The following is a 280,427-nucleotide window of genomic DNA, read 5'->3' on the forward strand; positions in this document are numbered from 1 at the left end:
TGTAGATAGCTAGTGTGATAAGAGTTTTGTGTATGTATAGACAGAGTTAATGAGAAAAAAACGTTTTATAATTGCTTATAAGGATTTATTTGCCTAACAACCTTGTTGATCTACCAACTACAATGGGTCCCAAAATTATTCTTTAAATTGCTTACAAATTTATTCAGTAACTGTTGAGTTTTTTGGTGTGTCAGGTCTGATGCCCAATAGCAGGAATGCAAAGATGGATGAAAGATAGCCCCGGATTTCCAGGGGCTCACTGCTTTGTGAGGGATACAGCTGGAAAAGCTTATAGCAGTGGGGAAAGGGGCGTAAAAGAAGTTGCTAGAAGACAGTCTGTCCTGTATTTGGGCTTCGGAGCCAGGCAGATTGAGCCTTCGTTGCTTCATCCAGAAAAGGGGGTTACTAAGAGTCTCACTGGGACACTGCAGTGATTACATGAGATGGTGCACTTGGCCTCCCCAGGCACTGCCTGGTACAGAACTGGCAATCCATGAGTGGTAGCTGATGCTTTATGAAGCTGATTAAAATAATTACTGTCATTCACCTACTCTTCTTAGAGAGGGTAAAGTAGCTTTCTTGGAAGAGGTGATGCTTAGAATGATGCTAAAAAGGGGGAGGAGTTTCACCAAGCAAAATCGGAGGCTAGGTCATTCTAAACACCACGGACAAAACTGACAGAAGTGCAAAGATGAGAGAGACTGTTCCACGTACAAGGAATGTGCTTGGAGCACGGGGTTGCAGAGAGGTGGGGGGGTGGCCCAATCATGAAAAAAATTGCTAAGGAATTTGGATTTTTATTCTTCAAATCAGTGGACCCCAAAGTAAGGTGCATGATCTTTTGGAAGTTAACCAAAATGATTCACTGGTTTGCTGGAAAATAAAATTAGAATTTCTGTCAGGATTTTTAAAATTTCATCTTTTAAGATTTTTACTTTTTGCTTTTTTTTTAGTTTTTATAGGTAAAGTTTTATTGGAACATAGTCATGCTTATTCAGTTATGTTTTCTCTGTGGCTGCTTTTGTACTACAGTTGCAGAATCGAGTAACTGTGACAAACTGTATGACCCACAAAGCCTAAAGTATTTTCTTTTCTGCAACTTTTTGCATGTTTTAAGATGAACGTACTGGTTTTGTATAGTAGTACATTTATGTATAGTAGATTTATAAATAGACATATTGGGGTGAGCTCTAAAAAATTTTATACAGATGGGGTATGTGAACAAAAATATTGTGGGAAACTACTGAGCTCCTGAGGGTTCTAAGCAGGAAACTGATGTGGATAACTCTCGATTTCTCATGGATTTTTCTGATTACAGGAGGAGCACAGATAGAATGTGGCAGAAATGAAGGCAAGGCCAATAAGAGGGGTTGCAGTAGCCCAAGTAGTGTTTCCAAATTCCCACTGGGTTAGTCTTGGGCAGTTGTGAACAAGAAAGTGGAATTCCTGGGAATTATCGTGAATTCCCCAAATCATAAACTATTCAGTATTTTTCAAAAAATTCTATTTATGTTTTTAAATCATAATGAGTGACCGTGATAATAAACGGTAAATCATTTTTCTGTGATGCAGTTGTATGTTTAAAGTTTCACTTTTATGCTAAAAAAGATACGGTAGTAAATGAACAGTTTTTCTATTGCCAACTAATCTATTACGACAAGATGATATATTTCAATAACATGTAAAAATGATCCCTACCTGAAATAGACATCTGATAATAAAAACATTATAAGATGGGAATATTAAAATAAAATAAATGCCAGCTGAAAATCCCTTAAACAACTTGAAATGCCATATTTAATATCTAACAGTTATCCATTCTTAAAATGGAAATTTTAAACATACAAAGTACCAGTGCCCTATCCTATAGCTTTGATCTTTGTTTCATGACAGATATCGTGGATGTAGAAAATTTTCTTTCTTTTCACGTTGACACTGGGCTGAATTGTTAAGAGTGCATCCAAAAGCATCTTCAAGTTGGGCATCAGGGTAGTTGCTGCTTCACATGAGCTTATTCCTTTTTACCAATGAAACTATTTTGTCTACGTGCCCTGATAATGGGCTTTGCTGGCAAAATTTATAATCTATGTTGCTTTGCCAGTTCAGATATCTATCAGTTTCTAATTTCCCATTGGGAACATTCATATCTTTTTCTCTTTGCGTTTCTTCTATTAAAGTATTTACAAAGAACTGTAGCCTATATGTTCACTGGAAAACAGTGAAGGTGTTTGGGTAGTATTCAAACAACAAACATCTGGATCTCCTAGCAAGGTTAACACATTAACAGAATCGTGTTGAAATTGCCAATTTAAGAATTTATTTTGCTTCTAAAATGTGTTATTTCTTGGAATCCCACTCATAGGGTTTATAAGAAGTATACCATGTGTCTAAGTTTATAATTTATTTGTTTTGTTTGCAAGAATGACTCATTGTTAGCAGCAGACAGCACCACAAACACATGTTTGTAATGTGGCAACAACTACAAGCAAGGCCGTCTCATTAGATGGTGAATTCCCCTCCTCCAGCCTCCGGTCCTGGTTCCTGAAAATGCTGAGCTTGGTTTTTGATTCTCAGGTCAGGGGTTCTGCCCTTGATGCCAGTGGAGTCCCTTGAAACAGTAACATCTCTATGTTGACTGTTAAGCTTTAATCATCATAGAATTATAATACTTTTTCCATTTTCCCAATTTCTTGACTGATTTTTCTCAGGATTTGCAAAAGCATAAAGAAATTTTGCAGCCAATACTAAGAAGGAATTCCTGCATGAGAACATGGACTGCAACAGCCACAGTGGGTTGGAGAGTAGGGCTGGATTCGGGCGTCCTTTTGTAGGTAGAGACAAGAACATTTAGCGTCTGCTAAGAGATGTGAAGAATAAGTGAGAGACTGTTCTAGAATGACTAACATAATAATTTATTTCTGTACAGACAGGGCTGTCTATCCTAGGCAGTGCTCAAGAGGAATGTGATTAATATTCTGACTATATACTTCTGTGTAACTAATCATCCTAAAAGTTGCTAGCTCTCATGAGGCAAATGCAAATCAAAACCACAGTGAGATACCACTTCACATCCATTAGGGTGGCTATCATAAAACAAATAAATAAATAACAGAAAATAACAAGTGTTGGCAAGGATGTGGGGAAATTGGAACACGTGTGCATTGTTGGCAGAAATGTAAAATGGTGCAGCCGCTGAGGATAACAGTGTGGAAGTTCCTCAAAAAACTAAACATTGGGATTAGCCTCTGATCCAGAAACTCTACTTCTAGATAGATACCTGAAAGATTTAAAGCAGGGACTTGACCAGATATTTGTACACCCGTGTTCATAGCAGCATTATGCATAATAGCCAAAAGGTGGAAACAGCACACATGTCCACTGACAGATGAATGGGTAAACAAAATGCAGTATATACACACAGTGGAAAAGTATTCAGTCTTAAAAAGTTTGTCTGACAACCTAGACAAACTGAGGAAACTATGATAAGTGAAACAAGCTAGTCACAAAAGGACAAAAGCTGTATGATTCTACTTATATGAGGTACTTAGAATAGTCAAATTCATAGGGACAGAAAGTAATATGGTGGTTGCCAGGGGCTGGAGGGAGGGAGGAATGGGGAGTTAGGTTTAATGGGTATAGAGTTTCAAATGGGAAGATGAAAAGTTCTGGAGAGGGGTGTTGGGTGATAGTTGCCCAACAATGGGAATGTACTTAGCCACAGAATTGTACACTTTAATTAAAAAGGGTTAAAATGTACTCTCACCAGCAGTGTTTTATTTTAATTAAAAACATTTTTGATTGAAGTATAGTTGATTTACAGTGTTAATTTCTGCTGTACCGCAAAGTGATTCAGTTATACATATATATACATTATTTTTTAAAATATTCTTTTCCATTATGATTTATCACAGGATATTAAATATAGTTCCCTGTGCTATACGGAAGGACCTTGTTGTTTATCCATTCTATATGTAATAGTTTGCATCTGCTAACCCCAAACTCCCACTTCATCCCTCCCCCACCCCCCTTGCCTGTAGAAACCACAAGTCTGTTCTCTCTGTCTCTGAGTCTGTTCCTGTTTCATAAATAAGTTCATTTGTGTTATATTTTGGATTCCACATATAAGTGATAGCATATGGTATTTGTCTTTCTCTGTCTGATTTATTTCACTTAGTACGTTAATCTCTAGGTCCATCCATGTTGCTGCAGATGACGTTATTTCATTCTTTTTTATGGCTGAGTAGTATTCTATTGTATATATGTACCACATCTTCTTTATCCATTCATCTGTCAATGGACATTTAGGTTGTTTCCATGTCTTGGCTCTTGTGAACAGTGCCAAACTAAATCTACTGATTTGGAAAGGTCAGGAAAGCCTTTTGCAATCTAGAGATGTTATGTTCACGACCCTCATACAAAAACGAATTAGAGTAAACTGCTGTTGTGGATCACGGTCAGGGCCCAGCAATGAGCCGTACCTCGTGGCTCGTACCATCATTCCCTGGTGATGAAAAGGGGTTTAGAGCTGTGGCTTCTGTTCCTGGTGTAGCTTTCCTCTAGAGTGCTGGAGGGGGACGTCTGCCCCAGGCTGGCCATACAGGCTGGGCAAGCCACTTCCTACTCTGGAACAAGAGGAGGGGACCAGACAGCCTCCCAAGTCCCTCCCCGCTCATCTCGTACCTTTCCAAGGGACAGGCCACTGTGCGGTGGTAGAGAGGGCAGCCTCTAGCCTCACCTGGATTCAAACCAGCTGGGTGACCTTGGCAGCATTCCTTAACCACTCTGCTTCCCTGGTCTCACCTTTAATAATAGGATGGTTGTGAAGTTTAAGTGACAAACGTATATATAATGCTTAACAGTGTGTTTGACGTAATAATTGCTTAAGAAGTATAATTATTACTACTTAAAAAAAAAAAACCCTAGTGGCTCAAAACAATGGCAATCACTTTATTGTTTCTCACAATAAAGTACCAGGGGTGGGCAGGGCTCAGCAGGGCGGTTCTCATCTGAGGTGGCACTCACATGGTGGCTGAGGCTGGCTGTCTTCCGGGACCTAGGCTGGAGCTGCCATCTGGACCGCCTTAAGCAGAGGCTCTTTGGGCATGTGACCAGGGCTTTGTCAGAGCCCTGGGTGGGTTTTAGAAGAACAACATGGAAGTACCTGGCATTTTTATGACCTAGTCTTTGTCACCTCTGCCATATCCTAGAGGTCCAGGCAGTCATAGTGTCAGAAAAGTATACAAGATACACTGTGCTGGCTGTTTAATAACATTTGCTAGAAACTCTTTTCCCTTCCTTGATTTTCTTTAAGTCCCCTACCCATGAAGCGCCTGAAGAAGGCACAGAATAAGGGACCTTCCCAGATCATAAATTGTCCCAAGTGTAACGCTGGTGGCCATTCCTGTTTTGTATGTATTTCAGTGTGCCTGTAATTTAAATAGTTGTCAGTGGAATTGGTATGTACCTAAGAGTGAAACGTAGCAAACGGACAGAGTAACTTAGAATTTGTTTGGAGCTCACAAGACCGTAGACACATCCATATGCTGAGACCAAAGGAGCTGCCATGAATATTTTTCCCAAAACCATTGCAAAGCGTTCTTTCATCTAACACTCCTATCTGTGATCAACATATTGGAATGGACATCCTCTCTTCCCACTTCATCTTAATAGATTTTCTGTAGATTTCTTTCAGAAAAATAAGATCACTGTTTATATTGTGATCTTGCCTGGCTGATGACATTTTCTAGATTATCTTCTTTAAAAGACTACAGAAAAACGATTTTACTTTCTCTTTTAATTTAGCTTAAAATTAAACTATTTTTTAATCGTTGATCCTAGCAGTTTTCCCAGTTACTGGTCACAAGATGCACAGACTGAGAAAATCACGCCTTTCAAAGGAAGGCAAGCCGAGTCTTGCCGCCTTCTTAAAAAAAGTACATCACCCACAAGCCTGATGATACGGCAAATCCACAGCTGGAGTTGGCTCTGAGAAAACGCCTTAGAAGATTCATTCTAAAAGTGTATCTTGACCTTATTAAGCAAGACTACAAAGTCACAGAGGTACCTAAAGACATCGATGGTAGCTAATGTAAATGTTTTCCTTTGGTGTCATTAAGAAATACCCTTATCAGTGGCACTCAATAGAGTCTTTCCAGGTCAGGATGAACTTGGAATTGAACTGTTGTTGGAAGAACTGGCAAGAGTGTTTTATTTCTTAGTCAAGTAAGACACTGAGGGACCTACTATAAATTAGAAGATGCAGAACCATAGGAATATTTACTTTCAAGGAGACCCTCAAAGAAATAGACCCTCCTTACTGATAGAAGGAAACTCATTACTGTAAGAATCATATCCTGTTGCTGATCCTTTTAAAATTTGGTATAAATTATATTTTAGTCACCCAAGTAATGAATACATACATTCTTACAAAAACGATACAGACAGCCAAAAAATCCCTTTTCTAGTTCTTTTCCCAAGGCCTCTCCCCACCCCAGAGGTAACTTATTGCTGTTATTTCTAAGCATTCACCTGTTAATATACGTACCTGAAGAACATGTGGAACCATTTTGTTTGCACTGTTTTGCAATTTTCGCACTTACAGTTTACAGTGTGTCATAGAGGTTGGTTCACTGCAACCCTTGGGCTGTGCTCTGGAATTCCATAGCATGAACCGTGGTTTATGTAGGCCTTTCCTGATTGACATTTACAATGAGCATCCCTGGTCATGCTTTTTGTGCACAGGTGTGAGAACTTCTCTAGGATGGATATCTACAAGCTGAATTACTGCCATGAGGCTGGATGGATTTTTAATTTTAATTAATATTGCCAAATTATCTTCCAGAAAACTGTGACCGGTTTACACCTCCAACCTACAGTTTATAAAATGTATCTGTTCCCTGTTCCCTTGCCGACAGCCTTCACATATGTCGTTGCGTTTCCCTAAGCATCAGTGAGGTTGGGCTTTTTCTGTCTTACTTTTTGCCATTTGTCTTTGCTTTTCAGGGAATTGCTTCTTCCTGTTTTTTGTCTGTTTCTTACTTGGATTGTTTGACTCTTCTTTTTTTCTTAAAATTGATCTTAGTTGATTATATGCTCTGGATATTTAGAGGAATTTCTAAACTTCTGGAAGGCAGGAATCATGTCTTAATCCCTTTTGTATTCCTTGGACCTGCTGCTGTGCTCAATTATTTTTGTGGCATTTATGAAATTTAAAGACTGTTTGGGGTTAAGCCTCAGCTACTTGTGACACGACAAAGCCGTACCAAAAAGTAGACAAAACGTAGTAACTAGACTGAAAGTTGATATCCTGACAAGGACAGGCTCTGTGCAGAAAAAATCTGATCGGGAACTGAAAAAGATATGAACACATTTTTTAATGAGAAATTGTCACATCCTTTTTATTAGAAATTCAAGCAGGAACAAGAAAAAAAAACCCAAAGAAAGCTGTGTCCAAGAACAGACTCAGAGTCTGATTCGCCCCATCAGGACGTCTCCTGGATGAATGGACGGGAGCTGCCTGGAACGGCTTTAATTCTCAGTCGGCAAGACAACTCTGTCCCAACAGACTCTGTCAGTGGATTTCTTCAATCATCCTCACCTTCCTGCTGCTTACAAAGGTCTCTGTTTGACTGTTAAAGTCTCCTTACTCAGTTAAACCGCGTTGCCACATGGCTGTTAAGAGACAGGTGACATGACTCCACTCCCAAGGGCAGCCTAACCCCATCCCTGACTCACCTTCCTGCCTGTCTCCCCCAGAGCCCCCTTCCTGCCATTCTGACATCTCTAGATTCAAAAGGCTTCCGTGACCTTTCCTAAACAGTCAATTTTCTATTCCAGATCCACTAATCACTGAAGATGACATTCATGCTCTTAAACACTGCTGGTGAGGGTACTAATTGGTAGAGTCTTTCTTGAGGGCAATTTGGCAGTATGTATTAAAAATCTTAAAAACGAGCATATCATAGGTTTAAAAAGGATTTCTCTGTCTTGGCCAAGAGTCCATTGACCTGCTAACACTGAAAACTATTCCCCTTGGCAGGGCCTTGGGACCCTCATCCTCATCTCCTTCTCTCACCTCAAAGACAGCCCTGACTGGGCAGAGACCATGCCCACAGGATTTACACCTTCAGCCCTGAAAGGGTGAAATCAGCATATCTTGTCCAGGAATCCTAGTAGTAGAATTGTTTGTACTGGTCGTTTTCTCCATTCTCCTGCTGTGTTGGTGTTATGGTTAATGCATGTTTGCGTTACCATCCAAAGGAGAAGGTCATGCTTTTAAAGGTGAGCGTTAATTCTTTGAAGACCAATATTGAGGGTACATGTTGCTCCATCATCCATCCTAAATGATCTTAGTATTATCTTTCACCCCACATCTGGCCTTCTGTTCTTTGTTTGGATTGGAAGTCTGCAAATTACATTTCCTAAGCTCTCTTACTGGCCAGATTCTTTTTAAAAAAAAAAAAATAAGTAAATATGGTTGACAGAATACTTTTTTAAAATATATGTATATTTATTTATTTTGGCTGCACTGGGTCTTAGTTGCAGCACGCGGCATCTTTTTTAGTTGTGGCATGTGGGCTCACAGTTGTGGCATGTGGGCTTCTTAGTTGTGGCATGCGGGATCTAGTTCCCTGACCAGGGATCGAACCCAGACCCCCTTCATTGGGAGCACAGGGTCTTACCTGCAGGACCACGAGGGAAGTCCCTGGCCAGACTCTTATATGTCACACCAGTAGAAAACATGATGGGGATATCACAAGGCAGGAGGAAGTGAAAAATCTTCCAACTTCTGGTTCCAAAATGTGGGAGTTGCTGGCGGCAGCTGGCATTTGCTTGCGGTGATGCGTGCTGCTATAGTGATGTAGTGCAGTGCAATAGAGATATAGATGTAGACATATAGATACAGTGATATGTAATGCAGTGCTATAGTGATCTAGATATAGACATGTAGATATAGTGATATATAGTGTGGTACTATAGTGACCTAGATACAGACATGTAGATATAGTGACATATAGTGTGGTACTATACTGACCTAGATACAGACGTGTAGCTACAGTGACGTGTAGTGCAGTGCTATAGTGACCTAGATACAGATGTGTAGATACAGTGACGTGTAGTGCGGTGCTATAGTGACCTAGATACACACGTGTAGATACAGTGACGTGTAGTGCGGTGCTGTAGTGACCTAGATACACACGTGTAGATACAGTGATGTGTAGTGCGGTGCTGTAGTGACCTAGATACACACGTGTAGATACAGTGACGTGTAGTGCGGTACAGTAGTGACCTAGATACAGACGTGTAGATACAGTGACATGTAGTGCGGTGCTATAGTGACGTACGTATAGACGTGTAGATATAGTGATAGGTAGTGCAGCACTGTAGTGATCTAGATATAGACGTGTAGATATAGTGATATGTAGTACAGTGCTCCAGTGAAACAGGTATGGACAGTTAATGATACACGGTGCAGTGCTATAGTGGTGCAGATATAGACAGGTAATGATGTACAGTGCAGTGCTGTAGTGGTACAGGTATAGACATTTTTTTAAAAATTTTTATTTATTTATTTATTTATTTATTTATGGCTGTGTTGGGTCTTCGTTTCTGTGCGAGGGCTTCCTCTATTTGTGGCAAGCGGGGGCCACTCTTCATTGCGGTACGCGGGCCTCTCATTATCGCGGCCTCTCTTGTTGCGGAGCACAGGCTCCAGCCGCGCAGTCTCAGTAACTGTGGCTCACGGGCCCAGTTGCTCCGTGGCATGTGGGATCTTCCCACACCAGGGCTTGAACCCGTGTCCCCTGCATTGGCAGGCAGACTCTCAACCACTGCGCCACCAGGGAAGCCCCAGGTATAGACATTTTGATGAAGGTACAGATATGTAATTATGTACAGTGCAGTGCTGTAGTGGTACAGGTATTGACAAGTTGATGTAGCTATAGACATGTAATTATGTATGAGGCAGTGCTGTAGTGCTACAGGTATAGACGTGTAATGATGTACGGTGCAGTGCCGTAGAGGTATAGGTATAGAAGTGTAATGACATACAGTGCAGTGCTGTAGTGGTAAAAGAGTAGAAATGTTGATGTAGGTATAGGCATGTCATGATATACAGTGCAGTGGTGTGTTGGTGCAGGTATAGACATGTAACAATGTACGGTCCAGTGCTGTAGTGGAACAAGTATAGACATGTAATGGTGTACGGTTCAGTGCTGTCGTACAGGTTTAGACATGTAGTGATGTACGGTGCACTGCTCTAGTGGTACAGGTGTAGACATGTGATGATGTACAGTGCAGTGCTGTAGTGGTACAGGTATATACGTGTAATCACATGTGGTCCAGTGCTGTATTGGTAAAAGTATAGAAATGTTGATGCATATATAGACATGTAATGAGGTATGGTTCAGTGCTGTAGTGGTGCAGGTATAGGCATGTAATGATGTACGGTGCAGTGCTGTAGTGCTACAGGAATAGAAATGTAATGATATCCCATGAAGTGCTGTAGTGGTACACGTATAGACATGTAATAATGTACGGAGCAGTGCTGTTTTGGTGCTGGTACATGTAATGATGTACGGTGCACTGCTGTGGTGATGCAGGTATAGACATGTAATGATATACGGTGCAGTGCTGTAGTGATGCAGGAATAGACATGTAATGATGTATGCTGCAGTGCTGTAGTGGTACAGGTATAGACATGTTCATGCAGGTATAGACATAAAATGATGTACAGTGCAGTGCGGTAGTGGTACAGGTATAGGCAGGTTGATGCAGGTATAGACACGTAATGATGTACGGTGCAGTGTTATACTGGTACACGTATAGATATGCAGTGATATACAGTGGAGTGAAATAGTGGTACAGGTATAGACATGTTGATGCAGGTTTAGACATGTAATGGTGTATCGTGCAGTGCTGTACTGGTGTAGGTATACACATATAATCATGTACGGTACAGTGCTGTACTGGTCGAGGTATAGACATGCAGTGATATCCGGTGCAGTGCTACAGTGGTACAGATATAGACATATTGATGCAGGTATAGACATGTAATTATGTACGGTACAGTGCTGTAGTGGTGCAGGTATAGACATGTAATCATGCAAGGTGCAGTGCTGTAGTCATAGAGGTATAGACATGTAATGATGTATAGTGCCGTGCTGTAGTGGTACAGGTATAGACATGTTCATGCAGGTATAGACATAAAATGATGTACGGTGCAGTGCAGTAGTGGTACAGGTATAGGCAAGTTGATGCAGGTATAGACATCTAATCATGTGTGGTGCAGTGCTATACTGGTACAGGTATAGACATGCAGTGATATACGGTGGAGTGCAATAGTGGTACAGTTATAGACATGTTAATGCAGGTATAGACGTGCAGTGTTTTATGGTGCAGTGCTGTACTGGTACAGGTAGACATATAATCACGTATGGTACAGTGCTGTACTGGTAGAGGTATAGACATGCAGTGATATCTGGTAGAGTGCTACAGTAGTACAGGTATAGACATATTGATGCAGGTATAGATATGTGTTGATGTATGGTCAAGTGTTGTAGTCATGCACGTATAGACATGTAATGATGTACGGTGCAGTGGTGTAGTGGTGGAAGTATAGACGTGTCATGATGTATGTTCCAGTGATACAGTGGTGCAGGTATAGACATGCAGTGATGTACAGTGCAGTGCTGTTGTGGTACAGGTATAGACCTGTAGTGATGTACGGTGCAGTGCTGTAGTGGTATAGGTATAGATGTGTAATGATACACGGTGCAGTGTTGTAGTGGTAAAAGTATAGACATTTTGATGCAGGTATAGGCATGTAATGGTGTATGGTGCAATGCCTTAGTGGTGCAGGTATAGGCATGTAACGATATACAGTGCAGTGCTGTAGTGGAACTGGTATAGATATGTAATTTTTTACGGTGCAGTGCTGTAGTTGTACAGGTACAGAGATATAGTGATGTACGGTGCAGTGCAGCACTGGTACAGGTATAGACATGCAATGATATATGGTGGAATGCTATACTGGTAGTTATAGATATGTTGAAGCAGGTATAGACATGTAATGATGTACAGTGCAGGCTGTAGTGGTACAGGTATAGACATATTATGATCTGCGGTGCAGTGCTGTACTGGTAGAGGTATAGACGTGCAGTGTTACCCAGTGGAGTGCTATAGTGGTACAGGTATAGACGTATTAATGCAGCTATAGACATGTAATGATGTACGGTTCAGTGCTGTAGTGGAATAGGTGTAGACATTTTGATGCAGGTACAGATATGTAATGGTGAAGAGTGCAGTCATGTAGTGGTACAGGTATAGACGTGTTGATGCAGGTAGAGACATGTCATGATGTACGGTCCAGTGCTGTAGTGATGCAGGTATAGACATACAATAATGTACGGTGCAGTGCTGTAGAGGTAAAGGTATAGACATGTAATGGTGTACGGTGCAGTATTGTAGTGGTGCAGGTATAGACATGTCATGATGTATGGTGCAGTGCTGTAGTGATGCAGGTATAGAGATGCAATAATATATGGTGGAGTGCTGTAGTGGTACAGGTATAGACATGTAATGATGTAAGGTGCAGTGCTGTAGTGACGCAAGTATAGACATGTATTGAGGTACGGTGCAGTGCTGTAGTGATGGAGGTATAGACATGTCATGATGTATGGTGCAGTGCTGTAGTGATGCAGGTATAGAGATGCAATAATATACGGTGCAGTGCTGTAGTGGTACAGGTATAGACATGTAATGATGTAAGGTGCAGTGCTGTAGTGATGCAGGTATAGACATGTATTGAGGTACGGTGCAGTGCTGTAGTGATGGAGGTATAGACATGTAATGATGTACGGTGCAGTGCTGTAGTGGTGCAGGTATAGACATGTAATGATGTAAGGTGCAGTGCTGTAGTGGTGCAGGTATAGACATGTAATGATGTAAGGTGCAGTGCTGTAGTGATGCAGGTATAGACATGTAATGATGTACGGTGCAGTGCTATAGTGTTGCAGGAGTAGACTTGTTGATGCAGGTATAGACCTGTAATGATGTATGGTGCAGTGCTGTAGTGGTACAGTTATAGGCATGTTGATGCAGGTATAGATCTGTAATTATGTGCGTTACAGTGTTGTACTGATACAGGTTTGGACATGTAATGTATGGTGCAGTGCTGTAGTGATGCAGGTATAGACATGTAATGATGTGCGGTGCAGTGCTGTAGTGGTGCAGGTACAGGCATGTATTGATGTGTGGTGCAGTTCTGTAGAGGTACAGGTATAGGCATGTATTGATTATGGTGCAGTGCTGTATTGGTGTAGGTATAGGCATGTAATGATGTAAGGTGCAGTGCTGTAGTGGTGCAGGTATAGACATGTTGATGCAGGTATAGACATGTAATGATGTACGGTGCAGTGCTGTAGTGGTGCAGGTATAGACATGTAGTGATGTACGGTGCAGTGCTGTAGTGGTACAGGTATAGACATGTAATGATGTACGGTGCAGTGCTGTAGTGGTACAGGTATAGACACGTAATGATGTATGGTGCAGTGCTGTAGTGATGCAGGTATAGGCATGTATTGATGTACGGTGCAGTGCTGTAGTGGTGCAGGAATAGACATGTTGATGCAAGTATAGACATGTAATGATGTACAGTGCAGTGCTCTAGTGGAATAGGTATAGACATATTGATGCAGGTACAGATATGTAATGATGTACACTGCAGTGCTGTAGTGGTACAGGTATAGACATGTTGATGCAGATATAGACACGTATTGATGTACGGTGCAGTGCTGTAGTGATGCAGGTATAGACATGGAATGATGAACGGTGCAGTGCTGTAGTGGTGCATGTATAGATATGTATTGATGTACGGTGCAGTGCTGTAGTGGTGCAGGTATAGACATGTAGTGATGTACGGTGCAGTTCTCTGGTGGTGCAGGTATAGATATGTAGCGATGTACAGTGCAGTGCTGTAGTGATACAGGTATAGACATTTTGATGAAGGTACAGATATGTAATTATGTACAATGCAGTGCTGTAGTGGTACAGGTATTGACAAGTTGATGTAGCTATAGACATGTAATTATGTATGGAGCAGTGCTGTAGTGCTACAGGTATAGAGGTGTAATGATGTATGGTGCAGTGCCGTAGAGGTATAGGTATAGAAGTGTAATGACATACAGTGCAGTGCTGTAGTGGTAAAAGAGTAGAAATGTTGATGCAGGTATAGGCATGTCATGATATACAGTGCAGTGGTGTGTTGGTGCAGGTATAGACATGTAACGATGTACGGTCCAGTGCTGTAGTGGAACAAGTATAGACATGTAATGGTGTACGGTTCAGTGCTGTCATACAGGTTTAGACATGTAGTGATGTACGGTGCACTGCTCTAGTGGTACAGGTGTAGACATGTGATGATGTACAGTGCAGTGCTGTAGTGGTACAGGTATATACGTGTAATCACATGTGGTCCAGTGCTGTATTGGTAAAAGTATAGAAATGTTGATGCATATATAGACATGTAATGAGGTATGGTTCAGTGCTGTAGTGGTGCAGGTATAGGCATGTAATGATGTACGGTGCAGTGCTGTAGTGCTACAGGAATAGAAATGTAATGATATCCCATGAAGTGCTGTAGTGGTACACGTATAGACATGTAATAATGTACGGAGCAGTGCTGTTTTGGTGCTGGTACATGTAATGATGTACAGTGCACTGCTGTGGTGATGCAGGTATAGACACGTAATGATATACGGTGCAGTGCTGTAGTGATGCAGGAATAGACATGTAATGATGTATGCTGCAGTGCTGTAGTGGTACAGGTATAGACATGTTCATGCAGGTATAGACATAAAATGATGTACGGTGCAGTGCGGTAGTGGTACAGGTATAGGCAGGTTGATGCAGGTATAGACACGTAATGATGTACGGTGCAGTGTTATACTGGTACACGTATAGATATGCAGTGATATACGGTGGAGTGAAATAGTGGTACAGGTATAGACATGTTGATGCAGGTTTAGACATGTAATGGTGTATCGTGCAGTGCTGTACTGGTGTAGGTATACACATATAATCATGTACGGTACAGTGCTGTACTGGTGGAGGTATAGACATGCAGTGATATCCGGTGCAGTGCTACAGTGGTACAGATATAGACATATTGATGCAGGTATAGACATGTAATTATGTACAGTACAGTGCTGTAGTGGTGCAGGTATAGACATGTAATCATGCAAGGTGCAGTGCTGTAGTCATAGAGGTATAGACATGTAATGATGTATAGTGCCGTGCTGTAGTGGTACAGGTATAGACATGTAATCAAGTACAGTGCAGTGCTGGAGTCGTATAGGTATAGACATATAATGATGTATAGTGCAGTGTTGTAGTCATACAGGTATAGACATGTTCATGCAGGTATAGACATAAAATGATGTACGGTGCAGTGCAGTAGTGGTACAGGTATAGGCAAGTTGATGCAGGTATAGACATCTAATCATGTGTGGTGCAGTGCTGTACTGGTACAGGTATAGACATGCAGTGATATACGGTGGAGTGCAATAGTGGTACAGTTATAGACATGTTAATGCAGGTATAGACGTGCAGTGTTTTATGGTACAGTGCTGTACTGGTACAGGTAGACACATAATCATGTATGGTACAGTGCTGTACTGGTAGAGGTATAGACATGCAGTGATATCTGGTAGAGTGCTACAGTAGTACAGGTATAGACATATTGATGCAGGTATAGATATGTGTTGATGTATGGTCAAGTGTTGTAGTGATGCACGTATAGACGTGTAATGATGTATGGTGCAGTGGTGTAGTGGTGCAAGTATAGACGTGTCATGATGTACGTTCCAGTGATACAGTGGTGCAGGTATAGACATGCAGTGATGTACAGTGCAGTGCTGTTGTGGTACAGGTATAGACCTGTAGTGATGTACGGTGCAGTGCTGTAGTGGTATAGGTATAGATGTGTAATGATACACGGTGCAGTGTTGTAGTGGTAAAAGTATAGACATCTTGATACAGGTATAGGCATGTAATGGTGTACGGTGCAATGCCTTAGTGGTGCAGGTATAGGCATGTAACGATATACAGTGCAGTGCTGTAGTGGAACTGGTATAGATATGTAATTTTTTACAGTGTAGTGCTGTAGTTGTACAGGTACAGAGATATAGTGATGTGCGGTGCAGTGCAGCACTGGTACAGGTATAGACATGCAATGAATGATATATGGTGGAATGCTATACTGGTAGTTATAGATATGTTGAAGCAGGTATAGACATGTAATGATGTACAATGCAGGCTGTAGTGGTACAGGTATAGACATATTATGATCTACGGTGCAGTGCTGGACTGGTAGAGGTATAGACGTGCAGTGTTACCCAGTGGAGTGCTATAGTGGTACAGGTATAGACATATTGATGCAGCTATAGACATGTAATGATGTACGGTTCAGTGCTGTAGTGGAATAGGTGTAGACATTTTGATGCAGGTACAGATATGTAATGGTGAAGAGTGCAGTCATGTAGTGGTACAGGTATAGACGTGTTGATGCAGGTAGAGACATGTCATGATGTACGGTCCAGTGCTGTAGTGATGCAGGTATAGACATACAATAATGTACGGTGCAGTGCTGTAGAGGTAAAGGTATAGACCTGTAATGGTGTACGGTGCAGTGTTGTAGTGGTGCAGGTATAGACATGTCATGATGTATGGTGCAGTGCTGTAGTGATGCAGGTATAGAGATGCAATAATATACGGTGGAGTGTTGTAGTGGTGCAGGTATAGACATGTCATGATGTATGGTGCAGTGCTGTAGTGATGCAGGTATAGAGATGTAATAATATACGGTGGAGTGCTGTAGTGGTACAGGTATAGACATGTAATGATGTAAGGTGCAGTGCTGTAGTGACGCAAGTATAGACATGTATTGAGGTACGGTGCAGTGCTGTAGTGATGGAGGTATAGACATGTCATGATGTATGGTGCAGTGCTGTAGTGATACAGTTATAGGCATGTTGATGCAGGTATAGATCTGTAATTATGTGCGTTACAGTGTTGTACTGATACAGGTTTGGACATGTAATGTACGGTGCAGTGCTGTAGTGATGCAGGTATAGACATGTAATGATGTACGATGCAGTGCTGTAGTGGTGCAGGTATAGACATGTAATGATGTGCGGTGCAGTGCTGTAGTGATGCAGGTATAGACATGTAATGATGTACGATGCAGTGCTGTAGTGGTGCAGGTATAGACATGTAATGATGTGCGGTGCAGTGCTGTAGTGGTACAGGTATAGACATGTAATGATGTACGGTGCAGTGCTGTAGTGGTGCAGGTATAGACATGTAATGATGTATGGTGCAGTGCTGTAGTGATGCAGGTATAGACATGTAATGATGTGCGGTGCAGTGCTGTAGTGATGCAGGTATAGACATGTAATGATGTGCGGTGCAGTGCTGTAGTGATGCAGGTATAGACATGTAATGATGTGCGGTGCAGTGTTGTTGTGATGCAGGTATAGACATGTAATGATGTAAGGTGCAGTGGTGTAGTGATGCAGGTATAGACCTGTAATGATGTGCGGTGCAGTGCTGTAGTGATGCAGGTATAGACATGTAATGATGTGCGGTGCAGTGCTGTAGTGATGCAGGTATAGACATGTAATGATGTGCGGTGCAGTGCTGTAGTGATGCAGGTATAGACATGTAATGATGTGCGGTGCAGTGTTGTTGTGATGCAGGTATAGACCTGTAATGATGTAAGGTGCAGTGGTGTAGTGATGCAGGTATAGACCTGTAATGATGTGCGGTGCAGTGCTGTAGTGATGCAGGTATAGACATGTATTGATGTACGGTGCAGTGCTGTAGTGGTACAGGTATAGACATGTAATGATGTACGGTGCAGTGCTGTAGTGGTACAGGTATAGACATGTAATGATGTGCGGTGCAGTGCTGTAGTGATGCAGGTATAGACATGTAATGATGTGCGGTGCAGTGCTGTAGTGATGCAGGTATAGACATGTAATGATGTGCGGTGCAGTGCTGTAGTGATGCAGGTATAGACATGTAATGATGTGTGGTGCAGTGCTGTAGTGATGCAGGTATAGACATGTAATGATGTGCGGTGCAGTGCTGTAGTGATGCAGGTATAGACATGTAATGATGTGCGGTGCAGTGTTGTTGTGATGCAGGTATAGACATGTAATGATGTAAGGTGCAGTGGTGTAGTGATGCAAGTATAGACCTGTAATGATGTGCGGTGCAGTGCTGTAGTGATGCAGGTATAGACATGTATTGATGTACGGTGCAGTGCTGTAGTGGTACAGGTATAGACATGTAATGATGTATGGTGCAGTGCTGTAGTGGTACAGGTATAGACATGTAATGATGTGCGGTGCAGTGCTGTAGTGGTGCAGGTACAGACATGTATTGATGTGTGGCGCAGTGCTGTAGTGGTGCAGGTATAGACATGTAATGATGTACGGTGCAATGTTGTAGAGGTACAGGTATAGGCATGTATTGATGTACGGTGCAGTGCTGTAGTGGTGCACTGCAGGGTAGCTGTGATTGCAGACTCACGCCGCCCCTGTCAGCAGTCCCACCACTGGCCAGTGCAGCACCGCCTCAGCATCCCCGAACTGACTGTGATTATCTCCCCGCCCTCCAGCCCGTCTCACCTGCGTGGGACAGCTGCCCAGTGCCGTTAGCAGCTTCTCAGCTGTAGCTATTGCCCTTGCTTCCTCTTTGCCTCTCCAGTCTCCCCCATTCTTCCTTTTGTTTTCCTCTTTAGAGCATCTTTGTCACTACTTCCCTGTGTTAAATTTCCTCTGTGAAATCCTTTATTGGGGTTTCTCTTGACCTGATTGGTTTGTGTCTGAGAGACACTCTGATTAATTATAGTTTCTTGAGGTCAGGGACTGTCTTATTCATCTTTCTTTTAACCCTACTGCCTAATACACTACATAGAACACAGTAGTCTTGCAAGTATGAGGGTGTAGGTTGTGGAAAATTCTTGGGGAGTTTTTTGTTTTTGTTTCTGACTTTTTTTTGTAAATGCGTTTATGCAGGTTATTTAAATGTATTAAAAATGTATTCACTTTAACACCTCGTCCTCAGCCAGACTCCTCCCCACTCTTAATCTGTGTGGTTTGGGTGGGACCGACTCCCCTATCCAGTGGCTCCAAGTGGGTGCCTGTGAACCAATTTGGGCCAGTCACACTCAATATAAAGAATTTTCTGGAACTGTTGGAATAGAGACTCCCTTTCCTCTGAGGTGTGCCTCAGACTCTACCTGCATCTCTGGGAAAAACCTTAGCTCAATTCTCCTGAGGCTGATTTGTCTTTTCCATTCAGAAACTTCACCATTTGTTCCCCGAAAAATAAAAAAGTTTCCATTATTTTTGTGGCCACAGAGGAAAATTATATTCATAAAATCCGAGCTGTGGCTACTGCCAGTGACCAGCTGCTGAGGTTATTAAAGTCATTTTTTTATATTAAATGAATATAAGACAGTGTAGGCACTTTGGGAGGAAAACAACAATCTGGTATGTTGCCAGGATCTTGAAGGAGTATCCTGTGTATCAAGGGGGCAGCTTTGAAAACAGGGTCATCTACAAGTTACGTGGCAGGAAATCAAAGAGATTTCAGCCAGGACTGAGGGGTAGAGAAGAAAGCAAGCCAGAACCAAGCAGCTTGGTTCCTTTGTGGGTGTTCCGTACTGTGCATCAGACAAAATGGTGCCTCTTGGAAACTGCCAATTTCATGAATACTTTTTAGACGACCATGAGGTTGAATCGTTGTCCTACTGTCTGTCCGGCTCTGCTTCTCGATCTGGTTAGCAAGATGAGAGGACTAGAGAGGGACAGCCCTGATCAAATTTGTATCAGCTTCCTTTGGGAGCATTTAAATAATAAAAAAATAAAAAATAATGTATTGAGATCCTACTGTGTTTAAAATCTTTTGTTAGGAACCAAAGCACAGAATATGCTTCATCTTTCATTCTTCATTTTATTCCTATTACAGGATGGCATGTTGATGGAGACTAAAGGGGAAAAAAAGTACTGTATGAAAACGGGGAGCTTGCTCACAACTTCTGACTCTGACACTTTCTGTCTTGGGCAAGTCATTCTTATCCCTTTGGTTCCCAGCCACCTCTTTGTAAAATGAGGGTAAAAGCACTTCTGTCATGGGATTATTATAATGATTACATGAGATACTATATGTGCCTGGAAGACAGAAGTGAATGTGGAGGAACATCCTAATTATGCATTGAGGGGCCAGCCTTGAATAAAGGATCCTCTAAAGTCTGACAGAACACACCCAGCTATCTTTGGTACCGTTGTCTTCTTCAGGGCACTTCTCCATTCACAGTGGACAGTCACACGTGTATCACATAGTTTTTGCTTCCAGAGTTCCCATCCCACTGGAGCAGCTGGATACTTTAATAACTATGCCAAAGGAATGTACAAGATGCTACGTGAGCACAGAAAGAGGAGAAGCAAGTTGTGACTTGTTCTGGACCTAGAAAAGCCAGAGGTTCTGGAAAATGGCAGTTTTAAGGAAAGTGAATCCTTTAATATAACTGCTGTGTCATCAAAGTATTACTGCTCACAAGATGCTGTTCTCTTCATTATACTCTATAGAAGTACTGGACTTCCCAGTTGTAAGGCCAGTATTATTTTCCTCTGTTTCTCTTCCTTCTCCACCTTCTCCATCTTTCTCTCCTTTCCTCCACCTCCTCTACCTCCTGCTCCTCCTTTAACCTCCCTACAGCACAGAGAGGTTTGTGCCTGGTTCTTTGGACTCTCTCAGAACCACAATGGGGATGGCGCTACACTTGGCTACTTGAACAGAGAGGGAGAGGCTGAACGAGATCATCCCAGGATCAGGTTCTGCAGGGGCCAGCATGTCTGCCTTCAGTTGCTAGATCTGGGCTGAGCGGACCGCAGCTGCTGCAGAGTTAACTCTACTGTTGTCTCACTAGTCAGTGGATTTGAGTGTTTCTTATATAAAACCCAGGCACTCAGCTAGGCACTTGGGATAGACACGGACATAATGACACTCCTTGCTCTCTAGGAATTAATAGTCTAATGGGAATCAAATGAAAAAATAATTTCAAGAGTTCAAAAGTCTGTGGAGAAGTGCAGGTTGCTATGGAGGCACTTAACAGGGAAGCCAGTCTTACCTGGAAAGGCAGAGAAGGCAACTCTAGGGAAATGATGTTGAGGCTGAAGGACGTGTAGGAAATAGCTAGGAGGCATCTGGGGAGTATCCCCCCTTTCCTACTTGCCATCACTTCCTCCCCCAGTATTACTCATGGAGGAGAGTGGCCCCCACTCTGGCTGACACTGTTGACAACTGAGAAGCAATATGTGAAAATGTAGCTACAAGCACTGGCTCAAATACTGGTGGCTTGCCCATGCTCATGGGAAAAGCCCTCCAGGGACCCGTGGGTTCACTTAGGCTCCCCAGTCTGTTTCTCTGGATTGCGCCAGGGAAGTGGATTGTGGGTGCCACCACCTCCAGGAAGTCCTCCTTGTCTCCTCAGGCTGCATGACGGTTTCATTTTCTGATAGAGCACTGGCCTCACCAGAGTCCCAGCAGCCCAGGCACACTTGTCCCACTTGCAACCCAGAGTCTTGACTAAGGCAGTCATGTTACTGAATGTTCATATAGGTGAGAGTTCATATTTTGAACTTAAATCTTTACATAACCATTGATTCAGTGGAAGCCAAAAAGAATCTTTAAAAAGCTACCTACGGTAAAATGAACTTCCAATTAGAGTAACATCATCTACAAATATTTTATTAAGCTCTTGAGTACCTCTTCTTGCTTTTTGGAATTAGAAATTTATGTTCTTGAGTTCTTTCACATCGTTTAAATAGACAGTTCCTGCTATGCTCTATTTTGGTGGGGAAGCCAGGCACCAAAGAATCAGAGAGAAAGCATGATAAGTAATATCTGGAGAAATGATAAAGACATATGGCATTTTGGAAAGAGATCCAGCAATGGGAGTGGGCTCAGGCGGCAGGCCCGGTGTTTATCAGAAGTGCAGGCGGTGTTCCCTGGGCTGGGGCAGGGCAGCGTGCTCCCAGTGCTGACATGGAGTCCATTTACAGAATTATGCTGCTGTATTCGCTTGCTAGGGCTGTCATAACGGAATACCACAGACTGAATGGCTTAAACCACTGAAATATATTTCCTCACAATTCTGGAGGCTGGAATTCTAAGATCAAGGTGTCAGCAGGTTTGGTTCTTCTGAGGCCTCTCCTCTTGGCTTGCAGACGGCCACCTTCTCACTGTGTCCTCACATAGTCTTTCCTCTGTACACATCTGTGTCCCAATTTCCTCTTCTTATTTTACCTTAATTACCTCTTTAAGGGCCCTCTCTCCAGTACAGTCATATTCTGGGGTACTGGGTATTAGGACTTCAATGTGTAAGCTTTAGGGGGAAACAATTTGGTCCATAATACATATGGAAACATACTTTCTTTTTAGAAAAATAAAAGAAATATTGGCTACTCTGTAAGAACGAGCATTATTATAAGCCGAAGAATATACATTAAACTGGCAAAAAGTTAAAGGAAGCTGCAAAATGGTCAGAAGGGAGAGACACGTGGATCTTGAGGGGGAGGATGGGAGTAAGTACCCTATAGTGACACTGAATTAATAAGCCAGCCAAAGACGTGGGTATTTAGACACACGACAGATGGGCATGGCATCTGAGTATAAAAATAATGAGCGTGACAGAAACTGATTAAATTTGCTGTTTCTAGAGGGATTTAGATATGCTTAGAGTGGAAAGGGGCTTTATAGACCAACTCCTCTAACAGGCAGGCTGGAGGTCAGTCTGCAGCAGCCCTGGCTGGAACCAGCCCCTCTCTACCAGGGCGGGACCCCACAGGGAAGGTCACAGGCATGTATTCTTACATTGCAGGCGTTGGAACGTTCTCTTCGGTTGAGTTTACACTGCTCTGGCTGTAACTTTCATGGATTAGCCTTGGCAGTTGGACTTCTGAAGCAACACAAATGTGTTTTCTCTTACCCTTTGCACGTGGCATCCTTGCAAATCTTGCAAGTCAGCACACCCCTCAATTTTCATGTCTTTGGGATATGAAAGACATGAAAAGCCATGTACTATCCAATTCCTTCACTTGTTCCTAAAATGGTGTGATTTCAAATTCTGTCACTCTTCCAGCTACTCCCCCCTACTTTGTCAAGATCTCTGTTAAAAAAATGTCCTAAACAGAATGCTCTTACATGGAGAACAGAGGATGCTGCTTTCTGTGAATAGGACAAATAGCCTGTGAAAATGTCACATTAGATTTTTTTTTTTTTTAGCAGTCGCCAGTGGTCCATATCTGTGGGCAAGCAGGCTAACAGTTACTGAGCACTTGCTGCATTAGTTAGCTACTGCTGCATAACAAATTATCCCCAAGTTTAGCAACTTAAAACAACAGACACTTATTATCTCACACAGTTTCTGAGGATCAGGAATCCAGGAGTGGCTCAAGTGGCTGCTTCCAGCTCAGGGTCTTTCACGAGTTTGCAGTCACATTGTTGGCTGGGGCGGCAGACTCTGAAGATCTCACTGGCGCTGGAGAATCACTTCCAGGTTCCCTCACGTGCCGCTGGCAGGGGGGCTTTGGTCCTTACCAAGTGCGCCTCTCCATTCACAACCTGGCTTCCCCAGGGCAAGTGATGTCAAACCAGTATCTTTTATGACCTAAGCTTGGAAGTGAGGTAACGTCAACTCTGCCGTGCTCTGTTGGACACAGACCAACCCTGGCAGAGGTGGGGATCATGGGGGCTGTCCTGGAGGCTGACATTTCTGAAGCATTTGCTCCATACTAGTTATTCTTGCTGTGCTTGTACTAGCTGATGCTTTCCATGCATCACCTCACTTAATGCTCTCAACATCCTCCAAAGCTGATGCTGTTATCATCACCCTGAGGCACCTGAGGCTTAGAAATGTTAAGTAATTTACTCAGATTGTTTCTAAGCAACAGACACGGGATTAAAACCTATGTCTAACCTCAGAGCAAAACGCTCCTGTTCTTAACTTGAGGTCTCTTTTATTTGGATGGCTAACCAGGTCTCCCCTGACCCATCCTGGAACAAATAACTTTTCTGTGCATAACTGAAGAATTTTGCATTTCACCTCTATTAAAATTGGCATACTTCTTTGTTTTTGTTTTAAATTTTTGCAGTCTACATCATTGTGGCATACTTCTTAAATATTACAAGGCAACTTTCATTCTTGCTTCTGTCATTTGTGAATTCCTTTCACCATACTTGCACCATCTACAAATCCTCCTCTTTGCACACAGAACATGATGGAAAACAATCTTGAAGAAACCAGAATGCCCAGATGTGTCTATAAAAGAGGATGCATGTCAGGATTAGAACAAAAGCCTGGTGACAAAATGTACATAGTTTTTGAAGTAAAATTAACAAAGAGATTGAAGGTTAAATGTGTACTCCATAGCCCAATTTTTTAAAAAAAAATTTATTGGAGAATAGCTGATTTACAATGTTGTGTTAGTTTCAGGTGTACAGCAAAGTGATTCAGTTATACATATATTCATTCTTTATCAGATTCTTTTCCCACATAAGTTATTACACAGAGTTCCCTGTGCTATAAAGTAGGTCCTTGTTGGTTATCTGTTTTATATATACTAGTGTGTATCTGTTAATCCCAAACTCCTAATTTATCACTCCCCCCAACATTTCCCCTTTGGTGACCATACATTTGTTTTAGAAATATGTGATTGAGTCTGTTTCTGTTTTGTAAATAAGTTCATTTGTATCATTTTTTTAAAAATTAGATTCCACATATGAGTGATATATTTGTCTTTATCTGACTGACTTCACTTCGTATGATAATCTCTAGGTCCATCCATGTTGCTACAAATGGCATTATTTCGTTCATTTTTATGGCTGAGTAATATTCCATTGTGTGTGTGTGTATAATATATATCACATCTTCTTTATCCATTCATCTGTCGATGGACATTTAGGTTATCCATCTCCTGGCTATTGTAAATAGTGCTGCAATGAACACTGGAGGTGCGTGTATCTTTTCAAATTATAGTTTTCTCTGGATATATGCCCAGGAGTGGGATTGCTGAATCATATGGTAGTTCTATTTTCAGTTTTTTAAGGAGCCTCCATACTGTTTTCCATAGTGGCTGCACCAATTTACATTCCCACCAGCAGTGTAGGAGGGTTCCTTTTTCTCCATAGCCACATTTGTCCATATGGCTGTGAATATGGAACTCAGCATAGCTGAGGTCACCTAGTCTGTCCTGTGACATTTATATAAATTGTCTCAAGGCCTTTATCCATTTCCTTTGGGAAGACCAGTCTTCTGCAACATTTCTGCACATTCCAGGGTTTTTATATTCTTGTTGTCACTCGAAGGTCTGAACTCCTGTTCCCAGTCAAGTCTGGCTCTTGCCTCTGGCCACTGTTCATTTCTGCTCTTCATGGTCCTGGATGTGGAACACAGGTCCTCTGTGTTCCCTAAAAACTATTCACAGGTGACATTGTTGATGTACCAGACTTCACTGAACATTTCAGGGAGATGGAAGGATTCAGCATCGATGGCTCCTAAAGTTGAATATTAAACTTCCCTTTGCTTAAAAGTCCTTTGATCATCCAGGCTGCTTGGTTACCTTTGTTCTCTAAAACCCTCCCCTCTCAACTGCCCTCACTTCAGAAAGCAGAGCAATTCAGTTGTTCATTCCTGACAGAGCTCTAGGCTAATTTCGTTATCTAAGAAGTCAGTAAGTCACTCTGCTTTGCAGCGAGGAATCGGAAGAGGTTTTGAAGTTTTAGTGTTTCCTCTCTCCCTCTTGAGCCTCCATCTCTGTCGTCCCCCAAGTCTTTCTACGTGGAAGTGAGCAGGATATTTATTTTTTTAAGTGGTATGTCTTATACAATTTCCCTTAGAAGGCAGAATCTTGTATCAGTTTTGGCTTTCAGTGACGTTATTTTCATCCTCTGTTACATGTGGGATTGAACCAGTAGTGCTGTGAGTTATAGAGAAGGTGACATAATTCTGAGGTCACCAGGCACAGTCCTGTTGGCTGGGAATAGCTTCTAATATTGCCCCTCGCATTCTCAAAATGCCCTGGCTGGGAATCACAGATTATCTGACTATAGTCTCTAGTCCAAGAGAAGCTGACAGAATTTTGAAAATATATCATTGATGGGCCAACACTGAAGCAAAAGGGAAGATTGAGGCTATTTGGAATAATTGGGACAAAAAGCTGGATTCATTTTAGAAAAAAATATTTTAGTTTTAATTCATTTGAATTCAGTGACCTGTGGTGATCTGACCTATTCAGGCATTTGTAGTGTCTGGGGTTAAGGATCGTACTAATGTGTCTTTTTTTAAAAATTTTATTGACGTATAGTTGATTTACAATGTTGTGTTAATTTCTGCTCTATAGCAAAGTGATTCAGTTATACATATGTGTTCTTTTTCATACTCTGTTCCATTATGGTTTATCACAGCATATTGAATATAGTTCCCTGTGCTATATATATTAGGACCTTGTTATTTATCCATTCTCTGTATAATAGTTTGCATCTGCTAATCCCAAACTCCCAATCCTTCCCTCCCCCCACCCCTTGGCAATCACAAGTCTGTTCTCTATGTCTGTGAGTCTGTTTCTGTTTCGTAGATAAGTTCCTTTGTGTTGTGTTTTAGATTCCACATGTAAGTGATATCATATAGTATTTGTCTTTCACTGTCCAACTTACTTCGTTTAGTATGACAATCTCTAGGTCCATCCATGTTGCCGCAGATGGCATTATTTCATTCTTTTTTATGGCTGAGTAATATTCCATTGTATATATGTACCACATCTTCTTTATCCATCCATCTGTCTATGGACATTTAGATTGCTTCCATGTGTTGGCTATTGTAAATAGTGCTCCAGTGGACATTGCGGGGCATGTATCTTTTCAAATTATGTGTTTCTCCAGATATATGCCCAGGAGTGGGATTGCTGGATCATACGGTAATTCCATTTTTAGTTTTTTAAGGAACTTCCATACTGTTTTCCATACTGGCTGCACCAATTTACATTCCCACCAACAGTGCGCGAGGGTTCCCTTTTCTCCACATCCTCTCCAGCATTTGCTATTTGTAGGCATTTTAATGATAGCTGTTCTGACTGGTGTGAAGTGGTACCTTATTGTAGTTTTGATTTGCATTTCTCTAATAATTAGTGACGTTGAACATCTTTTCATGTGCGTATTGGCCATCCATAGGTCTTCTTTGGAGAAATGTCTGTTTAGGTCTTCTGCCCATTTGTCGATAGGGTTGTTTGTTTTTTTGTTATTGAGTTGTATGAGCTGTTTGGATAGCCAGTGTGTCTGGTTTTTGACACATTGAATTTGAATAGAAAGATTCATTTTTAGAAAGCCACAGCATGAAAGGGGAGCTATAGAAAGTGGATGCACCCATGGAACCATTAAGTTTCAAAAATATAAATCACAGGAGCTACCCAAGCTAGCAAGGCTCTCTCCACTCTCTCCCTGCTGTAATATTCCCAATACTCCTTCCTGAGGAGAGAACCCCACACCCAGAGGAAGAATGAGGTCTTGCTCAGCCTCTCAAGGGACATTTAATGAGTGTCCCTTCTGGAGCATACCTTTGGAGATTTTAAGAGATTTATTTCCTTTGAGGGGCAGTTCATTTGAGGGGATAAGACATGTATATAGGATAATGTGTCACATAAATAGCTTTGTTATGTTTGGGCCACAGTAATGGGAGGTTGGTATGAAAATTGCTTTAGGTTGGGGGGCAGGGTACATTGGGGAAGAAGACATGGAAATGATAAAACATTAAGCTGAACTTTGAAGGCTGGATGGGCTACAAATTGATGAGGAGTTGGAAGAGGGGAAGTTGAAGACCTGGGAAAATTGTATCAGAGATTTCAAACATTGTGAATAGCAGAATATCTGGGAACTTGATTGGATCAGTCCAGAAGGAGCATTAATGTAGAAGCTGGGTGTAGAATAAATCAGAGAAATGTGGATACTGGAGGCAGGAAAACTGGGGAGAAATTGCTTTATAACCCATGCAGATGCCAGATAATAAGAATCTGGGATCAAGACAGTGGCAGTGGGACTTCCCTGGTGGCGCAGTGCTTAAGAATCTGCCTGCCAATGCAGGGGACGTGGGTTCGAGCCCCGGTCCAGGAAGATCCCACATGCCGTGGAGCAACTAAGCCTACGTGCCACAACTACTGAGCCCACATGCCACAACTACTGAAGCCCGTGTGCTGAGAGCCCGTGCCCCGCAACAAGAGAAGCCACTGCAATGAGAAGCCTGTCCACCACAACAAAGAGTAGCTCCCACTCGCCACAACTAGAGAAAGCCTGCGTGCAGCAATGAAGACCCAATGCAGCCAAAAATAAATAAAATAAAATTTTTTTAAAAGGTGGCAGTGGGAATGCAAAAGATAGCGTGATGGTGAGAAAAGATGGCAGAATGGATGGGGACACAGATGAGGAAGGATAGTCAATGATGAGGTTTCAGGTGGGATGAACTTGAGAAGTAAGAAAGGAGACAAACGAGCCTTTTTTTTTGATGGTGGTGGGAAGGCTCAAAAGGGAGCAATGCAAGGAGGTGAAATGACAGCAGGTCTAAGATGAGAACATCCACCAGGAGAGGTTCACATTTGCAAGTCATGTCATGCATGTCACAGAACGCTATATAGATAAAGTGTATAGCTCTCTATCTATGTATCTTGAACAGGGGAGGAAGACTGGCCTTACTTTCACTCATCCAACACACATTTCTAAGTGCCTCTTTTTTTTTTTAATTAATTAATTAATTTATTTATTTGGCTGTGTTGGGTCTTCGTTTCTGTGCGAGGGCTTTCTCTAGTTGTGGCAAGCGGGGGCCACTCTTCATCGCGGTGCGCGGGCCTCTCACTATCGCGGTCTCTCTTGTTGCGGAGCACAGGCTTCAGACGTGCAGGCTCAGTAGTTGTGGCTCACGGGCCTAGCTGCTCCGCGGCACGTGGGATCTTCCCAGACCAGGGCTCGAACCCGTGTCCTCTGCATTGGCAGGCAGATTCTCAGCCACTGCACCACCAGGGAAGCCCTAAGTGCCTCTTTTGTGTCACTTTACCATGGGAAAGATGGACATGATATGTTCCTAGAGTTCATAGTCTGTAATGTAGGACTGACACATAAGGGGAATTGGCAGGATGATATTCTGGTGTAGTAACCAAGGTCAGTTGTTTTCCCCCTTGAGCTTTTTGCTATTGTTCCCTTACTCATAGAAAGACAGGGTCGATACAGCAGAGAAGAAAAAGTTCCAAAATAGATTTTTAAAAATTTACAGTCAGTAGTTTGCAGCAGCCTCTGCCTTTTACATACCAAAACCCAAAGTTTACAGCAAAAACGAGACTTGATAATGTGAGAGCCAGTTTCACTGCCCCTATAAGGAAGCATTGCGAGGGATTGAGGTAAAGCAGGAGGAGGAGACAGGCTCAGGGAGATGAGAGCTGAGAAGGAAGGGGCGCCTTGCTCTGTGCTCTGAGACTGAGTTTTCAGGTGGGGATGCGGCAGAGATAGACCCTGCAGAGAGGTCTGGAGCTCTGAGAACAGAAGAACCTCACTTTCTGTTTCCTTTGAGAGGTAGTGAGTCTTGCAAACCAAATGCCCACCTTCTCCAACCCTTCTCCCTGCCCCCTACACACCTTCTTGGGCGTGGTGAGGAAGCAACAGAGAAACACCACCTTGGTGGGCAAGTCTGAATTTCCCAGAGCCCCAAGGCAGACAGAGGTGTTGGGGTGCTGGGAGAGACTTGGTGGTCAGGAGCAGCAGGGTCCGGACAAGGACGGAGGACCAGAGACTAGCTGGGACTGCAGATATCTAGGAGATGCCGGCAGCAGATGCAGGTGATGGAAGGCTGTGGGAGTGATGGCATTTGAACCAATGCCAGGGTGGACAGAGGTCATCTGATGCCCAGATGCCTCCTCATTGCTCCTGGACACAATGAGACCATCCCTACCACCAGCCCCAAACTCAGAGGCAACCCAGGAGAGAAGGGTTCCCTGAACAAATCCAGAAAAGCCTCACTGATCTGAGTTTACAGTGAACGAATATGAAATGTTTGCCACTAAATAGAATACAGACTTGAGAAGACTTAAACATTTTTTTGCAGACCTGAGTTTGTGGATTGAGATGATGCAAGTGTAGTGTGATGAAAGCAGATGGAGCGCTAGGTGCTACATGAGCACGAGTGAGAGGTTTCCTACCCACAGTCTGAGGCGGTCAGCGTGAGTGAGGAGTTGCATTGAGCAGTGCATCATAGGATGAAGGACAGAGGCAGTAGGTAAATGGCACCGTAAGTCAGTTTCATAATGGCCAGAGAGGTTGCAAAGTGAAATGCCATGGGTTGCATAGGTCAAACCGAAAACCAAAAGCCCTTTCACCTACAAGGCATGGGGATTCCTGAGGGTTTAGAGAAATGACATGACCACATTTTCATTTCAGAACCACTGTTCTGGGTGAATGTAAAGAAGGGCCTGGGGATCGGCTCACTCTGGGTTTCCTGCTTCCTGGAGGCTGTTTCATTCTCGCTCCTGGCTTGTCTTTACTACTAACATCACACTGATTCTCATCACCCCCAGATCTGCATTGCAGGAGAAAAGAGGAAGGCATTTCTTTCTAGGTTTTATAAAGTGACAGACAGTCAGCTCCGTGTCCAGCAGTAAGTGTTTGGGAAGTGAAAGTTACCGTTTCGTATCAAAATTGGTGCAGGTTTAGTAGCCCAAGTCTTGAAAGAGAAACTAGGATAAACCGGTGTGATAATCCTAAACACATAGAAATATGTGCGTACATAATGTTTCTTATTTAGTGTTACTGAGAAATGTGTTTACTTTTATTTATACAAAGTTTACATCACGATTCACACTGCTCTGTGCAGCCCGTCCCCTGATGGAGGTCGGGGGGCCTGGTAGCCCAGTTCAGGGGCGCTGGGTGAGGCGTTCCTGGGAGCTCTACCTCCTGGCTGGTTTCTTCAGCCTTCTCAGTGATTCTGTAAGCTATTTGATACTTTGATAAATCTCTTTCTGCTGCTAGAGTGGGATTTTGTTCTCTCTACACTGACGCAAAACAGGTCAAATAAGTACTTTTTAAAAAAAGGATCAAATTTGCACTGGTTAAGATCATGGGGCTCTGAAGTCTGACTGCTTGGGTTTGAATTCCAACTGTGCCCCCTGCCTGCTCCTTGACTTTATTTTTTCTTATTTATTTATTATTTTAAAAATAGATTTATTTATTTTTATTTACTTATTTTTGGCTGCGTTGGGTCTTCATTGCTGTGCGCGGGCGTTTCTCTGGTTGCCGCGAGCAGGGGCTACTCTTCATTGTGGTGTGCGGGCTTCTCATTGCGGTGGCTTCTCTTGTTGCGCAGCACGGGCTCTAGGCACGCGGGCTTCAGTAGTTGTGGCTCACAGGCTCTAGAGCGCAGGCTCAGTAGTTGTGGCTCGCGGGCTTAGTTGCTCCATGGCATGTGGAATCTTCCCAGATCAGGGATCGAACCTATGTCCCACGCATTGGCAGGCGGATTCTTAACCACTGTGCCACCAGGGAAGTGTTTGTTTTTTTATATTGTTTTTTATATTGTAGCATATTTGATTTACAATGTTGTGTTAGTTTCAGGTGTACAGCAAAGTGATTTACTTATACATGTATCTATTCTTTTTCAGATTCTTTTCCCATATAGGTTATTACAGAATATTGAGTAGAGTTCCCTGTGCTGTACAGTAGGTCCTTGTTGACTATCTATTTTATATATGTATAGTAGTGTGTCTGTGTTAATCCCAAACTCCTAATTTATTCCTCCCCCCACCCCACCTTTCATAACCATAAGTTTGTTTTCTAAGTCTGTGTGTCTGTTTCTGTTCTGTAAATAAGTTCATTTGTATCATTTTTTTTAGATTCCACATATAAGTGATATATGATATTTGTCTTTCTCTGACTTATTTCACTTAGTATGATAATCTCTAGGTCCATCCACGTTGCTGAAAATGGCATTACTTCATTCTTTTTTATGGCTGAATAATATTCCATTGTATATATGTACCACATCTTCTTTATCCATTCATCTGTCTGTGGACATTTAGGTTGCTTCCACATCTTGGCTATTGTAAAATTACTGCCACAGTGAACACTGGGGTGCATGTATCTTTTCTGATTATGGTTTTCTCTGGATATATGGCCAGGAGTGGGATTGCTGGATCTTATGGTAGCTCTATTTTTAGTTTTTTTTAAAATAAATTTTTAATGTTTTAATGAATGAGTGTGTGCATCTTATTTTTTATTTATTTATTTATTTTTTGGCCACAGTGTGTGGCATGTGGGATGTGGGATCTTAGTTCCAGGGATTGAACCTGTGCCCTCTGCATTGGGAGCACAGCGTCTTAACCACTGGACTGCCAGGGAAGTTCCCTATTTTTAGTTTTTTAAGGAATCTCCATACTGTTCTCCATAGCAGCTGCACCAACTTACATTCCCACCAACAGTATAGGAGGGTTCCCTTTTCTCCACACCCTCTCCAGCATTTATTGTTTCTAGATTTTTTGATGGTGGCCGTTCTGACCAGTGTGAGGTGATACCTCACTGTACTTTTGATTTGCGTTTCTATAATAATTCGTGTTGTTCAGCATCTTTTCATGTGCTTTTTGGCCATCTGTATGTCTTCTTTGGAGAAATGTCTATTTAGATCTTCTGCCCTTTTTTGGATTGGGTTTTTTGTTTTTTGTTTTAATATAGAGCTGCAAGAGCTGCTTGTATATTTTGGAGATTAATGCTTTGTCAGTTGCTTCATTTGCAAATATTTTCTCCCGTTCTGTGGGTTGTCTTTTCGTTTTGTTTATGGTTTCCTTTGCTGTACAAAAGCTTTTATTTTATTTTATTTTATTTTATTTATTTATTTATTTTGGCTGCGTCAGGTCTTAGCTGCGGCATGCGGAATCTTTGTTGAGGCATGCAGGACCCTTCATTGTGGCGCGTGGGGCTCTTCATTGTGGTGCACGGGCTTCTCTCTAGTTGTGGTGTGTGCGTTTTTCTCTAGTTGTGGCCTGTGGGCTCCAGGGTGCGTGGGCTCTGCAGTTGTGGCACGTGGTATCTCTAGTTGAGGCACGGGAGCTCAGTAGTTGTGGCATGTGGGCCTAGCTGCCCCGCAGCATGTGGGATCCCAGTTCCCTGACCAGGGATTGAACCTGTGTCCCCTGCACTGGAAGGCGAACTCCCCACCACTGGACCACCAGGGAGGTCCCTGGGCAAAAGCTTTAAAGTTTAATTAGGTCCCATTCGTTTTTGTTGTTATTTTAATTAATTTAGGATGTGGATGCCAAAAGATATTGCTGTGATGTATGTCAAAGAGTGTTTGCCTATGTTTTTCTCTAAGAGTTTTCTAGTATCCGGTCTTACATTTAGGTCCTTAATCCATTTTGAGTTTAGAGAATGCTGTAATTTCATTCTTTTGCATGTGGCTGTCCAGTTTTCCCAGCACCACTTATTGAAGAGACTGTTTTCTCTCCATTATATATTTTTGCTTCCTTTGTTGTAGATTAATTGACCATAGGGGCATGGGTTTATTTCTGGGCTTTCTGTCCTATTCCATTGATCTATAAGTCTGTCTTCAGGCCAGTAGCATACTGTTTTGATTACTGTTGCCTTATAGTATAGTCTGAAGTCAGGGAGTCTGATTCCTCTGGCTCTGTTTTTCTTTCTCAAGATTGCTTTGGCTATTTGGGGTCTTTTGTATTTCCATACAAATTTTAAGACTTTTTGTTCTAGATCTGCAAAAAATGCCATTGGTAATTTGATAGGGATTGCATTGACTCTGTAGATTACCTTGGGGAGTACAGTCATTTTGACAAACATCCAAGAACATGGTATATCTTTCCATCTGTTTGTGTCATCTTCAGTTTCTTTTATCATTGTCTTATAGTTTTCAGAGTACAGGTCTTTTACCTCCTTAGGTAGGTTTATTCCTAGGTATTTTATTCTTTTTGATGTGATGGTAAATGGGATTGTTTCCTTAATTTCTCTTTCTGATCTTTCCTTGTCAGTATATAGCAATGCAAGAGATTTCTGTGCATTAATTTTGTATGTTGCAACTTTACCGAATTAATTGATGAGCTCTAGTAGTTTTCTGGTAGCATCTTTAGGATTTTCTATGTATCATATCATGTCTTCTGCAAACAGTGACAGTTTTACTTCTTCTTTTCCAATTTGGATTTCTTTTATTTCTTTTTCTTCTGATTGCCATGGGTAGGACTTCCAAAACTATGTTGAATAAAAGTGGCGACAGTGGACATTTTCATCTTGTTCCTGATCTTAGAGGAAATGCTTTCAGCTTTTCACCATTGAGTATATTGGTGGCTATGGGTTTGTCATAACATATATGACCTTTACTATGTTGAGGTAGGTTCCCTCTGTGCCCACTTTCTGGAGAGTTTTTATCATAAATAATAGGTGTTGGATTTTGTCAAAAGGTTTTTCTGCATTTGTTGAGATGATCATATGGTTTTATTCTTTAATTTGTTAATGTGGCATATTACACTGATTGACTTGAGGATATTGAAAATTGCTTGTATCCCTAGGATAAATCCCACTTGATCATGGTATATGATCCTTTTAATGTATTGTTGGATTTGGTTTACTAGTATTTTGTTGAGGATTTTTGTGTCTATATTCATCAGTGACATTGGCCTGTAATTTTCTTTTTTGTGGTATCTTTGGTTTTGGTATCAGGGTGATGGTGGCCTTGTAGAATGAGTTTTGGAATGTTCCTTCCTCTGCAATTTTTTGAAATAGTTTCAGAAGGATAGGTGTTAACTCTTCTCTAAATGTTTGATAGAATTTGTCTGTGAAGCCATCTGGTCCTGGACTTCTGTTTCTTGGGGGCTTTTAAATCACAGTTTCAATTTCAATGCTTGTGATTGGTCTGTTCATATTTTTTATTTCTTAAGTCTTGGGAGAATGTACCTTTCAAAGAATTTGTCCACTTCTTCTAGGCTGTCCATTTTTTATTGGCATGTAGTTGCTTGTAGTAGTCTCTTATAATCCTTTGTATTTCTGTGTGTCTGTTGTAACTTCTCCTTTTTCATTTCTAATTTTATTGATTTGAGCCCTCAGCCTTTTTTTCATGATGAGGCTGGCTAAAGTTTTATCAATTTTGTTTATCTTTTTAAAGAACCAACTTTTAGTTTCTTCCATCGTTTCTATTGTTTTCTTTGTCTCTATTTCATTTATTTCTGCTCTGATCTTTAAGATTTCTTTCCTTCTGCTAACTTTGTGAGTTTTGTTTGTTCTTTCTGTAGTTGCTTTACATGTAAGGTTAGGTTGTTTATTTGAGATTGTATTTGAGGTAAGATTGTATTGCTATAAACTTCCCTCTTAGAACTGTTTTTGCTTTAGGTTTTGGATTGTCGTATTTTCATTTTCTCTTGTATCTAGGAATTTTTTAATTTCCTCTTTGATTTCTTCAGTGATCCATTGGTTGTTTAGTAACATATTGTTTAGCCACCACTTGTCTCTGTTTTTTACAGTTTTTTTTCTTGTGATTGATTTCTAATCTCATGATGTTGTGGTTGGAAGATGCTTGATGTGATTTCAGTTTTCTTAAATTTATCCAGGCTTGCTTTATGTCCCAGCATGCAATCAATCTTGGAGAATGTTCCATGTGCACTTGAGAAGAATGTGTATTCTGCTGCTTTCAGATGGAATGCTCTGTAAATATCCATTAAGTCCATCTGGTCTAATGTGTCATTTAAGTCCTGTGTTTCCTTATTAATTTTCTGTCTGGATGCTCTGTCCATTGATGTAAGTGGGGTGTTAAACTCCCCCATTATTATTGTGTTACTATCAGCTTCACCTTTTATGGCTGTTAGTATTTGCCTTATATATTGTGGTGCTCCTATCTTGAGTGCATATGTATTTACAATTGTTATATCTTCTTCTTGGATTGATCCCTTGATCATTATGTAGTGTCCTTCTTTATCTCTTGTAATAGTCTTTATTTTAAAGTATTTCTTCTGATACGTGTATTGCTACTCCAGTTTTTTTTTTCAGATGAATGATTTATTTTTTTAACATCTTTATTGGAGTATAATTGCTTTACAATGGTGTGTTAGTTTCTGCTTTATAACAAGGTGAATCAGCTATACATATACATATCCCCACATCTCTTCCCTCTTGCGTCTCCCTCCCTCCCACCCTCCCTATCCCACCCCTCTAGGTGGACACAAAGCACCGAGCTGATCTCCCTGTGCTATGCGGCTGCTTTCCACTAGCTATCGGTTTTACAGTTGGTAGTGTATATATGTCCATGCCACTCTCTCACTTTGTCCCAGCTTACCCTTCCCCCCTCCCCGTGTCCTCGAGTCCATTCTCTAGTAGGTCTGCATCTTTATTCCTGTCCTGCCCCTAGGTTCTTCATGACCTTTTTTTTTTTTTTTTTAGATTCCATATATATGTGTTAGCATACAGTATTTGTTTTTCTCTTTCTGACTTACTTCACTCTGTATGACAGACTCTAGCTCCACCTCACTACAAATAACTCCATTTCGTTTCTTTTTATGGCTGAGTAATATTCCATTATATATATGTGCCACATCTTCTTTATCCATTCATCTGTTAATGGACACTTAGGTTGCTTCCATGTCCTAGCTATTGTAAATAGAGCTGCAATGAACATTGTGGTACATGCCTCTTTTTGAATTATGGTTTTCTCAGGGTATATGCCCAGTAGTGGGATTGCTGGGTCATATGGTAGTTCTATTTTTAGTGTTTTAAAGAACCTCCATACCGTTCTCCATAGTGGCTGTATCAATTTACATTCCCACCAACAGTGCAAGAGGGTTCCCTTATTCTCCACACCCTCTCCAGCATTTATTGTTTGTAGATTTTTTGATGATGGCCATTCTGACTGGTGTGAGATGATACCTCATTGTAGTTTAGATTTGCATTTCTCTAATGATTAATGATGTTGAGCATTCTTTCATGTGTTTGGTTCCAGTTTTCTTTTGATTTCCATTTGCATGGAATACCTTTTTCCATCCCCACTTTTGGTCTGTATGTGTCCCTAGATCTGAAGTGGGTCTCTTGTAGACAGCATATATATGGGTCTTGTTTTTGTATCTATTCAGGCAATCTATGTCTTTTGATTGGAGCATTTAATCCATTTACATTTAAGGTAATTACCAATATGTATGTTCTTATTGCCATTTTGTTAATTGTTTTGGGATTGTTTTTGTAGGTGTTTTTTCTTCCCTTCCTCTTTTGTTTTCTTGTGGTTTGATGACTATCTTTAGTGTTGTGTTTGGATTCCTGTGTGTTTGTGTGTATCTATTGTAGATTTTTGGTTTGCGGTTACCATGAGGTTTTGATACAGCAGTTTCTATATATACAAGATTGTTTTAAGTTGCTGGTGTCTTAATTTCAAATGCATTTCCAATATCCTGCAAATGTACTCTCCTCATGATTGCTGGTTTCGATACCATATTTGTGTGTGGATGATTTCCTACCATTACTGTATGTTTGCCTTTACCAGTGAGCTTTCCCATTCATAATTTTCTTGTTTCTAGTTGGGAGCTTTTCTTTTCTGCCTAGAGAAGTTCCTTTAGCATTTGTTGTTAAGCTGGTTTGGTGTTGCTGAATTCTCTTAGCTTTTGCTTGTCTGTAAAGCTTTTGATTTCTCTACTGAATCTGAATGAGAGCCTTGCTGGGTAGAGTATTCTTGGTTGTAGGTTTTTCCCTTGTATTGCTTTAAATATGTCCTGCTACTCCCTTCTGGCCTGCACAGTTTCTGCTGAAAAATCAGCTGATAACCTTATGGGGATTCACTTGTATGTTATTTGTTGCTTTTTCCTTTTTGCTTTTAATGCTTTCTCTTTGTCTTTAAATTTTGTTAGTCTTGGCATGTTCCTCCTTGGGTTTATCCTGCCTGGGGCTCTCTGTGCTTCCTGGAATTGGGTGACTATTTTCTTTCCCATGTTTGGAAAGTTTTCAGCTATTACCTCTTCAAATAATTTCTCAGGCCCTTTCTCTCTCTGTTATCCTCTGGGACCCCTATAATGTGAATGTTGGTGCATTTAATGTTGTTCCAGAGGTCTCTTAAACTGTCCTCATTTCTTTTCATTCTTTTTTCTTTATTCTGTTCCACAGCAGTCATTTCCACCACTCTGTCTTTCAGCTCACTTATCTGTTCTTCTGCCTCATTTATTCTACTATTTACTCCTTCCAGTTTATTTTTCGTTTCAATTGTATTGTTCAACTCTGTTTTTTAAATCTTCTAGCTCTTTGTTACACATTTCTTGTGTTTTCTTTCTTATGCCTCCATTCTTTTTCTGATATTTTGGATCATTTTTACTATCATTACTCTGAATTCTTTTTCAGGTAGATTGCTTATCTCCACTTCACTTAGTATTTCTTCTGGGTTTTTATCTTGTACCTTCTTCTGGAACATATTTCTCTGACATCTCATTTTGTCTACTTCTCTGTGTTTGTGGTCTCCTTTCTGCAGGCCGCAGGACTGTAGTTCCTCCTGCTTCTGGTATTCCCCCCGCCCCGGTGGATGAGGCTGGTCTAAGAGGCTTGTGCAGGCTTCCTGGTTGGAGGCACTGTTGCCTGTGCACTGGTGGGCAGAACTGTGTCTTGTCCCTCTGGTGGGCAGGGCCGTGTCAAGGGGTGTGTCTAGAGGTGGCTGTTGCCTCAGGTGGAGTTTATACAGCCTGTCTGGTGATGGGTGGGGCTGTGTTCCCACCCTGTTGGTTGTTTGGCCTGAGGCTCTGGGCTGTTGGGGGAGGCCAGGTCTTGGTGTCCAAATGGCAGCCTTTAGGATAGCTCATGCCAGTGAGTACCCAGTACCTCTGTCACCAGTGTCCTTGTCCCTGCAGTGAGCCACACACACCCCACCTCCCCAGGGGACCCTCCAAGACCAGTAGGTAGGTCTGGCCCAGGCTTCTATGAAGTCACTTTTTTTACCCCTGGGTCCCAATGCTCATGAGACCTTGTGTGTGCCCTCCAAGAGTGGCCTGTTTACCCCAGTCCTGTGGCATTCCTGTGATCAAGTCCCATTGGCCTTCAAAGCCATCTGGGAACTCCTACTCCCTATGCCAGACTGGGGAGCCTGATGTGGGGCTCAGAGCTCTCACTCCTGTGGGAGAACTCCTGCAATATAATTATTTTCCAGTTTGTGGGTCACCCACCTGGTGGGTATGAGATTTGATTGTATTGTGAATGTGCCCCTCCTACCATCTCGTTGTGGCAGCTTCTTTGTCTTTGGAAGCAGAATATCTTTTTTGGTACGTTCCAGTCCTTTTTTGTTGATGGTCGTTCAGCAGTTAGTTGTGATTTTGGTGTTTTCGTGAGAGGAGGTGAGCTCAGGTCCTTTTACTCCACCGTCTTATGGAGATCTTGTGCCATGAGTTGCTCCTTGACTTTAGACAGACTGCTTAACCTTTAAGTAAAATGATGATGATGATAATAATGCCTATCTCATATTGTTATGATGATAATGCATGCAAAGTGCTTAGAACAGTGCCTGACACACAGTGATTGCTCAATAAATGTTCATTTTCATAATATTAAATATACATGGTTTAGCACTAGAACAGCCAAATGAATTAAATTTATTGAGAACATTTCAAGTTCTCAAAGATGGACATACTTATTTATGGACATACTTAAACAGTGTAAAATCCTTTAAAACTGTTTTCACAGAATAACTTTGAACTTGGCAGTTTCACACTCAGAGAATGGCTATTTTTAAGGAGGGGGTACGAAATATGAAGTCTGCAACTACGTTCCTCTTCTCCAAGTGAAGTAGGTTTGCTTTTTAGCTGTGTTTCAAATTGGGCTCATTCGTAAGGTATTTTTGTGAAGGAAGAGTTTCTCTTGTAAAAACAAAGACAAAAACTAGCAGCGTAGCAGAAAGATTCCTAGTCTTGGAATACAGAAATTCTGAGAGGGCTGACAATAACAACAAAGACTTTCCAATTCTAAATATTTAAGAGTGACCGAAAAAGTCTGTTGTCTTCTACTCAATATTCTTTTTAACTCCAGTGCAAAGAGATGTACTGTGCATTTCCTGTGAACTTGGCCATGTGATTTCTTAGCACAGAGCCCTGTTCTAAAGTCAGGCAGTCACCTTGGAGACTGTGATAACATCTCTGCATTTTGGTTGCTTTGTCAGTAAAACTGGGGATATAATGTCTTCTTCCCGGGGGTCCCGTGAGAATGAAATGAGATGCTCCTCATGGGAATGACAGCCAAGTTTAATGGTGTGCTTGGTAGCCATTTCGCATCCTTCCCTCTCCCCAAAAAGATAGATGCAGAAAGCTGCATTTATTCCCTTTTATGGGACAAAGAGAGCGGGGACAGCAAGTAGGTGCTTTTCACTGGTTAGAGGATGGCAGTGTATCCCAAGGAGATGAAACCGATAACTATGAGTCTTGGGCACAAGTTTGAGTTCTCTCCCTCTATTCCATGCTACGTTCTACGAGGGCAAAGGAGGCTCCAGAGAATGTTCCAGGAAACGTCGCTGTGTCCATCCTCTGGCATCACGCAGTCCCCTTTCCCCGAGCATCCCTCTCAGATTCTACAGTGTTACCCTTTTCCTCCCTGCTAGGAAAACCTACCCACACTCCCTCACACTCTAGGTGCTGAAACTCTCTTGCATTCCTTAGAGGGTGCCAGAATGCTTGATTAAAGTTGTGCAACCCAGGAAAAGTGAGTCTTTCACAGTGGGAAGAGCTAATGTTTATTCAGTCAACAAACGCGGAATGCCTGCCAGGGCCAGACACTGCTGGTCATCGGGACAAAGAGAGAGAACGTGTCGTTAGTCAACATAAAACTGCGTAGCGTCACACTGCTCTTGTTATTCCCAGACATCATTGAGTGAGTCAGTGACAACAGGCACAACGTATCATTCAATGCCTATTAAGAAGATAACAGTTGATGACATATTTAAAAAAAAAGCCAAACCCAGAATTTGAGAGTTATTGCTGGCAGAGCATATATGGAAACAAGGTCCAAGGAGCTGCTGGATGGCCACGGTGATGATGCACTCGGCCAGCCGGGGACAACTCTCAGGACGGTTTTACTAGGACCTAAAAAGTCACTTCCCACTCCAGGACTTAGGTTTCCATTCCTAAATAATGAGTCAAACAAATAAATGATGAAATAGTGACTGGGAACCCCCATCAAGGCATGGACAGGGAAAACCCTAACTTTATCAACTGCAAAGAGAAACATCTAGTAAATGGGAGAAGAGGAAGAAGCTTTTCTTAAGCGTGACATAAACCTGTACAAGTGTCTTAACAGCACTGGGGTCAACAAAAGCTTCTGTTGCTGCAAAAATGGTCTTCAGAGAGCGGCGAGGAAGAAAGAGGCTGGCCAACAGAACTGGGCTATTTCTTCATCTCCAACATGGCACTTCCTGGTCCCCGGTGCTTAGCACTGCAGATGTTACAGAACTGCACAGGAGAGTTCTGAAAATGCAATTAAAAAGGCAGATTTTAAGAGATCATCCCTTTCTACTCTCATATTCAGAAATATTATGGGAGCACTCGTGGGGAGTGGGGATCAGGTGATAGAACATTTGCTCCTGTTCCTGGAGGTTACTGCTGGTTCACACAGGGTCCTGTCTAGACCAGCTGTTATTCTTGGACTCAAAAGACAGCCCACAGCAAGACAAGTCTAACATGACCCAAGGGGACCTGGGGGAAGCGACTTGACCCTGAAAAAATAGCAGTGTCATGATACAGAAATCAGGGTGAGAAAGTTATAGAAAATGGTTCTCACTGTAGCTCATTTCTAAAGCTCAACTGTCATCAATTTTATCTCCACAAACTTACTTATGTGAATAGGCTCTTATAATGTTTAGTATCGTATACTAAGCATTTTGACATTTGAGAAGTAGGTACAATTGCTTTTTCTGATGTGACATAAACTATATTATAGCTGAGACACGGACAGTGGTTATCATTTTAAGCACATCCCTCTGGCTGCACCAATTTCTCTCGAGTTGCTGGTGGCCAAGCAGCCAACTTACCATGCTGGTCATAGGCAGGCACTCCTTGTGGAACATATGGCGGCAGTGGAAGACCACCGCGCTGAAGGGCTTAGCTGTGTCTGGGGGAGAGGGCAGGAAAGAGAGAAGAGCTCAGTGCAATAGTAGAAGTTTCACTTTCCAGCAATAAGCTGCCCTGGGGGGATGCTAATTGATGAACGCAGGGCAGGTATGACAGTCCTGTTGCTGTGGGGGTCCCAGGTTACCTGCTTGGCCTCCAAGTCAGTTACTACAGCTTCATACTGGGGACGATTTCAGGGCAAGGCAACAGCATTTGTTGTGAAAATCAGCATCGGTAATGTGTATGTGCAAAGCTCTCCCTCCTCCAGCCCCGTACACACAATCATGACACTACTGAAGTGGCTTCCGTGGCTTTGTAAGAATGCTTTCTGCCGGTTCACCTACTGCCTTTGCCAAGGCCATTCACTAACTTCAGGGCACAGCTGGGCTGGCATCCTAGGCTGTGACCTTGCCCTGTGCTGTGCTTCTGCTGGGGCACCACACCTCGTCCGCGCCTGCTCTGTGCAGCCAGCTTGGTTCTGGTAAGACTGAATCCTTAACAGATTAAATTAGGAGTTTAATCTAACTCTGCAGTGCAGGTGCATGTGTTCTCTTTCTGTTAAAACATTGCCTAAAACACTATGAAAGCTCAGTGCTTTTCCTACGCCCATTGCAGTTTTAACACAAGCACTTAAAATCCAAACCTCTAAAAAAGACCCTACGGGGAACTTCTTGCGCTCCTGCCCTGCTAAATAACCCCTTAAAGCTAAGTAAATGGTACACAAACTAGGTCTTTTAGTACTTCTCCATGCTGAATTTATACACAAGAAGCATTTTTTAGCATCTCAACAACTATGCTTTAATTTCTACTTTCAAATTATGGAAATTCCTCTTCTCATGTCCTATGATCCTTACGTAAAATGCTTTAATTACATGAAGAGATACATAGCTACAAGAACTATAAACAAATGTACGTGTTTTTTAAGGAGTCACAGTTCCCATTAGAAGGTATTTGTTTCCATTGAAATGTGAGATAACTTGGGTGCCTAGATCCATATAGCAGTGAAAAGCTTAAAAGAAAGGGAGAGCTACACTATAAATTTTTTCCCGGGTGCACACACGGTTCTTCTAGCTAGGAATCTAACAAGTTGATGGTAAGTTTTCATTTTCTTTCCTTCTGTACTAGGGCAGTGGTTCTCAAAGACTGGCCCCTGAACCAGTCGCATCCACAGCGCCTGGGAACTTGCTAGAAATGCAGATTCTCAGGTCCCACCCTGCACTACCGAATCAGCGCCTCTGGGGATGGGACCAGCAGTCTGAGTTTTAACAAGCCTGCCAGCCGATGCCGACTCACTCGAGAGCTTGGGAGCCTCGGCTCCAAGGAACGGCAGCACCGGCATGCAACCGAGTAGCCACACGGGCTGAAATTCTTCTCTAAACTGGATTATCCCAAAAGGTATATAATTTTATAAGCTAACTTCAGAATTTTAACTCCACTCATCATTAACACGTGTTTGGGGATTTTTTTTTCCCCTCCCAACCATCTTACCTGATGGAAGAATAGGGGAAAGACAGGACTCACAGATGTTCTCCTCTGCAAGGAAACACATACACTTGGGATTATACAATGTTCCCCTTTGCTCTGTCCTTTCTGGTAGCAAGGCAGGCAGTTCCAATAGGATTCTTTCAGTTTTACCCACCATCAACCAGAATGCCTTTCATTTGAGTTCGGTGCATCTTCTTTAGTAAGGACAAAGAGTCAGCTACGAGAATCTTCTTGCAGCCTTCACGAAGCAGAATCTAATGCACACGTTGTAAAAGAAAAGCCATCTTAAGCCAAAGACTCAGATATGGGGGAGAAGCCACTTACTGCTCCCAGGCAGGGCACAGCAGGGAGAGGTGACCCCTTTCCCTTCCAAACCAATTCCTCTGGCACTAATGTGAGCTTCCACCCTTTTCTGTTGTTTTTGGGAGGGGGGGGGGTGGCGGTATTTTTTGGGAGTTGTGAGGTGTGCTTAAGCCTGATGCCATTTTTCACCAGAACTTGTTGCTGCTTTTCAAAGAGTGAGATGCTCAAGGCCTGAAGGGCTGGGAGACTCTGGTGCAGTGGTTCTGTGCGGCTCCGTGGAAATGCCATGGAAATTTACACAATGAAGACATCGCCACCTCCCTGCCGCCCAGCTCTGGGTCACAGCAAAGGCAGAGCTGCATCCTGACTTTCTTCACACCAAAGTCACTCTCAACTCTCAAACCTACGTGGACGTTCTGCTTTCACGTGGTTTCTGCTTTCAATTCATGCCACCAGGGAAGGGAACTGGAAGTGGTCAGCTGTGGTCCTCCATCCCCAATCGGCTATGATAACACGTCCTCCTCTCGAATCCTCGAGGAGCACCGGTATTGGGTGAATGCACCCAGAGGGCTTCTCGCCTAATTACATGGAGGCAAAGAGCCAAGAAAACAGATGTCCAGAGTTCTAGACCCACCATTTCTACAGCTGATGAGCAGGAAATTACATGATTTTACTGTTTCTACATTAACTGAGACACAGCCTATTAAGTTTTATTCTTTAAAATGCTGCTAGAAATTGAAATTTTCAGATTCATTTAAAAAAGACATTAAAACTGTAACAGACGTCACGAAAGCATACAGGAAGAAGAGAAAAATAACAAATGTTTGTTGGTAAACTTTAAGAAAATTTATAAGCAAACGTATCTAGCTGCCCAGCCTCTGATACTAAAATAAAAACTTAACAAAAAATAGTGTCACAATCACAGCAAAATGCTTCAAAAAGAGCTGGCTATGACCCTGAGTGGGTCTTTAAGGCCCATGGCGTGAATGGTGGGCCTGGCAGTCTAGACAGAAACCACGGTGTCTGCAAACTTAAAAAAGAAAACAGGGAAGAAAAAACAACAACAACTAAGAAGGAACCATTTCTTCACCAGGATTACATTTTTCTAAATCTGCACAATCTGTCCGCCCACAGAAAGTATTTTCTAGGAAAAACTTTAGTATTCAGAGGCACATAGCCAGAAGGGAAAATACACAAGTAGAGCTTTGGATGTTACTAACTTCTTCCTATATCCTTCTCAACCACTCTAGTTTCCTTAACATTACATTGTTTCCCTCCATAGTCCTCAGTTTTTCTAAATTCTATGTTTAATTAATATTACCTTTATCTTTCTTTTTCATCGTTTTCATGACAATCAGTTGTAGCTTCTGTAATTACAAGCATACCTTGTTCTATTATAAGATTAAATAAGAACGTATTTATAAGATAGCTGTTGAAAACTAACACAAGACTCTCCCTATTTTTCCTTATTTCTCTGCAGTTCGTCATCATTGATAATAATTCCAAGCAAAAGCAAAGCACCAGACTCACATTTTATAAAGCAATAAAAGGACTGTACATCAGCAAAGTTATTATGGTTCATTAAAAACAGCTGCCATGGGAAAAATGCCATACAAGACGGCCAAGTTTGTGAGATTTCTATTTTAAAAGATTCTTTGAAATGTTGAACTTTTTGCTGACATTGCCTTATTCATACTGTAGTGCTTATCATTGGCATTGCACATGAGATAGTTACCTGGTTTTACAAGCCCCCAATAAGATACCAGAGCTAGACCTAAAAACCATTTTACCTAATTTCTGATCCATCATTTAGGCCACAGTGCAATGGGATTTAAATTCTACTTGAAAAAGCTTTGCTTTTTGTTGGGATTATTGTCAAAGGTGATGAATTGCAGAGAAATAAGAAGGAAAACACAGAAAGACTCTTAAGGCCTCATGCTGGAGTTCAGAAACAGAATTATAAATGCAATCACATTTAAATTTACAATAGCACAAAGTAGGCATGTACTGAATTGACTAACGAAGCTATAGTTGGTTGTCATAGGCTACCTATGTCACCTGAAAGCTGTGATGAAGCCAAACTGAAATAATTTTAAAGGAAAAAAATAAATTTTATCTTAAAAGTTTATTTCAGGGATATATAAATTTAAAAACTCTTTCTTAGAAGAAATTAAGTGCTTATGCACTGGGGGTCAAAAAGAAACCCATGTGGGCCCCCCCAAAAAGGCAGATAGGAAAGAAGTTGCTATTTCCTCTTAATTCATTTGTCTCTGGATTTCAAAGTAGAGACCTATGGGGAAATGATAAAGGCACATGGAGTTTGTAGCAAATGTAAATATGGGAAAAGAATTTTGATAGACGCAGAGATGTCTGGAGTCAGTTTACCTGTGTGTGTGTTCATGTACATGTGTGAAGTTTAACAAAACTAAGTGTTAAAGCTTTTTGCTTCTCCTAGAGATATTCAGATCATGAGCTGCTCGAGCTGCATTCTACTCATCTCCTGGTCCCTGAGACAATACATGGAAGCCCTGTAAGTACCTACCCAGCACAGGATCTAACAGAGTAGGCACGCAAATATTTAAATAAATGTGTTCATAAACGATCAAACATATAACTTAAAAAACTTATGCTGAAAAATCTAAGCTACTTTATTACAGATTCCAAAATAAGTATTACGGATGATTTCCATAGAAATATCGTTAAGACTATGCAGCTGCATTCGCTATATAAAGGCTTGCTTATGAAAGGACCGTACTGAGAACTTGAGAGAGAGAGAGAGAAATACTTTAGAGACCATCTAATCTAGAAGCTCCTAAGTGTCAGTGCATAGCCCAGTGCCAGGCTGAGTGTATAAGAAACACCAAGGTGGTCTAAGGACCTAGTCCCTAATCCTCTCCAGCAGATCTGGGGTGGTACCTGAAACTTAGTAATTTAAGAAAAGCATTCAGATAATTCTGGTGTGCAGCCAGGCTTAACAAATACTGATTTAATCTAATGGGAAAATGGACACCCAGAGAGCTTACGTGCCCTCCCAAAGGTCAACAGGCTTGTTAATGGCAAAGCCGGAACTAGAGTCCACATTTGCAAATACCATGTCCACGGCTCTTTAAAGACAACAGGTTGCCTGTTCATCTTCCAAGACAATCCTATATATTCCTGTGTTGTAACCTGCCAGTACAGTGAGTTCATCTCCAGAGACCAATGGGACAACTAGTGAGAAAAACACATTTAGTCAGAGTTCAAACCCAGTTCCTCACCTTCCCAGGCTGGCGAGTCAAAACTTTTTGAGACTCAGTCTTCTTACATGTAAAATGGAGGTGACAGTTCCTTAAGGACCATTACTGAAAATGACTGTCAAATAAGACTGTCAAAAGGGAAATGTTTAAGAACAAAGATGCTGGAACTCTTAAGAGGAAAAAAAAAAAGCAATGGAAGTGGATATAAATGCTAAATAAATACAATAAATAAATGCTAAATTTATAAATCAAATGTCTTACAAATATGAAACAGCATAAAAATAATTTCGAAATTGTGGTCAGTTTAATGTAAAAATAGAAATATCATTTATATCATATTGTTTCATAAATAATTTATATCAAAACAAGTGCTCTTTGTCCTTGAAATCAGACCTAGAAACATTTTAGGTTTATGAAGTATGATAAGGGGTACTTTTATCCTTCTTACTTCACTGAAGCTTTTAAATTTTGTTGAAGCATTGTACTAACAATGTAACAAGGTATAAAAATACGAAAATAAGTTAAACAGTTGAAACACTGATAATGTGGTTGGTTATTTCCTTAACTTTAATGATGTCATAGACATCTAACATGCCTCATGCTAAACTTCAACTGAGAAAAGTTGTTGCATTTTAGAAAACATGAAATTAGAACCAGAAGAAAATTTTTCCCCCAACTTTCTCTGTACACCTCTCTTTCCAGTTAGCAATTCACTAAGGAGTCATCTCCCAAAGCATTTTCAGTGGCCAAATAAGTTTTAAAATGCTGTCTACTTGATTATAAATCTGACCCTTGGATTCCGAATGCAAATTAGTAAAAAAAGGTGCTGAGAAGCCCTGTGATAAGCTTTCCCTAACATTTGACTATGGATTCCTTCGTTTACTGAATGGTTCTTGATTTCCCCCTCACTGCCCTGCCCTCATGCACAGCAGGGGGCCAGATCCTTGCAAATTCATGGACCTGCAAAATCTTGGGAATTTTTTATCCCATTAAACCATGTGAAACTCAACTATAGTTTTATGAAACAAATGAAGACACTAGACAATAAAAAATAAAAAAAATGAATGTGAAACCTTTCTGGAAGCTTCAAAATGCTCTATAAATAGATTTATTTTTACAGTGATTTCTAGAGAAAGAAAATAAATTTCTATTAATAAAAAAGGTCACCTTTTTCATAGAAAATAATTCGAAATTCTTTCTTCACGTATAAGTAGAAAGTACCTCCTGGGATTCTTTGAACAGCCTGCCCCAGTCGAGCATTTTCTCTCTGCATCCTCCAGCAAGATGTCTGAGGGCCAGAGGAGACTCCCCACCCGTCCCCCGTCGGGGATTTACAGGCTGCCACCACTCCTCGGACTCACTGGCAAAGTAACTCCCAGCCTCCTTAACACACCACCAACTGCACACTTACACAGCTTAAGGAAAAGCTCTCATTACATTTAAAAGTTAAGAGGATAAAATATTGATTTAGCAGCTGTTTAGTGGCTAATTTTTTAGGCAGAATTCACTTTGCACCTAATAATAATTTTATTTTTATTCCCGGCTGACTCAGAACTATGCAAATACATTGATAAAACATTTATGAGCAGTGAGACCCAGTGGTGCCCCTGAGCTTAGTTCTCCAGAAAGAACCTAGGAAGAGGGATCTATTAGGTGTTTTTGTAGGCACATTTTTCAACCTAGAGGCTAGGCTTCACACAGTAGCAGGACAGGAGGGGGAATTATGTTGTCACCTTCCTTGGGGTAGACTTGTTCAGAGACACTTAAATGACTTCCCAACAAACTGGAATTTGCAACTTGGAGCATATCCAGGCAGACCCAGGGGTGGCGAGTACTGAGGATACACATCATTATCAAGCTCACTCATGCCCCGAGCTTTACGAGGTCTGACACTGGAACTGCTTTCCCCAAAGCCAGTGCACGCTTCAGAATGAAGTGAATCATTTCCTGCCTGGATGGCTCTTGTGTATCCCTCGGGTGCTGCACAAAGCACAAGCCCTTCATGTCACCTCTCCTATCTATTAACCCATTCCTACATTTCTCCTTCCTTCCTGGCCTTTCTCATCCTTCCTGCAATAACCTTTCCCTGGCTTACCTCACCTGCAAGCCTCCGAATTCCACCATAAATAAATACCTGTTCATCTGGAAGATTTTTGTAGAACAGATTGTCAACTTACTTGCCAAAACCGAATACCCATTTCTTTCCCACGACCCCCAATTTCCCAAAAGCTTCCTAAGCCAAGGCTCCTTATTTTGTCACTTTCCGCCCTCGGGTAGACCTCTTCTTTAAAGCCGTGTTACCCAGTAAGACCACAGTCACCTGTGGGCTGCTGGGTTAACCTCCCAGTTCAAGGAGGAAGCTGGACCCTGGACGACGCCTGCCCTCATGGTTTCTTGACTAATTCCCCTGGCCCTCTCCCTTCACCGCACTTTTGGAACATCGTCACAGCGACTCCTTTGGAGATTTTCACGTAACTGTGTCCTCCTCCCTGGCCACAAGATCCTGGCCCTCCAGCTCTGTCATTCCTGTACAGCTCTGACTTTTCTTTTTGATGCCATTGATCTTCCTCCTTTTCACCCAAGTCTCCTCCTTGAGGCCACCACCCCGAGTTCAGCAGGCGGCCCCCTGGCTCTGTACCCTTCACAGTGATGACAAGCCCGCAAATCATCATCATATGCTCCTCCTTCCCTACCCTGGAGACCACTTCTCTCCCCACAACCTTGTCTTTCGGCTCTACCTGCAAAATCTCAATGTTTCCAGGAAAGCCATTTCATCCACATTCTACCAAAAACTCATTTCCAAACGAGCTAGAGAAAGAACAGTCTGAATTTTTCAAGAAATGGGCTTTAAATAGTGTCAGGTTCTCTGGAAGCTACCAGCATTCCGAAATACAGTCACTGTTAGTGGCTTTTTAAGGAAGGTTGGGATGCTTTGTGATTAGCATATTAATTATTTATAGGAAGATAATGAGTTCCATGGCTCTGATCACAAATCCTGAATTATTGCAGATAATAAGCTTGTAATACTCTTGAAAACAGACAAAAGGTAAAATAAAATTCTGTCATTTTAACATCTTTCAGGCAACAGGTTACTGAGTGGCTTCAAGGAAATGATCAAACTATTTGAAAAAAAAATTTTTTTTTTTTTCATTTCTCCAAATGGACACAATGCTCATTCTACTTAAAAGTGGTTTGGGTGGTCTGACCTAATAGCCACTGTAACTACCGCTGCACCTTCCCCAAGGCCATGCTATATTTATCCCATAAATGTAAGAATGTAACAAGAGTAAATCTGGGGAGAGTTAAGAAATACCGATGGCTTCCTCCAAGGGCGGTATTTCTCATTTCTCTGTTTGAATGGTATTCCAAATATCTGGGCCTAAGTAAAATGTGACTATCAAATTGAATTGATGTCCAAAATAAACCCTAGAAATGTTTATCCAGTAGTCAGTCAACTCACTCAGCATGCTCATTTGTCCAAGAAAAGATAACTTACTTGCAGATTGTAGTCTTGCAGAATTTTAACCAAGGAGTCTCTCAAATTAGGAATCTCCATTCCTTCCTTAATACGGTGAATCAGTAGAATTGGGTCAACATGCGTGCCGATATTGTTTAACAAGCCGGTGATAAAGGCTACAAGACACAGCGGAAAACAACATATAAGCGGTGTAGCTAATGCAATTTTAGGTCGAAAGTAACTCAAAGAAAAAGTTATTTCCTTTAAGTAAGTGTTAAAAAGCATTTGAATTGTTAAATCCTCCCAAGAACTAATCTTCCTTTACTTTCCTCAAAGGAGAAGCTAAATGAGAAGGGATTAAAAAAAAAAAAAATGAGATGGAGAACAAATGATTACTTCAGAACACAGTTTGTAATGTCAAAGGGGGGCAACTAGTATTTGAGAATTTACTATGGCTCAGCTATCATATACTTTTCTCCTATTCTGCCAAGGTAGGAATGCTATTTGTTCCCATTTTCCAGAAAAGGTAAATGGGGTGATTAACGAATTCATCCAGGGTCACACAGCTAGCAATTTTTGAACCCAAATTCAAACCCAGGGCAGGCCCAGGTTCACAGTGTGCTTCATTACCCCCACTTTGCCTCCTTTAAGATCCTTAGACCACCACTCTGTCATGCTAAACTAGATTCTTCAAGCGATATGTGCATGTGACTACCTGAATCTGAAATGGACTTGAATAACACCTCCTCTTGAATCTCTTATTAAAAAACAATCATAACAGCAGTTTCTAGAACTTGAAAATCTTGAAACAGATAAGCCTTCCGACCAAAAAAATAAAAAAGGGAAGGGGAAAGATTTTAAACCACGACTGCTAGTTTCTGAATCATATCTATATCTTTAAAAGAGGACTTGCGTTACTATTAGGTGACTGCTTTTGTTTCCTTCCAAAATGGGAGACCCAAGGCAGATGGTCAAGGAGAGGCAGCAGATATACACGCCTGGTGCTGCACTGATAGGGCAGGAAAGAGAGGCTCAGCACTACAGTAGCAAACCTCCATATATGGTCCATGTCCGGTAACGGTTATGGGTTTCCAGAAAGAGAGTCGATAAGGGCTAGACTATACACTTTCAAAATAAATGCCCCCTGTGTACAAACAAAACCAAAATCTTTTATTCCATTTGGGTGCAGTAGGTAGAAATATGCTTCAACCAAGTGTTATCAAGTTCAGCTACTACGAAGTGATGAGGCTCCAGGCTTCCCTGCACAGGAAGAGTACTGGAAATCATTACTAGGTACCTGGCCTGTTTTTACTATAGATACTTCTATACTACAGATATTTTTAACTCAGTGCATCTTGAGATGATTCCTACTCTAGACACAACTGGCTAAACGGAGAGAAAGAGGTTATGCTTGCAGATCGCTTTTCTGCTTACGTGGTTTGTCGATGGAATATAAAATCAGATCTTCCCAGAGTTCACCGTCATCCTGCTCCTTGGCAAATTCAATCGCTTTATCAACGTCATGTAATTCCTCCATGATCATCTTCAGGGCACTTCGGCTATTACCCATTCGGCCTCGCAAAATGTGAGAAATACATTTAGGATAATTTAATAAAACATTTTAAGAGAAATCACATATCTCTTAATTTGTTTACATAGTTTGGTGGCTATGACAAAAAACATATTTCCTTATATGACATCTGTAACTCAGTAAAATCAGTATTTCCTACTCACTGGGTGTTTACTTTGTCCTGAGTACTCATTTAAGCACTTCACATGAATTATTTCATGTAATCATCACTATAATCCTATGAGGTATGTTCTGCTAATATTTCTATTTTATAAAAGAGGACATAGAAATGTTAGTGCCTTGCCAAGGTCATACAGCTACTAAATGGCAGATCTGGAATCTGAATCAAGGTCTGTCAGATTCTGACTTCCTCCTTATGATAATTGGAGGAAAAAAAAAAAAAGAACGAACTTCTCAACCCATCTACGGTTTATTTTGATTTATACTGTAAGGTGTGAACTGATACAGTTTTGGTCATTTATTACACAATTCCAGTTGTTATCTCGGTAGCATTTATTAAACGATGCTACCTTCTCTATTGAACTGTGCAGTCTTCTGTACTAAATATTCAGTTTCTTACACAAATCAGGCTCTAACCTCTGTGTTACTTTGGTCTAAAACCTATGTCCATTCTTACACACTTTACATCACGTTGTCACCCCATTCCTTAGTTTATGGGGGCCAAAATGAATAAAAGCTACTTACTCAGAAGATAAACTGTCTCTTCTACAAAGTTTCTCTGTTGACAGATCTCAAGAGCCTTCAAATAAAGCAGGGTAAAAAAGTTATTATGGGTTACCAGCCAAGAACAAATATCTAGAGAGTCGCTTAAACATACAAGTTTGAAAGAATTTTTTTTATTGCCTCCCTTTAAAAACAAAGCAGAAACAAAACACAAACCTCCTAAGTTTTGCTTGTGGCTGTCCTGATTTACCTCTCAGAGAGGCGCTGGACCCTACACAATTTAACTGATAACATGTTTGAAGCAGAACATTCCAGAGCAAAGGCAGAAAGCAAGATGCTAAAAGAAAGGCTCTTTCCCACCAAGCCTTCTCTCTTTATGCTACTTGAGGTTTCTTCACGGCACTGCCCCCCACCTAGTTCACAGGCACTGGTCTAAGCCCTGTTTCCCTCCCCTGACTTGTGCCCTCCAGGAAAGCACTACTGTTCACAGCTGCAAGTTCCAAGTATGGAGCACACCATAGCTCAGCACACATCTGCTGCGTAAAGAATTAAACACTGGGAATATTTCTATTGCCGGCTCACAAGATCTAAAAGAGAACTCTGCTCAAGGATCTGTCAAAAGTGAGAGGAAAATTGGAAAGATGTGTGCACCCCAGTGTTCACAGCAGCACTACTTACAATAGCCAAGACATGAAAGCAACCTAAATGTCCACTGACAGATGAAATAGATAAAGAAGAGGTGGTACATATATACAGTGGAGTATTAGCCATAAAAGAATAAAATAATGCCATTTGCAGAAACAAGGATGAACCGAGAGGGGGAGGGATATTTAGGGAGTTTGGGATTGACATGTACACACTCCTATATTTAAAATGGATAACCAACAAGGGCGTACTGTATAGCACAGGGAACTCTCCTCAGTATTCTGTAACAGCCTAATTGGCAAAAGAGCTTGAAAAAGAATAGATACATGTTTATGTATAACTGAATCCCTTTGCTGTACACATGAAACTAACCCAACACTGTTATCAACTGTACTACAATATAAAATAAAAAGTTAAAGAAAGAAACACATCTGACAAGAAGTGTCAAAAAGGAGATCAAGAAATGAGGGATGGGACTTCCCTAGTGGTGCAGTGGTTAAGAATCCACCTGCCAATGCAGGGGACACGGGTTTGAGCCCTGGCCCAGGAAGATCCCACATGCCGCGGAGCAACTAAGCCCATGCGCCACAACTGCTGAGCCCATGAGCCACAACTACTGAAGCCTGCGTGCCTAGAGCCTGTGCTCTGCAATGAGAAGCCCACACGCTGCAACTAGAGAAAGCCCATGTGCAGCAACGAAGACCCAACACGGCCATAACTAAATAAATATTTTTAAAAATTAAAAAAAAAGGGATTACACACACAACAGCATCTCCTTGAGTGTAAGAAAGAAGACACGCTGGGCATTTATAAAGAATTCAATCCTGAATGAACTGGCACACATTCACCCTGCACCCTGTGTTGGGTACTAGGGGGCCAGGAGGGATGCAGAGGCACAGACGACAGTAATAAAAACCCTGCTGCTGCTGCCATGTCAGAGGAGACGGAGCAGCATGAGTCCACCCACGGAAGCGCACGTCCAGGGAGGGTCACGCAGACGTAGCCCAGAATCCCACGGCCGGGGGGACGTGACTAGAGGGCCACGTGCACAGATACGGGACGTGCGCTCTGGTTGTGGCCTCTTGTGAAAAGCTTCACAGAAGGGGTGCCACCTGAACTGGGTGCAGCGTGATGAGAGGGTCCAGCAGGACACCGCAGCTCACACGCCTCCCATGTAACCTGCGTACTGCGTTACTCTGCTCCAGCTGGAAGCCAAGAATGTTTCTGGGCGCTTATGAGGCATCTGCCATCTGGCCCTGCCTTTCCCAGCAGCTCCATCACAGACCCTGCTCATCTGCTTGCTGTGGTTCCCCGGCCTGGAACACCACCTCCCACACCCACCCCTCCACACCCACCCCTCCACACCCACCCCTCCACCCCCGGCAGGTCCTTCAGCAAATACTCGCTGGACCCCACACGGGGTCAGATCCCAGGTACTCACTCTCCTTGCATCCTGCACGCTTCACCACACTTAATCACAGGTGCGATGAACTGCTCCCCCAATTTTTCATCTGACTTCCGTCGGCTGGAACCACGTGCATTCTAAACCCTGTGCTTTGCACACTACCTGGCTCACAGTAAGTGGGCAAGAAATATGTTTTAAATAGATGAGCAGGCAGAAAAGGTTTCAGAGGAAGATTACTGGGTTGCATAGTTAGAGTCATTTAAAAACAACCAACTAAGGATGTTCTTGGAAAATAACAGCAGGAGCTAGATTTGACATTTTGATTTTTGATTTAAGAGATTTATGCAGAATATATCTTTAAATCTGTGTCTCTGGTTGGAGATTAACAACTAAAGGGAGGGGAAGGAAAAGCAGATCCTAGAGATCAATGGAGGGGGAAAAAACCCAAACTAAGCATAAAAAAAAATTTTTAAATAACACCTTACTTTAGAATTGGAATGAAACTAAGATAATGTCTTAAAGTACACAGTCATTTAAATGAGCAGACCTGAAGGTCACAATGAGGAGGAGACACCACTAATTTGATTACTTGCACGATTCCTTTAAAAATTACGTGGCAGACAAAACAGAAATATAGGTCAATGGAACCGGGTAGAAAGTACAGAGATAAACCCATGCATCTATGGTCACCTAATCTATGACAAAGGAGGCAAGAATATACGATGGAGAAAAGACAGTCTCTTCAATAAGTGGTGCTGGGAAAACTGGACAGCTACATGTAAATGAATGAAATTAGAACACTCCCTAACACCATACACAAAAACTCAAAATGGATTAAAGACCTAAATGTAAGGCCAGACACTATAAAACTCTTAGAGGAAAAGAGGCAGAACACTCTATGACATAAATCACAGCAAGATCTTTTTTTGATCCACCTCCTAGAGTAATGAAAATTAAAAATAAACAAATGTGACCTAATGAAACTTAAAAGCTTTTGCACAGCAAAGGACACCATAAACACAATGGAAAGACAACCCTTAGAATGGGAGAAAATATTTTCAAACAAAGCAACCAACAAGGGATTAATCTCCAAAATATATAAACAGCTCATGCAGCTCAATATCAAAAAAAAAATAACCCAATCAAAAAATGGGAAAATCTAAATAGATATTTCTCCAAAGAAGACATACAAATGGCCAAAATGCACAAGAAAAGATGCTCAACGTCACTAATTATTAGAGAAATGCAAATCAAAACTACAATGAGGTATCACCTCACACCAGTGTTCAGAATAGCCACCACCAAAAAATCTAGAAACAAATGCTGGAGAGGGTGTGGAGAAAAGGGAACCCTCCTATGCTGTTGGTGGGGATGTAAATTGGTACAGCCACTATGGAGAACAGTATGGAGGTTCCTCAAAAAACTAAAAACAGAGCTACCATATGATCCAGCAATCCCACTTTTGGGCATATACCTGGAGGAAACCATAATTCAAAAAAGATACATGCACCCCCAGTGTTCATTGCAGCACTATTTACAATAGCCAGGTCATGGAAGCAACCTAAATGTCCATCAACAGGGGAATGGATAAAGAAGATGTGGTACATATATACAATGGAATATTACTCAGCCACAAAAAGGAACAAAATAGTGCCATTTGCAGAGACTTGGATAGACCTAGAGACTGTCATACAGAGTGAAGTCAGAAAGAGAAAAACAAATGTATAATATCACTTATCCGTGGAATCTAGGAAAATGGTACAGATGAACTTGCTTGCAAAGCAGAAATAGAGACACAGATGTAGAGAACAAACTTAAGGATACCAAGGGGAGAAGGGTGGGGTTAGGTGAATTGGGAGATTGAGACTGACATATACACACTACTATGTATAAAATAGATAACTAATGAGAACCTACTGTGTAGCACAGGGAAACTGTACTCAGTACTCTGTGGTGACCTAAATGGGAAGGAAATCTTAAAAAAGGGGATATATGTATACGTATAACTGATTCACTTTGCTGTATAGCAGAAACTAACACAATATTGTAAAGCAATAAAAATTAATTTTAAAAAACTACATGGTAGAGATGGCTAGATGTTCCCCCAATATCCTTTACCCATTTCTTTTATAGTAATAAGATTTTAGGTGGGTGTGTGACTGCCCAGAATTAAAACAAAACCTCCAGGCGTCCCCAGTGGTAGGAGAGCTATGTGACTAGTGTCCACCATGGAGGTGAACCAGAAACGTGGGAGGGCGGCTTCTGGGAACGTGAACCCCTGCTCTCATTTTTAATCCTTTCATCCAAACTGCTGCTGGAAACATGGATGATACTCTCTTACATCGTGAGGTCAAGGTCATACAAGGTGGGGGAAACAAGAAAAGAGCCTGGGTCTCTGACCCCGTGGCTGCTACCACCACCAGGGTCACTCCAGTAAGACTTCCACGTGATAGAGAACTAAACTGCTCCTCTGTTTAAACCATTATTATTTTGGTATTTTTATCACTTCATAGATGAAGCAAATCCTAACTCACAATTAGAAAATCCGTTCTCGTTTAGATTTAAAACACGGTTTACGAATCTCTATATGGTCATACCCATAAGTCATCATCATAAAGAATGGAACTTTCTTACCAATTCTTAACTCTTCTGGAATCATACTAGAGCAAAGACAGGATACACACGAGAGAAGTTAAATAGTAATGGGAAAAGCAAAACTGTAAGTCAGAGGGTCTGGGACTATTCCAAGAAAAAACTATTGAGAAACCAACTGATTTGTGCTAGCTGCTGAAGATACAGATGGACGAACAGTGTATGGCCTGGTGAGACTGTGTCATTCACAGAGAGACAGCAAATAGTAGTGTAACAGGGAAGAACAAATCTGACTCCATATTGGATCTGTTTCTTATATTTTAACCGTTGTATTCCATTGTTTTTGCTACCAGTTAAGAATGTTGCCTAGAGCCTAAAATATACAGGATAGCCCATTTTCAAGACTCTGACCTTTGAGGGTATAACACTTTTCCATTCATATAGAGAGAAAAAGTTGCAGAACACAGAGTAACATCTGTCTTGCTGAAGGTTTACAGGAACATCGTGACCTGACCTACGTGGACAGCTGCACGAACAAAGGATTCCTACACCAAGAAGTCTGCAGCAACCAACCACGCCTCTCCCTCACCTTGCCTTTAAAGATGCTTTGCAGAAACCCTTCGGGGAGTTCGGGTTTTCTGGGGGCACAAACCACCCGTCTCTTTGCATGGCCCTGCAATAAAACTCTCTCTGCTCCAAACTCCGATGTTTTGGTTTGGCCTCACTGTGTGTCGGGCACACAAACTCGTGTTCGGTAACAGTAATACGATTGGATAGGTATTATAGAATGTATCGAGAAAGATAATGTGAATAAAGATGAGTATGATGCTTAAAGTGGTGTATTACTAAAAGGTATCCATAAATCAATTCTGTACCTGGAAATGCACTGACACTTTAAGGTACCACTCAGGAGCTGCAAACAGAGCCACCTCCTATTCTTGAACACATGAGGATGCATGAAAACATGAGTGTCTCAAACCACAAAGAGAGTTTGTGGCCTGAAGGCTCACCTGAGCTGTCCAAGATAGTAGCCACTTGCTATAGGTGGCTCTTTAAATTTAAATTAAAACTTCAATTCCTCGCAATCCATATTTCAATTACTCACAGTTGCTACATGTGGCTAGTGGCTACCTTGTGAGAGTAGACTGTAGTCCATTTTCATCACTGCTGGAAGCTGTTTTAGGATACTGTCAAAAATGACCATGTCATGTGGAAGAAATGTCTGAAGGCTGATCTGGAGTCAGGAGTGGTCTGGAAGGCAGGCAGATGTGTAACACCAAGCGCAGAGGTAATCTGGGTCTCTGCAATTTGAACTTCACAGATTTATCAATGTTTTATGACGAGTTCCTAACAGTATTTTGAATAACCCTTTTCTCATATATGAGAAAGTAGAGACTCTAGAAATCTCTGGACTTTCTGAGTAAAGTGTAGAAAAAAATTTCTGGCACACAGAATTTTTCTATTACTGACACAAGTAAAGCATAAAAGCATGTTTTCTTATTTTAGATTCTTGAATGTTCCTGAGCCATAGAGCTCCCTCTAGAGGAAAAGAGTAGGGAAAGATTTTTAAAGCCAACAGGAGACACACACACACACACAAGCTCAGAAAAGGAGAATAATAGAAAACAAAAAAGTGACAAGACAATAATAACAGAAATTGAGTAAGAAATGATGCAAAAATAATATTTTAATTTTCCTTCTCCTGATTTAATGTAAAGGTAAATAACAGAGTTAGAAATTTGGGGTTAACAAACAGAAACCTTATCAACTATATAGACTATATAATGATTTCTACCTAGCCTTGACCCTGTCATCTTTTAACCAGTCTTATTTTTAAATTTCTTTAAGGAAAATTTATAAAGTGTGCATCTCCTACTTTATGCCTCCAAATTCATAAATACTGCCACCTTGTGAATGCCATTAGATAGGAGAGTGATCGTAGATTCAGGTATTAATAATAAAGCTGATACTCTGCTTTTAACTATTCCAGGCATAAGCAGATCAGGTTTGCAAATGAAAACTAGTGCCTGATGACCATACCTGGAAATTACAGAAGAAAGAGCAGTTTAAAAACTGATGTCTTTTATGATTATTGCAGTACTAAGGAATATTTTTATTACTGTTGTAATTTTAATTAACTGTTTAAACCTGAAAAATGTTTTCTCATCATAGAGGAAAGAATACGGGACCTGAAGTTGAGACCCAGGTTCCAAGTCTTGGCCCTTTGACTTAGTAGCTCTAGACTTTGGGTTGTTTCTTTCAACTCCTGAAGACTCAGCTTGTCATGTATAAAATGACTTTATCAACCGACCTGCACTTTTGTAGAGATTAAATAAAAACAAGGAACATGAAAGCACAGCACACATGATAAAGTACAACAAAAACTGTTTCGGGATACTATTTTTTTAAAAAGCCTATGTTTATTGTCTTTTCAAATTGCTGTAGATGTTATAAATTCCTACCCACCCTGTATCGCCTTTAGAATGAACAGTTTCATAAAAACTTATGATTCATTTTGTAATGTAAGAGTTGTGGTGATTTTAAATCCTGAGCTCTGGTCTTTGGTAACTACATTCCTAAAGGGCTTCTAATGGGATGCAAAGTCTCTACAAACTTTCCAGCCAAATGCTATTGACTGAGGCATTTCAATCAAGTCAAAATAAGTTTGACCTGGATTCTTGAAGATTTCACCCCTTCACTCAGCGATTACCCAATCCCAGCAAAGGCAGACAACCAGAAATGAGGAAGACAGAGCTGTATTCTGTTGGAAGTGAATTATCTACAGTAGTGGGTCCACATGCTCTGAATGCTGTGAAACCTTAAACACTTCCCATTTAAAATAAAAACAAACACCAAAATACAACCTCAACGTCTTTTGGACTAAACAATCTATAAACTCTTCTGAAGTAGAGATGGCTTGGGGGGGGTGCTGGGAGGGAGGACTAAATTTTTTAAGTTCTTAACTTTATATTCAGTAGAAACAGAGACCAAATTTTCTGAGTCTCTCTTTAGACAAAACAGGTGAATCTGTACCCCATGACCTTCATTTTACCGTCAGCATGTTTAGGATGCTTTTTTTTTTTTAAAGTATTTTAATGAAGTATAGTTGATTTACAATGTTGTGTTAATTTCTGGTGTACAGCAAAGTCAGTCAGTTATACATATATACACATTCCTTTTCATATTCGTTTCCATTAATGTTTATCACAGGATACTGAATATAGTTCCCTGTTGCTATACAGTAGGACCTTGTTGTTTATCCGTTCTATATATAATAGTTTGCATCTGCTAATCCCAAACTCCCAATTCATCCCTCACTTACCCACCCTCTTGGCAACCACAAGACTGTTTTCTTTGTCTTTGAGTCTGTTTTGTAGATAAATTCATTTGTGTCATATTTTAGTCAGATGCTTTTAATAGAGGGAAAATCTACTTTGCTTTTTATGAATTGATAGTTTTCATGTTACAAGTAAACATAAAAGGAATTTGTTTCTAAGATGATTAAGTGTGCACAGAGTTCTTGTCTCTAGAAAAAAAGGAATGAGATCCTTAATGAGTTAAAGTCAAGAAAATCTGCTTTAAGATGGCTTGGGGTACCTGAGCAAGGATAGTGGTATTTTTTTGCAAATATACAGATTTTCCACAATGGAGTCTGGTGCAAAAATAATCTCTTATAAAGATGTCTCAATGACCTTTAACATGAAAGCTAAAAATGTGGATTATTGACTTGATTATAATGACATGTTTCCACCACTACCATCTCGAATCCATTTTGTTCAAAATTCTCTTTCAGTGGAAAACATGAGATAACTTTTAAAAAACTATTTAAACATACTTGTTTTCAGATGCTTGTGCTGAGTTCTCTTACATGCAACTGGTTCTTCTCAGCAGATCAGAGAGAAAAATTCAAAAAGGTCTACACAATGCTCCAAGTGAGTTCTCTGTATTAGAAGTACCGTGTGTGGGGTGGAGATTTTCTGATGCTCCCTTTGCGGGCAGAGCAGTGTGACTTCTGTTGAACACTACCGGACTGGAAAACTGTAAACCAGATGGGCTGAAAGTGTGTTCCAGACACGAACGTTATGGAATCTCTGGGGCCCTCTGCACCTGTGTTCAGTGAGTGGGAGAAGGAAGCCTGGGTGGGTGCTGATCACCCTGGCGTGTGGGGCTCTGGCCGAGGAGTCTGCGGGATACAGACACGTCCTCCTGGAAACAAACGATGTTTCCTCCAAAAGTGAGACAAAAACAAACGGGCACTCAAAGAGTAAGATTCTCCCTCATTTTCTAGATGATAGATTCTAAAGTGGGAAAAGAGAGGAACGTTTGCTTTTCTTTTTTAAGATGATGTGTTTCCAAATTTATTCTTGAGAAAAAGCCTTAGGGCCCGAACATAAAATGTTAATGTCTTTCATAAACTAATATGCAGGCAAGATTTTTTTTTAAAATTAACTGCAGAGTTTGAAAATGCATTGAGCTGAAACTGGCTCATAGTAAATTCAGTACATTTGAAGTTAATCATTATGGGCTGAGGAAGCAACTAGAAAAGTTGCTTTATCAGTCAACTTCTTAGTACGTATCTCTTATGGGTCAAATAAGTTTGTTTTGTTGATACACACAGGTGACTATGAAAAGTACTTGCTCTCTGGCCATCTGAATTTAGTAAGACACTTGTAGGTGGTAGCGAGTATTCCAGATGGTCTGAAGAACCATGGGGAGCAAAACTGATGGTCTTCTATAGGCCAGTTTCTAGTACACACGTAGTATTATAGTTTATTTTGAAACAGCAGGCTCATAACACCTACTAGTTCATACTCAGCCCTAACCAGAACCTCGTATGTGTCAATTTATCCATTCACTAACTCGGTCAGGATGCAAAAAACATTTAGTGTCTAATGTGTGCTGGCTACTGAGTTTATCAAAATGAGTGAGACAAACTCCTTGTCCTTGAAGAATTTATAGGATGGTGGGAGAGACTAGTAATTATATCTATTAAAACTATAATGGAATGTAGTGGAAGAGAGAAATACAAAAATATATAAGGTGGGTATTTAAAGCAGAGGGGGTGTAGGACTGACGTTATTGACTTTGAGTCCCAACTGGGGCAGTTACCTCCGGCTTGGGGCGGTCCACGTCCCTGTCCCAGGCTGACTCTGAGGTCCCACCGTGATGCTGGTAAACTGCCTCAGACTTCCGACAGTGTTTTACGGTTGACTGAGTCCTAGACCCTGGATTAAACCTTTCTTCCAATTAAACCTGGCACAGAAATACTTGAGCTCCTCACCAAAAGCTAATCCAACAGGACCTCCTGTTCTCATCAGAATACCCAGCAAAACCTACTGCTTTGAGAGCAAGGCTTCCCCTTGAACGGGGATGGTTAAGCAGAGACAGGAAGACTAAGATAACCCAGAGCTTACCAACAGTGACGACTCTGTCCCCTCGCAGTGTTTGAGCAGGGGCGTCTGTGACTTACCTTTTCAAGGGGGCAGTGGATACTGTCTCGGAGAAACGGAAGCAAGTTGGGTCGGTCGAATTCAGCATAAAGGCTGATCTGCTTCTCGTGGTAGCGCTGCCCCTTATGATGGTCTCTTTTGAAAAGCTTATGCAGATACTAAAAAGAACAAAGGAATAAACCAGGAATATTAAAATAAGCAATACTTGTTTAACACTGCTATTTTCAGTTGCAAACAGCTTCCACGGAGAGGCTGGCAGAAAAGCAGTTTTCAGGGAAAATCTCTAGGTGAAGGGAAAGTGGAAAGGAGAACACCTGGGGAGAGCAAGGATATGCTGACATTCTCTCTAGAATGGCCCCGAGTGACCTGGCTCTGCCACTGACCGTGTGACCTTGGGCAGGTCACTAACCTCTGTGACTTAGTTTCTTCATCTGCAAAAATCTCCTGGGGTTGTTGTGAGAGCTGAATGAGTTACCATTTGTAAATCACTCAGAACCATGCCTGGCACGTACTCGGCACCACAGAACTGTTAATGACAGGAGTGGTTAATATCATCACGATCATCTACTTCGCCTCAGAAACGAAATGCTTGATCAGTGGTGTTCCTGGATCATAAAAATTCTCATCCTTCATGTAAAAGGGGGTAGAGTCACGAGGTAAGAGCATGTTCTTAAAAACTCAAGTAGCAAAAAGCGCTAAGTTAATTCTCATACATTCTGCATCTTCTCTCCTTAAGTCTTATTGAGATCTGTGTTTGCAATGAAATACTGCCTCTCCTGGTGACCTCAAAAACAAAAAGTAAAAAAATCAAGAAGAGTACAGGTGTTCTGAACCCATTTTCAAAGCTGATTCCTTTCCCTGACCGTCTGAAAAAGTTAATGGACCTCCAAGGGAGTGAGTGATTCACTTTCTACTTGGAGGCAAGTCTATCAATATATTGTGTGGAAGCCAGAAATCGACATTCAATGTCTAGTTCATGTTAAATGTACATAAACGCCCCAGAACCCACCTGAGGCGGGGGGACTTCATCACACCAAGTGCGTTCGCCCCTTGAGTGGATTAGTTCTTCAGAAACACAGAGCGTCAGCCGGCCCTGAAGGTGTGACTGGGAATGAAGTCACTGGAGTTTGACATTTGCTGTTGCACGGGGTCACTAAATAAGCCTAACCAGGACACAAGCACACTGAGAAACCCTTCCTCGGGTTAACTGCTCCCCTTTCTCTCAGGCAAGAAGGTGGGGGGAGTCAGACAGAACTCCACAATCTGATGCAGACTCCGGCCAGTACACTGGCGCAGGGTCAGTGTGTGAGCTGGACACACTGCAGTTTCCCAGAGGCGCAAACACGTTAGGAAGGCTCTGTCACACCTTCGGGGCAAATTTATAGAGACATTACCTTGCCTGACAGGGAAGATGGGCCACTTCAGTGTGAGCTCCACCACTGCCCTAATGACACTGTCACTAGATACCTCCTGCCGGTAATCCTGTCTCATGGCTCAAGGAGGCCAGGAATCACTGCTTTGTAAACAGATCCCATGGTGGCCAGCACAGAGGTACCTTGCTTGGGTAAGCAGATAATCGGGAGATTTCCAATCGTGAACAAAAGGGCAAAAGCATCTGTACAACCTCTGAGCAAAAATCAACAAAACAAAACCCCAAAGTACCACACATTCCTATCTTGGAGTCTTCAAAGGCGTCAATGCATAAAACGGACTAGAATAAAACGCTCTGTTTCCTAACCCGCCTCCCGGGGTGCAAAGAGGCGGGCAAAGATACAGGAGTCCTCATCTTATTTGATGTCCACAGTCCTCCTGGAACAATCCCTATTTTCACTTAAGACTTCTCTTGTATAACTTTGAAAGGACGCGGAAAACACCTGGTCTTGCTTTACGCCCATTGTGCCAGCGATGCAGAGAATCCAAGTAGCTCCCAACCCCCCAGAGGAAATATAGAATCGGGGGGCTGTTGGCGCCGGCACGAGACCACACGAGAAGCGGGCACAAGGAATGTCAGGGTGAGACACAAAAAAACAACACTCTGTTCTGCGATCACTCTGTGGTCCTGAACACGGAACGGCTGTGTGGTGTTTCCTAGGCAGGAGAACTTGATATCCACAGGGCACAGGTCAGGGCGCTGGCTTTGCTGTAATTTATGTCGTAATTCTATTAAATGGTAACTACAGAAGTGTGGACAAAGAACACTGCCTGTGACTCTGGTAAACAAGGAATGTTGCCCGCCATCAAGCCCCCAGACACTGCAGCTCGCCAACCCCCAACCCCCAGTGCGCCCTGAGGGGAATTCAGGATGGAGAAAACCACGCAGTGGCCCTAGATAGTGAAGGTGCATGTGTAAGGAATAATTTCAATGAGCCCAGACTCTCCCATCTTCCCATACAGAGAAAGGCACTAAAATCATTAACTTGAGATGCTTGTTTTTGTGTGTGTGTGTGCGTAGCAGTAATCTTTTGATGTTTGACACCATGTTGTTGTTGTTTTTTCCTTCAGCAAAAACTCCTACATATCCTGGTTCCCCCTACCTCTCTGGAACAGTCCCTCAGAGCTATCTGAGAGGCTGCTTTCCCGAGCTATAGTTCTCAGTAATGTGCTCAAATAAAACATAATTCTCAACTTCTAGGTTGCGCATTTTTTTTTCAGTCAACAGAAGGAACGTGCTTACTCCCAGGCATAGTTTGATAACACAAAAATGTGATAACGTTTTTTTTTTTAATCACAATTCGATTGTGAGTCAAAGTTAAAGTACCTGAGCTGTTATTAATTCCTCATCTGGATTCAGAGCATATGCTGCATTATAATAATTACAGAATGTTGTTTGCGGTCAAACCTCCCATCTGAATATGAACCTGAAGTGTTCACTCCAGTCTTCTCAAACCAATACTGTAAGGTGATTTGCCTTCCTGTTCAATCAAAGGGCAAAAGAAGAGGACTGTCATGCTTACCACGTGCTGCAACTCTGGTCTGTCTTCTAATTCTTCCACTACCTTTGTAATCTACAGAAAAAAAAATTTTTTTTTAATGTAGAGTTTATGAGGACACAAACATACCTGCAAAATTACATGATAAACATCTCTCTTCTTTATGGCGATAGCTGTCCTAGACACTCATCTGTTTGAACACATGTAAAAACAAAAGACACTCACTGAAATTTTATCTTCGTTGTCCAGAAGCATGTCAACAGCTTTCTGCAATATGAAAAAATAACCAGTCATTGAAATTTGCCATAGAAAAAAGAGAACACAGAATACAATGTATTGGATAAGGTATCACCATTAAAGGCAGAGGGCTTATTTTACACAGATAAGAAGGTTCTTAGCTTTACAATGGCCCTTCAGTGAGATATTTCTAAATGCATTTTAAAATGTGTTTTAATCTGAGGTCTCTGGGCTTTGCATAGACTTAAAATAGTGCCTTGCTATGACTCACTAATACAAAACATCTGTATAGTTTGCAGTACCACAAAAATGAGCTTTGCTTCTGGCCACCTGAATATCGACTGAGTCCCTCTACAGATTCCACAGATACAAGAAGCTGGTCTTATGTGGAGAAGAGGATAAGAGTCAGGAAAAAAAAGGAAAAGAAAAGATAGCTGAAGTTTCATAACGATATAAAGCTTATGGATTTTTAGAATTGACTTTAGCCACCGTTAACACTCATGAAACACAAGTTAGACAGTGCCTGTAGCAAGAGGTAGTGGGAAGACAGCCCACCAGACTGAGCCTTATACAGAATACCTGGGTCTTGTCCTTGACTCTGCTATTACACTGCCTACCTGTCTGCTGTGAACATTTTTTTCTCTCTGAAATATTAGGACATTGGAAGAGATTATCCTTAAGTTATTTTCTAATTAGAAAGTTCTCTGATTCCTTAACTTGGGTCCATGCTCTTGAATAGCAATTATTTTGAGCTCATTCATCTTTTGTCTATAGCTTCATAGGCAAAACTAGGCTCTTGAGACACATGGGAGTGGGGTAGGTGTAAGGGGAGACTGGATATGGGGGAAATGTAATTAATTTCTATATAAGCTTCTCATCCTCTTAATCATCTTCTGCCAGAAAAGCAGAACCTCTGTCCCCTGAACTTCCTGGGAACTGCACTGATTATTTTTAGATCTGTACTGCCTAAGGACTTGACTCCTGTAGTATGAAAAATGGGCTAAAAGCATCTTTCAGAAAAAAAAAGTAGATTTAGCTCCTGTTTAAGCGTGTGAAGACTAATATATAGCACACGATAGATATATAACACATAATACCACTAAATACAGTAAAATAAAATTTTAAAAAATTCAAGTGACCCTTTTAGAGCCTTAAGGGTTCTACTCTTTAAAATTTCGATTTTTTGGAATAAGAACCACTGTGTTGTATGAATCTCTTTCTTTCCATCCATCATTAGCACTTGCATTAACTTTTCTTTGTTTAAAACACACAGTTTGTATCACTTTACAAGAGCCGCTGTGAGCTGTGGAGGTAGGGTGCCCTCCTGAGACAAGCACTCCGCTCTTCAAATCTGTCCTGTAATAAAGTGATACATCCCACGTGTATCAGTCTGGGCATCATCTGAGACCAGTGGAAACTCCACATGCTAAAGCTGTGAATACCAAGGAATAAAACTGCAACAAATGGATCAAAATAGTTTACTTAAAATTTGAATTCTGGGAAATACAATTAATAGGGTTGAATGAGCTAAAGCATATGGCTAGATTCTCTGTTTCTATGAGTTATATGAATTGTTTTACCAAAAAAAAGTTATTTCATACACACACACACACAGCTTGAAAAGTTCCACACCAAATTATGATTGCTTTTACAGAATAACCACATCAAGTAAAGGATTCCTGAATGCCGACTACTAGAGTAACATCCAGGGAGGGTCCGAAGGTTCTGAACATGATCAGCACACAGCCAAGTTATGTGATTTATTAACTATTCCAGCATGTGGACAAATGTCTAATTATTAAAAACTTGGGACGGCACAAATAATTTACCAGTAGTAAAATAAGAAACACATTATACCTCATTCACTTTGCTGTACACCTGAAATTAACACACACTGTAAATCAACTATACTCCAATAAAAATTAAAAAAGAAAGAAACACATTACCTCAGAATCAAAATCCATTAATAAAACAATTTTATCCTTGATAGAACTGAAAAGATTATGCTTGTGGATCAACTGGAAAACATCCTTATGTCTTAACGTTAAGTATATTTCCAGAGCATTGCCATAGTTTTTGTCATAGGTATACCTGGTAAGACAAAAGTTTTTACATTAATGTTCACCAACACATCTAATAAGACACACAGATACACACATATAAATCATGTTTTACATTAATGAAAACTGAAAAACTTGTTTAGAGAGAAAAGCTAACTTTATTTAGAAAAGTGTTCCTTGGGATTTAACTATATGTGGCCAATAAGTATTTCTTTCTCAGAACCTTGCTTCCCATCTCACCAAAATTTTAGAATATTTACAATATTCAATAAAATTTTTCTTAAAAAAGTAAACTCTCAAAATTTTTTAGAGAAATCCATATACCAAAGAAATTACGACCCCACATGAAGGAAATTCTTATTCTAGTAACAGAAAAATCAGTTAAAATTCTTACAAGCAGTGTTCAGCTGACAAAGGGGTGATATTCCAAAAGCTTCTCTGTAAGGAGGTTGTATAAAATTTAAATGTGTTTTTCTGTTGAAACAGTGTTTTTCACATTGCTTAATTCCCTAAGCCAGCTCCTAAATGCCAAATGAACCTAAATTGCACTGGGAATCCATTCTTAGCACTACAGAATTATTAGTATTACTAGTACCGTGTTAGTACTACAGAATCCAAGGAAAACTAGAACAATGTTTCCAGAAGAAAATCCTTAGTGTTCCAACTCAGAAGGCCACACACGTGTCCCCTTCTGTGGAAAGTCTTAAGCAGCCCTGAAATTCTAGGCCATTTTGGTGTACCTTTCTTGGTCTTGGGCAAAAGATGTAAGAGGATGCTGGAGCGGGTTGTCTGAGGCGGGGGGAGTGTTGAGGGGCTGAAGTAGGATGGTCTTCCTGAGATTAACTGCAGTGTGCTGCTTGTTTCACTAAACCAAAGTTCCTAGAGGGCATGGGGTATCTTTATCTACCTCTGCGTCATAGGCATATGGCACAAAGCCCGGGTCACCGAAAGCACCCAGTGAATATGAAAAGCATTAACCAGTCTTCCGTTTTCTAAGCCCTAACTCTGTGCCAGGCACTGCACTTAGCTCTTGATGATGAAACTTCATTAAAACCATCCCTTGCACCGCTGGTGTAGTGGTATCATGCAAGATTCTCATGAAAACCATCCCATAAGGAATTGTCACCTGTGATCTTATAGATAAGGAGTCTGTGGTGTGAGAAATTTACTGACTTGCAGATCCAAGAATGACAGAATCCAGCGCCTCACTGGGAAACTGATTTGCTTGAGGAGTCTAAGACCTGGCACCCTTCCCTACCTGCACCACTGCCTCTACCAAGTGATGCTGGTTAGGGTTCCTCTCCTCTGGGAAGCAGATGACATTACAATTGTAAGTTTCACACAATTTCCTTACCTTATGTTCTCGCTGTTGACCGGAGGCTTACGAAAGATTTTTACTAAGAGGGAATATAGGAAAATAGTATAGATCTGCACCCTCCCAATTCAGTTTGACAGATCTAAAAGAGGAAAGACTTTTCATGTAGATTGATTTGGAAAAAAAGAAGCGCTAAAATATACTCACAGTTCTGCCAGGGTTTTAAGTAACGTTCTGTTCTGACTGTCTTTCTTCAGATGATCCCGAACTGCTTGAACTATTACTGAATTGTTGTACAGATCTCCCGGCCATTCTCGGATCAGTGTGGCAAAACCCTAACCAAGGGGGAGAACAGAAGAAGAACACTCTTAAAATAGGAAAACAATCCAAAGAGTTCATACAATTCCTAAAACTATTCATGGAAAACAGATAAGATCATGTTAGGGTTAAAACACTGGTCCATAAACGTATCATCAGTTTTCACGGGTGGTGAGGGAGGCACACAACGTCCGCATATGCATCCCCATTCGCCATTCCTGAGAAGTAGGCGGTGCCATCCCTTCTCTTGTGATTGGATGAAATGCACAAGGAAGCAAGGCCCCCAGGTCCTTCCATCAAGTGCCACTGCAGAGGCAGAATTTAGGTCTGACTTGCTCTCTCCTCACTCTGGACTAGCCATAACACTTGGAGAACATCTTTAACATCTTACAGACACTGTCCAAGTCAGCTCCACAGCCAGTACTGAGCACACAGTGGCCTTGTTTCCACAGTGGAATCACCCGGCATCCCACCTTCAGCAAGTCATCTCTATCTTCCTTCCACTCATGCCTCTAAACCGAGTTTTGTTTGGGGATTTAGGACGCTGGTTCAAGTCTGTCCCCTGCTCTTACCCTGACTCTCTCTCGATCTCAAATTTTGTGGTTCTGATAGAAAACTCCAGACCCCCTGATTGGATCATGTTTCCCTCCAGGGCTGATTCCTGGCCAGTGTTCTGGGCAGCTGTGCCGTCCTGATTCTCAACTTTAGCCCTTGTGACTCAAAGTATTGGGGAGCTATTTACACTGATCCTTGACAACTTTTAGGAAAAAAAAAAAAGTGTAGATGTTTTCAAAGGTAGCAAATAGAAGTAAAAATCTTCACATTATTGAAAAAAATCATATTATTTATATTAAATAACTCAACAAATGCTTTAATGAACTACTTTGAATTGGTTTAAATGATATTTAGAAATGAAAATTGTGTGGTGGAATTTGCTTCTGTAAACTACCAGGATTTGCTAAGAAGAAAATCACAAAAATAATCAGGAATATAGTTTTTTTCTGCCAAAGAAACCTCTAGCAAGGATGGCAAAAGACCAGAAGAGGCTGCACATTTTCCATTCAAACTGCAACCTTCCTTCATATGACCATGATTGCAGTTTGACTTGAGAGATTTGGGGAGGACAGTCACGAAGTAAAGAGGATACATTTCATAAAACTACTAAAGCAGAACACTAAAATGTTCTCTGAATCAAAATATGTTGGATCAAGTTTCTGTTTTCTTAAGACTCTGCAATTTATAAGATTAAAAAAAATCCTGAAAAGATTTCCACCCCAATACTGGCAGCTCTCAGTAGACCTGAAACCAGAGGTAATACTGTTCAGGAAAAGAAGAAAGCCTGGCTCCTTTTCCTCTTTTCCGTGACTCAGGCAACGGCCTTGCAGTACTGCCAACTTCTAATACAAAATAAGACAAAATGACAGGTCGTGTTGTGCGATAAAAACCTGAGGACTCCAGTGTAAACTGAAATAAACATTGATCACATTTCACGTTAGGCTTTTCTCCGCTTAACTGGTTTTGTGTACCTTTGAATAAATGTGCTAAAAAATACTGATGAAATCACCCCTGGGGCCTTTATTATTAATTAGAGGACACAGTTATCAGGGAGCTATTATGATCCAGTGGCAAAATCAGAGAACCCCCTGGTGCCTATCATATTGGGTTGGTCAGAAAGTTCGTTCGGGTCTTTCTGTAAGATCATATGGAAAAACCCAAACGAAGTTTTTGGCCAACCCGATAGTAAGTAAAAGGTTAAAGACTATTCATTAAATGAAATGCCATAGAAATTGTCCCATTTTTAACATGCTTATACATTTGTCATTAATATTATGAAGCAAAACTTAACTATTTAAAATAATTCTGCTAGGCTGTAAATTAAAAGGCAAAGCTATATGCATTTCAGTAGAAACCCCGTACAAAGAAGTTATGAAGAACCAGTACCTCCAAGAAAATACCGTTCATATATTTTTATTTTTAATCTGACGTTTAGTCCTATATTTAGCAGCACAAAATTTTCATCCACATTATATGTGATCAAAAGTGTTGCTACAGAACACTGCTGTCTGATTAATTATGTGACAATTTAATTCAAAATTAAACATGAAACGGAGAATGATGGAAGCTAAAATGCGAATTATTTATAAGAGCTTATGACAAACCAAATTATTTACAACTTTCTTAATAGTACTGACCAGGCAGACACCCTAAAATATTCAGGAGAAAACATCTACAAGCTTTGAGTCATGCTTATTTCTTTCAGTCTCAGTCAAAAGTTTTCCAGATATGAATTAACAAGACACCTTTAATGATACAGGATTTAAAACAGTTTCTTGAAAAAGTAAGGGTTGAATCATGAATTGTGACAGAATCATACAAATAAAAAAATTGCTTTTTTATGGTTAAATTACATTACTTTAAAAACAGGACAAGTATACTAAGCTTCGGTATTTCAAAATAAAGCTCATACTCTTTCCATCATTTTCACAGAACACTCATGATTTTCTTTCTTTTGGGAAGACGTACAAAGATGGAAAATTTATGACAGCCACTCTGTGTACTCAGAACATACTGGAAAGAAGGAGAAGTCCATTATAAGTCTTTCTTCACAGAAGAAACCTTTTCCAATAACTACGAGGGCCAATAATGGCCTCTCATTAGATCTCTTATAACACGTTGCTCTGCCTGTCTTACTTATTTTCTAGTTGCTTAAAGCTTATTAACACAGTCTCCCCAGTCAGTCTGTAAGCGCACTGAAGCCTGGGACTGTGTTTTTATTTCTCTTGGATCCAAATGAGTACTCAGCTTGGTTCTTGACCACGGTAGGTTCTAAATAAAGATGTGCTGAATTGGACTGAATAGGAAATGAATAGAAACCACGCTCCGAGACTTTGGCAGTTGGCACCTAGCACAAGTGGCAGAAACTATTACCATAGACTCTTCTGTACAGACCTGGAAAGGAACAGACCCATGCTGGTAGGGAAGACTGGATTATGGTATCAGAACACATGCTGATGAGAGAGCATGAAGAGATGCTGCCTTCATTAGTTTGTACAGTTATTAAAGAAATACGTTTTTTTTTTAAAACATCTTTATTGAAGTATAATTGCTTCACAATGGTGTGTTAGTTTCTGCTTTATAACAAAGTGAATCAGCTACACATATACACACATTCCCATATCTCCTCCCTCCCGCATCTCCCTCCCTCCCACCCTCCCCATCCCACCCCCCCAGGCGGTCACAAAGCACTGAGCTGATCTCCCTGTGCTATGCGGCTGCTTCCCACTAGCTATCTATTTTACATTTGGTAGTGTATATATGTCCATGACACTCTCACCCTGTCACATCTCACCCCTCCCCCTCCCCATATCCTCAAGTCCATTCTTTAGTAGGTCTGTGTCTTTATTCCCATCTTGCCACTAGGAAGAAATACGTTTTTCAAGTTTAATTCATCCGAAAGCACGTAGTCCCTTCCTATGATAAGAATACAGGCTTGGAACAGTAAAGGAACTACATAGGTCACACAGGCATCAGGATGTTTGAATCTGACGTATCCAGGAACACGTGGCTGACAGTAACTGACCAAGTGTGCGAGTTATCAGGATAAAAGCGCACCATCTTAAAGGTCCCTTTCGATCTTAAGCTCTAAAAATCATCTCAGAGCTAGAATATAGTGTTTGCATTATTACTCCTCCTTAAATTGAATCAGTTATTTGTTAAAAAAGTATCTCAGTAGGCACTCAAAACACAGCAGTTCTTTTTCTCATTCCCTCTCTGATTGTCTCTTTCTATCTATTAACGTTTCTTTTTGGTTTTGGTTTGGTTTTTTTTTTTTTTTTTAGGCTGCACCACATAGCATGCAGGATCTTAGTTCTCCGACCAGGGATCAAACCCATGCCCTCTGCAGTGGAAGTGCGGAGTCCTAACCACTGGACCGCTAGGGAATTTCCATTCTATCTATTAACCTTTCTGCAAGCCACCCCGCATTCTTGTGGGAAGGAGAAAAGCTGTAAATAAAGTCTTCCTTATTTTCAAAACGTAACATCAGAATGTACGAAGGCAGTGACAACCTGCCACATACAGTGAGGTACCAAAAATGAAAACTGATCACTGGGTTAGGTCCCTGAACTTTATAAGGAGCCGAAGATGGTGCCACTTTTATGAAAGACTTTGAAGTTTGGGCAGAAGCTGGAGAACAGCAGTCGGTGGTCCGGTATCTCCTGATTTATGGATCGCCCCAGCACCAGCTCTGATCAGGAGCTTACCAGCCTTGTCTAGAACCTGCCCACGAGAAATCCCATCTTTTCCTCTAGTCAGAAGTGGGTGAAGGCTGAGTCTTCCCACCACGTTTCGTGGACAGCTTTATTAGAGCACCCAGTATACAACGTAATGATTTATCTGTTTATATCGGGGTCCTCAAACTCAGTCCTGTTGACACCTGAGGACAGATCATTCTTTGTCATAGGGGGGCTGTCCTGTGTGTTGTAGGGTGTTTAGCAGCAACCCTGCTGGCCACCACCCACTAAATGCCTGTAGTGCCAATTCCCCAATCGTGACAATCACAAACGTCTCCAGACATTGCCAAATGTCCCCTGCGGGGGGGTGGAATCCACCTCTGTTGAGAATTGCTGGTTTATATGCTTGGGTGTGACTCAGACTAGAGCTATCGCTAAATGCGCATCATTTCATTCACATCTGCGTGCTTAGCGCCCAGCACATTCCTGCAATACAGTAGGCACGAAACAGAGACTTTCTGAATAAATGCATTTTAAAGGAACAAACTTTAAAAATTATCATCCATTTTGGGTACGTGCAAACACCAAATTTAAAGTCAAACCCAGGCATACCTATTATGGATGGCCTTAGACAACTGATTTAATTTCTTTAACTTTTAGTTCCTCTGTAAAATTGGATATTACTATGTATAGTGCTGCTGGGAGTATAATATCGCAACGTGCATGTAAAAGTGCAGCGTGTACAGTAGGATAAGCAGTTTAAGTACCACCTTTCTCCTTAAACAATAAGCAAAACAGATCATTTCCAATCCCTTCCCCCTACCTGCGTCCCGATTTCTCTGCAATCCCCCTCTGGCAAACTTAGTTCTGAGACTCAAGTTTTAGAAAGTTCTGAATTCTTTAAGGGCAGTAGAAGCATCATTAGCAGATGCTATTCTATTTATGAATTCCCCCGAATGGTACTTGGTCCTTTCCCTTTAGCTCTATCGAGGAGGTAGCTTTAAGGAAATATTCAAAATGTCCATGGATTAGACATTTTCTTTAACAAGGTCCACATAAACATCAGGGGTCATCGGAGTGTATGTATCTCAGTTTCATCTACCACACACAAACTGCAAATCTGTCGCCTTTAAGCCAGCTGCTCCAGTGTACCATTTTTCTAGATTTCGTAACATTTTTCACTGAGAACAATTTGACCATGTTGGAATGTCATACCTCATAATCACTTTCCAAAAATTCATGCAAGATCATTTCATAGATGAGTGGTTTCAGAACTGGATCCCCTCTTGGCAAATAAGGACTAATAGCCTAAGGAAGGAAAAGGCAAAAAAAAAAAATCTTTAAAAAGTAGCAAAATAAAACTGTATTCCAAAGAGGCAGCAAATATAAAAATATACATTTACGTTAAAAACTTAAGGCAACAGAGTACTTTGGAAAAATATTACGAAGAGAAAAGATTCAAATAAGCTCTACCTTCTTATAACATAATACATTTTAAAAAGTATAGATAAGGTGTCTACATGTATGAATGAATGAATAAAAGACACTGCCTCGATTAAGTTAAACATTATCTCTCTGTTCTTCCTGATGAATTAATGAAAATCTAAGTAATACGAGGGAGAATGATGATAAAAGTCAACTTCTTAAGTAATCAAGGAGTTATAGGTCATCTACTCATCTTTTTTTTTTCCTTAAAATGGAATACATCAACCTTTAAAAACCCATAATCATCGTTTGAAATTAAGGGAAAATAAACCTTGTGTTTTTAGCTACTTCAGCACTGTGTTAAGTGTTGAATTTCCAAACACTGTAAATGGTTCTGCAGTGCACTACCCACCAATCGCCATGCTCTGTCCTGGGGACCCAGAGCTCCAGGCACTGTCCCCAGGGGCTCACAGCTTCAGAGGGAAGATATGCAGATATCTAAACAGCCAGTTGCAATATTGCGTGCTAAGTGTCTTGAGAGAGGGGCAAACAAGATGCTGTGGCGAGGTGGATCTTAGAGACTGAAGCAGAAGTGACAGATGCCAGGGGCCTGTCAGGCCAAGAGAGAGGGGGAAGGGCACCCTGGTAGAGGGAACAGCATAGGCAAAGGCGTGGAACCATGAATGCACACTCTGCATGCAGGGAGGTCAGCATGGCTCAGACATGTGAGACGGGGGTCACGGGAGGGAGATGAGGCCGAAGAGGAAGGTGACGTGGGGTCACGAAAGGGATTCAGATTTTATGCTCTGAGCAGGAGGGAAATGAGCGGAGCACATGTAGTTTTTAAGCGGCTAACTGTGGGATAGGGTTGTCTCTAGATCTGCCAGAAGGCCCTTGCAATCGCTCAGGCGGGAGTTAAGGCAGTGGTACCAGAGGGGGAGGAGAGGCCCAACTGGTACTGACAAAGTGAAACTGACAAGAACTGGAGATTAAACAGAATAAGGAGGTGAGTTAGATGTTCTCATCAAGACAATGGCTTTAGCTGCATAGCACAGGGAGATCAGCTCAGTGCTTTGTGACCACCTAGAGGGGTGGGATAGGGAGGGTGGGAGGGAGGGAGACGCAAGAGGGAGGAGATATGGGGATGTATGTATACGTATAGCTGATTCACTTTGTTATACAGCAGAAACTAACACACCACTGTAAAGCAATTATACTCCAATAAAGATGTTAAAAAAAAAAAAAAAAAAGACAGTGGCTTTGAGCTATTAAGCATGGAGAAATGAGTATATTGTGATGTGGTACACACAGATTGAAAGGAGAAGGACCAAACTTGGGAGGGAAATGGATTCACATTAATCTGAGTGATCATTCTCAGCAGCATGTACACACAAGGAAAAACGTCCATCACACGCTTCCAACATAGATAAGGAATTCAAAATAGAGGTCTGGGTGATGGAGCCATCATGGTAAACATGGCCATAGGACTGGAGAAGATCCCCCAAGATCAACCCAATAAACATGACGAGAAGTGTCCTTGAGGGTCTCCTGGAGAAGAGTTACATTTATGGGGCAAGCAGAGGACAAGGCACAGGGCTGGCCAGCTGAATAACTGGAATTTTTAAAAGCATGTTCATAATTCTAAGAGAACACTGAAAAGGCTCACGAATACTGAAAAGTTTTTTTAAAATGTTTTAAACAGATCTCCAGACATAGGAATACTTTATTGATTAGTTTAGATATTGTAAACTAAATTGAAAGATAAAAAAATGAAATACCAAAATTATTTGTTGGAGCTATCTGGTCAAAATTTTCCATTTGTCTTCCAGCAAGTAAGATGTTGGAAAATGCACTAATTCTTCAGTACATGTGAAAAAAGCCTTATGTTTGTAATCTACTATGATGAGACTATACCTGTTTTCCACATTCATTAAAAAGAACATGAAAACTTCCATCTGAACACAGAGGGAATTGGAGGGAGATAAGAAAGTGAACACATCATATATGTAATACATTTGTATATATTTTATGCACATAAAATATAAACCAGATTTCTATTTGGTAACTAATTTCTAAAAGTTTTTCTTTCTAGCTGAAATAGTACTCGCTTCCCAATAAAGAACTGATTACTATTAATTTTATTTCCATCTCAATATACTACATACAAAAATTAAAGAGTTAAAAATAAAGCTATGCTTACCTTAAGCTGTCCAATTTCTTTAAATTTATAAACTTCATATTCCCAGAGTGCTGCATTTTTCCCAAGAATTTTCTGGCATTTGCTGGCAGTAAAAACACCCCAGGGAAAAGAAAGTATAAATAAAGAAAACAAACAGAGGCAGAATAAGTAGACATTTCCCCTAGTGGTTTAGATAAATCTCTCATCCCAGAACTTTGACAAATTTCCATTTCAAGTGCCAATGAACATAAAGGTATTACTGGTACTCACTTGACTGCATATACAAAGTTGATGGAAATCATGAAAATACGAAATACTTATAAATAAAGATGAATCCCTTTCAGAAGACTTGGATTAGGGGTTTTCCCACTGATTTTTCTGTTCTGAGTTTCCTACCTATCCAGATGAGCGCTGCTGGTCTGGGGACCCTTCTTGCCTTGAAGAAATATCATCATACCCAAAAGTGTCAATGAAACCACTGTTTCAGTGGCTTTAAATAGTGGACTACAAAATCAGACTTTAGAAAATTAGAATCCTACTTCAGTATATAATTCAGAAAAATGTTTATGTGTGAATAAAACTTTGATTTACACATCAAAGAAACACATTTCCCTAAGTCAGGGGACAAAAGGTGGCCCTGAAGACTATGTTTCCGGGCAGCCCCGCAGTCCTGCAGATGGCGCTGCGCAGCTCGAGGGGGAACTGCCCACAGAGACCCATGCGACCGCTATAAACCATTTAGGTTTTTGTCCTGCAAACCAGGAGCCTGGGGCCTGATCATTTCCATTTACTGCCACTCTCCTGTTGGGAGACGTTCTCCTTGAACTGTGAGCAGAGGCAATGGCCGCTTTTATCCTGGACGGTCTCTTCTGGGATGCTTGTAGCGTGAACAGCCCTGGAGGTGAGAGGACACAGCCTGTCTCTCCCTCTGGAGCACAGGGCAGGTTTGTTCACTGCCCAGTAGAATAAAAATAACATCTTCCTCTGGACCAAGGGCAGGCAGGCTTACTGCCCATTATAAAAGAATCAGACACCCTAAGCCCAGGGTCCCTCTCCTGTAACACAACCTGCTGCCTGGGCAGGGTCACCTGGGCCTCTCTGCCTCATGCTGTGGCATCTGGAGAAAGTGCTAGTACTCTGGCCACGACTACTGCTGAGGTAGACATGGTCCTGTGTCTCTGACCCCGGAGTATCAGGTCTTTTGCCAGCACTCATGAAACTGGCAGGCAAACTTGTCAGCTTATAAAAAGGGTAAAATATCAGACTCTTCATGGTTTCTGACACCCTTCTCATTAAATAATGAGAAAACCATTTTTCGTCTAGTGCAAATGAGATAGTAGGTGGGTAAATTAACATGTATCAATCCATTCTGTGGTTAAAACCACTACTATTCAAAAATAACCCCTGTTAGAAAGATGTAAAAAAAAAGTCTGTCAACTGTAAAGAATGACTTATTCGTATTGCTAACATGGCTCAATTCTATTTATATTAACAAATAATCGTGAAAACATCTTGATTACCGTGCCGCTATGTCGTACTCTCCTTTCTCCACCAGGTGGTTTATATATGCCAAGCCGATGTCCTAGGGGAAATGAAATAAAGGAATTCCATACTTAACTGGAAGACATGGAAAGTTGGGTCTCCGTTCCTGAGTGGGCCCACTGCCTGAACCTGTTCATACATCTTAGTTTGCTTTACGTAATTATGTTCATTTCTTTCTTGAGCGTATTTAAATATACTTGTATTCTCACAAAGTTTAGAGTTTACAATTTTAAAAAATGTTACTACTTTAAAGGCTCCTAACCTGCCCTCTTCTAAAAAATTTCCTACAAAGAAATCTCTGATAAGAGAAACATGACCCAACAATTTCATGTTGTCACTGGATATAAAATTGGTTCTTGTGCTTTCATCCCTAAAACGTGAGCTGCCTGTCTCTTCTATACCAAGTCTGAGGAAATGCTGTAAGAAAAATGAAATGACAGATCATTTGAAAGGGCAATATTTAAAGTTAACATCAAAGTGAAAATGAGCTCAGAAAACCAGGTCATTCAAACCCACGAGTTTACAGATGAGGAGACTGGAGCTCAAAGCACTGAACCGACTGGCTTCACAGGATTCACGCTCCTTCACTTATTCTACCTTAGAGTCCCGAAAGGATATGAGGTGGCCTGTGCCACCAGAGATGGGGCACCTCTTGCTTGATCTCCTCATGACTCTTATGAAAGATCAGATCCACCTAAAAGCATTTGCATGAGAAGCTTGAACTCAATATATGTAACAAAACTTGGATTTTAAGTTCTACTTCATGCACAAAAAATTTTTTGTGGAGCTTCTTCCTGGATGGCAGAAATGGCAGGAGCCCATTTCTCTCTCTGCCTGCCTTATCCTAGGAGAAAAATGTCCAGGCGTGATTAATGTAAAGGACATGCCCATTTCAAGAGTGAAGGGAAATACCCAAAGTTCTTACTTTATTAAACTTTCACTTTAATGACTACTGTGTAGGAAATCGTATTTCAAATCTGTTGGAACTACGGAGTGAAGAAAAGGTGCTTAACTTTATTTCTCTGAAAATAGATCACATATCACTGTATCTACCGTGAGTCTACAGGTTCAAAGAAGAGATGCCTCTTTTGCAGTCAATTTCTCTAACCTTTCTCCCCATGTCCATGCTCCCTCCCAAATCATCCTCTGTCTCTGTGCTCCTTTAGCCTCAACCTGATTTTCTCTCTTTTCCCTTAAGCATAAGCACGTTAAATGTCTTACACGAAATAGCCACCATCACCCAAAACCTCCCCATGATGCCATAGCCCCCAGCCATAGTCTTGACTCTTTTCCACTTCGAGGCTAGCCTTAGTCTATATTCAACTCAACTGCATCATCTCCTATTCACTTTCACTCCACCAAGCATGTTGAGAATAAATAATATATACAGAAAATGCACTTGTCACTTTCATATTACCAAACCCAATGTACAACTGACTAAGCTAAGCCTGTCTTACTTTTGACCTGCTTACTTCAACTCTACTCTTCTACTGGCTGGAATACTCCATTTCTAGGTAATCCTTGCTTATTCTCTACAATTTTGAATGAATAAAACAACATAAGATGCTCTCGTTCTCTCTCTCCCTTTTAGTTCCTGAACTATTTTGCTTGCATACTCTTTGGGAATTAGGCTTTTTTGGGAAGTTTTAAAGAGAAGTTTAAGGTGGGGAAAGTGTAGGCGTTAGGACTTTGCACTGGAACCCAAATAGCCATAAATAACTAAGTTTCCAGTTTTCAACTGTAAACTAGGGTCTTGGGCTAGACGATCTCTAAGGACCCTTCACACTCAGAGGATAACATTTCTTTTCTGCTTTCCATCTGCACATTCATTTTCACAGTTAGCAAAGAAATGGGCTTTCACTCTCAATATTTTTCCCAAGTCCAAAATGTAATAAAAATATATTTGATGTCCTAGATTAGTCACCATAACAAAATAAATTGAGCCTGTTCTTATAGAGACACTGAAGCAGTCTAGTTTTATGAAACTACTCTTTTGATAAATTTCATGATAATGTGATTTTACCTGTGATTTAAAGAAACTTCCCCACGCATAACTGGAAAGCTTTGTATTTAAAGTGTATTTATAAATCCAGTTTCCAAATTACCTAAAACTACCTCCTAGTAGGTGTTCAAGTTTCTTGTTTACAAGCAGAAACTGATTCAATAAAATGAACTATTTTGACCTCACAGGTTAGGGAATTCATTTGAAATAACTTCTCAAAAGGTAGCAAGAATCCGTTCTTTTCAAATTACTTTCAGCCTCATTATAACTTATTGAAAGGTAAAGTTATATTTCAAATAGTAAAATTACATACTTACCAGAATCTTATGTCTTTTAATGTTCTTTTGGCTAATTTCAGCTGCCATCAGAGCTTCCTGTATTTACATAAGCATGATAAAAGCAGTCGAAAAGGAGGAAGGGAAAAGGGGAGAGAGTGGGAGAGAGAGACATTGAGGTCATAAACACTATATTTATTATGTTTTAAAGTTCTGGGCTACATAAATAAGCCCCATTTTCCCATGGCTTTTGCTTCAAGCACAGGAGTTTTTAATGTTATGGTTGAGTGAACCTCACTGAATTCAAACTCAAACAAAAGCAGTCAACCAAAATGAAGACTTCTCTTATTTCCATTTGAATTCATTTCCACATTAGGATACTGGAATCACATTTCAGATGCAACTCAAAATACAACAAAATCTCTTATGTTCAAACAAAAAAATCTGTCTTTCTAAGTCTGTATGACATATATTAATCAAGGGGGCACTTTTCCTTTATGAAGCATAAAAAGTAACGTATATGCATGCATTTAGGTACAACTACACTAAGATTTTGAAAATCTCTGATTTTATTTTTATTTTGGTAAGTTTACAATGATTAACACAAATGTTTGAAACACAAAATTATTTCTTTAAGAAGCTGCTGGATCTAAAGCAATAATGGTAATAACTGGGGTATGAACTTGGTATCAATACCTGGACTCCAAAGAGTTTATAAATTAAAAACTTTTTTTCCAAATCCTTTCAGGTTGTTACAAACTTAAAGCACCAAATAAGTGGACCATTTTTTGTTTGTTTTTGGCTGATTAGCATATAAGACTATCCAGAGAGTTTCTCTAACTAAACCAACACAATAATACCTTTGCAGCTATTAAAACTTTAAAATGTTTTCCTTTTTTAAAAAAAGCCATGATGGGGCATTATCTACTCAAATTAGTCTGAACCAAGACTCAATGACGTGGACAACATCATTCCATCTGAACAGGTAGTTCAAACCCTCCTGAGTATAGTTTGATAGCTTTACTTTTTACACATGATATAAGCACAAAATAAATGATTTCACTAAAATATCCAAATGAATGATTCTGAAATACTAGCTTTATTTTATTTTTCTTGAAAAACCACCAAATAAACTTATCAGTAGGCTGGATCTAACCCACCCCTCCCTCCATCACCAATTCCTCCTCCATCACCAATTCCTCCTCCATCACCAATTCCTCTTCCACTGAACAGTAAGGCCAGTCAACCTCCTTGCAGTCTTTATTCCCCCTAACTTCCGAAAAGAGTATCGGAAAGTTATTGACCTCCTACATATTACTAACTTAGAACATGCTAATTCACCTACATGAAAGATTTATTACAAAACCCTTTTAGCCCCTCTCTGTTACCGACGTGTCAATACTTTGAAGTAAAAGCAAGACTACTTCATATTTCTTCTTTTCAAGGAGCCAGTCGATGTGGTCATCTTGGTCTCGTTCCTTGGCTACGACAACATCTCTTGGACTCACAATGTAAAAGAGTGACTCCCCTTCCGAGTATTCTAGAGATAAGAGAGCAATAACTTGGGTGACTCAACAGTAGAAACCTTGGCAGTGGTTTGGGGGGACAGGGTTAGGCTACCCAACTTACGAGCGAACAGAAAACTCTCTTACCTTTGGAATAAATGTGTTTGGCTGTGTTTGAAGGTAGGGGTGGGAGACAGGGTAGAGAATGACAGAATCTATTCCAGTGCTTTAAAAAATATTTACACGTAAAATGATTTGAATGAAAAAAGGAAAGGAAGGAGGAAGAAAGGAAGAGAGGGAAGGAGGCAGGAAATACCAAAAAAATTTGAAAAAAATAAGGTAGGCTTAAAAATTCTGTTTCATGTATTAACGTTCTGACCTCAGCTGAAAGACAGTGCTCAAAATTCTCCATGTCTATTGTATATAATTTATCTACTGTATATAAACTTTATTGATGGCCATTTACAGCAGTTCTATTTTTACAGAACAATTACACCCCACAGTTGGCGATAAATGTTTCCTCCTCTTCAAGGTCAAGGCCATCTAAAGCATAAATGACAGATGCCCCAAGCCCTGGAGACATCATCTATCATTTCAGCATGTTGTGCACAATGCCGATGGTAAGGGTTTCCTGAAGAATTCAATTATAAAACCTGTTCTGAAGGGTTTCTAAGTGTGCAGCAGAGTTTGCTCTGAGCAAAAAATACCTCAACTGGATGCTTTCACTTGTGAATCACATTTGCTTTTTGCTAAGTCCAGAATATACACTCCCATTTCTCAGCCGATCAAGGGCTTCATATAAGAAAGCTCTAACAGATATAGGATATTTCTTCATTGACCAAAATGAGAACTGAAAATATTCTCAAAACATGTCTATTGTTTTTAAAGCAGGAAAGAATTTCTCAACAGCCAAAGCTGTTCTATTTTTTCATCAACGTATTTTTCAAGGATATGATGACACCAAAACACAGAGGCCCCTGGTATGACTACAAAGCAATGGTTCTCCCTTTATTTCCAAGCAGTGACTAAGTGTATTCATGCATCCACTCAACAAATATTCGGTGAAAGCCTAGTATGTACCAGGCACTCTTTCAAGCTCTGAGCGTTTGGTCAAAGAAAGACAATTTCTCTGGCAACCCAGAGTACACCTTCTAGGGATATAAAGTTGGGAGTGATACGCCAACTAGAGAACCATGCTGCTTGACATCAGTGTAAGGCAGGTGTCACATGAAATAGGACAGGAGACCAAATACAAGAACAAAGGCCACAAAGCCTCCTCACCTTGGTCCTGGCCTCATCTCTACCCCTCCCTTCTGCTGTGGGAACTCAAGCAAGTTCTACAGCATCTCTGGGCCTTGACGCCTTCATTGTCAACATAAAAGGCCTGCCCAGATAGGCTCTAAGAGCCTTTCAGCACCTTAATTTAAATTCCTGGTTGTGCTACTCAGGTGGAGGGGAAAAAACATAAATATAAGAAATAACGTGAGTCAGATCCTTGATCTCTCTCACCTAAGTGATAATCTCTACATTCATTTTCCTGAAAGCCCCTCACAGTCAGGGCATCAGAAGAGATCTCTTCACAAGTCTCAGAAAGCGGCTGGATGATATCCAGTCTGGGCCTGGCGCAGTATTCTCTTTCCTAAGGGGAAAAAGAAAGGCTCATTTGAATTACATTTCTATAAATGATACAAATTAGGGACTTCCCTGGTCGCTCAGTGGTTAAGAATCTGCCTGCCAATGCAGAGGACACGGGTTCGGTCCCTGGTCCGGGAGGATCCCACATGCCATGGAGCAACTAAGCCCGTGCGCTACAACTACTGAGCCTGCGCTCTAGAGCTCACGAGCCACAACTACTGAGCCCGTGTGCCACAACTACTGAAGCCCGTGCTCTGCAACAAGAGAAGCCACCGCAATGAGAAGCCCACGCACCAATGAAGAGTAGCCCCCGCTCGCCACAACTAGAGAAAAGCCCGCCTGCAGCAATGAAGACCCAAAGCAGCCAAAAATAAATAAATAAATTAAAAAAAAAAAAAGTACTGCCTTGTGCAAGATCACATGGATACTAAGTGGCCAAGTGTCACAGCATATTTTAAAAAAATGATACAAATTAATTCTAGGTAGCCATAATTAAGTGCTTTGGTTTTATAAATTCGGCAGGTGTAAGCCCTTCTCACCACCTGCCGTGGATGGCCTCATAGCAGTGGTTTATTTTGACCTCTTGGATGAGATACACAGGACAGGTACCACTGTACTGTGTCAGCGGTCTACCACTGCAGCCCTTTCAACTCCAAGGGACAGCTACCACATCCTTAGATAACTGTTACATCTTCCTCACAAATATGAGAGAGAGTGAAAATTACATTATAAACTGCTCCATGATCCAGACCACTGCCACCACTAGTCCTTTCACTGGGGATGCTGAAAAGCCAGAGACTAATAAGAGTTACGTCTACAGCAAAACTTGCTGAGCTGATGTAGATGTTCTGTGTCTGCACTGCCCAGCGTGGTAGACATGAGTCACGAGTGGCAATCGGACACCTGAAATGTGATGACTGTGCCTGAGAAACTGAGTTTTAAATTTTATTTCATTTTCATTAATTTCAACTTGGATAGGCACATAAGCTTAATGACTACAGTTTTGGACACTGCCGTTCTAGATCAAGATAGAAGGGGAAAAGATGTTTTATTGAGGGCCTATGACTATTTCACTAGCCTAGTAGGTGACTGTCCACAGATTCTTCTCGCTGAGTCCTTAAATCACCCTTCAGTAAGTACTGTTCTTCCTAATATTGCAGATGAAGGAACTGAGGATCAAAAAGTTTACTGAGGTCAAAGTTATATAAGTAAACGGTGAGACTGGGATTTGTGGAGAAACTGGGACTATGGATTTGAAATCAAGTTTGTTTTACTATAAAACTCAAGCTCTTTGAATATTCAGTACAGAGGCATGAAAGATACACTTTATTTTCCAAAGCAGCAAGACCTAAAGCAGTAAGACCTAAAGCAGTGTGGCACTGGTATAGAGAATACAGATGAAAGGAACAGATGAAAGGAACAGAATGAAAGGAATCCAGAACTACTCCCAACTCTCCAAGGTTCCCCAGTAAAACAGTAAGCCTCGAAGATTCCTTTGATCAATTTTGTTAGGTTAATTGAGAAGCGATTACATCAGCTTTGCATCTCATATATTTAAAACAGTCCAAAAGAAAAAGCAATTATGAAAGATCCACTATTAGAGAAAAAAACCCCAGTGAATATACAGGATAATTTATCAGATCTGTGGAGAAATGACAAATATCTTGCTTTTAAAACAACAAAAAGGAAAAAACTGAAAAATTTGACAATTTAAAAAATTAACAGCTATAACAATGACAAAAAATATCAAAATTGGAATAGCAAAATAGAAAAAAAATTGAACCAAATAATGTTGAAAGAAAATCACCTTGCTAGACCATATAAATAGCTCCTTCATATGTGTAAGAAATCCATCAGCAAGGTGATGGATGAGAAATCCATCTTATCATTATTTTACAACTTTTGTTCACTGGTCTAACAGCCCTGCTTATGCGTGAACTGCCTAGGAGCAGGAATTTGGTCTTGTTGATCATTGATACTCCATGCTGAGCACCATTCTTAACACAGGTGCTTTATTAATGAATGGAAGAAAAACAAAACATTAAGGGAACAGCTTCATAAATTAGGTTCTATCAAGCAGATGAAACAGTTCACAACCACCAGAACGATGATGGGAGACTGCACAGCCATATGCAGAGAGAATGGGACGGTGCTCCTAAAATTACGGCCACACAGAAGAGCTTGTAACTATCACTGCAACTGTGTGGGAACAGGCACATATGTCAGAGGTGTAATGAGGAAAATATGCTGGGATAACATTACAACTGATATAAAAACGAATTCTGTTTACTGTTGCAGTTAAACTTTTTGATGTGAAAAAGAAAAGGGGGGCGTGGTTGGCCCCAAGCTTGCTTCTTTATTCCTTCTGCCTTAATTTGATCAGTTCTTTCTGTATTTAAGGATTTCAGGTGTCCTCTGGTGTTAGAGAAAATGAAGAGTTATATACACTGACACACACATTTTTAAAGCACCTCCAAGACCCTCACTTCTTCCTCTGAAAAAATTCCATTTTCTAATTTGCTCTTTGAGGTTGGCTTTTCTTGGTTTTTACTCCTTTCCAATACTCTCTCTTATTAACAAAGGTTTCTTTCCTTTCTTTTTTTGGTCAACTGTTTATTAGGCCTTCCCTTTGTCATTTTACTGCCTCTTTCCTTATGTCTTTCAATCACATCCTGAATGCTCCCCACATTCCTCATCAAAAAGCACTGTATTTACTCCCTCCGGAGCCAAAGCTTTTCTTTATTTTCAAAAAAAATAAATAAATAAAATAATAATAAACTGATGTCCTGCACAGGGCTAGAAGCCAGCCCTATTGATTTTAGCAGGTTTGAGTGTTCACTTAAGTCTACTGCATCCCATTGCCTAGCAACATGGGCACCCAGAGCTCCAGGTTACTATAGCGATGGCTTCCTGATGCAAGAGCTCGCTCAGAGAAATGCTGGAGAGCAGCTATCACTTCAAAACTGGGACTCCCAGGGTTTTTCTCCCCATTTTATTCCTTGCTATTTGAAAAGGAAAAAAAAAAAAAAAAAAAAAAAAGAGAGAGAGAGAGGATACAGACAAGGAGAACCCACTCACCGTAAAGGGCTAGACGATCAATCGCATTTCTTTTATAACACAGCATCCCAAAGAAAATCCTTTACAATAAACTCTCCTTGTTTATGCCTTGAAGCCACCCCTGGCCCCTTCCTGACAGGAGCTCTGGACTCTGGGAATGGGGCCGACCTGGGCTTCAAAGAAAGACTCAGTACGCAGGCCCCTCCACTGGACACTGTAACAGGCTTCATTCCAAAATCACGTATAATGAAATGCAGATTCTCTGCTGCTTCCTATGAGCCGTACATTTCATACCATCATTTGCAGTGATAACCGAGACTTAGCAACCATCTAATTTCAAAGCAAGAATCAAGCTACTCAGAATCACTGGGCCACTGGGAAGTAAACAGATATATCTGGACCACAGGAAATAATGGACCACCCTCTCTGTAATTCACTCTGACCACAGGGACCCCTGCTGATGCTACAGATCAACTTCATTGCTGTCATTTCTGCTAATGCACAGGGTCAGTTTAGTTTCTTGGCCTTTTGGCAAGAGGAATCCTTCATTCCTTTCGACTGAAATACCAAGAGAGATGGAAAAAAAGGGAAGGCAAAAAAAAAAAAAAAAAAAGACTCCCCTTTGCTTGGCAAAAGGAACAAAGGCAACCAATGAGTGGAGCTTCTGAAATGTAAATACATGAAGCCTGCAGGGTAATCTCTGCTGACGTGGTTTTATAGGTCAGGAAGTTCTGTTCAGACTGGAGCTGAGTCCTTTCATGGGCAACTTCATCTGGGTAAAAATGCTACAAATGAACCCACCCTATTGTATTTGGGGCGAAAACAAAATTACCGTTTTTTCGGAAACCTCCTTTACATAGGAAAGTACAACAAGCTGATCACAGAGAGGTGCCAGTCCACTGATGTAGAATTCAGTTTCAAACTGAGACACTGCAAACAAAAGGGAGAGAAGATTCACCGTTAGCAGCAAAAAGCAGCACACAAAGGAAAGGACACGTCGACTACGAAAACGCAGGATGGACTCATTTTAGAAATCTAACAAAAAGGGGGCAGAGATAAACATACTTTCTGCACAATAATCAGTAGCCCAAAAGAATATCTGGGAACTTACACTTGAAAATTTCTCTTACAAATACAAAGCAAACTCGACAATAACAGCAGCATGAATGGTGAAGAGTGACACTATCTAGGTTAGTTTAAAAATGACAGAGTTAAATCCCATGAAGACACTTTGAAATCCATAAAACCCAGTGTAAACGATTATTGGTAACAATAATTTTAAATTTTAAAAAATTAAATATTTTAAATAATTTAAAAATATTACTAATGACAAAAATACTTTTTAAATAATTTAAACATAAATTTCAATCTTTCACAATTAGGGCATTACAGTGGTATGATGGTCACAAGAAATGCTATTTGTAATTATGAAACTATTACTCCTTTTTTAACATTTAATAAACATTATATCCAGACTTAAAAGAAAAAAAGTGTAGATACACATTACATTATGATGAAACTCCATTAATTCTTCAGTGAAATAAAGGTCAGAGAAAATAAGAAATTTCTCTTTCCTTTTAAAAGATAGTCATTAAAACGTAGAAGAAGTTCTGTTTCTTTTATTGCATCACCTAAGAGGTATATAGATTTAATTATAATGGACCTCAAAGATCTTATAGAAGGCTCAATGGTAGAAGTACAAATATTGCTACAGTATGATTCTAATGACTAGCTGTTGTAATATTTATAATAAATGACTGTTGTTTTAAGCAACTAAGTTTTGGGATGGTTTGTTATGCAGCAAAGCCAACTGATACAATATTAGTGCCAGGAAAAGACTCTTCCAGGAATCATACATGGCACTTACAGATTCATTTGAGAGTAAACTCTCATTTGAACCCACCACTTTTTCTAAGTTTCTTGATTCAGTTCTTCTCCACAGTTCTGTGGTATTAGCTTCAGGTTTAGTTAACTTTTATGATAAAATGACCATCTTTTCCAAAGCAGGGGAAGTCAGTATAGCATACTGGAAACAATATTGAATGGGAAGTTAGGAAATCTGGGTTATAACTGCAATTACACTGAACTTGGATAATTCATTTTAATTTCTGTGGGTATGACTTTTCACATGTATAAATAAAGGTATCAGAATAGAAATAAAACCCATAACACATAAACTGAGGGGGTACTGAATTTTTCTTCTTCCTCCTCTCCATCCTCCTCGTAAATCACTTAGTGTTACTTGACTCTGCTGATCTTTAATGCCTGCTCCTTACTTAACTGTTTTCAAAATTTTATTTTCACACCAAAATGAGACTGAGGATAATCAAAAAAACACTAAGTAGTTAATAACATAAATATTAAAAAGGATAACATTTCTTAAGCTTTGTCCCGGGTGGGATCGCATAGGTGGTCAGGGTGCCCTGGACAGAGCCCATACAATGGGAGTCCAAATGGTGCCAGCTCTGCCACGAAGACTTGTTTTCTCACCCGCTGAACCTGAACTGAATATTCTTATCCAGGCACTTGAAAATAATTTTTGGTAAAGTGGTGATGTGATCAATATTCTCATGAAGCACATGCGTAGAGAACTTCCCACAACCATGTGTTCAGAGACGAGCACATGCAGCGTGTAGCCAGGCACAGAAGGTTCTGGAGAAGCTTCCCCAGTGCTGCCTATGAATGTAGGGGGTGGGCAGCGGGGAGGGGGGAGAGATGGGAGGGTTGGAATGTGCAGATGCTATTGAACAGTGTGGGCCACACATGACCTACTGATCAAAGAGGTGATAGCTTCACATTCATGAAGACATACAGGCCTGTTAACAGGAGGTTTTGGAGGCCAGCACTCCTGAGGTTGCATAAACTCTTTGGTAGAGATGGACTTGTGTTTTTTTACTAAATTGCATTCCATCGTTGAAATGCTACGCATACAGCAACTTGGATGAAGAGCAATCAAAGATGCTACATACAGAGACTGTTTCATGGGAATCACATGGAGCCTTTGATGGGCTTGTCTGCCATAGGCACCCGAGGGAGAGCATCATCTAAGAAATGGTGGGTGAACGAGGTATTCTCCCCATTTGAGACGCCAAAGGGGCTGCCTAGGCTCACTGACAAGGAGCATCACACAGTATCCCTCCTAAAGGTAACCAAATCTACATCAAGGCTTTGGTTTATATGAATGAGCCATAAGATACAGATCAGAGAAACTAGAAAACAATTCTACCCAAATCTTTCCTCCTCTACATCCTGATTTCTGTCCTCAAGAGCTTGCATTAATAACACAGAAAACTTCCTGTTCTTTAATTAAGAACATAATAGACTGTTGGTGGGAATGTAAATTGATACAGCCACTATGGAGAACAGTATGGAGGTTCCTTAAAAAACTAAAAATAGAACTACCATACGACCCAGCAATCCCACTACTGGGCATATACCCTGAGAAAACCATAATTCAAAAAGAGTCTTGTACCAAAATGTTCATTGCAGCTCTATTTACAATAGCCAGGACATGGAAGCAACCTAAGTGTCCGTCATTGGATGAATGGATAAAGAAGATGTGGCACATATATACAATGGAATATTACTCAGCCATAAAAAGAAATGAAATGGAGGTATTTGTAGTGAGGTGGATGGAGTTAGAGTCTGTCATACAGAGTGAAGTAAGTCAGAAAGAGAAAACAAATACAGTATGCTAACACATATATATGGAATCTAAGGGGAAAAAAAAGGTCATGAAGAACCTAGTGTCAAGACGGGAATAAAGACACAGACCTACTAGAGAATGGACTTGAGGATATGGGGAGGGGGAGGGGTAAGATGTGACAGGGTGAGAGAGTGGCAGGGACATGTATACACTACCAAATGTAAAATAGATACACAAATGGACAAATGGACATATATACACTACCAAATGTAAAATAGGTTGTAAAGGCTGGGGGGAGGGGGAAAAAGAAAGTTGCTAATCAACGGGCACAAAGTGTACTGTACGTACACTTAAAATTTTGTTAAGAGGGTAGATCTCATGTGAAGTGTCCTTACCACAATAAAATAAAATTTAAAAATAAACACATACATACATACACACATTCAGAGACCTAACCACCCACCCCAACAAAAAAATCCAAAACTACCTTGATGCATCAACTAAACTTAAGCCAAACACTAAGAAAGAGCACACAAAAGGGCTGAAAGAATCACATCACCGTCTGGATTTGACTTCCTTTCCTTAGAAACAATTTTGATAGCCATCCAAGGCAACTAGGTTCTAGAGATTCCCTAAGCATTTGGAGGAGAAACGATGAACGGCTGTCAGTCCCAGAATACAACAAGGGGAAATAAAATTTCTATTTTTCTAAAGGAGATACTTCACTTGAACCAAAATAAAAAAACAAATCTACTGCATGTCCATTTCATCTGGCTGTTTGAAGAAGAGGGGAGCAGACATCATCACTGCATATTTAAAGGGTCTGTGGAGAATTTCTGCCCCATGGTTGGTACCTGAGTGCCTGGAGCAAGCTGCTTTTCTTCTCATCAGTTACTTTGGCTGCAAATGAGGGCTTGGGGTTAGGCGGAGGGCGTGCATGGACGAACGCATGGCACAGCAGTGGGGAGCAACAGCTTTGAAACTAGGCTTATCTGTGTTCAGATGCTGCCTTCTTTGCTTCTGAATGTCCTCATCTTGAGCAGGTTACTTGAGCCCTCTGAACCTCAGCTTCTTCACCTATAAAATGGGATAGCAGCCCTACCCACTGGGACCATTGTGAAGATTAAACAGAATTCTGTTTGTAATGTAGTTAAGCATGTGGCTGGTGGTAGTTGTTATAAAATGAACAAAATATACTTCTTACTTCAGGTGCTTCCGATTTCTTACCGCTACTTACGGTAGAGAAAATTTATTAACTCCACTTCCAACAAGTATTTGAGTCTCCAGCACTGAGTGACAAATGGATGGAGGAACAGATGCGTAATAAAACAAGTATAATAAAATCTTAACTGTGGAATCAAGAAGGCGAGTAAACAGATCCAGTAAAATTCTTTAGTTTTTTGTAGGTTTAATAATTTTCATTAAAAATGTTGGGGAAAAAATTCAATGCAGAACAAAAGAATTCATAGATTAGAGAGAACCAAACTGAATTCTAACAGAACAGAAAACCATACAGAGCTAGATCCTTAAGGACACCTTGAACTGTCCTGATTTCTACTGAGACTTAGACACGGAGGTGAACCTTGTCCCTCACATGCACGGGAGAACTGTCCCACTGCTGGAACCTGTGTGTCTGGGTCAGAATGCTAACAGGTGGATAAAGATACTTAGATCTAAGAAAGGCATTAATTTCACAGCTCTCTTCCACCATGCAAAAAGGCCTTCAATTTCCAAGTCAATCAAGAGGCTGAAAATAGAACAATGTACTAAATAGAGCCACAGCATATAATAAACTGACAATACGGACCCCGCTTAATTAAAGTGAAAAAGATGTCCCTTATTTCCTTCTCCTTCTCTTTCTTCCTGGCTTCTCTCTGTCATTTTATGTAGATTCCCATGTAGCTTTTCTCTTGATTATTATTATTTTTTTGAAATAGACTTCCATATGAAATCAAGACTAGGGAGTCAATCATTAATTCCTTGCATGTAAGTTATCTGCCCCTGGCAGTAGATGCCCCCAAAATGACACACCAATATTGGCTTCATTTCCCAACAACATAGTATCAGCTCCCAACTACCATTCCATTAAGACCAGGGACGACTTTGGTAAAAAGTGCCAGAGAGTTAGGGAGTCCTGTGACAGTAAGAGACCCACATTAAGTTACAGTAAGTACAGCAGGCATGGACCACAACCTACTTTTAAAACTGTAATTTGGAAGAAGAAATGACATCCCCCAAACCTTATGTAACCTTATGTCTTCATGGATTAGAGATTGGCCAGTAAGTTTCATCTTTATTATCATTATTAGCTTTCATTTACAAGAATATCTTATTGAGAGGAATAACTTTTGCATTGTTTTCGAGATTCTGACTTAAAAGGAAGAGTTATAAACATCTGGCTTCTAAGAAATGTAATGTACAGCCATAGATATTTCTTTCATCTCAATGTCATTTTCACCTCATTTACTAAAGAACAGTGGCTTGCACTGTCATAAAGCAAATTGTAATCCAGACCTCCTAATATTTCTCTTTTCCTTTATTCTAGTCAAGGACTCTTATCTAAACCACTTTGCCTCCTGCTGTGGAAATGGTTTATATTCTTAAAGGTTTGCTCTCAAGAGGGGAAAAAATGGTACTTAACCATTAACCATAGTAGTAAAATGTCCGTAATATGATATTGTTAGTACCCACACACGGTCTATTTCATGGAAATTGTAGTACAGACAAAACACACTTTAATAATGTGATCCCAGGGCTCTAGGGCCACCACTGGGCCAGCTATTAGCAGTCACGGAGCTGGGATGGAAGTCTGCACGGTGATAATAACCAAGGTGATTCAGTGAACACCTACTGTGTGCCAAGGACAGTGTTACAGACCTCAGAATCATGTCTAATTCTCCCAACTATCTGAGACAGTAGGTCTTATCTCCATTTTACTTTTTAAATTTTTTATTTTTAAAAAAATTTTTGGCCACACTGCACGGCGTGTGGGAACTTAGTTCCCTGACCCGGGATTGAACCCACACCCACTGCAATGGAAGCGCGGAGTCTTAACCGCTGGATGGCCAGGGAAGTCCCTCACCTCCATTTTATAGGTGAGGAAAGTCTGGCTTAGGGAGATAAAGCAACCTTATCAAGATCAGACAGCATTTGGCAAACTGCCTGGCCTCCCTGCTGGGTTGTTCTGCAGGGTTAGATTCTATCCATTTTGATGCCACAGCAGTAAGACCTTGGACAGGTTGTTTTCCACCCTGAGCCTCCGTTTTCTTCATCTATAGAATAAGAAGCCTACTACTCGACCTTCAAAGGGCTGCTGTGACAGTGAACTAAAGCAGGTAATGCACATAGCACAATGCCCCGTACCTAGTATGCGAGCAATAAACACCAACTAAGGAGAGAAGATGACATTGCTGCATTTTTATGCCTTCCTGGCAAGTTTTACATCCTAAAGTTCCCAGAGTTCTGGCCTTTTTTAAAACTCATCTGTATTTAAAATATTCTAATACTTATCTCTCAGGACAGTATGCATTGAGATGTTCAGGTTTTATTCTGGTAGGCAGGGGAGGGGCAGAAAATAGAGAGATACTGAAATAATTATCTTTATCTTCTAGTTCTCAGTCTTATCTAGTTCCTCAGTATCATTATATTCTGTATTTACCTATTTTGTCCAGACCCTGAGAAATCCAAACTATGAATTTATGTATTTATCCTTCTAAGGCAAAACAAACAAAAGAACAGCAAAACTATTAAAACCCTACCGCCAACTTCCGACTTCAAGTATAAAATATCCCAGATTTAAATGCTACAACCATATTTGCCTGGTGGGTACATCTTTCTCTGTTTATGAAAGTACAGTCATGGGACTTCCCTGGTGGCGCTGTGGTTAAGAATCCACCTGCCAATGCAGGGGACACAGGTTCGAGCCCTGGTCCAGGAAGATCCCACATGCTGCAGAGCAACTAAGCCCATAAGCCACAACTACTGAGTCCACGTGCCGCAACTACTGAAGCCCATGCGCCTAGAGCCCGTGCTCCGCAACAAGAGAAGCCACCGCAATGAGAAGCCTGCGCACCGCAACGAAGAGTAGCCCCCGCTCGCCGTAACTAGAGAAAGCCCGCGTGCAGAAACGGAGACCCAACGCAGCCATAAATAAATAAAAAAATAAAGATTAATTAAAAAAAAAAAAGTACAGTCATGTGCAAATGATTTATCTCAGCTTCATCCTGTTATAACAACCCATCAAATGTATAGTCCCCATCCACCATCCAAATGGGTAAACTTTTCAGCTGACATATAACATGGCACACCTTCTCTGCCACAAAACTGTCTCCTATTGCTCAGCTCTAAATAATACAAAAAGAGCTTTTACTCTGCTTAACTGACAAAAGTCAGTCAATTCTCACCCTTTCTGTTTGAGTAACTTTGGCACTAGGTCCTAAAACTAAGTTATAAAAGTAGTGGCAGGGGCTTCCCTGGTGGTGCAGTGGTTAGGAATCCGCCTGCCAATGCAGGGGACATGGGTTCGTGCCCCGGTCCGGGAAGATCCCACATGCCGCGGAGCGGCTAGGCCCGTGAGCCACAACTACTGAGCGTGCGCGTCTGGAGCCTGTGCTCCGCAACAAGAGAGGCCGCGACAGTGAGAGGCCCGCGCACCGCGATGAAGAGTGGCCCCCGCTTGCCACAACTAGAGAAAGCCCTCGCACAGAAACGAAGACCCAACACAGCCATAAATAAATTAATTAATTAATTAAAAAAAAATTTAAAAGTAGTGGCATAGCCTCCTTGGCATACTTTTCCTGAATAGTTGTTTCCAGAGTCACTGATTCATTCAACCCAATATTATTTAGCACCTACTATGTGCCAGGTATGGTGCCAGGTCCCTGAGATACAAACACTGAGCAAAAACAAGGAGGTTATAGTCTGGTGGAAGAGACAGAAATGCACTGAATAATCACACGATCGCTGCAACTCAAACAAGGGCTGGAAAGGGACGTGCTACATGCCTATCATGGGGGGATTTGACCTGCTTAGGGAGGACCAGTGGGCCTTCCCACAAAAGCAACACTTGAGCTGAGGTATGATTAAAGATGATAAGGGGCCCATGAAGTAAAAAGAGGCAAAAGAGCATTCTAGAGAGATGGGAAGCAGCAGCACGGGTAGATGGAAGAAGGCCAGTGTGACTGGAGCACAGAGACCAAGGAGAAGCTTGTTATGAGCTGAAGCTAGAAAGGCAGGTGACGGCCAACACAGATCCCCATGGTCAAGTTAAGGAGTCTCATCTTTATCCTGAGAACAATGGGAAGGGACTGAAGGGTGGTGACACCAACTGATTTGTATTTTGACTGCAGTGCGGGGGACTAGAGTGCAGTAATTCACAGTGGAAAGAGATGGACCAGTTAGGAGGCTGCTGCAGTGATCCAGATAAGACTATGGCAGTTTGGACCAGACCAGTGATGAGGGAAATAAATATTTAGAAGGCACACGTTGACAATTCCAAGTGTGAGTACTGTATTATGAGCTGTGCACGCATGCTTGGAATTTTGACGAACAACCTGTGAGACAGGTATTCTTCTCTGTATTTTATAGATGAAAATGACTGAGGCACGCAGAAATTTGTCCAAAGTCCAGGTGGTAAATAACAGAACCAGAACCCAAGCCCAAGGTTATTCAACTTCAAAGCCAACTACAATATTATTGTGTAAAAATTAGAAATAGTTAGAATAAAGGGTCTCTACAGCCAAATTTCAAAACTTAGAAGTTTCTTGATCTATTTCATCAAGGTACCAATGATGAGCCCTGAAGAACACGGCCTTAGGACCCCCTTCATAACATGGATTCTCTTCTGAAGGTTTACACCACAGAAGGCATACCTATTTCAACGTATCGGCTTGGCAAGTCCCTCATTTCACTGGCATGCCTTTCCTTCACCGAGCATATCTAGAAAAGAAATTCACAGGTTATTTTATTCATCTGATAGAAAACTCTTCATCACACATCATTCACTATATGGTACTTTTGCTAAATTAGCCGTGTAGCACTGAAGATGGAATGCACACAACCTACCCTGTGACTTAAGCGATAGAAATTAACTTCAATGACATATAGCAACCATTACTTATATTCTCCGACGCTATTCTTCAATAAAGTTTTATTCGAGGACAAAGAAAGGAAGGAAACTAATATAGTTTTAATATGGTTTCAATGACCCACTCTCTGTAACTCTACTCACAGGTTCCTTCTATCTATCTCTGACAGAAGCACAGAGCCAGTAATGCCCAATGGCTAATCTGGGCAACACCCACAGTAGGTCTTGTGTTTCTGATCACATATTAGTAACATATTTCACTGTTGCTTAATAATACTTTGCAAAAGTGTCACATGCTCTTCTTCTCTCGAGCATATTAAAATCAATGTATTGTATAATTTAAATCAGGGGTGGCAAACTACAGCCCGGCCCCTGGTCTGTTTTGTTTATGGCCTGGAAGCTAAAAATAGTTTTTATATTTTTGAAGCCTTGAAAAAATGAAAAGGAGGGAGGGAGGAAGAGAGGGAAGGAAAAACAGAAATAAAAGGAAAAATACTCAGCAGAAACAGTATGTAGCATACAAAGTTTAAAATATTTACTTCCAGCCCCTTACAGAAAAGTTTGCCAACCCCTATTTTAAATTATATGTATACAGTTTGGATAGAGATTTTATATATTTATTTTTGTATATATCTCACTTACACACAACCCATAACACATATGTGTGTTAACAGTGGATGTTTTAGGGTGGTAAGACTACAGATATTTTATATTTTCTTTGCTATATTTTCTAACGGAAATGTATTCTATTTTGTAATAAGAAATGAGAAAAATTCACGTTAAGTTCAGCCATCCAGGTTAAGACTGAGCCTCAAATGTCCATCAGCAGATGAATGGATAAAGATGATGTGGTACATATATACAATGGACTATTACTCAGCCATAAAAAGAACAAAATAATGCCATTTGCAGCAACATGGATGGACTCAGAGATTATCATACTTGTGGTTGCCAAGGGGAAGGGGGCTGAGGGAGGGAAGGATTGGTAGTTTGGGATTAGTAGATGCATTCTATTATATACAGAATGAATAAACAACAAGGTCCTATTGTATAGCACAGGGAACTAAATTCAATAACCTGTGATAAATCATAATGGAAAAGAATATGAAATAAATCATAATGGAAAAGAATATACATATGTATATATATGTATAGCTGAATCATTTTGCTGTACACCAGAAATTAACACAACATTGTAAATCAACTATACTTCAATTAAAAAAAAAAGGGCTGAACCTCAAGTTAAGTACTGATCTCATACAACTTTCATCAGGGACTAGGTTTTTTTCCTTTTTCTTTTAGGCAGCATTTATTGTGTTAATTTATAGCTGCAACCCTAAGTATGGCTACCATATGAAAAATTCTAAAATACAGAAAACCCAAAGGGAAAAAAACAAATTACTATCTGTTGTCCCAGAACAACGTGAACACTATTAGCAATCCACACTTTTGGGGAAGCTACTTTTCTCGACCTAAAATTACCACAAATAATTTAATGTATTATTTAAATATCCTCACATAATTCTTTAATGTCTTTATAGTATTTCATTACATGAATATACTGTAATTTATTTACTCAATCCTATTCTAGACATTAGTTTTTTCTTCTATCTATCTCTGATGCAAGCAATAGTGCAATCAACATACTCGTACATAAAACTTTTGGACTTTTGTTTCCTTAGGATAAATTCCTAGAAGCAGCATTGATAGATCAATGTACATTTTTTTAAGGTTTGGTTTGGCTAATAGCCACGTCCAAATCACTGTCCAGCAACACGGCAACTGCATGACAGTACACTCACCCCTGGTATCTGCAGGACCCTGGAGGATACCGAAATCTGAAGATGCTCAAGTCCATTAAAGGAAATGGCATAGTATTTGCATATAACCTACCTACAAACATCCTCCTATATGCATTCAACCGTTTCTAGATTACTTATAATACCGAATACAGTGTAAATGTTAATAAATAGTTACTGGTTTCCAGCAAATTAAAGTTTTGCTTTTTGGAACTTTCTGGATTTTTTGCCCCCAAATATTTTCAATCCGAGGTTGGTCGAATCCACTGATGCAGAACCCACAGACACAGAGGGCCACAGTACTCTCTTTCTCTGACACAGGACTTGAACCCAGTGCTGTGGAGGTACAGGCATTTACTGAGAAGTGACAGGCTATTTTCTCCTTTGATTGCTTTCTGTCATTTGTTTCCTGTCCGTCTCAGATGATTTCCTGTCTGCTCCCCCAATTTTCCTCCTCTTCGTATAAGTTATCCACTCTTCTATCCACACTTACTAGGGAAACTACTAAATTGTCTAATAGGCACGCTCCACATGCCAACTGAACAACTGCTTTATTTAACGTGTTGATAAAAGTACACAAGGAGCAGTGTCCCACGTGGTTTGAAGTGTAACAATAATATATATATATATGAAATAGCAATATTAATTAGCACTTTTTAGCAACTACTGGGCACCTGTCCTGAGCTGAGGGCTTTGTAAAGCAGATAGAGCTCTGTTCTTAGGAAGATTATGGTGCAGTGGGGGAGACAAACAACTAAATGAGGCATTTACTGAAGTGTGATGGAGAAGTACAGAAATACAGAGCAGGGGCATCTACTAGCAGGGATGGAAGACTTCCTGGAAGAAGCACCATGTAAGTTGAAGCAGGAGATACAGAACAGGTGCAAAAGGGCAACTTGACAGCTTGGGGCCCTCAACTGGAAGGTAATCAGATAGAAGCAGAGAAGATAGGGGAAGGAGGGGCTAGACAGGAACACAGGGGGCAGATCATCATGAAAGAGGAAGATGTCATCCTATGAGCAATGAGCATCCTGGAGGGGTTTAACCAGGAGACTGACATCACCTGATCTGCACTCTGAAAAGATCATCCTGGCTGCACTGTTTAGAGAAGAATTAAGGGGGGCAAAACTAGAGTCAGGGGACCCGACAAGGGGATGGAGAGAAGTGGAGAGATCTGAGAGAGAGTGACAGAACTTGAGGACTGCCCGGGCCTCTTCCAATCCTCAGATGCCCCTGGAAGGTGATACTACCAGCCCTAATGTAGACACGAGAACACAGAGGCTCTGAGAGCTGCCCAGGACCTCAAGGCTGGAGCTGGGACTCACGCCAAAGCCTCATGGTGTCTCTGGCCGTCCTACAGCCTCTCTGAAGACAAGGACGCATGACACCACTGGCAGCTGGGCCATGGCCTATTCTATCCCCTCGGTGCTGTGGTCTGAGCTCTGCCCCAGCGAGCCCTTACGCAATCTTCTCCATCACTACACACACACCTCTCTCCCTCTCTCCCTCTCCCTTCTGTCATCTTCTATCCGTCTCCTGCACACCTGCTCCATCCACTCCGGCAATAATGCCTTCCTTTACGTACCACAGAGACTCACCAGTCACACTCCAGCCTCAAGGATTCTGCCCCTCCTGCTCCCTCTGCTGACACCCCCTCCCCGACAGCTGCACGGAGTCCTAACCCTAACCCTAAGATTTAAGTTCAAGGCGTCGGCAGGGCCGCACTCCCTCCAGAGGCTCTAGGGAAGAATCTGTTCCCTGCCTCGTCTAGCTTCTGGTGGCTTCCAGCATTCCTTGGCTGCGTCACTCCAATCCCCGCATCCATGGTCACACTGCCTTCTCCTCTTCTGGGGTAGCACTCCCTCTCAGAGGGCCCACCCGGATAAGGCAGGATAATCTCAAGATGCTTAATTAGTCACATGTTTTGCCCGACTCTCTTGCCGCATAAAGAAACATTTATAGGTGGTGGGAATTAGGACCTGCTATCTTTGGGGACCATGATTTAGCCTAATAGAGGAAGCATTTCTGGTAACAATCAGCAAACTTTTCACATGTCCCAATAGGCTAATTTCCCTTGTCTTTCACCGAAAGAAAAGCAAATCACAAGAGAGGAAAAAGCCACTTGGTCCATCTAAGAAACTTAAAAAGTATCAAGAACATCACTTGACTGGATCAGTAACCACACGCATGGGATAGGGAGACTGGGAATCACTTTTTTATCATAGACTTTGGGGGTACAACCTCCTTCCTGTTACCTTAAATGTGAATCACGTGTTCATTTAACATATGGAAACAATGACCACATGTTCAATTAAGAAAGAAAGAGAACCTGAATCATATCAACGAGACTTTACCTCAGATTAACAACACTTATTTTGGTGATAACAATCACTGCATTAATAGTTTTTATGCTTTTCTTTCCATAGAAGAATTTTAAATAGCCAGGTCTCTTTCATGACTTTTCTGGAATTTTATGGCATAACAATGACAGCTGATATTTATTAAGTACAATATGCCAGATCCTATGCTAAGCTCTTCATTTAATCCTCTCCAAAACATGTGATGTGAGAACAATTAGCACTCCCATTTTACAGATGAGGAGATTGAGACTTAGAGAGGGTCACGCAGGAAGTTAAGTGGAAAAGTTGGAATGGATGCCAGGTCTGTGTGACTCTTTAGAGCCGAGCTCTTCCATTAGACTATTGCTGGGATACTTTCTCACGGAGTCTTTAACTCAGCCAAGTTTTAGTTTACGTTGTTTAGATTAAGGTATATATTTTTAAAGGGAAGAAAACAACTTCTGGCTCTGAAACATCTAATAGGAGAAAAACAACTAGGCATGAAATAAAGGTGAATGGATTGGGGGCCCCCTTTTGCAGAAGAGCTTCATTTACCTAGGCACGTAACAGGCAGATAATATACATGACAAAATAGCCCCGAATCTTATCATCCGTAATACGCTTGGGCCTTTACTCCACCAAACTACTAGCGAGCAAGCAGGATGATTTCATTTCAAGCTTCTTTTCCCACCATCAGTCCTAATGAAGAAGCTCAGGATCAAAGCTACGGGAAATGAAAAGAACAATAACGAGGGACCCAGGTGAACCAACAACACCTAACACGTTTTACATATAGCTAAGGCCAATCGGGTTGTGGGAAATTTAAAAAGGATCAAAAAGGTGGCAACATTCTGAACATGGAGACGTTCAGGAGAAACGATAGATCTGAAAACCTATGCATATGGAAGAATTCAAGCATGAAATGATTATTACATGACAATAATATGCAGGTGAAAATATTCTGGTTCCGAGAAGCCATTCAAGGACTCGGACTCCTGTGGACCATCTTTGGTAGCTCTGTAACAACACAGACTTATGAGAAAGACAAGCAAAACTACCTTGACGGAGGTGCCCCAGCCAATGATCAGTGTCACATTGTCCTGCCAGCAGAGGCTACAGGGGTACATATCGGGGCGAAGACTTATATCATCCCGGGGCACATTGGTGATTCTTTGCTTTGAGGCGATGTCAAAAATCTTCACACCCTGGAAAATAAAATAGCATTAAGCATCCTCTACTTGGGAGAAGGAAGGTAAAAGAAAATTTATTAATGGTCACTGCTAAACATCAGGGATAACCAGCACAGCAAAGTAGCAACAGTGTTTTTTAGGTGCTGCTGGGAGCCACAGAAATGTTCCTACTCCACAAGAATCCTGTGAAAACCCCAAACAAAAGAAAACCTCTGTCCTTCTTTCTAGGCAAACAAGATTTTATGAGTGGATGGCACAGGCCACTTAAATCCAACACAAGTGGGAAATGTACAGATGTCAACAACTGCATTTCCAAAAAGACAGAAAGCCACATCTCTAAGTGTATTGTTCCACCACAAATATGGGGTTTGGTTTTCAGAAAAGCTTTGAATCTGAAAAACCACTATATAAAGAAAAACACACCTGACATTTTAAAGTACTCAAATGGAAACATCAAGCAAGCAGCTAAATGAAAATAAACCAAGAGACCACACGTCTGTTGACCTTGACTGTGACCCAGGAGAAGTAAGGAAAGTCCTGACGAGCACAGTAGATTCTGGGAGGTTTCTACCATTCAAAATGGAATAGCAGGGGACTTCCCCAGTGGTCCAGTGGTTAGGACTCTGCTTCCACTGCGGAGGGCGTGGGTTCGATCCCTGGTTGGGGAACTGGGATCCCGCATGCCATGCGGTGAAGCCAAAAAGAAAAAAGGAATAGCACTGATTTGCTAAATTATACCTCAAAATTCCAAAAGCTATGCCAGATGTCCAAAAGGTAATTTTTAAACTTTCTACTCACCCTACTCATATTGAGTAAACTTGAGATAAGTGAAGTACCAAAAATTAGAATCCACTTTTTCAAAGGCAGGCCTATTTTGGGTCTGTGATTATACTGAGAGTAAAAGAAAAATCAGCAATACCCTGCCCTTGTTTCATAGCAACTGGCACTTGCCCTTGGCTAATAGGCAAATGGTATTTTCAAGACCACATTCCCAATGCAGCCCTTTCATTATTAAGATGCCTTTTCATTTTCTTGGCTATTCTCCATGCCTCGGGTTTCTTCCTCTAAAATAGAGTCCAGAATATGTTGGAAATTACTCTCTCATGAACACCAAAAGCAGTGTAATTTCTTTACCCTTCCGGGTATGATATCAATTGCCACATGTATCTTTTAGAAATGGCAGTGGCAGGACATGGAAGCAACCTAAGTGTCCATCGACAGATGAATGGATAAAGAAGATGTGGCACATATATACAATGGAATATTACTCAGCCATAAAAAGAAACAAAATTGAGTTATTTGTAGTGACGTGGATGGACCTAGAGTCTGTCATATAGAGTGAAGTAAGTCAGAAAGAGAAAAACAAATACCGTATGCCAACACATATATATGGAATCTAAAAAAAAAAAAAGGTTCTGAAAAACCTAGGGACAGGACAGGAATAAAGACGCAGATGTAGACAATGGACTTGAGGACACAGGGAGTGGGAAGGGTAAGCTGGAACGAAGTGAGAGAGTGGCATGGACACATATACACTACCAAATGTAAAACAGATAGCTAGTGGGAAGCAGCCGCATAGCACAGGGAGATCAGCTCGGTGCTTTGTGACCACCTAGAGGGGTGGGATAGGGAGGGTGGGAGGGAGACGCAAGAGGGAGGAGATATGGGGCTATATGTATATGTATAGCTGATTCACTTTGTTATAAAGCAGATACTAACACACCATTGTAAAGCAATTACACTCCAATAAAGATGTTAAAAAAAAAAAAGAGGGAGGAGATATGGGGATATAAAAAAAAAAAAAAAAAAAAAATGGCGGCAGGAGCTGCACCCCCGCCCTTTGTCGCAGCCCTCTCGGTTCGGCTGTCCTTCCAGCTCTGAGCCGGCGTTAGGGAGACCGCGGGTACCATATTATTGGCCCAGGCAATCAGATGGCCCCTCCACTTCACACTCCTTATGTTCCCTTCTCCTTCGTGCAGAACTGAAGACTTCCATCTGCTCATCCACGACCGTTCAAACAGCAGCAACTAGGGGCAAATATCACGAAAACAGAATTTTAGAAACCAAGAATCATATATCAAATTCCTTACTATTTTTGCTTGTCCATTCACCGCGTAACAAACTGTTCTCAGCCTTTTAAATGTAGGTTTCTAGTGGTACGTGATTTGCATTTTGGAAAGTATTCCCAGTCTGTCTTACCCTATCCAGGACGCTGTTTAAAATGTGTTTCAGTGTTGAGGTTACTACACAGTCCAGCCACAAGATGGCACCAAAACACCAAAATTCAGGGAAAATAATGTACGCTAGTCGAAAGATTTTTATCACAGAAAGTCTTCAAATAGTTGACCATGAATTAATTTATTTAGTAAATTGGGAAATCAAAACCTGATCATGTTTTCCCTGAAAATAAAATATTAGCCACAGATTAAACTGCAATGATTAGAAGCGGTCTTTCACTTAACCCTAGAAAAATAATTTAACAATGACTTTTGAGCAGTAATTCATGTCGTAACATAAGAGAAATTTGCTTTAGGATTAAACTTCTATAAAAACTTCAGAGTAGCTAAGGTCTTCTTTAATCAAAACCTCTACATAAATATGTAGTTCTAGAATTCATGCATTATTAAGGATACAATAAAAATTTTTTTCTTGATACATCCAATTTAAATCCTGTAAAGAAAGAGCTTTATACAGTATGTCATTTAATACATACAAGGTATAGTTTATACAATGTGTAACTTAAACTATATAACTTTAGACATGTAATCCTGAAATATACAGTTAACCTTTTAAAAGCAATTGCTGATGAGAGATTCCATAACAGAATTTTAAAAATTCCTATCATAAGCATCAATTTCAGTTTACCTTAGTATATCCCACCCCCAAAATAGGGGAACAAATAGGGAATAGTAGAGAGTAAATTCATAGTATTTATATTTCTTACATGTCTTTCTCAATGGTTAGGCTCCTAGAGCCAAAAGCAGCAGAAAAAAAGGAAAGGAAAAAAAAAAAAACCCTAAAATTAAGTAAGTGTCCACCGTCACTAATAAGCCGAGTTTAGTCAAGTGAAAATGCCAGAAATGTATAAAGTTCTCTGTCATCCATGCAAGAGCAAGGTGGCCTCACAACATCCACAGAGGAGACTGGAGACAGGGCTTCTACTGAGCACAGGTGGTCCCATCGGATACACACAGGACAGAGCTCCTCTACGTATGCTCAACGACCTTCTAACCCAGCTCATCCGCCCCCCGCCCAGGTTCCAAGATATCACCACCACCAAGCCTCCCTGCCTCCAGCTAGTGACACTTAGGTACGGCCTCCACCCGTGATTCGGCCTCTCCCTTGGCCGTGACACAGAGAACAGAGCCAAGGTGGCCACGGAGTGTGTGTAGCATTTTGTGATGCGACAGCTCTGAAACTTCGGATCAGAGGTGAAGGCCTGAGAACACAGCTCCTGCCACATGTAAGATCACAGTTCACTAAAGACAGGCAGCTAAAGACAGCTGTATTCCACACGAGGAACTGGTAAGGTCACCATGCCTGCCTTCCCTCTGTGGCCTCGGTCAGGCGGAGGGGATTGTAAGAAGTGGGCGGGGCCCAGGAGTGCTCCACCAGCACCTGTTGGAAGGGAGGATTGGCTGGATGGCCAGGGGGAGATGCACCGTGGCATCAAATTCCCCTCCCTCACCAATCTCCACCTAGAAATGGCCAACGTAGTATTAAAAGGGGAATAATCTGTACCTGGGTGAGAAAAATTAAATATGCCCTCAATTTTAAATAAGAAATTCTGTAAAACGTGATAGAAGGAAGATCCCAGTGAAGGCTGTGGTCCAACTCATTACAAGAAAGAGCCCACCTCGGTCAAGTATATAGCAGAATGACACTCGGTGCAGTGGCAGCTGGAGGTGAGGGGAGTCACAGGGAAAATCTCAGGCAGGGACACGGGGGCCTTGATCAGCACCGGCAGGGTCACACCTGAATAGCCACTCCTGCTGTTGCTTGGAGACACAGCTTGGAAGAAAAAAGCAGGCAGGCTGGCACAGGAGGGCACTTGTGCCAGTTATGTGAGGTGGGCAGTGCCTGTAGAAACTTACCTTAATAAATACATAAAGCAAGCTTTAACAAAAATACAGCACTTCCCTGCTGCACCAATGATTACATTCTTTGGTAGCTGCTTTCCCAACAGACACTGTGTTCCAATCCAGCAAAAATGAAAACATAAAACTTCCTTCTCCTACCACTGTCCAGAGTAAAAGATGTGGAAACGTTCTCACAAAATCTACAGACAACCTCACAGCCACTTCTAGTAAATATGAGCTAACAAGAAGAAAAACTAGCAATATGGAAAAATACACTATTTGAAAACAATAAAACTTGTCTAGGGAATAAGAAAAAATCTCCCACTCCTGACATCACATGAATAAGACATTCCGTAAAGCAGAGAAGAACTTTACAAATAATTCTCCTTGTTCTCAGGTGACAAGAAAATTAAGCAAGAAATTAATAACAAAGGATAAGAAGAGCAAAACAGAAAAAAAAACTGAAAGAGAAAAATACTCTCTCTCCTTGGGTAAAAGAGGAAATCGAACTGCAACCAGAGCACCTGGAAAATGAAAATACAAATAGCACAAACCTAAACTTTAGGGGATGCAATCAAAGTTGTAAACAAGGGAAAGTCCATAGCTCTCAAAGTTAATAATGAACAAAAACAGATGTATGCGTACTAGCTACACAGCAAAAACAAAGTACTTTATCGAGGGAGAGAGAAAGAGAACTAAATAAATGGAAAGATATATTACGTTCCTGGATGATAAGACTCAAAATTCTCACTGAACAGCTTAAGTCTTACGAAGTTAACCTACGATTTTAACGCAAACCCAAAGAAAATCCCAAAGGAATTTTTTCTAGAGCTTCCAAAATGCTATGAATTCATTTGAAAATATGTGAGAATAACAAGAATTTTTTAAAAAATTAAGCAATTTGGGGGTGGGGCTGTGGATGTGCCCTGCCAGACGTAAAACAGTATATGAAATTAACACCCCAAACAGTATAGCAGCGGTCTCAGAATTGACAGGTGAAGGAAAAAGGAAAGAAAAACACTGACAAAGATGAACCAAAATGATAAGGTCAGACACTGGGGGAAGGGACATGGCTGTCTGTGTGTGTACGTGTGTGTGTATGTAGGACCCACAATCTTTCCGGAGGGTCCTTTAGCATTATGGGCTCAAAGCTTTAAAAATGTCCCCAGGAAGTCCTAGCCTAGAAATTTATGCTAACAAGTGATCTGATAAGTGAGTAAAGAGGTATGTAAACTTATTTATAATGGCCAGAAATAGACTGAGTAAAATGTAGTAGAGCTAGACAGCTGAAGAGTATACATTCATTTTTAAATGATTTTATATATGGACTCTTATGAACAGAAAAAGAGGTTCAGGGCATATTAAATAAAAAAGCAGATTGCAAAACAGGATTAAATATGATGACTTTTAAATAAAATATGAATGTGTATCCATATATTGAAATCTGAAAGACACATTACAAAGTAATCATAATTAATTCCAGAAAGAGGTGACCGGCGATTTTATATTATTTCTATTTTATAATTATTCCGCATGGCACATGTGAATTATTTTTTATAATGTTAATATGTGGATGAAAATCCGTTCTCTAATTTTTATAGTCAGGATAATTTAGGGGAATATTTGAAATAAAACAATATCAAAAAGTTCACTGGAACTTGCAGGAATGTTTGCAGCATCCTGACTATGCGTTAGAATTAATTCACACAAACTGTACCTATTTTTGAAATAAAACATTTAACTTTAGAAAATTGTTAATAAAGTCCTGTTGTAATTCCAATTCAAATCAAACTCACTCCACTCCATCCTTTCTGTTGTGGTCAGTGTGCTTTCGGTTATAGGATGAAGCTGAGGCCGCCGGCCTCCTTTGTCTCCTGCTCTAGCTCCAAGGGAAGCTTCCAGCAGAGGGCAGGAAGAAAAGGAGAGAATGCTGAATTCAGTCTGAGTTTTCAGAGTTCTATTACAATAAACCTTGTGTAACCTGCTCTGACACGAATCAAAGGAGCAAAGGAGCTTCTCCCTTATTTTTATAATTCGGACGGCGCCATCAGTGGTACCCATTCTGTGCCACTGATGGCTACTCAAAAACAGGAGGTGGGGGGCAGCTAATAGCCTAGCTTCTGTAAATGAAATAAATTTTAACTAATTTCCATTACAATCTTAGACACGATTCATGTTATTCTTCCCATGTCTTTCAAATAGCGGTAGTTTCATCACTTTATATTTGAAAACTAAGAAATTTTTATTTTATATAAATTTTAATATAAATTTTATATAAGTTTATATTTGAAAACTAAACAAACAGCCTTAAATATATTAGAGAGGACCATCATTTCGGAGAATTCTTCCGTAAGTCAAAATAACTTCCCCCTGATTTCTTGGTTCTACATACGTCTTACGGTCATGCTGGTTCTGAGTCATGGGATCGTGAGCGCCATTTTATATCTAGTTCACTGAGATCATGTATTTTCTTCTCATCTTCCTAGCAGACTGCAAATCCATCGGGGAGAGAAACCACATCTTATACGTACTTTGCTAGACACACAGGAATAACAAATATTAGATACTGAGTAGGCTTTCCTAGGTCTGCAAGTCTTATTCTTTCCTTTGTTGTCCATACACACAATGTATTTGCTACAGGAAGAGCTGTGTGATTCCCAAATCCTCCAGTTACTCGGCCCATCTTTAGTGAGTAAGGTCCCTACACTATTTCTGACACATTGGCATCTGCCCTCATCTCAAAACTCTACAGGAAAAGGACCCTGAGACTGATTCATCCAAGGAAAACATCTGTACCTTGAGAAAGGGCTCATTTATTCTGACTCTATGTCCTACTCCTGAAATGCCGGTCTCTTTCCCTTTGCTCAACGCCAGAGGATATAATTTGTGTACAACTTGTCAAAAATTTGAAAAGTCATTTGAAGGCGAGTCCTCCCCTAACTGCAGCCCCTTGATTTCAGGGATGTCCACTGGCCTCTCATTTGGCCTGAGCAGTGAGTGATCCCTGGAATGGGTTTGACTGCCTGCTCCAGGGCTCTCTGGACTGTCACAGGGCCCACTTCTCCCGGTCGTCCCCTCACCCGGCCTGCCTCTCTCCTCTATGTTACCTGCCTGACCCCTTGAAGCATTTATTTCTGCCTTCCCTCTCCACTCCACTTAATTCTTTTTTTTTTTTTTTACTTTTTTTTATATTGGAGCATAGTTGATGAACAATGTTGTGTTAATTTCAGGTATACAGCAAAGTGATTCAGTTATACATACATGTGTATCTATTCTTTTTCAAAGTCTTTTTCCATTTAGGTTATTACAGAACATTGAGCAGAGTTCCCTGCGCTATACAGGAGGTCCTTGTTGGTTATCTACTTTAAATATAGTATTGGTACGTGTCAATCCCAAACTCCCAATTCACCTAATTCTTAACTTATAAGTCCTATTTCCTAATCCACACATAGTATAAAACCTTAAACGTCAGCTAGTAATTATGGAATTAGTCCCATTACTGTCCTTTGAAACTCTCCAAGCACACCCATGTTGTACATACAGGATTTGATGGATAACATTCTGTAAGACATACAGTTTCAGACGGGAGGGACTGGGATTTTTCCATCTTAATCTGTGGGAATTTCAGGCAGAAACACACTATCTGGCAGGAATGCCAAAGAAAGCTCTGTTTCGTCAAGTAAAGACGAGACAATCTGCTTTGCTTACACACATTCTACGCTAATTTAACTACCACAAAACTATCTGCCTGTATTTCACTGACATTTAATAAAATCCATTTCTTTCTTGCAGCCATAAAACTGCCTAGAGACCTACTGAGCACGAATCTTCTACAAAGCATTTTAGAGGGGAAGCCATTGGGTGAACTACCCTTAAAAGCAGCTGCTTAATTTATTTGGTTCATCTTCTTCCACAGCCTGTAATACTGAGTTGTCATTACCACAATACTGAGAGCAATTTAAGCTCAATGGGAGCTAAGTACATAGAGAGGAAAAACTGTTTCCAAGAGGTCTATCTTTTTGTTGGAGAAAGTATTTTAGGGCTTTATCTCCCATAAATCCACATTCTGGCAGTCAGCACTCTCAGTACTTATATTTCAATAGGAGCCCTCAGATCCTCAGCAATATACTTTATTCTCCTATGTTTTGTGCTGATAAATCTATCTAGAACTTTCCTGCACCACATCCCAGCATCTCCCACACATGGGCAGGATTCCTATTGGGCTGTAATAAAGCTGCCAGTTCTGGTAGCCTAACACCCGTCATTACCCATCACCATCCTTCCCTCATGGAGGAAAGGGAGGGTGATTGGCCCTTTTTGAATCACTTGGTGATCTTCCAAGTATAAAAATCATTTGAGTCCTTCAGGCTCCCTAAACACCAGCATCACTGCTTGCTCTGAGTCTGGGGTCTAATAAGCCCATGGGCAAGGGTGTTCCACCAGGAAGGATCGAGAGGCTTGGAGAAAAAACTCCACAAGAGACAAAACCCTTGATCAGAGAAGATGCTGGAGTGCGAGATAATAAAACAGAGAAATAGTGAAAGAAAAGCAAAACCCAGCAAGTTAAAATATGCCAAATAAGGCTGTCCCAGTAAAAATAGACAAAGGGCGTAATGATGGGGAGGACTTGTCACAGAAGGAATTTAAAATCCAAGACTGGAAGAGATTAGGGATAAAATTGAAAAAGTCAAGAGGGCAAGTAAAAAAAAAATCAGTGAGCACGGAGAAGACCTGGGGTGGTAGCTGGGTGCTGACAGCAGATGGGAGTCTTGAATCCTGATGCAGACAGAAGTGACCGAGAAGAACCCCACAGAGCAGAGAACACCTTTGTCCTGCTTCCTGCTTTGGCTCAGTACCAAAGTTTAAGACACACAGCCTTTCTAAACACCACTGAGAGAGAACTTAAAACATATAGGAAGAAAACAGGGATTTCCCAAATATATTACTGCTTTCAATTCGGTGGTTATTTCCTGGACAAGTTCTAATCCGTCCATCCCCTTTCCCAAAAGGTGAGTTAACACATTTAAAAGCAGTTAAACACAGGCCAGATACTGCTACCAGAGAAAGTCTCTGGACACAGATTGGATTTCCAGAGGCCACCTCACAGGCTATTTGCTTCCAAGCAATATCTGAATAAACACAACTGAAACACAACACAGGTTTTGGACAAATCCTTGAAGTTAACTATTCCTGTGAAAACTATGTAGCCAAAAATGCGCTTTGAAATTTAAAAAAACACCACATCAACGTAAGGTAACAGTCAATTTAGTGACCAAGAAATACAAGCTATGGGTTCAAGGTGAACCAAAGAAGTTAAACATAAGAGATGCCACTTAGCAGCAGTCCCTTTATATTTAAAAAAAAAAAAAAAAAAAAAAAAACCACACAAAAACAAACAAAAAAACTAGCAATGACAGAGAGATATAGATCTATGTACGCATCGACTTGCCCATCTATATGGTAGTTTAGCAGTCAACTGTAGCCAGCATGTGAGGCAGACTCCTATTCAAACTAGCAATCTGCAATTTCTGCATATGCAACTCACAATTGTAAATGGGATTCCAGAAATGAATGGGGCATTTAAAAAATAGTTTTACCACTAAAAACAAAACAAAGAAGCAAGCAAACAGAAAACCTTCCAGGTGGGTCCTGCAGACTTAATAGAGCTGGTTGTTCATGTCAAACACCTTGGGTCTGTTTTTCAGTTTGCAGCTGTCTGAGGGTCTGTTTCCTGGGGCTGGCTTCAAGGTTGGACCCCTTGCCCCACTAAGAGTAGAGAAAACACAAAAGCCATCCACTGGGTGATGAAACGAATTAATGTTCTGTGTGATGACCAAATATCTCTAATTTTAACTACGCATAATCTCAATTGTAGATGACTCAGGGGGGGAGATCTTTGCACAGCGAAGTTATGAAAAAGAAACAAAACTGCTAAGTCTTGAATAAGAGAAAGAGTCACCTGAACACACAGGTTTATGGATCTGAACAAGCACTTCACTCAATGCAAAGTAAAGCAAAAGGGAACCAGCAAGGACCTACTGTATAGCACAGGGAACTATACTCAATATTTTGTAATAACCTATAAGGGAAAAGAATCTGAAAAAGAATATGTATACACACACATATATACATATATATATATACAATGGAATCGCTGCACTGTACACCTGAAACTAACACAATATTGTAAATCAACTATACTTCAAGTAAAAAAAAAAAAACAAAGTGAAGCAAAAGGGGAAAAGTAAAGATCAGGACACTGCCTACAGAAGAAACCAAGTGAAATGAACCTGCCTTTAACTGGGCACCGTGGCTTGTCTTTGAGAGCCTCCAAGGAAGCAGCAGGACAGATGGTTTGGGGGCAGACTCACATGTACGGAGTAGAATATATTCGTCCTCTTTGTACATGGTTCAGCATCTACTCTAAAGCCTCATTATGACTCCTATATAATGCCTCCCTAGAACAAGAATAATTATTCCAGGTTTAGCTAAAATTGGAGAAAAGGCTGCAGGCTATTCAGTAAGCAGCAATAATTTGTGCTCAAACTGACAATAAATATCAAACGGACAGTCGTCAATTGTCCTGGCTTCTATGGTGATATTAAAAGCTGCCCCGAGCTAAGAATACAATCAGAGAAATCACAGAGGAAGAGATATAAGTGACTAGTAAATAAAAATGCTCAAAATCACTAATAATTCAAAGAAGTTACAAAACAGCACATTGGAATCTCTTTCTATGTATATCAAATTGGCAGGCTGATACGGTGAAACGGGTCCTCTAACACAGATGGTGTAAATCAGTATGTTTTCTGGAATGTACCTTTACTTGGCAGTTATGTATCCAAAGCCTAAAAGATAATCATAATCTTTGACCCAGTAATTCTAATCGTGAGAATCAGTGCTAGGAAAACATTCAGAAACACAGAGAAAAGTTCATGCCCAAAGATTTCTAGCTTCATTACAGCATGATTTATGCTAACCCCAAACTGGATACAACCTAATGGTCCAATAATATGAGAATGATTAAGAAAAGTAAATAGACCCACAGGATGGAATATTATGTAACCATTAAAGAACATCTGAGCTAAGATTAGACTTCAATAATGTAGGGAATTTCATATGATTTACAATGCTAAGTTGAAAACAACAAAAATAGTTGGGATTACTTTATACATTCTTTTATTATTGCTTTTTATTATTATAAAAGGCATGTTTTCTACCAAAAAAAAAAAGCAGAAAATAAAAGCCAATGAAGGCCAGAAAGAACACTAATAATCCTGCCTGGATATTGTTAATAATATATGTTAATATTATTACTATTGTTAATAATTTAGTATACAGCTTTCCAAGAAATTGCTACACCAGACATTTATATTTCTACCAAAAAAACAAAATCAGACCATACATATATTTTCATAAAGTACCGCAATAGAAGTCATCTAGCAAATGTTGGGCATTTTATTTGTCACAACGAAGAAAGAGAAAAGCTGGCATGCAGGAACTGGCCTGCCATTCGTGTTCTCTGGGTGAATATAAACAATCTCACAGAACACCAACATCAGACAAGGCCCCGTGACCAGGAGATGAGGACAAAACCAGGACCACTCCATAATCATATCTGAACACTGACAGGATATCAATGTTTTCCAAGCCACATAAATGACCAGACACCTCCCTATCCTGGCTAAAAGGAGAGACTGCTACTTTTTTATCAACATGTCGTTAGCCTTCATTTGGTCTGTCCTCCTTCTAGATATGATGTATTAAGATACCCAGTGGTGGAATTACTCTTGCTTCCTGACAGCACCCGATCCAGAGCAAAGTTCTGCTTCCTTAAACCCTCCCCAAACCATCTTTCATCAGCCCAAATCCTGTAACACCCTCTTTCCTCATGCCTGGTGGGTATGTCCCAGAGATCTTTGGCCGCAGGGCACTGACACAGCTAATTCACCACCAGTAGATGTTGATTTTGTTCAAATTTGCACTGTTACAAACATCAAAGAGGAATACCGGCTGAAAATGAATTAGAAAACTGAGAGGGATCAAACAAACAATTAGGGGGGGAAAAGCCCCAAATGCTTAAAGACAAAGGACTGCAAAATTACCCCAACAGTGTTATATACATATATACATACACATATTTTTTCCTGTCAAAAGACTGGGAATACTCATTTTCCTACCAAATCACCATTCTGATTAATGGTCTTATGGGCTAACTGCTTTCCACCAGCAGCATTCCTCCTATCTCCTTTTGGAAACGGACCACCATTCCTGAAATCCAGATTCTACATGCTCACAGCACCTGATGAGGACCCTCTAACCAAGCTGTGCTCAAGAGGCAGAACTATTCACGCCAAATAGCCCTGTGAGATGACTATGGTGTAGTCTGTACTGGTGACACCAACTTATAATTGCAGTAAATGTGACCCCTGGCTATAGAGCCTTGTCTTAAAAAAAAAAAGGGGGGGGGGAAGGGAAAAACTTCTCAAGGTTAATGACAGTTATTTATATAGCCTTATCTTTTTAAAAATTTTATGTTATTTTATTTTTTTGTTGCAGTAGAGTTGATTTACAATGTTGTGTTAGTTTCCAGTGTTAACGACAGTCCACGGGTACTAAACCCCACAAAAAAACAATGAGCATACCGAACCAAACAGTGATTCTTGCAGAGGAAATAACTATTCCAAATACTTAAGAACAGCCGCAGCATTCTCAACATGCAAAGGAAGATATTTTCAGCAAGGAGCAAAGGATGGTTTGATTGCTCTAGGAAGACAGGTGGTAAGCTTATCATCAGAATCCAGGGGGAAGCCGCAAACAATATGGAAATATTACACATGGAAAAGTTAGTAGAACTCATTAAAGAGAAAAGGTTTCTGTTCTCACCAGCCTTTTTTGATGGCTATGAAACAAGGGGGATTACTGAAGAAAATGCAGTTGCCATGGATCCATCTCCAGGACATTGGGCGCTCTACATACCAACATCAAAAAAGCAACTAATGTTTGAGACAAATGAGCTTAACTTTGAAAGCAAGGAACAACGCCTGTTTCTGACACTGAAAATGATTTCTATTTTAAGACCTAGATTTCAATTTTTAGCTTCAACCAGTACAGCACAGAGAGAAAAACCCACCAAAATATACTTTTACAATATGGCTATTTTACAACTTGGCTTTACATTCCTAAGAAACATTTGTAAAGGTTACATTGTGGTTTACTTCCTATCAGTTGGTGGTTTTTAATCAGTTTTGGTATGTATACAGCATGAGATGAATTTCTAGGAATGGAACCACAATTTATAACACAGTGCCTAGAAGAAATGAAGGTGTTTCTTTACAATGGTTCTACATGCAACCACTAGGAGATAAATTTGGTGGTTGCCTGGGAAGTAATGTGTAAGAAAATTTTGCGTGTAGAAAACTGCCTAAGATCAAGCATCTGATCGCCTGCAGAAGTATTCTGAAGATCCACTCGTCAGTGGACTGGGCAGCATAACTGATGTCAAATCCTTTTTGAGGAAAAACAACAAGGTCCTAATATATAGCACAGGGAACTATATTCAATATCCTGTGGATAAACCAGAATGAAAAAGAATTTGAAAAAGAATATATATAACTGAATCACTTTGTTGTAGAGCAGAAGTTAATACAACATTGTAAATCAACTATACATCAATAAATTAAGGGACTTCCCTGGTGGCGCGGTGGTTAGGAATCCGCCTGCCAATGCAGGGGACACGGGTTCAATCTCTGGTCCGGGAAGATCCCACATGCCGCGGAGCAACTAAGCCCGTGCACCACAACTACTGAGCCCACAGGCCACAACTACTGAAGCCCGCACACTCTAGGGCCCGTGTGCCTCAACTACTGAGCTGGCGTGCTGCAATTACTGAAGCCCGTGCGCCTAGAGCCTGTGCTCCGCAATAAGAGAGAAACCACTGCAATGAGAAGCCCGCGCACCGCAACGAAGAGTAGCCCCCGCTCGCCGCAACTAGACAAAGCCCATGCACAGCAACAAAGACCCAACGCAGCCAAAAATTTAAAAAAATAATAATTAAAAAAAATTTTTTAATTTAAAAAAATCCTTTGTGACCCCAAGAACCCCATTTTCCATCTGACCAGGAGACGAGCAAACATATAAGGAAGCAAGCACCTCTACGTTTCACACTTAGTGGTCACAGTAGTTCGCTGGGCTGTCTACGTCCTAAAAAGATTCGCATTATGACCAAAAGCTGCTCCACGCCATCCTCTTCCAAAAAGAATCCAAAATGCAATTTGTTTTTTGCCGATCATTCTCGGACACTGAGAAGCTAGCCGATGCTTCTACTTCTGTCCTTCAGGTAAAATTTGCCATAAGCCTTCAGCCCCAAACAGTGAAGCGCTTTTTCTCATTTCATGCACGCAGGTCCTTACCTCGTTTGCTGACTGACATTTTCCAGCTTACAAAGCAAGCTGTCCCTGTGGCTAGAATGAGGGGACCTGGCCCACCACAATGCCAAACAGCTGACTCCCTCGTTTCGAAAAATGAACTCTGCTGCAAACAGCATCACGACAATTTAATAATTTGTCAAAGGAGGAGAATCAGTTATTATGAAGTGTATTTCAGAGTTCAAAGGTAAAGGTGGTAGGGAGCTCAAGTTTATCTGCTGACAGAGAACGCTGAGTAATTAAAAAAAAAAAAACCCAGACAAGATCTGCTTTGCAGACTTATTTCTCAAAGAGATACCTCATTGCTATGCTCATGCATTATAATTCTTGCTACACAAGGAGGTTACACTTAAAAAAAAAAAAAAATCCATCGATTCTCATGTTTTAAAGCTCTCTCCAACGGCACTCTTAAGAGATGTGCTTTTCCTTTTCTTTTTTTCAACATGGAAACAAAACAGAATTAAGAATAAGCTTTTTATGCTCATGTGTCAAGCACTGGAGTCCATAAATCCAGCTATGGCATTCAACTACTAAGAAGTTACCTTGAAAACCTAAAATAAAAGTTTATGCCGGACAGAACTATTGCCTCCTCTTCCTAGTCCTGGGTGGATAAGGAGCTCTCTCTAAAGACCTAAGAAGCTAGAACCTTAAAAAGGAAATATCAACAAATGTGTCAAAGTGCAGTTTCAGGTTTTTTCTGCTACATGGCTATTTTGTGGAACTATTCTGAAATGTATGTTCTGATTACTTTTAAAGAAATGTTTTTCCAGGAATCAAAATTTCTCATCAAATCAAATCAACTAAAATTTTAAGTTAGACATCTCTGTCAAATTTTCTTATGAAATGACATCATGAATATCTCACGGTAGGACATCCATCTTTCCTATTCCGCTTCTGAGGTCGCTGTGCTGCTTTAATCATTGTTTACAGAAGTTGGCATACAATTCCTAGATGCATTTAGCTGTCAGTCTAAGTAAGATCAGTGTTCTTAAGGGTTAAGAATGCCTTAAGAATGCCTTTATTCCACATTACACCTTCATTTGGCTAGTCTTTGCTCCAATTTTTTTTTTAAGATTTAATTATTTCTTAAAGGCAGAAGGTCATAACCTCTCAGTTACATGATATTTGTCTTTGCTCTTTTTTCCCCTATATGATCTGCCGTCTACTCTAAACAGGGAGGTCTTGATATCTGCAATGTATGATTATTGCAAGGTTATCACCATTTGCTAAATGCTGGACTCTTCAGACTAGTTCTGCTTAGTTTATGGTGCTGGTTGAAAATTGCAGTTAAATGATCAGAGTTGTGATTGGGCCAACACAGTCTTTGTTTTTCTCATTTATCAAAGGAATAAAATGCCATAACTCGGTTATAAGGGTAAAAAATGAGGTCCTCCTAAAAATTTGCTAACACCCTAAAAAAGAAAAGAATCTTTTCACAATAGTATCTGTTTCTTAATGTCACCTTCCAAAAAGCCTTTCTCTTAGTTTTTAAAATCAAAGGTGCATTCCTTAATGAAATCAGAAATATTTCCTGAAATATCTTCAACTAAATAAATCTATTTTAAAACAAACAAAACACACAAATGCCAAAAACCATGCAACGGAAGTGATCTTTAAAAGTGCATACCATACACATACAGAATGAAGAAATCTCTCCAGAGATTTCTGCAAAGCACACCAAGCTGGTGCATGTTTTGGAAATCTCTAGTTATTTAACCCTGTACAAAGAAGTCACCATAGTTTATTGATTAAACACTAATCTTTACTACTCACTAAATACATATTTACACAATAAACTTTAATGAATCCAGAGAAATCAGTCAGTAGTTTGTATGTTACAAGTCCCTGAATAGAGGGCACATTTACATACCAATGTTTCTTAAGCCTTTAACATAAGTAGGAAAAATTATAATGGCCTTTAATTTTATTATATTTTTAATTGAAGTAGGTGTACAGCAAAGTGATTCAGTTATACATATATATGTACCTATTCTTTTTCAGATTCTTTTCCCTTATAGGTTATTATAAAATACTGAGTCGAGTTCCCTGTGCTATACAGTAGGTCCTTGTTGGTTACCTATTTTATATATAGTAGTGTATATATGTTAATCCCAAACTCCTGATTTATCCCTCCCCCTCTCCTTTCCCCTTTGGTAACCGTAAGTTTGTTTTCTATGTCTGTGGGTCTATTTCTGTTTTGTAAATAAGTTCATTTGTATCATTTTCTTAGATTCTACATGTAAGCTATATTACAATGATATCTGTCTGGCTTACTTCACTTAGTATGATAATCTCTAGGTCCACCCATGTTGCTGCAAATGGCATTACTTCATTCTTTTTTATGGCTGAGTAATATTCCATTGTATATATATGTACCACATCTTCTTTATCCATTCATCTCTCAGTGAACATTTAGGTTGCTTCCATGTTCTGACTACTGTTCACAGCAGCATTATTCATGATAGTCAAAAGGTGGAAACAACCCAAATGTCCATCAACTGATAAATATTTAAGTAAAATATTTAAATAATAAATAATTAAATATTGCTAAATACAATATGATATACCCATACGATGAAATGTAATTTGGCCATAAAAAGGAATGAAGTACTGATACATGCTACAACATGGATGTACCTAGAAAACTAATGAAAGAAGTCAGACACAAAGACCACATACTTATTGTATGATTCCGTTTACATGAAATACCCAGAATTTATATGAAATATCCAGAACAGGCAAATTTATAGAGAAGTGAAATACATTAGTGGTAGCTTGGGGCTGGGAAGCGGGGGACGGGGGATATGGAGCAACTGCTAATGGGGACGAGGCTGGGATGATGAAAATGCTCTAAAATTAGACTATGGTGATGGTTGCACAACTCTGTAAATATACTAAAAACCAATGAATTGTACACTTTAGTTTTTCGGCTGTGCCATGCAGCATGCGGCATCTTAGTTCCCCGAGCGGGGATGGAACCTGCGCCCCCTGCAGTGAAAGCGTGCAGTCTTAACCACAGGACCACCAAGGAACTCCCTGAACCGTACACTTTAAACTGGTGAACTTTCTGGTATGCAAATTACATATCAATAAAGCTATTAAAAAATCTAAAAGAGATGACAATATCATTTACATTGACATGTGCAATCCTCTGATTCTTCACTTCAAAATATCACACATATACTTTTATCAAGCTCAATATCCAAAGTCCTTTATACAATATACTAACCCTTTGGTGTGTGTTTTTTCTTTTAAATTATTTTAATCCAGAAATTCTAACAATATCATTTTTTTTTAAACTTTTTCACCAGATGACCTGAACTGTTTTTAATTTATATACACATCATTAAACATCTTTTTGTGCTTGGGAAGAAATGTCTACCCATGCATTTCTGGAGAAGTGAATAGGAAAAAAGGAGAAAAGACAACGCTGTCTCTTAGAACGGTGAACACAGAAAAACTTGTCAAGCAGTCAGTGATAACCAAAAAGATAAACCAAATCTCTGATGTTCTTGCCTGTTCAGCAATCAGTGAATTCTACTTATTTTACTGCTATTCACAATGTAGTCTTTGTATAAATTCCAACTTCTTTCCATATGACCTTGCCCGCACTTGGATGCTGGACTACTCTGTCGTCCATATAATTGCTCATGTATCTACTCAACAAGCTTTGGCCCAGCTACATTCACAAGGTCCTTCCTACAGATGTTTGTAAACGATGTCAAATGCTAAGTAGAAGGACGAAGAACATGAAATTGACACAGTTAACCCAGGCATCCTGCAGGATGACAAGACATTCATGTAGCAAAACTACTGTTGCAAACTACATCAGACTATAGGTATCCTTCACAGTATAAAAGCAGTTATTAACCTCCACCAATAAGCTGATTATTAAGAACACACACCAACACAGGAAAGTCCCAAAGTATGAGTTTGAGTCCACTTGGACATCACTCATATTATCTCTAATATGTTCTTTCATACCAATACCTTCAAAAATAGGGGACAACTGTAAAATCTCTAACTTCTGAAATTGGAAAGCTAGAACTCAAAACTGCATCCCCACTAGGGAAATAGTTCAACCAAAGTGATTTATCAATATTTTAAGTTATCAACATTTTATGAGGGGTTGCTCTTAAGAAGGCAACAGACCTTTTAGAAAGCAGATACTCCAGCCCCAGTCAAGCCTAGTTTACTTGCTCCTTTGATACTGTCAAATGCTACTTCTTCTTTGTGGAAGGGACAATATTTCAAAGCACTAGGTAGTAGCTGGAGTAACATCTCTGTTTTTGCCCTACATCTACCCCAAAGGAATGTCAGTGAGAAGCACTGAGTCCACACCTCCCCCAGGAGGTGATGGTCTCATGATTTCACTACATTGTGCTTTCGCGAATTTTCTCTGCATGAAGAGGCAGACATTAAAAACACTAAAGATAAATTAAAGAGCAAACAGAACCCCCTCAAAGACGGCATGTGATGGTCAACACGCAGCGTTTACCTTCTTCCCTCCGGTCACAAACTGCTTGCAGCTGGATCTCACGAAGTGCGGATGCACGGCAATGATCTACAAGGGAATAAGGACCCAACAGTGGTTTAGGAGTCACAGCTCCAGCACAGAATGAAAGCCCTTTGTACATTACCAGCAGCATGATCTAAAAATCAACCCGGTATCCTGGTAGGAAGTAATCTATTCAGGTAATATTCTGCACTAACTGAGGATGAGTTTTGCTCTGGTATGAAAGGGTTTCTTCTACGAAGCTGGGTCAAAGCTAAAAGATGAGAGTGAACAGTTGTCGTTTCTGGCTGAGTGGGACCCTCTGAGTGGGCGCCCCTCTTTAGAGACAGCCAAGGCAGTCAGTAGAGGCAGCGAGATGTCACAAATGTTTGTAACTGAATACATTTCATAGAAGAAACCCAGAGAAAGAACCCAACTATCTCCTTGTCCAGACGCCTTCCAGTGACTGAGGGCACCCAGTGGAACAGGGCCGGCGATGCAGCCTCAGACACTTAGCACAATTACATCCGCACCCTAACGGCAGAAAGACAACAGAGCTGCAGGACCCAGGAGTTCCGGAGCTCAGCATCCAGGCCCTTCCCTTTTACCTCCAGCCTCAGTTCCTGGCCCCCTGGTTCTCATCCGCTCTCCACGATCTCCTCCCGACCCCTTACAAAGGTTGCTCTCAAGGCTGCTCCATCCCTCATCACCGTTTACTTCACTTGCCAGTGGCATTTCTGAAGGTCTGGTGTCTGCACTCAGTGTAAACCCGTCTTCGGGGCTCCCCTTTTATGGCTGTCAGCCTGCAGAGACTCTGCCTCCTTGTTTTCTTATCCCCAAACCCATGTATTCATCAACTAATACGCTGTGTTTTTTTCCAACCTAACAGAATATTTCTGGGCATTAAAAAAAATTCACACAATTACACCTTCATAAAACTCCGACTAAATACACTCTACACTCTTATTAATTAACTAATACATTTCCATCCTCCAACGGAATAGATTCCTCTTCCTACACTGTCATTTTGAGGGCATTTAGCATATGACTCCTCATTTCTCTAACCATTCCTCCCTCCCAGGTTAGCCCTTCTTCCCTTCCACACTTCCCTAATCCATCCTGGATATCAATGGAATCATTTGCATATTCTGTTGTTACACATTCTTAAAATCTCTTAGGAGAGTCCTCTTAGCTCTCTTACAATGCATCATCCTACATCGCAGCTGCTATTCCAGACATCCCCATGCCCCTCCACCACGTTACCTTACCCCTTTTTTCTCCTCCTCACCCAGAAGAAACCAAGGCCATCAGGGTCATTGCCCTTGACTGCGGGTCCTTCACTGCCCAACATAGCAACACTTGGGTTTGGTCTCACTGGCAGGGGGCTGTAGGACTCATATCCAAGGTTTCTCTCCCTCCCAACACGACGGATCCCATCCCTTAGTGCCGCTCCACTAAGTATTCCCTTTCTCTTAATTTTGATCTTTCCCCCTCTGCTGACTTTTTACCATCAACCAAAACATGACCAGCAGAAATGCTCCTGGGACCCTGGCTTTCTCTCCATCTATCAGATGAGTTCCCTTCTTCATCACGAAATTTCTTGGAAGGAGAGTCTACACTGCTTGTTTCTACTTCTTCACCTCCAATTTACTCCTTGACACGGGGTGGGCCTCCTGCCCCTCAACTCTCCTCATTAAGTGAGCTCAGAATTATCAAATAAAACACATGTTTCAGTCCCCACCTCGTGTGATCTCCGCACTGCCTTTCCCATGCTGCCCACACTCCTTCCTTCTGGAAACCCTCTCTCCTTTGGCTTCCCTGACACCACTCTCCTGGGTCTCCTCCGATCCCCCTAACTAATTCTTCTTAGACCCCTCACTGTTTTTTTTTTTCTCCCACTACCTTAATCTTTAAATTAGTGCTCCAGAATTATTTGACCATCAGCCTTCTCACTCTTTTTTTTTTAAATATCTTTATTGGAATATAATTGCCTTACAATGTTGTGTTAGTTTCTGCCATACAGCAAAGTGAATCAGCTATATGTATACATATATCCCCATATCCCCTCCCTCTTGAGCCTCCCTCCCACCCTCCCTATCCCACCCCTCTAGGTGGTCACAAAGCACTGAGCTGATCTCCCTGTGCTATGCGGCTGCTTCTCACCAGCTATCTATTTTACATTTGGTAGTGTATATATGTCAATGCTAACTCTCTCACTTTGTCCCAGTTTCCCCTTCCCCTCCGTGTCCTCAAGTCCATTCTCTACATCTGTGTCTTTATTCCTGCCCTACCACTAGGTTCATCAGTACCGGTTTTTTTAGATTCCATATATATGTGCATTAGCATCCGGCATTTGTTTTTCTCTTTCTGACTTACTTAACTGTATGACAGACTCTAGGCCCATCCACCTCATTACAAATAACTCAATTTCGTTCCTTTTTATGGCTGAGTAATATTCCATTGTATACATGTGCCACATCTCACTCTTTAACTGGATAATATCTTTCAAAATGGTTTCATCTTACTCAGCTGTGGTTATCCATTTTGTGTTTTTAGGGCCAATCTCCATACTGAGGTCCATATTCACGTCCATGAATGTTTCCTACATAACATTTCCACCAGATGTGCTACAGTTATCTAGACTCAAGCCCAAACTAGCAACATCCTTCCTCAAACCATCCCTTATTTCCACTGATGGCATTCCCACACACCATTACCAAAGCAAGAACCTGGATCTACCCTCAGCTCCTCCATCTTTTATGACCCTCGGCCACACCATCACTAAGTCTTAGTAAGTCTACCTCCTCGAGGCTTTCCCAATTCATTCCTTCTACACCATCTTGAGTACTCACTATCCCTCTTTTCATTGAGCTCCTGTAACACCGTTTCTAGAGTACAGCATTAGCCTTCTAAATTGTCTCCTGTCCCCAGTCACTCTCTTGCTTACATCCCCCTGCACTGTGGCAGGGCTGGCTTTCTAAAACACACATCAGATCCCATCTCCCCTTCACCTGTTGATCAATAAATGTTTGAATAAACACCTGAGAAAACTGAATGACCTCTTCCTTTAACAACTGTAATACTCACTGTAACTACCATGACTGTTACCTAAAACCGGTCCTTCTGCCTCAGGTCTATCAGCTCTCACATCTAACACTGTTATAGCTGCCATATTACTTTTCCTTAAGCTTAGCTCAGTTTACACCACTTCTTTGCTCTTCAGCATTCAATAATTTCTCCTTATCTACCAGACGGAGTCCAAATTCCTTAGCCTGAATATAAAGCCACCGTCAATCGGCCTGTGCAGCTTTCCTGCCAAGTCAGTATTTTATGCACCATCTAAACTAGACTATTTGCCACTTCCTGAACACGATTTGAATTTTCTAGCCTCTCCGTTTATATTATACTGTTCTTCCACATGGGAAGTCAGCTTTCTCCATCAGCCCTGTATATTAAAGTCCAAACAACAGTCCATCTACAAAGCCATCATTAACGAGGACAGCTAGAAGTAACCTCTCTCAGTTTTAGATTCCTTAATACTGTTTTTACCTCTTTGAGTCTTTAATCACAGACTCTGTGTGTGTGTGTGTGTGTGTGTGTGTGTGTGTGTGTGTGTGTGTGTGTGTGGTATGTGTCTATGTGTGTGTCAGTGTGTGTGTGGTGTGGGTCTGTGTGTATGTCCACGTATGTGTGTGTGTGGTGTGTGTGTGTGGGGTGTGTGTGTGTGTGTGTGTGGGTGTGTGTGTGGAGTGGGTGTGTGTGTGGGTGGGTGTGTGTGTCATCTCACCCACTACAACAAAAGATTCCTGAGGATAGACTGAGATCACAGTCACATAATATACATTCTGTGTACCTTCCCAGCATCAAATAGTATCTGGTACATTGGTTGAACAGATACTTACTGACAAAATTAATGCAAGATTGGTAGTGTCCAAAGTATTGTAATCCTATTGCCTTTGTTGAGAAAATCCTTAGAAAAATTAAAACTTACTGAATACTTACTTTAATGGGACAGTCAAAAGTCTCATGAAATTCTTCTCCAGAATACAGTCCAAACACCTGCACCTAAAAAGTAAATGGATCTTGTCAGTTCACCATGACGGTAACAAAGAAGGCTGCTGAGTCAGTGAGAACACATACTATCAATAAAATAGTAGAATATGGGACTTCCCTGGTGGCTCAGTGGTTAAGAATCTGCCTGCCAATGCAGGGGACATGGGTTCAAGCCCTGGTCTGGGAAGATCCCACATGCCGTGGAGCAACTAAGCCCGTGCACCACAACTACTGAGCCTGCGCTCTAGAGCCCATGAGCCACAACTACTGAGCCCACATACCACAACTACTGAAGCCTGTGCACCTAGAGCCCGTGCTCCGCAACGAAGAGTAGCTCCCACTCGCTGCAACTAGAGAAAGCCCGCAAGCCTGCACACAGCAATGAAGACCCAATGCAGCCAAAACTAAGTAAATAAATAAATTTATTTTTTAAAAATCTTAAAAAAAAAAAGTAGAACACTTAGTAATCTAAAGCCCTTGTAATCTCTATTAAGCATCCAATGAAAACAATTCTATGGGGGTGAAAACACACTGCTGCAATTAAATTTTTACAAGTATCTCATGGATAGAGTTCCCTTTGCACACCACAGTTTGTTTTATTAAATGGACGTCAACTTTAAAAATGAAATAGATATGAATAGGTTACTAATACCCTTTTATGAACTTCCCATAGACTATTCCTAAAGGAATTATTTATTCCTTTCCTTGAAGGAAAAAGGAGCTTCTTTTTTGAGTCACAGATATATAAATCAACTGTGCAGATCAAAGTGGCAAGAGATTAGGTGAACTGCACTTCATTTACAATCTTATCTTGAATCTATTTAGCCCGTATAAATGTAAGATTTAATTTTCTCCTTATCAGTGCCTCCCTTAAAGTTGTTTAATCTTAACCTTTTCTCTGAGTGGTTGACTTTAAAAATTGAATAACATACATATTCAACTGAGTAATGTACATAAAGGGTACAGATGACAGATTCAGAGCCTGAGAAATTTTTATGATATGAACATATCGCTGCAACCATGACCCAGGTCAAGAAGTAGAACCCAAGAAGCTCCCTTGTGTTCCTTCCATTCATTCACACCCTCACAAACTAACCGCTCCTCCAAAATCTATCACCTTCAGTAAGTTGTGCTAATGTTTGAATTTTATATAAATAGAATCATAAACTATTTCACTGGCTTCTTTCACTCGACATTTTCTTTCTGATATTTATCCATACTGCTACGTACGTACAGCAGGAGCTGGTTCTTTGTCGTTGCCGTATAGTATTTCAATGTACGAATACATCATAATTTATGTATCCATCTTCCACTGATCATTTGGGTTGTCTCCAGATGGAGGCTATTATGAATAATGCTGCAGTGAATACTCTTTCCAAATCTTTTGGTCCACTTATATACCCATTTATGAAGAAATGGAATTGTTGAGTCATAGGTTATGCATCTGTTCACATCTAATAGACAGCCAAACGACTTCGCAAAGTGGTTCCAATCAATTTACACTCTCACAAGCACAGCGTATGAATTCCAGGAGCTCTCAAACACTTGGAACCAGCTATTAGGGGCACTTAGAACTATTTCCCAACACTTGAGATGTGTTCACTCTTTTTCTAGTCTCTAGAAGAGTGGTGTTATTTCTTCTTTAAATTTTAAAGAATTCACCTGTGAAGCCATCTGGGTCCAATGGCTCTCTGTGAGAAAGTTTTTCATTACAAATTCAATTTTTTAAATAGATATAAAACTACTTAGACTTTTTCTTGCTTTCATCTTAGTTTTTTTTTTTTTTTTGGGCCGTGCAGCATAGCATGCAGGATCCTAGTTCCCTGACCAGGGATCGAATCCATGTCCCCTGCATTGGAAGTGCAGAGTCTTAACCACTGGACCACCAGGGAAGTCCCCATCTTAGTAAGTTCTGAGTAGTTCATGTGTGCAAGTTCCAAGAGGAAAATGTACTCGTGTTATGATATCATTTGAGGAGATAAATTCTTTCATTAAACTATAAAATCTTTAGAATATTCCACTCATTTTGTGACTGCTGTTTTTATACCCTTGTGCCAAGTATGTTATTTGGGTTCCAAGAACAGCACATGGTACAATGTAACATAGACGGAATTTGATTTACTCAGAGGTAGTCTGTTAAAATGTATTCTTGACATGGCAAATACATGCAGGCCCCACTACCACCTTGCTTCTCATTGTTCAGAGGGCATTGCATCACTGCTTTTATTTGAATGTATACGCACAGGATGCACTGAACGTCTTATAAAATGGCGGTAGAGAAGCTCAAAAGAAAAGCACTGCATTCAGAGTTTTACTCTATCCCAGGACGTTGAAGTTGAATGAGCCCAACAAATCCAAGAAAACGGGGTCAAAATAAGACAAGTACTGTATCACCTGAATCTTAATGGAGTAAATGAACAAGTGCTCAACTTATTAATGTTACATCAGTAGAAACTCTTGCTAAACTAGGAAGTTTACATTTTTCTAACATAAGCTACTTCTATGAATTCATTCTAACAATGTCGCTGACAACGTGGTCCCCTGTCAACTCTTACACTCCTACTACCAACTTGGACCTCTAAATGCTTCCACGTGTTTTACCTCAGTGGGTCGCAGGCCAGACTGCACGGTTAAGATTCCTGGAAGTTAATGGCTAGATTCCACCCAAGACAAACTGAACTTTCTGGTGGGGTAAAATGATGTATTTTTTTTCAGGTGGAACATATTTATTTCACTCATACCGTGGTCAACATCTAGCAATGTCTAGATGTTCCTCTTAGTTCTAAATTTATTTTTTAGCTGTAATTTGACTCACTTTTAACCAATGGGGAAGTCCCGTGTGAGGCACAGCATAATTTCTAGGCTAACATTCCAATCGGAAAGTATATTTCGATAACCTCTCCTCAAAGATGTGATGTCACTTCTCAGTCTTCTCCAACTGTGGAGGGAACAACCTTCTGGAAAAGCTGTCTATTAAAATGGTCAGTGTCATTCTGGCTTTTTTAGAAATTTTATTCTGAATTAAACTATCCTTATGGATTTGAAAATGAGAAGAAATACCTTTAAAATGATATTTTTAAAGATTGATAACTGACAGTATGTAACTAGCAGTGAAAATCTTGCTCTGCCTCATTTGGCCCTTATAGCAAGACAGCTAGGGATGAAAGCAAACACCATTATGCCTCTTTAACAGATGATTCTGTGGAAAAATAAATGACTCATCTGAGGTTGTAAAAATCAAGAAGAGTATTCCAAGCCCTGTTCTTCTACACTCTATCATTATAGGAGCTAGCCTAAAATCTGCAAATAATAAAGATATCTTTCTACAATATATAAAGTGTAAGAAAAGTAGAATAGGGAAAAGAAAATCAAAAGCCTCAAATATTTGCCAAACTAACATGAAAGGGAATGAATTAGACAACTCTACAACAGAAGTTGAAACTAAATGCAGCAGACTATTCATTCAAATGGATAAAGTTCCTTCTGCCTATAACAGGGTAAAGATGATTTTAAGAACAACAGTTAAGTGATTTTTATTGCAGGGAAAAGTATATGAGCTGAAAACAAACAAATATGAACCCGTCGAAAAAGACTGAGGTATCAGTGAGAAAATAAATATTAGAAATATTGTAAATCTAGTGGTGAATATTAAATTATGAATTTCCAGGGGTGCCCCTTTAAAAATCACAAATCCAACAACAAAACAAACAAAAAAAACGAATCCATATGAAGATATAATAGTAGAGTGATAAGAAGGAATAAACAGAAGAGAACAAATTGCAGAAGTTCTTAGAAAACAGGCTGAAACTCATAACTACCCTTTAGAACTAGTGGAAGCAAAAATCTCATAGCATACCCAGATGAGGGGCTGGAGGGGTGTTTGCTGAAGGCGGCAAAGCAAGATTAGAACTCTTAGGTTAGTCTCTATTTGTATGTTTAACTGAATAACATTTTCCTCACCTGTCATTGTCTCCTTCAGTATGGAAAACACTGAGACTTCACAAGACAAATCTCATAAACTTTATCAGTACAAGCAGGGTGAGTTGTAAAACCTCTGATATTTTGGTTCATTTCACTAATGTGACACCCAAACTAGTTGGTCAGAACTTAAACTACTAAAGCTAGTAAAGTCCAAAACAATTCTCTTTCATTTCCCCTCTCTCTCCCTCTTTATTTGTCATTTTCTCGGTGATTAGCACACTCTGTGAAAAGAATCCGTTGAATGATTGCTTAGAGAGTTTGGGCTTCTAGGAAGATTGCATCTGAGTTAAGAATCATATTTCTAAAGGTTAAAATAGAGAGGATCCTTTTGATAATGGTATCCTCTATAGCAGCCCTGACAACCTCTCCCACCTTGTCACAAAAACACCTACTGAAGAAAAAGAGAAAATTCAGAACAATTGGCCTTAGAGTCAATCTACTGCAAAGTCTTGGAGGATTTCTCATTAACTACAAACCCACAGAGCCATAGGAGGACCACAAAATGCATGTGCTATGTGTTTACAACCAGAAGTAAAGAAACCCTACCCTCATGAAACAATCAGGAAGGTGTATAAGCCTCCTCCCCTTTAGCATGGAATTCTATGTATTTGCAAACCAGAAAACTGGGCGATGGGCCATCTGACATAGAGAAACTGTGAGGTGACCAGAGTGTTGGACAACCCTCCCAGCTATTACTTCATTGTAACAGACCCCCTCAAACCCCGGCTTGCAAATAACAACAGGTCAAGCATTAGAAGAACAGGGGTGAACATGTAAACTGTCATTCCATCTAGGGCAGTGGCTGGGGGGACCCTCACAGGGGAGATGGCAGGTTTTCATGTTCTCCACCCATGGAGGTTGTCAAAGACCGAGGAGGGAAGATAGGAGAGGCTCCCAGTTCACTGGAGGAGCTGCCTTAACTGGATACCTCCAGTCAGAGGAAATTGAGCTCAGTAACAGGTCCCTATGTGAGCTGAAGGGTGACTCTACAACACCCAAAATGATAACAAGCAGGGCCTGAATCTGTCTGCTAACCCAGGTTCAGAAAGAGCTTGTCTCCCTGTTCTGGAATGCATAAATGAGTAACAAAAATGTACACAAGGTCTATAAAAAGAATACTGCCGAACACAATTCCAGTGACTCAGAGGGAGAAAAACCATGCTTTAAAAAATGTTTTAACAGGGACTTCCCTGGTGGTCCAGTGGTTAAGACACCATGCTCCCACTGCAGGGGGTGCAGGTTCGATCCCTGGTCGGGGAGCTAAGATCCCACATGCCGTGCAGCACGGCCAAAAAAAAAAAAAAAAAATTTTAATAGTAACCAGAAAAGAAAAAAACAAACAAACTATAAAACTATTTGTCAACTTCAATAAGAAGAAGCGACCTCTATGAATCTGGAGCAAAGGACAGGGCAACAATGATGATGATGATGGTAACAGCTGATGACTACTACGTGTTTCTTCTGTTCTAGATGCTATTCCAAACCACTGACATATATTAACTAATTCATTTCTCCTAATGATTAATGAGGCAGGTACTGTTACTGTCCCCCCTTTTATAGAGGAGGAAATAGGGTGAAGCACAGAGAGGGTTGAATACTTAGCTGACAACACACAGCTCAAATGTGGCAGGATAATTCCACTCCCAACCACTCCACCTCTAAGACACTCTAAGACACACAAGAAGTCATAATTTTTGGTTTTAAAAATTAAACGTAGATCAGGCTGACGTGAAGAGAAAATTGGGAGAGATTGAAAGAGTTCAGGAAAAACAAAAAGGCAAAACAGAATAAAAGTCTACTCCAGAAAGCAAAATTGATATTGGAAGCAAAGTACCTCAGCAAAGGGACCAAACAAGAAGAGAAACTCTCCCTGACTACAGAGAAATGAGAGGATAAAAACCATGAGAAAGCAAAGCACATGTGTGAGGTATATGTATGTGTGTGTGTGTGTGTGTGTCACAAAACATGACCAAATTTTCTTACAGTATATTTTCTTTTTAAAAAATTAATTAATTTTTAAAATTTTGAGTATATTTGACTTACAATGTTCTGTTAGTTTCAGGTGTACAGCGAAGTGAGTCAGTTATACATACACATATATCCACTCTTTTTTAGATTCTCTTCCCATACAGACCATTACAGAGTACTGAAGAGAGTTCCCTGTGCTATTTGGTAGGTTCTTATTAGTTATCTATTCTATATATAGTAGTGTGTACACAATGAACTTAGAACTTCCCACACACCCAGCACTGGCTCTGCCACATTCCCATCCAGGCCTCGCACTGTGCCCACTGCCCAGCTGAGGCAGTGGAGGGGCCGGGGGTCAAGCAACATCCCTGACCTAACAGAGAAGAGCGGGAAAGCCGCCCAGGCAGGCGCGGTGCAGAGCAATGCTCTTAGCCTCTGCGCAATACCGCCTCCAGCCTAAGTATTATTGAGTTGCTCTGAAGAAATGAAAACACGTGGAACTGAAGCAATAATCAAAATCAGGACTGAAGTCGACTTTCCTGAAATGAAAACAATACTTCAGTATATGGATCAAAAGGACTTACCCTCTTCCAGACAAAATGAATGAAAATAGACCCAAACAAGACATTAACTTAGCAAACTGAATTACAAGGGCTGTTCGTTGCCATTGGTAGTGTTGTTGTTATTATGATGAGTCTGAGCTCCAAGGCAGGACAAAAAAAAAAAATTAAAAAGGTTTTGTGAAACAACAAAAGTAGGCTGGCCTCTGACACGTCTAGGAAAATAAAGGTTAGTCAGAAGGGAGCAAAGTCTCCAAAACTTTGAGAGAAAATAGTTCAACCCAGAATTCTATATTAAATTAATTCTAGTTTATGTATGAGGGCGACACAGGCAAGAGATCAGAAAATAAGCCTGGTACGTACTTATGCTGAAAGTTACCTAAAAATGTATACCAGTAACACACACACACAAACGCGCGCACGCACACACAGTATATGTGTGAGTGTATTCCAAAATTTGGAACTCGAGAATAAATAAAAAGATTAGAACTGAGCACCAGCTGACTGAACAGAGTAAATTTTAAACAACTGTTAGAATTATGACTTTAAAACTGAATATCAAAGGTTATCTGTGAAATAGAAGGTAATGATTTATCTAGGAATCTTAATGCACTAAAGAAAGAAAAATCACAACAGCCATTGAAAGATGCACGAGATCTAGGTATCTGGAGTTGATCTTGCTTAATAATCTTTATGTTGCTATCACCACTAACCACTTTACCAAATAACTGTATATTAGCGCCTCAATTTTCACAATTCTGACTAACCCACGAGGAGGGCTAGCTTACACAACTACGTGCGCTGAAATATTTATTTTCAATTCTATCAACGCTGATAAAATATATGAGAAAACCATTCTTTAAAAAGGCATCATGGGTCTACAACAAAATATGGCAGTTATAAATTTGACTAAAATAGGAAAACAGAGGTGCTTGCCAAGAAGTGTGCCAGGAGATATCTGAGGGTCATCTCGTTATCCACCAGACACAGTAGTTAAAATATACTGCTTTGCCGCATCAAATAGTAATTCTTCAAAATTTAGAGTTCTGAAAATTCTTAGACGAAGTATCTTAGTATAAGTTCTTTTCCAATTCAAAAACAATATTCTCCTTCAACAAATTAGTTCAATTACATTGGCATTAATCCAGAAGGAATTCCTCCTCACCTTTCAGAAAACAAAAATGAAGATGATCTTTCTTATAAATACGAAATGTTTCAAGAGTTTGGATAATTCTTCTCAATTTCTGCACACACCAACTCCTCCCTTATCTATCTTTGATGGTCTGGTTCATCTCAGAATTTCAGAAAATTTGACAGTGCTTTTTGAAAAGCATGAGTGTTCCAATTACTATTACTAGACTCTTTGGGTAACATTAAGCTTAGATATATAAAAATGCATTCTTGTCTGTCAAGAAGACTTCATTTTTCTTTTGTTAACATATTAAATGGGTATAAATCTTTTACACTGATTATACTGTTTTTAATTTACTTATCCTAATGGCCCATTGAATTTAGATCCCGTAAAAAACATAAAATTAGATTAGGAAATCTGCTCTATGCAGTCAAGAATATGTAAGGTTCTGTAATGATTCTTAATGCACTCTCTTCTTCAACTGTTATTTTAGAAGAGTAGCTTAAATACGCTGTGCATTAGAATTTTATCATTGCAAACCAACAGTAGCAAAGCCTTCCACTGACTGAAAAACAAAAAACATTCTTATAAGTGGAAAATCAATCACTACAACCACTAAATGTCACAGCTCAACATCAGCAAGAAGCACTGATAATTGTTAGTTATACACTGCACAAATGATGTATGTCCTCGGTCGAGGAAGTAGGGGCCAGGTTTTTAGAAACTGTACATATATTGATTTTACATTTATTTAATGTGGCCACTGTAAGACACTTTATTCTTCTGATAAACTATGATTGCTTATCAAAAGATTCTATAATTCAAGAGAAACATTCATAACTGGTGTGTGAAAATGAAAACCACCAGCCCACAGAAATCATGCCCACAAAATCCAATTTTGTGGATTTATGGCAGAAAGGCATTAAACCACTGTCTTGCAGGAACTGCAGACCAGTCGCTGAAGCCTAAGTGGCACGGCAGTAATGATTAAGGTGACATGTCCCTCTGCCACAGCTGTTAATCAGCTTAATACTAGTTACATTACTGACATTCTTGTAATTATTTTTCCTAAGGCACATTTGCGCAAAATATATTTTACTTTAATTATGAGCAATCGGGAGCAAGTCCGATACCCAAAAAGAATAATCACGGTTCTCCTACTGCAGGTACAGTAGGCACAGCGCTGCTCCGAGCCCTTGGAGCTGGTAACATCACAGCCCACAGAGCTGGAGCACTGCTTTCCACGTGACCGTGTAATCCCCATACCTTGCCATCCTCTGAACACACGCCCATGTGTTCGCCACTTTCATCCAGGCTAATCTGATTTATCTTCACAGGACTCTATTAAAAACAAAAGAACAAACAAACATGGTAAACCTTCAGAAACATATATATCAAAGTTAAATGCCTTGGCTTTTCGTAAAATGTAAGTGATACAAGTTGTCTATTAGTTAGATGCATGAGTCCAAGACATATTTTGCTTCTGCAAATGAAAATGGTAAAATATAGCTTTGTTCCCAGACATGTAATAAAGCCCAGAAACCTAAGATTTCCCCAAATTACCTATTTCACGTACTTGAAGAACCAGCTAAAAACGGTACTTTTCTTACCTGTTACGTACCTTTTTATTTGTTCTGTTCTATTTACTCCACAGTCCTAAAATTCTTTCCCAGCCAAATTCGTTAAAAGAACAAAACAAAAACCAAAATAAAAATCATGATGTAAAGAAAAATTTTAGTTTTCTTTTTTTAATTGAAATATAGTTGATTTACAATGTCATGTTAGTTTCTGGTATACAGTAAAATGATTCAGGTATATATATATATATATATATATATATATATACACACATACACACACACACACACATTCTTTTTAATATCCTTTTCCATTATGGTTTATCACAGGATATTGAATCTAGTTCCCTGTGCTATACAGTAGGACCTTGTTGTTTATGTATTTTATACACAGTAGTGTGTATCTGCTAATCCCAAACTCCTAATTTATCAGTGCCCCACCACCTCTCCCTTTTGGTAACTGTAAGTTTGTTTTCTGTGTCTGTGAGTCTGTTTCTGTTACATCATATTTTAGATTCCATGTATAAGTGATGTCATATGGGATTTGTCTTTCTCTTTCTGACTTTCTTCACTTAGTATGATAATCTCCATGCTGCTGCAAATGGCACTATTTCATTCTTTTTTTTTTTTTTAATTTTTATTGGAGTACAGTTGCTTTACAATGTTGTGTTAGTTTCTACTGCACAGCAAAGTGAATCAGCTATACATACACCTATATCCCCTCTTTTTTGGATTTCCTTCCCATTTAGGTCACCACAGAGTACTGAGTAGAGTTACCTGTGCTATACAGTAGGTTCTCATTAGTTATCTATTTTATACATAGTATCAATAGCATATACATGTCAATCACAATCTCCCAATTCATCCCACCTCCCCCTTTCCCTCTTGGTATCCATACGTTTGTTCTCTACGTCTGTATCTCTATTTCTGCTTTGTAAATAAGGTCGTCTATACCAATGGCATTATTTCATTCTTTTTTTATGGCTGAGTAATATTCCATTGTATGTATGTACCACATCTTCTTTATCCATTCCTCTGTTGATGGACATTTAGGTTGCTTCCATGTCTTCACTATTGTAAATAGTGCTGCTATGAATATTGGGGTGCATGTATCTTTTCAAATCAGAGTTTTCTCTGGATATATGCCCAGGAGTGGGATTGTTGGATCATATGGCAACTCTAAAATCTTAGTTATTTTACTTTGGCTCACCAGCCAATCCATTTCTTCTTCTCTTATAAATTACTCAATCAACTTTTTATTTATACTCTATGCTTAGTACTTTCTGGGGGAATTCCACAGGGTCTAATTGATAGTAACTAACTTTGGCATCCTCCATTCTTTTGAGTAATCTCAAATTTAAAAATCTGTGAAGATGGAATTAGGCATTCTACTTTGGATGTATTTTCCCAAGAGTAAACACACAACTGTACTTTTAATATTTTTCACAGTTTTCCAGTTCTCTATGTAGCCAACTGTTTACTCACTAAAATATTCATACAGGTGGATTTTCTAAAGAGAAATCAAAATCAGTAAATGTTGACAACATTAAAAAATGACAACCTTTTCTTTTTTTTTTGCTTCTTAAGTAACGACAGTTTACAACTATCTTCCACAAAACATGATAGAACAAATTAACCACAAAAAGAGAAGTAAGACTTCATTGGTTTCAACATGAGCCTGCAAATTCATTTTTTAAAATACCTAACCTTAAAATAATTTGGTTTGTGCATAAGAATAAAATGGAAATACACAAAATTGATTGTTCCATGCTCAACGGAAAATATATCCAAGCTAGTAAGTAATGGCCAGGACAGACCAAGACTCCCTGACCTTGGAAAGGCCACCCACTGACTGATGCTGCTGAGAGAAATTCCCGTGTTACAGGTGGAGACAACTGGCTGCAGAACCCTTTCTCATCCTGATCCCTAAATCACTCCTGAAACGCAGCTCATGAAAACCAAGCTATCTCCTTAAAAGTTCCTAGAATGTTAGAACAGGAAAGGACCTTACAGAGATATTTGATCCATTTATAGGAGAATAAACCAACCCCATAGATAAGATTCACAACAGAGAAAAAGCAGAGCCAGGGCTCTGACCTTAAGAGCAGTGAAGAGAACTTTGTGATGGGCAGCAAGGAAGATGCAAACAAAAGCTGAACTGGGAAAGCAATGAGGCCAGTGTGTCTGGACGTCTGGCCGACGAGTCTGAATGCGCAGCTTCTACAGTCTTCTTTGGATAAATACTTTCTTCACTGAGTACCTTCTGTTAACAACTTCCTGCTTCTGATCTTTTGTTCGTCAAACAACATTTTAATGCCCATTTTACTTGTGGCAAATATAAACCCCACATACCTGACTGTAATTTAATTGGCCTCTGGTTATAACCTACCTCAGATTATAATTCAATAGATGTGTGTAGCTTGATCACTGCCAAGGTTTCCTGTCCTAACCAATATGGTACTATCGACGTGTGACTATATAGAAAGTTAAGTTAGTTAAAACCAATCTCAGTTAAAAATTCACATCCTCCGTTGCACAAGTGCTCAATAGCCACATGTGACTAGCGGCCACTGTATGAAAAAGCACACAGATCACGGAATGTTTTCATCATTTCAGAAAGTTCTACAGGGCAGCACTGTTCCAGGCCCACCAAACTGAGCCTCAGTGCTGAGTACAATGCTTCTTCACAAGGCCCTTCTGTACAACTTACATCGAGAAGTACATCTTCTCCCCATGTGCCTGTCAAACTGTACGTCATTTGTTCTTGGACTCTGTGCTCATGGCCTGTGCTAAGGTTCTAGGACTCACACTGTATTATTTTCAAAGACCTGGCATACACGTTAGCTGATCCTCACAACTTCTGGCGAAAGCAGTCAGCGTAGGACGGTTACCTCCACCTCACAATAAGGAAAATGAGGCCTCAAGAGTTTACGTGAGCTGTCTAGAGCCTTAGTACTGCTATGTGGCTAGGCCACACGGTGGTATTCTTAGTACGAATAAACCCAACTTTTTATTACAACATGTTTCTTCCTGAGTAGAAACTAATTTGTACCACATTAGCAATATTATGGGGGGAAATAAATCATAACTACAAGGTATAAGAATCCTTTTTCCTTTATACCTGTTAGCAATGGTTAACTGTTTTTTTTTTTTTTTGCCAATGATCAATATTCACTGATTTATTTCCCCAACTACTAACAACTTAAACATTTTCTTAAGCCTGTCGGCCAATTAATTTGTTCTTCTAAAAACTCTGTTCACATCTCTTATTTTTTCTATTAATGTTTGTTCTTTTCTTGTCCATTTCCTTCTTTTTTTTTTTTTTTTAAAAGGGTATGAGGTCTTGGTACAATACCTTACCCTGACATTGTATATGTGGTCTCCTGTATATTTTTGCAAGATGGTTATTGCTTTATTTCTCACATCTAAGTTTGTAATACTTTGACGATTCATCTTATCTTCTTCCAAATGGATACCCATTTGGACTAGCCCCATTTTTTAAAAACCACACCCTTCTCCTTCTGAAGAGAACTATGTTTATCATATAATAAATATTTATATACACTGAGATAATCTTCTGGGTTTTCAGCTGTGGTCCCTTTGTCCATTGTTATAGCATTTCAACATTGATTTAATTATAGAAGACATACACGGTATGTTCTGATATCTGGTAAGGTGAGTCCTATCACAATTCTTCACACTTTCCTTGGTTTTTCTCAAGTATTTCTACTTTCATGAGAATTACAAGATAAAATGACCCCCATGTTGCCACACATAATGGTCATTATTCAGTCCTAACTTACTTTACCTAATACAAGCATGGAACACTGCTGACAACTCTCCCCTCTCTCTGCTTCCAACATATCATACTTGTCTGAGTTTCCTTTGGAATTTCTAGTTGCTCCTCCTCAGTCTCTTTGGCTGAATACTCCTCATCTCCTGGTCCCTGTACCTCATGGCTCAGTCCTGGCACCTCTTCCCTTTGACACCTACACGAGCTCTCTTGGTATTCTCTCCAGGCCATGGGATGACTCCTGAATTTAAATCCCTAGACTGGGCCTCTCCCTATTCCAGACCAATATCTAGGACTGCCTATTTTACGTATGTACTTGGATGCCTAAACAGGCATATCAACTAAAGCATATCCAAAACTGAGAGTCTGGTCTTCCTTCCTGGAAGGGCTCTTCCTGATGTCTCGCCCATCTGTAGTAGTTAAGGACTGCTACAATCCTCTCACTGCACAAGACAAAAACCTTGGAGCCATTCTTGACTCCTGTCTTTCTTCCACACTTTACATTGCTATCTGTCAGCAATTCCTACCATCTCTTCAAACAAAATTTATCCAGACTTTCACCACCCTTACGGCTGCCATCCTGGTTTAAACTATCATCACCCTTGTCTGGATTATTGCAATCGTCTCCAAACTAGTAGACCTACTTCTGCCCTAACTCTCCTAGAAATCTAACCTCAACAAACCAGTAGAGTAGATTGTTAATAGGTGGATCAGACAATGTCACTCCTTTGTTTCAAACCCTCCAATGGCCTCCCATCTCAGGATAAAACCCAAAGTGTTTACTATGACCTGACAGTCCTTAATGATACGGCTAAAGCCCTGCCTTATCCACCCTTGGCCTTGTTCTCGCTCCTCCAGCCACGATGACCTTCTTGCTGTTTCTCCAGTCCTAGAGCCTTTGCATTTGTTTGCCGGTGCCTGGGATGCTTTTCTGCCATCTCTTCACTGGTAGTCAGCTTTTCAGGCCACTGGATCTGAAATTTCAACACCTCACCCAAACATTCATAGCTCCTTCACTGTTATACATATTTTTTCTCCTTAGCACTTACCACTATCTTACTATGTATTTTACTTATCTTATTTACTGTCAAACTCACTCACTAGAATAATTTCATGAGATAGTTCAAAGAACACAAACTTCCAATCACACACAAAATCTTCCAGACAACAGAATAAAAAGGAAATGCTCCCCAACTCATTTTACCAGGACAGCATAACCTAACAACAACAAAACTCAACAAAGGATGTTATGAAAAAGAAAAAATACAAGTAAATCTCACTCATGAACAGAAATGAAAAAATCCTAAAGAAAATATTAACAAAGTCAGCATATATAAAAAGATAATTTTACTCCAAAACTACTAGGTTGATACAAGATAGCGGAATTAATATATGATAATTTTTTGCATTAATAAAAGAGGAAAATCATAAGATCATCTCAAGAGGAAATTCGTAAGGTCATCTCAATAATGCAAAAAGTGTTTGATGAAACAACACTCATTCATGGTAAAAACTCTTAGCATATAAGGAGAAAATTTCCTCAAACTCACCTAAGGTGAAGCGTTGAGAGCTCTCCCTTTGATGTTTACAATACGTTGAGTCTTCTAATCCATAAACATGGAGCATTTCTCCATTTATTAGGCCTTTTTTAACGTCTCTAAATAAAGGTTCCTATGTCTCCCCTTAGAGGTCTCATACTTTGTTTTATTCTGGGAGTAGCAATGACAGTCAGCAGGCTTTTCTCACTCCTGATACGTACAATATGATTCCACTTACACAACCTAACAAAAATAGGCACAACTACACCATAGTGTCCAGGGGGTGCACACAGAGGACATAAAATGAAAAAGAAAAGTTAAGCAGTTATTCCTACGAAGGTCAGCACAGTGGCTCCCACTAAGGGAACTGCGAGTATGGGTGGGGAAGGGGATCACATGGTTTGCTCTTGACAGAGTGGTAGTTAACAAGATTGTTTGCTTTATTACTGTTTGTTCCCCTGCACATTTTAAAATGGGTTTTAAAAAGTTATATTTCAGGGCTTCCTTGGTGGCGCAGTGGTTGAGAATCTGCCTGCCAATGCAGGGGGCACGGGTTCGAGCCCTGGCCTGGGAAGATCCCACATGCCACGGAGCAACTAGACCCCTGAGCCACAACTGCTGAGCCTGCACGTCTGGAGCCTGTGCTCCTCAACAAGAGAGGCCGCAACGGTGAGAGGCCCGCACACCGCAACAAAGAGTGGCCCCCGCTCGCCGCAACTAGAGAAAGCCCTCGCACAGCAACGAAGACCCAACACAGCCAAAAATAAATAAATAAATAAAATTTTTTTTAAAAAGTGAAAAAAATGAATTACTTAAAAAAAAAGTTATATTTCAAAATAAGAACAAACATTAAAGATTTCTAAATAAAATTAAGAAGAATTTGCCCATCCATAAAAATGTCTGGGATCTACACCTTCAACGGATTATTTCTTGGTTTACGCTTATTTTTCCCATAACTGTCAAGCTACTCAAATGTCCTAATTCTATTCTGGTCATTTACATTTTCCCAGAAAATTGTGCATTCCAAGTTCTTAATGATGAAATATTTTCATTTCACTTTGTATTCTTTTAATATTTTAATAATACTAATGATATTAATACTACTAGTAAGTAGTAATATGACTACTAATAAGTAAACATTTACTATATGCTTATTATACGTCAGTCTCTATTCTAAGAGTTCTACACATATTATATAATTTACTCCTCACAGAAATTCTATGAGGTAGGTAATATTAGTTTTCCTATTTGGAAATATGAAAATATATACACAGCACTATCTCACATGTATATTAATATTTTATTTCCTTTTTTACTATTATCCTTATCAGCTATTTATCAGTTGTATTGGCCTTTTTATAGAAGCAATACTACCATCAATCAATTTGCTGGGTTTTTAAAAATAAATTTATTTACTTATTTTTAAACTTTTGGCAGCATTGGGTATTCACTGCTGCTCACGGGCTTTCTCTAGTTGCGGCGAGCGAGGGCCACCCTTCATTGTGGTGCGCAGGCTTCTCATTGCAGCGGCTTCTCTTGTTGTGGAGCACAGGCTCTAGGGCGCGCGGGCTTCAGCAGTTGTGGCACGCAGGCCCAGTAGTTGTGGCTTGCGGGCTCTAGAGTGCAGGCTCAGTAGTTGTGGTGCACGGGCTTAGCTGCTCTGCGGCATGTGGGATCTTCCCGGACCAGGGCTCGAACCCAAGTCCCCTGCATTGGCAGGTGGATTCTTAACCACTGTGCCACCAGGGAAGTACCTATTTGCTGTATTTTGAAATGTTTTCTATTTTATTAATTTCTACTCTTAGTCCATACTAATTATGCCCTTTTTGCCTTGGAACAATTTCACTGACCTTACTCTAATTTCCTGGCATTAGTATATTGCTCGTTAGTTGTAACTGCTCATTTCTTAATCAAAAAATAATCCAATATTTTGCATTTGTCTTTGGGTATACCAATGGCCACAAACCAGAGACCAGAAAATGCTGTTATTGTAATAATTATATCTCCTTTGGGAAAAGTAACATTTTATTTTGTTTTGTTTCACTTCTAAGGATGGTGGTGGTGTTATCTGCTTATTTATCAAATTATTAATAAACTCTAGTGTGACTACAGTTGTGGTCAGATATGTGGTCTGTGTCTATCTGTTAAAATAATAGGTTGCTCTTTGAAACATAAGATATCATTTTGAAGTAATTCATATTTTCTATTTTAGGGTTCAAAATACATATATTTTTAATAATGTTGTATATATTATTTAATTTCTATATGTCCTTGTTTAATTTTTTTCTTCTTGATCTAGCAAAGACTGATAGAAACATGCTTCAAAAACTTCCCATTACAATTGTAGTTTTGTCCATTCCTCCTTGATTTTCAAATCCATTTTGATCCAGCTATTAGATGACCTATAATTTGGCAAATCAAAGGGTATAATTGTTATATTTTCCTTTTCACTTGTACCTATCATCAATATAATATGCATTCTGCTGGTTAATGCTCTTTTGCCTTAAACTCTATTTTTTCTTATATTGTTACTGCCAACATGCTTAATTTTTGTTTGGCTTTTTATAATCTGTTTTTGCTCACATCTTTATTTTTCACTTCCATCAGCTGTTGGGATATTTGTCCTTCAAAGCTGAGGCTATTTTTCTTTTAGTAACAGAATACCTGGCCCATTTAGTGTTCTCTTAGTTGCTACATTACTTTATACTTTTAAAAATTATGTTTCTCCATCTCATTATTATTCTTTTGCTATGTTACTCAAATTCTTTTTTCTTGACCTATCGAAGAAGAATTTAGATATTGTTTATTCTATTTTTACCTTGTTAGTGATTATCTTTAAATTACTAAATCATACTTGAATTATGTCTCCTCCCCCCACCCGAAATAAATGCAATTGTATTAACTGGCTCATTTAGAAGATGAGGTATTTAGCACGTGTTTATTTACTACTTCCTTCTTTCCCTATTTTAAAACGAGAGCACAAATATTTTCTACTTCTTAGGTCACTTTAAATAGAATTGGAAAGAGAAGCTAGTTAACACATCCGTAAAAGCTGCAATCTTAAACTATACATTCTAAGCATGAAGCCAGAGAAAGAAATTGTTTTGCTATCAGGGTGTCCATAATTTTAAAATTGATTCACAACAGCTCATTATAGATTAGGGATATTTACCTCTTATCATGAACACTGCAAACAACTTGGCAGCTTACCCTACATTTTAAAATATTCTTTGGTTTTTGAAGAAATTTGGGTTTTCTACTCACGTAAATCAAACCAAGTAAACAGTCAACTCACAAAAGAAACAGACAAGCTGTAGGTAAACAGGAACAAGAGGCAACCTCAGTAACAATCAACACATGAAAAGTAAAGCAATGAGATATTTTACCTATGGAATCAGCAAAGATTTTTCAAACACCTTAGTTTTAGCGAGGAAGCACAAAAATAGACACTCCTCTTACACTGGGAGTAGTTAATTCAAATTTGGAGAAACTTTCCGAAGGATCATTTGGTAACGTGTATCAAAATTCTTTAAAATATGTGTTGCCTATTATAACCAAGGAGAAGTACAAAGATTATTTTGCAACAAGATGCTTTCCATAGCAGTTTTCTTTTGTAAGACACTGAGAAATGAAAATTACCTACGGACTTCCCTGGTGGTCCAGTGGCTAAGACTCCACACTCCCAATGCAGGGGGTGAGGGTTGGATCCCTGGTCAGGGAACTAGATACCACATGCCGCAACTAAGAGCCCACGTGCCACAACTAAAGATCCTGCATGCTGCAGTGAAGATCCCATGTGCCACAACTAAGACCTGGTGCAAACAGATAGATAGGTAGGTAAGTAAGTAAATAAATAAATAATTTAAAAATTACCTGAATTTCTAAAAGCTAGGAATCTAAATTTCATTTTTAAAATTAAGTTAAAAAAGAAGCATTATTTAGAGAAGAATATGGCCTTAGACAAAGAGAGGTGTGGCCTTTGCCCTTGGCTTCTGGGAAGTCATCTATGTCACACCTGCACACCTGATAGGAGCGTCTTATGGTGGGACTGCTTGGGCCACAAAGACCAAGCCTGTGATTTAGGGTGGAGGCTTTGGGTCACAAGGTATCGGTCAACCCAGAAGCTGAAATCAACCACGTGGACAACCCAGCAACCAATCATGCCTCCATAACAGAGCCCCAGTAAAATCCCTGAATATGGGGCTGAGCTTCCCTGGTTGCCACACATCTATGTAGGGGTCAGGGTTCCATGTCCTGAGGACAATGAAAGCTTCACTTTTGGAACCATCCTAGGCGCTGCCCTTCCTGTGGCTGAATTCTTGACCTGTACCCTTTTCCCGTAATAACTCAGGATTGTGAGTATAATAGCTTTTAGTGAGTTCTGTGAGGCCTTTAGATAATTATCAAACATGAGGGTGGATTTAGGAACTCACCAGAACTTGCGGCTGGTGTCAGAAGTCTTCAGCAGACGCGGCAGTCTGGAGGACTGTGCCCTCAAAACTTATAATTTGGCTATTCTGGGTAAGTACAATCTGATGTTTATAAACACTACTCTATTTACAGGTATTTGAATGTAATATATGTGACTAGAAGCAGATTCCCCAAAATATTAGCACTGCTTATATCTGGGTGCTGACATACTATTACTATGTAGGTTGTCCCTTTCTAGGATCTGCTAATTGTCTACAACAAATATTTATGGTTTGTAATCAAAAGATAAGTATTTTTAAACGATTACACAGTAAATCCATGAATCTGAAAACAAAATGAAACCACAGTTAATCTTAATTGTTAAAGCCATCCTTTGGGGGACCTGCAGCACATTTTTATCTTGAGCAATAACCGAGTATCATCACCATGCATGTTAGTTTCTATAACATTTAATAAAGAATAAATAACAGGATTTCAATAGTACAGCTGTCAATGGTACATAACCATTCCTGTCAGAAACAAATGCCTTACGTATATCTGCCATTTCTAAACACTAGAAATAAGCAACAACAACAACTGAACAGGAAAGAAAGGATACAGGAGGGAAACAGGAGGGCAAGATTCGGTCTTCAACGCTGACCTTTCCTGTTTTATACATACAATCTAGGGAGTATGTTGCGAAGATGGGCCACTGAAATAGATGCAGACAAGGGTAAGGAACCAGAAGAAAAAAAAGACCAGAGAAAAATGGCCTCAGCTGTATTTTCCATTAGCTACAATTTTATTCCTAATGGAGACATGTTTGGAATTCTGGACAATATAAGTGAGTTTGTTCAAAAATCAATAATGTCAAGCTGACACCATAGAACATACGAAAATGTTTCCTTAATGGAACAAAAAAAAGAAGCCCAGTAAGCAGGAGGGGGCCAGGACCAGCACATACCTTCTAAATCCAAGTCTACTACAGGTGGTCTCAAGGTCTTAAATTTAAAGAAAAGGCAAGATCACCCACATGTACACCTCATGTGATAATCAATTACTTAATGTACGAGGCTTGAAATAAATACACTTAGTATGGATTATGTCAGCTCTTCAATTAGGAATGAATTCACGGTCGTTTCAAAAGCTGCTTTTAATGGTGTTCTTTGTGGCCACTTCTTTTCCCCTGATGCTCCTCATCATCCCACCTTAAGCTCTCGGTCCCCCAACGTGAACCTCAGAAATCAATCTGCTAATGTATAATTTGTAAGGCTCCTCTGACTAACAAATGGATAATTGATTCCTTCACAAATGCTGCATCCCCACGGACATAGGGTGGAATGAGTAAGAAACAGAAGATGGGATTTCACTTCCATCCTCCCAGAGATCCACTACTTAGCAATCCCAACATCCACAGGGTTGTCTACGCAGGTCCATGCTCTTTAGTCACTGTTAGCAAGCAAGCTACACTTCATTACATGTGTGAAAAGCAAACGCCTGTCCTTTCATACTTGGGAAAAGCTCATTTTGCTGCTTATTTTCCCCTCCCCTGAGGTAAGCCAGACCTCCGTCTGGATTTAAGAAGTCTCTGTAAAATACACCTAACTGTGGGTTTTCTACACATCTGCACAAGAAAACAAAACAAACATTTATTGTCTTGTGGACTTATTCTATGGCCAGAATGGCCTAACCTCTTTCTTTTTTTTAAATTTTATTGAAGTATAGTTGATTTACCATGTTGTGTTAATTTCTGCTGTACAGCAAAGTGATTCAGTTACACACACACATATTCTTTTTCATATTCTTTTCCTTTATGGTTTATCACAGGATACTGAATATAGTTCCCTGTGCTATACAGTAGGACCTTGTTGTTTATCCATTCTCTATATATAGTTTGCATCTGCTAATTCCAAACTCCCACTCCATCCCTCCGCTACCCTCCCTCCCCCTTGGCAACCGTAAGTCTGTTCTCTGTGCCTGTGAGTCTGTTTCTGTTTTCATAGATACGTTCAGTTGTGTCATATTTTAGATTCCACATATAAGTGATTTCATAGGTGTTTGTCTTTCTCTTTCTGACTTCCTTCACTTAGCATGATAACCTCTAGGTCCATCCACGTTGCTGCAAATGCAGAAGGGCCTAACCTTTACCTATAAACTCTCAAGTCTTCTCAGTTTCTCTAAAATTTCATCTCTAGGTTCACATTAAATCCTTCTTCCAATCCAGATGGGGAACAAATTTAGCAACAGGCAATCTTGAAGTTGGAGAACTTGTGTGGAGCCTTCTCGAAGGTCTCAGAATATGGGTTCATTAAAAGCAAAAGAGGGCCTCCCTGGTGGCGCAGTGGTTGAAAATCTGCCTGCCGATGCAGGGGACACGGGTTCGAGCCCTGGTCTGGGAAGATCCCACATGCCGCGGAGCAACTAGGCCCGTGAGCCACAATTTACTGAGCCTGCGCATCTGGAGCCTGTGCTCCGCAACAAGAGAGGCCGCGATAGTGAGAGGCCCGCGCACCGCGATGAAGAGTGGCCCCCGCTTGCCGCGACTGGGGAAAGCCCTCGCACAGAGACGAGGACCCAACACAGCCGTAAATAAATAAATAAACAAACTATTAAAAAAAAAAAAAAAAAAGCAAAAGAGAAGGTGTAAAGGCTCCAGCCTGTTCCTCAGGAGATCCTCTCAATGTTCCTGTCACTCCTGAACAACCTGGCAACGGGCCCAGCCCATCCTCACTGCCAACTGCTCTCCTTTAGGCCACCAAGAACTGCCTGGGGCTGAAGCAATGGGAGGTCTTTCAGCTTCACCTCACTCGGCCACTTTGTGACAACTGACTCTCCTGCCCACTGCTTCCTTCCAACTTTCTCTTCCCTCAGCATGAGGACCTCACTCTCCATTGCTGAACCTACCACAACGGGCTATAAAATCACTGCTGAATAACACAAAAAATAAACAAAAAGGTTAAGGACCCTTTTTGTTATTTATTGTCCTGGGACAAAAGCGAAATACATCGTTCTTACCTAACACATCAGTTCCAAAAATAAAAGGCTAAGAAAACATGAACACATTGTATGTTGTTTGGGGGATATAAATATAACATGTTTTCCTTTAAGCAAATGGGGGGAGGGGGAACCATCAAAAAACTTTAAATCTCAAGTGCACACGCATGGCAAAGACTAGGGGAAGAGACTGAAAAAACTCCTACAATAAAAGATGAAGGATATACTCCTAGTCTAACTTCAAAGCAATAATAAATTCTGGATATGTAATAAATGTTACATAGATGAAAATTTAAAAAATCTTCAACAGCAACAAAAGAGAGAAACAGCAGTAAAACAAAATAATGCAAAAATGAACACTAAACTTAAAATGACAGAGAAAAATTAAGAGGCTAGAAAATTCAGTTACCATCAGAAATTTAAAATATTAAATTAATTATCAGAAAACTAGATGGGGACCTTTGTTTAAACGGTAAAGCTGTTTAATGTTTTCATACCAGGGGCAGATAATGAACAGGAAAGGACCTCCACACTCTCTGGTCCAGTTCACCAGCCTTATACTTCCAACCTGCACATGAGTTTCTGGGGTGACCTTGCTCTCCTGTCCATGAATAGCTGAGAGTCACCGCTGTGTTGGTAGCAACTTCTCTTCCTGTCCCCTGTTTCCATTCAGAACCAAGGGAAGATATTTAAAGTTTGAGGCATGTAGATTGTTAAATAACTATGCTTAGAACTGAATTATGATAACCACCTGAGAAGAGTGGAGAACTTGTCTACAAAATAAAAGAGAAACAGTGTTTTTTCAAGTATTACAATATTGTTTAAATTTGATCAGTCATCCATCCATAAAAAAGCTTGGTTCACCGTCTCATCTGTGCCTCTTTTTCCATTTCTCACAGGCACATATGTGGTAAATACCGCAGACCGTGTCACCATTTAGGCCAGTTGATGAGCAAAGGAAGGCTCTCACAAGGAACCAATCGACCAAGGTATATAAAGGAAACAACTATCTATTCCCTTCGGTTCCTTAAGTCGATTCACTCACTAACACAGAGTAGTGGTCTTTTGCCCAAAAGCTGCCACCAAAACTGCTCAGGGAAAAGTCACCAACAGAGACCTACCTTCAAAGCCAGTGGATGTCTTTCAGTCCCCATGACTTTCTGGCATCTGCAACTCTCCTCCACTGGCTTCCGTGTTACCCACTTCTCCTCGTTTCTTTTTTGCCTTTCTAGTCACAACCTTCAGTCAGGTTTCCAGGCTATAGTTCTTCAGCCTGCCTCGTTTAGTATCTGTATTCGTTTCACTCCAGCTCAGGCCTCCCTTCAGAGCTGTATACTCAAATTCAACAACTACCCTACAGCTCCGTGTCAACCAGCCATCTCCAGAATCGGTGCCTTCTTCCGTATTTCAATTTCACCAAATGATCCTCAGCCCATCTAGACATCCAAGCCAGAGCACTGAGTCATCCCAGAGCAGTCCTTCTCCCTCACACTCCACAGGAGCAACCAAAAATGACTAAGTCCTCTCCTTCTACCTCTTTCTACAAGAGCACATCTATTTCACAACAATAACCCACTTTGTTGCCTACCTTTGGCACTTCACTTGAGCTCCTAGAGAGCAGAAAGCTACTTTGAACCCAGCAGCTGGTACAGAAGAACTTGATGATGCTGTCAAAAGAACGAGAACCCCAGTCTTTCAGAGTCTGAGGTTCTGAACCAGAAAACAGGTTAAACAAACAAATAAAACAAATGCTCTGTAAGAAGACAACTAGTTAAGAGCAGAATAGATAAAACCCGAAACAGAATTGTGCACAACGTTATTTTCTTAAAAATAAGAAAAGTTTTAAAGAATGGAAAAGCCTAGGGGACTTCCCTGGTGGCGCAGTGGTTAAGAATCCGCCTGCCAAAGCAGGGGACACGGGTTTGAGCCCTGGTCCGGGAGGATCCCACATGCCGCGGAGCAACTAAGCCCGTGCACCACAACTACTGAGCCTGCACTCTAGAGCTCGTGAGCCACAACTACTGAGCCCAAGTGCCACAACTACTGAGCCCAGGAGCCACAACTACTGAAGCCTGTGCACCTAGAGCCCACGATCCACAATAAGAGAAGCGACCACAATGAGAAGCCCGCGTACCACATCGAAGAGTAGCCCCCGCCCACTGCAACTAGAGAAAGCCCGCGCGCAGCAGCAAAGACCCAATGCAGCCAAATAAATAAATGAAAAAAAAAAAAAAAAAGAATGGTAAAGCCTCAAAACAGAAAGAGTTAAGTTCTAACAGGTCCCTGCTCTTTTGGGACCCAAGGTTGTCAACACTCAACATCAGGCTTTAAAAGCTGAAGAGGAGCTGATGATCTACATATAGCGATCATTTCCCGTGGTACCAACTATATTTCATAGCTCAAATGAATATACAAGAACTGTCTTCTTATGAAGTTTGATCTTATGACCTCTCTAAGATTTAATAACTACATTAATTTGAGGTTCTTGAAGTGATAATTCAGCTTTTATAGAAGCTGCTGTTTCTGCAGATGAGGGGGAAAATGCTTTCTTTATCAGTAGCAATTCATTCCAACTTTAGAAATGATTAGGAAATTTAAAAAGCTGAAACGTCATTTGTTTTCCACTCTGAATAAACAGAAGGGGCAGTGGTGAAATGTGGCATAGCTGCATATAAGTTACATTTAAAACTTTGCATGACAATGTGGCTGGAATATCCCTTATTCCACAAACAACTACTGATCATCTTTTATAAATGTATACCTTTGACAGTACATCCCTTTTCACAGAAATAGAAAGAACATTCCTAAAATTCAAATGGAATCACAAAAGACCCTGAATAGCCAAAGCAATCTTGAGAAAGAAAGAGCTGGAGGCATCACACTTTCTGACTTCACACTATATTACAAACCTATAGTAATCAGAACAGTATGGTTACTGGCATAAAAACAGACACACAGATCAATGGAATAGAATCAATAAACCCACGCATATAAGGTCACATAATATTTGATAAGGAAGCCAAAAAAATTCAATGGGGAAAGGATAGTCTCCTCAATAAATGGTGGAAAAACTGGATATTCACATGTAAAAGAATGAAACTGGGCCCCTATCTCACACCACTCACAAAAAGTAACTCAAAATGGATTATGAACTTAAAGATCTCAAACTGTAAAATTCTTATAAGAAAACAAAGGGGAAAGCTCCTTAACACTGGTCTTGAGAATGACTGTTTGGATAAGACATCAAAAGCACAGGTAACAAAACCAAAGATCAACAAGTGGGACTAAGTCAAACTAAAAAGCTTCTACACAGCAAAAGAGACAATCAGCAAAATGAAAAGACAGCCTAAAGAACAGAAGAAAACATCTGCAAACCATGTATCTGATAAAGGGTTAATATCCAAATACATAAGGAACTCATACAACTCAGCAGCAAAAAAAAAAACCAAACAATTTGATTAAAAAATGGGCAGAGGACTTGAATAGACATTGCTCCAAAGAAGACATACAAATGACCAACAGTACCTGAAAAGGTGATCAACGTCACTAGTCATCAGGGAAATGCACATCAAAACCACAATGAGGTATCACTTCATACCTGTTAAAATGACTATTATCAAAAAGACCACAGACAACAAATACTGGGGAGGGTGTGGAGGAAAGGGAACCCTGGTGCACTGTGGGTGAGAATGGAAACTGGTGCAGCCACTGGGGAAAACAGTACGGAGATTCCTCAAAAAATTAAAAATAGAACTACCATACAATCCAACAACCTTACTTCTGGATATACACCAAAAGGAAATGAAATCAGGATCTCAAAGAGATATTTGCACTTCCATATTCATTTCAGCATTATTCACAAGAGCCAAGACATGGAAACAACCTAGGTGTTCACTGACAACTGAATGAAAAAAGAGAATGTGATGTGTATTTATACATAATATTATTTAGCCATAAAAAAAGAAAAATTCTGCCATTTCCAACAACATGGATGGACCTTCTGGGCATTATGCTAAGTGAAATAAGTCAGAAAGACAAAGATAAATACTGTATGATCTCACTCATATGTGAAATCTACAAACAATGATCTCATAGAAACAGAGTAAAATGGTGGTAGCAGGGTCCAAGAGGTAGGAAAATGGGGAGATGTCGGTCAAAGGGTATACACGTTTAGTTACAAGACGAGTTAGTTCCAGGGGCCTAATGTACAGCCTGGTGACTGAGTTAACAATACTGCATTGTATACTTGAAAGCTGCTATGAGAATAGAGCTTTAAGGTTCTCATCATAACAGCAACAACAAAATGGTAAATATGTGACATGAAGGATGTGTTAACTAATCTTATTGTGGTAAACATTTCACAACATATATGTGTATCAAATCATCACATGGTACACTTTAAACTTATATAATATGTCAATTATATCTCAGTGAAGCAGGGAAAAAATAAAATCACATATGATATCACTTATATGTGGGATCTAAACAAAAAAAAATATACAAATGAACTTATTTACAAAACAGAAATAGACCCACAGACACAGAAAACAAACTTATGGCTACCAAAGGGGAAAAGGGGGGGGGTGTAAATTAGGAGTTTCGGATTAACATATACACACTACTATATATAAAATAGTTAAACAGCAAGGACCTGCTGTATAGCACAGGGAACTATACTCAATATTCTGTAATAACCTATAAGGGAAAAGAATCTGAAAAATAATAGATAGATATAACTGAATCACTGTGCTGTACACCGGAAACTAACACAACATTGTAAATCAACTATACTTCAATTTTTAAAAAGTATAACCTATTTACATAAGCTGATTTCAAAGTGAAAAGTATTTACTTGAATAACTTACATGTTAGTTAAATATTGAGCATACCAATATTGTTATTTTAATAAAGTCAAACAATTACATGTCTGTTATTTCAGGTGAGGTCTGCTGTACTCCTAATACAGGAACTCAAAAGTACTCCCCAAATATCACCATTTATTGAACTACAGATGACTCTCCTCACAGTGATTTCAAACTCTCTGTAGTGCTCCAAGTAGCTTTACGGTTCATCACAGCTTTTCTTTGATGGTACAAACTTTATGTGAATACTAGGAAGTGATTACTTTAAGGTACAGAGTCCACTGTCTACCTTTATCACCAGATAGCTTTCATATTCTATAACTTCCACAAGAAGAATATTGTTTGATAGGAAAATATATATATTTATTAAATGTCTCTAATTCTCCACTTAAATTTAATTTCCATTCTAATGATCAAAGAATCAAATTATCCTATTAGAAAACGAATTCCTTGATTTAAACTCTAACCAATATCCTGAAAATCATCCAAAAGAAATAAAAATCATCTGGAAATGAGAAGAACGAAGAGAAGTTTTGAGGAAGCATCACCTTGCTTGGCAAGAAAAGAATTTTTGTCCACTTACTGTTATCACTGTTTTAAGTGAACACTGGAGCTTAAATTTTCTGCATTTCTAAGACTTCTTATAAATCAGTCCCTGCTATTCACTAAACCATTCCTAAATATTTCTTTTTTTTTGAACTTTGAAAACTATTCTCCCATCAAGAGTTCTTCACCACCACCCCCGGAAGAGCACACTGGACGTCACTTAGATGCCGGCAGTTTGCAAGGACCATGTGCATCCTCCTCTGACGGCACAAACCCCACTGCCGTCCCTGCCCGGCGGCGACAGATGCGCGCGGCTGACTCCTAAGAGGCTCGGGCATCACCTGCTGGACACACCACCTCAGCACGGCGGGGTCATGGACAGACTTGCCACCTCCGGAAGACGTATTAGATAGAGGTTCGTTTTCTAAATCCTGACAACCTTTAAAAGCACAGGGAGGATTTGGAAGGGACTGCCTCCTAAGGACTAGGCACACTGCTGACTCCCAGAGCTGTTTTCCTTCTGTTAAACTTCGTCTTCTGCCTGTGCCAGTCACACCCCCTGCCACGAGGCTAGGAGGCTGGCTTGCACACAGCATGTACCCAAGTCAGAGTCAGGATCTCGGCACCAATTAAAACATTACTTTGATCAAAGGCAAAAACAGCCTGTTGGTCCACATTCCCTCTTTAATTCAAATGCAAAGGACTGTCCTGGACGCCAGGTGCATGTCGTGAACATGTTAAATGGGCTCCTTGCCCTTAGGAAGCTTGCAAATCACTGGAACACTGTTCATATTTAAGACAGTGAGGACTTCCCTGGTGGCGCAGTGGTTAAGAATCCGCCTGCCAATGCAGGGGACACGGGTTCGAGCCCTGGTCCGGGAAGATCCCACGTGCAGCGGAGCAACTAAGCCCGTGTGCCACAACTACTGAGCCTGCGTGCCACAACTACTAAAGCCCGCATGCCTGGAGCCCATGCTCCACAACAAGAGAAGCCACCGCAATGAGAAGCCTGCGCACCGCAACAAAGAGTAGCCCCCGCTCGCCACAACTAGAGAAAGCCCGCGCACAGCAACGAAGACCCAACACAGCCAAAAATAAGCAAATAAATAAAAATTTTTAAAAAGACAGTGACCTTCCAGGGATGCGACAAAGCCACAGTGGTCCTCTGCAGTGAGATGGATGAGTAGCCAATCAGAGTCGGAGTTCATTCCCCCCAGAGCTTGCCATGCTCACGTGCTTAACAGTTCAGAGTGGACACCTTGGAGAAGTCTCCCTGTGATGCCTTGGCTGGTTATCTACAGTACTACACTTGGCAGGTGAGGGAGAAAAACTTCAGCAGAACCTTCTAGGTAAATCACTCTGAGTGACAGCAGAAGGAGTCAGCAGAGATTCTCTTTCTGGTATTGGTACCAGACACTGTGCTAGGTTGTGACGCCACTGTAAAAACAATCCGTTTTACTGGAAAACCATTATTAAAGGGATTAACATTTGTTCCATATATAAATGACCTGAAAAGAAATACAATTGACAGCTTTCAAATGGTGAAATATAATGTGTGAAGTGTGATAAAAATGATTTGTTCTTGACCTGAGTCAACAGTTTCCTTGTTCATACATGTACCCAACAAAGTTACAGAGGGAGGAGTGATAGAAAAAGGAAAGCAGAGGGAGTTCCCTGGTGGCCTAGTGGTTAGGAGTCTGGGATTTCACCGCCATGGCCCAAGTTCAATCCCTGGTTGGGGAACTGAGATCCCGCAAGCCACGCAGCATGGCCAAAAAAAAAAAAAAAAAAAAAAAGGAGAGCTGAGTTACCAGAGAAATGCAGTCATATTATTACAAGGGAAAAATGGAGAAGGACAATTCACTAATAAATGCATTTCACAAAAGACTAACTGATATCACCAAAACCCCTACATAATACAGAGAGGATTAAACAAAAATAAACAAGGCCTGCCTTCAAGGTGTTTGTGTACACAGTCTGACTGCAGCACTTTGTATACAGAAGTGTACAATTTTACACTTTTTTTTTTACTCTATTTTACAATTTAACATGTTATATTATAGATCGTTGTTTATGTGACTAGTTCCACAACTGATCCAACCTGAGAACAGGGGCTGTGTTTTATTATTCTTTATACCCCTTGCACATCCTTACAGAATGTTGGCTAAAGGAATAAGAAGCAATCACTGTGATATGTACACACTGCTAGATTTAAAACAGATGACCAACAAGGACCTACTATATAGCACAGGGAACTCTGTTCAATATCCTGGGAAAAGAATTTGAAAAATGGGAATGGGAAAAGAATTTGAAAAAGAAGAGATACATGTATATGTATCACTGAATCACTTTGCTGTACACCCGAAACTAACAACATTGTTTATCAACTATGCTCCCATATAAAATAAAAATTTTTTAAAAAAGAAGCAATCACTGAATGAACACGAAGGATGTACTCTTCTGTGTGGGGTCATCAGGAAGGTATCACAGAGAGAGAGAGAGGGACACAGCATTTCCACAGACAAAGACAGGAGAGTACATTCCAGCAAGAGCCAAAGGACAAAGCAGGATACAGTGCAGGCCACGATGTGGGCAGAGACTGTAGCCCAGACAGCAGAAGGACTGAGGGCCGCAGGGGGAGCTCTGTTTTATTCCATTGGCATCGAGGAGGCACAAGGAGTATTTCCAGGAAGGGGAGTAACAAGATCCCAGCACTCCTCTGGGAAGATGACTTGGGCCGCTGTGTGAAGGAGAGATTAGGGGAGATATGAGGTGTCTACGGTAGATCAGTGGCGTTTCACTGCAATAACCCAAGTGAGACTCAATAAAGACTTGAGCAAGGGTGGTGGTGGTATAAGGAACCAGCAAAAGAATGAGCTGAGAGCAGCATCTAGGGGATAAGCGGGTAATAATGAAGGCAGATGATGGAGGAAAAATGTCACAGAGACAGAAGTAAACAGCGAGGAGGAGAAGAGATGGGGCCTTCTGAAGGGATGCTATCCGTCAGGGGCCTGGAAAAGCCAAGTCTTTGCAGGTAGGCGAAGATTGGCTTTTTGTTGGTAAGAGTATTTAGATTCCAAAAGAGGCTTAACCTGGTCTGGCCCACTAGACCCCATTGATAAAGAAACAAGGACTTATGAGGGATACATGGTCTAATGAAAAGGCAGGACCTTGCTGGGAGCAGTTTAGTGGTGTCAGCACCGGGAGCCATGACTCAGCCGTGACCCAGCCCTTCTGTCCCTACAGTAAGTCACAGCACAGAGGTTTTCACACGTCATACAGCCCAACCTGCTAAATTATTTCAAAGAATAATTGAGCTTAGAAATAAACACTGATGTTTTAACACCCAAATAGGTTTGACTGAAAGGTGGTGAATAAGGTGTCCTCCATAGTTGGCTATGTCCCCAAGATTCCCAGCCTACGGGGTTCAACACTACAATTCCAGAAAACAAAACTCCTTTTCTTCCCAGAGAACACTGCCCCAGAGCCTATAATACATTTTTCCTATAAGAGTTAAGGCAACAGGGCTTCCCTGGTGGCGCAGTGGTTGAGAATCTGCCTGCCAATGCAGGGGACACGGGTTCGAGCCCTGGTCTGGGAAGATCCCACATGCCGCGGAGCAACTGGGCCCGTGAGCCACAACTACTGAGCCTGCGCGTCTGGAGCCTGTGCTCCGCAACAAGAGAGGCCACGACAGTGAGAGGCCTGCGCACCGCGATGAAGAGTGGCCCCCGCTTGCCACAACTAGAGAAAGCCCTCGCACAGAAATGAAGATCCAACACAGCCATAAATAAAAATAAATAAATAAATAAATAAATAAATAAATAATGGGAAAAAATACCTTCATAAAAAAAATGCTACTAAGAGTTAAGGCAACAGAAATGGGGTTGTCATCCCTGAGACCATATAACTAGAAAAGGAATAATAAGCATATTACTGTTCTTTAAAATTAAGTTTCAGAGGGCTACCCCTTAGACTGTCCAAGTCCTAAGGATCTGCTATGCCACGGCTGGTCCACCATTGAGGACAAACTTCATTAACAAAAGCAGCTCAAGAAAGCTGAACACAATGCAAACCCATGATGGCGACAGAGTTATCTGAACATCTCACCAGATATCCCTATTTAATTCCTCAATATCAAGTTAACGATACCATCAAGAATAACGGAAAAGTCTGTTAGGAGTACAAATGTTCTTACTTCTCACTTTCATTTATGACTCAATAATAGCAGCAGGGATGTTAATGAATTCTCTTTATCTAAAACCAACCTCTGAGAAAGTAAAGGCTTTGTGTTTCCACAGGTTGGGGAAAAAAAAAAAAATCACTTATCTCAAAAGGGCAGTACAAGTAGTTTAAATGACTGAGACTAAGTTATTAACCAAATAGAAAATGCCTAAGTTCCTTTTCAGACATAAGATGAAGAAAGACCACTTAAAACGTCACAAATTCAGCTCTACTTTTACCACAGAAATTATTGTTATAATGCTCTCTGGTGTAAAATCACTGCTTTATCAATTCACCATTAAGTCACCTCCCAAGTAGATTGCCATCTCTCAACGGTTCTCAAAAGAAGCATCTTGCAAACCAAGTTGCAGTGTCTCTACACTGAAAAGAAACTCCTGAAGTCAACTCACTGCAGCAGCGCTGGGATCCATTTGCAGAACCTAGTTACGTAAGAAAATATGTTCTTCAAATGTCCAAAAAGTAAGCCTATTTGAGCCCTGTGATAAAAGATGCCTGCTCCCCAAATAAACAAAGGATCTGATGCAGCAGGTAGCAAATCAGTGGGAAGAAGAGGCGTGTCACAGAAGGTTCTCTCTTCTTCCTTCTTTCTCCTTTTTCCTTCCTCCCTCCCTCCCTTGTACGTCTGCCTGTCCTATACACAGCGAACAGTATGAAAGCCAACCACATAAATGAATTTGAAAATAACAGCTCTCCTTCGGGAAGTGTCGTAAATGTCTGCCATCAGACTCTGGACTTGATCCCATTCCTCATACTGGTTATCAGTGGCTGAGCCTTGCACGAAATACTTTACAATAAACTATTTCACAAATTATTCTTAAAACAGTCACATAAATCAGGGGTGTGACTATGCTCTACATTTTATAAAGAAAGTGAAAGAGAGGTTAAAGAACCCTCCCAAGCTAATGAAGGTGCGGCAAGGGCTGAAAGCTAGGAGTCTGACCCTGAACTTGACTGGCAGCCACAGCACCACAGTGTCCAACCCCCACCCGAGGACCACATCCTGCCCTCTCCAGAACCTGGCCACCACCTTTCTGCTGGCCATGAGGCTTCATCTCCAATCACCCCATCAGCACTGCTCTTTCCACATCCATTCTGGAGTAGCTAGATTGCCAGTAATGCAACCAAGTCAAGGTCTGAGGCAGGGCCAAGAAAAGAACGTGGGACATCAGTAGGCTCAGGGGGTTATAAATTTTGTGTCCTTTCTTTTCTGGGCAAAGCAGGAACTTCAGACTCCATCTTGAAATCAAGGAATAAATCTTTCTCCTTCTGGTACAGTAAGGATGATTTTTCTTAAGGAAGAATGAAGACTTAGGGACTTCCCTGGTGGCGCAGTGGTTAAGAATCCGCCTGCCAATCCACCTGCAGGGGACGCGGGTTTGAGCCCTGGTCTGGGAAGATCCCACATGCCGCGGAGCAACTAAGCCCGTGCGCCGCAACTACTGAGCCTGCGCTCTAGAGCTCGCGAGCCACAACTACTGAGCCTGTGTGTCACAACTACTGAAACCCATGCACCTTGAGCCTGTGCTCCGCAACAAGAGAAGCCACTGCAATGAGAAGGCTGCACACCGCAACGAAGAGTAGCCCCCGCTCGCCACAACTAGAGAAAGCCTGCACACAGCAATGAAGACCGCACGCAGCAATGCAGACCCAACGCAGCCTAAATAAATAAATTAAATAAATAAATAAATAAATAAAACATCATTAAAAAAAAAAAGAATGTAGACTTAAATGTAAAAAGCAAAACTTTAAAACCACAGGAAGAAAGTACGGAAGGATATCTTTACAACTTTGGGGGGACCAAAAAAATTTTCCCTCAGAAGACAAAAAATACTATAATGAGAAGACTGATATATATTTATTGCATTTAGATTAAAATGCAATAAATACAGATGTTAAAAAACCTCTGAACAACTGAAAATATCACAAATGAGAAATTAAAAGATAAACCATAGACTAGAAGACTTGTGTTACTCTTCCAACAAGAAGATGTGTCTGGACTCTGCAAGCCCTCAAGGAAGAGAGCACCCAACTCCCTGGCCCTGGTACTGATCAGACTTTTAAATGTTTGCCCAACTGATGGGTGTGGAATCATATCTCACTGTTGGTTTACTTCACATTTCCCTGATTACTCTGTCACTACTAGAGAAAGTGAGCATCTTTTTATGTGGTTATTGGAGACGTTTGGTGTTCTCCATCTGAGAACTTCCTGTTCGTACTGTTTGCCCAATTTCTTCCTGGGTTGTCTGCGTTTTCCTTATTGATCTGTATGAGTTCATTCTATAAGTAATATTTTAACAAAAATATATTCATTGTTAAAACTTGCTACACTTTATGATTACAAACTTTTATAGAACTTAAAGAATCAAAACAGGTGAGCAAACAAAAACAATACAGTTCAGATTTCAAGTATTAATTTAAAATGGATGCTGTCCTAAAAGTAAAGCAGCGTTTTATTTAATAGTAGAAAGATTTATTTGCAAGTATTAAATTTGACTTGCTGGTGACTTCTGATTTTGAGCCATCGCATGAGTCGCCCAGATCAATGTTGTTAGTTTTGCTTGTCAACAATGAACTTTTTAATTACAAATCAATTTAGACCTTTACATACGTACTGACAAAGTATAGGAACCAACAATTCTCAAAAGAGTACACAGCCTCATTAGTAACCAAAAAAATACACGTTAATTCAATAAATTCCCATTTTTTAGAAATCTAAGTGGCAAAGATTTTTTGAATGATGACAGCCTATGCAGGTGATGAGATATACTGACATATTCTCATCCAGTGCTGGTGGGACTATAATTTAGTATAACCTAGGCACAGTGGAATACAGGAATATGCAGCGAACCTTAAAAGTGTTCATAGTGTCTGCCCTAGTGATTTCACCTCAAGGGATTTGTTCAAAGGAAATAATCAGTCACAAGATTCCCCAGCCCACCCAAGGATGTTCATCCCTGTAGCACTCCCCAGTTTAGCATCGTTCATTAGGTGTACAGGGCACTGAAAAGTTGGGTCCTGGATGGCTCCAGGCAATTACAGACCTGCTTTTACCATGAAGAAACGTATTCTATATGATTAGAATGGGGTTCAGCCCCCTCCCCTAATTCCCACTTCCAACTCAGGCCTCGCCAGAGTATCCTATCAAACAACAGACAGCAACTGCTTCAGGTAGAAGAATGCACCCCAACCAGGCCCATCAAAGTCCTTCCTGGCAGGTTTTTGCCAGAGTCACTGAAGGAGTCCTACCTTGTTTAAGAGGATTATAGTTCTAAGGCATTAGTCTTGGACTGTGGGCTGACCAAGATGCCCACGAGACCAAAAAAAGTCTATCCCAGAAATGGGTACCCTAAGATGCCATCCAGACCCTGAAAAGCCACTTCAGCCCCACGTAACTTACAACAGGAGCCAGTAAATCCCCCTGTTAGGTAAGCCTGGCTGAGATGGATTTCTGTCACTGCGTAACCAAAGTCCCCTAATACATTAACTTTTATACACTAAAGTAAAATGGAATCCAATGTTTAGACTACCTCACAGGGCATTTTGTTCTCTCCCTCTGAGATGAAACTCTTCTAGAAAATCTAACAAAATTCTGGTAGACTTTCTGCTAACAAGGCAGATGTACCCGAACGAGATATTCGGGCACAGAAGCTGCTCATTCCGTTATTTCAAACTAGCTCATTCTTCCTGCCTAAAATAGAGTACCCATGCCGTAGGGAAACCTAAAACAAATCCCCACTTATTCAGTTATTCCACTCTCGGTCACTGTATCATTTCTACAAAAGGTGGAGCTCCCCCCAAAAGGGATATACAATACAAAACATGTATTACTTATGCAAATACAGAACCAAAACAGAAAAAAGATATTGATAATATTGGGAAAATTCTTCCATTTCTCATGTAGGCTGAACTTTTGGTATTTTTTCCAGCCATATTTCATTGGTCAGAAACAAGGAAAACATTGTATAAGTAACGATGCACTACTCGAGGGTGCCACTGGAGCTCCAAAGAAGACATACAGATGGCTAACAGGCACATGAAAAGATGCTCGGCATCACTACATATTAGAGAAACGCAAATCAAAACAACAGTGAGGTATCACTTCATACCTATCAAAATGGCCATCATCAAAAAGTCTAAAAATAGCAAATGTTGACAAGGATGTGGAGAAAAGGGAACACTCATAAGCTGCTGGTGGGAATGTAATTTGTTTGCAGCCACTATGGAAAACAGTATGGAGGTTCCTTAACAAACTAAAAACAGAGCTACCATATGACCCAGAAATTCCACTCCTGGGTATATATCCGGAAAAAATGAAAACACTAATTCGAAAAGATACATGCACCTCAATGCTCACAGCAACACTACTTACAACAGACAAGACATGGAAACAACCCAAGTGCCCATCAACAGAAGACTGGATTAAGATGTGGTTGGTGTATACACACACACAAACACACATACACAATGGAATATTACACTCAGCCATGAAAAAGAATGAAATACTGCCATTTGCAGCAACATGGATGGACGTAGAGAGTAACATTATGTTTAGTGAAATAAGTCTGACAGAGAAAGACAAATGCTATATGATATCCCTTATATGTGGAATCTAAAAAATAATACAAATGAATGTGTACGCAAAACAGAAACAGACTCTCAGATATAGAAAACAAACTTACGGTTACCAAAGAGCAAGCAGGGAAGGGACAAATTCGGGGTATGGGATTAACAGATACAAACTACTATTAAAATAGATAAGCAACAAGAATATGCCGTATAGCACAAGGAATTATACTCATTATCTTGTAATAACCTATAATGGAAGATAATCTGTGAAAATACTGAGTCACAGTATTCAGGTGCTGTACACCTGAAACTAACAATATTGTAAATCAAATATAACTTTAAAAAAAAGAAACAAGGAGAATGTTAAATGAAAAAACTTTAAATGAAGAATTTTTTTTCTTTTGACTCACAACCTAAAGAAAGACCAAAGAAGCCAGCAATTAAATAATCTAGATCCCACTCTGTATGGTGTCCTTTATAATATCAAGCACCTTAAAGAATACCCAACAGTTCGGGGTTACATAGACGCAAATAACATTTTGATATGTAAATATCACCATTGGGAACACGTTATTCTATTTTTTCTGTAGTTTGTCATTTTTGTCTTTTAAAAACAGCATTATTGAGATATAACTGACATACAATAAACCACACATATTTAAATCTGGCAAAGTTGTGACATATGTATGCACTCATGAAACCTTCGCCACAGTCGATATAATGAATGTATCTATCAGCCCTGAAAGTTCCTTCACACTACTTTATAATCCCACCACACCATCCCTCTGCCCATCTCCAGGCAACCACTGATCTGCTTTCTGCCACTATAGATTTATTTGCATTTTCTAGAATTTTATATAAATGCAACCATATAATATGTAGCCGTTTGAGTCTGGCTTCTTTCACTTAACATGATAGATTTGAGATCCATCCATGTTGCAGTGTGTATCAAAAGTTCATTCCTTTCTATTGATGATTAGAATGCCATCATATGGATATATCACATTTTGTTTACCCATTCACCTGTAGATGAGACATATAGACTGCTCCCACTTTGGGGTTATCATAAATAAAAATTAAGTGAACATTCACGTACAAGTCTTTGGATGAGCATATGCTTTCATTTCCTAAGGGGGAATGCCTGGATCAGATAGTAGGTGCATGTTTAATGTTTTATAAAACTGCTCAACTGTTTTCCAAAGAGGTTACACCATATTGCATTTCCACCAGTAGCATGAGTTTCAGTTTCTCTATACCCTCACCAACACCCGTTATGGTCAGTCTTTCAGTGTAATTTTAGCCACTCTAAGAGGTGTTTAATGGTATGTGTTATTCCATTTTACTTAGCTTTTGTTGGTTTAATTGATAGAAAGGGGGAAAATTCATATTAAAACTAAGTGCAAACAGCTAATAGCTGCCCGTGAAAGTAATGGATTTCTTCTTACTAGAGATATAAATTAAGGACTGAACAACCAAGTAATAAGAATACTATAGAAGAATTTCATATCTTGGATGGACAGATAAACAAAATATCCTTTAAGTTCCCATTTATCATAATACATCATGATTCTATCAAATGCAAAAAACTTGGTGATTATAGACAAGAAATAATTTCTAGAAAAGACTCATAAAATGAAACAATTCATGGGATTAACATATACACACTACTATGTATAAAACAGATAACCGGGCTTCCCTGGTGGCGCAGTGGTTAAGAATCCGCCTGCCAATGCAGGGGACACGGGTTCAATCCCTGGTCTGGGAAGATCCACATGCCACAGAGCAACTAAGCCCATGTGCCACAACTACTGAGCCTGCAATCTAGAGCCCGCATGCCACAACTACTGAAGCCCGCGCGCCTAGAGCCTGTGCTCCGCAACAAGAGAAGCCAGCGCAATGAGAAGCCCGTGCACCGCAATAAAGAGTAGCCCCTGCTCGCCGCAACTAGAGGAAGCCCGTGCACAGCAACGAAGACCCAACACAGCCAAAAAAAAAAAAACAAACAAACAAACAGATAACCAACATGGTCCTACTGTATAGCACAGGGAACTATATTCCATGTCCTGTGATAAACCATAATGGAAAAGAATAAGAAAAATAACATATATATATGTATAACTGAATCACTTTGCTGTACACTTGAAACTAACACAACATTGTAAATCAACTATACTCCAATTAAAAAACAAAACAAAACAATTCAGATAGAAAAACAGAGCTTGTTTAAGGAAGAAGTAACACACCCTGATTTTGAAACATGCTCTGTCAGGGTTTCCCAAGACTTTTTAGTCTTTGGAAGTCTATTACTAACAAAACAAAACTCAAGGTATAAATTATTTGTTATTAAACTGTACACACAGACACTTACACACATATATAAAGCCCCTGCCTTCTGGTCCATGACACCTGATTTCCCATCACTGTTCTCGTTTCACTTGCTTCCCTGAACAGTCCAAACTCCAAAGTCAGTCCCCACGAAGACACTCAGGAAAACACTACTTTTCTTTTTCCTTCAGTCCTTCTGCCAAACCTGCTGCCTAAGTCTCTCTCATTGCACCTCCCCATCCATTCTTTCCTCTCCACTCCCTTATTCTCGAGCTACTGGAGGAAAAACAAAATGTATGTGTAGATGTGAAGTCCGTGATCAAAGGCCCCTGCCCTTTGTGATTCCCTATTTCACAGGAAGCATCCATCACCTGGCCCAAACCCACCCCAACAATCGAAAAATGCTCATTCATCCTTCAAGATGCACCTCAAATTGCACTTTCTCCCGCTTGCAAACTTCATCACTCCTCCTCCAAGTCTCCACACTGTTCACGATCTTTTCATTGTTCTGACTTTGCCATAAGCGCTTGATCCCCAAAGAAAGAAGCCCCAGCATGAGGCTCTCCTTTACCACAGAATAGAGTCCACGGGCTTTCTGACAATCAGGCTCCAGTCTACTACTCAGCTCAGAGTCAAGTTCCAAAAAGTTACAATTACTTCAACCCTGACTATGAAATGGGTGGAGCACCAGGGTAATTTGGTGAAGAAATATTTAAAATTTTAGCTATTTAAGAGGTATTTGCCCAAATGCAGTTACCACTTAAAGATCAGATATGACAACATTCTGTAAGCATGACACTTTATTTTCAATGAGAGAAGCATCCTTAAAGCTGAACCTGTTACCTTACTCACCTCTGCACACAGATGCTACCAAAGTTATCAACCTACCGATAAACACTTAATCCACACACTGGAGACTATTTATGAAAAAATATGCAGAAAATGGGAAACAGGACTTTCCTTGGCATCATTTCTCAGAAGTTTGATTTCTGTTTAAGTAATTCTCACCTCACTGGACATACTTCTTATCACTCAAGATACTGAGTCCAAATATAGAAAACAGATTCTTTAAACACATAAGAAGCTGAGACCTGTCAGTCAGTCTTAAACAGATAGTACAGACACTGCCACATTTGAGCCAACAATGTACCACTTGGATAATATCAAAAGATACATGCCCTGCTTCCCAAGTAATGATGCCACACCTGGAATTGCACATATGGATGGGATGTGCTTCAGGTCGATAAACAAGTGCCCTGCGACCAATAGTAGAGCAGGGTTTCTTTGTTCACGGATAGATAGCTTACATTTTTAGATCTGCTCCAAGGGTTCTTTTAATGAATAGTCACCCCACACTATTCTGGCTACATTATGAATGAGCCCCAAAGAGTTGGGCTCTTCAGGGTTATAATGAATGCCTGGGATCTGTATATACTCTCGAAGAGATGGTCATGCCCACATGATTCCCCGTAATGTACACAGAGTTATCCTGATGGAGGAAAGGAAGGTGTAAAACCCTGATTATCTGGAAGGTAGTCCAGATACATGGAACTTTACAGATTCAGAACTACTGGCTCAGCCAAGTTCCATCAATTTCTCGCTATTCATCAGCTTTTATGTTGAGCACTAAGGATGCAGAGAGAAATGAGAGAAACCGCCCTCAGGAAACACACATTCTCTGGATGGAATGACCTCGACACAGATGCAAATAACCTCGACAAAAGTACTGTATTTTCCAGAAGTGGAGGTGCCAGGGAGAAGGAGATGATTAAACCATGGGAAGGATAAAAGAGGTATTCGTGAATATTAAAGATGCAATCTGAGAAGCTTAAAGGAACCCTCAGTTTTCAGGATTACACTGGCCAAGAGAGAGAAGAGAGAGAAGATAAGCTTTTCTTTTGCTGAAACATAAAAATAAAGATGGGTGATCCTATAATCAACATTTATATATCAATACCAAGGAAAGAGAAAAGAGGAGCTGATTTATATTAGAGATAAATTCCTCTAAGACAAAGAGAGCACACAAAAGGCCAGGAATACAATCCAAAAGATGGCTGAGTCCCAAAGCCCAGAGACAGAAATGAAACCATGGTCACTCCCAGGCAGGATCCAGTCACAAAAACACCTTTTTCAACCTTAGGTGAGGGAAACATCTAGATATGTGAGGAAAGCCTGGAATGAACTGGAAGAGGCGAGTGAACAGCAAGCGGGCAGGGGATAGAGAACCAAAGCAGCTCAAGCTGAGTTTCCCTCCAGTTTCCTGACTCCGCACCTTTTTTATCTAGAATGATCTCCAAAGTCTCCTCAGCCTCTGCACTCTGTTGACTTTATGAATTCTCCATAGGAACTAGGAAAAGTCTGAGTATATCTTAAAAACTCGCCAAGTATCACTGAATAAAAGGCTTACTTTCCATAAGTAAGAGGTAAGGTTCTGATCTCAATACAAACATTTTAAATTATAAATCCAATGGGGTGTGAGGGTTGAATAATACACAGGAGAGCAGAGATCTGACTCCCAGATGCCCTCCTGAGAGGTTAAGTAATGACAAAAAGAACCAGTCCCATGAGTATGTTTCAAGAAGATATTATCAGCTGATACGCTCACTGGGTACCAAACAGCCACAGAGACAAGAGAGAGGGAGAGAAAGAGGGGAGCGGTATACTAGGAGACATGGCCCCTGCCCTCCAAAACCTTGAATATGAACATGAAGCTGGAGTTGACACGATGACGGATTAACACTGCAAGTGAAAAAAGCAATAATTCAGGAGTTCAAAGGAGAGGTCACTTCAGTACAAGCACATCGCAGAAAGAACGGGACTTAACGGAAGAAGGGCATCCTTGGAATATGTGATTAAAAGGCTGGAACAAGCATGTCCAAGTCAATAACCAGAAGACGGTGAGTGGATCAGAATGACTGGAGAGGGAAGAAACTGAAACTACGATTGGAAACGTAGGCTTCGGCCATACGACAAGGGTCTTAGCCACAGATTAGGACTTGATCTGGGAAGTTGTGAGAAGCTGTCCAGGGTTCTCAGAGACACAGGGATTGAACTGTGAGCGGGGAAGATAAGCAGAAATAAAAAGAACTCTTATGAGGGTGTTAAAATACCGTAGCGTGAGCTAGTTTTCACAGAAATCTGGGTTTTTAATGCCACACGACCATAAGAAGTACCAAAGATCAGCAGTAAGGAAAAGAGTGTGTTAGTCTAATCCCAAATCAAAAACAGCAATAGAAATAGCAAAAGATGGGAATTCCCTGGCGGTCCAGTGGGAGCTAAGATCCTGCAAGCCATGTGGCACAGCCAAATTAAAAAAAAAAATAGAAATAGCAAAAGACTTTACTATCTGGAGTTCAAGGAGAATCCTGAAACCACCTCTTCTTTAAGAAATTAATTTTTAAAATTTCATATTTATGGGCTTCCCTGGTGGCGCAGTGGTTGAGAATCTGCCTGCTAATGCAGGGGACACGGGTTCGAGCCCTGGTCTGGGAAGATCCCACATGCCACGGAGCGGCTGGGCCCGTGAGCCACAACTACTGAGCATGCGCATCTGGAGCCTGTGCCCCGCAACGGGAGGGGCCGCGATAGTGAAAGGCCCACGCACCGCGATGAAGAGCGGTCCCCGCACCGCGATGAACAGTGGTCCCCACTTGCCGCAACTAGAGAAAGCCCTCGCATGAACCGAAGACCCAGCACAGCCAAAAATAAAAAAAAAAAAAAAAAAAAAAATTTCATATTTATCTTAATATAAAATGCCTACTAAGCCCTGGTTCTATTTTGTTTTCCTATTCCTTTCTTTTTTGTAACTAGCCATTTTCTAAGTATTTACCTAATGTCTCTGCCATGGCATGACGACAGCCAAACCTTTTCATTTCCTATTTCTAGCAAAGAAAGAAAACACATAAAGGTAAAGAGCAGAAATTTATTTGGTCAGTGGACTTCTTTGCTCTCCCTCTAGCACACTTAATAGAAAAGATTTAAAACATATGGAATAATGCTCCAAAATAATTTGCTCATTGCTTCAAAGTACAATAAGTACTCTTAATTAGTAAGCCATAAATTAATATGCTTAAGGAAAGTGGAGGCTATTAAAGAGAAACTAACTACTATGATTAATGACATCATATGGGCATAGATGCCATGTGGGAATTTAAAAGGAATTTGAGATCCTCTAAGGATTTTGAAGTCATATGTTACATACTGTGTAAGCAATTGAGACACCCATTATTCAGGAGAATATGGCTTGATCTATATTCAAGAAGGCAATTTTCTTAGCAACTTGAGCACCTTTACCTGAGAAGCTAGACCTATTTTAATTTTATTCTGTGATTTCAGTAAAATTGAACTCTATCAATTAAATCTGAATTAACATAAAGTTACACCTCGGGAAAAAATTTTTTAAAAAACACACATGTGTGGCTAAAGCTTGTTAATTAACATATATTCTGAATATCCTTTCAGATGGACTGAAATCTGAATATCAACATGCAAAATAAATCATCACCCTAGTGGTTTTTGCTTTTGATCCACAAAAGAACAGTCATGGATGGTTGGGGTAGCACAGAATCCTCTCTATCAAACTTTTTATGTAATTATAGAAGAATATACAGCTGCAAGAATAATCTTAGTGGCATGATTCATTTATATCAGGATCTCTGAACAAGATACCAACCTAGGAAATGTTCTGGGATTTAGAAGTAGAGTAAAGGGTTGCTTCGATAATTTGAACATTGCTCAAGGTCAAAGAGACATACACATGTATAGGTATTTCTGTACGTGCGTCTGCACGTTATTGAGGTATAACTCATATAGAATAAAGTGCACAAATCTCAAATGTGCGGCTCAGTGATTTTTACATATGTATATTCCTGGGAAACCACCAAGATAGGGACTATTATCAACACTTCAGAAGATTCTTCCTGTGCTCTCTCCCAGGTCAAATCATTATCTGACGTCTATCATCATAGTATGAGTCTGCCTTCTCTTAACCATCATATAAAAGGAATCATACAACATGTACATATTTGTGTCTGGCTTCTTTGGCTGAACATTAAGACAGTGAAATTCATCCATGTTTGTTGCATGTAGCAACAGTTTGTTCTTTTTAGTTGCTAAGAATATACCATCATTTGCTTATCCATTCTACTACTGATGAACATTTGGGTTGTTTCTAGTTTGGAGTTATTATAAATCAAGCTACTATTAACACTCTTCTACACATATATATTTTGTGGACATATGCACTGTATTCCGTTTTCTTGATATATACCTTGAACTGCTGGGTCATTAGGAAGGCATATGCTTAGCTTTTGTAGAGTGTGCTAAACAGTATTTCTCCTGAAATATTAATGGAAAAACAAATCACTTTCTTCAACATGCAGAATGATTTGTTTAGTTATTTCTTCTTTTGTATCATATACATTTAAAGTTATACAGCCTTTAATGTAATGATTCCATTCCAACACAAATAGCAGAATCAGGGAAACCTTTTAAAAATAAAGATTCCTCTATGCCTCCACGCTCTGCCAAACAAAACCTTATTGATAGGTGAGAATTTTCAACTACTGCTTCGTGACTTTACTACTGCATTCAAAACCTATAAATGCAATGAATGGGTTGAGGAGACATTTCTTGAGAAAATTTTTTTTAAATGTTATGCAAGTATAAGGTATTATTATTTTATCTAATTTTAATTCATTTAAGTTAGTTTCACCTAGAAGTTAAAAACTAAAGTCAGAGGTGTTAATTCACTAGTTTTTTTTTTTTTTTTAATACTTGTTTCACTCTTGCTGCATTTCTAATGAAGAAAACAGTTCTTGATGGAATATGGCAATCATTGCATCCAAAGAAAATCTGCAGATTCAAGCCATAAGTGTTTTTAGAATTGAAAAACTCCTGTTTTAAGAGCACTGATACGGAGCCCCCAAAAGCAGCCATGTCATAGGAAACAGGAAAATAAAAAAATAAAGGAAAAAACTCATCTGAGATGAGAAGCTGAAGATTCAGGCTCCTCTCAAAAAAGATAATGACATTCTGAAATTTGTCACCTGAAAGTCATATACCTCATAAGGTAATGGTCATGAAGACCCAAGGCCTCATGAAAAACTTCTCCACAGCAGACTATTAAATTCTTGTGTGAGGTAAACAAACAAACAGAGCACCAAATCATCTTCCTCTCCTGCCCAAAAATAAGTGCAAAGCTATAAAGAACTTAATTTTCAAAGATGTCATAAAGGCAGGACTGAAAAGAAAGAACAAGGAATTACCTGGAAAAGGACTCAGGATATACCTGACATAAAACTGACATCAGAAAAGATAAAGCTGAAGGCTTATACTGAATAGACACAAGGACCGCATGAATGAATGGGTAAAGAAAGACACGAATAAACTCCTACAGTATTTCTCCTGGTTTCTCTTTTGGCCATGGAACCAGCAGTGTTTGTCCTGTGAACCTCAGCAATCAAGTAATTTCTATACAATATTAAAAAGACTTACTGAGAAGCAGAGTTTAACAGAATCATTAAACTGGAGCCGTAAATTTAAGAGACCATCCAGGCAAGCTCTTTTTTCAAGGTGAGGAGATATGGGTGACACCATAAAAAAGAGCTCTGCCTAGCACCAGCTCACATTTTAATGCATGGCAATGGGAAGACCAAATGTTTATTAAATCATCAAAATGGGTGGCCAGTGTCCAGGAGGGAGAAGATAGCGGGTCAAAAGTATCTTCTTGTCTGAAAGGGATGCCGAAGCCAAACAAGAACCCCCCATTTGCCTGATGGATCAGTGGTTAGAGCACACAATTCCCTCCTAGGACTACTCCAAAGATTCCAAGGATACTGTCATCATCTGTGGTTCCCTTTCTTTTAAGCAAAACAAAGCAACCTGGTACCTTTAATATATAATGTATCAGCTTTAGAAACTGGTGTCCTTTGTAAACTACACCAATACCTTATGATGGATCTTTCAACAAGTGCTGATGCTTTCTTCAAAAAAAGGAATATGTTCCCCCAAATCACCACCTTTTTCATCCCAAAGGTTCACATTCACACAACCACGGACACTTGATACTTTCTAGGCCCATCTTAAACACCAAAATCAAGCTTCAGATTCAACATTTCCTTCATCCTTGGTGACTCCAAATCACAATTAAAGAAATAAAAAGCCTGGCTCTTCTCTTTAAGTCAATATAATCCCCTAAGAGTCCAACTCGCAGAACATTCACATAAAATATTAGCTTTATATATTTAGAAGAGATAAACTGAAACAGCAAGGTGATCAATCAATTTTCAATTACATTTGGCATCTGGAGAAGATTATGGGGCATGTACTTACAATCGACATTAGTCATCAAATGAGGGGGTTCACACTTTAAGGATTCCACAAACCCCCAGAGTATGTAAATTAACACCATTAATCACCAATAAAAGCAATCTTTTTTCTTTGATTAACAATTCATCTAGACATTCTACACTGTTACAGTTTAAAACAAACACACATAGGAGTATTTTAAATGCTTCATTTAAAGCCAAATGGATGACTATAATTAACTAAAGAACTGCAATTAAACAGATTCATAAAAATAAATTTTTAAAAGGACTTTATATAGCAGATACCCAGTGAAAATACATTATGTATAAATATAGACCTCTTTCTTTGTAAGTTCACCTTTAAAACTTTTTAACACAGGTTACAAAATGCAGAGTTGAACTCTTAGCAGTCCGATTTCATCGATAAAGATCCTTTTTTATGCTCTAAAAACAAATGGCTAAAACATTTCAAAGCACAGATTTCAGCATGAAATTTAGCTCGCACATTATTTTATACTGGATACTTACTATATCAAACTTCTGAGTGATGTTTCCCTGGACATCCAGTAAATAAACCTTGCCATAATGTGTGCCCAGTGCCAAGAACTGTAAGAAGAACAGAGGGGTACAGGGGTCAGTTTCTTAATGGACCATTCATACACAATTAGTAATAAAACCATCTGCAAAGTCAAGACACTTAATGTGTAAGTGATCTGCGATACCTCGGAAGACGCACATTCCTTTGAGAAGGCTTGTTTCCAGCTTGGAGGAAATCACAGAACAGGGCCTTCTTTATTGGGATCATGCAAGCTAGCTGTCAGAATGACTCATGAGGACCCTCATCTACTGACAACTAACGGTGTGCATGCGGCCTGTACACAATGCCCTGATGGACTGAGGCAGCAAATTAAAATGCAGCTGTGAAAGTACGACCAACCCACGGTTGAACTCAGCATCTGAAGGGAATGATTTAGAAACTCCCCTTAATTTATGGCAACTGCATAAATCTGTGCTATCATTTAAGTTCAACACACACACACACACACACACACACACACACACACACACACACCCCCAAGTAATCTTTTTTAGGAAGGAAAATCCATGCCACGCTGAGATGCAAAAACAAAACTCAGATGTACTTATACTGTCATCGTGAGAATGCCTCTCTAAAAGTAAACGTGTGATATTAAGTGACAATGTTTATTTTTGAATGCAAAAAAGAAAAAAATCCTTTTCTGTCACACAAATAACTGTTGAGCTTTGTATTCATTTTATGACATAAAACTAGTTCATAACTCCCACTGTTTCTTTAATTCTTTGAACTAACCCTAAAGAAATGAGAAGAAACTTTAGGACTACCTGAAATAGGACATGAGATTTCTCTTCCCTTTTATTTCTCTAAGCAGTACTCAAAGAATTCCAAATTCTCTGTATTTCGTTGCATGTGAACATGCTTCATCGTAACCTAGAACGAAATGCTCAAACTTATAGGCACTACTAAGCTTTTCAGTCAAGCAGAACAATCTTGAAAAAAATTAACCTTACAGAAAGTCAAGATTTAAAAGGATTTCTCAGAATGGAATTGCTGAAAATGAAATTTCAGATCAGGCGCTTAAAATATAAAACTACATTAAAAGAGGCGTCACAGAAAGGAAAAGAAGGGGGTTCATTAGAAATTCAGTCCCTGCAATGCCTTTCACTCCTGCAAGGTTGCCTTTTTTTCAGGAAGAAAAAAAAGTCCCCCGGGTAAAAAAATCAATACTGGTTAATAAAACATCAGGTGTGCAGACATAACTAGGTATGACGATTCCGCTGCACAGGGCTGCCTGAATGACAAGGTGCCAGGCCGATTACTCATCCAGGGCAGACAACAAGGCTGCTGAAAAGAGGATGTCGGGGCCCTGGAAAGGGCAGGGGAAGAGGTAATTCTGGGGGGGAAATGAGCCTGAATTTTTAAACCAAACAGGGCTGTTTCCTCCAAAGCAAAAGAACATTCTAATCAGAAATAGAGGACTCAGAGGGGTGTAATTTCTTCTCCACAGTGACACTCTGACAATATCTGAATAGAAAAATACCACATAATACTAGCTACAAACAATACTCCATTCTGAGGCCACCTATGGTAAAAGAATGAATGGGTTTTAAAAGCTCACTACACCCAAGTACTCGACAGTATTGACTCTCCTCATAAACACTGTATTTATTTTGTTAGAAAACTAAGGGGGGGACTTTCCTGGCGGTCCAGTGGTTAAGGCTCTGTGCTTCCAATGAAGGGGGCACGGGTTCGATCCCCGGTCGGGGAACTAAGATCCCACATGCTGCATGGCGCAGCCAAAAGTCAAAAAAAAAAAAAAAAAAGAAAGAAAGAAAGAAAGAAAACCAAGAAAGCCAATGCTTTAATACTGGGTCATTATCTGATATCTCTGTGAAGGCCATTCTTGAACTTCCAATTATATTTTATCAAAGTTTTAAAGGTTCTATACAGAGTACTTTACCCCAAATATTAATTCCTTCCCTTCTTCTTTTCAAAATTACTAGTTTAATTCATTTAATACTTAAGACAGAAAGGAAACGTAAAATAATTATTTTGATTGTATGATTTCAACCTAAAACGATAATTACTTTAGACCATCTTGGAAAAAAAAAAGCAGTGGTTTTTATGACAACCTACCTTTTGTTTAGGAAAACATTTCATCATTTGGATTAGATAAATTATTGTTGCTCCCTTTTAGAAATAACTTTATGTGCTCTTAAAACAATCAAGTTTGATAAGGCAATCGTATAGTTCTTAAAAATTTAACTACCAAAACTATTAATGAGTCATACTTTCATTTGCTAATGCTTTCGACTACTTAAAATACAAGAAAAAAATGCAGAATTGGCCACAAATCATGAACATAAATATAAATCCTTTAAATATGACCCTCCTTTCAGCCATGAAAAGCCTTGTGCTTTTGTAACTATTGATTTTTTTTTTCTTTTAACCTGAGAGCACCTAAAATCCAGCATGGGCAAAGAATAAATATAATTTAATTAGCCCCTTTCCTGTTTAAATACAGAAACTTGACTCATTTGATAAACTATCATTTGGGCATTGAATCCTTCTGAACCATCCACTAGCATAATTGCTTTTCCTCTGAACAACTGGACTTTTTGTAAGTAAACAGGTAGAAGAAGCAATAAGCAGTCTTTCGGACACCACGAAAGAAACAAGAAGTAGTACATTTCAAATGTGGTCAGCTGTATAGTAATATCTATGTTTCACCTAGCACTTTACAGCATTCAAAGCATTAGAGCAGGGACTGCCTTCAATTACACATAAGGAAATAAGTTCTGGGAGTTGATGTGACTTCCCCGGAGACAGTCAATAAGTGGCAGAGCTAGGGCCAGAATTAATAGCTAAAATACTCTCAACTGGATCAGAAGTCTGGTAAATAGAAACATGAGCCTCAGATCAAGAGTGCATGTTCTCAAACTTAGTCTGACTACAGTTCCCACCGTCAGGCTCCTTGGCCAAGTTGGATTAAGTATGGTGTTAATAAAGTTTGACCTCTGGGGAGGCAAACTTTGTTCTCCTTTTCATCAATTTGATGGTTTATTCAACACACACACACACACACACACACACACACACACACAAAGCACCTATGATATGCTTAGACAATAAGCATGTATGACTTAAAAGGATGACGGTAAAATGATGGAGACAGAAATAAAAAACTGATTAAGATTAAATTTTTAGAGTATGCTTTAAAAGTAAGTACAATTGACTCGTGAACAACACAGGTTTGAACTGGGAGGGTCCACTTAGACAGATTTTTTTCAATAGTAGATAGTTGGTCTTTGAACAATCTGGGGGGCGGTTAGGGGCACCCACCCTTCCTGCAGTTGCAAATGTGCATATAACTTTAGTTGGCCCTCTAGATCCACGGTTCCTCCAGATCAGTGGTTCTACAGCCACAGATTCAAGCAACCAGGGACCGTGTAGTATTTACTACTGAAAAAAATCCGTGTATAAGTGGACCCTGTGCAGTTCCAATCTGTGTTGTTCAAGGGTCAACTTTGAAGGAGGAGTGTTAGACAGTAGACACTGAGGCAGATGGGGCAGGCTTGTGGTAAAGACCATTTTAGGCAGCGTGGATACAACTTGCACAAAGGCATGTAGTCACATAAAAAGCAGGACAAAGGCAAAAAATTACAAGTAGTTTTATATGGTGGAAGCATCCAGGGCAGGAGACAGGCAATGAGATTGGCAAGGTTGGTTAACAGGAGACTTCTGAATTTTTTTTTTTTTTTTAACTTTTCAGACTTCATCTTGCGTGTAATGAGAGCCATTGAAGGGTTTTATTTATTTATTTATTTATTTATTTATTTATTTTATTTTGGCTGCATTGGGTCTTTGTTGCTGCGCGCGGGCTTTCTCTAGTTGCTGTGAGCGGGGGCTACTCTTCATTGCGACGCACAGGCTTCTCATCGCGGTGGCTTCTCTTGTTGCAGAGTGCGGGCTCTAGGCACGCGGGCTTCAGTAGCTGTGGCTCACGGGCTTAGTTGCTCCGCAGCATGTGGGATCTTCCCGAACTAGGGCTCGAACCTGTGTCCCCTGCATTGGCAGGCAGAATCTTAACCACTGCACCACCAGGGAAGCCCCCAAGGTTTCTGAATATTTATGGAGAGATGAAAGGTAACAAAGTGAGTGTGTGTTTAGGGGGGAGGGGGGAGTGTGTCCAAATCATGAAGACACCAGGAAACCAATACGGAATTCTAGGAAGGGGGAGCACATGATCAGATCTGAATTCCTGGAAGATTATTTCAGTAGAAAGAAGTGTTATAAATGGACTAGGATGAAATCAAATCTGAAAGAAAATAGATTGGTTCACGGTGTGTTCATTAGTTCCAGGGAGAAATGATGAATGCCTGTACTAAAAGATCTTTGACTCAGGATGGGAGTGGATTCAAGCAGGTGACATGTGGGTAGAATCCAGGCAGAAGAGATGTTGTGAGTAAGAACAGTCAAGAGTTGCTGCCAGAGCATTGCCCTTGTGGCAGAAAGTGGTCAGATATGGGGCCAATCACACAAGGAGGCAAGATCTCAGAGGACCTTAAACACCACATGAAGGAGCTCAGACTTTTATTTAGTAGATGATGAAAATAAGATCTGGTTAGAAAAATGAGAAGCACACGAGTAGAGGCAGGAGAAGATGAGGGCCTTGGCTAGGGCAGGGGTGGTGAGAGAACCACCAGGACTTAGGGGATGACTGGGCGGAAGGGGAGAAGGAGTCAGCTTTGGCTTAGGTGATGCCACCAAATGGGGCAGAGAACCCAAAAAACACAGAGGCGAGGGAAGGAAGGGAAAAGAAGACGAGCTCATTATGGACATGGTGAATCTCAGGTATAAACAGAACCAAAAGTAGAGCTGTGCAGGAGGCACCTGGATAAATAAGCACGCTATTCTTGGAAGGGTCAGGGTGGAGGTGGCCACAGAAATCATGAAATTTAAATATCAAGAAGAGTACACATTTGGGCTTCCCTGGTGGCGCAGTGGTTAAGAATCCGCCTGCCAGTGCAGGGGACACAAGTTCGAGCCCTGGTCCAGGAAGATCCCACATGCCGCGGAGCAACTAAGCCCGTGCGCCACAACTACTGACCTGCGCTCTACAGCCCGCGAGCCACAACTACTGAAGCGCGCGTGCCTAGAGCCCGTGCTCGGCAACAAGAGAAGCCACCGCAATGAGAAGCCCGCACACCGGAACAAAGAGTAGCCCCCGCTCACCCCAACTAGAGAAAGCCCGCGTGCAGCAACGAAGACCCAATGCAGCCAAATAAATAAATTTATTTAAAAAAAAAAAAAAGTACACATTTAATAGACATGTGGCCAATGGACCAAATCTTGGGAAAACCAACATGTAAGGGAAAAGTAGAGGTGAAAGAAACTGAAAGAAAACCAGAAGGGAATAACAGAAGTGATCAAGAAAGTGATAAGAAAATGGTGTCATGATAAGGAAGTTTTAAGAAAGGTGAGCTCCACAGTGTCAAAAGCATCGAAATGTCCACAAATTGGCGAATGGACAAAGTGTGTTCTGTCCATACACTGGGATAATATTCCCAATAAGGAGGAATGAAGTGTTGATATGTGCTCCGTCACAAGTGAACCTCAAAAACACGATAGTAAGTGTAAGAAGCCAAACACAAGAGACCAAACAATGTATGATTCCATGTATATGAAATATCCAAAATAGGCTAATTCATAGAATCAGAAAGTAGATCAGTAGTCACGTGGGGCTAGAATTATGTCTGTTCCATGACATAGCCTGATCACTAGGAGAGAAGGGAGGAAATGAGGGGGGGTGAAGTAAAGAAGTGGACAAAAAGGTCCTTGAGCAGGAGGAAGAACAGCTCCTGTGGGGAAGGATGGGCGTGGATTCAGATGAGCCGGGAAAGGGGTCAGGAATTGAGGCTGATCATGCTTGGTAGTTTCCATTTTCTTAATTAAATAGAAATGACATCATCCTCAGAGTGAAGGGATCGTGGCTGAAGAGGCGGATTGGGGACCGAAGGAGCTTTTGAAGGACAAATAAATATCAGGCCTTTCAGTGACATGTGCACCTCGGCACGCAACGTGTACCAGCACATGGCAGGTGGCTTTGGTCATCTGAGCACTGACTCGGAGCTGAGAGTGTAGCTGGGGGGCACATGAGGGTCAGGGCCATTAGAGAATTGAATCTGCTGGTAAAGTTAACTTAGGATAGTTGACCACTTGACAGAAAGAAAGAGAAAGAATGGATTAGAGATCAGGGCTCCATAAAGTCACAAAACAGGGTTAGTGGGAAGATGAACACAATAGCTTCAAGGAAAAAAGGACAAGAGAGCGTTGCCCAAAAGATCCTCAAGTCCCAGGGACGGACACCCTCCAGAGTGTGGCCTTAAGGGTAGAGAGATGAAACAGGGCCGAAGGAGGGGGTTTCTGGAAAAACAAAACAGACAGCACATATCCTACTGGCATGCTGAGCAAGTGCAGGAATCTGTTTACAATGGAATGAAATCGGTAGTAAAGGGGAACGGGGTGGAGGTAGGAGGAGGATGAGACAATACTGCTGGTAACAAAGGGATAAAGCCAGGAGATGGATCAGAGCTGGGGGTCTGCCTTTTGTGGAGGCACCAAGGCTCACTCACAGGGCTGATAGGGAAGACAGAGCAATGGGTGAAACTCCCTGGCCTCTGATATTCCAATTATGACCCAGATTGTTTTGGTCTAAGAATGGGCTAAGGGTCCTGTATAGTACTTAGCCTGGATTCAGAAAGTTGGCGGGGTGGGCTTTGCTGTAGCGAAGACACATATGTGGAATCTATTCATTCATTCATATAATAGATAAGTAATCATCTGGGGCCTTGCTGCTGATTCCTAAGGCCTCCAATGGAATCTCTTCTACTTTCACAAAAGCAATGAGCTCCACAATACTTCTCATCCTAACACTTTCCTACTCTACTACTTAAGAGCTGAGGAATTAAGCACTAGGGTTTCCGAGAACCACTTGCTACAAACCTTTCACATCCATCATCGTCTGAGTCCTACTTGATATACCCTTGCAGTGGGTGGTGTGTGTGTGTACAAACACATTTATATAATATCTCTGGTTGTTGTTTTGGTTTTTTGTTGGTGAGAAAGAAGAGAGGAAGAATGGAAAGGAGACATGATTACTGTAAAAAAAAAAAAAAAAAAAAAAAAAAAAAACCCACCATGCAAAGCACCCAGACTCCAAAGTATCAACAAACTTACCACAGAAACAACTCACAGCAGAATCCTCTACATGGGCCACCTTACCTTGTCGTGGACTGTCATGCAGCTAGCGGCATCCTTCTGAAGGATTTCAGTTACCCCATTGGAGAGCCTTTCATACTTCAGTTTGGGCTCCTCTTCACTCTCTTCTTCCTGCAGAGAGAGCAGAGAAAATGACAGCCCTCAAGGACTTATTTGAAAGAGTCAAAGACTCAAAACACACATTGTAAGGGGGAACCAGAGATGGTTCCCTCAATGACTGTCAGCAACCCAACTACAGCTAAAGGTTAAGATCCTCATGTTTCATTTTTCCAACTGGTCTATCAACTGCTACAACTTCAATGGCAGAATAAATTCAAAAGCTGGAAAGAGGACTATAATATACTCACTGTTGACAATAGTCAACTTTGGCATATTAAATACAATACTATCTGTCCAACTATGCAGACAAAAGTCAATAAATAGCGTATGGGCAAAATACTTGTCAGTGTGCCCTCATGGACATAAAACACAACAGTGAGATAGGAATATAATAAACCTCTAAAAGACATGAATTTTGCATTTCAAGATTACAAGTATTTTTCTCAGATTTGAGAATATCTCTGTTAATTAGAAAAATATAATTATAAAAATTATATCAAAGTGAAAGAAAATTAGAAATTTTATATAAAACAAAGTATATATTACTCTTCAGAAAAAAATATTTTAATATTTATTTTAAATAACTAGTAAACCATGAACAGTCATTATTTATTTAGTTTATGTTAGAATATTCACTGTTGACTCTCATTGTTATGTTAGAATATTCACTGTTGACTCTTAATCATTTTATATGTATTCAATATTATCACTAACTTTATATGTTCAATTTCACTGTTGATACAGCATCATAAGACATCCTTAATGCTCAGAGTTACAAAATAAAGTTAGGAATCTATATTGACTATAATGGCCATGAATTAATAAATCAAGGATAGTTATAAAACTTATTACAATGATTCAGAAAAATATTCCATTTTACTTCATCAGTATGTAATGAGAAACAAGAAAGCATGCATATACCAACACCTATGACTGGATAAAGCTGGCCAAAAGAGAAGTTCACAAAAATAATCTAATTACTGACATTTCCTTCAAAAATAATTGTGTAGCCCTCACCTTCCAGCTAACATTTGGGTAGTCTGAGGCATATCAATGTTCCTACCCAGAATAACTAGGAAGGCTTAATGAACTATAGAGCAAGCAACATCACTCTAAGGCATCAATTAAAGGGCTGCTGAGGCAACCTGAACTAGAAGAGTCAGGATTCCAAGATGGTGGACAAACCATGGAGAGGTGAGCTGGCATTCTACAGCCATTCTTCATGGAGGTATTTATCAACAAGAGGCTGAGAATCTCTGCCTAGAGAGATGGCCAGTCCTGGGAGGATGGAAAACAGCAAGCCTTCTGGTACTTGTGGGGACTGGAGACCTGATGGGCTAAGACCTCAGTGGAAGACAGAGGCAAAGAAGGGAGTTTGTTACACAGCCACTTTTCCCCAAAGGACAACTGCGAATTTCCAAAGCTACATAAGGTATGAGACAAAAAAGCTCAACAGAAAGCCTCCAAAGTGCAAACTCGCTGCCTTGATGTGTTGGGAAGAGAAGAATTAGAGTTCAGGAGCCATCGGGAAATGAGATCCTGGTGAATACCACAGGCTCTCATTTGGGACTCCTGGTCCCCAGGGGATAAGCACAATAGTTTCCCCAAACTTCTGTCTAGCTTGGACTCAGTTCAGTCCCTGACTGGAGTAAGGTATGTAACCCTCAACCCATCTGTCCAGTAAAGGAAAGGTTGACTCCTTGGAAAAAGAATCCTATGGGGACTTCTACAACTCTTCACTTACTATACCGAGAATTCAATAAAAAATTACGAGGTGCACCACAAGACTGGACCAAATGACTGAAAATCAAGGAGAAAAAAATATTGTAAAAACAGACCCGTGGGTGACCTACTAACTGGAGTTAGCAGAAAAGGACTTTAATATAACTATAGCTAGTATGTTCTGGAAGGAAGGAAGGGAGAGAGGGAGGGAGGAAAAGGTGAATAAGACAGATGAAAAGGGAGATTTTCAACAGAGAACTGTAATCTGTAAAAAAGAATCAAATGAAAATTTTAGAACTGAAATTAAGAATGCAATAAAGGAGAGGAACCAAGATGGCGGAGTAGAAGGACGTGCTCTCACTCCCTCTTGTGAGAATACCAGAATCACAACTAGCTGCTGGACAATCATCTGGACAGGAAGACACTGGAACGCACCAAAAAAGATATCCCACATCCAAAGACAAAAGAGAAGCCACAATGAGACGGTAGGAGGGGCGTAATCAGAGTAAAATCAAATCCCATAACTGGTGGGTGGGTGACTCACAGACTGGCAAACACTTATACCACAGAAGTCCACCCACTGGAGTGAAGGTTCTGAGCCCCACGTCAGGCTTCCCAATATGGGGGTCCGGCAACGGGAGGAGGAATTCATAGAGAATCAGACTTTGAAGCCTAGTGGGAATTGATTGCAGGACTTCGACAGGACTGGGGGAAACAGAGACCCCACTCTTGGAGGGCGCACACAAAATAGTGTGCGCATCGGGACCCAGGGGAAGGAGCAGTGACCCCGGGGGAGACTGAACCAGACCTACCTGCTGGTGTCGGAAGGTCTCCTGCAGAGGCGGGGGGTGGCTCTGTTTCACCGTGGGGACAAGGACACTGGCAGCAGAAGTTCTGGGAAGTACTCCTTGGCGTGAGCCCTCCCAGAGTCTGTCATTAGCCCCACCAAAGAGCCCAGGTAGGCTCCAGTGCTGGGTTGCCTCAGGCAAAACAACCAACAGGGAGGGAACCCAGCCCCACCCATCAACAGTCAAGTGGATTAAAGTTTTACTGAGCTCTGACCACCACAGCAACAGTCAGCTCTACCCACCACCAGAGCCTCCCATCAAGCCTCTTAGATAGCCTCAACCACCAGAGGGCAGACAGCAGAAGCAAGAAAAACTATAATCCTGCAGCATGTGGAACAAAAACCACATTCACCGAAGGACAGACAAGATGAAAAGGCAGAGGGCTATATACCAGATGAAGGAACAAGATAAAACCCCAGAAAAACAACTAAATGAAGTGGAGATAGGCAACCTTCCAAAAAAAAAATTCAGAATAATGATGGTTAAGATGATCCAGGACCTCGGAATAAGAATGGAGGCAAAGATTGAGAAGATGCAAGAAATGATTAACAAAGACCTAGAAGAATTAAAGAACAAACAAACAGAGATGAACAATACAATAACTGAAATGAAAACTACACTAGAAGGAATCAATAGCAGAATACCTGAGGCAGAAGAACGGATAAGTGACCTGGAAGACAGAATGGCGGAATTCACTGCTGTGAAACAGAATAAAGAAAAAAGAGTGAAAAGAAATGAAGACAGCCTAAGAGACCTCTGGGACAACATTAAATGCAACAACATTCACATTATAGGGGTCCCAGAAGGAGAAGAGAGAGAGAAAGGACCAAAGAAAATATTTGAAGAGATTATAGTCGAAAACTTCCCTAACATGGGAAAGGAAATAGCCACTCAAGTCCAGGAAGCGCAGAGAGTCCCATACAGGATAAACCCAAGGAGAAACATGTCGAGACACATACTAATCAAACTGGCAAAAATTAAAGACAAAGAAAAATTATTGAAAGCAGCAAGGGAAATACGACAAATAACATACAAGGGAACTCCCATAAAGTTAACAGCTGATTTCTCAGCAGAAACTCTACAAGCCAGAAGGGAGTGGCATGATATACTTAAAGTGATGAAAGGGAAGAACCTACAACCATGATTACTCTACCCGGCAAAGATCTCATTCAGATTTGATGGAGAAATCAAAAGCTTTACAGACAAGCAAAAGCTAAGAGAATTCAGCACCACCAAACCAGCTCTACAACAAATGCTAAAGGAACTTCTCTAAGTGGGAAACACAAGAGAAGAAAAGGACCTACAAAAGCAAACCCAAAACAATTAAGAAAATGGTAATAGGAACATACATATCGATAATTACCTTAAACGTGAATGGATTAAATGCTCCAACCAAAAGACACAGGCTCAATGAATGGATACAAAAACAAGACCCATATATATGCTGTCTACAAGAGACCCACTTCAGACATAGGGACACATACAGACTGAAAGTGAGGGGATGGAAAAAGATATTCCATGCAAATGGAAATCAAAAGAAAGCTGGAATAGCTATACTGATATCAGACAAAATAGACTTTAAAATAAAGAATGTTACAAGAGACAAGGAAGGACACTACATAATGATCAAGGGATCAATCCAAGAAGAAGATATAACAATTATAAATATATATGCATCCAACATAGGAGCACCTCAATACATAAGGCAACTGCTAACAGCTCTAAAAGAGGAAACCGACAGTAACACAATCATAGTGGGGGACTTTAACACCTCACTTACACCAATGGACAGATCATCCAAAATGAAAATAAATAAGGAAACAGAAGCTTTAAATGACACAACAGACGAGATAGATTTAATTGATATTTATAGGACATTCCATCCAAAAATAGCAGATTACACTTTCTTCTCAAGTGCGCACGGAACATTCTCCAGGAGAGATCACATCTTGTGTCACAAATCAAGCTTCAGTAAATTTAAGAAAACTGAAATCATATCAAGCATCTTTTCTGACCGCAATGCTATGAGATTAGAAATGAATTACAGGGAAAAAAACATAAAAAACACAAACACATGGAGGCTAAACAATATGTTACTAAATAACCAAGAGATCACTGAAGAAATCAAAGAGGAAATCAAAAAATACCTAGAGACAAATGACAATGAAAACACGACGATCCAAACCTATGGGATGCAGCAAAAGCAGTTCTAAGAGGGAAGTTTATAGCTATACAAGCCTACCTAAAGAAACAAGAAAAATCTCAAGTAAACAATCTAACCTTACACCTAAAGGAACTACAGAAAGAAGAACAAACAAAACCAAAGTCAGCAGAAGGAAAGAATTCATAAAGATCAGAGCAGAAATAAATGAAATAGAAACAAAGAAAACAATAGCAAAGATCAATAAAACTAAAAGCTGCTTCTTTGAGAAGTTAAACAAAATTGAGAAGCCATTAGCCAGACTCATCAAGAAAAAGAGGGAGAGGACTCAAATCAATAAAATCAGAAATGAAAAAGGAGAAGTTACAACAGACACCACAGAAATACAAAGCATCCTAAGAGACTACTACAAGCAACTCTATGCCAATAAAATGGACAACCTGGAAGAAATGGACAAATTCTTAGAAAGGTATAAGCTTCCAAGACTGAACCAGGAAGAAATAGAAAATATGAACAAACCAATCACAAGTAATGAAATTGAAACTGTGATTAAAAATCTTCCAACAAACAAAAGTCCAGGACCAGATGGCTTCACAGGTGAATTCTATCAAACATTTAGAGAAGAGCTAACACCCATCCTTCTCAAACCTTCCAAAAAATTGCAGAGGAAGGAACACTCCCAAACTCATTCTATGAGGCCACCATCACCCTGATACCAAAACCAGACAAAGATACTACAAAAAAAGAAAATTACAGACCAATATCACTGATGAATATAGATGCAAAAGTCCTCAACAAAATACTAGCAGACAGAATCCAACAACACATTAAAAGGATCATACACCATGATCAAGTGGGATTTATCCCAGGGATGCAAGGATTCTTCAATATATGCAAATCAATCAATGTGATACACCATATTAACAAATTGAAGAATAAAAACCATATGATCATCTCAATAGATGCAGAAAACGCTTTTGACAAAATTCAACACCCATTTCTGATAAAAACTCTCCAGAAAGTGGGCATAGAGGGAACCTACCTCAACATAATAAAGGCCATATATGACAAACCCACGGCAAACATCATTCTCAATGGTGAAAAACTGGAAGCATTTCCTCTAAGATCAGGAACGAGACAAGGATGTCCACTCTCACCACTATTATTCAACATAGTTTTGGAAGTCCTAGCCATGGCAATCAGAGAAGAAAAAGAAATAAAAGGAATACAAATTGGAAAAGAAGAAGTAAAACTGTCACTGGTTGCGGATGACATGATATTATACATAGGAAATCCTAAAGATGCCACCAGAAAACTACTAGAGCTAATCAATGAATTTGGTAAAGTTGCAGGATACAAAATTAATGCACAGAAATCTCTTGCATTCCTATACACTAATGATGAAAAATCTGAAAGAGAAATTAAGGAAACACTCCCATTTACCACTGCAACAAAAAGAATACAATACCTAGGAATAAACCTACCTAGGGAGACAAAAGACCTGTATGCAGAAAACTACAAGACACTGATGAAAGAAATTAAAGATGATACCAACAGATGGAGAGATATACCATGTTCTTGGATTGGAAGAAACAATATTGTAAAAATGACTCTACTACCCAAAGCAATCTACAGATTCAATGCAATCCCTATCAAATTACCAATGGCATTTTTTACAGAACTAGAACAAAATATCTTAAAATTTGTATGGAGACACAAAAGACCCCGAATAGCCAAAGCAGTCTTGAGGGAAAAAAATGGAGCTGGAGCAATCAGACTCCCTGACTTCAGACTATACTACAAAGCTACAGTAATCAAGACAGTATGGTACTTGCACAAATACAGAAACATAGATCAATGGAACAAGATAGAAAGCCCAGAGATAAACCTACGCACCTATGGTCCACTAATCTATGACAAAGGAGGCAAGGATATACAATGGAGAAAAGAGTCTCTTCAATAAGTGGTGCTGGGAAAACTGGACAGCTACATGTAAATGAATGAAATTAGAACACTCCCTAACACCATACACAAAAATAAACTCAAAAAGGATTAGAGACCTAAATGTAAGACTGGACACTATAAAACTCTTAGAGGAAAACATAGGAAGAACACTCTTTGACAAAAATCACAGCAAGATCTTTTTTGATCCACCTCTTAGAGTAACGGAAATAAAAACAAAAATAAACAAGTGGGACCTAATGAAACTTAAAAGCTTTTGCACAGCAAAGGAAACCATAAACAAGACGAAAAGACAACCCTCAGAATGGGAGAAAATATTTGCAAACGAATCAATGGACAAAGGATTAATCTCCAAAATATATAACAGCTCATGCAGCTCAATATTAAAAAAACAAACAACCCAATCCAAAAATGGGCAGAAGACCTAAATAGACATTTCTCCAAGGAAGACAAACGGATGGCCAAGAAGCACATGAAAAGCTGCTCAACATCACTAATTATTAGAGAAATGCAAATCAAATCTACAATGAGGTATCACCTCATGCTGGTCAGAATGGCCATCAACAAAAATCTAGAAACAGTAAGTACTGGAAAGGGTGTGGTGAAAAGGGAACCCTCCTGCACTGTTGGTGGGAATGTAAATTGATACAACAACTATGGAGAACAGTATGGAGGTTCCTTACAAAACTAAAAATAGAATTACCATATGATCCAGCAATCCCACTACTGGGCATATACCCAGAGAAAACCATAATTCAAAAAGACACATGCACCCCAATGTTCCTTGCAGCAATATTTACAATAGCCAGGACATGGAAGCAACCTAAATGCCCATCGACAGACGAATGGATAAAGAAGTTGTGGTACATATATACAATGGAATATTACTCAGCCATAAAAAGGGACGAAATTGAGTCATTTGTTGAGACGTGGATGGATCTAGAGACTGTCATACAGAGTGAAGTAAGTCAAAAAGAGAAAAACAAATATCGTATATTAACACATGTATGTGGAAACTAGACAAATGGTACAGATGAGCTGGTTTGCAGGGCAGAAGTTGAGACACAGATGTAGAGAACAGACATATGGACACCAAGGGGGGAAAACTGCGGTGGGGTGGGGATGGTGCCGTGCTGAATTGGGCGATTGGGATTGACATGTATACACTGATGTGTATAAAATTGATGCCTAACAAGAACCTGCAGTATAAACAAACAAACAAACAAAACAACTAATACTAAACTTTCATTGGGTTATTTGTATGGAAATATGTTAATATAAATGTTTCAGACATTACGTGAAATTTCTAAAACTCTTATATGTTCTGGTATAATGTTATAAGTCATAATTCTAGTTATTACTTTAAAATGTATATCTCAGAAATAACTAAATTTCCTTGTCAATTGCACTATTATGAACTTTCATCAAATCTTTAACCGTGGTCATTTTTAAGTCTTTTGTCATTTACAGACAGTTCTGGGTGTACTCTGATGCTTTTGCAAATATGTTCCTATAAAAGGGTTTCATCTTCAAGGAATTCATAGAAAAGACTCTGACAAGTACAGGTTTCTGGTAACTGTACTACTGAACTGAATGAATAAGCATTTTCAGAACTCTAATGAAAAACTGCTGAACTCATAAAAGTGCTAACAAAAGATCAAGATGAAAAAAAAAATTAATTACATGGGACTGAGTGAACTGATTAGGATGATTGTAATTTTTGTGACTTTCTGTTTGAATTAAAAAAAAAAAAAATCCCACAAGGACTCAGAAGCAAAGAATATACAAATCAATTTTCACTGCAAAGTAAAGGAGCTGTTACAGTGGAGGATTACTGGACTGAATGTCAATATTATGACATAGTATGAGTGTGTTTCGTGTTTGGTAATTGCAATCATTGTTGCTTTTGTTGTGGTCATCCATTTACAATACTTGGTGTCAGTCTATTTATCTCTTGTAAAAATAAAATACAGTGTGTGTGTTTAAAAAAAAAAATAGAATGCCATATTTGGGGGGGGGGATTTGGATATTAAAAAAAAAAATGCTGTGATAAGCTCTAAGGGAAAAGAATCTGAAAAAATATAATGGAATCACTTTGCTATATACCTGAAACTAAAACAATATTGTAAATCAACTACATTTCAATAAAAAAAAATACACGCCAAAAAAAAAAAAGAACGCAATAGATGGCTCAACAGAAGATTAGCAAAGCAGAAGACAGGATTAGTGAGATGGAAAACAGGTCAAAAGATAGCCAAAGGGGGGACCTTCCCTAGTGGTCCAGTGGGTAAGACTCTGTGCTCCCAATGCAGGGGGCCCAGGTTCGATCCCTGGTCAGGGAACTAGATCCCACACATATGCCGCAACTAAGAAGTCCACATGCCACAACTATGAGCCCGCATGCCACAACTAAGACCCAGCACAGACAAAATAAATAAACAGATAAATAAATATTAAAAAAAAAGATATCCAAAGGGAAGGCCAGAGAAGGAAAATGGATGGAAAATACAGAAAAATTATATGTGATATGTGGAACACAGTGAAAAGGGCTAACATACTTTTCAACACCACCCCACAAGGATAAAGAAAATGGGAAAATGGGAGGGAGAAAAGACAGGAACAACATTTACAGAGGGAACAACTGAGAATTTTCAAAACTGAGAGACATCAACGCACAAGTTTACGAAGCTCTGCAAACCCAAGCAAGAAATATGAAGAAAATCACACCTAGGCACATCACAGTAAAAAGAAAATTATGTAAAAGGAAAATGACTTGTAGAGTAGTAAGTACTGGGCCTCTTAAAGATTATAATACTAATAAACAGTCACACAGAGACCACAAACTCAGATGCTTACAGAAGTCTTTACCCCTGGGGCAAAGACCTGCAGCTTCACATGGAAAGGGGCTAATTTCTGGTTAAATAGAAAGGATGAGATATATCAAACATCATGCTACAGACTTAACAACAGGTATCTCATTTCATCCTGACTTAAAAAAAATTATGGAGAGTTGAATATCTCTATCCCATTTTACAGATTTTCAGTAAAAACTGATGATCAGAAATTTTAGGTTATTTCCTTAAGATACACAGTGGGTAGAAAGTAAAGCCAAAATTCAAATTCAGTTATGAATGCTCTAATGTCAATGTCTTGTATAAAAACTCCTATAAAAATTACACTACAAATCACAAGAGAAGCCTCCACAATTTTCATGCCTACAACTATAAACTATGTGATCAATAGGAAATGCTTAAAAATGTGTTTCTTTAGCAGGTGCATTAGTTATCTATAGATGCATAATATATTATTCCAACATTAACCGACTCAAAACAACAATAAATATGTATTCTTTAACCGAGTTTCTGTGGGTAAACAATACAGAAGTGGCTTCGGCTGGGTGGTTCAGATTCAAGATCTTTTATGGGGTTGCAAGGAAGGTGTGAGCTGGGCATCTCAAGACTTGACTGGGGTTAGAGTACTGGCTTCCCAGATGGCTCACTCAAATGGGTGGCAAGTTGGGGCTGGCTGTTGGCAGGAGGCTTCAGTTGCTGGCCTTCTCGACTTCTCCTAAGGGCTGCTTGAGCGTCCTTAGGACATGGCAGAGGTGGCCTCCCCAGAGTGATAGGCATAGTGGAAACCCTAATGTTATATATGACCTAGCTTCATAGGTCACACACTGATGCTTCTGCAATATTCCGTTGATCATGCAGGCCAGCCGGGATTCAGTGTGAGAAGGGAGGACACGAGGGCAGGAATAATAGGAGGTGAGGATCACCAGGGGCCATCATGCAGACTAGCTACAAGAGGAGTAGTAAAATTTTAAGAGCAATAAACCTGGTTTAATTTAAAAAATCAATATTCCATGTCTACTGATGAGCGGTCTTAAATTTTCTTCTCCAAGTATACACAAGCTATTAGTTGGCTATTTAGTAAAAGGGTGTTAAAATCAAAGATCGTCTAACTACTATTAACTTTCCACGAAGAACTCTAAGAATTAACAGCCACAAAAGGAAGTATCATGTGCATGGTTCTTTAAAAGACCTACCCTTCTTTAAAAAGGTACCTGCGATTACCCTTCTTTAAAAAGGTACCTGCGATAATCACCCCAACCCAAGGAGATGCTGCATGTCCAAAAGTGACCTGTTGTTAAAATATCAAATAGCTAATTAACCAAGTCTTAAAAAACCTAGAAAAAAGAAAATTAGAAAAAGCAACAAATAAACACTTCTACTTATGTATCTACAAGCAAGAAATAGAAATCATTTCAAAGCTAACACTAAATGTAGCAAAGGCAGGATGTGTGCATTCTGAAGTAAATGTGTTAAATACAGATTGAATCCTGAATGTTAGTCTTTATAATAAGATGCCACATGTTGTTCAGGTCTAGACATCAAATGTGCATCCAATGTGAAAAGTTAATTCTAGCCTCTTGACTATTTTGCATAAAAGCACTCATCCACGGACCATTAGGTAAAGTTACGGTAAATAAGGTTTGCCTGTCTTATTTATAAGTGAAAACTAAATAATTTCTCTCACATAAATCTACAAAAGTAAATACTTTCACAGCACAGTTCACTGAAGCATTTGTGCTAGGCTTCGAAAACCATAAATAAAATGAAAACTCCAATATTAGGCACTTGATGTAGCATTTCACGCTTTTCTGACAGGTATCTTTTATGTTAAGTTAAAAGCAGGGTAAAGGTGAATTTTTAAAGGTGTTTTCTGCTTGCTGTAAACAAAGAAAATGGAAAGTGATTCAAAAATACAATTCGCGGAGGCTATTCCACTGCTGCAGACTATATATCACATTTTAAATAAAAAAACATTTTAAAAAAACAGGTAGATTTCATAGAGTTTCACTGTAAAAATAAACAGAAAAAAAGACTTTCATGCAATTTGAACTTCCATGGAAAACAACCCAGTGTTAATAAAAAGCAAATCAATAATTTTTGTTAAATTTTAATAATCTTGCAAGCCTACAAATAAAACCATCAACAGTCTGAGTTGAGATGACAGTTAACTGCGTTTCTATGACAACCTAGAGGAACAGTACAAGTCCTGACTTGCAGCTAAGCGAAGATATGAACAGAGTGACATTTACCCATACAAGAAAAATCTACAGCTTTCCTTTAAAAAGAATCAATTCCTCAACTAACATGGATTTTCACTAAGTGTATAGCACTTTTAATTAAAGGCAAGTCCTTTAGATCATCCTATAGGACTCTAAAACACTATCTGAAAATAAATTTCTTATCACGGTCATTTTTTACTGAGTTTTGAACTTAAAAGCAAAAGAATTGCTTTTGGGGACAACAGACTAAGGCAATTAAAGATTTCTGCCTCAAAAACTATTTAGTAATTTGTTACTAACACCACAGGGTAAATTTACGCAGAGGAAGTCCCGCCACCTAACTTAGACTTATGTAACCAACGAGAATATTGTACTTTTCACCTGATAATTTAAATTCTGTGTACAAGAAAAAATAGTTCGGTGTTTATAACCAATTTTTCATACTGTTTTAACTCTAGCCACATCTTTCACACATCAGTACATTTTATGTACCACTGTGACAGTTCAAATGAAGACCTGAATTTTATTTAAAAAAAAAAAAAGTGTGTCATATGAATTCAGGGGGTCCACAGAAAGATCATTACATTTTCTACTGTTCCTATTAATAGAGAACTTAAAATGTTATTTCTAGATATCAGTTTTTTGTTAAAATACAGTTTTGTCTTGTTTGGGTTTTTTTCACAAAACAAAATGATACTAGATATACTGAAGGAGTGAGTTGAGATATTTACAAAGTCCAAGTTAAGTCAGTAGAGAATATCACCAGTGGAGCACTCCTAGACAATCTCACTCTGTGGAGATGCCCTTCATCACATCCAGCCTCACCTAAGAGAAAGACCTCAGTTGAACCTCTAGGAGTTTTAATAAGATGAATGGATTAGTTGATCTCATCATCAGCTACATCTGACCAGGGGCAAATCCTTTTAATAAATATCCAATGTTTTAAAGCTAGATACAATAGGGAACACTAAGAGCCTCAAAAACAAAACAAAATGAAACAAAATTCTCATTGTCTTAAAAAAAAAAATGCAGTCTGAACTTCCACAGGAAAAAACAAAGTCTTCATAAAAAGCAAATCAATAATCAGCCATCGGTCTGAAAGTATAAAGGCTTTCTCCCTCTAGAACATTGTCTCTAGAATTCTAGTTACTTTAATAAGAATTGAAATACTCAAAATTGGTAGTCACCCTTATAAGTTTAAAGTATTTTCAAAAAGCTATCAAAATCTAGTGTCAGACATTTGAATTTTAGAAAATTTGTATTTGAAACCATTTTCTCTCTTAACAAATAATTCACTTCATAAGAAGCCCCATGATATATTAAAATATTTCTTTTTGATCACTATTTCTTAGAGGAGATAGACGGAGAAGAGAAAAATAAAACACAGTAGGTGCCAGATACAAATAAGAATTTTTTAAAGCATAATTGAAATTACACTGTAAGTCAATCAAAACGCACAATTTAAGTCTCAAAAACATAACTAACAAATTTTTAAGGAATGGAACTATTCACTACAACAGTAACTGCATCAACTTTACTATCAACAAAGGTAATATAAATAGTCAAGAACTACTTATTATTGTGCATATGCATTTATTTGAAACTGTAACGTTACCAGTAAATGTACATGGGCAATAAAGGACATCTCCACCTATGTCATATCAGTCTGGAGCTTTTCCAGAAACAGTAGAAGAGGCTTATGATGAGAAAAACTGTACAAAAAAGACTAACTGTAAGATTCAAAATTCATCAAGAAATTAGGACCTTTTTATTAACTTTGTATTTGCCCCCTCCCCAAATGATTGTCACCTCCTTAAAAGGGCAAGTGCAACTATTGATTGTTACAGGTGACAGTTCTATTACAAAAGGATGATTTTACTTACACAAAAAGATGACTATCTGGTAGGAAAGATGGCTTCATATAGCCTTCTAAAATGTCAAAACCTATCAAGGAAACTACATAAACAAGCCAAGAGAGTAACTTCTGGTTTCCATTAATAACACAAGGTATTACAGCTGCCTCAATGACCAAACTTTTTAAGAAAGTGACATGGAGATAATGGAATTCATCTACAATAAAACAACTGTGGTCAAAGCTCCCAGGATGCCTTTCCATCAGACTGGTGACAGACAAGCAATTACATTCTTATATGAATGCAAATAATGTTGTTAAATTTTTTACTTTCAAGCAATACTGCTATTATTGAAAACACGTATTAATCAAAAACAAGTAGCTGAAATTAGGAGCTGATAAATGTAATCTAGATGACATGGGTCTAACTTTTTCATATAGATAGAAAATTCTGATGAGTCCACTCATATGCATATATTATTTTTTAAAGCTTAAAATGCATATGGTTAAATAACTGGTTCTCAACTGGAGGTAATTTTGCCCACCCCCCAAGTCATTTACTTGGCAATGTCTGGGGACATTTTTGTTGTCACAACTGAGTTGGGGGAGAAGATGCTATTGGTATCTAGTGGGGTAGAGGCCAGGGATGATGGTAAATATCCTACAGTGGACAGGACAATCTCCCGGAACAAAAAATTATCTGGTCCAAAATGCCAATAGTGCCAAGGTCAAGAAACCCTGGGTTAAATAAATTTCACAAGATTAAATATGACACAGACCCTAAAATCTGTTTTCAAAGACGATCTAATAACAAAGGGAAAGATTCTCAAAACGTCTTATTAGCTGAACAAGTAGGTCATAAAAACCTGCTTTGCATGATCCAAATGTTATTGAAGAAATTCATATACACATGTGGGGGGAAAATGAGAAGAATAAACACCAAAATATCAATAGTAACCTCCCTAAGCTTCGGTTTCTTCATCTGTAGAATGAGAGTGATAACAGGAATCCCATCACAGGGTTGCTGTAACCACTACAGAAGATGGCAAATAAAAATCATTACTGTGAGCCACTGCCAATATTTTCTAAACTTTCTAAAATCAATATGTATTATATTATAGAATTATTATATTTATGTATTTTTAAAACCACTGTTCAATATCCTCTTCAAAACTTTGTATCTACTGAACTAAGATTCTTATCTCTTAAAACTGCTCTCCTTCCTGTTTAACACTTTGACTAGAAAAGTGAGAAAAGGTTGAGCCTCCAATAATTGAAGAGCTCTACTTAAGATTCACAAGATATGCAGTCTTCATAAACCCTGATCTCTCCTTTGCTCTGTAGTATCAGAATTTCATGTTCAATTCAAGGAGGAAAAAAATAAGGTGAAAGTTTCCATGCCCTAAGCCACATACCATAAACAGCATCAACTTCCATCATTTATTTTATACTGGGAAAGCGCTAAGAATATAGAGAGGAGGGGGGAAAAATGAGAAAAGCAAATAAGCTTTTCATTTCCTTCCAGCCATATGGAATAACCTGACCAATCTTCAAGATATGCCATTCAGGTGGACAATTTCCGCCACTAAAGCCAACAAAACCCTCTTTTCCTTTCTTCCCAATATCCCTTGGTGATCACAAGATCCTCAGAAGCAGGGTTTATGCCTTTTCACTGTTCTGAACTTCACCTAACAAAACTGTGGGTACCTAATAAAGACCAGTGAAAACACAAGTACATCGTTAACGGCAGACCAAGTTTAGTAAGAAGCTTTTCTGAGACATTCTCATTTAGATTTCCACACAGGAAAATCCAAATCATAGAATAGCAGCCAAAAGGAACCTCAGAGATCATCTAAATTATGTGTTATATTACAGACATGGGGACGGGAGGGGATAGGGAGGTGGAGATACCAAACAAGGGGAAAGAGCAGCAAACAGTAGTAGTAGCAATAGAGGTCCCGCAAACTCAATGTTCATGACAAATTTACATTTATTTTTAATTTCTATGTTTATTGTTATATGAAAAAGTAAAGTGCCACAGTTCTTGAGATTATTTTGTTTGTGAGGAGATTAAATACCTCTCGAGCATCTTTCAATTGCTCATTCCCCATTCCAGGTGCAAAGAAGCACATGGCTAGCTAGTCCCACCAAAGCCTCTGACAGCTTCTCAATAATTTCCATGAAGAAACAGATACAGATAAAACCCCCGCATAGCAATAAAAATTAAGATAAACCATTACCAAAGTCAAGGAGAAACTGATAAGTTATGTTGAACATGAACTCATGACACATCTTGATTTGGTTCATGAAAAAGTAACCCACCTGAACAAAATGTAGAAAGATGCTTTTGGCTCTCCCACCAACGCTCCATGCCCATGACTCAGAGCCTGCCCCACTCAACAGAGCGGACACCCACCCCACCCATTAGGGATTGTTTTTCTCCAGAAGGAGGTGACTATCTACAGCTTCTGCCCACTGTTTCTCTACACCTTCAACCCTAGCCACCATCTGCCTACATCACCCTCCTATGGGCAGAGACTATAAGTCCCTAACACCTGGATAGTACATTACTGACAATCCGGGAGTTCCAGCTGTAAGCACTGCAGGACCGAGAAAACACTGGCATAAGGAAGGTGGGTACTGCAGGGAACCAGAGAACACTAATAAAGGTAAAAGGAAAATGCATTAATAAACCAGAATATGCAATAATTAACAAGTCCAAGGGTTAGCACTTTTTAAAGACAAACAGAATAAGATAACCACCGTACACACTGACAAAATAAAAATCATCAAAGTACTACCTATCTCCTGCAGAAAGGTACCTAGCCTAGACTGTTTTAGCAGCAAGTTCTATTAAAAACCCTCAAAGAATAGGAAATCCCTAAGTTATTTAAACTGTCCCATGACAGTGAAATAAACACTTCCTAACTCATTTTGAAAAGGTAGCATAACTGTAATATCAAAACTCCCGAAGAATACATCAAAGGAAAAAAAGAAAAAAACAGAGTTCAGTTACCTGATGCAAGAATGTAAATGTAAAAATTCAAAATAGAGTATCATAAAGCAAACTCTGCATATATTAATAGAAAGCTTGGTGATCAAATCGATCAAATATTGCAGAACTGCAAAGACTGGCTATTAAGAAATCTGATTCCATCATTTGATAGGTCAAAGTAAAAACCCCACAGGCCCACACTGATACAGAAACAGCATTTATAAAATTGAACACTCATTTCTGATTAAAAAAAAAAAACTTTCAGTAAATAAAAAGAGATCTAATATCACTTTATTTTTCAAAACTGATTTAGAAATTTTAGCCAAGGTGAAAGACAAGAAGATGAAAAACAATAAATGTAGCATTGTTGGTACGGTAGTTGAAGATGTATGGAAAAAACAAAACACAGTTTATAATGATGAATTTTGTGTCAACTTGACTGGGCCATGGAGTGCCCAGATATTGAGCAAATCATTATCCTGGGTGTTTCTGTGATGTGTTTTTGGATGGGAATAACATCTAAATTGGTAAACTGAGTAAAGTAGATTGCCTTCCCCAATGTGGATGGGCCTCGCCAAATCAGTTGAAGGCCTAAATATACCCTCCCACCGAGTGAAAGAGTTCTTCCTGCCTAACTGCCTTGCAAGTGGGTGACTTCTTTCCTGTCTTAGGATTTGAACTGAAACAACAGCTCCTTCTGAGTCTCCAGCTTGCCGACTCACCCTGAAGGTCTTGGGACTTGCCAGCTCCATAATCACATGAGCCAGTACCTTATAATAAACCTTTCTCTCTCTCCTAGATCCTACTGGTCTCTCTCAGATCCTCGTTCAGATTCTACCGGATCTCTCTCAGATCCTCTCTCTCTCAAATCTCTCCCTCTCTTCCCCCATCCCCCCTCCCTCTCTCTCAGCTCCCGTTGGTCCTAAACAGAGCCCATTGGTTCTGTTTCTCTACTGAACCCTGACTAATACACAGCTCTTGCCAAGCCAGAGAGAGCTGGCCTGGGCTGCTGGCCCCCTTCCCCCAAATCAACCCTGAAAATTGTATAAAAATGATAGGAAGGAGGGATTCCAGAATAATATCCCTGAGTGAGAAACCATGGAAGCAAGTGAAATCATCTAGAAGGGGGAGCTGTTTAGACCTGATGCTTACCTCTCCCCCACAATGCCTAACTTGGAGGTTTTGCTGCTCCATTCACTACAGAACTCAGCAGGAACAGCCAAGCCCTTGCAGGGGTGAGGAGTGACCTGCATTCACTCCTCTGTCTTCTAGCCTTCCACCACCAAGTGGAGATTACCTCCTCCCAGGGCTGCTTCCCTGTAGATTTACCTCAAGGGCACTTTACAAAGGCTCAGAAGACTCTCAGAAACTCCCACACTAAAACATATTTTTCGAGGACATATCCAAATAGAAAGCAAAAATCTAGGAGATGCTGTAAGAGAAATGAGAAATAAGAATGATCAAAAAATCTTGGTAAAGGGCTTCCCTGGTGGCGCAGTGGTTAAGAATCCACCTGCCAATGCAGGGGACATGGGCTCGAGCCCTGGTCCAGGAAGATCCCACATGTCGCGGAGCAACTAAGCCCGCGCGCCACAACTACTGAGCCCGCGTGCCACGACTACTGAAGCCCGCGCGCCTAGAGCCCGTGCTCCGCAACAAGAGAAGCCACCGCAATGAGAAGCCCGCGCACCGCAACGAAGAGTAGCCCCCGCTTGCCGCAACTAGAGAACACCCGCGCACAGCAATGAAGACCCAACGCAGCCAAAAAAATAAAATAAATTTTTTTTTAAAATTAAAAAAAAAATCTTGGTAAAGTTCACTAATGTCATTTGTTAACAAAGGACAGGGGAAGAAAGGAGAGAAAGTTACTCAAAAACCTACTGGAATTCAAAATCACGTGGGCAGTAACAAAATAAGCTAAAATAAAGTTTTCTTATGCCAGTTCTACCACACACAATCCTCATACACCGGACAAGTTACTTAAAACCTCAGTTACTTCATCTTTTGTGAAAGGAGGATGATAATATGTATCTTATAGGATTGTTGTGAGAATTACATGTAATAAATGTATGTAAAGCACAAAGCACAGCATCAGCTAAGTATCCAGTGAATGTCAATTACTAAAAATATTACCATTATTTGTATTATAGCCCCCAAGTTTAAACTGTATAATTCGTATCCTCCCTTTGGAGTTTACTTCCAGACATAAAATTGAGCAAACTAATTGTTTCTGATCAATTCCCTCTTTGTTTTATACTACTTACAAAAAATGAAGATATATTACTTTTGAGTTTGTCACGTCATTTCAAAAATGTTTTCAAACATATCTAAATGTGAATCTTGTTATTAAGAAAGTTAAAGGAAATGCTACAGTCCCGTTCTTATTAAGTCAATAGTCTCTCCTGGATGCTTGACCAAAAGTAGCCCATCACAGGCCAAGTATCTCAAAAATGCCCAACCACTGATGGAAATGATGAAAACAGACTAAAATCTTAAGCTTTATTGGAGGTTTCCCCACTCCCATCTCTTTGATACTATTTTGAGAGATTTATTTAATCCACTGAGGTCTTTGGAGAAGAGAGTCATATTCTAAAGTAAAGAATTATGATTACACGGATGCCTGTGAATCACCATATTTAAAAATGGTGGGATTTCCCTGGTGATGCAGTGGTTAAGAATCCGCCTGCCAATACAGGGGACATGGGTTCGATCCCTGGTACTGGAAGATCTCGCATGCCACGAAGCAACTAAGCCCGTGCACCACAACTACTGAAGCCCGCATGCCTAGAGCCCGTGCTCCGCAACAAGAGAACCCTCTGCAATGAGAAGCCTGCACACTGCAATGAAGAGAACCTCCCCGCTCGCCGCAACTAGAGAAAGCCCGCGCTCAGCAACGAAGACCCAACGCAGCCAAAAAAAAAAAAAAAAAAAAAAAGGTTGTACTCAAACTGAAATAGCTCACGGATGAAAAGAAATCTAAGTGTTATTTAGATTTGTTATAGCATTTCTGGAGTCTGCAGAGAAAAAACTGCCTTAAAGCCTTGACAGGGTAGTATCGGGCCCTAATTGTTAAGTAGAATTACCATTTAAACAACATTCTTGAGCAATTATCAGAAAAGACACACATAAGTTTTTATAAATATAGCTCCCAGTATTAGCAATTTTGTTACAACTATTTTCTGTATGTTCTCCTTTGCTGGATGTATTTTACTCCCAAAACCCTAAGAATAAACACTAATGAAAAGTGCTAAGGGACCAAGATTATACAATCACATTATTTACTGTATTAGTTTGCTATCGCTGCTGTAACAAATTACTATAAACTCACTGGCTTGAAACAACACAAATTTGTTATTTTACAATCCAATACAGATCTCACTGGGCTAAAATCAAGATGGTAGCAGGCTGCCTTCTTCTGGAGGCTCTAGGGGAGAATCTGGTTCCTTGTCCTTTCCAGCTTCTAGAGGCCACGTGCATTCCTTGGCTGTGAGTCCCCTCCTCCCTCTGCCACCTTCAAAGCCAGCAAGAGCAGGTCAAGTCCTTCTCACATCACATTACTCTGACCTTCTCAACCTCCGTCTTCCACCTGTAAAGACTACACTGTGACTTGTGACTACACTGGTCCCACCTGGATAATCCAAGATAACCTCCCTATCTTAAAGTCAGCTACCTTAATTCCATCTGCAACCTTAATTTCCTTTTCCATGTCACATAACATATTCACAGCTTCCAGGGATCAGGATGAAGACATCCATGGGGGACCATTATTCTACCTATCTGCCTATTATTGAGAATAATATATCAATCAGAGAGGATAAAAATGATGGTGGGCTATGGAGCTGGATTCCCCAAGCTGAACGCCAAACTAAAAGAGTTCTCATTGCTTGCCCCTAAATTAAATCATGATCCTTTTGAGGACACGGGGTGGGATAAAACTGTTCTCAGCTTGAGTCAGGAGGTCAGGGGTGGTCACTGGTGCATGTTTTTGACAAAGGGACCTCTCAAAGGTCCCTTTGGTTTCACCATCTTCAAAATAAACATACAATGCCAGCTTCCTATAATTGTGTGAAGAGTAATTCATTTGTTCACTCACAAGTAGCTCTGCTAGTGAGAACCTGGTGATAGGGTCCCTGACTTCTTGAAAGTACCTGGCATAGAACTGGACAAAAATAACGAAACAGCAGTAGCAGCAGCATGTTTACTGAATACGTTTTAATGACAAAGTGCTAAATACCTATCATCTCCTTTAACAGTCACTAAACAACTGCATCCCTTATGAGCATTCTAGATATCAACATCTCGTAATACACAGTACAAGAATTTCTGTGAGCATCCGAGACATTTTGCCAACCCAATCTCCCCTGAGCCCATTTCAGTCAGGTCCCACCACCAACTCCACCACTATGAGCCACCACGACTGCTCTTGTAAGGAGCACACCAATGGCCTCATTACAGATCCAAGGGTGAAGCCCTAGACCTCATCTTATTCCTCCTCCCAGCAGTATTTGGTATAACTGACCATGCTCTTCCTCCTGAGATGCATTCCTCCCTTGGCCTCTGAGTCACTGCTTTCTAGTGGTTCTCTTCCTACTTCACTGGTTACTCCTTCTCACTCCCCTCTGAAGATTTCTCTTCATCTACCAGACCTCTAAAACATTAGAGTACGCCTGGGTCCAGACATCAGGCTTCGTATGTATCTGTCCTCACGCCCTAAATGATCTCATCCAGTTTCATGGCTTTAAACACCATCCAAATGCTGATTCACAAATTCTTATCTTCAGTCCAGACCTGCACTGGTCTTTTTTATCCAACTACCAACTTGACATTTCCACTTGGATGGCTAATTGACATCTCCAACTTAAGATACCCCAAATGGAACTTCTGATTTATCCACCCCGCCCAGCTACCACCATCACCAGCAACTCACCCTGAGCGCCAAAACCAGCGCTAGCTAGAGTCTTCCCCTATCTCAATTAACATACTCCATCATTCTAGTTGCTCATCCTTGATTCCTCTCTTTCACTTACACGTCTACCTCCTAGTCAAGAAATCCATTGGCTCTACTGCAAAAACTGCCCCAAATCTTCATCACCTCTAGCCAGAGTTTTGCCAAAGCCTCCTAACTGGTCTCACTGCTCCCTACCTGCCACCACCTCCCTGACTTTTTTCAAATGTCATCCAAAGTGATCTTACCAAACAATGATCCTCCAATGGTTTCCCATCTTACACACGGTAAAAACCGAAGTCCATAAGCTGACTTACAGGCTCTAGTTCTTGACCACTCATTACTTCTCAGACATGATTTCCTATTACTCTGCTCCAGCTGTGCTCGTATCCTCGAAGACCTCTAGCAGGACCCCAACTGAAGGTACTGTATTTGCTCTTCCTTTCACCTATGAGATCTTTCCCCTGGATATTTACTTATATGTCATCTTATTAGAGAACCCTCCCCTACTGTCCAGGATAAAAGAGCATCCCTCAGCCCACTCCACAGTCCTCTTACCCAATGTTATTTTACTTTTATCCATAACATGTATTACCGCCTGATATATATGTTTTTGTTTACTGTCTGCCTCCTTTATCAAATGCTGGTGTATCCTCGCACCCAAAACATAATAGTATCCAATAAATATTTGTTGTATAAATAAAATAATCAGTCCACCTTGGGCTGTCTAAAATAATTCTCCTCCTATGTAAATTATAAATTTCTCCTAGTGAAATTGTAAATTCTGTTCAAATATATGTCATACCAGAAAAAGTCACGTTCATCTTCTCAATCTCGAACCAGTAGCAGAAATACAGTTTCATAAATCCTGCATCTGGAAAGTTTCTACTAAGTTTCCAAATATATCACTTTTATAATATATGAGACATTCTTCACAGAGAATGTTTATCCTTGCCTGAATGATGCAATAATCAGCAGAACCTGTTAATATTAATAGTTCATTAAATGAAAAAGCAAAATTTTAATCCAAGGGCTATTTGGAAGGATATAATATTATAACTCCATGCTTCCTTTCTCTCACCAATCAATTTCATAACAAGGTACATTACCATTTTAGTTACCAGTTGCTATAAATTTGTTTATTAAAATTAATAGATATAAAGAACCAATTTAAGTTTCAATAAATGATTCACAATGTTCTACCTACCAGGTAAAATAAATAAATTATTTTTCTGTGATGCATTTTCTGATTTAAAAAACCTATCTCCTGATTTCTCACAATGACTGGTTTTCATTTTAACAAAACTGAAAAAGAATTCTCCTTGTGGCAGATGCACCGAGAAGGTACATTTTAAAATTAATTCCTCGTTAAACATAAACTGGGTATAGGTTTGTTTTAAATAGGTTCAGCTATTTGTCAGTCTTCTTGGTTTAGTAAAATTAATATATCTAACATATTCAAGACCTCCTAATTGTGATATTTGCAAGAACTAAGCCAGATCTGAATGGACATCACTTAGGAGGCATGTTTATAAATAATGGTAACAAAAATTATAAAGACAGAAGTGACAGTAACTAACCCTCTGTTATTACATGCCACGGCCCAGGCACAGGTCATGTAATTCACATGCAATTCAAAGGAACACACCATAGGCAGAATAAGCCTTCGTTTATCTATTCAGTTGCATTCATGAATAACTAAAGGTCACTGAAACCCTTACCTGGTAGAAAGCAGACTTCACTACATACCAGTTTCCATTCGGTGCTCTTCTCTTTCCTTGCCAACCCTCTTTAGCCTGATGGTTTTCCCCTTGTTATTCTCCTCTTTGCTGTGCAAGTTTAATGTTGAAAGGTTAGGCTAACAATTTGATGCTTCTACTGCAAAGTTCTTTGTACAACCCACTAAACTCCTCTAAACTCCACTAAACAAAGGTGGCATATACTTCTAAATAAACAGTACACTGAGAACCTATTCAAAGCAGCATTTAAAAAAAATACATATCTCTATGAAGCAGAACTGCTTCAGTTTCCAGCTCTATGAAAGTTTTCCACAGCACATTGTACATGGTCCACAAATAGGACAGGCCTTATGGAAGACGATGACATTTCTATATTGCTTTTGCCTCAATTTCCTCTCCCTGTGCCACTGATTCTACTCAGAAATAAATCTCTGCTATGTCAAACCACTACAATTTTGGAACTGTTTGTTACTGCAGCATCCTAATATAGTACTTAAAAGGACTGTGGTCCATATTAAATGAAATAATCCATGTAAAGCAATGAGCACAACACATGGAAATAAGTGAACCTGATAAAATGGAAGTAACTGATAATTCTTCATGATCTAAATATTGTCTTCCATTAAAATGTATATCATAAGAACAAAATGAATCAGATGTTGGAATTAGCTGGCAAGGATTTTAAAGCAGCCGTCATAAAAGTGCTTCAACAAGCAATTATAAATTCTCCTGAAACAAATGGAACAATAGAATATTTCAGCAAAGAAATGAGTCATTTAAAAAATGGAAACTTTAGAATTGGAAAATACAATACCCAAAAGAAATAACTCACTGGTTGGGCTCAACAGTAGAGATGACAAGGACAGAACCAATGAACTTAGGGATCTATCAGTGGAATTTACCCAATCTGAACAACAAAGAGAAAATAGACTGAAGAAAATGAACCATCTCAGGGACCTGTGGAACAATAACAAAAGGGTTAATATTCACATTATCAAAGTCCTAGAAGGAGAAGATAGAGGAACTGAGAATATTCGAAGAAATGATGGCTGAAAATTGTCCAAATTTGGTGAAGGACATAAACCTACAGATTCAATTAGCTAAACGAATTCCAAAGAAGAGAAATCAAAGAAAACCACTCCAAGAGACATCCTAATTAAAATTCTAAAAACTAAAGTAAAAAAAAATCTTGCAAGCAGCCAGGGAAACATGACACATTACTTATGGGAGAGTACCAATTCAAATGACAACAGATTTCTCATTTGAAATGACAGAGGCCAGAAAGAAGTGGCACATAATTTCTCAAGTTCTAAAAGAAAAGAACTGTCAACCACGAATGCTATATCTGGTAAAAATATCCCTTAAGAATGAAAGGGAAATAAAGACATTCTCAGATGAAGAAAAACTAAGAGGATTTGTGGTTTGCAAATCTATCCCTAAAGAATAGGCTAAAGGAAGTTTTCTAAACAGGAAGGAACAGAAGATAGAAGAAAACTGAAGAAGGCTTAGAACTTTAAAAAGAACATAAAAATGGGTGATAATGGGGTAAACATAGCAGATTGTCCCTCTTTTCATGAGTTTCTTAAATCATATTTGATAGTTGAATTAAAAAGTTTAATACCAACTGATGTGGTGCTCAATGAACAAAGTAAATATTTAAGACAACTGTATTTAAAAAATGGGAAGGGTAAAGGGACATAAAAGTAAGGTTTCTAAATGTGACTAGAAGTAGTAAAATGTCCTGGATACCAGTAGACTGTGACCAGTTTTGTATGCATATTTTAACACCTAGAGCAACTGTTAAGAAAACCATACAAAGTAATGTACTCAAAACCACTATAAATAAATCAATATGGAATCTCAGAAAAATGTTCAAGCAACTCACAGAAAGGGAAGAAAAGAGAAAGAAGAGAAATGAAATACAAAGAAAACAAACAGAATAAAAACAGCAGACTGAAACCCTGATATGTCAATAATTCCCTTACGTGTGAATGGTCTAACCACGCCAATGAAAAGAGTGGCAGAGTAGGAAAGAGTCAATCTCAAAAGGTAAACACACGGTACAGTTCCATCCATATAATACATTTGAAATGACAAATGTATAGAGATGGTGAACAGAATAGTGGTTGCCAGGTGGTGGAGGAGGGGGAGGGAGTGGCTGTGACTTAAAAGGGAACTTATTTTTCATCTTGTGATGAAACTGTTCTGTATCTTGACAGCACTGGTGGTCACAGGAATCTTCACATGTGATAAAAGTGTACAGAATCAAACACACACACAAATGAATGCATATAAAACTGATGGAATCTGAATAAGGTCTGGTGTGTAGATTGCATCAATATCCATCACATATCATATCATGTCCTGGTTGTGATGTACTAGAGTTACCCAAGATGTTACCCTTTGGGAACTAGGTGACGGGTATAAAGAAACCCTCTGTATTATTTCTTACAATGGCATGTGAATCTACGATTATCTCAAAATTTTAAACTTTTAAAAAACTCAAGAAAAAAATGCTTATTAGAGTAAAAACAATTTTGGTTTTATATAAAACCTTGGATAAAATAAAGAGGGCAAGAAATAAACCAAACTTTTTCCTTAACTCCCTGTTTGAGTTTGAGGTAGGGAAGGAAGGACATGCAGTTTTATTTTGGGTTCCACAGCTTTGCAACCCAAAAGTTCTGTAATATATACAGACATTAACAAATTTTGTTAAAAAGTAATAATTGTATTGTTTTGCTAAGTATACAAGTAATGCATATGTTATGAAAAATTTAGAAAAATGAAGGCAGATTATGATAAATAAGAGTCACATGACCCAGTGATAATATGGCCTTGTAGTCTTTCTTTCTATGATCATATGTGGACTTTGGAGGGTGAAGAGAAACTGGATTATACTCTAAATCAGGAATCAGCAAACTACAGCCCCCAGCCAAATCCAGCCAGATGACTGTTTTTGTACAACCCACAAACGAAGAAGGGTTTTTACATGTTTATATGGTTACATACCTTCATAATATCCTCAGTATTGCCTCTTTGATTGCAAAGCTTTAAGTACTTACTATCTAAACATTTACAAAAAGAGCTTGCCAATCACCCCTACCTCTAAATTGCATTTTTGTAAAAAGCTTTTTTAAATTAAAAAGATAATGCAATTCCTTATTTCTAGATATTTAGCCTGTTCCCAAATTTTTATAATAAAAACAAAGTTGTAATGCACATTCTTGTGGCTAAATTTCTGCACACAGAGATGAATGTACTTTTCAAAGGAGATATAATTTATAACTAACATTATTTTATAAATAAGTATGTTATACGTATGTTTATAATTATTTATAAATATGTTTTAATTATTTTGTAAATAAATAACAATTTATTTTATGACAAAACAGGAATTTTATTAGATTATTAATGTCATATATACATTAGCTAGACAATCCTCTCTTCTCCAGAACAGAAAGCCAGTTCAAAGATTCTAAAATTGGGGGCTTCCCTGGTGGCGCAGTGGTTGAGAATATGCCTGCCAATGCAGGGGACATGGGTTCGAGCCCTGGTCTGGGAAGATCCCACATGCCGCGGAGCAACTAGGCCCGTGAGCCACAATTACTGAACCTGCGCGTCTGGAGCCTGTGCTCCACAACAAGAGAGGCCGCGATAACGAGAGGCCCACGCACCGCGATGAAGAGTGGCCCCCACTTGCCACAACTAGAGAAAGCCCTCGCACAGAAACGAAGACCCAACACAGCCATAAATTAATTAATTAATTAATTAAACTTAAAAAAAAAAAAGATTCTAAAATTGATGTCTTATCCTACTAGTTGAATAAGCCAAACTCTGTAACATCACCCAAAATATCATTTTATACATAGGCAGAAGTTCTAAGGAAGGTTTTTTTCTTTAAGGCCTGTCTAATTCTATAAAAGTGCATAGAGGAAGAGTCTGGCATAAAATTACAGAGGTCAAGGTGAAGTTGAAGGTAGCGTAACTGAGGTGACAAGACCAGAACTTGCAGTCAGACTGCTGGGTTCTAATCGATTTACAAGCCAGGTGACCCTGGGCAAGTTAACTAAACACTCTTAAGTCTGTTTCTTCATCTGTAAAACAGAAGCGGTAATCATGGCCAAGTCATAGGGCCGATTAATACACGGAAGCACTGCTTCCTACATTGAATGTGCTTGTTTTTTTAATGAGCCTCATTATCCAAACAGATGCCCAATACTGTGCTCATTCCACAATACCATCTTTGCTCCAAAGAGAGCTCAGAACCTTCCTCTATAAGCAGTAACTTGTAGGATTTTAAAAATAAAATCCCAGATATTAGCTTGCTCACTTGCATGTGTGTGTGTAAAAGTTTATTGCTTGTTTCAGCCAGAACAAAGCCATTAATAAAAGGAGTCACCAATGAATTAAAAAGTACCACCTTTGAGGAAAAAAAATTGAACACAGAGGTGTCAAATTTTAGGCTTAGAATGTCTTTTGCCTTTAACTGCCTAATCATGGGGTTTACTCTGTTTCCCACCATACAGCAGCACTAGATATTTTGGAAATCTTGGACCACACCCCCCCGCCCCATCTAGCTCATCTCTCACATACCAGCCTACACTTCCTGTTCACTGAACTTGAGAAGCATTTCCTCTCTGCCTTCTGCTTGGCCCAGGCCCCTCTACCCCATCTCTAATGGGGGCTTCCACTGGAAACTTCCTGCCATGGGTCTCTCCGGCCAGTTCATCTGTCACCAGCCCCTATCCCCACGCCTGACAATCAAGGCTTTGGCTGCCTCCCCTCTGCCGCCCGCCCCCGTGTCCACAGGGTCAAGTCCAAACTGCCAGGTTCGACACATTAGGAGCTTCACATCCGCATCCTAGTTTCCTCGTCTAACCTCGTCTCCCCAACTTCCTCCTGCATGCCGGCCACACAGAGCTCATCACAGCTGGCTGAACATGCACGTGCTTTCATGACTTGGCCTCAGCACCTACATTCCCTCCTTCCCAGAGACCTGCTCAGCCTCTCTGCCCAGACTCATCCTCCGTAATAGCTCCTGAAGACTCCTAATGAAGCCATTCCTGACTAAACATCCGCTCCTCTGTATTCCCAGAGCGCTCTGCTACCACCTACGTGATAGCAGCCGTCAGCCCTGGAAACTGAAAACATCTCAGAGCTTCAAAAGGGGAATGAAATCCTTTCAAAGACAACATACTTCTTTGTTAAGCTTTACAAGACACCGTCTAAGAAATAGTCTGGCTCATCATTTCAAGGTGGAATAAACAGTAGACTGTATATTAAAAACAAAAAATCCCAGACATGAGGGCCAGTTTAGTTATCTTCCAAATTTGCCATAATTAAGTATTAACGTGAATACAAGACCCCTAACTGTTCAGCTTATTAAATAACATTACTTACTATCTTGGTTGTAATCTGGTTTTGAATTTCTACTTTAAGTGTAAAGAACAAGTTAACATTCTTAAAGTTTGACATCCTGACATAAACACCACTTTCGATTATTTTAATTATACTCCACACCTCAAATTCATTTCCTTTGGCTGCAGTTTTCAAGATTAGTGAAAAACATATGGACAATTTTGAGCATTCTGTGCTCTTTTCTCAAACACAGTAAAATAAGAACTTTGAAGAAAACACAGGAGGAAGCTTCATAATATTGGATTTGACAATGATTTCTTGGATATGACACTAAGAGCACAGGAAACAAAAGTGAAAATAGATTAACTGGACTACATCAAAATTGAAAACTTCTATATATCAAAAGACACACTCAACAGAGTGAAAAAGTAACCTAGGGAATGGGAGAAAATATTTGTAATTCATATAACTAAAAAGGGATACACATAGATAGATTAATATATATTCTTTATATATTCTTTTTTCCTTTATATATAATACATAGATAAAGATAAAGGTAAATCACTTATAACTCTACAGACCTTTACCTGTCTAGCTAGCTATCTCTCCATCTATCCATCCTATCCACAGGTTGTTGAGTTGCATCTGTATCTACCTGATAAGGGGTTAATATCCAGGTATCTATCTGATATCCATATCTACACCTGATAAAGGGTTAATATCCAGAATATATAAAGAACTCCTAAACTCAACAGAAAAACAAACAACTCGATTAGAAAATGGGCAAAGGACTTGAATAGATATATCTCTATAGACACACAAATGGCCAATGAGCATATGAAAAGACACTTAACATCACTAATTATTAGGAAAATGCAAATCAAACCACAGTAAGATATCACCTCACACCTTCAGGATAGCTACTATCAAAAAACAAAAACAAAAAGGAAAATAGGTGTTGGTGGAGAAAAGTTCCAGAAACAGGTTGCCCAACAATGTGAATATCCTTAATGATACTGAACTGTATACTTCAAAATGGTTAATATGGTACATTTTATGTTATGTATATTTTACCACAACTAAAAATTTTTAAATTAAAAATTAACTAAAAGTTAAAAAAAAGAACTTGGGCTTCCCTGGTGGCGCAGTGGTTGAGAATCCGCCTGCCAATGCAGGGGACATGGGTTCGAGCCCTGGTCTGGGAAGATCCCACATGCCGCGGAGCAACTGGGCCCGTGAGCCACAACTACTGAGCCTGCGCGTCTGGAGCCTGTGCTCCGCAACAAGAGAGGCCACAATAGTGAGAGGCCCGCGCACCGCGATGAAGAGTGGCCCCCGCTCTCCGCAACTAGAGAAAGCCCTAGCACAGAAACAAAGACCCAACATAGCAATCAATCAATCAATTAATAAATCTTAAAAAAAAAAAAAAGCTCCTGACCTCATAGAGCATAGATTATTAAAAAAAAAAAAAAGAACTTCAGAGTAACCTAACACTATGGTTTTCCTGTAACGTGAAAGCCCAATTTATATGAAATGCCGCATTTCATAAAGTGATAAAAAAATAAATTGTTATATTACATGGTTGAAAACACTTAAATATTGTTGTTCACAAAAATGGAAATCACCTGAGCACTTGAATAAACAAGAGGTATATGTACATAAAGGAAATGCCTGCCCTGAGAAAGCTTAATTAACAGTTACAAAACCTAATGGGAAGAAGAGATAGAGGAAGAAAAGGAAGAATAAAGATTCTTTGGCCACCAAGTGGTGTCTCAATACCAATACTAATACCAATACCAATCCTAGAAGTGGAAAGTGGTTCAAACTGAGTGAGAAATCCAAGAAAAACTTCTCCAAAGACTGGAGTGCAAGCCAACTCACTATACCTACAAAGCCTAAACTCGGCTCTACCGCCAGCCTGACTATTCTGGTCGTCCGTAAACTCCCTAGAATCAGTCATCTCTGGGAGGGTAACCACTTCAGAGCCAGTGGGGAGTCTCTCCAAGCCCTCAGGTTAAAGTACCAGGCTGTAAAATCAGCCACTGGCACCAGCGCTAAAATACAAGCTGAGGATCACTAATATTCACGGAGTGCTTCCCATGTGCTAAATGCCAAATAAGATGCTTTGCAAACATCAATCTTCTCTAATCCTCACAGCAACCATACAAGGTTAGCAGTAACTCCCATTTTTCATAGGAGGAAACTCAAGAATACAAGGGTTGAATGCTATGCCCAAGGTCACGCAGCAAGTATGAAGCACAGCTGAGATATGAACCTGAGGTACCATCCTGAGAAGGCACCAGGGCTGGAAGGCAAAATGACCAAAAGAGCCCAGAGTCTGGGGACTAGAATCTGAACCCATTTCTCCCACGAAACAACTACAACCTTAGATGGTCAGGTTCCTTTTTGGGTCTCAGTTTCCTCAACGTTCATGTATCTTTTCTTTCCATTTCTTTCTTGAGTGTGGTCAACTCTTATTCCTTCACTTCCTAGTTTTTTGATTCATTTCTGTTCTGAGATTTTAAATTTCTGGTTTAAGATAGTTTTTCACATCTGCAAAGGCTTGTTTAAATATATTCAACTCAGGATGGAGTGTTATGTCGGTGTTCTCTTGGAAAATTTTTGATTCTCACTTTGTTTTTTTCCTATAGTAGTTTTATACAGATGCTACCTGCCATTTCAGATCATTTGAAAATGTCTTAGATTTTCCTGGACAGCACCAACAGGCGCTCCCATGGAGAGGTGAGGTATTTGGGTGTTTTACTAGGTTTCTTAGTTACACTGGTAAATGAAGGACGTTTTCTTTAATAAGTGGCATCTTTTTTTTTGGTGGTGGGGCGAGAAGAATAGGTAAATCTCCTGACTCTATGATATTGTTTGTTTCTGGGCACCCTGAATTTCCCTGCTTTTCCCTTTTCCCTTCACCACCAGGCCTCCAGGGGACGCCTTCCCCTTCTCTCGAGAAGCAGTCCCACCCCAATGCTGTACTGCCGGTGTTTCATGCATTTTCAAACCCCCTTCTTTAAATTTTCTGCTTTTCCAGGAAGCAGCCTGAGGTGACCTCTAAAAATGGTTCGCTATCTACTTGACCCAGAAAACCCCACAAAATCATGCAAGAGGTTCAAATCTTCGTGTTCACTTTAAGAACACTCATGAAACTGCCCAGACCATTAAGGGTACACATATCCAAAAGCCACCAAGTATCTGAAGGCTGTTACTTCACCGAAGCAATGTGTGCCATTCTGTCCTTACAATGGTGGAGTTGGTAGGTGTGCCCAGGCCAAACAGTGGGGCTGGATGCAGGGTCAGTGGCCCAAAAAGAGTGCTGTATTCTTACTGCACATGCTCAAAACTGCAGAGAGTAAGGCTGAACTTAACGGCTTAGACATAGATTCTCTGGTCATTGGGCACAGCCAGGTGAACAAATCCCCCACAATGTGGCACAGGACTTCCAGAGCTCAAGGTCGGATCAACCCATACATGAGCTCTCCCTGCCACATTGAGATGATCCGTACTGAAAAAGAACAGACTGTTCCTAAACCAGAAGAGGAGGTTACACAGAAGAAAAAGATATCCCAGAAAAAAACTGAAGAAACAAAAACCTATGGCCTGGGAATAAATGCCGCAAAAAAATAAATGCAAATGAAAGTAAAAAAAAAAAAAATTTCCAGCACAGTCAGTGCTCAGATCCACCCGTCTCAGACCTTTTCTCACAACCTCCCCACTCAGGATGGGGCATGATTTATGATTTCCCTCCGTTTCCTGCCACCGCTGGGGCTCAGCTACTCTCCCCTCATTCCCATCCATCTGACCCTCAGCTCCAGTCAATCCAGAGCTGGCTCTTTGCTGGTTTCAGATATTTATTTCCCCACTTATTTGGAAGTTTAGAGTACTCCCTGTTTCCTAACTATGCTGGAGACGGGGGTTAATGCGTGCTTTTGTTTGCTTTCCTTCTGGATCCGTTTAGTGTCTGAAGGATGTGGGGAAAGATTGAGATGTAGGTGGCTGGCAACATTTTCCTGATGTCTGAAATGAAATTCCTGGACGGGGCTCTGACCCTGCAGGATTCTGAACCGGTGATTCTGAGAACACGGGCTTCTCAGTTAAGTAGAACTTTCCAAAAACAAAAATGGTGCTGCTCTGAAACGCTTTCAATGCTTCATTAAAAATTAACAACTATTATATCCTATCTATAAGCAAATTCAGTAACACCTTACCAGGGGCTTTGAAGAGAGTGTCAGAGATCCTTAGCGGTGAAAATGTTAGGAACCACAACTCTACAGCCAAACTACAAATGCATGATGGCATGATATGTAAGATATTCTCTAGAAGAATATGTATAACGCCCCCTTTCCCTCCCAAAAGCAAAAAAGATAATAACTATCTGTAACATCAATCCAAATGTAATAGATTATATTAAATATCACATTGGTGTGGATTTCCAAAAGGTTATCATAAATACTTTTATATTCCTGAGCCAAAGGAAATACTAAAAGGAAAAAAGTAATTATTGTTATTAGTCCATCTATAAAACTAATAAACTAATCAGTGTTATGCTTAAACTTATTTTTTATGCATAGCCTTGAGAAATTTTTTTAAAGCCCTCCTTTATATATTACTTTTTTCTCCTCAGAGTCAATCGTTAATACAACTTAGCTCCCTAACAGCTTTTAAGGTAGTTACTTACCTTTTTATTTTATGAAATAAATGACCATTTCAGTGATTCAGAAACTATACCAATGAGCACACCATATTCATTAAAAGAAAAAAGAAAGAATAAGTATTGCAGACCCGACAGTGGCTATTTTTAAAAATAGGTTTTTAAGTGTCGAGATTGGTTTGGAAACTTTGCATCAATTTCGCCACTGCCAACATGCTTCAGGTTAAAATACTGTTCAAAATGAGGAAAAAACTTTGTGTTCCTTTTCCTATTTTTCAAGTAAATCCATTTAATATTTTTAAAGATGACTGGCATGTCCTTCCCCAAGGTTTAATCACCTATGGCCCTAATTTACCACGCCAAGTTCCGGGGAATGTTGCATTTAGCAAGGCATGACCAGCTCAAGATGCTGGCTTAGCTAGAAATTCCAGGTTCCTGAATCCCCACCTTACCTCAGACTCATCTGTAGATTCTTCAAGAGACCCGGTTTCCTACAAAGCATAGAGGGGGGAGAACGGTCAGAACACATGACAAAAGGAGAAAAAATATTTTCAAGGAACAAGAGTCATCATGTCCCCACCACCAATACCCATCTGCCCTTTTTTGGCGGTAATTTGCAACTCCAGTTTAAAGAACTCCACATAGTTCGACTCTTGCAGGCCTCCTACAACACCTTCTCCATACCCTGCAGGGTACCCTGAGATGGTCGCTCTGGGGCCACATGGATCCGCCGCTCCCAGTGACCTCCCTTGACTGGTCCGCAGGTTAACAAATGACCCCAGGAATTCCTCATGGGAGGACCCAGAAGGCTTTTCCTTCACTAAAGATGGAAATCAGTCTGGCAAAGCAGCCTTACTGATCTCAGAACAGGCAACTGCCATCTCAAATTATCTATAAGCCAATTTTTATATGGAAAAGCTCTTGTGCTATTAATTATTATGCTATGAATCTGGCTGAGTCAAAATAATTGTCTTGCTTAACAGCTTTTACAACAGAATTCCCCTAGCGTGGTACCTATCAGACGCTCTGCAAACAAGCTGTGTAATTTACATCCGCTGTTTAAACCATTAACTGGAAGACAAATTCTGCCATTTAACACAGTTTCCCTCTTGCTAGACAATGAATCTTGCTGCTCTGGAGAACACAAAGCAAAAAGGGGAGGAAAAAAATGGACTTGATTCCGCTAATCTCTCACCTGTCCACTCAAAGGGAATCTGCTGATGCCACGCACCCTCAGAGAGGTCAGCAAAATGAAGATTTACTTAACGTGCTTATAGATATCAACAGCAATAAAAGGTTACAACTAATATGCTGACACTGAACGTAAGCATTTCGCAACCATCCACGAGATTAAAGAAAAAAAAAAAAAGAACCAAAAAAATGGGGCAAGGACATTTTAGATACATCAAGACCAAAAAAATAAACATTTTAAAGAAAGTTGGATGCATATATTACTCAGTGCAAACTGGACTGCGGGATAAACACAAATCGGGCATTTGAAAATACTTTAATTTCATTCACTGAAAATCAGTAAGAACCTGGCAGGTGGCAGGCTACCTCCAGAAGAGCCTAGTGGACAATACAGGCCCTGCTGTCAAAGTTCACCTGTGAAATAGGGATGAATGTTCGTTGTAATTAAGAATTTGATTGCAGTTCTATCATTAGCCATGATGAGTACCAGAATCTCCTCTATATCCCAGTGCAGCTTGTTTTGGTTTCATGGTCATCTAAATATTAGAAACTCCTTATTAATTTGGAGCTACAATCTCTCCACAGTAATTTTTGTTCTTCGCCCGAATACGACATGTAAAAAATCCAGTTCTTCTACTACTTGCCAGTTCTCCAGATACTTAATGAAACGTATCATGCCGACCCTTCTAAATTGTTTCTCCCATCCGCTAACCATCCCCGGTTCCTGGTTTTACGGCATCTGCCATCCTGATCCTTCTATTTTGGACACGGACACACTCCACTTAATATTAATAGTCACTATTCCGACGTCTTTACTCAACATCTATAATATATTGCTCCTGATGCTAAATGTTTTACATGTAGCATCTTGAAATTTCCTAATGCCCTCGGAGGTAAAATGCAGAGGCTTAGAGGTTGAACTTAAGTGACTTCTATCATCCCTGACGGTGCCTGCACATTATTAGCATTAGCTAAACAAGTCTTTGACAACTGTGCCAATAAGCCCCAGCAAGATTATTTCCCACCTCTAGAACTCTCAAAGAACACTTGACTACTCTTTTCAAAAAATTACATTAAACCGAAGGAAAAATTTTTTCCTAATTTGAGATCCATTCAAATATGCACATGGCGTATAAGGGCAAATGTCCCACTTACATGCGTCATTAAAACAAAACCGGGCCCCCAACCAGCAATTTCAATCCAAAAACTCAAAATCAAATTACACTTCTGTTCCCACCGGAAAGCACGCAGTGGCGGAATCGGATACCTCAAGGCATGCAAATGTCAGAAATCTGAGTCCTCCGGGAAAACCAGGCTCTCAGAGGAGCCTCCTGTGGCTGCTGGTTATCAATAGGGAACCTTTACTCCAGGACCCCCTCAGACTCACCCTCAGCACCAGTCTGAACCTCCCAGACCTAGCTGTGGCCTTGAAAAAATGGCCCTTCTTTCCACAGGGCTACCAAAGCCATGCATGAGTGCCTTCAGGAACTGGCCTGGTCTGTTACTTCTTAGCTTCGTTTATTCATCAAGCCCTCCTCCTTAATGCTCCAGAGACAGAGGCAACAGGAAGACATGAAGTGAATGTCCCTAGCGAGGGATCCCAGAAGCAAGGCTGAACCTCGAGAAACAGTCAATGATTTTCGAACATTTTTTTACATTCTCTCTTTCAAAAAATCTACCTTCAAATCAGGAAAGTGTAAGTTACAAAACTGTGCTAGTTTCAAAAACAGAACTACCATACGACCCAGCAGTCCCACTACTGGGCATATACCCTGAGAAAACCATAATTCAAAAAGAGTCATGTACCACAATGTTCACTGCAGTACTATTTACAATAGCCAGGACATGGAAGTAACCTAAGTGTCCATCGACAGATGAATGGATAAAGAAGATGTGGCACATATATACGATGGAATATTTCTCAGCCATAAAAAGAAACGAAATTGAGTTATTTGTAGTGAGGTGGATGGACCTAGAGTCTGTCATATAGAGTGAAGTCAGTCAGAAAGAGAAAAACAAATACCGTATGCTAACACATATAAATATGGAAACTAAAAAAAAAAAAAAGGTTCTGAAGAGCCTAGGGGCAGGACAGGAATAAAGACGCAAACGTAGAGAATGGACTTGAGGACACAGGGAGAGGGAAGGGTAAGATGGGACAAAGTGAGAGAGTGGCATGGACATATATACACTACCAAATGTAAAACCGATAGCTAGTGGGAAGCAGCCGCATAGCACAAGGAGAGCAGCTCGGTGCTTTGTGACCACCTAGAGGGGTGAGATAGGGAGGGTGGGAGGGAGGGAGACGCAAGAGGGAGGGGATATGGGGATATATGTATATGTATAGCTGATTCACTTTGTTATACAGCAGAAACTAACATACCACTGTAAAACAATTATACTCCAATAAAGACGTTAAAAAAAAAATTGCTAGTTTCTAAGATAACAGGCCAGACACAAAAAGACAAGTATTGCAGGATTCCACTTAATATGAAACAGAAAGATGAACAGAGGTTAGCTAGTGCGGGGGGCTGGGGGAATGAGAGTTACTGTTTAATGGGCACAGTTCCAGTTTGTGATGATGAAAAGTTCCAGAGATGGATGGTGGTGATGGGTGCACAAACACAAATGTACTTAATGCCACTGAATTACAACACTTAAAAATGGTTCCGATAATAAATATTATGTTATGTGTGTTTTACCGTAATAAGAAAAAAATTGTGCTGTTCTGCTTGAAGAAAAATGAAGGGCTGGAAAGTACCCAGTGATACAAATGTACAGCTGGACAAATCCTGGGCAGCAGGCTGAAAGCTAAACTCAACAATTATTTCACTTTATCCTTCTTTTGCAAACCAACTCCTTAAACTTAATCATCTGCCCAAACAGCTTTAACAACGAACCATCTCGGTGCCTTGATCTGTGACCTCTTGAATCTATTCATCAACCACCATCAGGATCATCTTCCCAGAACACACAGCACCCTGGTCTCCATCCTCCTCAAGGAACCCTCAGGGGTCAGGAGATTTCAGATTCCCCAGCAAGGTCGTCAAAGCCCAGCCCAATGTGGCACCCGGGGCACTTTTAGCCTCACTCCCCACTCTCTGCACAAACCCACAGCCCTCCAGCCACATCGGGTGACTTCTCACTCAGAGGTCACACGGTCACATCTCTCTGTCATTGGTGGCAGAAGAGCACCTGCAGTCTGGATGTGGCCAGTAGGTGTTCTGTTTGGCCTGGCTATAGTGTTTTTAAGACTTTCACATACAAATCTGTATTTCTGACTTCCTAAGCTCAGACTGTACCTGAAATCCATATTTCCATATAACAGCAGTTGAAGCTGAGCAGCTACGGCCCCAGACAGAATGCTCCTCACCACCAACATCCCCAACTGCCCTACCCCAGAAAATCCCCCTCATTTCCACTGCCACCTGGCGCCTTAAGCTGGTGGTGCTTGCACGGGGCCTCCTGAAGCGGTTCCTTCAGCTTAGAAGGCCCTTGGCCCAACTCTGCCCTCATCCTAGCGGTCCTCAGACTCCCAGCATGCTCTACAGGGACGCTCTCAGGGGGTACCTCTGGGAGGTGGTGACAGTCAGGCTGAGTGAGGTTCTTCACTCTTGCTTTAACAATAGAGCTTAGATTTTTATGTCTTCAATTTTCATGTTGCCAATCTGAGGCTAAAAAAAAAAAAGATTGAAACTCACTGGCTGTTTCTAAATCCTAAACTTTCTTCATGGCCCAACTTAGGTCTCACCTCATTCACAGAATTGTCCCCAGTCAGTCCAGGCCACAAGGTCCAGATGTGGCCTCCTATGGCCTCTCTCTCTTCTATGCCCCTCAGCTTGCACCTAATATGAATTGTCTGGTCCTAGTAGTTATCCTTTACAATTCACTGTGGATGAACCCAAAGGCTTTTGCCTATCTCCAACCATCCTACCCAAAGGAACAGGTCAATACCCGTTTGCCAACGATGATGAGAAGAAATAAGCTGCTGTGGAGAGGGTGTGGAGAAAAGGGGACCCTCCTACACTGTTGGTGGGAACGTAAATTGGTGCAGTCACTGTGGAGAACAGTACGGAGGTTCCTCAAAAAACGAAAAATAGAGTTGCCCTATGATCCAGCAATCCCACTCCTGGACATATACCCAGAAAAGATGAAAACTATAATTTGAAAAGATACATGCACCCCAATGTTCACAGCAGCACCATTTACAACAGCCAATGTCCATCAACACATGAATGGATAAAGAAGATGTGGTACATATATACAGTGGAATATTACTCAGCCATAAAAAAGAACGAAATGTCATTTACAGTAACATGGATGGACCTAGAGATTGTCACACTAAGCGAAGTAAGTCAGACAAATATCATATGATATCACTTATATGTAGAATCTTAAAAAATGATACAAATGAACTTACCAAGGAAACAGAAACAGACTCACAGACATAGAAAACAGACTTGTGGTTGCCAAGGGGGGAGGGGGGAGGGATTGACTGGGAGTTTGGGGTTAGCAGTTACAAACTATTATATAGAGAATGGATAAACGAGGTCCTACTATATAGCACAGGGAACTATATTCAATATCCTGTGATAAACCATAATGGAAAAGAATATGAAAAAGAATATATATATATGCATAACTGAATCACCCTGCTGTACAGCAGAAATTAACACAACATTGTAAATCAACTATCTTTCAATAGAATAAATTTTAAAAAAGAAATAAGCTGCTGATCCGAAGCAGTAACATTGTAACTCCTGTGTATATTCCTTTTCCATTTATCAGCAATACCAAGTGCATTTTCTCCAGGCAAATGCTTGAATTATTAGCTCGTGGCTACAGGACAGTTACAGAAGGGGAACCAAAGGGTGGCAGCAGCAAACAAGGATAGAGCAATCCAAACAGAACGTTAACAACCTAGCAGCAGCCCCAGGAAGGAGCTAATTGGGCTCTCAGAAGACCCCTCCAATAAGGGCTTTCAACCCACCCCGACCCCTAATCCTACGATCAGGGCCCCGTGACAGTGGCCCGGGAGAAGACCCAGCACAGCCAGCCTCAGAGGCCAGGAGGGGTTAAGAAGATGGTCAACCCAGGAGGAGAAAGAGAAGCTGGGACCTCCCAGGTTGGGAAGTCCTCACAGTTTGGAGGGAATACACAGTTTGTTGAGGGCAACAAAGAGAATCTGGGGGAGAAATGGGAGGCTGGAGCCTAAGGAAAGCCAGCTACAAACTTTGCAGGATGAAGAAAAAGAGCAGAGACCAGGCCCCAGGAAACCAGACTAGGCTGGAGATGGACGTGAAACACACAACACTTACTACCACCTTCTCTTCCTTCCCAGCAACTGTGTGCCACAGCTGAGCCTGATGGAGGAGTGTTTCCAACGTTTCACAAAGGCACAGCACGGGAAAGAAGAAATATTTTGTGTGAGATGTATTTGATATCCCTGTGCACAGAGCCTCCATTACAGAAAGCTTTTGGGTCCCCAAGGACTAGACTGGTTGAGTAGGAAAGATGAAAGGGTACCCAGGGAGCTGGCAGAAGCCGGAGACTCAGGTTACCAACCTTTTCAACCAATCAGGCTCAACTACTATACTTATTCTGCAAATGAACAAAAGCTTTGAGGTCTGCCCCAGTTTGCTGCCTAGTGACCCAGCCCCAAATCTGACTTTGCATTAGAATCATCTAAACGCAGCAGGGAGAACTGGCTAATATTTGCTAATCCACTCCATCATTTTTTTTCTTTTCCATTATGGTTTATTACAGGATATTGAATATAGTTCCCTGCGCTATACAGTAGGACCTTGCTGTTTATCCATTCTATATATAATAGTTTGCACCTGCTAATCCCAAACTCCCAATCCAACCCTCCCTCCTCCTCCTCCCCCTTGGCAACCACGTCTGTTCTCTGTGAGTCTGTTTCGTAGATGAGTTCATTTGCGTCACATTTTAGATTCCACATATAAGTGATATCATATGGTGTTTGTCTTTCTCTTTCTGACTTCACTTAGTATCCACTCCATCTTCAGTAGGTATAAATAAGAGCCCAGAATCACAAGGATTTGGTTTAAAACAAAAAACAAAAAAAAACCCCAAACCAACAAACAAGAAAGGCAAAAAAACCCCACTAAGGAGGACAAAGTTTCTAGAAGAAACAAAGGCAACTGTGACTGAGTAGCCATGAATGGGAAGCCGCATGAAACACAGAAGCACCTGATCCGATGAATGCTCCCTCCCCAAGGTGGTAATGTGGGAGCCAAGGAGGCTACGGCAATCAGCTAATGATATCAGCCTCCAGCCAACCAGCCCAGAGGAAGATGGGAGAAGAAACTCACAAGGTAATAAGCACACCCAGCTGAGCTAATTTGTGACTATACTTGTTAGATGATGGTAAAGAGTGGGCCCTCTAAAGATTTCTCTGATCCTGTGCTTTTGCAACTTCTTGTTTGGGGCTTTGTTTTTCCTTTAGTTATTTATTAGTAAAGTTGCTTTTAAATGACCTATCTTGGCCGAACTATATGAAAAGAGAATTGTGCACACCTAAGCCAAGCCCAAGTTTGGGTTATAAATCATTGTCCTATTTACAAACCAACCACTTCAACCTAGCACTTTAACATACTTTATCTCAGTTCATACTCACAAGAGTCCTGGAGAGTAAAATCCCCAAGCTACAGGCAAGAAAACCGCGACACTCAAATATCTGTCAACTTGGTTTTATTTTGTACCGGGGGCACAATCACATGAGGGTATAACTACTCATGAATGTACTATCTGATAATCCTTAAATGCTCTACAATACAGATAGAATGTTCTTCACTTCTAAAATGTAGTGGAAAATTCAAAGCAGAAACTCTATCTGGTCAAAGAATAGAGGGTCTGAGTGACCAAATATTTTAATGGACCTGCTGGTTGGTTCGAAAGATGAAAGGGTACCCAGGGAGCTGGCAGAGTAAGCAACGTAGGAAATGTAATGCACAATTCATGTGAATTAATAACTTTCAAAAGTTTCAAGTAATATAAAACAATTTAACACAAATTCTACTGAACCTAAATTAACAATTTGACGTTTTCAATTCAGAAGGCTATTCTCTCCCTAATAAATCCATTTAAACATTTTATTAAGCACCTAGTACCTGGAAAGCAGTAGCCCTGTGAGAGATAACAGACATGAGTAAGCTCTGTGCTGATTCTTGAGGACTCAGCAATCTGCAGGAGAGATAAGACAAATACACGAACAACCAGGCTTCAGGCAGAATGCTGTTCAGAAGCAAGGCATGGACAAATAGTGTTGGGCATCTGTGATTACGAAGGTCAACCATAAGTCATTTTGGAGCTAGGTAAAACAGCTGGTTAGAAGATTTCCAGGCACAATGCAGGGTATTAGTGTTTTCTGTGAGCTATAATATATATGTCGTTATTTTTACTAACTACCTTAACCATACTCAGCATAAACAAGGATTGCCCAATGACTTTAAAAAAGTTCATTCATATACAAAAAGTGATTTTTTTTTTTCTAACTTTTTTTTTGGTTGCGCCTTACGGCTTGCAGGATCTTAGTTCCCCGACCAGGGATCGAACTCCTGCCCCCTGCACTGGCAGCGAGGAGTCCTAACCACTGGACTGCCAGGGAATTCCCCAAAAAGCGATCTTTAGTTTGGGAGTCCGTGAACTGTGTTATATTAACTCAGTTCAGATCTCACTCTTTTGGTTCTTCCTAAAATTAAGGTGGGTAAAAGATCCATCACCAAAAATACAATGCTCAGAAAAGTTAAGAGGGGAGGTTGAGTTTTGTCTTGCTCATCTTGGAGGACTGTTTCAATTTACAGTACATGGTGCTAAGGAAAAAAGCTTCCTTTACCCTAACCTGTTTGTCATAGTTAATTTTAACACACATCTTGATTCTTAAAGCATTCAGGAGACGGGAGGAGAATTATGTCAAGATTGTCTAAAAGGTTCAAAGTAGCAGAACAGAACAATTAGCAAATTTATTTAACACCACTTTTGTGCTCTTTTAGCCTTCCAAAAACTATGTAATAAAGGCCTCCTATCTTGGTCAGATTTCAATGGCTTCCTATGTGAAATGCAAAATACACAAATCAGAGTGGGGAAAGTCTAACCATTTTTAATCTATAAAGGCCCAATAATACAGGTACAATTATCTGGCAGCTTTCTTTAAAAAAATAAACAGAACAACAATTTGTGGATGTTAGCTTCTTTCTGCTGTTGTCTTTTTGAGAACATTCTTTCTGAGAACGACACGGATACCAATGGGGGAACAAATGCCTGCTCTAACCACATACTGGCTGTTAAAGCATCACAGGTGAAATCATGACTTGAAGGAAATGTATTAAGGTGATAAGGGCTAATTCTATTTCACAAAGTAAAAAGTGATTTAGAATAGGTTCTTAAGTATTTTTAAAAAGGCAGAATGTGCCAGTGAAAAATCGTGAGCTTTGGAGACACGACTAGAGATTTATTAGACACAGGCCTGGGAAAGTTATTTAAGTTGACAGAATTTCAATTTGTTTATCTGTAAAATTCAATCATCTAACATATTGACAGCCAAGCACTTTTCCAGGTGTCAGGCATACAACATGAACAAATCCTTGCCATCATGGAGCTTATAATCTTATGGAGAGAATATACAGAAATATACAGAGTACACACACACAAAAAAGCTATTTAAGAACACAGTATGTCAGATGGTCACGAACGTTAAGGAGAAAATTACACAAGAAGGAAGTTTCAGAGAATGGTCACGGAAGGTCTCATGCAAAAAGGTAACACTTGGACAGACACATGAAGGAAGTGACAGAAAGAGCCCTGTTAATATCTGGGGTCAAACAAAGGGAGCGGCATGAGCAAAGGCCCTGAGGCAGGTCCATGCCTAGCTTGTTGAAGGAAGAGTAAGAAAGCCAGGATAGCTGATGCACAGTGATAGAAGGGGAAGAGAATAGTGGAAAATGAGGTCTGAGAACAAGGACAGGGAGCAATTGTGACAAGGTGCTATAGGACAACTAGACTATTCTAAGGACTCTGGCTTTTTTTCAGAGCGCAATAGGAGGCCACTGGAAGGTTTGGAACATAAAAGATGCCTGACCTGACTTATATATCAGAATAAAATTTACCAACAGAATTCTTTTGTGAGGACCAAATGCAATGTGAGAGGGTTCTTTAAACTGGAAAGTCCTGTAAAAATGCAAAGCATTCTTATTATATCATTAACTTTCTAAGTGTCTTTTTACATCAGACAGCTTTGCCAAACTCCTGCACAAAACAGCAGTAAATTCTAACAACAACTCTCTCTGTTCCTACTACACTATATCTAAGAACGTAGGAGCTTGGTTTCTTGCTTTTAAATCAAACCACCAAAAAATTTTATTTCAACATGAGATGAACAGTGTGAAAACCAATCTCACTACTATCATCAAACCCAGCTGTGAGTCATGAAATTACATGAGCTTAATGAGCATTTCCCTTTGAACTGCTTGAAATGGAAAAGGAGGCTCCAGGGGTAGGCACAAGACCCTTCCGTTAACACAGTGACGGCCCAAATTTAATTTCTACCTCAGCAAATTTCTTATTTATTGGCATATATCAAACGTACACAGGGCAAAGTTTCATTATGTAAGTGAAGTATGCTGGAAATGGTACAAAGTAGATTATTAAACTAAATAAATTTCTCTTATACTAAACAGCTCATTATCAAGTCACTGTTTAGAAGCAACTATGGAAACTGACCACCTTGTTAATTTATAAGGAAAAACAGTGCCAAGCTGAAATGACACTGGAAATGGAAATTTAAGGTATTTCCCCAAATTCGGGTCTTTGTTTGCTTTTTTTCTTTTTCTTTTGGCTTGTTGATGTAACTTTGTCATTTCATCTAATGTCTGGCTACTACTATTGCCTATATGAAAATAACTATTGCCATCACTAACTCTTCCCTAAACTCCATTGTCACATTGCCAGGTGTCGACTGGACATTGCCATCTGATGTCCTACCAGCAACAAATAATCCCACATAACTTTTACTGAGCCCAACTTTTCCTAAGCACTTTAAATTTGTGTTAAACCCACTCCATCTTAAAACCACCCTTCGAGGACAGTACTATTATTATCTCTGTCTCATATTTAAAGTTAAATAACTAGCCCAAAGTCACATTTTAAGAATGAGAACCAGCACTGGAGCCTAAGACATTTTTGCTCCCGGACTGATAGACGCACTTAACTACTGCCTGATGCAACACTGACTTAGATTTGTAACTAAATGAAATTGATCCGAAACAAAACTCATCGGATGCAACACTGACTTAGCTTTGTACCTAAATGAAATAGTCAGTAGATCCGAAACAAAACTCATCCCGTCTACGCTCTCCTAGTCCACCTGCATATCACCTCTTACTGTCCTATTTCGAGAGGAACTTAAATTTCAGCCACCTGACCTCAAAACTCAAATCATGTGTGATGCCTCCCACGGGCAGCCAGACCCTTGGAGAGTCGGGCCTGCCTTCAAGCCAAAATTTCACGGGGCACAGGCCACAAGAGCAGAGCCAAAGGAAGGGCCGCCCCGCAAACGCCGGGGGTGTGTCGGGGCGCTGTCTCCGCGTGACGTCCAGGAGCCGACAGCCCACCCGCCTCTCCGCTCCCCGAAACGGACTTTTGCCGTCCCCCCGCCCCACGTGGGCCTGCCTCGTCCCGCAGGAGTCCCGCAGGAGCCCCGCACCTCCGCACGCTCCACTGCACGCCTCCGATCGCCTCCCCTTCCCCTGCCTAGCAGTTGCAGCCTTTACCTGCTCCTCCGCTTCCGCCATGGCCGAGCCGGGGAGTCACATGACACACCCGGAAATGAGAGAAAACAACAGCCTGGGGCCCGACGCCTGCTGGGAAATGTAGTTTTAGCATCGTCTGAGTCGGGAAATGTATTCTAGTTGATGAACCTATTGGGCCTCGTTTCGGCTTCCAACTCCCCAAGCTCAATGGAATTGCGCTTTGGAGAATCCAAACATAACCATCGTTAATGCTATGATTTATTTTATTGTTGGTCTTATTGTTTCCGTGGTTACCATAGTATTTATTTATACTTACTGTATATCAGGTCCTGGATTTATAGCTTTGCATGAAATATCTCATTTAATCCTCCCAGCAAACCTTACTGTTATTCCCATTTACAGAGGGGAACACCTTGGCTCAGAGGTCACACAGTCAAGGACAGAACTAGGATTCGAATTCGGCTTTGTCTGATGCCAAAGACTCTCTGATTACCAAATCCAGCTTAGTCTAAAAGTGTTTTTTGCTTTTTTTTTTTTAAGTATATTAGGTAAATATAAAACAGTCTTTGAAATAGGGAACCAGAGACAATTTGTCCTCCAAAAAGATTTAGCTCCTACTGTTTGCTACTACTTTAAGTCAGCTTTCTCTTCTGGCACCTGGACATTGAACTTTTAAAAAACATCTATGTATAATTAAATTATTCGTTTAAATTTTTGTTGAGTATATTCTATGGGTAAATATTCAAGATAGAATATAAATCTGTCTTTGGTAAAATCTGTAGAACCACTTTATTACTTCCATCCTTCAGAATGAATGATCCCCTCTCCATGTTTCTGGGCATTATGAACTCTCCTTCCTAAACCTCAGAATCTGCAGTATCTTGTTCAAAGATGGGCATTTACTTCTTTCCACTCATTTCCAGTAGATAGAAACTACCAGAGGGCATCTCAAATGGCAGCAAGTGGTAGGTGCCCAGTGCCTTATGGACCCCCTGGTGCTGTGTGGACTCTGACCTAGTAGGAAGTCATGGACTCAACACTCTGCACCTCCCAGGTCTCTAGCTGTAACCTGCTCGACCCACCAATTCCTCAACTGCCAGGGTTGATGGAATATACAAAGTGTCTCATCATCTGAGACACCTGTCTTCTCCCCAGGGCGGAAAGAGCCTTAGCTCCACCCTCTTCCTCCAAGTCTTGTTGGAGTCCCTCCTCTAGTCTGCTGATCACTTAGTCACAGGGAATAAAGATACACCAATGCCAAGGTGTCTAGATATACATAGCCAAGTACCCAATACCCTAAGTATCAACCTTTCCAGTCTGAGTTTCTAAGATCTTCTCTTACAAAACAGGCCGGGACCAAACATTCATTGCTCATGATGGATTTCCAGTCCCACAAGGATACTTATACCAACCAAAGAGGCTGTGGAAGCCCCCAGTCCAGTCTCCACAGAAAAAAAGAAATAAGCCTAGCTCCTCTACTTTTCTGACTTTCCTCACACACCATAATTTTCCCTTTTCCATTAGGACCTAGACCCACCCATTAACTTCTAGGACCAAACCCTCTCCAAATTGGCAGTCTCTTTTGCTTTGATGAAAACACAGGCTCAGGATTAGGAAGGAAGATAGAGGATTATAAAAAAAAAAAAAAAAAGGAAAATACAGGAGTATAACCACTGTCTTCCCCCGAGGGTGTTTTTGTTTTATTGTTCAATTTTATTGTGGTGAGAGGTCAGGTAACACCTACAGAAAAAGAGTGACTAACTACTGGGAGACAGGTGGAAAAATCACCACTGAAATTCAGAACAAAACCTTGTTCTAAAATTTTGTTTTTCTTTAAATTAGGAGTTTGGGATTAACATATACACACTACTATATATAAAATAGATAAACAACAATAACCAACTGGACAGCACAGGGAAATATACTCAATACCTTGTAATAACCTATAAGGGAAAAGAATCTGAAAAAGAATGAATATATGTATAGGTATAACTGAATCACTATGCTGTACACCTGAAACTAACACAACATTGTAAATTAACTATACTTCAATAAAAAAAAAAGTAAAAAAAAAATTCTGTTTTTCTTTCCCAACAGTGTGTGCCCCCTCAAAATTCTGGGGAGGTGCTAGCTTCTCTCTCTCCTTCTGGGCTGGCAGTCTTCCTCCTGACCCCTCTTGGCCTCTGAGGCCAGCTGTGCTGAGTCTTCTCCCAGACCACTGTCACCTAGCCCCTTGTTGATGGTAGAATGAGAGGTGGGGATCAGTAGAAAGCCTTTATTGAAAGGGTCTTCTGAGAGTCACAATCAGCTTCTTGCCCAGGGCTGCTGCTCTCGGATTCATTGCTGAATATGCTTTCTTTTTGTTTTCTTGGAGGCTGGAGCTCCCTAGGTTTGTATGATGGATGAGTCATCTCCACAAATTCTCCGAGGGACACATTCCTTTCATCTGTCACATAGGTTCTGCTCTGGGGGCCCTCCTGGTGGAGAACATCCATCCAATGGCAGCCCAAGCAAGCAAAGTTGGAGGCTATTGACCCTAGGGCTTCCTGGTCTTTCTACTTTTCTGGAATGCAGAATGTTCAGCCTCTCTCTCTTCCTCAAAAAGGGTGTTATGGGCCTGATTGAAGCAGACTAGTAAATGAAGCAACATAGATACGGAAAGATGAATTAGAGGAAGAAAGCCCCTGCCAGCTGGCAGGTTCATGCTACGCCTATGGCCAAGATGAAATTCACATGTGACCTTGAGCCCCAAGTTTTCTCCTGTAAAATGAAAGTTTTGGGCTCTCTTATCTAGAAGGTTCTCTAGCTCCTGCTACTCGGAGTGTGGTCCACAGACCAGCAGTCTCCCTATCACCTGGGAGCTGGTTAGAAATGAAGAGCTTAGGGACCCTCCAGAGACTTACTGAGCAAGAATCGGGATTTTAATAATATCCCCAGGTGATAAGCATGTAGAATAAAGTTTGAGAAATGTTCAGACTAACAGTCTTTCATTCTATGGCAAATTGACTGTTTCTTTCTTTCCCATCATCAGGTCACCTCTCCCAACTTCAAGCTACGGAGGTAAATGTAAGCATCAACTTCTCATTTGAAGTGTATAGGACCTAGTACTGTGAATAGTTTTCAAAAACCAGAGCTAAGACTTTCTAAGTGTAGAGTGGTTCACTGGCTTTAAGGCTGTGTCTCATAAGTTCGTTGTATAGCTCTGAAAGAGTTGACCAGCTCAATAAATTTAGTCATTTTATTCATAATAACCTACTTCATTGTTTAAACACTATGAAGGGCTTTAATATTTTCCATTATAAGATAGTATTTCTAAATTTCAGAAACTTGAAAAATCAAAGTGGAAATATGAGGTTAAAAAAAATCACCCCTTTATCCCTTCTAATTAGATGGTGCTTTATAGAATCTTTTCCCAGTCCTTTAGTTTCCATTCCTTCTTAGGTTGCTACCTTTTTCAGTCTAAAGGTCTTTTTTGACAGGCAGTAACAAGAAGTGTTGCACCACATTATTTTACTAACTCTGAGCAATAATATTAATCTTTCTTTAATTAACCTTCTTTCCCAAATAGCTAAAATAATATTTATATTTTCTTTATCAATTTTGGTAAGTCTCAACTTATTTTGCAGCTTGGTTTTGCAAAACCTGTACCCACTGAAACCTGTTCCCTTCTAATATTTCAAATGTCATTTTAAGATACAGCTTATTGTAATTTTCCCTGAGCAACCATTTTTTAAAGAAACGTTTTTCTAATTACAAAAATAATGCAAAATCATGACAGATAGTTGGAAAAATACCAAAAATTATTAAATAAATTCAAAAACCACTCATAATTTCTCCATCCCGGTTATCATTGTTGGATATATTTATTCTCTCTCTCTCCCTCTCTTCCTTTCTTTCTGTTTAAATTTTTCAACAAAAATTCTATCAAGTTTTGTCATCTGCTTTCTTCACGCAGTCATACTTTAAGATCATTTTCCAATAACATTATAAAATGCTGTTCTAAAATATGATTTAATGGTGAATCAAAATTGCATTCTGTAAAAATACCATAGGTTGTATAATCAACTCTTTTTTGTTGCATACTTTGAGTATATCTAATTAACATCCTTGTGCATAATTTTGGCAGGTGGTCTAATGAAAGGTGGTATCCATTATAGAAACAAAGCCAACCAAATAAGAAACACCAGGGCTATTTACTCAGAAGATGCTCCAGCATGGAAGTCAGCCACCCTCACCGGCGTTTTGGCAGAGACTCAAAGACGGGCAGAGGAGTGAGAAAGCTTCATGGTGGAAAAAAGGGAAGGCTTCGGGTGCACCCTGATTAGAGGCTGTTGGCATGGGGAAGTGGTAAGAGGGCTACTAGAAGGGAGACATCCTGTGTGATTGGCTAGGGGTGCATATTTAGTTTTATCAGGTTCTAAGTTGGAAGCAGAGACAAAAAATTAGGGAAGCTGTCAGTTATTATTCAAGTCTTGGCCACTTTGGGCTAACTGTTACAGAAGTTATTGTTTAGCTTCCTGAGTATGACTCGAGACAGCAGTCTGACTGCCTGCAAGTCTGACTTAACAGCAGCCTGGCTTCCTGCGCTACTGTTATAGAAAAGGGGTTGATTTCCTGGTTAGGTTGCCGCAGGCTGTGGGTTAGAGTTCTGGTTTTTTTTTTTTTTAATATGGTCTGGCCATTGTCTGTTTGTATATTCCATCTCCCACAATTTATATTCCTAAGAGTTATATGAGATCTCTATACCTTCCTACCATCAAACATTCAGTATTATCATTTTCTTAAAAACGTTATCAATTTGGTTGGGTGAAGAATAGTATTTTACTTTTTGTTTTAACTTGTATTTCTTTGATTCCTGATGAGTCAATAGTTTTGATTGTTTTCTACATTTTCTGCTCTTGCTCTTTGCTCGTTTTCAGTTAGGAAATTAATCTTTTTCTTATTGACTTGAAAAATAATGCACAGGAGACAGTTGGTTAGTTGGTTTTGAAGCCAAGAAAAGTCTGGTGCTAAAGATAAATATTCTGAGATCTTGCATACAATGGATATTTGAAGTACAGAGGGACTAAGCAATAAAGGGAAAATGCAACCTAAAATATAATCTTTGGGAATATGCAAATTTGAAGGACACTGAAGAGGATGTAGTTTAGACTCAGTGTGGCTAAACTCCTATGAAACTAGTGTGCCCTGATTTGGATCAAGGGGTTTTATTGATAAAATTCAATAGTCACAGCATTTTCCCAATTCATAGGGGAAAAAACATCAATTAACAGGGAACATATACCATTTAAAACTTTTCTCTCTTACATGTTTTCTTGGAATCTTTGACTTTGCTATTGCTTAGCTACAAACAAGCACCAATACCAAAAACTAAATCAAAAATAGTAAATAAATCCTAACAAAAGAATCAGAAAGAAACTATCATGCATGCATTGACAGCTCCTTATTTTTAAATAAACATGTGCCCAGCACCTACCGCAGTGCCTAACACATAACTGGAAATCCATAATTATTTGCTGACTAATTAATTAGTGAATTAATTAATTAAATCTCTATTTCGTTATGTTTTCCCAAGTAATAGACTTTCTTGGTGTCCTGCCACCATCTGATCTGTGAGAAAATAAGGAGACATTGAAAGTTTAAGCAGAGCAGTGGAATGACATGATGAGGGTGGTGTTTGGGAAGTTTAAGTCAGCAGCCGTGGAAGCCCTCAAAGATGGGAGTGATCTAAATTGGTTGGCAGGTTCAGAAGACTTCATGGAGGAAGCGCCACATCAGGTGGTCCTTAAAGGAAAGGTAAGAAGCTGATGGTAGAAAGCAGAGGAAAGCAGAGGAAAGGGAAGATATCCCATATGGAGAGAACAGTACGAGAAGAGCCATAAAGATGTGAAATAGCATCCAAAGAGTCAGACATAACACTAATTGGATAGGACGATGCTAGAGTCTGTCGCCAGGCATAAACCTGTGCATATTTTCACAGGCAGTTGTGGCAGAGATTGCTAATTGCCTGCTTGAAATCCGTTAACTTCTACTTCCTTAGTAAAAGTGTAAGCAGATAGATTAAGGGGTTCCTTGAGAAAGAGAACCAGGAATGACTTTCTTGACATAAGAGAAGCCATTTTGGCCTAAGCCATTTTGTGATCTAAGCCTCACCACCATTGCTTGCCCTTGAACAGGTATCAGTAATCAATGATCTTAAGGGAATACAGGAATGCAGGAACAGAGAAAAGTCAGTCAAATAACAGCACAGTGATGCAGCGGAGTCCTAGTTCCTCCTCAAGAGATGTACATAATAATATACCTTCAAGTTCTGCAGGAACTAAGGCTCCAACCCAGGTGGAGAATGAAATGATGACTTTCACCCTCCTGACTTCAATCAACTAAGCCTTGGACTCTTTCAACTTTTGCCCCAATTCTATACTGAATTCTCCTCTGCTCAAGCCCCTCCATGAATATACATGTACCCTTAGCTTAAAACTTCCCCAATTTGGCTGTTTGGGGAGATAATGCTTGGGGAAAGATCCCTCCCCATAGTCTTCTTACTTGCTGCAAGTGGTAATAAATCTTTCCTTCTCCTGATATTTGGCTTGGTTGTGTCTATTGGCTTGACACCCACCAAGAGGTGAACCTAGTTTTCAGGTAACAAAACAAGTCCTGTAACACTGGGGACAGCAATTCCATTAGATAAAAGACTACATTTCCTGGCCTTCATAACGTAGATAGGTGTGGCTGTATGATTAAGTTCCAGTCAATGATATATAAGTGGAATTGTTATGTGCCTTCCAGGAAGGACTCTTAAAGTGGGACAGACAGCTGGGAATAGCCCTTTTACCCTTTCTGCTACTAGATTCTGCAGCAACCATCTGGGTCCATGAGGTGGTCTTGAGGGTGGAAACCAAATGCTAAGGATGAAGCAGAAAGATAGAAGGAGCCTAGGTTCTTGATGACTTTTTGGAGCCACCATGCCCCCCTAAACTGCCTGCCTCCATATTGATTTTGAATGAAAGAAGAAACCCTTGTGTTATTGTGGGTTGTCTATCACAGGCAGCCAGACTCAATCCTAACTGATACAATGATGGAGACACACTAAGGATTTTTGAGACTAGAAATGACATGGCCATAAGGACATCACCTACTGCACATGAGTGAATTATCATTTTCCTACTTGCACACTTGAGAAATAAGAAGAAAAGGAGAGATCACACATGCATGTGTGTGAGAAGAACAAAATTCTATATTATAAAGTTTTTGGATCTTGGAATACAGGGCTAGAACAGTGCCTCTGGGTACAAATTTGCTTTTGTCTCTTTCTAGTTCACTGTGATGTTTAAGAGCTTGAGAACTTCAGAGATCAGGGCTCAAATCCTACCTGTGCTATTTACAATGCAATCTTACAAAAGCACGAGTTAACTTTACTAAGCTCCAGTATTCTCAATGAGCTAATACTAACTTCCTCCAAGGGTTATTGTGAAAATAAATGAGAAAATGTACACAAAGCTCTTAGCAGAAAGCAGAGACATCGGTGTTTTAATTATAGACACGTGGTTACTGTGTTTCCTGCACTTGAATATCCACATAACAAGCACAACAACGTCCTCTCCAGGCTCCAGTCCTCCTGATCCTCACTTAGAGGCACATGACCACTCTCCAGTCTCATTCATTTACATAAGAAGAAGAAGAAGAACTTTGGGGATGTGCACCCTCAAAGGAAATTTTATGCAGGGATTATCAGAGGCCTTGTGCAGATAAAAGGAGAGTAGCCTAAAAAAATGTTATTTTCTGGGGACTTCCAATTTCCATTTCTTCATGTAAGGCACTTAGACGTCACCACTCCATCCGAACAAGTGAAAAGTTGAACAAATGGAAAACATCAACAGTCTTCTAGGATCTGTAATAGGGGGGAAGGCACAGGGCAAACCCCATCCCCAAGATCCAAGAGACCAACAGGGGAGTATAGTCATGGCATCCGAGAGAAGAGACTCACAAGGAAAAACTACTGTGGAAACCAGTGCCAGGGTAGGAAAACCTGAACTGTACTTGACAAAGTGCTGGAGGCTCAGTGTAGACAAGTCTGAGAGTTAGAAACTCCAAGAGCACTTGGAGTGCCCCACCACCACAATACTGCGAGATTTACCTCCAGGACCTCAACCAGGTTCCCACAGTAAACATTGGAGAAAAATTCCATCATGCTTCCAGGAGGAAGAGGGGAAAAGAAACCATTGTGAAATTAGCCAGAGGCCTGGTTCTTAACAAAGCCTGTCCTCAGGGTCAAGTAGTTAACCAGAGCCTAACTGACATGGGAGAAGGGGAATACCCAACTCCAGACCCTAGCCACCCTGCTCCACCTAAGGGGGGAGAAAAAAATAAGAAGTACTTGTGAAGTTTATAGTCTACAGGCACAGGCTCACTAAAAGACTGAGACTTAATCACAGGAGCACTTCTCCTCCCCTCACACCCCACTACCACATTACTAAAGGCCTGTTTACAGCAGTTCCTTTTACCTGGCATATTATGTCCAGCTCTTAAGAGAAAACTACAAGGCATACCAAAAGGCAAAAACACAGTTTGAAGAGACAGAGCAAGCACCAGAACCAGACATGGTAGAGACGTTGGAATTATCAGACTGGGAATTTAAAACAACTATGATTAATATGCTAATCATGTTAATCCAATATGCTGATAGGTAAAGTTGGCAATATGTGAGAACTTACGGGCAATGTAAGCAGAGAGATGGAAATCCTAAGAAAGAACCAAAAGAAATGCTAGCACTAAAAAACAGTGTGATGGAAATGAAGAATGCCTTTGATGGGCTTATAAATAAACTAGACATGGCTGAGGAAAGAATCTCTGAAACAGAAGATATATCAAAAGAATCCTTGAAAACCAAAAAGCAAAGAGAACAGAGATGGAAAAAAAGAGAACAGAATATCCAAGGACCGTGGGGCAACTACAAAAGGTGTAATATATGTGTGATGGGAACACCAGAAAGAGAAGAGATAAAGGAACAGAAGAAATATTTGAAACAATGTCCTGAGAATTTCCCCCAAATTATGTGAGACAAGCAAACCACAGATCCAGGAAACTCAGAGAACACCAAACAGGATAAATGTCAAAAAAACCTGCACCTAGGCATGTCATTTCAAATTACAGATATCAAAGATAAGGAAAAAATCCCTAAAAGCCGGAGGGAAAAACACCTTACCTATAGAGGAACAAAGATAAGAATTACACCCAACTTCTCCTCAAGAAACTGTGCAAGCAAAAACAAAGTGGAGTGAAATAATTAAAATGTTTGAGAGAAAACCACCAACTTAGGAGTTGGGTGGTTCTGTGAAACGATCCTCCAACATGAAGGAGAAATAGACTTTCTCAGCAAAAAAAAAATTGAAAGACTTTATTGCTAGTAGACCTGCCTTGCAAGAAATGTTAAAAGAAGTTCTTAGAAAGAAAGAAATTAACAGAGGTCAGAAACTCAGATCTACATATAGAAATGAAGAGCAACAAAGAAGGAATAAGTGAAGGTAAAATAAAAACTTATTTTTCTTATTCTTAATTGATCTAATAGGTAAATGTTTGTTCAATAATAATAACAATGTTTTCAACTACATGTTCAACACAGTGTGTGCATATGTATATATCTTATGTTGCATACATAAGCTTTTGTATGCTTTTGTATAAGTAAAATGAATGACAGCAAAGATACAAAGGATGAGAAGAAGAAATTAAGATTATTTGGTCATCATAAGATACTCATACTACCTGTAAAGTGGTATAGCATTATTTGAAAGTGAACTTGGATTAGTTGTAAATTTCTATTGCAAACTCTAGGGCAACCACTAAAAAAATTTTTTAAAGAAGAATAGCTAATATGCTAAGAAAGGAGAGAAAATGGAATTATATAAAATACTCAGTTAAAACCACAAAAGGCAAAAAAAACTGGAAGGCAAATATAGTAACAAAGAACAAGGGCAACAAATAGAAAGTAGTAACAAATATGGTAAATAATGAATCTAACTATATCAATAATCACTTTGAATGTCAATAACCTAAATGCACCAGTTAAAAGACAAAGATTGTCAGAGTAGATCAAAAAACACTACTCAACTATATGTTGACTCTAAAAAACTCATTTTAAATATAAAGACACATATAGATTAAAAGGAGATGGATGGAGAAAAATATAGCACCGAAAGAAAGCAGGAGTAACTGTATTAATTTCAGACAGAGCAGACTTCAAAATAAGGAAGGTTATCAGGGATAAAACAGGGCATTACATAATGATAAAGGGATCAGTTCTCCAAGAAAACCTAACACTTCTTAATATGAATGTGCCTAACAACAGGGTGTAAAACTATGTGAGGCAAAAACTGATAGAACTACAAGGAGAATGAATGCACAGATGAATGCAATAACTGAGGTGGATACTTCAACACCTCTCTATCAGAAATGGACAGATTGAACAGATTAAATCAGTAAGGACTGAGTTGAACTCAACAACACCTTCAGTCAATTGGATATAACGGACATCTATAGACTACTTCATCCAACAACAACAGAATACACATTTTTCTCAAGCTCACATGGAACATTCACCAAGACAGACCATGTTCTGGGCCATAAAACACACCTTAACAAATTTAAAAGAATAGAAATTATACAATGTCTCCCCACAGAACACAATGAAATTAAACTAGAAATCAGTAATGAAAAGATAACTGGAAAATCCCAAGATACATGGAGATTAAACAAAATACTTCTAAATAACACATGGGTCAAAGAAGAAATCTCAGGAACAATTTTTAAATATTTTGTACTAGATGAAAATGAAAACATAATTTATTAAAATTCATAGGATGCAGTGAAAGCAGGGCATAGAGGAAAACTTATAGCCTCAAATGCATATATTAGAAAAAGAGATAGTTCTAAATTCAATAATCTAAAGTTTCCAATTTAGGAAACTAGAAAAAGATGAGCAAATTCAATCCAAAGTAATCGGAAGAAAAGAATTAATAAGAATTAAGAGAAGTCCATGAAATCGAAGACAGGAAATTAGTAGAAAATATCAACAAAACCAGAAGCTGGGTCTTTGAAAAGATCAGTAAAATTGATAAGCCTCCAGCCAGGCTAACTAAGAAAAAGAGAGAACATGAATTACTAATATCAGAAATAAAGAGGGGTTATCATTAGAGATCCCATGAACATTAAAGATATAATAAAGGAATACTATGAACAATGCTATGCCCACAAACTTGATAAGCTAGATGAAATGGGCCAATTCCTTCAAAGACACAACCTGCCCAAACTCTTAGAAGAAGAAATAGACAATCTGAATAGACCTGGATCTATTAAAGAAATTGAATTAATCAATATTTAATAGGCTTTCGAATCAGAAAACACCAGGCCCAGACGGGCCCAGATTGGTGAATTCTACCAAACACTGAAGGAAGAAATTACGCCAATTCTCTACAATTTTGCAGAGGACAGAAGCAGAGGGAATACTTCTTAATTCATTTTACGAGGGCAGCACTAATCTAATACAAAAACAAAGACATTAAGAGGAAAAAAACCCTACAGACCAATGTCTCTCATGAACATAGATTCAAAATCCTAAACAAAATATCATCAAATCAAATCCCAAAAGGTATAAAAAATAATTATATACCATGACCAAGTGGGATTTATCTCTGGCATTCAACGTTTCAAAATCAGTTAATATAATACATCTAATCAACAGATTAAAAAAGGGAAATCACATGATCATATCAATAGATGCATAAACACCTACTCATGATAAAAATTCTCAGTAAACTAGAAATAGAAATGTCCTCAACGTGATAAAGACCATCTACAAAAACCTACAGTTAATATCATAGTCAATGGTGGGAAACTCAAAGCTTTCCCACTAAGTTCAAGGCAAGACTGTTCCCTCTCACCAGTCCTTTTCAACATTGCACTGGAAGTCCTTGCTAACGTAATAAGAAAAACAAAATAAAAGGTACACACATTGAGAAGGGAGACATAAAACTGTTTTTGTTGCAGACGACATGATTGTCTATTTAGAAAATCTGAAAAAAACAAAATCAACAAAAATCTCCTGAAACTAAAAAGTGATTACAGCATCATTGCAGGATACAAGGTTACTATACAAAAGTCAACTGCTTTCCTATATACCAGCAATGAACAAGTAGAATTTGAAATTAAAAACAATACCATTTACATTAGCACCTCAAAAATTGAAATACTTAGATATAACTAACAAAATACGTACAAGATCTATATGAGGAAAACGACACAACTCTGATGAACAAAATCAAAGAACAACTCAATAAATGGAAAGATATTCCATGTTCTTGGATAGGAGGAAGACTCAATACTGTCAAGAAGACAGTTCTTCACAATTTGAAGAGCCCATTCAATTCCAGTCAAAAGCCTAGTGAGTTATATGAATATTGACAACTAATTCTAAAGTTTATATGGAGGGGCAAAAGACCCAGAATAGTGGACACAGTATTGAAGGAAAAGAACAAAGTTGGAGAACTGACACTACCCAACTTCAAGACTTACTATAAAGCTTCACTAATCAAGACAGTGTGGTACAGGCAAAAAATCAAATAGATCAATGGAACAGAATAAGACATGATCCATGAAGTAAATAATGATCTGGATTTCATTAATATTAAAAACTTCAGCTCTACAAAAGACATTGTGCAGAGAATTAGAAGACAAGCCACACTGTGGGAGAAAATATTTGCAAAAGATACCTCTGATAAAGTACTTACCCAAAATATACAAAGAATTCTTGAAACTTGACAATAAAAAAACAATCTGATTAAAAATTGGACCAAAGACCTTAACAGACACCTCACCAAAGAAGATATATAGATGGCATATCAGCACATGAAAAAGATGTTCCACATCATATGACACCAGGGACATTATGCAAATTAAAACAATGATGAGATACCACTACACACTTATTAGAATGGCCAAAACTGGAACACTGACAAAACCAAATGCTGACAAGGACGTGGATCAATAGGAACTCATATATTATTGGTAGGAATGCAAAATGGTAAAACCACTTTGAAAGACAGTCTTGTCGTTTCTTACAAAACTAAACATACTCTTATCGTACTATCCAGAAATCTTGCTCCTTGGTGTTAGCCAAAGGAGTTGAAAACTTATGTTCACAGAAAAACCTGCGCATGGATGTTTTTGGCAGCTTGATTCACAATTGCTAAAGTTTGGAAGCAAACAGGATGTCCTTCAGTAAGTGAATGGGTAAATAACCTGTGGTAGATCCAGACAATGGAATATTATTCAGCGCCGAAAGGAAATGAGCTGTCTATCGATGAAAAGACAGAAAGAAAGCTTAAATGCATGTTACTAAGTGAAAGAAGCCAATCTTAAAAGGCTACATACTGTATGATTCCAACTATATGACATTCTAGGATTTTATTATGCAATGGTAGCACATCTGACTCCAAATATATGACATTCTAGAAAAGGGAAAACTATAGAGATGCTAAAAATACTAGTGGTTACTGGGGACGGACTGGAGGTAGGATGAACAGGCAGAGCATAGAGGGCTTTCAGGGCAGTGAAAATACCGTATGATATTATAATGATGAATACATGGCATTATACATTTGTTCAAACCCACAGAGTGTACAACACCAAGAGTTAACTCTAAGGTAAGCTGTGGACTTTGGGTGATTATGATGTGTCAATGTGGGTTCATCAATTGTAACAAATGTACCACTTTTGTGATTGACGTTTAGTTGAGGCGGCTACGTATGCGTGAGGGCAGGGTGTATATGAGAAATCTCTGTACCTTCCTCTCAATTTTGTTGTGAACCTAAAACTGCTCTAAAATATGTATTTTAAAAATATATATTTTCTGTATAATTATAGAGGGTACAAAGTTGTATCTTACCAATAATGAGGGTAGAAAATCCTACTGCTTATGCTTTTTCCGGTAAGTGATCATCGCTTTATATATGTTAATGCTTTACATCTATGGGTTTCTAAAAGGAATGGTAAAGCTTAATCTCTTTGTGAAAAGAAAAAGGTAATACATAAGTGGGCTGTCAAATATTACTCAGTAAGGAACAAGAAAAAAAAGAGGTCTAGAAGGATTTTTTTTCTGATATTCATTTTTGGGGATATTTTCCCAGATTTTTTCCTCATATGTATATACGGGGGACTACCTAAGTTTCAAACATAATTTGGATCATGCTCTACAGTTCTGTGGCACATTTTTCTTTTACTTACTAATATAGAAAAATATAATTCCACATAAATAATTATGGAGCTACCTAATTGTCTATGCTTGCATAGTCTTCTATTGAGTTATCATAATCTAAGTAGCAATCCCCTACTTTTGAATATTTAAAGTGCTTTCAGTTTTTGCTATTAAAACCATATTGTGATGTGCATTGTAACTTTGTGTACTTGTACAATTTATAATAAGTATTTTCTTAGAAGAATATTCAGAAATGGAATAGCTTGGTCAGAGAACCTTTGAAGTCGTCATAAAAGTTCTTTGGAAGTATCAAGAAATGTCTAAAAAAAACCCCATCTTTTGAATACTCTAATGTGTTAGTTTTGAATAATTTAGGAAATCTTTTATTCATCCTTTGGATCCCAATTTTATGTCTTACTAACAAATATTTCAAAGGCCATCTGTTTGGGTTTTCCCCAGACACAGACTGTTTATGTGCTATCCACTTACTGAACTTCTTTCATATTTTTGACAGAAAAGCACAAAACTAATTTTTTTTAACTTAAAGCATGGATTCAATCTGTTCAGAATCCAGGTGTTTAGCTGTGCCAAGAAAATGTATTACTTTATAGAGAATCTTTCATTTTCAATCAAAATTTTGAAACAAAATACTTAAACACATCTTGCCATTGGATCCAAATATCATTTGTGAAACAAGGTCCATTTTTCAGCAAGAATCCAATTTCAAGGCATGTTTGTGGAGCAAGAGACTTTCCTATGTATTTGAGTCCTTCAAACACAAAGACACTACAAATTGAAAAAGAAGGGGAAGAGAAGAGAAAAGATGAGGACGAGGAAGGGCCTGCTTCATTAAGTAAAAGCAATGACAGCCCTCAGTTGTGTTTCAAAATTTAATGTAACCAGTATGTTAATTGATTGAAACTTAACAGTCATTTGTTTGTATAAACAGTAATATGTTTTTTAGACAGAAAACTATTTAATCCACAATACTCTTGAATCTATACATGTTATGAAAAAGAGAAAACATTACTGTCGCAGTAATTAAATTAAAATACTATGATGTTGGTTTAATGATTTTGTACTTACATTGAATATTGGTTCATGAAGAAAACCAAACCTAATCATCACATGGTTTTATTTTTTACTTTATTGTGTTTCCCTAGGATTCTAGTCATTTATTGGGATGTGACAACCATGGAGCTTCTCTACCATTTAAGACATCGTTACCATAGGACGGCACCATCTTAATTACAGGTCCCTGACCGAGAAATTGGGTTTAGAGCCTTTTGATTGTTGCTTTAAGGAGAGAAATGACTTTAACATCACTAGAGAAGCCTTATCCCCTTAAAAAAAAAAAAAAAGAGCTCTACCAAGGAGAATACAAGAAAGAAAGAGGTTCACAAAATGAACATGTAAGATAACATTGCGTCCTCAAGTGAAGCCGGACCTGTATCTTAGGTAATCCTTGTTAGAGTCCCATGTGGTTTCTAGCTGGTTTGACAGCTACTGGAGAAAAATAGTTACCCCAGTCCACACCATACACATGTAGCAGCACAAGAACCCAATGCCTGCCATCTCTAGTTGATATATTACCAACTTCTCCTTTGACATATAAATGCCTGGAAAGTTCTGAAGCAAACTCCCCTGCCCCATCTCCCCACCAACCACCTCCCAAGGCCAACTAGAATGCTCTTCCCTTCATGGCTTTCCCTCACTCTTGTTCCTGTAGATCCTACTTTGAACTGGGATGTTCTAGACTTGCTGTTCCCACAAGCCAGGTCCCACCCCCTTTCCCTTATTCCATTCTAGAGTAACTGCCCCTCTTCTTTTCACTGTGTTTCAGTGCCTGACATTGGTGCAGGAGTGGAAAGGTCTTTATGACAGGATTGGCCAGGGAGAATAAAACCATGTCTCACCATAAGTTGATATAAATGATGGGCTTCTCTCTACCAAGGCTGACCCTTGTTTTCTCCATTCCTGGACTCTTTGTTGCAGTTGAGAAGGCCTAATGGTACAGAAAGCCTTTTCTAAGTATTTATGATATGTTGTGGTAGACATTGATTAGATTGTCTGTCCAGCACCCTTTTCTCTGGCTTGCCTCCCTACCACCTCATGCTTCTGGCCTACCACCCATATGGTGCCTGCAAAGCCCTTCTGCTTGCTGGATATATCAATCGTTTATTGATCTTCATCCTTTCCCTGGGATTTTTGGAAATAAGACTGAAAGAGATAAAAAGAATTCTTGATTCTGTGAGATATCCCAGGAATATTTTTTGTTGTTGAAACAAGTTTAAATTAGCTTTCTGATGCTTACAGTCAAAAAAGTCCTAACTCTTTTAACTGATATGTACGTACACACAAACACACACCCCCATTCACACAGACATGCACTCATGCACAGTTGGCTTTCTCCAGTAAGCAATCTTCATGTCATATCCTCCCTGCCCTTTGCTCCAGTAAATGGGCTTTGGTAACCAGGGAAACATGTCTTGAGTCCCAGTCCTTAGGGATTAAGGAAACATATCTCAAAATAAAGACAGGGCTCAATTCCCTGCTCTTTGGATGAGCATACAATTGCCACTCTCACCTCTCCTTGACATGTTGCCTCACTTGCCTGCAGGACTTATGTCATCCTTCTGATGTTAGCTGAATTTCAGCCACTAACTGATTTGACCATACCTTCTTTGCTAGATTTCAGATGAACCAGATATGGGGCCATGAGCCATGTTGAAAGGCAGTTTCAAATTCAGGAGAAACTATGATACTAAGCCCCTCAAAGACACTGGCTCATTATCTGGTTCAGGGACTAGGTCAGTAGTGTACTAGTCTTGGGTTCCCATTCCTGGTTGATCTCGAGGTAAGATGACTATGAAGGAGAGAGTGTTCAAGAAAATTCTAACGCCAACCAGGCGGCCAGCCCAAGACCTACTTGCAACTGCCACGGGAGTATTCCTACTGTAATAAGTATACTTTGAGTTCAAATGAACAAATCTCCTCTTATTTAAGTGGCATGTAGTTAGAAGATAAGTCTCCTGCTTGTCAATAAAAAGGACTAAAGCTCTGAATGACCGGGACTTAGACATGACTTTTTTGCAATTCAGCACTTCCTAAATAAAGTACGGTTAACTCTCAGAGAGTTGGATTTCTACCTTCTTTGAGTTCTCATGTTATAGTTCTTGGAAATCATTCCTCTTCCTCAAATAGACTGAGATGAATGACAGGTGTTTCTCTTTCTATGATGTAAAATATTGCTAAGTTTGCACTCTGGCCTACAGTTTGTAAATATCATCTAATATGCTTCTTTTATGCTACACTGAAAGACTGAAGAAAATATTCAGACTTTAATAGTGATAGTTTTTTGCAGACCTGGTATAATTTCAGTGTAACTTCGTACCTGGGAAAGGATCCACTGGTAACAGTTATACCCTATGCTCCCAGTGCCACGTTGCTGCAAATGGCTGGAAGATCAATGCCTTGACTGCATCCACAACCCCAAACGTCACTTCATCCTATAACAGTGGCTCTGTACTTGCTCATCCTGCATTCCGTGAATTGGGAGAGCCTAGCTGAAACTCTTAGAAATCATGCCAGAGTGAGTCCAGGCCCACTGGCCATGCGAGATCTGTGCCACCTTGTGGGTAACATGTATTGCAACCTGAAAGCTCTCTCCCAACTTTGACAAGATGTGGATTCTTGCAAGGTCAAGGGCTGTTGGCTCCGCACTTGGCACCATCCGCACTTATGATGTCAGGAAGTTATCTTTCACTCCATGCATGAGATACTGGCGTTTACATACACTAAACCTGGTGACACGTAGTTAATGTTGTCAGAGTACAGTGTGCTTCAATGCTTTCTCTCACTGTTTACTGCAGGAAGGATTCTGGGAGGATTTTTATTTAATCTCTCCAAAAGATTACATGGGCAGCAGCTTGTCCTAGAGTTTCCATGAGTTTGTTCTTGAGCCCTTCACTGGATTCTTTTATCCATGAAATGTATCTAAGATTCCTGATTCCCTCTCAAAAATATTAACAACATACCATTATATGTAATTTGTTTTGAACATTGTTCAAAAGGCATGGTTTCTATTACTCATTTACCCAGATGGTACTGATTCATTTAACAACTGGCTTGTAGCAAGAGTGGATACGTGAACCCAAAGATTAAGGAATGGTTCTACCTGAGAGTAGATACCACAGAGTGTGAGAATTTAGTGTTCAACTAAATTTACAGAGACTCAAATACATTGCTGCCATATGATATACTTCTTACTAAGTCTTTCTCTTCTCCCTTTTTTGAGGATACACCCCAAACGGAATTGATTATCTCTTCTCCAACACCTCCTCCTCCTGAGTTTCCTTTCCCCATGATTGCCACCACCTTACAATGCAGTTGCCCCAGTCAGAAAGCTGGAAGTAACCTCAATGTCCATTGACAGATGAACAGATAAAGATGTGGCATATATACAAGGGAATATTACTCAGCCATGAAAAAGAACGAAATAATGCCATTTGCAGCAACATGGATGGACCTAGTGATTATCATACTAAGTGAAGTAAGTCAGACAGAGAAAGACAAAAATCATGTGATATCACTTATGTGGAATATGAAAAAAAAAAAGATACCAGTGAACTTATTTACAGAACAGAAATAGACCCACAGACATAGAAAACAAACTTATGGTTACCAAAAGGGAAGTAGGGGAGAGGGATAAGTTAGGAGGATGGGATTAACATATACACACTACTGTATATAAAATAGATAACCAACAAGGACCTACTGTATAGCACAGGGAGCTATACTCAATATTTTGTAATAACCTATAAGGGAAAAGAATCTGAAAAAGAATATATATGTGTGAATCACTTTGCTGTACAACTGAAACTAACACAACATTGTAAATCAACTATACTTCAATGGAAAAAAAAAAAAAAGGAAGCTGGGTGCCATCCCTGATTCATCTCCTTCACTCATACTCCCAGATCCCAACAGGTCACCAAGTTCTGTTAATTCAACCTGTTAACATCCCTCTCTGTAAACGTCTCTCCATTCCCATTGTCTTTCCTAGTTCAACTCACCACCAGCCCTCCCCTAGATTGTTGTAACAGCTTCCTAACTGGTCTCTCTGCTTCCATTCCTGTCTCGCTGTACATCCTTATTTACATTGCAGCTAGAATGATACTTTAGAAAGGATACATGATTATAAAACTCCTCTGCTTTATACCCTTCATCTGCTCTCCATTGCGCTTGGGATAAAATCCAGTGGCTTTATGTGCACCAACTCAGTGGCCTCACCTACCACCAGTCTCTCTACCTCTTCCTTCTCCAGCCATAAAGAATCACTTGGAGTGCCTTACATGCCTCACCCTCTCTAATTTCTGGGCATTTGCACATGTCGACCTCTTTACCTAGAATAATCTCCCTGTCCCCTGTCCCTCTTACCCACTTCCATACTTGATTGCTGAAGTCTCAGGCTTCAGAACCATCACTTCTTATTGCCTTAACAACAGCAATAAAAATTGTCTATTAATCTTTTCTCAAGGAAACATATCTTGGTTTGTACTTATAGAAAATTTCCTAGAATTTTAGGCAGGTGCAAGCAGCCGTTTTCTATGCCTAGTTACCACGAGACTATAACATTTTTTTGCAGCCATAGAATGGTTCTTCCATCCTAGCCAAGTGAATTGGGGCCCCTTGGAAACTAGAGCTCTTTTAAGCCTCTAGGGTATTTTTCCATAAACAGATGACTGTTTACTTCAACTTCCAGTTGAGTAAGTTTCTTTCGGGGTTTAATATTGGCTATAACAAATTTCCCCCCTTCCAGGCTATCATTTGAGGATGAAAACAATTAAATATTTTACTATATGTCTTCCATCCAGTAAGTTAGAACATAACTTAGCCCTCCAAACAAACCTATGACTTTGGAAACTTAGTTTTTCCTGAATCTTTGCAGATTGTCGTTCTGCTTTCTGAAAGACATCAGGATGCTGCTTTCTCTCCAGCTCTTATAAAATACGTTTGATAAACATATTTGATAAAATGTGCTATTTGTGTTGTTTCACAGCCAGCTATGTGGACTGCCTCTGAGGTTTTGAGTTTGCAGTACCCAACCTAGAATATTCAAATCATAGGCACTTATTGTTAGGGCTGTAAACATTTTTTGTTCCATTGCTTTCATGACCAAAGCCTTTAGAAACATATTGGCATAAAATCATTAAATATGGAAAGCAAATTTGATTTCTTAATGGGAGTAGTTAATCTTTCCAAGTACTAAGTAGAATTAATTTTCATCTTCCAAAAAATTAAGAGTGTGCTTGAAAGTCTCACTGTCAAGTGGATTAACTCACTGTACCTTAAAGGTTTTTATTTGTTTGGGGTTTTATTTGTTTTGTTTCATTTTGTTTTCTACCTACTGCATCCCACAGGAAGAAACTCATTCTACATCATGACCTAGTTAGACAGACAGGTAGATAGATCACACACACACAGACACACTGCACACAACTGAAACAAAATTTCCATGAAATCATACCCTTAGTTTATGTGATTCACACTGACATCTTGAAATTTTTCATTCTATCCAATCCTCTGCTATGCTATGCTACAATATTATGGTCATTACCCATTAAATTGATTTCATTATCTGCAGTTGAGGTACAACCTAGCAATTTGAAAAACACTGGATGATAATTTTTGATAATAAGAAAACAAGGTGAAGTAGACTGGATTAACTCTAGTTTTTGAATTTCTGGAACATTTTCACATCCTTCTTCCTTTGATCTATAGGTGAGCCTGGTGGGGCTCAATCACACTGGTTTCCTCACCATTTCCAGCCTTTGAGCAACTAAAGTTGGGCCAATTATAATACATTTCCTCCTGGACACAGTAACCCCTTCAGAAAAGGAAGGATGTTTAACCCAAGCCCCACTGATTGAAACTTCTCTGCTGGCATGAGTGTCGGGGATGGCTTCTTTCTGCCGGGGTTGCCAACTTGTGAGGATGTGGGTGTAGGTGATTAGCAGCCCTCTTCATCTTGCTGGAGAAAGCCTAAACGAATAATGAAGCCAAGCTCTACCGGCGGATGGCAAGAGGCAGAGAGAGCCCTGGGAGCAGTGTTTGAGCCACTGGATGAGGAAGTAAGGAATTCTAGATGTATCTTGTATTTCTCAGGTATATGAGATAGTATAGTTTTCTTTTTCTTTCAGCTGTTTTGAATTGAATTTTCTAACCTGCTGAGTGGAAGAGTCCTGATAATAAGGTAAACCAGATGGCCACAGAAGGCTTGATATTTGTGATGTGAGTGCAAAGATCACATGCATGCTCTGTCCATATTGGAAACATTAATACAGGATATTTTCAATCTCCCTTCTAACATCCATGGAGAAATGGGTTGTTCAGTGGCTTATGTGGCAGGATAATCTATTTTAAGTGTATTTTAAGTATTAATTCATATGTCTTTCCCCACCACCAGTTCTTCTACCCCTCTCTTTTCTCCCATTCAGTCAGGTTGGCATTCTTTATTCATTTCGCCAGAAAAGGGCCGGCACTGCAGAAATACAGAGTCTTGGCTTTTAATTTTCAATTACTTGGGCTTCAGGAGAACATGAAGGAGGTGTGATGAAGAAGATAAAAAGCTTTCTAACTGTAAGACCAGTAAGGAATACCCAGGCTGAAGGGAGTGAGAAATGAAGAGGGCATGAGTGGGAGAAAGTTAGGAGAGACCCTAGGAAAATTCACCCAGTTCTGCTCCAGCATCTGGTCCCATGAGCAGGGTTCACCTGGGAGACTTCCTGGCTCCATTTAGGTGAGGACCATGTGTTCCCTGTGCTGAGTAGTTTTGTTAGTCATCTCTGCACTGAGGCTCTGTGAGAATCTCTCTTCCATTGCTGTCACCACATAGTCTGCTGAGTGTCTCGTAGAAAGACTGCCTCTTTAGGTCCCTATGTACCCAGCCCATTAGTCGTGGGTAGACAACCCCAACTGAGACACACGAAAGCCACCTGAAGTGGAGTGCAAGGGGCCTGGACACATAGAGAGAGAATAATGAGGAGAAAGGAAAGCTCACTGCATCTTGGATGAAGCAAATTACTGTCAGGCTGAAATCTCTCCAGAGTTAGGCAGTAATAAAAACAAACCCAGATGGCCAAAAAGCACATGAAAAGACGTTCAACATCACTAATTATTAGAGAAGTGCAAATCAAAACTACAATCACCTCACACCAGTCACAATGGCCATCATCAAAAAATCTACAAACAATAAATGCTGGAGAGGGTGTGGTGAAAGGGAACCCTCAGGCAATGAGAGTGGGAATGCAAACTGATACAGCCACTATGGAAAACAGTATGGAGGTTCCTTAAAAAACTAAAAATAGAACTACCTTATGACCCAGCAATCCCACTACTGGGCATATACCCAGAGAAAACCATAATTCAAAAAGACACATGCACCCCAATATTCATAGCAGCACTATTTACAGTAGCCAGGACATGGAAGCAACCTAAATGTTGCTAAATGTCCATCAGCAGATGTGGTACATATATACAATGGAATATTACTCAGCCATAAAAAGAATGAAATAACACCATTTGCAGCAACGTGGATGGACCTAGCAATTATCATACTAAGTGAAGTAAGTCAGACAGAGAAAGACAAATATCATACATCACTTATATATGGAGTCTAAAAAAATGATACAAATGAACTTATTTACAAAACAGAAACAGACTCACAGACATAGGAAACAAATTTATGGTTACCAAAGGGGAAAGATATGGGATAAATTAGGAGTTTGGGATTAACATACACATAATACTATATATAAAATAGATAATCAACAAGGACCTACTGTATAGCACAGGGAACTCTATTCAATATTCTGTGATAACCTACATGGGAAAAGCTGAAAAAGAATGGATATATGTATGTATAACTAAATCACTTTGCTGTACAACTGAAACTAACACAACACTGTAAATCAACTATACGCCAATATAAAATAAAACTTAAGTTAAAAAACAAACAGACAAAAAAACCCAAATCCAAGCTGATCCCCAAGCTTCCCAACACATACCTTTACCATCACCACAACACTTGAGTATTTTATATGTACATGTATATATATAGTGCCAGAGAGGGATTCGGTCAGTCTGTACTCAACTATTTTATACTTTCTTGTTTCATGGCTTCTCAACAGATGTTAACCAATGTGAATTAAGCCCAGTGCTAGCCACCGATAACACAAAGCTGACTAATACAAGATCCCGACCCTCATGTCGCTCACAGTGTAGAGGAGTTGTGGGTGCAGAAGTGTATGTATCTGATCCCATTCAAAGAACTTATAGAATGGGGGTCTGCCTGGGTGGCCTCCCAAGGCCTCTTCCATTCTTTGGTAATTATTATTAACTTTTTGGTCCAAAACTACCCTTCATTGTCACAATTTTCATTTCAATTTAGCCATAAACATTCAACCTGTATAGTTCAATAAAAGAGCTTTCCTTTAATATTTCCCAAGGGGTAAAATCTGGCATTAATTACAGTTTAAAAAACCCAGAGTAAACGATGCACGAAAGAGCCTCTGACAGATCATTTTCCCCACTTCTATTGATAAATTCTGATGGAAGTGTAGGAGGCCATTTCCATCTATTGCGAGTGCTTTCCACCGGGTCTGGCTCCTAATCACTGCCTCGCCAACAGGATGGCCTCCTTCAGTACAATTTCCGCTCCACTGCTGTATCAATTTTCTCCTCTTCAGAGAAATAGCCTGCCTTTCCTATTTCCTCTCTTCCTCCCCAAACCCCTTCAATGATTGAGGCTCACCCAGAGCCTGACACCTTTGGGCAGCCCTTGATTAAGACGCCGCTGACTGGTTGCATCCCACGTCAGAATCCTGGTCTCTGCAGGTCAGCTCCATGCCATTAAGTGGTGCTTGAACGAGACAGCTTAAGTACATGGCTTTGTGATGGGTTTTTCCCCCTCTACTTTTTCTTCTCAGTGAGCCTTTCTAAAGAAGTACATTTTGAGCTAAGAGCCTCTTGCAGGGTGGAGAGTATATCTGTAGGTTTCCAGGAATTAAAAACCAGGCTGCCCCCTGGCAGGATAGTTAAGATGGAACCAAACAGCTCTCCTGGAGGAGGCTGCCCCTGGTAAAGAAGTGAACCACTGTCTTAATCCACGAGGGAGAGGAATTTTCCAGAAATTGAAGACATATGCTTTTGAAAAGATGATGTGGCATTTCAAAGACATGCACTTGAAGTAGAACATTCTAACTGGGTGACTGTGATACAGAATAAGTCAATAACTGAACTGACCACATCTTAAGAACAGGCAGAGCATCTCCTTGAAAAATGGTTTTTCTACCTTCTTTTCATTCTGGAGACTCAGAGAAGGTATTTTGATGGATCAGAAGCCTTTTATGAAGCCCTGACCCAGATTTTAGAAAAGCTGTAATCACTGAATGCCGACCTTTCATAATAAGCACAGTTCCCCCCTCCCTGCTCCCAGCCCCCAAATGAACTCCAAAGGGTACAACCTAGAAATCAGGAGCTACATGCAGTAGAAATTATGACCAAAGTTTAACATAACTCCGCCACATTTTGGCAAAAGTTAACTAGTTAGATTAAGGACTAGGTATTGAACTGAAGTGCTGTTGGTGATGTATGTTAGCTTTACAGCAACACTAATGTGTGCCTTTTAAGACAACAGTATTAAAATTATTTCTGCTCTTCACATATACGGCAGCAGCTTCATCACATTGATACGTTCGAAGGTTGGCAAGAGAGAAATTTCAGGGGGGAAGGACTGGCTGCCCGGCCCTGGCTGAGGCCTTTTTTTTTTTTTTTTTTTTTTTTTAGAATCCAGGCCAAAGGAAAGGTGACTTCAGGCAAGAAAGGTTTACCTCTGGCTACTGATTAAGGCTCAGTTTCCAATTTCTCATCTCCTGTTCTGGAATATTCTTCCCAGAATGACGGACACATAGGAAGTTTCCTCCTCTAGAGGAAAATGTATCTCGGAACTATAGGGAGTGGTCTTACTTTATCCCCAGAGGATATCGTATTAGAACACCATAATCTGATATTGGACTGATAGTCTGTGGGTCTTTTCCTTACATGATCACCTGTAATTGATTACCTGTAAGAAACAGAATCATAATAATTCACACAAATGTACTCCATTCACATATAGTTGCTTCTTAAATTCTCTCAACCTACTGGTGAGTTAATCATGCTCATGTCCCTTCCCTACTCAAAATATTCCACTAACTTCCCTACTCAAAATATTCCACTAACTTCCCTTAAACTACAAGATAAAGTCTAAATTCTTTAGCATGACATTCAGCATCCTTCAAGAAGTAGAATGAAAAATAAAGGAACAAAGCTGAACAACTCTCCAATGGTTGTGGCCAGTTCTCTTCTAAGTGTTTTATTTTTGTTTTTTTGTTTTTGTTTTTTTCCGCCACACGCACAGCATGCAGCATCTTCGTTCCCTGACCAGGGATCGAACCCATGCCTCCAGCAGTGGAAGCACAGAGTCCTAACCACTGGACCACCAGGGAAGTCCTGGCCAATTCTCTTCTAGATTGTGGTCTTCAAGTGCATGATTGCGTTCCAATCCTGTTTCTGCCATTTTCCAACCTTGTGACTCAGAGAAACAGCTCAATGTTTCTGTGTAGGAAACTGGGTTTCAGAAACATTAACTGGATGGAAAGTGGCAGAGATGGGGTGGGGACCCAGTCTGACTCCAGAGCTGAGTTCCTATGCGTCCAGTCGCTGATGTTCCCAGTGATGGGGCCATAGCAGAAGCTCAGTACAAGCTTATTGTTAGCGTAAGTCCTTCTCCCGCATGGCACCCAGAGCTAAGCACCTGGCAATGCCTCTGGTAATTAGCATGTCATATATCTTGAATTCATGATTAAGTTAAAGACTTCCACTTCTCAGATGAAACTGAAACTCAGGGACATTAAATGGCCTTCACAGTTCTAGGAAGAGAAAGTGGCAAAGTCAAGATTAGAACCCAAGTCCTTTGATGCTTATTCCGGCGTTCTTGCCATGCCACTCACTAATCATATATTTAAAATTTATAGTAAGGAAGAGGTATATAACAGAGTAACAGAATAAATATTTAAACTTTCTAAGAGAAGAGATTTCTTGGAAAAATTTTCATCTTATTCCTCTATTGGCAGGATGGATGAAATAGCTATTGTTTTAAAAGTAACCCATGATTGTACTTTTAAAACAGAATTTTAATGTAAAATCTATACTTCACTGTAGAAGAGTAAAACCAGATTTTAGCAGGTAGGCTTGGAGGTGATGAAAGCATATTTATGATAAATAGAAAGGAAATCTATTTTTATTGACTCAATCCTTAGGATATCAAAAGGAAAGTATATGCGTGTGCTTATGTATTATTCTCCTAACCATTTTTCTTCCCTTCAATGCCCAGGTCATCCTACTTGATAATATTGCGGTGGAGGAGGGGGACAGAATCTAGCAATTACAGTAGATTTCTTAGCCTTTGACATGAATAAAGGCACAAGCTAAAAAGTCAAATGTGGCCTTGGCAAAAGCAAATATATTTGTTAGGTTATCTGTTCACTCTTCTTTTCAGAAACTCTTACTCATCTAACATGGAAAGTGAATATAGCTTTAAGCTTAAAAAAAAGGGAAAAGAAGAGAAAGAGAACGTTCCCCTCCCTAGAGTTGAAACAGCCTATTAAAAGCTAGAGAATAAAACTTCCTTCCCTATCAATGTTTTTCTTTTCTATTAAGCAAATATTGATTTCACCTCCCCCGCTTTTGGTAGAGGAGGCCAAATGACCATGGCCCTTCTGGTTTGCTCCCTTCTTTGTGTGCTGATGACTGATAAGGCTGTATGTTTATGACTTGCTGGCTGCCAGGCAGCCAACAGGGGGCGCTCACTGCATATTTGGATGAAGGGAAAAAGGATTTGAAAAACAATCTTTGGTGTTATTTTTCTTTACTTTCAACGCAAAAGTAAAGACTATCATTCTTCTCACACACAAAGGTTTTGTAAATATATTCAGAAGCAAAGTGAATGAAAGCACTGGTCAGTAAAGGAGGCGTTGGGAGAGCCAGTATTTATACATGAAGTGGGGATCGTGGTACCGAAGGATTTGGGTCCCTGAAGGATTTGGGTCACTGATCGTCAATCACACCTGAATTTTCTAGGCTATAATGACTATATTTATTGGATAATTTATCAACTTCTTACTTTGTGTTCATTGAAACAGAGTGAGTAGTGAGGAAATATGTTCTAATTTTGCTTTTCCCCCTTTGCTCCTAGCACATCACTCGTTCTCAGCCTCTCCAGGTATAGTATGCAGAATGAGATCATCATCGGTTCCCACGGACAGTTTCTCCTATGAATAAACTCCTTGGTGTCCAAATGGCATATGAAAATAAAGACATTTTGGCATATAAAATTTCGAGGGTAACCGTGCATTGTAAGATGAAAAAAAAAAGCTGGAGAGGTGTTAGAATTTGAAGTAATTCTTACCTACTGAGATTCAGATTCACTTTGAATTTATAAAAATCCCTAAAAATAAAAATACACATGGGGCTTCCCTGGTGGTGCAGTGGTTGGGAATCTGCCTGCCAATGCAGGGGACATGGGTTCGAGCCCTGGTCTGGGAAGATCCCACATGCCGTGGAGCAACTGGGCCCGTGAGCCACAATTACTGAGCCTGCGTGTCTGGAGCCTGTGCTCCACAACAAGAGAGGCCGCGATAGTGAGAGGCCCGCGCACTGCGATGAAGAGTGGCCCCCGCTTGCCACAACTAGAGAAAGCCCTCGCACAGAAACGAAGACCCAACACAGCCATAAATAAAATAAATTTAAAAATACACATGGTGTAACCAATTGTCCAATTGTAATAGTTGGATATGCCATGTGTATTTTTATTTTCAAAGATCAAGCTTAAACTTGGAAGGAGATTACAAAGAAGTTGCTTGAACACCAGACACATGCTGAGAGAAACAAGTTACTTGGAATCATTTGCCTCTGAAGACAAATGAAAAAGATCAGAAGTAAGCAGCTCTCATAAGAAGAAAATAAAAGTATGTGATAAACCCTATACAAATGGTCAGGATATATCATCAAGAAATATCAAAAGTCACAGGGATATATTGAGATATTTAAAAAATAATTAATATTGCTGACTTCTGACCAGACTGGTAAATAAGGTTTCCTGTAGAATTAGGAAAGCCTTTATTTTGATTTACACAGCAAAGACTTCAGAAAGAGTGATGGCCTTGTTCATTATTCAACAAAAACCACAAGGAAAAATGTGCATCTTAGAAACGTACTTTGTTTTCTCTTTCTGGAGCCCAAACAACTTCTAGCTAAAAGACATATTTTGATTAAGATAATATTTTTCCCTAATCAATACTTTTTACCTCTGGGTTATTACTTCCTTGAAGGCTTCTCTGCCTTTTTTTTTTCCTTTCTAAATTAGTCCATGTAGTTTATGAGAAATCATCAGCCTTACCATATGCTGCCGTTTACATTAAATCTTTCCCTTAATATTTACTGCTGGGTGGCAAGGCTCGTCTCTAGCCTTTATGGTTTGGCGTCAAATCCTGAAATGTGTACTTTATACTTAATTGGAATGGGGATAGGAGGGCAGGAGCAGAATTAACCATTAATGAAATAAGACTTCTCCCAACCAACATTCACCAGTTTCCAATTTGGTTGGTAAAAATGCCTGAATGCTCCTTGGTGAGAAGCCATTTCCAGGGTGATATGCTTGCTTTGTCCATGTGCCTAGAATCATGTACTATCAGTGCTGTGTCAAGTTGCTAAAAAAGTATCTAGATGCTTACTCTGGATTTTTGTACTTGTCCCACCGCAGACGGGTGACAGTGGTTTGGGGACCAGCGCTGTTCTGCCCATGACACTTTGAGAGCACTGGTCTAGGTGTGAAGAGGGAAGGGGGACGTGCCCTTCCTTTATCTTGTTGGCCCCCCTTCTACCCTTCAGTGCCCTTTGTTCCCTCAGACACTCAGTGGCTACACATCTCCATTCCCCTACCCACCCCAACATATGCACTTGCACACACAAACATACACAGACGCACACACAGTGGTTTAAGGCCTAAAATTAAGGTTCATATTATATGCTGCCTTGACATTTGGTAACATTGGAAGGGCCTTGAATGGCTTAACTACAATCTCCCCTCCCCACTCTGCTCCCACAGATACAGTCACCTCCTAAAAAACCCTCCTTATCAAAGGACCAGCACCATTCCTGCTTCTTCCTTAGCAGGGGGTTTCACTTCCCTGCCAGTGCATGGAATTTTTCAAGCAAGCCAATCACATGCTCCGGTGGGAACCAGGGGCACCCCATCGTCCTGATACTACTAAGACTGCCTCTCACACAGCTGTCTTTTTTTTGGGTATAAATGTAGATTTATTAGCTAATTACCCCAGTGTGCCTCTATTCATGCTCTAGGTCACCCTCTAGGTTGTTCATTCTGTCCCTGAGCACAAATCCCATGTGGCCCTGTGTGGAGTGGGGTGTTTTCTCTGATTGTGAGTTTATGTAATGAACAAACTGCTGTCCATCGCATCTGTCCAGTGTTGGTATCATCTGTTCAACCAACCCCCCCGTCCTAGGGCTGGGGATCCCTCCTTCACCAGTGAGGTGAATAGGAGGAAATTAAAACTCGCACACAAACATGCGCACACATGCACACACACAGAGCTCCTGAGAAGGAAGAGGTTTATTCTAAGCCGAATTTCTTAGGACAATACCTTCGATTACAGTCCTATCCCTGGACTACTGCTCTAAACCAGGGTTTGCTGTTTAAAACGAGGGGGGAAGAATTAGGAAGAGGAGTGTGTGGATCTCCAGGTTTGGAATCAGAAGATCTAAGATGCAAACAAACAGCATCAAAAATGCCCTGGCATATCATTAGATTTAAAAAGGGTGAATTTTTTCCCATTCCTTCCGTGACATCATAGTGTGGTCCAACATAATATTGGATGTATTTTTGTAGAATGTTGTATGTGTATTTTTAAAAGGGGGAAGATGTTAAAATGATGGCTAGCTAACAACTACTGACTCATTCCCCCTGAAGTACCCATGAAATCAAGCAAAAAAATGTAACATTGCAATTGCATAGACCCAAGGAATGGCTGGTGTCCTGGCAGGTGCAGAGGCTATGATGATTTTGGTGAGAGGAATCAGGCAATTCTGCCCTGTCCCTTCCATTGTCCCTACCCTCATTTGTCCTTCATGTATACAATTAAAATTTCTTTAATTGTGGTAAAATATGTACAACATAAAATAAACCATCTTAACCATCTTTAAGAGTAATGGGTATTGGTTACATTAGTCCTTCATAAATGGAGTCAGTAGTGTTAGGTACATTCTCTCTCATAAATCATATTCTGATAAACATAGCATGGACATACTGCAGGCTGATTTTACTTGTTTATTTAATTGCCTAAAACATAAATAATATTCTGCTTTCTCACCTTAATGTGGGGATAATAACACTACCAACATAAGTCATGAGGTTCACACAAGATAACATATGTACAGCATTTAGCAGAGTTATAGTACTTAGCAAGTGTTTCATAAATGGTGGCTACATTAATTGCGCAACATTTTCTAAATATAAAATATTTCAAAAAATCCTATCCCATTGTTATTATAAATATATTGGTTTTCTCAAATGAATTTATAGGTTTATGAAATCAAAATACAAAAAAAATGTTTCCTGCGAACCTGAAAAATGTCTCTAGTTATTCTTGAGGAATGAAATGGCAATATCAGCAAAAAGGATTTTGAATAGAGAAGCAATGCTGAATTATTTCCCCTAACAAATATTACAACATATAGTGAAGCTACAGTAATGAAAACAGTATGTAGATACCGGTTAATGGAATAGAATAAAGAACCTAAAATAAATTCTACTTACTACTTGATCGAAACCAAAATGAAACAACACACCTACATGGTGAAACATGAATTATCCAATAAATGGTGTTCAGAGTGTTAGGTATTTGAAAAAAAATAAGAGAACCATTACATCATATCTAATACACTGAAATAAATTACAAATGGGTTAAGTTTTTAACATCTGAGAAAACAAAATACAGTACAGTGAATACCTGTAACTACTCTTAGTAGGGAGAAGAACTTTCTGATTATAAATGCAATGAAAAAAACTAAAAGAGAAATGAAAAATTTGATAAAAATTGTGTGAATCAAAAACCCTTTAAAAGACATACTACTATATATAAAATAAATAACAAACAAGGACCTACTGTATAGCACAGGGAACTCTATGAATACTCTGTAATAACCTATATGGGAAAAGAATCTGAAAAAGAATACATACATGTATATGTATAACTGAATCACTTTGCTATATACCTGAAACTAACACAACATTGTTAATCAGCTATACTCCATGTAAAATAAAAATTAAAAAAAATAATGAGAGCAATAAATATATTTTTAAAAACCTTTTAAAAGGAAACAAATCATAAAATGTCCATCTTTTTTTATATGTATATATTTTTAATTGAAGTACAGTTGATTTATAATGTTGCATTAATTTCTGCTGTACAGCACAGTGAATCAGTTGTACATATATGTATATCCACTCTTTTTTAGACTCTTTTCCCATATAGGTCATAATGTAGTATTGAGTAGGGTTCCCTGTGTTATACAGTAGGTCCAGGTCCTTATTAGTTAAAATGTCCATCTTTAAAAATCACATATAAATTAGTTGCAAACCATATCCAGGAGAAAGGAGGAAAAGACAATTCACAAAAGTGAAATTGAAATTGCCAATAAACATATGAAGAAATGTAACATATTTCATATTCAAAGAAATTTAAAAGTAAAATAAAAATGAAAGACATTTTGCTTGACATATAGAAGGCTGAGTTTTAAAAATGTTAACATCCAACACTAGAGAGAATCTAGGGGAACTGTCTCAGGAATGGCTGAGCATTAAATATTGTACAGACTGCTCCTACCTGCAGGAAAGAAGCCCTGAAGTGCATTTCAGGTGAGGGATCAGGGGACCACTAAGGGTTTGTAGTCAGCGAGAGTGATGTCACCCCAAGATACAGAGTAGTAGCCAAGAACAATGACAGGCCAGGCGCTCCTCACTGTCTGTCAGGGCTCTTGCAGCAGAGGACAACTAGCTCCTTGTTATAAAACACATTTCTTTATCTCAGACATGCGAGTCTGTCAATAAATTCTTGTCTTAGACTATAATTATATAAACCCTGTTCATATGAAAAATGTCAGGAGGTGCTAAAAAAAAGTGATCATTCTTTCCTCCTGGGATGAGATTACAGGGGATTATTTTTTGTTATTGCCCCCAAATACAGGCAATTCTCTGTCAAGTGTCCTGCACAGCTCTAGATTTAATCAGATGCTAAAATAGGCTTTTTAATCATGAAGATAAAATTAATGATTCTCCTTACAAAAATACACCCCTTTTTGACTAGAACACATACTCAGAGTTTTGAGAAAACTCTTGTATACGGCAATTTCCACATTTTAAACCAGCTGCTTTAGGAATAAAATGTAGCATCTCGTGTCTTTTGAAGTCAAAATTAGGATCAGTGGAACAATTTTGTATCATCTCAAAATAAAAATCACCAACTTTTCTGTTCCGAGACTGATAATGGCATTAAAACAGCAGTAGAATTACAGACATGCCAAGCCTCTAACCGCTGATTTTCCTGTTTCCATGACATAAGTGTGATTTTGCCCCAGTTGTTTTGTATTTAAGATGCAGCATATGCATCTCCCTGAATGGGTGTACCTATGAGTATAGCAAATGTGGACAATTTAGGACTTGTATAGCTCTTTTTTTGTAAGTGTCTCATAGGTCTATGAAAACTCATTTACACTGTCTTCACAGATGTCTATCAGACTAGTCTTGATTTCAGTGACCAGTATTTTAAGATGAATGTTGCAGAGAAAGGACCACATTTGTCCAAGAGACTGGCTTCTTTCTACATCCAAAGCTGAGTACTTCCAGGTAACTCCTGTGGTTGTGCTGTATCTGAACCAAGTTTTCCTAAATTTAAGATTCCTCATGAGAAAGGATACAATTTTTGTGCTTCTTTTGAATAGTCATAAAGCTTAATGTAATGTTTTCATAATGGACACTGAAAAAATGCAATAAGTAGCATAATTTGGACATACATATCTGAGGGAAAAAAGATAGCTTAGAACAGACTACCTTCAGATATCTTTTCAAGCTTTGTCATTCAGATCGCCATGTTTATCACAAGCATGTGGACAAAAGTAACAGGTTATTTGTGAAGTGTACTGTAATGTGTTGTAGTATGTGCTATGCTTCCTTGATGAAGGGTGATATTTACCAGCTGTTAGTACCAAGAAAGAGAGATGTCAAATATATCCTAACATGAAGCATATCACTAGGGTCCACATAAAAAGTCATGCTAAATTACCTTAAAGTGACATGCGGACCCAGACTTGCAAGATTCAATGGTGACCAAATTTAAGGTATAACTTTTCTAGAGAAAGACATAATTGCAAGACAATCAGAATTTATCAGTAGAGACGGAGCCTTGGCTATCCACTTTGTGCTCCATTGTCAACATTTTCCCTAATGTAGAGACTGATAAGATGAAATAGCACAACCTGGGGGTTAAACATTTGATTTGTCGATTCTTCTACTTAATGCCCATGTTTACCAGGTAACTTTATTTTGACTTATCTTCCCATTTAGGTTCTTTTATAGGACTTTCCTTGGTCACGTTGATGCCAGAATTCTGGCCCATGTGACCTTTGTTTCTTATTACACATCAACAAACTGGTAGTTCTGGTGCCAGAACTTAGTTTTGCAAACACTTTAGTTTTGCGAAACAATTTTTTGGGCCTGATCACTTCTTCATGCTGACAACAGTGTCTAATGCAAGACAGGAAAGACCCTGTCCTGATCTAGTTAGCCTGTTTCATCTCAGCTCTACCTTGTCCATATTCAGATTTCTACAGGATACACCAAAGCGACAAAGTGAACAAATATAATCCATTTTCTTCTTCATTCTTATCTCCCCACCAGCTTAGTTAGATTTATGGTGCACTCTAGTTATTCATTCATTCAACATTTACTAAGAATGTTTTACACGTCCAGCTTTGTACAGTGTGCTGCCGGAGTCTACATTGACCCTGACATGGTGAAATTCTGGCTATCAAGGGGTTTTGAACCCATCTGAGTCAGTTTGGTCACACACAACTAATGGGTTCTTTTTTGTAGATATTGGTAGCCACTAATATCAAAACTCTGATAGTTAGCTAATTCTCCACATTCTGGTTTTAATGAAAGCAAAGTTTCAGAACAAATTCTGCCACACGTACACATATTAGATAAACATTTTTAGCAAGCGGACACGTAAACCATCATGCAACTCAGTCTGTATGTTCCATGGAGACCTAGCTCTGTTATTTAAATGATCAGCGAACACCTTGAATGAAGGTTCATTTGAAGCAAATGTAGCCACAGTCCAAAGATAGTAGTTGACCTGATAATTGGCCACAGAAAACCATTAGCCTTTAAAATCGAGACTGGAATCATACCCCAGATGCCATCTTGAGGGCTTTCCACTTCATGCAAGGATAGGGCATACCTAAAATAATGTACTCAGTCCATATGTATCAAATGCCACTAGTTTTTAACCATTTCTAACATTCTTTGCCCTAATGGTCAAGCCAGTAATTTTACCAACACAAATCCATTTGAATATTCAGTATGTAAATTAGCAAAGTGTCTAGTTTTGATTGAAGATAAGGATAGCTGTAGCCTCTGGATAGCTGTGGCCTTTCGCATTACATGCTAGCTGACCCCCCTTTGAGTGTAATTTCCTGATTAGGTTAAGTGACAGCCCCTAGGGTGTGGATTAAAATTCACACACACATCCATTTACATCATGCTGTCTGTACTGAAGTATTTTTAAGCAAATTATAGACATTATAACACAGGGTTTTAAGATATACAAAGTTTTAATACCATTTCAGTTTCTTCCAAATAGTATTAAAGCTCAGGAAGAACTTAAGAATGGAGTTTTGGCCCCTTCTCTGAAATTATTTAAATATACTCCTTAATAACAACTCTACTAAGATAGGAAAAAAGCTATTTTAAGTTTATTTATTTACTTATCTATTTTTCAGTTTAAGCTTGCAGGCCTTGGAGAAAGGCAGAATTCCTCCTAGGGTAAAAACTTCTCTTTTCTAGAATAAAATATCTTCCTTGACACACAATCTGCAGAACATAGTCTGGAAAGTTAAGATGGAGGCTGGTAGAGAACTGAATTACTCAGCATTACAAAGTAATGGGAATTTCTCCCCCTTGGATAAAAGGAGTCATTAGGAGGCACTAAGCTTGAATGGGAGTTGGGGGCATAGAGGGAAAGATGGAGAAGGTGTGATATAGTTGAGAGTAGGGACCCAGGGAAATGGAAGCAAGTGGAGTCTGGAGGGGAGGAAAGACTCACAAAAAAATTATCTGCAGTAGAGATGACCTCTGTGTCTTAGCAGAGTGATGTCTAATACTCAATTTTATGTGGTTGCCAATTCTAACCTGTCTGTACATAATTCACTTCTGTTAGCCTAAGCCTTCAATAAAGTGTCTGCTACACAGAACAGCTGTGGTTAGTGGTCCTTTGAGGAAATGAAAGACAGGAGATGGGGTAGAGTATGGATTAAGGGAGTTCAGGGAGAGGAGAGCAGCCCACTCATTGACCAATGAATATCGGTCTCTCTCTGAACTCAATTGACCAATTAAGAATTCAGAAAGGGCATACATTTAGAGTGGGAGGTGACCATGAACTCTAAAATCTTGTGGAAGTCTTGAACTTCCTACAATACATGTGATATAAGTTGGTGTCATCCCACTTCAAATATTAAAGGAAAGACCGCCCCAGGAGACTGGAAGACATCTAGACCTAGAAGTTGGTATTAAATAAAAGCAGGTTTAGGTCTAGAATGCATCACTTGACATTTGTTTGATCCATTTGTTACATTTTGTCATAGAGAACAAAGCAAGTTGAACTTACATTAGAATAATGAGAGAAATTTCATCCGATACTGACTGTCCCCAAATTCAGCGAGTTTATTCAAGGAATTTTTGTTTATTTAACTGAGAAAATAAACTGTTTTCTTACATTGGAAATTTTTTTAAGGCAGCCATGTTCTATAATTAAAAACATATCTTCATTAAAAAGTTTTTGATGTCAGAATGACTTGGTGTTTAAAGCAAGACTGTAACATAAATCATAGCTGTTGTGTCTCTACACCCTGCCCAGCACCAGGGGTCTGGCATGGTACTAAGTGTTGAAGATACAGAGGAAAAAATGCTGCCATCTTCAAGCTCCTGCAGAAAAGTAAATCCTATTGAATTTAATGAAATCTGATTATTCTTTATTCAATGTGAGCAGCCTTTCAAAACTTAATATGATGACTTTGAGATCATAAAATGTACCTTTCTCTAAAATGTATCCCAAGGAGCTTTCTTGTGCTATGGATATTCAGGAAAGGCCCAACCCTAGGTTCTGATTCTGAGGAGGCCAAGTTTGCCTTTAAGATTAAAGTTTCTTCATAAGCAAACCATCTCTATGCATCACTCCCCACCCCGTACAAAGTGTTGTAATGGTTCTCTACGTAAATGATCATTTTGGATTCTCCATCAATTTTATTTGGGTTTTAACATGTCTAAAAACATTAGGCTGACTGTGTTTGATTAGAAAAACTTAGGATGACAAGATGGCAGAGTAGGGGGACCTGAGCTCACCTCCTCTCACGAAAACACCAAAATCACAACTAATTCCTGAATAACCAACCATCAACAAAAAAGGACTGGAACCTACCAGGAAAGGTATTCTACTTCCAAAAACAAAGAAGAAGCCACAACCAAATTGTAGGAGGAGCGCATGTGCAATACAATCAAATCGCATACCTGCTGAGTGGGCGACCCACAAACTGGAAAGTAATTATTTCGCAGAGGTTCTCCCACAGGAGTGAGAGTTCTGAGCCCCACATAAGGCTCCCCAGTCTGGTGGTCTGGCATAAGGAGGAGGAGCTCCCAGAGCTTTTGGCTTTGAAAGCCAGTGGAGCTTGATAGCAGGAACTCCACAGGACTGGGGGAAACAGAAATGCCAATCTTAGAAGGCACACACAAGGTCTCGTGCAGCAGGAGCAGGGGGGAAAGCAGTGACTTCATAGGAGCCTGGGCCAGACCTACCTGCTGGCCTTGGAGGGTCTCCTGGGGAGGCAGGGGGTGGCTATGGCTCACTGTGGTGACAAGGTCACTGGCAGCTGAGGTACTGGGGAGTACTCGTTGGTGTGAGCTGTCTTGGTGGCCACCATTTTGACACTGCAAGCCACAACTACTGAAGCCTGTGCACCTAGAGCCCGTGCTCCACAACAAGAGAAGCCACTACAATGAGAAGACCGTGCACCGCAACAAAGACCCAATGCAGCCAAAAATAAATAAATTAATTAATTTTTTAAAAAAAAAAGGGGCTTCCCTGGTGGCGCAGTGGTTAAGAACTCACCTGCCAATGCAGGGGACACGGGTTCGAGCCGTGGTCCGGGAAGATCCTACATGTAAAAGAATAAAATAAGAACACTTTCTAATACCATACACAAAAATAAACTCAAAATGGATCAAAGACCTAAATGTAAAACTGGACACTATAAAACCCCTAGAGGAAAACTTAGGGAGAACACTCTGACATAAATCGCCTCATTGTTTTTTTGGATCTCCTATAATAATGGAAATAAAAACAGAAATAAACAAATGGGACCTAATTAAATTTAAAAGCGTTTGCACAGCAAAGGAAACCATAAATAAAAAAGACAACCCACAGAACGGCAGAAATACTTGCAAATGGTGCAACAGACATCATAATCTCCAAAATATACAAACAGTTCATGCAGCTCAATATCAAAAAAACCCAATCAAAAAATGGGCAGAAGATCTAAATAGACATTTTTCCAAAGAAGACATACAGATGGCCAAAAAGCACATGAAAAGATGCTTAACATCGCTAATTATTAGAGAAATGCATATCAAAACTACAATGAGGTAGCATCTTATACCGGTCAGAATGGCCAACATTAAAGAGTCTACAAATAAATACTGGAGAGGGTGTGGAAAAAAGGGAACCTTCCTACACTGTTGGTGGGAATGTAAATAGAACAGCCCCTATGGAGAACAGTATGGATGTTCCTTAAAAACTAAAAATAGGGGACTTCCCTGGTGGTGCAGTGGTTAAGAATCCGCCTGCCAATGCAGGGGACATGGGTTTGATCCCTGATCCGGGAAGATCCCACATGCCGCGGAGCAACGAAGCCCTTGCGCCACAACTACTGAGCCTATGCTCTGGAGCCCACGAGCCACAACTACTGAGCATGGGTGCCACAACTACTGAAGCCCACGTGCCTAGAGCCCGTGCTTTGCAACAAGAGAAGCCACCACAATGATAAGCCCGCACACCGCAACAAAGACCCAACAGAGCCAAAAATAAATAAAACCTATAAATAGACCTACTATATGATCCTGCAATCCCCCTCCTGGACATATATTCAGAGTAAACCATAATTCGAAAAGATGCATGCACCCAGTGTTCATAGCAGCACTATTTACAATAGCCAGGACATGGAAGCAACCTAAAGGTCCATCAACAGAGGAATGGATAAAGATGTAGTACATATATACAATGTAATATTACTCAGCCATAAAAAAACAAAATAATGCCATTTGCAGCAACATGGATGGACCTACAGATTGTCATACTGAGTGAAGTAAGTCAGACACAGAAAGACAAATGTCATACGATATTGCTTATATGTAGAATCTTTAAAAAGGTGCAAATGAACTTATTTATGAAACAGAAGTAGAGTCACAGATGTAGAAAACAAACTTGTGGTTACCAAAGGAGAAGGCGAGAGGAATAAATTAGGAGTATGGGATTAAAATATACATACTATTTTATATAAAATAAATAACCAACAAGGACCTCCTCTATAGCACAGGGAACTCAACTCAATATCTTGTAATAACCTATAATGGAAGAGAATGTAAAAAAAAGTATATATTTACTTGTATATATGTATAACTGAATCACTTTGCTGTGCACCTGAAACTAACACAACATTGTAAATTAACTGTACTTCAAGAAAAAAAAAAGTCCATTAGGCAAAAGGAAAATGATACCAGATAGAAATTTGGATCCACTTTAAAGAACAGAGTACTAGAAATGGTAAATATGTAGGCAAACAAAATAATGACTTTTGTTGTTGTTATTTTTAATCTCTATAAACTTAATTAAGGCAGGGAGCATATCTGTTTTGATTATTGTACGAGACACCTGTTAACTTATATTACTGAATGACAAATGCTTGTGCAAATAAATGTATCTATGCAAACTATGATGCACACTGTGAAATAAAAGTACAGAATACTATGAAAGAAGAGGAAAGCCTAACTTCTGACTCTGGGGAAGAGACATTTAAGCTGAGACCTTGAGGATGGCGAGGTGTTAGGGATGCAATGCTGGGTGGGCTGAGGGGTCCAGGGAGCTCTCCTGCAGAGAAGATCTCAGCACTTCTTAGTAACTGAGAGGAGACCAACAGGACTGGAGATTAGTGAGCAAGAGGGAGAATCACAGGGAAGAGTTTTAAAAACTACACCAGGAAAAGTTTAGTGCAGAACTATTATGGACAGAATTGTGCCCCCGGCCCCAAATTCATATTTTGAAGTCTTAACTCCCTCCACCTCAGAATGTGATTATATTTGGAGATGGGGCCTTTAAAAGATAATTAAGGTAAAATGAAGTCATGGGTGGACCCTACTCCAACATGACCGGTGTCCTTATAAGAAGAGGATATTAGAATACACACAGGGAAGACACGGGGAGAAGACAGCCTTCTGAAAAGGGAGAAGAAAGGCCTCAGAAGAACCCAACCCTGCTGACACTTTGATTAAGGACTTCTAGCCTCCAGAATTGTGAGAAAATAAATTTGTTGTTTAAGCCATCCAGTGTGTGTACTTTGTTATGGCAGTCCTAACAAATTCATACAGAGACTGACATATTATGATTTACTTTAAAACACTTAATTTTGATTACCTTCCGGTAATCATGCCGACATTCAAGTCTGTGTCAAACTTTTAGGGAGTTACTGTTTGGAAACACTACTAGTAAATAATCCAAAGCTGCCTTTTCAATCCTCATACACTAGATACAAACCAAATGAGAATATTTCCCTCTGCCCTTAATCATGGGTGAGATTGGTAAGAACAAACATCCTCTATGACATTTACCTCTCATGTCCTGGGCTGTCTATCTAAAGTATATTTCATGAAGCATTCAGTAGTTGGTAAAGTCATAGGACCAGGTGTTTTATTGGGTAGCTTAGTTCTAGTTGGTGTCTGTGGGTTGGATTCAGTCTGCTGTATTGGCTTGCTCTCATATTTTAAAAGACACCCTTGGATCACTCCTATTCTAAACTCTTTTGGAGGAGGTGGGCTGGATAGTCTCTCAAATTTCAGATTTCTTTAAAATTTAATATTAGATGATTCTGCTGCTTCTGTAATCTACTCTGTTTACCATGTTCAACATTAAGGCTACAGGATGCTTGAAATGGCCAATGTTTTCTCATGTAGGAAATATTAACCCTCAGATTAACTGTCTATACACAATTATAGACAAAAACTATTGTCTGTTCAGCTGTTGCAAACTATGATTTCTTCACATCAATTCACAGCACTGGGCTGTTAGAATAGTCCTCTTTGATGCATTCTCAGCCTGCTGTTCAGTAAGACATAATTGTCCCCATAGAGGAAGATATGCTGGAAGTACTCATAACAGGATATACTTAAAGTAACTCAAGTTGAATGGAATTACATTATTCAAACTGAAAACCCAGTGAAAAATTTGTTACAGGGTCTCTTAACAAGTTAATGTCTCATTTGGAGGGACGTGATGATTTGCCATTTATCATGAAGTGTGTCTTTTTATATTAGTAACTGAGTAAAATAGCTAGCAAGATCTTGGATCAGAGTTTTTCAGAATAGCACCAGTAACTTCAAACGCAATGTTAATCATTTGCTCTGGCTGGAATACAAGAAATAACAAAATATCAAAGGTTGTATTTTGACATACGGGTTTCCCACTACTTACTGAGCAAGCAATAGATATTCAGGGTTCAGGAGTAGAGAATCAAAGGATGAAGTTAAGAAAAGGTAAACAGCCTAGTTTTGGAGGATTCAGAAAAATAGATTTGGAAGAAGGGTGCAATATAGCCAGAAGGTCAACATTTACATATCTCAAAAACAAATTCTACTCACAATAAAAACCAAAACCAAAAGCTGTTCAGTAAGAACCTTAGCCAGAGTTTTGAGGAAGTTATAAAAAAAGACATTATTGAAACTTAAAAAAAGAAAAGTGGAAAATGTGAGAATCTTAGGTGAGTGACTAAAGGCAGTAAAGATGCCAATTATTTGTAAATTAACAGACTCCTAATAGATACATTAGTGATATATTTCTGGTGATTTCTATTCCCTTGATTGTACTTTCCTGGAGATACTAAACTTTATAAAAGCAGTATATATATACATATATACACACACACATATATACATTTTTAATCAGAAAAAGTTAAAATTTTACTGTTTTAAGTACTGAAAATATCTTTGTATGCTGAATGAAAGCATATCATTGGTGACCTGGGGGTTCATCGTCTTTGCTTGACACTACAGGGACATGTATTGTAAATCTCTGGGAGTACCAATATCATCATAGTCTATGTGAATATCACTCTCCGGAGTTGTGCTGTACACAACCTAAGCTGCTGTACAGGGTGACCTGACCCTGCACATTGAGAGATTTTTGTTCTTGCTTTTCCCCTAACTCCAAGGAAAATCTCCTCTTCTTTTTCTTAAAAAATTTATATATATGTTTTTTTACAGTGTGAAAATAAAGGAAACCTCATTTAAATGGAGTTGGGAAGCCCTGAAGAGGGTACTCTCAAGCACTGCCACTCATTGCGGCTTGCATTCCTCAACTGGAAGAAACTTACTTTTCACACCCCAGCAGGAAGAAAGATTCCCTCCTAGCTCGGCAGCAGGGCAGCCTCTACCACTCTGAACTCCCACTCTCCTCCAATGAACTTTCCTTCAGAACAGCCCCTCCCAACTTCCTCCTTTCCTTTATAAAAGAACGTTCTTCTCCTTTGCTCTCCAGACTTGCCTATGGTATGCCATAGTTTGCATATCCCGAATTGCAATTCCTCTGTTAGTCTCTAATAAACTCATTTTGCTGGTAGAATAACTGGCTGTTTTGTTTTTAAGGTCAACAATAGGTAATTTACCTTACCTGAGAGGTCAAATCTTATAAAACTTACCTGAAAAGTCACTTCACCAAGTGGCAGAGACTTCAGACTGAAAACAGCATGGTCATAAAGCTCTGAAGGTATTTTAAAGCTCTCCACTATTTTAATGAAAAAGCAGCAAATCTCATCAAGATGTCTCTGAGCCCTAGGCAGAGCTCTTCATTTAAAAGGGGATTTAAGAATGGATGAAGATGTGGCACATATATACAATGGAATATTACTCAGCCATAAAAAGAAACGAAATTGAGTTATTTGTAGTGAGGTGGATGGACCTAGAGTCTGTCATACAGAGTGAAGTAAGTCAGAAAGAGAAAAACAAATACCATATGCTAACACATATATATGGAATCTTAAAAAAAAAAAAAAAAAAAGGTACTGATGAACCCAGTGGCAGGGCAGGAATAAAGATGTAGACATAGAGAATGGACCTGAGGACAAGGGGTGGGAAGGGGAAGCTGGGACATATATACGCTACCGAATGTAAAATTGGCTGGTGGGAAGCAGCACCATAGCACAGGGAGATCAGCCCGGTGCTTTGTGATGACCTAGAGGGGTGGGATAGGGAGGATGGGAGGGAGACACAAGAGGGAGGGGATATGGGGACATGTGTATGCATATGGCTGATTTGCTTTGTTGTACAACAGGAACTAACATGGTATTGTGAAGCAATTATACTCCAATAAAGATCTATTTACAAAAATAAAAAAAGAAAAGAAAAGAAAAGGGGATTTAAGCACTGGTATATTGGAAAGTGGGTCATTAGCTGCCCAGTACTCAGCTGACTGGGAGTAGCAACGACGCCAACATTGATTAGAGACTGTGCTATAGAAACGACAGATTTTAACTTTAAGAAACCTGAACAATTAACTTTCGTTATTTCACATATGTTCCCATACTCCTTTGCAAAATCTAAATAGGCAATCAAGTGCAAAATTTCTCTTAAGTCCCAAACAATGTTGTCCCTTCAAATAGCAATAAGAATCTACCATTCACGTTGAGTACACCACATAGGTTTCAACAGAGGCTGCACCTGTGCTTTCTTCTGTAGGCCCAGAGATTTAACTTAGTGAACACACCGTTGCCTTAAGAATTCTCTGAAGAAACAAATGGCATAGGAAGCAAGTATTACCCAGCAATATGTTTGTCGTGTCATCTCTAGGAAATGAGACTGAATAAAATGAAAAATCTTACAAAAGACATTTTAATTTCCACCTCTCAAATTTTTCTACTGAATATTTAATTTTAAAACAAAGATGAGATTAATTTTAAAAATAAGGTGCTTTAATTTTGTTAATATACCAACGAAAATGATTACTTTTCAAATTAGTTTTTGTTTTTGTCATAATAATACGTATAGGCTTAGACTTAAGTAAAATAGTCATGAGGCTTATAATGAAAAGCAGCTGTCCCTTTCTATCCTGCTCCTCAGTTTTCAAGCTCTCAGTTTTCCTTTTTTCTATACAGCTGGCATTTCCTTTCTCTTTTCTTAAAGTAGTGGCAAACCCTAACTTCTGGTTTAGTCTGTCTTCAAGGTGTTAGTATTATGACTATCAGGCATACCTGTGGGTCATCAAGGCATCCAGTGTTCCTGAACCTTCTAGCTTTCCAGACTCTTTTGGCAAGATATCATTAAAATAGTGGATCAGTCTGATGTCTTGCAGGATTAAACTTGTATTTCTCTATTAACACGAAGCATGAAATAGCATCTGTCGACTGTGTAGGATATGTTTAGCATGGTTTTACTTCCCTTATTCTAAGTCTACAGTTTTGGCTGGAATAATAAAAGCTTTTATGTCCATATTACGCTTATTTCTTATGTACGGTATCTCTTAAGTAGTTGTTTTTGTCATCTGTATTAAATGCTAAAAAGCAAGTTGCAAAACCAGATGTCAACAGAGCTAACATTGTCCCTTAAGATCTTATTAAGATTGTTGTCCAAGCTCATACGGCTTGCCGCACGACAGGCCAATAAATTGAGAGACACAAGTCATTGGGGCAAGGAATAACCACTTTATTTGGAAAGCCAGCAGACCAAGAAGATGGTGGAGTAGTGCCCTAAAGAGCCATCTTTCCCAAGTTAGAATTCAGGCCTCTTTTATACTAAAAGGGGAGGGGGTGAAGTCCTGGTTCTGGTCAGACCCCAGAGGGAATGTTATTTTCTTCATTCCTGCAGCCATTCACAGGTGGGCCTGGTCAGGATGTTTCCTGTGAGTTAAACAAAGGTATTCTAGCTTAAAGCTCACTGGGAGGCAGGGTTCCCAGAGATGGGCCATTATGTATAATTTAAGCTTATTGGCAATGTCCCTTTAGTGATTAACTTGTAATAGAATACAAAGGTTCTTCCGTATTACAATTCCCCACTGTCAATGATCCATTTCCACAATCCTGTGGAAAAAGGGACAAAGACCTCCCTGGTTACTTCTTGCTGAACGTGGTCGGCGGGGCAACAAAGGGGTGATTATGGTTTGGAACAGATCAGCCTTGGATGGGGAATATTCCTTACAATCTTCAGTCAGTAGTACAATCCTCTTTCCTTGTTTATCAACAACTGCTTGAACCTGATGGAACCCCTTAGCACTGTGTGGTCCAATTTGTAATTAAACTTGGGGTTTTGGTTCCAGTTCCCAATACATATACTCAATTCCTGTGCTATTTATTTGGAAACAAATTGGCTGACCCTTCTCCAGCTGCAACGAAATTCCTATCTCCTTCAGTTGCACAGGCAGACTTGTTGGAGGCAAAGTCACGAACAGAGGTTAGTAAAGAGCCCCAAGTTTTAACATCATTGGCAACTGCTAGGTCTTTTAGAGCATTTACAGCTTCTCCTGCCTGAGCAGACACCTGGAATGGCGTACCATACAATATCTCAAAGGGGCTACGGCTTCCCTGGTGGCGCAGTGGTTGAGAATCTGCCTGCAAATGCAGGGGACACGGGTTCGAGCCCTGGTCTGGGAAGATCCCACATGCCGCGGAGCGACTGGGCCCGTGAGCTACAACTACTGAGCCTGCGCGTCTGGAGCCTGTGCTCCGCAACAAGAGAGGCCGCGATAGTGAGAGGCCCGCGCACCGCGATGAAGAGTGGCCCCCGCTTGCCGCAACTAGAGAAAGCCCTCGCACAGAAACGAAGACCCAACACAGCCAAAAATAAATAATAAATAAATAATAAATTAAAAAAAAAAAAAAAAAAAGGGGCTAAATTTCAGCCTGCTTCTGGGAGCCACCGATCAGTAGCAGGGCAACTGGTAAGGCCTTATCCCAAGTTATATTAATCTCTTGATATAAGCAATGTTTTTTAATGTACGACTCATTTTCTTGGTTTACCCTGTTGATTGTGGTCTCCAGGAGGAATGTAGTTTCAATGCCTTAATCTAAATCAGGGGATCATTTCCCTAAGGAGGGTTTTAACCATCAGAGACTTTCTGTCCAGGTGGGATATGTTTCCACCCATCCTGAAAAAGTGTCCACAGACACTAGCAGGTTATCTGAAATTTCTTGCAGCTCAAGGCATTTGAGTAAAGTCTATTTTCTGGTCCTTGAGGGGGCAGGTTCCTCTGTGTTGAGTTCCCATCTGGGGAGGTCTGACAGCAGTCTTTGGGTTATTTTAGCACAAATCTCACGATTCTGAATGACTCGCTGGATGGTCTTTTGTAGGTTAAGCCCCATTATATGTATTTTTGAATCCATTGTAAGGTGGCGTCTCTCCCGTGATGGGCACTATTATGAATGTGCTGCAGCAAAGTGTCCAAGAGTGCCTCAGGAATCGAAACAATTCCTTGTGCACTACATTTTCAGCCAGGCAAGGTGTGAGATGCCCAAGTGAAACCCCACTCTTTGGTCCTCTCTTTATCCTTTTCTACAAAGGATCTCGGCCCCACTGAGGGACTGGACACTGGAGCATATATAAGAAACTATGTTTCAGGTGAGGTCCCCTAGTTAGCATTCTAGAGGTTGTAAGAATGATCAATATTGCTCCCCTACAGAGACTCCCGTGACCGGGATGGATTGAGATGTTTTCTCTGCCACCTTGGTGTTTATCGCAGGGTGTGTTGCACGTGTATCTATCAGATAGTTAATTGGCTCATTTCCCCACCATAAATTTTACCCAGGGCTCTCATGGAGATATTGGATTTGGGCACCTCAAGTCCAAGGGAGCCCCTGGGCCTCCTCATTCATCAGTGTTCCTCTCTTCCTATATGAGAGGCTTTCATCTTGTTTTTCTTCTTCTGTTTTAGCCTAGGGCAATCTATTTTCCAATGTTCTTCCTGCTTACAGTAAGTGCATTTTTCCTTCCCCAATGGTGGCTTCCCTCACTTTGGGTTACTCACCTTCAGGGAATCCAATGCCACTGCCAAAAATGTGGCATTTCGTTTTGCATCTTCTTTCTTCTGTCGTTGTTCCCTGCTGTTGAACACTCTAAAATCAACATCCACCACCTGAGAAGGGTTTATTCCAAATGCACCATCTAATTTTCACAAATTTCTCCTTGATATCTGAAGGGCTTTGCCCAAAAAAGATCAAATTTACTATCCCAGTATTTTCAGGGGCCTTGGGATCTGCATCATTATAACATCGTTAGGCTTGATAAATCCTTTCCAAAAATTCAGAGGGGTCTTCATTTGGTTTTTGCTCAATTTCTTGAATTTTGTTCGAACTCTTTTCCTTTGCTTCCCCTTTTAAAGCCCTGCCAAGATGCACTAATGAGTAGTGCTCTAATAAGCGCATTCCTCCCTAAATAGCATCCCAATATGGTTCAGCTGTGGGTCCTGCCAAGTAGGCTTCAGGTGTACCATTTGGGTTTGTTACGTGGAGCTAGTATGCTTCTTCCCTGGCCTTATCAGCGACCATTCTCCTTTCATCTCCTGTAAGCATCAGATTGAGAAGAATGTATGTCTGCCCATGAAGGGTGATGGGTATCAAACATAGAAGTAAACAATTCTGTCATTTGGAAAGGATCCCCCCTATAACGAGGGTTGTGATTTCTCTAATTAAACAAGTCTGAGGTGGACAAAGGACTATATATCCATAGAAACCCAGCTGTCTGGCCTTTGCATTTAGGCCCCCTATGGGATAAAGGTGTAAGGGAAATTGCCTGACCAAAATTGGGTGCCCTTTCGGGTCTTAGATGGTGATACTAGACCAGATCCCTCTTCCCCAGGAACTGACACAGGATTTTTTAATTGATCCCTATAAGGAGGGGGAGCCAGTCTGACCACTCCGGAGCCTCCGTGTTGGGAACTGGGGCTGAATAGGAATGGGAGCGGGAGGATAGGTGAATATAATGGCATAACGACTGAAGCAGCTGGGATAGCCAGCTTGACTGTTCCCTTTTTCTTCCTGTGTGATAGATTTTCCTTTGGGTTTCTTTCACTATAAGGTGACAACTGTCTGACTCTTTCCCACCCTGATATACTAGCATAAATGCTTGTGCATATGGAATCTCACCATTCCCCCTGCTCTTTCACAAAAGAATTCCAATTGCAAGATTGCACAGTAACTGAGAGAGCCATGTAGGAGCCATCACTCTTCTGATCCTAGCATATATTGGGACCACACTCTATTACCATCGAATATCATCTCTTTCCTAGTTGTAGGCTCAACAGCTGTATTTGCTCATTTATTTCAGATATGCCCCAAAGGGCTTTCCTTAGGGACAGATGGAGTATTTCCCATATTTATAAGTTCGAGAACAACAAAGCACCAAAAGCACAAACTCCAGCACCAAAAGCACAAACATTCCACCATGAATGAACACAGAACAGAAGCAAACAAACCGGTTAACAAATCGGGTAAAAGTCCAGCAACTGTTTCCTCTCTCCAACAGCGTGCTATACTCAATAAGCCAGAACTGGTTTATTCTGGAGGAAAAAAAGCCCCAAATGGAGGAAAAAGACTTTCTGGCTGTACAGACCAGAATGACTTACCCTACTGTACTGAGTTGGCCGGCTCCCAGATGTTGAGTCTTTGCTCCAACCGCCAAGTACTGGGGCAGCCAATGTTACTTCGGGGAATTTTGAAGGGAAGATGCTAAGACAAGTGGTCCCAGCAGCTGCTAGGGCCTTACCTGACAATTCCCCAGTTGGGGGCCAGCTAGCCACGAGCAGCAAGGCTCCTAGCTGGCTTCACCAAAATTTGTTACCGAGTCCAAGCTCATACTGCTCACTACATGACCTTGGGGCAAGGCATAGTGACTTCCTTCAGAAAACCAGCAGACCACGAAGATAGCAGACCACCACCTTAAAGAGCTATCTTCCCGAGTTACGGTTCAGGCTTCTTTTATACTAAAAGGGGAGGAAGTAAAGTCAAACACTTCCTGGTTCAGGTCAGCCTCCGTAGGGGCTGTGTTAATTTCTCCCTCCCTGCAGTCATTCACAGGTGGGCCTGGTCAAGATGTTTCCCGTGAACTAAATGAAGGTATTTTAGCTTAATGCTCATTACCTGGGAAGCAGGGTTCCCAGAGATGGGCCATTATGTATAATTTAAGCTTAAAGGCAACATTCCTTTAGTGATTAACTTGTAATAGAATCTCAAACTCTAGTCTGTGGACACTCTATAGTTTTACAAAGATTTACAAAAAATTTTCAGAACTTTGCATTCATCCAAGTTACCTATGGCTCTGAGTGCTGCCTTCCACTGAATTTTCAAATTTTATTTTATATTTCTGTCCCTGTGTTTCCCAATTATTCATCCTTCTCCCTAATTCTTCCATCCTTCAGAATGCTACTCAGCAAAGGAGGAGCATGTGTTTGTTTCCTGAAGTTTCAGGCATGTAATAGGGAAAGGCTGTGGCGGGAAGGTGGGATTAGTGTTGAGTTCATTTCAGCATCACATAGTAGAAAACGGAAAGCATAAGACTGAATGTACCTTCTTATGAAGCCTCAATTCTATCAACTCAGCTACAGCTTCTTACTGAGGGGGACAGCCCTTTTCCTCTCCTGTCCCCTCCTCTTATCACTCATCTCCTGCCCCCATACTCAAATTCCCACTCATTAGTAAATATTATTTTTTTAAATTAATTTTTATTGGAGTATAGTTGATCTAGAATGTTGTGTTAGTTTCAGGCATGCAGCAAAGTGAATCAGTTATACATATACATATAACCACTCTTTTTTAGATTCTTTTCCCATATAGGTCATTACAGAGCACTGAGTAGAGTTCCCTGTGCTATACAGTAAGTTCTTATTAGTAATAAATATTAACTGTCACCAAGCACTAACTATGTACTTGGGGCTTTATATGTATTGTATCCATTTAATGCTCTCACAACCCTGTGAGGTAGGTATTATTATCCCCATTTTACAAGTGAGTGTATTGATCAAGAGTACAGTAAAGAAATACATCTAGAAACTCTACATCTGAGAATATCTCTCCATTGTTCCCATAAAATTCGGACAATACATTGGCCAAATGTAGAAATATTGTAGATATTACCCTAATATCATTCCTTCATTTTGCATAAAAGTCTGATGACAATTTGAATTTAAAATACTTCCAAATATCACAAAACTACTAATAAAAAATGGAAAAATGAGATAGAAATCAGATATGAAGAATTAATCAAGAAGTTAACAACTATCCTCCAGAAGAAAATAAAGCAAATTGATAGGAAAGAAAAATGTATTAGACTTACACAAAAATTTTTTTAGGTTTAAAAAAGACTGAAGATAGTAGAATAAGCCATGTTCCAGAAAAAAATTAACAAGGGGACGACTAGGAAACATCCAGCCTGGAGACCATTCTTTACATGATGGTGGGGAGATATTGAGTCCACACACTATTTTTTATTTTCAGTTACTTGATGAAGAGAATAGTGGCAAACAGAAGAGCTGGAGATAAAGGAAACAGGAAGTCCATAGTCAACTTTATAGCTATGAAAATAATCTACTGATTATTTTCTGAATTAAAAAATAATTCATTAAATCAAAGGCAAAAATGCAGTGGGTCAGATATTCCACATGGAGGGATTTGGAACAAAAGGCAGCAATGTTCCTGAGCTATGCTGTTCCTTGTCCCAACTTCCTGCCCACAGACCCACAAGCACCTAAGTGGTTAAACAAAGCACCCAAACCACCAACATCCAGCTCCTACACCAGTCATTTTTATTTATTTATTTATATTTATTTTTTTTTACCACTCATTTTTAAAGGGAAAGATTCAATCAGTGCACAAGTAAACAAAGATAGGAGTTAAGAAGGATCCAGCCATTACTACTCTTGGCAAAATCATAGGTATGGATGGAACTGGCTCCATTCCAACATGAAGAAACCAAAAATGATATAAATCCGTGTGGAACCCATGCAATCATTATACAAAGATATGTAATAACAAATTTAAAAAATGTAGATTGGCAACCACCTATTAAAAGTACTTTCTTGAAGAATAAGAAAAGATAATTTTTGACAGTACTAGTATCTTAAGGAAATTTCAAGGAACATGAATGCTATGAAAGCATCAGAGAATATGAGACGGAACAGTAACAAGTAAAATGAAACCAGTACAGCTATGAAAAATTGAAGAGATAAACAAAATTCATTGCACTTTTCGTTCTTGTTTCAAACATCTCTTCTAGTAAAAGAACTGTAACAGTTAAATACAGCTAAAGCCACCCCCATCCCTTTCTAATCCTGCCCCCTAACATAATCACACTCTTTAATTTGGTGTGTTTCCCTTCTGTGCATGATTTTATACCTTTACTATAAATGAATGTGATTATAAAGAGGGTATATTATTTTATGCTTTTGAAATTCACATGATTCAGATGATACATATGCATTACTATTGCAACTTGTTTTTCTTGAGTAGCTTTTTTAAAAATTAATTAATTAATTTGGCTGTGTCAGGTCTTCGTTGTGGCACGTGGGCTTCTCTCTAGCTGTGGCATGCGTGTTTTTCTCTTCTCTCGTTGTGGTGTGGGTTCCAGAGAGTGTGGACTCTGTAGCTTACAGCACAGGGGCTCTCTAGTTGAGGCACATGAGCTCAATAGTTGTGGCACACGGGCTTAGTTTCTCCAAGGCATGTGGGATCTTAGTTCCCCTACCAGGGATCAAACCCACATCCCTTGCATTGGAAGGCGGATTCTTTACCACTGGACCATCAGGGAAGTCCTGCAACTTGTTTTTCTTTTTCAACTAAATATTACCCTTAAAAAGTTGTCCATGTTGATCTATTTCAGTCAGTTAAACTGTTGTATAGCATTCCATTGTATAAATAAACCTCAATTCATCCATTCTCCTACAGACATTAGGATTTTCTTTATCTTTTGCTATTGTAAATTGTTATGGAATAAGTATCTGTTTATATGTTTCCTTAAGCACATATGGATGCAAGATTTTCTCTAGAGTAGACTTCTAAAAGAGGATCAAAACTATGCACATCTTCAACTCTACAAAGTATTACCTAATTTTCTCCAAATTATATTCTCATCAGAAGGTAAATAGTTCCAATTTCCTCCCATCCTTGCCTGATTTTTGTCGTAAACTTTCCAATATATAAATTTATTTCCACAGTTGAATATTTTGCTTTATTCTTACAATGTATTTCTTTCATGTTTTTTCCTTTTTTGCTTTCTATTAAATGGATTATACTTTACTGGCTTTTGTGTCTCTATTGGTTAAGTCATATTACATTTATTAGTTATTACCCATAAAATTAATATGCATACTTGATAGTAGAGATTATCAATATTTATACCCTTGTTCTGAATAATAAAGACTTTTCAATATTTAACTCCACTCTCCATCCCTCTCATTTTATCAATTATTTCATTTACTAATTCAATTCCACCTTATTTTTATCCCTCATCCCCTGTTAATATTTTACCATTTTTTCCCTTGTCCTTGCTTATTTAGATTTATTCATGTTTACCAGTTTCGTTTTAGTATAGGTTTAAAAAATTATTGTCATTTTTTTTCTTTTTTTTTTTTTGGCTTATCATTGGTTCTTGAGTTCTTCAATCTGAGTTCAATTTTCTACTTCTCAAAATATACCTTTGAGTGGTTCTTTCAGCAAGAGTTCTCATATATTGGACATATGTTTGACCTCTTTGTTATGCTCCATTTTCTTAAACCTTCTTGAATAATTCTTATCTCTTCTTTTGAGCTCTCCATTGTCTCTTTTTTTATTTTTTAACATCTTTATTAGAGTATAATTGCTTTACAATGGTGTGTTAGTTTCTGCTATATAACAAAGTGAATCAGCTATATGTATACATATATCCTCATATCCCCTCCCTCTTGCATCTCCCTCCCACCCTCCCTATCCCACCCCTCTAGGTGGTCACAAAGCACCAAGCTGATCTCCTTGTGCTGTGGGCTGCTTCCCACTAGCTACCTATTTTACATTTGGTAGTGTATATATGTCCATGCCACTCTCTCACTTCGTCCCAGCTTACCCTTCTCCCTCCCCGTGTCCTCAAGTCCATTAGGGCAGGACAGGAATAAAGTCACCATTGTCTCTTTACTTTACTCTCTTCACTTAAATTCTACTCTTCAGCCTATACATAGAGCTTTGATTTTAGTTATATTCTTAATTACTAAATGGTCTATTTGATTCTTTGATGCTCTTTTTTCCCCCCACTGATTTCCTTCTTTCTTTAAGATTTAATACTTTCTTTAATTTGTTTAATAATTATAATTCTATCCATTTAATCATTAAAAAAATCTAAAGAATGTAAGGTGTTTATCTCCCTATTTATTGTTTCTGATGACTCTTGCTGTTGGTGAATTGTTTTCTCATATATTTTTAGTTTTTTTTTTATTATAAGCTTATCTTTAATTTTTCTTCCCTAGGGGAATTCTATACGGAAAAAATATGACTGTGTCCTCTAGAGCAGTTTTATATTTGCTTCTGTCTGATACCCCAGGTAAGTCATGAGCCTTGGACCAATTTTCATTATGATTACTATGTAAACAAACAAACAAAAAATAAACTCACACCTAAAACATATACTAGGACTGGGTTTGGGTTTCAACCAGTTGGAGAGATGATCTTCATAAAGGGACTTTATTCTATTTCACATCTATCATTATCTGGAGGTTCAATTCTTGTCCTTACTGGGCATTTAAATCCCAGCTCCTTTTCATTACGAGATCTAAAAGCCCATCCTCAGTGTTTTTGTGTCAACTTGACAGCTTACTGTGTTGGTTTTCCATTTTCTTTTTACTTCTGTTTCTCATGCATTTCCCTTTCTTTCTGATCAGACCAGTTTTGCCTTTAAACTTGTATTGTTGTTTGATATTATATTCCATGTGATTGTACTTTCCTGTGTGGTTTGAAGTAGAGACCAGCAGTCAGAATTATCTATCCAATGAAAGTTCCAAAAGTTTGCTGGGACTGGTGCTTCTCCCAGTGGGAGAAACCCAATTCAAACTCTCACCTAAATGGGGACCCCCAAGTTTTGCAGGTACTGATACCTAAACTTGGATTTGTATCCTGAAATCCTATAAGATCATGCATGCTTACATGAATAGTAACCATGACAACAGGAAGGGTGCTCTCTCCTGAAACACAGCCCCATAAGTTGTCCAGCTGGGCCTAACCCAACCATGCAGAAAATCATATAGAGGAAAAGAACTAATAGGTTTAAATGACTATATAATAGATGTTAAATATATATAGCAGAGAAAGAAGGTTCAAATAATGCATGATTGATAATAAATAGAACAAAAAATACTCAAAAATAGAATAGATGTAAACTTCCCACAAGTGAAATACTGAATATATTCATGAAAATGGCTTATCCTGTATCCGAAAAATAAATAGACATAAAATAACAAAGAATAGTTTATTTTACAGACTATTTTACATATACTCTGGGGTAAAACAAGCACGTAATTATGTTAATGTTATTTTTGAACCAAAATATTTATCATAAGAGAAAATAGAGACCGAGATAAAGTACAAAATAAAGGAAGTCAAGAAAAATCTCTAATTTTAAATTTTGAATTGGAAATATCATTGTGAACTCATGATTTTTCTCCCTTAAATTTTTTTTCGAGTTTTGATCTCTGAAACAATGTATAATCAGTGGTTCTCAGTACTATTCTTCTCTAAAAAGAACCGAGGAATTGTTTGGGAAATGTACAGGAAGATCCTGGAACATCTTGCTGGCATCAAAGGCTAATGGGATCATGTCAAAAGCATATATAGCCAGCTTGATGGGCTCCCATGGCAAAAGATGTGACAGTTTGAGCACCAATGAGAGTAATGGTTGCAACTGTTTAAAACTCACTGGAAATATAAAAATCTATGAGTTATTAGTGATATTAAAAGAAGAAATCAAACATAACTCATTGTACAATATTGGAGGTTGCTAGGGCACAAACTCACTCTGAAAATTGATAATGAAAAGAAGAGAACTGAAAGTGAGAGAATGGCATGGACTTACATACGCTACCAAATGTAAAATAGATAGCTAGTGGGAAGCAGCCGCATAGCACAGGGAGATCAGCTTGGTGCTTTGTGACCACCTAGAGGGGTGGGATAGGGAGGGTGGGAGGGAGATGCAAGAGGGAGGAGTTATGGGGATATATGTATATGTATAGCTGATTCACTTTGTTATATAGCAGAAACTAACACACCACTGTAAAGCAATTATACTCCAATAGAGATGTTAATAAATAAATAAATAAATAAATAAATAAATAAATAAATAAATAAAAAAGAAAGGAAGAGAACTGAGCCTGCCTTTGCAGTATGAACTGTGTTTCAGAGGAACCAGATGTCTTCAGTGGATGAGGGCAAGCTTTTCTGTACACACACTGCTCATAAATACAGAAGGAATTACAGAATTAGAAAAATCACCATTTTGCAACCTCTAAAGAATAACAATTTCAGACAGTGGTCATCCATGAGCCATAAAACTATTGATGGAAAGTCAATGGAAACTTTTGCAATGATGGAAAGTCAATGGAAACTTTTGCAATGAAGGGAACAGGCTGTCAGC

General features: G+C 39.8%; 1 protein-coding gene across 3 annotated transcripts; it reads right to left on the bottom strand.

Annotated features, from left to right (window-relative positions):
* Window positions 1-40,803: 40,803 nt before the first annotated feature.
* VPS41 (VPS41 subunit of HOPS complex) lies at window positions 40,804-224,923 on the bottom strand. Of its 3 annotated transcripts, XR_005021242.1 has the most exons (30): window positions 224,863-224,923; window positions 213,334-213,372; window positions 179,473-179,580; window positions 172,179-172,256; window positions 134,754-134,828; window positions 125,796-125,858; window positions 121,797-121,862; window positions 104,700-104,819; window positions 102,661-102,807; window positions 97,250-97,316; window positions 88,566-88,663; window positions 84,551-84,680; window positions 82,961-83,076; window positions 81,579-81,635; window positions 79,238-79,299; window positions 77,739-77,820; window positions 75,329-75,421; window positions 69,771-69,898; window positions 68,135-68,279; window positions 66,177-66,218; window positions 65,976-66,026; window positions 63,042-63,179; window positions 52,951-53,005; window positions 52,110-52,250; window positions 50,715-50,851; window positions 43,834-43,933; window positions 43,683-43,727; window positions 42,116-42,195; window positions 41,366-41,552; window positions 40,804-41,212 (listed from the first exon to the last, which is right to left on the bottom strand). XR_005021242.1 is itself a non-coding variant. In XM_036863672.1 (29 exons), the coding sequence occupies exons 1-29, from the start codon at window positions 224,881-224,883 to the stop codon at window positions 41,180-41,182; spliced, it is 2,517 nt and encodes an 838-aa protein (XP_036719567.1). In that variant the 5' UTR covers window positions 224,884-224,923; the 3' UTR covers window positions 40,804-41,179. The 3 variants fall into 3 exon arrangements, 2 of the variants coding, with proteins under 2 accessions (XP_036719567.1, XP_036719566.1); XM_036863672.1 differs by lacking the exon at window positions 41,366-41,552; XM_036863671.1 differs by having other exon boundaries at window positions 40,804-41,552.
* Window positions 224,924-280,427: the final 55,504 nt, after the last annotated feature.

The sequence above is a fragment of the Balaenoptera musculus genome, chromosome 9 (assembly GCF_009873245.2).
Source record: "Balaenoptera musculus isolate JJ_BM4_2016_0621 chromosome 9, mBalMus1.pri.v3, whole genome shotgun sequence".
NCBI classification, from domain to species: Eukaryota; Metazoa; Chordata; class Mammalia; order Artiodactyla; family Balaenopteridae; genus Balaenoptera; species Balaenoptera musculus.

Bases quoted from the DNA above. Each gene is read 5' to 3' on its own strand.
- VPS41 (XM_036863671.1), bottom strand. From the start codon at position 224,883: ATGGCGGAAGCGGAGGAGCAG. The intron at 121,863-125,795 runs GTAAGTATTCAG...ATTCCCTTGTAG, and splicing joins CTTTTGACTGTCCCATTAAA to ATCATTGCCGTGCATCCGCA. The intron at 68,280-69,770 runs GTGAGTATATTT...TTGTCTTACCAG, and splicing joins CTTAAAACCCTGGCAGAACT to GTATACCTATGACAAAAACT.